Source organism: Polyodon spathula, chromosome 11 (genome assembly GCF_017654505.1).
Source record: "Polyodon spathula isolate WHYD16114869_AA chromosome 11, ASM1765450v1, whole genome shotgun sequence".
In the NCBI taxonomy this organism is placed as follows: domain Eukaryota; kingdom Metazoa; phylum Chordata; class Actinopteri; order Acipenseriformes; family Polyodontidae; genus Polyodon; species Polyodon spathula.
The window spans coordinates 29,491,031-29,723,530 of NC_054544.1; the positions used below are offsets into that span (position 1 = coordinate 29,491,031).

Genomic DNA, 232,500 nt, shown 5'->3' on the forward strand with positions numbered 1-232,500 from the left:
GATTGAAAGATTCTGTAGTCTATTTAACTCTTCAGATGTCCATTACATTCATGATATTTTGATATTGACTTCCAGACACTGAAACTAAAACCCATGTCATAGCTTCAAGTGCCTTGGTTAATGGATTGGTTTGATTCCCTTAGCAAAAAGCCTTTGCCAAAAAACAAGTTACAATTTGTACTTCTCCTAACCTTTTTTTTGTGGTAGAGAACTGAAACAAAGTGATCAACTGCACACACATGCACAAAAGCGAGCATAAAAAAATATACTGTAATTTAATGGGTTCAATAATGCTGCATAATGCAGCAGTAATGTAATTCTGCTTTACAGTGGCAGTAGTGAAGGTATACTGAGTACTTCCAACTCCGTTTAATGGCACAGAATGATTGAAATCTGCAGTAGAAACTAGTCACACTCTGACCCATGATACTAGGATGCAGATGGTGGATGTGCTAAAGCAGTGGTTCCCAAACTGTGGTACGTGTGCCCCCATGGGTACGCCAGAGATCTCTGGGGGGTACATGGAAGAAATTGTGTAATGGCGGATTATATGTTTTGTTTTGTTTTGTTTTTTTGCATTTTCTTTATGGGCTTCTAAGATGAAGCTTCTAAACTCTGTTGGGATTTGCTAAACAAGGTAGTTAATTTTAATTCAAGATTTATCAATGAGAACTCAGAGACGTGCATGATGTGCAGAGCCCTCTCACCGCCAATCATCGTACAGCGCAGTTTCAGTTGCCCAGCAACAGTCCAATCTAGTAACTGATTTCAGAACGAAGTTGTTTTTTTTCTTCTTTCAGTGAACTCGATTACTTCGCACAATAATAGAAATATCTGCGTGTGAAAATGGACAAATGGTTAAGATGGGTACAATTGAAAAGAAGAGCAATGAGAGAATTAATGAATGTTGTCTTGCCAGTACCAGCGCACTTCCTGAAATCACTGTCGAGGCAACTACTGACTCGACATGCGACTTTCAGCCTGTGAAGCGAAACCTTGACACCGGGGACAAAACGGAAACTATATCGGAGACGTAAATATGACGTAAGATACATAGAAACGGGATTTACTTGGACTAGAGTACCCTCAGCCACAATGTGTTTTATGTGGCGAAGTCCTATCGAATAACAGCCTAAACCATCTCTTCTACGCAGACACTTGGAAACAAAACATGAACAACACAAGGACAAACCACATGAATTTTTCAAGTGGACGCTGGCGCAGCTAATGGCTTGCAAGAAAGTTTTACGTTCTGCTGCTGCTGCAGCAGCAGCAGATGACAATATTAAGGCCCTTGAAGCATCATATTTAGTAAATTACAGAGTTGCAAAGTCAGGAAAACCGCACACCATAGCAGAGGAACTAATACTACCTGCGAATGCAGACATGGTAGGCACTATCCTTGGGGAGAAGGCCCAAAAAGTGGTTCAGTTAGTGCCATTATCAAACAACACAGTGTCACGTCGAATTGATGACATGGCCAATGATATCCTAACTCAATTACTGAACCGTGTGATCAACAGCCAGTACTTTGCTCTCCAGCTGGACGAGTCCACGGACGTGGCAGGCTTAGCTCAACTTGTAGTGTACGTGCGGTACATTTACGAAGGTGCAATACAGGAGGACATTTTGTTTTGCCAGCCACTGCCTACCAGAACAACAGGTGAGGAGATTTTCCAGTTGCTTGACAGCTTTATAAATGAACATAATATCGTCTGGACACAATGTATTGGCATCTGTACTGATGGAGCAAAGGCAGTGACGAGTATCGGAGCAGTACTTAAAGGAGGTCCTGGACAATGCTGTGAAGATGGTAAACTTCATAAAAGCTCGACCTTTGAATTCCAGAATCTTTTCCAATCTATGTAATGACATGGGAAGCGAGCATGTAAATCTGTTGCTCCACATGGAGGTACGATGACTTTCACGGGGCAAGGCACTGGCATGTTTCTTTGAACTTTACTCTGAGGTCAAGGTATTTTTTACAGACCACCCATTCCCACTCTCTCACTGTCTGCATGACACAGACTGGCTCTCACGACTGGGCTACTTGTCAGATATATTCTCTCGCCTGAATGAGCTAAACCTAGGACTTCAAGGGCTGAGTGTAACCATCTTCAATGTCCAGGACAAATTTGAGGCAATGATTAAAAAAAAAAAAAGCTGGAATTCTGGGCTTGTTGTGTGGAGAAAAACAACACTGAAATTTTCCCAAGCATGCATGAATTCCTGATGATGAATGAACTATAGTTGCAAGACGGTGTTAAAGGTGACATCAAACAACATGAAAATTGAAATGGCGAGGCAACTACGTGAGTACTTTCCCCCAATGGAAAGTGCAAACAGCTGGGTCCGCTACCTTTTCGCAAATTTCTCTGCAATACCCATGCCACAAGACTTGTCAATAAAAGAACAAGAGAACCTCCTGGACATGTCAACTAATGGCGGACTCAAGACGGAGTTCCAACAAAAACAGTTGGCTGAGTTTTGGATCCCCGAATTGTTGAACAAGACTGTAAAAGTTTTAATACCGTTTGCTACAACTTACCTGTGTGAAAGTGGATTTTCGTCACTCACTGCAAAGACGTCAAAGTATCGTCAGCGTCTTTCTGTCAAACAACTTACGACTCAAGATATCACCCATCACTCCAAACATTATGCGCCTATGCTCGAACAAACAAGCTCATCAGTCACATTAATGGTGAGTAGTATTATTAAGCCATTGTTTTTAAGTAAACGTATATTAAAATTAAAAACGTACATTAAATGCGTTATTAGTCGTATATTATGTGTGTTCATGTGTATTTATAATGTGTACATTTTATACAATGCTTTGGCATTAAAGGGGTTATATTTCTCTTCTAGCCAGTGCTGTCCAAAGAAATGGGAAGCTTCAGTTCAAGAGTTGTTGAGATCACAGCAGTATTTTTACAGTAACATCTCCCTTTGTTTCAATCTGCCACACTGACACACAGTCAGAAAACAGTCAGTCTGGTGAATGGGCTCCGGGTTATGCAAGTTTTTATAGGGCAAAGCAAGACTGGAAGTTCCCTGCCCCCAATGTTTCCTGAAATTCCTCAAGTGGGGGGGCTTGAGATCCATGTAGTACCTGTAAAAACAGTGCATACATTTACATGACTGCAGTTTTGAGATTTATGGTGCCTGCAGGCTGTTTTTTTTTTGTTGTGCACAAATCGAGGCTATTGTGCTTACAGAAACATTTCAAAGTGTGCAGGTGTCATAACAAAGCGTGCTCGGCGTCTAGATTTGATAGATCCGAGCGGGCAAGTGCTCTGGACTGCTGATGTCAGTTCTGACATTGCTTCCTATCCCTTGGAAGGGCTCTTGTGAGCCTGTGGCTTTTTGCAAATCAAATGCTGAATGCTATTTCCTCTCCTCAAAAGCTTTTTTCCTGGCACATGCTGAAAAGGAAGTGTCCATGTGTAACAAATACAAAACAAAAGGGCTTTTTGTAAGATGGTTTTCAGTGATTAAGTGGCAGTTTGGCTTTTTTTTTTGTTTTGTTTGTTTTTAACAATACTGCTCCTCCTGAGGGTTATACAGATTATACAAGGACACACAATTTTATATTTTGAGACCATGTGAATGAAATAGTATTGTAGCACAGTTTGGAATGTGTTAGTGTTGTGTGAAGTTCTCTGGGGACATTATTTTTATTTATAGCAGATGTTACAATACCGATCAAGTATTGCCATACCAGACAAGATTCCTTTAATTTGCAGATTATTATGCTTCAGACATGCAAACGGTTTTCATGGCACAATGTCAGACTTTATTGTAAATGTCACTTTTTTTTTTTTCAAAAAACAAATATTCGTTATAGAAAATGGCTTTTCAGTTGAGTCCCAGAAATATTCACAAAAAGGTTACTTAAATAAAGGATGTATTTATACAGCCATCTGGATGCCTACAAATACTGTGAAGTACAAGGTACTTTCACATATCCGTTCAGACTGGGACTAAACTTTTTTTGTTAATGTGTAACCTGTTGCTATTGTTATCTAGAGCAGTTGTACTCTGGCCCTCAAGATATGTTCCAGTCCTGGTCTTTATTCCAACCAGGTCCTAAAACCTGGACTGGATTAAATCTCAAGGTCCAGAGTTGAGTACCTCTGATCTAGATGTCATTATATTACGCTGCATAGCAAGTAGCTATCTTATACAAAAGCATTATTACCCCATTGTTGTATCACAAAAAGGTTAGTAAGAGTTAAAACTCAGTGGCTTTCCACTAGCTTGTACCTGACAAGCCGTTTAGTCATTTCTTTTCTTGTTTTCTTTATTTCACAGGCAGCCAGTCATACAGGAAGATGAAAACAGACCTTTCGGCACAGGCGTCAGCTGACCCCGAGACTCCAGAGATTGATCCAGCTTCTTGTAACACCATCCAGATCACAGCAGCAGGGACTTCAGCAGCATTGAGGTGTGGAACAATCTGCCGGATTGTAGCTCCAGCTGCTCACAGAACTGCTCTGTAATACTGGAATATGGAAGACTCTCTGCAATAAGTGCAACAAACATCTTTTATTGTGTTGCTGTTAACACTGCAGGTGTACACTTTCATGCTGGTGAATCATCTTGTCATTTTTTGGAGCAGATTGTATTTCAGATACTACCTCCTGTCAAAACTGAAGAGCGCCCTTACAAGTAGAAAAAAAGAGGGGTCAAATATAATCCACATTGTAAAGGGAAACCGTTTAAAAAAAAAAAAAAAGTCTGTACTCAAGAAATACTATTAAGAGCTTCTGACGATGTCCTCTTGGCAGGAAGAAAAAACTTTATTTGTTGGTATTTTTCAAAAAAGATCTCCTTCCTGTGAGGTGGGGGGTGCGATTCCCAATAATAAAAAACACAGGATTAGTAGCTTGTCTATTTGTTTTCTGTCATTAATTCACAGCCATGCAGAAAGGCTCAAACAGATTTTTAAGTAAATAAGCTATATTTGGGACACCAGTCCGACTACACACACAAAAGTTAGGCAGAGCAGAGAAGTCCAGGTTCGTGGTAGTATTGTGTACTCCATAGATTGCCAGTGCAACCACGTAAAGGCTGATAATCATTTTGGTTGTTGCACAGGGTAAAAAATGTCCTTATAAACGATATTACATGGCATAGTTTTCTCAACTTGTTTCCGACCTGCATTTGCATAATAACAGTGAATTGGGAGGTGGTGTTGTTTCCTGCTTATCTGCAGCACTCCTGTTCTATTCTCCTGCTACCCCCTGAGTATTGTTGACTCAGTCATGTTACTTACTGGTTCCGTCTAGCCAGCATCACAAGACTGCAATGGCTCTTGTGACCTGCACACCTGGGCTCTCCACGCCTTTAATGTGGGAAGCAGTCATTGAGTTGCATCCAGATGGCACCGGTTAGCTCTTGCAGTTTCTGGGGAATAGTGGTAAACGCAGTTTAAGCACCAAGATTATTGTGTGTAATTGTATTGGTCACTTTACATTATAGGGAGTATTGCACTGTGTCCACCAATGAATTGTTCCCTTGAGACCCTGGGTGCCTATGGCATTCATTTTATATCTTCAAATGTGCTGTTTGTTTTATAACTGTATGATCATTAAGAGCACTATAATAATTGCATAATAATAGATGGGTGTTTTGGACAGATTGTAAATCTCATATAATCTATACATTTTGTGAAACTGCAATATTTCAAAAGTAAATTAAATATAATGTTTCTGAAAATGCTGGTTTCCCATTTTGAAATGTAATTTTTAAAGAAGCGTGAATGAAGCATGTTTAAACCTTTTTGTCCTTTGCTGTACTGCATGTAAACATACCCTGTGGGCTGTTCTACCCAGTTCAGTGATTGCTTGTTTTTATGGCTTTTTATTTCAATGTTTTATGATAAGAATGTATCTGCTTATCTTGTCCTGGAAACAGAAAATGAAAGGTCTTTCGAACACTTGGCAGTGAACACTTAGCAGTGAACAGCCACTTCCTTGAACTTGAACTCAGACAGCCTGTAGAGACGCACATCCTTCAAGTTTATTTTTTAATCAACCGTCATAGACCTCTGTTTTACATATTTTATTTAACATGCATGTTTTCTTGGTTATTCTTTGTGGACAGGATTTTCAAGCAACTTTTACACAGACATTCTATTAATTTCAATATTTTCTATGAAGAACACTCTATTCTATTTTGTGTGTAGTGCTATATGTTGATAGCCATTTTTGTAAGTTATTTTTGTACATGAACTGTAATAAGTTTCTTTAAGTATTAAAATTCTTTGAATGTTCAATGTTATGCGCATCAGTTTTATTACTAATACCAGTTCAGATACAAATGTATCCACATGTACATTCTCTTGGGAAATTTAAAGGGGGTATAAAACCTTTGATAACTTAACAAAAAAAAAAATATATATATATATATACATACATACATACAGTACCGTGATTTGCCCCCGTCGGATATTTGCACGTTTTTCACATTGAATTTGGTCAAATCTTTTTGAGTGAAGTTGGCAGCACACAGGTTCTAGAGCCACATCATGTCACAATCAAAAGAAATTCCTTAAGACTTCCGGGAAAAAAAAGTTGTTGATTACTTTTTCACGTGGGGGCATTGGGTGTTGCATAACTTTCTTTAATAGATAAATGAAATAAGTATCAGAATTTTGTGTTATTTGTTCACTCAGGGTCCCTTTTATCTAACAGTAGATTTTGGTTGAAGATCTGATAGCATTCAGTGTCAAATATATGCAAAAATGCGGAAAATCAGACAGGTTAAATACTTTTTCATGGTACTGTGTATATGTATATATTGTGTAAAGGTTAGGAGCCCAATTTTATATGATTTTTAATCCCAATTGTAAAAACAAATAAGCAATTTCAGAAGAATAACAAGGCCCTGAATTGCGTTTCTCAGGCTTCAACAAATTATTCTTTTAATGTGCAAAATGACTTCAAGTTTATGCAACCCTCGGCCACAGGCTTCCACCAAACATCTTTTATAAAGGACCAGCTCTGCTAAAGAAAAGTTTTGACGTATTTTACTGGATGCATCATCTAACCCAAGGTTATTAGCAAAACCTTTTGCATATGACAGGTTGTTTTTCTCATCAGGGAATTAAATCACATCCTGTGGCACACTTTGGGTTCCTTCCCACATTCTTTAAATAACCTCTCAGCTGTGGAATAATGTCGAAAACACTTGGGCATTAAACTATAATGCAGGGTTAACAATATACAGAGAAAATTACCAGGGAAGGCAAGAGAGGTCAAGAGGGTGATATGAGGTGGGCAGGAACTTGGGCTTAATGTAGTTTTATCCTCTTTGCATTTTCATTGTTGTGTAATTTGGATCATCCGGGTTAACTCTGTTTTATTGGAAACTTGTGGCAGTAAAGCGCAGAAGCTGCATGCGCAGAGACGTGTACCATCCCTAATGTGTGGATGTATAAGTGCCTCGGAAGAACAGAAGGTATATTACTGGCTTGGTGAGTAGACCGGCTGGGATTTGGGGTCAGCAGATAGCTATAAAACATTACAAGACGCTAATGTGTTCCATCAGTTCCAGGGAAATGCATTGACATTCAGGAAACTGAAATATCTTACTAAGTGAACTGGACAGGCAGGCAGACAGACACATTTCTTCATTAGCACTCATGGCAGGGAGATCCCATTGTTGATCATTGACTCCAACCTTAAGCCAACCATACTTTCTTAAACCCAAAAGCTGGTGGGCATAAAAAGCCATCATCATTTTTAAATTGGACAATAACCCTGTTGTACTGTGCATTGTAGCAGGAAGTCAAATAAAACGAACACTGTTAATACAAGAGTCAGTCACAAATATGTGTGTAGTTGTTTACTAGCGTGTTTGAAGGGCTGCCATAGCAATTGCTTCAATAAATTACACAGTTGGAGTGAGAGAGGGGGATAGTATATGACTTTCTTTTATACTTTCTACCCAGAGTCTCCGTGGTTTTTAACGACAATCTGTAGAAGACTATAACACCATGTGCACAATTCAACAGGTAAAATGTTTTCTTTTTCTCCCCTAGACCCACAGATAGATACACTCGCACAGCATTCATATTTTTATAAACACGATGTTGTGTGACCAGAACTGGATATGGACAACGACAAACACAGCGACCCGTGGCACAGAATCCCGACCGTCTGACCAGGTGCAAACCCTACACCTGTACTGGACATTGTTCCGATAGGAAGGGACGTCTGGAAGTACAGTGTATTCCTGTTCCAGTAAACAGTAACAAAATGCTAGATTCCTTTAAAAATAACATTATCACTTATAAACAGGTTGCACCAAGAAAAAATCACTTTGCACATCACACAAAGTCACCAGCATATCTTAGGATGAGCTGTGTCTCAGTGGTGCTACCTATTCATTTTAGAGCTTAATTTCTCTCTCTCTCTCTCTCTCTCTCGCTCGTTCCGCTCTGCTCCGTAGCAGTTGTCTATATGAGACAAACCGGGCAACTTGCCTGAGGGACAGGACTGTTTATTAATTGGACGATCTGTGTTGAATTTCTCATAAATTCTGCAGAAACTTTGGCCAGTATTGTTAGGAAACCGAAGACGCTCTTATCTGCCCTCACTAGGTCTGCCACCTGGCCCCATAATTCCGGAACACTGAGACAGAACAGGATTTTGAAGTTGCCTTTAAACTGAAGGAAATCAACATGTGAATTGAGCCATAAACCTTTGCTAAATTGGTTCTGGTGATTAGTTATCTTGAGGCAGCATGACAATACAACAATAGCAATAGTATATATATATAATATTCCTGACACCAGACAGCGTGAACACTGATGTTGAGAACTGAAATATCATTTTGTACGAAATAAAAATAAATATCTTGAATAAACCTAGACACATGTTTATTCAAGATGCTTTTTTTATTTTGTAAGATTTGTTTTATCACAATGGTTCTAATAATTAAGAAGCAGCATAAATTAAGCAAGTGCTTAGTGCTCAACTCAGGTGTTTATTGCTTTCAGTTTAAGGGCAACTTAAAAACCATGTCCCGTCCCAAAGTGTTATGGAATTATGGGTCCAGGTGGCAACCCTAGCCCTCACCTGTCCCTCTTAACTGATCTTTGTGGAGCATGGCGATCTTTCTCTAATAATGGGTTCAAGGTCACCTGGAACAATGGCTCTCGTGCCAGGGGTTCAATAATTCTGATTTTATTTTCCCTCCCTATTTCCCATCTGCCTCTACTATGACTCAACCTGTTTAAAGGATTGAAACCGTGCAGATAAAAACAACCTGCTTCCAAATAACATACAGACATAGACTATTTTAAAGAATGTTTTTAAGGCCTGTTTTTAAGCATTCTTTGATTGAACAGTGAAAATGAACTTCCAGCCTTGTCCCAAACAAACCCTTATTTGAAACAAGTTTAAGAACAGGGTCCTCAAGCCCTCCTTCATACAAACAAACCACAAAAAAAAAAAAAAAAAAAATTAAAAAAAGAAAGAAATACAGGTTGTATTGCTGACTGTTCAATATTGGATACTAAAATCATTCTATGCATTTGGATTATTTGCTGCACGCCATAAAAGTAGCCCTGCTAGTGCTGTAGTACAAATTCCAGAACAATGGCAGGCTGAATTAGTTTGGTAACCATAGCAACCACAGCCGCAGCAAGCCAAGCCTGGCCCGTCCACCTCTCACGTGTAATGATACCTCACACAGCCTCAAACAGCTACTGTTGCTTTTCGCTTCCCGAATCCCCACTGGACTTGCTTGTATATATATATATATATATATATATATATATATATATATATATATATATAATTATATATATATATAGTTATATATTCATTATACTCATAACATTAATAGTCAATTAAAGTCAATGTAATCTGAGTCATTGTTCTCTCGCTGATACATTCTGGTTATCTGATACAACACTATCATACCCCGGATACTCTGCTCCAGATTATCGCATATGCTACAGGGGCGCTGTGATTAAATGTTGTTCGACAACACAGGACCTCCTCCAAGGCTTTTAATAAGTGAGTGCAAGACTAGATCTTAAATTCTACTTGGGTATATTTATCTGTAGCCATGTCCATGTCCTTAATTAATACATATTAAGTAATGAATGACTCCAACGACACCATAATATTTTGTATCTGTGTTTCGTGTGTATATATAGTTCAAAGGGTTAATCAACTGAACTATTGATTGAGGACAAGGATTCCTAAAAAAAAAAAAAAAAAAAGAAAAACATTTCAAAACATGCCAATTTTTTTTATTTATTAGTGATTAGGGGTTAGTTACTCCAAAAGCAAACTTTTTTTATGAACTGTGCGGGGTTGTAAAGGCAGGCAGTTTCAACCATCGACATCAGAGTCAATGTCACTAAAGATGTATTTATTTATTTATTTATTTTAAGTACCGTTATGTGAAGAATAACTATATTATGAACATACGCTTCTCCTTGCTTGCCGCCTGTTTTCACTAGCTTCTCAATGAAGGAGGTAGTGTAGCGCTCAAGTCGTACGCTTTCCCTGGGGACTGAGCAGAATAACTGTGCTGTGTTCCAAGGAGCTGAGCCATGAAAAGCAGCTGTGTTCACCGGTCCAGCTCAGGAGCTGCATGCACAGGAACCGGTCCCTTGGTAATCGGGAGCACTGCTCTGCAAACTGCAGGATACACATGGCCAGGAAGGGATAGCTGGAATTCCACAGGAAATAGGGAGAAAAAAATACCCTATGTTCCTGGTAGTTAAGTGAAACTGGATTTATAACTGGACAATACAGCAGTGTGTAGGACCTGACCCCAAGTACAGATAGACCCCGCTATTAAACAGGGCGTGTAGGGTTTAAGTTGAGATTTTCGGCTGACCCGGTCTCATGTGCGCTAAGAATGTTTCTTTAGAGCACTTTGAATGGCCAAGGGGAACATGAAGCATCAACTTAGGGCAATAGTCCGGTCGTTCAAAGTGTACAGGAGAATCTCCTATAATATCGTAAGAGACTGAGTGAACTGTACATATGAACCTGTTGTGTGTATGCAGTTCGCAATATTGCGATTTTTACTGGCACCCGTCACCTCTTTTAAGAAACTATTTGCAAAGCCTTTGCTCCATTCTTTAATAAACATGTAATTCATCTTACAAAACTAGAGCACAACAATTACATTATATATTTCAAGTCCTCTTCAGAGATCTCAAAGTATTTCGTTCCTTATTTTGTAGCATAAACATGTTTTTGTTCAAAAACACAGGAGTTCATTAAATGGTGGAGGAAGCGCTTTGAAAATATAGCCCGAAGCTTCGTAGACAAACGTTTTGCCACTGCCTCCATCATTGAGACATGTACCAAAATCTTCGGATTCAACTGTAATATCAGAATTTGGTGCTGTCATAGTACCTGCAAAGTTGCAAGCCGAACGACATTTGGCCACGTCCAGTGCACAGTAATGACGGGACAGTGCTCATCGCAATGAAACAGAGCCACAAACACAACCCCCCAAAAAACAACCACTTTGATAAAGACATCCCTAGCATTGAAACCACGGTGAACACTGCTCCCCCTGTCGGAGGAGTTGGGAATCTCACCTGATGTGTTTCTGGATCACGGCGGAGGAATGAGGATTGCGCAACAGGGACCTGTGCCACGCACGCGGGTGTCAGCATACTGTACACGAGGTCAAGCATTCCTGTTTAGGGTTAGCACAGCGGTTACTGGGTGGAAGCACTGGTGTTAAAATTGCTTCGACCATCTCCTCTCTCGTGAAACACACTTTTCTGTTTGTACAGGGAGTGGGCACATTTTGAGAGCGTCAGAGCGCACACCCAATAATTAAATTATTACTATACCAAAGGCTATGAGGTTGTAAATTGACAAAATTTCGAAATGTCTAGTGTGCGTTTGAAGGTTGTACATTAAACATACTGAACAACGGAGGTCTATGTAGAATGGGTTTGAACCCAAACAGTTCTAACCAACGGGGCTTCCGTAGTTTGATACTTCATTGTATGAATCTCATAATTCAGAGGTCCAAATGTGGAACACTCAATCTGGAATCCACAAATTAACGTTGGACTGGATACAATGGCTCTAACCCAAGGTGGTCCAAATCTCTGTTCTAAATTGTTTTATTGAACCAATTCAACCTCTACCCAGACCATGAAGTAATTAATGACATCATTATATCAATGGAATGGCGTGATTGGACACCCCTGCTCTAACCCAACAGACAGAGCCCTCTACGTGTGACAATGATTCTAACTGCAGCAAGTGTTGTAGAGAATCGCCCAAACTGGGCCGTGACCTACTGTAGGGTCTGCAGAAGCTTGCGCATATTGTGCTATCAATGAATTCACTAATGCTTTTAAATAAGTATGCACCAGCATAAGCTTAAGTGAAAGCAGTTGCAATACCTTTGAGAAAATCAGATTATGTGAATACGTGGAGGTGTCCGTTCATCTGTCCACCAGTAAGGCGCACTTATATATTTGCATAAGTGTCATCTCAGTTTGTTGAACTTAGTTTAACACTGGGCCGTTGATGACTACTCTTTCTATAAGATAAGATTACCATACATATGTATATATTTATATATATATATATATATATATATATATATATATATATATATATATATATATATATATATATATATATATATATATATATAATGATAGCTCTAAATTTTAAAATATGGTTGTGGTTACTGCCGATTGGTTGTGTTACTGCCATACTTTTATTTACATTACGCCTACACACTAAAGTGTCAATGTTTACGCATAGGGTGCTATCGGGGGCTGCTGTGTCAAACGGGAGCCCCTGATCACAGCGACCCCCATTGTCAGAACCGGTTTGTTAGCATGTTTCTCTAGAGAGGTCGGAGCTCAAAATTCATTTGTAAGAAAAGAAGCAACGACAAGTTGGATTTTCTTGAAGTTGTGCTTGCTGTTGGGTTGGACCAGGGATACACTGCTGCTAAAATATATTCCCTGTAACTTTGACATCACCTCTGGTTTGTGTTTTTGTGTCTTATTTATTTATTTATTTCTCGTGTTTCGCTTGTATTACCAGCATGACCATTTCGGGGACGTGGAATAAACTAGAAATTCTATACCATTAAACAAAGTACTTTGTATTATTTATTATTATTATTATTATTATTAATTATTATTATTATTATGATAATATAATTAATATTACTTAGTGAGTTTCGTGTAATATATATATATATATTATATTTATATATATATTATTATATATTATATATATATATAAACAAAGAGCGCCAAAGTCCATTGAAAGTTAGGAGAGGGGGTCCACTTGCCAAATAAGCTTCCTTTACGTAAGAGCAGCATGTTTAAAGGTCCCGTCCACTCACTCACAGTGTGTGTGAAGCGGTGAGGTGATCGGAGGGCGGTGTGGACACTTCAGTGGAGACACACACTTTGACATCGCATTCGATTCGAGGAGCTCGAGCAACGCGCAGCGGAGTCGTTTCTGAAGCAGTCAACCATTCGAGCCTGTCCGCCAGATCGACGTTTCTTCTTCTTAACTCTATTATATTTAATTGTATTATATTTTCAATACAGTATCGTTTTTTTTTTTTTTTTTTTTTTTTTTTTGTTTGTTTTTTAAAATGTAAGTATCTATTTATGTGCGTGTTTCACCTGGAAACATATTTGCCCATGTGTGTTTTTTCAACGAGTTACTGTATTTGATAGCAGTGTGTTTTTTAAATTGTGCGTTTTTGATGCTGAAATAGTTTTTATTAAGTGTTACTGGGGAACAGTCAGTAAAAAATATATACAACTGTATAGCTTTGTTGAATAATCCGTGCATTCATAATGCAGGCGTCATTAGGGCTAGCATATGCAATAATGAAATCTATCATTACGCTGAGCAATTTGTATTCTATCTCTCTAGTGATAGAAACATTTCTAAACCGAATTGTTTGATCGGGACACTGCATTGATCATTTTCAATAAACGACGGAGAGAAACTATACGTGGCTGCCTACAAGACAGGGCTTTATTGAACATCTAGGGTATTGCTATCCCAGCTGCGGCAGCGCCATTCAAGTTGCATTTTAAACTTGACTTTTATTAATATATATATACGGTTATACGGTTTAACTATATATATATATATATATATATATATATATATATATATATATATTATATATATATTACGCATATACATACAGTCTAACACAAGTATATAAATGTTTGGGGATATGAAGAACATTTTACATAAACTGTCTGTTCTGTGTATTTACAACCCCTATACTTCTTGTAAATGTATTGTACTCCACTGCTGTGCACATTTTAAATAGTGTGTGTATTCTTAGATAGATAGATAGATAGATAGATAGATATATAGATATATAGATAGATATATTAGAATGATAGGCAATTTGTAACACAAAGATAACATAAGAAATGATACAAGTGGTGACAACAGTTCTGCGGGTCTTTGGGACTGGAATTAGATCAGAAATAATAGTAGTAATAACGACCATTTTGTGTCTTAAAGTATGTGATTTATTTGTGTGTGTGTGTGTGTATATATATATATATATATATATATATATATATATATATATATATATATATATATATATATATATATATATATACTACTGGTCAAAAGTTTTAGAACACCCCCATTTTTCCAGTTTTTATTGAAATTTAAGCAGTTCAAGTCCAGTGAATAACCTGAAATGGTACAAAGGTAAGCAGTAAACTGCCAGGGGTTAAAAAAAAAAGTTTAGGTTACCAAAAACTGAAAAATAATGTTTTCAGAGTTATACAAAAAGGCCTTTTTCAGGAAACAAGTAATGGGTTAACAACTTACAGCTGTTCTGCAGCAATAGAAGTAAATTAAGCCTTGAAAGTTGATGCTAACAATTCCTACAGGTGTCCCAATTTTTGTTGATTACTTACAAACCCTCTTTCTGTATAAAAGCAGTGTTGGAACATACTGTGTTACTACACCCTCTTAAGCATTATTTGGACAGTATTGTACTGCAGGAAGTAGTATATTGCTATCATAATTGTGAGAAAAAGGCAATTAACAAAGGAAGACAGTCCATTATAACCCTTAAAAGTGTAGGTCTTTCCTTTAGAGAAATTGTAAAGAAAACCAAGGTGTCAGTAAATACAGTTTCCTGCACCATCAAAAGGCACTGGAGGAAACTCTGACAGGAAGAGACTGACCCAAGCCACAACAGAATCAGAAGACAAGTTTCTGAGAGTCAATAGCTTGCGTGATAGGTGGCTCACAGGACAACAGCTTCAAGCACAGCTTAACACTAGTCGAAGTAAGCAAGTCTCAGCTTCAACTGTGAAGAGAAGACTTCGAGCTGCAGGTTTGACAGACAAACAGCATTTTGCAGCACCATGCAATACTCTATGGTATACGCTTAGTTGGTCAGGGGTTCATCCTACAGCAAGATAATGACCCAAAATATACCTCCAGGCTATGTCAGACTACCTTAGAAGAAAAGAACAAGACAGAGGGCTTCAAATCATGGAATGACCAGCGCAGTCTCCAGACTTAAACCCCATCGAGCTGGTTTGGGATGAATTGAACAGAAGGGTGAAAGCAAAGCAACCTACAAGTGCAATACATTTGTGGGAACTTCTGCAACAGTGTTGGGAAGAACTTTCCAAACAATATTTGATTTCCATTGTAGAAAGAATGCCACGAGTGTGTTCGGCTGCTATATCTGCAAAAGGTGGCTACTTTAATGAGTCAAAAAATTTAGATTAAATTTTGTTAAACAAAACGATTCCAGGAATTCTTTTTTTTTATCTCCAATTGTTTATTTGTTCTATGCTTTAATTTCAGAGTACACTGAGACATTAAACTGCATAAAGTTCAATAAAAACTGGAAAAATGGAGGTGTTCTAAAACTTTTGACCAGTAGTGTGTATACCTTGAGTTTAAAATTTCACAGCAGTGGTGTGTTTTATTCAAGTGCAAAAAATACCCTGTTCCCTTTTACAAGGGTGTTAAGTGCAGATTATACACGAAGTTGGATATTATGTTGGTTACGAATATAAAAAGCCCTGTTTCGCCATGGATGTTCTGTTAGCTCGTGTGATTTGTTGATAATTTCACTAAGAATACTGGCATGTGTATTTACCGTATTTTTCCTTATTGCCAGTTCCAAATGCAGCGCCATATAATAAATTGCTGCACAAAAGAAATTTCGAGGTGGTGTAACTGTGTTGAAACTATAACTTACATTTTTCAGGTACCCATCCTAAGGAAATACGATAGAGGCTGTATTGAGGCTTAAACTAATTTAACGTTAGTAACTTGCATTTTAGCTGCATTCGTTTTACCACCCTCTCTTATTCATGGACAGGTTTTGGAAGCTCATTAAAACAGTTTAGGAACTTGTGTAGCACATGATTCGCCGTAGCATTCAGCAGAAGGCTTTTTGTTAAGCCTTTAATAAACTATAAACAATCCACAGAAGTATTTACTTTAAAAATGTCAATGCGACGCGCTTTGCAGTGCCTCGACAGTAAAGAGTTATAAAAACGTCAGTTGCTACTGTTTGCCAGGCTGTTAGCAAATACGCGTCTCATACTTTCCAATTGATTTATGATGCAAACGGTGAACTGAGTTTATGAGTACAATGCATTTACGCATTGTAATAAATTCAAACAAGTAAATTCATATATATATATATATATATATATATATATATATATATATATATATATATATGAGGTGATATATATATATATATATACATGAAATTTGTCCGCACAGGCGTATATAAAATGCACCCTTCTTTACCTTGGAAAGCCCCACTAAGCCTCGTGAGAAGATTTTTTGCTAACATGATATAAAAAAAAAAAAAAAAAAAAAATGCTTCATAAGTTGTAAAACTGGATTGCTGTAACTTTTCATATGAAAACAACTTTAAATGGGTATTCCCAATTTTTTTAATTCTGACCCACAACTGTGTGACAACAGCATAGAAGCAGAGGCATTTCCAAGACGCAACCCTTTCTCAGACGCTACTGTGAGAGGCAGCTCTTTGTATCTCTCTGAAACATTGCAGTCTCTCAGAGCTCTCTGAAACACTCCAGTCTCTCACAGCTCTGAAACACTAGTCTCACAACTGAAACACTGCACAGTATCTCACAGCTCTGTGAAACTGCACAGTATCTCACAGCTCTGAAACACTGCACAGACTCTCAGAGCTCGGAAACACTGCACAGTGTCTCAGTGCTCAGTAAAACACTGCACAGTGTCTGAGAGCTCTCTGAAACACTGCACAGTATCTCAGCTCTGTGAAACACTGCAGTCTCTCACAGCTCTTTGAAACACTGCACAATATCTTACAGCTCTGTGGAACACTGCACAGTATCTCACAGCTCTGAAACACTGCACAGACTCTCAGAGCTCGGAAACACTGCACAGTGTCTCAGAGCTCAGTAAAACACTGCACGGTATCTGAGAGCTCTCTGAAACACTGCACAGTATCTCAGCTCTGTGAAACACTACAGTCTCTCACAGCTCTTTGAAACACTGCACAATATCTTACAGCTCTGTGAAACACTACACAGTATCTCACAGCTCTGAAACACTGCACAGACTCTCAGAGCTCGGAAACACTGCACAGAGTCTCAGAGCTCAGTAAAACACTACACAGTATCTGAGAGCTCTCTGAAACACTGCACAGTATCTCAGCTCTGTGAAACACTGCAGTCTCTCACAGCTATTTGAAACACTGCACAATATCTTACAGCTCTGTGAAACACTGCACAGTCTCTCAGAGCTCTGAAACACTGCATAGACTCTCAGAGCTCTCTGAAACACAGTACAGTATCTCAGAGCTCTGAAACACTGCACAGTATCTCAGAGCTCAGTGAAACACTGCACAGTATCTGAGAGCTCTCTGAAACACTGCACAGTATCTCACAGCTCTGAAACACTGCACAGGATCTCAGAGCTCAGTAAAACACTGCACAGTATCTGAGAGCTCTCTGAAACACTGCACAGTATCTCAGCTCTGTGAAACACTGCAGTCTCTCACAGCTCTTTGAAACACTGCACAATATCTTACAGCTCTGTGAAATACTGCATGGTATCTAAGAGCTCTCTGAAACACTGCACAGTCTCTCACAGCTCTGAAACACTGCAGTCTCTCAGCTCTGACACTGCACTCACAGCTCTCTGAAACACTGCACAGTATCTTACAGCTCTCTTCCAAGCATTGAGTCTCACGTGACAAGTGTGGTCTGGTGGTTAAAGTCCTGGGCTTATAACCAGAAGGTCACTGGTTCAAATCCCACCTCTGTGACTGATTCACTAGCTGACCCTGAGCAAGTCACTTAACCTCCTTGTGCTCCATCCTGTAGATGATATGTTAAATCAATGTCCTATTGTAAGCGACTCTGGATATACAGGCTGTTTAATTCTTTTGTCAAAGGGGGGATAAAAAAAACCTGAATGGAATGCAGGGAGCTGGAAATCATTTCTGATGGAGATGTTGGTTACACTGTAGTAAGTATTTGGCGAATTTATTGAGGTGATAAAATAATATTTTCTTTTTTTTTTCTTTTACTTTTAGGTTGAACACCAGAGAACGATGGAAGATCTGCAAAAGTGTCTGTGTGATGTCTTTCATCATCGTGGCAACTCTGACCATCACGCAAAGGGGCACCACCACCAGTGGAGATCGTCTTCCAGTGCAGCTTTCACAGGGAGAGCTCAAAACTCAGAAGCGAAACGCCCTCCCCGGGGGACACAACTTCTGGAAACACGAGGCTACCACCGAGGAAGCGACAGTGACCGACGACAGACCCCAGGGCCGGACCTGGGATGTGACCACCACCAACTGCACTGCCAACTTGAACTTCACCAACATGAAGTGGTTCGTTGGCCTGGAGTCTAACTTTCAGCAGTTCCTGCTCTACAGACACTGCAGGTATTTCCCCATGGTCATCAACCACCCTGAGAAGTGCAGTGGCGACGTCTACCTCTTGATTGTCATCAAGTCCATTATAACACAGCACGACCGCAGGGAGGTCATCAGGAAGACCTGGGGCAGGGAGAGGGAGGTCAACGGCAATAAGATCAAGACCTTATTCCTCCTTGGGGCCGCCTCCAAGGGGGGCGAGCAAGCCAATCACCAGAAGCTCCTGGAGTATGAAGACTACATCTACGGCGACATCTTGCAGTGGGACTTCATGGATAGCTTCTTCAACCTCACTCTGAAAGAGGTCCACTTCTTGAAGTGGTTTTCCACCTACTGCGAAAATGTGCAGTATATATTCAAAGGCGATGACGACGTTTTCGTCAACACAGAGAACATCATTGAGTTTCTGGATGGTAGCAAGGTAACAAATCTGTTTGTTGGGGATGTGCTCTATATGGCAAAACCCATTAGAAAGAAGGAGAATAAATATTACATCCCACATGCCCTGTATAATAAAACACACTACCCACCCTATGCTGGGGGAGGGGGCTTCCTGATGGACGGGCACATGGCTAGAAAATTATACGGAGCTTCAGAAACCTTGGACCTCTATCCCATTGATGACGTCTTCCTTGGAATGTGCCTGGAAATTCTCCATCTGACTCCCGTCAAGCATGACAGCTTCAAGACCTTTGGGATTGTGAAGAACAAGAACAGCAAAATGAACAGAGAACCTTGCTTTTTCAAAAACTTAATAGTGATCCACAAGCTGCTCCCTCCGGAACTCATGCACATGTGGAGTCTGGTTAAGAGAAACCTTGTTTGCTCACGGAAAATAGAGGTTTTATAGCAGTCTGGATGCTTTACTAGTACCAGGAGCCTAGGGGACTGATGACTGCCCCAGAAACTGCACTGTAAAAAACTCTTTATATTTGAGCTGACTCAAAGAAAAGTACTCCGTCTATGGAGGAGAACACTGTACTGTACTGTGAGGGTTACATCCCTGTGTGGGCCAGTTTTGGGTTTTTTAATTTTTTTTTTTTTATCAAATTCATTATTTTATTTAGGTGAATCTGGGTAGGCATGAAGAGACCAAATAGCCGAATGTAAACCCTGTACTTATCCATACTGACAGGTATGCAGTAACGAATACACAGTTTACTACCCAAGGGAAGGTAATGAGCTAAAAGGGTAAAAAACCAACCAAAAATAAATAAGTAGAGAATGTCTCTAGGAAAACTTGTAACTTTAAGTAGCGTCGTTAGTAATGATACACAATATCATTTGTTATAGATTTAAGATGAGGTGCTCTCCAAGCATGTGCAGATCTTCTTCTCAAAGGGAGCAGTTTGAAGTAAAGTGCCTCTATCTCACAAGGCGTCATTCATTTGGTCTCAGTAATGAAATGTGTCCCTGCTTTTCAGAACCAACGCGCTAGAAGTAAAATAGGTTTTATGAGAAGTGTCCTTAAGGAAATCAGTGGTATTTCATAAAATTTAATAATAATTGCACCCAAAAATAGTGTAATTTATCCCCATTATATATATATCTATATATATATATATATATATATATATATATATATATTACATGTTTTCTCTCTAGCAGGTACTGGTATGTAAGTTATTGCCTGGCTCTACTTTTCTTCTTCACATTTCCAGCTGATATACAATGAAATTTAAAGTCAGATTTTTCGCTGTTTATGTAAATGTGAATAAAGAATGAAAATCTAATGAATTGTAGGTGTCTAGGTTATTGGATGCTGTTAAGGCACAAGGACTTTGTTTATAAACCTGTACAAATGCAAATATTAAAAGAAACTAAAACGATATAAAATGACATTAAAAAGAAACCTGAAATAACTCTTCTCCTTGGGTGTTTATTTTATCGATATGCTTCATATGTTTTTTCAGTAGATGAAAGTTTTAGGTCACTCAGATATCATATTTCATTTATTTTATATATATATATATATATATATATATATATATATATATATATATATATATATATATATATATAGACACACACACACACAAACATCAGTGACGAATAAACAAATGTAGAGATGAAAGGTTCACCTACTACACTGATATACTACGTTTGTATGCTCAACTTATTTATTTGTTGCAGGGTTTTTTTTTATTTTTCAAACAGTTATCAATTATTTTTTTATGTGAATCTGGCACAGTCTTCCCATACAATCATACTCGTATCACACTCTTCAGAGCCGTTGTTTATCTGTAATGGTTTGCTTCAGGTCATTGCATACTCTGAACGGCCTGCTGTACTTATCTAAGATAATACACTAGAACAGCTGTAATGACCACTGATTGTGGATCATTACAACCCCACAATAAAATAACATTAAATTCACAACCTACATGCAAAAAGCACTCCCAGACATACAGACAGGCTTTTACCACGTCCATACATGTGGTCATGTTTTGCAATACTTTTACTACGATTGAACTATGATTTACAGTACCCTTTACCGTGCACTAAACCATGTTGTGTTGAGAAACACACCATTAAATAAAACTATCAAGGGATGAGTTTCAACAAAGATGAGAGTTGACAATATGCCCTTTGACGAAAGCTAATCATTTGCAGCTTGTTTGATACAGTTTTCCTGTTGCATTGTTCTCAAATCCTGGCTGTAGGGTAACCTGGCGTTATCACCGGTGCCATTAGCATGAATAACACAGACCTGTCTGTGAGAACAAGCTAGCTGTAATTACCCAGAGAGGAGCTTTAAATATCAGCTTGAAGCTACATTGCTCTTTTGCACTGCAACAAATCCATGCAGTCTACGAAGGGCAGCTTGACAGCTCTCAGTTGATAAATATCAATGGCAGTTTTCCAGAAATGTGGTCATTTAGCCAGTCCAAACTAATGCAATACAATGAAATCTCATCCTTCCAATTAGGTGTGTAAAAACATGTACATCAGTCTCAGTATCCAAAAGGGCTCTTACTGCTTTTGGATTAGATATAAATATCAAAACATAAAACAAAGAATTTACCACCAGTTACTGAACAAATCATGAATTGGAGCTGGTTTGCAATACAGGGAAGTAGGGTTTACACAACCACCTTGGCTGTGCATGGAGGTATCAGTTCTGTTCACTATGTCGGTAACCCTTTCAAAATTCCTAATGAATTCTGTGTGAACTCCACAGGAATAACACTGGAATATCTTCTGCACTTCCTCAGAGTTCTGAAGTATTTCATTTTTAATTGTCCTGTTACCACTGTGTCTTCTTGCCCAACCCCTTTACAGCAGCCGTAAGGGTATCCACACTTGGAAAAGGAAAGGGTATCCACACATGTGGGATGCTGGAACCACAGCTCCTGTTTGCAGTACAGAGGTCAACCACTTGCAAGACTTCACACTTTGCCTCAAAGACAGTCTGCAAACGTCCGGCGCAGCACTGACATGCCTCAAGCTCATGGACGTTCTTTTGATCTTTTCCACTTGTCATGTGACTATTATGGTTGCACCCAGGCAATAAAATAGAATGCGACCCCACTGAATTTCCAGGCAATGGAGGCCCTTACTCAAACTCCAGGGCTGACAGCAGAAGGGACAAGGAAGGGCATGACCTCTTACTCCGACTTGAAGTTTACCAAAGTAAATATACAGTGGTTTTTCATTTTGCCATGCTTCTATGTATTTACCTTGCTTTGCTGTAGTTTTCAGTTTCTGAGCTTTACCATTCTCATGCCTATTTACTTTGCTTTCACTATACCTTGCTGACCATGCACCACAGTAAACTTTTCTAAGTGTAACAATGCATTTGATTGACAGTGGCAATGTTACAAAAGGCTAATTCCTTTAGCTAACATATTTTCCAGCTCTAATATGTATGTGTTTTACTATTGCAGAGTTTCACACTTTAACTCTTCCAGTCCAGGTTGTGTTCCTACCATGTTGGTAATTGTTGAACTGCACCAATGAAACTTAACCCATGTCTTTATTCTAACCCGTTACAGCCGGTGAAGCATGTGCCTCCATGACTGGACATAAGCCTGCTTTAGCTGTCCAAAATACTCCAACCTGAAGCAAGCAGACACGTTGAAAATGCATTTGTAGAAACACTGCTATCATGTTTATCTAAGCACATGTAAAGCACAACTCCCAACCACTGTTCAGCGCTTTCCTGGACGTCCTTCGTAGTAGTTTCTTTGTCCTTTTTTTCCCATATTCATTCCAATAATGCAGATTGTGTAGTCTGGCAGATTTAGAAAACAATGCGACCTGTATTTATTTTACTTTAAAATAAGAAAGTGCAGTCTTCTAATAACCATAGTCACAGTGCATAGTTTTCTAAGACTGTAGTTACCAGTATTCACACGTCTCAGGCATAAGGGCCTTAATTTTTAAAAGCTTTTAGAAAACATTACTTACTCTGCCCACCAGTTTCAGCAACCGTACTTCAAAAGCACAACAAATAACACCGTGTAACATTTTTTTTTTTTTTTTTTGTTCCTGGGTAGTAAGTGTTATTTCTTAATTGCTTATGCCTCAAAAGTACAAAAAATGGCTATTATTCCCCACAAACTTTACTTTTGTGACCAGGACAGTAATATTTCAAAATATCACTATTTCCAATAGGAAAACGGGCAAATGTGTGTCTTTTCGTTCACATAAAGTCAGAAAAAAACAACATATGAATCCAAATTAACATGTATTTATACTAAAGTAATACAAAAATGACTACAAAAGATTTAGAAGTGAGTTTTTCGAGATTTATGATTATACTGTAAATACAGTATAATCATAAATCTCAAAAAACTACTCTTTGCCAAGGACTTTGGAAGAAGGAAGTGGTCCCTTCCATAAACATTTATTTTTCATTATTTAATAGCCGTGCAGTCATGAACTGATCTTGGAGTTGAAGATGGGCTCCACGTTACAGAAACACACAACCTTGATGTGCTTCAGAGTGGTCAGTCCATCAGCACATTTTAGGGTGCATTGAATGTCATTGCACCTACTGATGGTAAATGAAAACCCGCTTATCTTCCAAATGCTCATTTATGAGTTTCCATCATTTCATTAGTTTCAATATTTGACATTCTTTATCTCAGCAAAATTGAAGTTCTGGTTCATTTGGTAAACTTGTACTATCATTCTAAATACTTTTTTTCCCTCATTTATGGGTAAGTTTGAGAGTAGTGGAATTGGTTCTTCCGGGTCATTTAGTAACAAATTTGTGATTGGTTACAGCTAAAAAGCAGACTTCTGGTTTGAGAAACTTAGTTGACAGGTGCTTCCATATCCAAGACTGACTGATAAGTGTGAGCACATGCATATCCACCCCCAACAAACAGCTTCTGTACACCTGAAAACAGACATATGAACAAATGGACAAGCAGCTGATGCTTTTACATGTGTCAAATAAATCATTCATTTCATATAACTTGGCATGAAACTCGCAAGCGCTTCCTGAGCAGCACCGAGCAGGGAAGATGCAATTCCTCAACAGTCCCCTTCATCCTCATTTTCCAGTCCTGCTCCTCCTGCTTTCAGCAGCTCTGCTATCTGGCATCAGCTAACACAACAGGCCATTGTAGCACACTCCCCGGAACAAAGAATCAGTGGCTCACTTTCTTTGCTGAAAGAAGCAGGAAGCCACCTTTTCTTTTGGAAAGAGCTCATGGGTGTAAACAATGACAGCTCAGTTGAAGTATAAAGAAGCGTACAAGCTAGACGCACCGAACCATGGGTAGCAACAGCATAAGACAGGTACAGTATCTGTAAATGTGCATTACTCCAGTGTGCAATGATTTATCCCTAGGTATAAATAAGTGAGCTTTAAAAATGTGGTGTTCTCAGGGCGAGGGGGGGGTTTCAGGCTTGCGGCAATGTGTTACAATACATCCTCTTGCCATGCACAATACTTTCAAGCAAATGTTTTATAAAATTCAGGCATGCATGAGAAGTAGAAACATTCACCAATGACTTTCATGTGCTGAAAATGAATGTGTTCCTATTGTAAAGATAGGTTAACAGGAAATGTCAGCTACCGTATCTCACTAGAAAACTCACCCTGTACTCATCCCATGTCCCCAGCTGTAGACAAATCCTATGAAAAGGAAATCAGAGCTTTCTCCTCTATTATGTCTTTGAGAGAGACATAGGGGGGTGGAAACACTTTCAGCAGAATTTTGTGAGCACCCACCATAAACAATTGCACCCCTATCTGAAACAAGCTAGTACAGGACTAGTATTCCTGACAGACTGAACTGCTTTTCTGATACATGCATACATAGGTAATCCTACTCCTCCCTATATGGTGTCAAGACAACTCAATGTCAGTACACCAGTGCAATTATACGACAAACACACAACAGATACTAACCAAATTGGACTTTTAATCCTAGGATAAAGAGGAAGCTAAGGACACCAACTTGTACTTTTTTTGGAAAAAAAAAATAAAAAATTGCCCAGACCAAGAATTGAGCAATTCTGACCTTAAAGCTGCACCATTCCATAGATAAGCCAAAATGTGTATGCCGTTTCTCTGCAGTTGACAGTAGTTTTTTGTAATAGTTTACATTCAAGGCAGTCACATCAACTCCTGGTAGATCAAAGCATGTGGCCATGGTATGCAACACAACTTGCACTTGTTCCCCAGATTAAAGTCAGGCCCACAGTCAAAATAATATTTTAGTGATGACAACTCAAACAAGTCTGCCACCTAGTGGAATAAGACTTTGCAAAGGTAACTAAGTGAATACTGCAGTTTAAATACAACATTTGCAATGCTACTAGTTGGACAAAGCTCTACTGCCTGACAAAACCTAGATATTTCTGATGTTAAAATCAGTTTATGCAAGTTATGTAAATTTTATAAATCCCCACCCATCCACTAAAAAGACTAACAAAGCAGCTTAAGGAAAATGTCCAACATTTAATAAAACTTAATTTGATTAGCAGTCAAGATTCAATGGGTCGCACAGCTGGTCATCAAGATTAAACTGATTGACCAGTGTCCTAAACCCACCTAAATTTTCTGTAGATAGCCATTTCTTCCTACTACCAATCATACAATTCAGAAAACTGAAATGTTTAAAGGACCGTCAAGTTCTCGGCACCACATCCATGTTCTACGATCTATGCCAGGTGTACACATGGCTAAACAGAAATCAGGATTGAAGGCACATCTTCAAATCTGCACCACAGGTCTCTAAACAGAGCTGTACCATGTTTTGGACAGGACAAGAATAACCCAGATAAACACGAACACACTGAGTCAATGACCACCACAAAGTTTCTAAACACCCAAGACGCAGTCGGGTCCATTTAATAATCTGTCCATTAATCTGCCAAGCACACTTCATTTTGTAAAACATTCTGCATTTACAGTGAACGAAATAAAAAAAAAAAAAGGATAGACGGCACTTTTTACAAAAAGGTAAAATGAAGTTATACAAATCGTCAAATGTACAACATGTACCAAGCCAACAGGGCGTTAAACAAAGTGGGTTGTCTTCACATTCCATTTTACTCCTTTGAAATAGGGAGGAAATAGAAACGGGGAGTCCAAACATATCACAGCTCACACAAACGGCTCTCCATCTACTGGGTTGTTAAATTTAGATATATATATATTTATGCATTCTGGAATGTCCAAAGGCTCCATCACGGCACATTGAAGAAATAAATCAAGTCCGTTTGAAAACAAGAAATGTAAATCTACAGATTTAATTATCAAACTTGATCTTCTTTCCCTGGGGTTTTCCAAATCCAGAGCCACCTCCTCTACCTGCAATGAAACGAGCGCATGTCAGTGAACTGCGCAAGAGCACAACAAAACAGCAAGCAGATCACAACATGACTATCCAATTACATTTCATCACAATATCCCAGAGGCTGTGGCATAGCTTAATACATGTGATAAGACAAACTACAACCTGATAAATTTCACAAACTGGTTTAGATAGTCCTCTTCCTAGTTTAACCCCCACCTCCTCCCAAAACAGATGTTTATTAAAAAGGTCCATAAAACCAAACCTTAGTGGACATGTGAATGGTATTATGATGTTTGAAATACTGAGTTATACCAAAACAAAAAAAAAAATGCCAATATCCAGCAATATCAACTAATAAAAGCCCGAGTACCCAGGTCAGAATTATAGCCCCACAATAAGTTGCGCAGTTCTCACCTCCAAAGCCTCCGCGGCTGCCCCCTCTGCCTCCCCGGAATCCTCCGCCTCCTCTGCCAAATCCCCCTCGTCCTCCCCTGCCACCTCCTCTGCCACCAAACCCTCCACGACCCCCAAAGCCTCCACGCTGACCCTCTCCTTTCGGCCTGGCGTAGTCCAGAGTCACTTTGCTGCCGTCGATCTCGGAGTCCTCCATTGCCTCCTTGGCAGCCTTGCAGACCTGCTCAGAGTCGAAGTCGACGAAACCGAACCTGAAGGGGATACAGAAAAGGTATTTGTTTGTTTTAAGTTTGCTGTCAAATTATAACTAGGAACAGAGTCCAACAATCCAATTTGCAACCATCCTTTTAAAGTAACCCGGATTAAGTGAATGCCATGCAACAGAACAGCAAGTCCAAGTTGAAAAAAAATTCTTGCATGTTTATCTAATCCACACTCAAGACAGGTTCCATGGCAGTTTAGAAAAATCAACAGTAAAAGTGAACAAGCTAAGCAAATATGACCACACCCCCACCAGTTTACATATGTACCCTAAATACAGGAATTTAAGACAATTCTTTGGACACTTAAGGATTGCATGTCAGTTCTTACCCTTTAGATGATCCGGTCTCCTTATCTGTGACTATTCTGGCTGCGATGGCACCATCAAAGGCGTCTCTTAACGTCTGGTCTGTGGTGTCCTCAGAAAGACCTCCGACAAAAAGGGTTTTTGAGGGACCTGAAAATAGAAGCAGAGAATGGTCAGACAGAATTCCACTTCCCAGAGATGAATGTTTTTGGCAGAGGAATGTCCCAAGGAGCAGATATGCTGTAGACACCTAATACAAGGGCAAGCCAGCACAGAAACTGGGACTTGCATACTCTAGTTGAAAATTTTAGAATCACTACAGTTAGGTCGAAACACTTGTCTAGTGTTACATCAGTGTTTTTTTTTTTGGTTTGGTGTTTATATCCCACCTAAGTAACAGCAGATGGCACCCAAGCAACACCAACAATACAAACTGTACTTACCACCTGCTCCTCTACCGCCTTCAAATTTCTGCCCACTGGACTGGCTGAACTCTAGTCTGATCGTTCTGCCTTCGACCTCTGTGTTGTTGAAGTTTTCAAGGGCTTCTTTAGCATCTTCGACATTTTCAAATTCGACAAAAGCAAACCTATACAGAAAGTGAGTAGAGAAGGTACAGGCAGCATTAAGAACAGTTTTAAAATGTTAAACTATAGTTTAACACTAGTGTTAAAAAAAAAAAAAAAAAAAACACAACACAAGACACCCCAGTGTCAAAAAGCAGTCCTTAGGCTAGATCAGTACTTTACTATCTTGAATAAATATCCTCATGATTTGAGTCTTAAATTATTTCAAGGTCACAAAAGCTACACATACAGGAAACCTGGTTGGCACTGTTCTAGCAACTACTTAATGCAATTAATGATAACTGCAATAAAAACAGATAATGACATACTGACACACATAGTGATGTGATTTACCCAGTTTCATGGTGGCAAGTAAAGTTATTTGGCCTTAACTATGACTAATTAACTGTACAAAATAATGGACGGCATTTTTTTTTGGTTACAAGGCTCTTCATTGAAGAAACAGCCAAACTACTAGTCTTGGGGGAGGAGAGAAAAAACACCAGTGATCAGGAAGTTTATCACAGCCAAACCTACCCTTTGGGTCTACCGTTGTTCTGTGGTATTCTGAGAGAGACTGCTTTCTCAAAGGTGCTCTGAAGGACTTCTTCTGTGGCAGTGTACGCCAAATTATTCACAACAAGAGTCTTGCATTCTGCAGGGGGGGAATACAGAAAAGGTGTTATTGCGAGTGTAAATCAATCCCAGTGTGCTACAAACAAAATATTCTGCATGGACTAGATCAGTACTCTACTATCTAGAGGTCATTTCGGTGCGAGTGTAACACTTTCATATCTAGCCATCCACTGCAAGTCAGAAACCTCAATTACATACAGGGTAGGCAACCTCTTCCAGTCCATGGCTTGGTGCTGAACTTAGCTTGGCTCAATTACTTAAATTGATCCTTAAAGTCTTGCTATGGATCAGACTGAAAACGACATGGTTGTCTACCCACGGACTAGGCTTCAGTAAATGTAGCCGTTTTCGTTTCAGTAAATATTTACTTGTGCACGAGTTACTGATTCATCCTTACCTGCCCCAGCAGGTCTGCCTGCTTTCTGGTGGTTCTGCTGGCTTTTGTCTCCAGTGAAATCCAGGATCACAGATCTGCCCTCAATATCCACACCCTGCTTCTCTTCCATGGCTTTCTCAGCTGCAGCTTCGTTCTTGAATTCAACGTACGCAATTCTGTTGAATAAACTGAGTCAGTTTGACCTTGAAATACATTCATAAAATCCCCTGTTCTAAGAGAAAAAACATATCTAGGTAAAACAAAAACTAGTCAAAAGCCAAAAGGACCTAAAATCCATTGATTGGCACTAGTCCGAGTACCTTATCCAAGGTTAACTGGTAGTCCAACATGCATGCTAATCGGGGTCCGAATTGTGTTGTTAGTAGGCTGGTTCAATGTGAACATATCCAAAGCAATACCACAGTTGAAGTGCACTCTTTAAACCCTTACCCTCTGCTTGAGCCATCCCTGCCCTGGGGTATGCGGACATCTACAGCACTGTCAAAAACTGCCTTCAGAGCCTCAGGTGTTAGAGAGTAGGGGAGGTTCTTCACAAACAGAGTACGAGCATCTCTCTCTGCAAGAGAATAAGACACTATCATATTAAAAAATAAGAACTACAATAGTGTTTACAGTTCAATTTAAAGCTGCACAGATAATGTGCAGGTTTTGGAAAAACAAAAAGCTGCAAGCATGCTTGAGACATGCTTTGGAAATAACATGGCCAACAAGTTGATATCTGCTAGATTGTGCATCTTTCAAAACTGAAATTTGCATATCAAAAGGTAAACTGACACTTATGGAATTGGAAGCAACCACTATAAGAGGTACAAGCCAAACTTGATCTAGCACATCAATTTGTCACGGAGGAATTTGAAAACTAACATACTTGGAAAATAAATTAACAGATAAAGCATGTTCTGGATCCACCCTACCTTTCTTGTTGTCCTGTGAGTTCTCCTTGCTCTTTGCCTTGTCCAGTCTGACTTCCAGGCCAAGGACCTTCTTCCCATTCAGCTCCAGGGCTTTTTCCAAATCATCTTCCGTTGCAAAGTCAACATACCCAAATTTCCTAACAAAACAAACAAAATTAAAGTCCTGAAGTGTAAATAACGGCATATGGAAGATTTTTTTTTTTTTTTTTTTTTTAATACTCGCTGACAACACACTTACTTGGCCATCCCAATCCTGACATCCTGGACCTCAAGATCATTTTTGGCAAAAAATGTGCTGAGGGCTTCTTTGAGTTCATCGAAGTCCTTATTGGCATTCAAATTACCAACGAACAGGGAGAAACCTGAAGACACAAACAAAGCACGTCACCATCAGGTCAATTCTGCACATACAAGAACAAACATCACCCCTACAGTGTAAGCTTCTCCCAGCAAGAACACCACATTATTGTGCTGTATCCTTGTATTATTCTTCAGATTGAGGGTGTAGATTGTAGGTGCACACATTTAAACACCCAGTTACTTCTGCTACTTCCATGTGGAGCACAAGCTCAAATATGTCACTCATGAGAAGGGGGGGGGGGGGGTTACGTGCATCTGCAAAGTTTAACACGCCTTTAGGTGCTTAGTAAACAACCTCCATTCCCAAGGGGTTCTTAACAGAGGTTGTACTGTAGTTCCTTAATGCTCATCACACACGCAGGTTTGTTGCACTTGTTAGAACCCATTACAAAACCATGCAAGAATGTACCTTCACCAGACTTGGCTTTCTTTGCTGGAGGGGTTTCTGCCTTTGATGGCTCAGCCTTCTTTCTCTTTCCTGGTGTCTGTGCAGGTGCTGGAACACACAAAATGGTGAGTATTTACAAAGGGAATACACAAACCCCTCCCGATGGGCCTCTTACAAAAAACTACCACCAGGAAATCTTTGCAAGATGCATTTGCCAGGTGAGACTTACTTTCATCATCTTCACTCTCCTCCTCCTCCTCGTCGTCCTCCTCCTCGTCATCATCGTCGTCATCCTCGTCTGATTCTTCCTGGACCTTCACCATACCAGCCTTCTTCCCCTTGGCTGCAGGTGCTGGGGCAGTGTCCATAGCCTCCTCTTCAGAATCTAAAAGGGCAATAAACAAAAAAAAATAATTAAGTACATAAATAATGCTGTAGCTAGAGATATGGTCAACAATAACATTAAAACTTTTCAGTTTCTTAATGCACTCTGAGTGAACCTCAGCCAGCAGTATTCTTTGGTCTACATCAATTCATTAAAAAAAAATTTTTTATTATATTATATATAAAAACACTGCACATCAGAGTTATAAATAAGTGACATCACATACTTCAGTATTAAGTCCCTTAGTGCTCATCATGTATGCAGATGCATTTGTTGTGGTCCCCCACAACCAAGTCATGCTTTTAATTAGCAGTTCTGCAAAGATGCAGTACCTAGTTTTGCAAGACCCTTACCTTCATCCTCCTCCTCCTCCTCTGAAGACTCCTCTTTTTTAGCCACCTTGGCTGGGGTCACTTTCATAGCAGCCTTAGCTGGGGTCTTCTTGGGGGGTGGTGGAGCTTCCTCCTCAGACTCCTCTTCTGCAAACAAATCAGATGTCAAAACCCTCCTGTACAATCAAGTATACAAGGAGGAACAGACTAGCTGCAACCACACAACCTGCAAAACATCAAAACCACATGTCTCCAAACCTGGTCCTGGAAAGACCCAATCCAGCAGATTTTATATGTGCCTTTACATCAATGGCTAAAGATCGGAAATACCTGTTAATCTTGACTAATAATAATAATTGGTTCAACCAAGTAACAGATTGGGTGAAACTAAAACCAGCAGCCACAGTAGCTCTCCAGGACCAGAGTTGAAGACCCCTGATCTAAACTATGCTCAAGTTAAGACAGCTGTAACCATTTCAGTTGTTTGAGGTCCTGCATGTTAACATAGTGCCAGAAATCAATGTTGGAACCTCAAATATTTCAAGTTTTAGCACTGCTGTAAAAGTACTAAAACAGTCAAATTGTACACAACATTGCACCCAGCTTCATGCAACTGATTAAGGGCTCCTCCAGTTGAAGTCTTGCCTACATGTGTGAAGTTTACAACTTACCATCCTCCTCTTCAGACTCTGCCTTTTTCACTGGTGCAGCCTTTTTTGCAGGGGTAGCTTTCTTTGCAGGAGTGGCCTTGCCTTTCTTGGGTGGAGGCACTTCTTCCTCAGACTCTTCATCTGGAACAAACATTTGCAGAATTAAGCATACATTCAGACTGTGCTGCAGACTGCTTTGCCCAACTCTTCAAATGGCTCTGCTAACAGCGAGACTGTTTGAATAGAGACCACTACCAATGAGCCTTCTGCACACACTAGACCTAGCCAAGGGTTTCAGAACTACCCTCAAGTACATTTATATGATCAAGAGGCAGGGGTTGGTGCAATCATGTCTCATAACTTGCTGCTATAGGGAAGCAACATCAGCCACAGAAGCAATGGAGACACTTTCATGCTGTAATACGAGCAATCAGTTCAGAGTAGCTTTTGCCAGATTGCACATGACCTTTAAATATACATAAACAATGTTAGTTTTGAACTCCAGGAGTGTGTGCATTACAGTTAAACACAAAGCTTTGCTGCCCCAAGTCTACCTGAATCTTCCTCATCATCATCATCATCATCTTCCTCCTCACTTTCTTCCTTTTTTGCCACCTTCCCATTCTTTGCAGCTTTGGTTACTTTGGCCGGTGTTGCAGCCTTCTTAACTGTCTTTGGGAGAGTAACCTGAAAATTAAAATAATCATTGGTTTACACAAAAAATAAAGCAAGGCTCAACACTGCTATGGCCGTGCCTTAATATTGATCTGTTTTTTAAATCTTTACACAAAGTGTGAATTGCATGTGGTGGGCACAAAAAATAAACAGCTTTAATGACTGGATAACTTGATATATCCATATACTACTGCAGATAAGTTGCTACTAGAATACCAACAAGCACCCTCGCTATTGGCAAACCCCCTAGGCACAGATCTCCCAAGTGGGTAGCTGTAATCCCGTCTTACCTCTTCCACCTCACTGTCTTCTTCGTTGGAGTCCTCCTCTTCAGAATCGACATCTTTTGGGGGTGGTGGTGCTGCCTTTTGGGGTTTAGTTTGTTTCTTCGCTGCCTAATAAAAGAAATGTTTTATTTATTTAAGACCTGTAGAGCATACAGTAAGCTCCGCCCTAAGACCTAAGATAACTCCACGCCCCTAAAGTTTTAGGGGCCACATGTTGGCTTGGACGCGCCCACTTTGCTGTTATGGCCCCGTTATAAAAAAAAAACTAAACAAAAAAATAATAAATCTAAATATTATCTTTAATGATATACATACCTTAATAAAACGTTGTTCGAGACAGTATATACAGTGCCGCTAAAATGAGATACAAGCTACACCGTGCGCGCGGTACGCATGGGATCACACGTGGTGCTCAACGAGGCCTAATCGTCGTCACAACCCTCCACGAGCGTTTATATTTATACATATATTCTTCAGTGTAAATATATATGTTGTATATAAATACAGTTTGGCATGAAAGGATCTATATAAATAAACTCAACATGTGTCGGTACTCGGTATACACGGTTTATAAAATAAATAAAATGTTAAGTTTATCTTCTAACCGTGATTCTTCGGTTTCGAACGTAATTACGTTGCAAAACTGTAAAGAAACCCAACACAATGATCACTTTAGTAATTTAAGTGAGCAAATACGGAACAATGCCTTCAAGAGTGTGCGCGCATGGCCATTTTGTAAAAAGCAACGTACACCACACCGAAAATAATCGAGAGAAAACATGGCTGTCTTTACATCTGGGTCGACTGAAAAAAAAGCCATCGCTGCGTCGTGAACAGAACTGCAGTTTACAGCGGATTACAAAAAATCCTGAATTCGAACGTTCCCACCTACGATCCAATCACCTCTCAATGCAGTAAAGCAAACGATATGTCGATCTTGAGAGGCATTTTCTAAAATAAATAAATTACAAACTTTTCAATCCCGCACCTCACCTAAAAAAAGGCAACATGTAACACAACGGTGGCTTACCTTTGCCAGTTTCACCATGTTTGCGGATGCTGTGATCTGGTCTGTCGATATTTAGATTGTAAAATCTCGGTATAAAACACGATTTCTTCTTTTTTTGCTGGCGCTGCTCTGCACGTGGCCTGCTTGCTATCTCGAGCAGCTCTGGAAGAAGAAAGACAGAGACGCAGAGAGGCTCGCGGTTTAGCCGCTTCATAGCAAGCGCGCCCCCGCCGCCTCAAACGTGACGCCCCGCGGCCAATCAACGCTGCCCGTTCCTCCGCGAGAGTGAGCACAGCCAACCCGAGGACGCGCAAGGGCAACCCTCCCGCCGAGCGGCTCCACCAATCAAAGCGGACTGTTTTGTTTTTCAGCCTGGAGTCCTGTCAGTGCACCAATCACAGAGAGCTTTCCCGCTAACTCACAGTAAAAGCTGTCCAGCCAACCGCGTTTCAAAAGTACTTTCTCAAATGCAGTACCCGACCAATAAGAACGCAACTTTGCTAAAACAACGTGCTTTGCCGGCTGAGTCCAACACGTGTTGCCAAGTAGAAGCGCCCATGTTTGTTTCTAGTATAACAGACAGGGAGATGTAAATTTACGTGCACAAGTAATTAAAGAGTTTATATCATACATATTGTGTATTACAATAAATCGAAACTAATGTGTCAGTCATTATATAATAATACCGTGTTCATTTTGGCCCAGGGATTTCGTTACATTATTTTTATAATATCCACTTTTATGTTATAGTTGGTGTAGCTATGCTTATCAACTGCATGTTCTACATATATTAGTTGGGACTTGTTTTTGTATATTAAATTTAATCTAATTTGTGGAGACGCTGCAGTATCTCTTAGCTGTACTGGAAATCGCCACACCTAGCTTTTGAGAATATTAATTTAAAAACAATACAATGTGATATATGTTTATAAAAAATTACACTGACCCGATATTAATCAAATTACAAGTATTTTCTTGTTTGTTTTTTTGTCAATACGGTATTGATAGTTTTTAGTAGAAGTATATTAATCACACGTCTGCGGCCACACCACGCTGAGAACCTCCATCTCGGAAGCGAAGTAGCGCCAGGCCTGGTTAGTGCTGTACCTAGATGGGAGGGAGACCTCGTGGCTGTACCGGCTGTTATATTTACATATATAGACGTTTATTTACTTAGACATTTGCCAACACTAGCTGTCGACAGCTGGTAAACACATTGATACAGCTGAGCTCCGTCGAATTAAGTGTCTTATATGACGCTGGAATCAATCTCAGCAAACTATACTGTTACCTAACATTAGATCCAAAAATAAATCTACTAATTCAAGCATAATGTAATGCGAAACGTTATTATTATTATTATTATTATTATTATTATTATTATTATTATTATTTAGCAGACACATTTATCCAAAGCGACCTACAGACCTGGGCGTGAACTATGCATCTGATTAATACAAAAATGTGTCTGTAAATAAATAATTCCGATAATAAAAAAGCAAAAACATTAAACGAAATGATCCTTCGTTAACGAAGATCTAAGAAAGTAATGGCTTTGGAAAGAGTTCTGTAATCCCTACGGCCACGTTACGCTGAGAGCGAGATTTTGTCTAATTTCGGAAGCTAAGTAGCGTCCCGCCTGGTTAGAACTTGGATGGGAGACCATCGGCCAATACCAGGCGCTGTAATCTTCTTCTTCACGGCCAGTAGGTGGTGCAATATCAACATACTTTACTGGATGAACATTAACAAATTAAATGAGGGCAAAACACACTTACATGGACATCCTTAAAAGTGCGTTTTATCTTTATTTATTATTATTATTTCTGAACTAGTTTATCATGATTTTTTTTAACTATCGAATACTATTAATTTATCATACCTATTTGAAATAATAACGGCAGTGATTGTTTTATATCCATTTACATTGTTTAATGAAATACACTAAAACGTCCATCATTTTTTATTACTTTTAGTCCATTATTACCTTTTTTTTTTTTTTTTTTTTTTTTTTTTTTTTTTTTTTTTTCAAAAACAGCACTAGAAACGTGCATGGGTCTAATTATGCCTGTAATACGGTTACAGATTGACCACAAGAGGGCGCTGGATCTTTTGAGTCTAATGCATGTTTTCTGGGTCCAATTCTGTAACAGTAGTTGGGAATTGAAATGAATCCAATTCCCCTGGGAGTCAAACGGTATTTTATTAAATAGGGGACGACGAGGACACAACGTTATACACCCACAAACACAGATAACTGTATAACTTCGAATCCACGCATGAAATGCTGTAGCAGTGTAACCAGACTGCAGTTTATTGTTGCTGCACTGTACTAAAACTATACTGGCAGGTGTTCAGTCCCGTCGCCCGTCCCCTTATGACAATTTGAGGCGTGCAGGCAGAGCATAAAACAAAGGTTTATAGATTGGAGAAATATAACTGAAAAAAGATAAGTAAATAGAGTAATGTGCACATTCATTAGAACACCTCAAGATTTCTCATTTGTATCCTTTATATACATGAAAATCATGGAGTGAGAACTTCAATTTTCAGTAATCAGTAATATAGAAACAATAGGCACCCATGCGTGAAAATATTAGACCCCTTTGTGCTTTAATTAGGTGTCTCAAAGAACTGTTAAAGTCTCATGCATTTTACCATTTGTGGCTCCTTTCTCTTACTATTTTACATTAATTTCACGTATGGCCTATTAAAGTCACCAGTTCAATTAAACAATCACTAAATTGGGGTGTTCTAATGCATGTGCACACTGCAGTATTATATGCAGAAGCAATGGGGTGTTCTAATGCATGTGCACACTGCAGTATTATATGCAGAAGCAATGGGGTGTTCTAATGCATGTGCACACTGCAGTATTATATGCAGAAGCAATGGGGTGTTCTAATGCATGTGCACACTGCAGTATTATATACAGAAGCAATGGGGTGTTCTAATGCATGTGTACAGTGCTGTATATTGTAAACATGGCATCGACACGTTAAGGAGACAAAAGCTACCATCGGCATTTCTGCAGGTTTTCTTTTTTTCTTATTTTTCTTCAGAGTTGCTGAGTGGGCTTGTTTGAGCCAGTATTAAGTTTATTAAGGAGCATCGTGTATGTCGTTTAAACACAGGGGTGCGTGCAGCTCACGGCTCCAACTCGCACACACACAATTTCGCTTGTCTTGCAAATATATTAATTGTTTTTTTCTACCGTCTCGCCGTGCCAATAGTGGTGTCATTACGTGTTCTGACAGCTTACCGCCTCTGCGACTACATCGAAATGAATAGAAAGTTAAGGTGTCTGCCACCTAGAGGTTTTTTTTGTTTGTTTTGCATACGCAAGCGCCCTGCTCAGACAGGCTAGTTGGAAATTTCAGCCGAGCCAAGGGTGTGAGGGAAAGCACCGACTGCAGCACATAAGCGAAATTAAAAACGCACAAACAATAAATCACTCTGCAACCTTACATGTCTAAGTTCTAAAGGCAAAGTGCCTCAAGAATATAGCGTTTACACGTTTAACCCTCCTATTAGGTTCAGATTTTAGGTATATCTGTTATGTTTTGGGTCATATTGACCCGATGCAATTTCAAACTAATTTAAACAGCCTTAAACTGAGGAGCTGTGATAAAACATCTTTGACTGCCAATCTGGGAGCTCCTCATTTTGTAATGTCTTTACCAGTGAAATGTTGTTGCAATGACAGTCAGTGAAAATTAGGATCTGTCTTGTAGATATATTGTTTGTTTGTTTTGTTTATAAATATCTCCAGACAGGTGCAGCCATTTCCAGAGATAATAATACAAATATAATAATAAAATAACAAATTGAAAAAGTTTGTTTTATTCCTGCACACAAATCTACATAGATAAATGCCACGGGTCACAGTGACCGAAAATATCTTATTTGTATACATGACCTGTTCTAAAAAAAATAATATATAAACATCTCAAAGGTTCTGTTTTCTATGTATAAGTGCATGACCCCAATTTAAGAAAAGTCATAAAAATATTATACAGAAAATTAAAAGAAAAATAGCATTTAAGGTAATTGGAAACGGTCGGGTCCAAAACTCGCTGTCTCAGTCTCTTTTAACCAGACTTATCCCGAAGTTGTTTCCATCATAAAATGAAACGCATTTATGGCTGTTTTATGACAGGTGGAATGGGTGCAATTTACTTAAACGTGGCGGAATAATATTCCATATTTAAATGAGAAACCTATAATGACGCAAATTACAGATTTTACGTCATTTCAGAATTTCAATCAATGGACAGGTGGGATTGAAAGGTAGTAAAGGCAAAAAAACAAAGGAGATAAGGAGAAACAAGAGAATATACTTTCAATAGAACACAATAATAAAGCAAGTACGTCAGGACAAAGGCTGTGTGTGATGCTGGCAATGCACCGCCTAATTGTTTATTTATGTTCGTCATATAAATACAAAATCATAAGCTTATACATTCGATATTTTCGTAGGACTGTTCTGGACCCAACCTTTGGCGTCATCTGCGATTCCTTACTACAGGCTACATATCCCTTTCATCCTCTGAAATCACAACCGAGCTGCATACTAGGCTTCATCGTCATGGTAGTCATATCACTGCAATCTCATCAGTCTCTTTTTATTTTAGCACGGTGCCTGTTTGAAATAGGTTCCCACCTAGAGGACTAATTGAAACAGGCGGAACCGTTTTTTATGTGTAAATGTAACGATACACAAAAGTGGTGAGGACTTAGGCAGCCACATGTAAAAATGTAATTGTGTTACCATCGCTCACAACATTTAAAATAAGACACATGCATTACTATTCTACACAGAACACAGATGAACGACAGGCGGTGTCTGTTCGTTAAACATGCTAAACACGCATGCAGACAAATTCTGAAGTACCACTAGGTGGCGATATATCATAAGGAATTGTAGAGAAAATAACTGAAGTTGGTGCACTGAGGTACAAAACCCTTATACAGGTGCACTGTTGGTAACCATGACATCAGCATAGCAACATGTAGTGAAAGAATAGTGGCAGCATAGCGGTACATCCTAGCCGTGCATGCTAGCTCTTTAAAAGCTATGGCAGATAGTGTACATGGTATACACGTAGTAAACTTTACAGTTACAGTGCAGGTTTAGCGCTGTCAAGTGTCAGATAAAAGCGCCACATTGGCTTGTGTTTTTTTTTTTTTTTGGGGGGGGGGGGGGGGGGGGGGTTGTTTTGTTTTTTTAATTGTTTTCATACTATACAGTACAGTGCTAGGGTTATTAGGTTTCTTCCAAAGTTTTGTACCAGCTTTGAAAAGTCGGGTTGATTTTCCATGAGCACGGAGTGAACAGGGACAGATTATTGTTTTTTCCCTGTGGGTTCTCTTCAATGTTTCGATGCTTGTTTGGACAGCAGCGCCGTGGAAGCTCTTTCACTTGAATCCAGCCCAATGTGTAGTTTCTGTTCGCATTCACATTTAGGCTTATTTACAAGATCATGCTTTAAAAGTGCCTATTTTAATGATCTAAACCGTAGCAGATTTTAATACCTCCACTGTAATGTATAAGCACCAATCTACTATGTTCCTATAAATCACTGCTGGGGAAAACCCCCAGTTAGTTTCCTATATAAAAATATTCACCTGATCTGATTGAGATCAGTCGATTCAATGGGACATTATCAAGCAAAAATCATCCCATAGGAATGGGCCAGTAGGTACCTACCAGTCGGTCCGGATCAAGTGCTTTAATGCACGTCGGATGTAGAGGCCGCTAGAGGGCGCTACACAAGCGGTGTTGAAATAATAGTAAAAAAAAATACTTTAATAGTAACACAGTTAGGTTTAAGGGTTGAGATTAGGTTAGTTGTAGACGTTATATTTAGGGGTATGGGGTATATTTAGGGGTTAGTAGGTACCTACTGGCCCATTCTAAGGGGATGATTTTTCCTTGATAACGTCCCATTCAATCGAAATATTCATTAGTTTAGATTGTTTTCTTAAAAGCCTGTTTTACGATTAAAGGTTTTGTTTTGTTTTTTTTAAACCTTTCGATAAAAGATTAGCAATTTATTGGTGTCTTAAAACACTTAAAATGTGCTTTACCAGACCTCTCTATGCTTTACCACACCTCTCTGTGCTTTACAATGCTTGTCGATGCTTTACCACACCTCTCTGTGCTTTACCATGCTTCCGCTGTGCTGTATTACACTTTGCTGTACTTTGTGATGGGAGTTCAGTGTCCTTGTTTAAGTGGGAGGGAGTAAGGTGCATTCCGCAAAACAAACTGGAAGACACTGGGAAGTGCATGTGGAATGTTTCTTTTTTCTTTTTTCTAAACATTTACAGCTATTTAAGATACAAAGTTACAAATGTATTTGACCTGCAGTTTGCATCAATTAAAAAAAAAGTTACATAAATAAAACTCATATTCATAAATATCTCTTTATAAACATATAAATAGTTTTAAACATAAATACATTTATGCAGGAATGAAGTACATGAATGTACAGCAGCGACAATAATATACAGCTTTGCATTATTAGATTCTACAACACGGTCCGCTGTTTTGTTGGTATGTGTTTATTGTGATGGTTTTCAGGATCTTCAGTAACGCTGGTGAAGACGGTTCTTCGTACCGGAATTCGAACCTATCAGTTTCTTGAATAAGGATGGTATTGTTCTGTTTTCCTTGGGTGATGAGCAACTAAAATTAAGTTGTCCGAAACCCATCTAAAGAAAAAAAAAAGAGAAATAAATCATATATTCAGGTATCAAATACACAATAAACGCCACGCAAGGTTTCTCTTCAAAGTCATTAATTATAAATAAATAAATAAACTGTGTTTATTTCCTTCCCCTAAAAAAAATACACGTTTCCATCTATTCAGTTAAAAAATAAATACACATCTGAGCTCTGAGCAGCACTGTGTATGTTTAACCCATTTTTACTTTCTGTCAGTCTGTCTGTTTGACACATGCTGTTCTAATACACACACACACACAAATATACACTGACTTGATTACAGGATTTCCCATTCAGAATACAGAAATGGAGGTGGAATTGAAGTACAAGCTGTCCTGTGCAAGTATTTATCACACTCTGGTCATCAATCAAAGTCTTCCCTAAATACTTATTTTCATGACAGTTTTAGTCACTCTTTCTGTGTACTGCATAGTGTCATACAGCAGCTATCTAGCACACTCCATTCTCATAACTCAATTAACTGTCAGGTAGAAGATTACAGGGCACCCCTGAGAACACTCTATTAAATAGAGCCACTGAGCCTCCATAGGCTTGTGTCCATCTTTGCCTCCCCTTTGGCTATGCAGTGATCTTAAAGAAAGAGATATCTTGGCAAAAGCAAAAAGCCAACAACAGGGAGAAGCCTTCAAGGCTAACATATGCCATTCAGTCTAGTGGAATTGAGTATTATATATATAAAAAGCATAGACCCCTATTGACATGTTGAATCATTTTGCCTCATCTATCCAATACAATGATTAATAAATCTGCAATGACAAAGGCTTTCCAACTGTTCATGGTGCAGCAGTGCGTTGTGTTCTGCTTATCTGCTGTTTCTGGTAATGTCTTTGACTATGCTGTGCATCTTAATATACTGTACATTTTGTAAGTGGCTTGTGAGTTATTGCAGTCACTGAGCTTGAAGAGTAGAATTGCGCTCTGCATTGGTGTTTCAGTTTCAATGCAATGTCTTGCTTTGTTTGCAGAAATGGCATATTTACTAGCTTACTTGAGTAATTTTAAAAAAGGCCTTGAGCTTCAAGATCAGTCAATTCAGTAACGCCTGACCCTAACAAATCATTTAAAAAAAAAACTCCCAGAGGTCAATTTCTTGCCTATGTGCCTAAGAATAAACTAGAACATACTCTGCTTATAGTGCACTTAGTCAGTCAATGCATGACATTTGTTAAATCAAGCCTAATTATAGTCTGTGCTATTATCTTGATACCAGGGTATTTTAATTCTACTCACCGCCTCCCCAACTGTGTGCCGTGGCTCTAACAGCCCAGCCCGCTCATGGATCCTATTCTGTCCAGCTTGAGCCCAAAGCAGCCTTTGGACAGGCCTTTCTTGTGGATGCCTTTGTATTTCCTGGGGTTGGGGTGATCGTTCAGGATGCGAGCCCAGGTCGCTTTAGCCCTGGCATCCAGACGCAGGTCCCTGAGGAGCCGTACTCTCGAACTTTCAAGCCTCAAGTCCCGGTCCCCGGACGCCAGATATTCAGAGAGCTCCTCGCCTAGTAAACTTGTCAGGGACTACAAAACAGAGGGAAAGGGGAATGAGCAACACTCACTCAAGCAACACATTAATGAACTAATACATGAATTGGAAACAGTAATGACTATCTTCAATCAGTCATTTATATTCTTGTGTAGGGTGCCTGTCTCTATTCAAAATGCTCACCTGCATGTAACTGACATGAAGTCGTATATCACCCTGACCCTACACTCTACCTCCAGCTCAGACACACACACACACACACACACACACACACACATGCGCACACGCACAGACACTCTTCTCTGCACCCAAGCCAATGCCTTACATTTCTTTCTTCTTGTGCTTTAAGTGGTTAGGTGTGCTTGTTGGTAATTGGGTTTGTAATGATATCTGTGTCTCTGTGGTTGTGTTGAGTGATCTCAGCAGCAACCTCAGCTTTGACACTTTATAAGGTACCTCTGCAGTATATATATATATATATATATATATATATATATATATATATATATATATATATATATATATATATATATATATATATATATATATAATTCTGCATGCATTTGATTGGAGAACACGCTGTGTTTGTGTTGAGCAACACATTTTCTGCTACATGTACACGGCTGTGCGTACAGACCTGATAGTCCTCAATCAGGTTTATGTGTTATCTTCAATCATGTCTATGTGTTGTCTTCTCCTCAGTCAGGTCTAGGTTATCTTCAATCAGGTTTATGTGTTGTCCTCTCCTCAATCAGGTCTATGTGTTGTCTTCTCCTCAATCAGGTCTATGTGTTGTCTTCTCCTCAGTCAGGTCTATGTGTTGTCTTCTCCTCAATCAGGTCTATGTGTTGTCCTCTCCTCAATCGGGTCTATGTGTTGTCTTCTCCTCAGTCAGGTCTATGTGTTGTCTTCTCCTCAGTCAGGTCTATGTGTTGTCTTCTCCTCAATCAGGTCTATGTGTTGTCTTCTCCTCAATCAGGTCTATGTGTTGTCCTCTCCTCAATCGGGTCTATGTGTTGTCTTCTCCTCAGTCAGGTCTATGTGTTGTCTTCTCCTCAGTCAGGTCTATGTGTTGTCTTCTCCTCAGTCAGGTCTATGTGTTGTCTTCTCCTCAATCAGGTCTATGTGTTGTCTTCTCCTCAATCAGGTCTATGTGTTGTCTTCTCCTCAATCAGGTCTATGTGTTGTCCTCTTCTCAATCAGGGCTATGTCTTGTCCTCTCCTCAATCAGGTCTATATGTTGTCTCTAATCAGTGGAACAGTCTTTTAGTTTTCTTGTATGTATTTGTTGTTATTTGCAGTATTAACCTGCTGCTGTGGGGAATGCTTGGTTTCAGTTGTGCACCTGTCCAACGAGTCTAAAGTATATCCATAATAAACCAAAGAGCCTTCTACTGTGCTGGCAAATATGTATTTGAATAGCAGTTCTAAGAAAGGGTCACCCTTTACCCTGAGGGGCACTGTCTGTGTTATAATTAGCTTAATAACAATTGTGTCCCTTTTATTTTTAATAATTCATTAAAATAGAATGACTTGCTTACCATTTAAATAACACACACCCCCCCCCCCCCCCCCCCCCCCCCCCCCCCCCCCCCCCCCCCCCCCCCCCCCCCCACACACACACACACACACACACACACACACACACACACCACTTACTTAGATGTTTTTTAAGTGTATTTTTAAAGACAACATTACTTTTTAAAAGTGTTTAATTTACTAGTATCAATAAACATTAAAAACAAATGAAAAACATGCGTTAATGTGTTTTAAGATCGTCGTTAACCAGACTATTAATAAGATGAAAACAGTCAATTCAAATAATGTGTTAATGCTTGTACTACAATAGTCATTTTACTAAAGCAGTATCGGGTACTTGAAGTGTCTAATTGAACACAGTGTGAGCGAAGTTGTATAGCATGCTCTACCTGTAGAAGCAGCGCTGATCGTACACAAACTGTACAGCCTAAATAATCATTAAAAAAAAAACATGCTGGGATTTAATTGAAAAAACTGCGAATATTTTTCACGGAATAAATTGTAGATTAAAATAATAGGCTAGCCTAGAAAACAAAAATGCTCCCAAATAACAAATACTGTACGCAGTAAGAAGCAGAAAACAAATGTGTGTGTGTGTGTGTGTGTGTGCGTGTGTGTGTGTGTATATATATACACACACACGCTTACGATATAGTTATGTTATTTGTTTTTCTAGGCTAGCCTGTTGTATAATGTCAGAAATACCCGTGCACGATGTAGACATTTATTGCGGTATACAGTGGTGAAAGAATTCACCACTGTATTGTAGTTCCTACGTTAAGCGGTTTCCCGATCCCCGCTGTGCTTGTGGCTTGTCCGTTAATGACTCTAATAATGCCCGTGCCAGCTGGTGTCACTGCTACTACAGCGCAACATTGGTACTAGTGCACTACAGTACGTTGTTGCTAACTTGCTCCGGTCACCGGCTAAAAAAAGGAGAGAACGCCGTGCCAGAAGTTCCAACTGGATTATGTTATTAAACTGGAAGTTTACACCGCTCGTCTAAACATACCCGCATGGTAAACGCCTTTGGAAAATAAATTGATTTGGGTTAACGTTAAAAGCTACCGCATTGTGGTAGATGCGCTGCCCAGCCTCCCCGCACTAAAGCAGCAGGGTGTCTGTATTTGGGAGAGTGTAGTGTGGGTACCCCGCCAGAATCAGATGAGAAAGAGATGCGCGGATTTGCACGATAATGTGAAGGGAGTCCCGTTACCACTGCCTCTATGTGACTTGCCCACCAACCTTGCTTCAATAGACTGGCAAAAATCACATGTTTTAACCAATAAGTTGCAAATCAGTCACTCACATGTTGTATAGTTACAGCACCCACGCTTTGCAGAAATTGCGCTTTGTGGTATTTATTTATATGAAGTGCACAGAGAGTCATATACAAAATGTTTACAAACTTCCATACACTAATTAATAAATTAATAAATAAATAAATACGTATATTGGTAGAATAATGGTTATTTTAATTGCTGTTACACACAAATCCAGTTATGTCATATAAACAAGAAACCAAGTCAGGGCTCTACATTTGTGTTATCAAACCTGTTTGACAAACCTCGTTTTTCATTCATTAAAATAACATAGATTTAAGATCCCTCCATCTACACCTATAATTTAAACCCATCTATGATTTGACGCCTTGCCTTCCAGCGCAAGGCGGACACGTTTCGTTTATAGGCTAAAACGTATATACACCAAGCAGTAATCCAGCCTGCCCCGTGTCATCGGGTCACCCCTGCTTCTAATCTAAATGAATGAACCTTTGCATTGTTTTTTTTGTTTTTTTAATGAATGAAAACTTCACAGAAAGCACACCCCTTTGATCCAGACCTGCAACACTCTCAAGCGACACAGTGTGTAGACACCTGGCAGCCGGGCACCTGTACCTGTACACACACACACACACCAGTTTAATTTACCTTCTGTTGTGACTGCGTCAAAGGTCTCGCCTCCATGCTCACGGAAAGCAGTGCCACCAATAGTCCACAAGCTATCAAATGCGTGAGATTCATTGTGCTCCTCTTGGTTTCGAAGTTGTGTTTGCTTTGTGTCAGACTCTACTGGGAGGCTTGGTAGCTGTGCGTTCTTTCGCCTTGCTCTGCTCCTTGGTTCTCACAAGCCTGTCTGCCTCTCTGTCTCCCTATTCGCTCCTTTTATAACCGCTGGTGATGTCAGTCTCGCTTTGATCGTATCAGCTACTTTTTTTTTTCATGTCTCTCTTTTGCATTGTTTACTTTGTGGCCAATTTAACATGGTATTACATCTTCGCCTTCTATTATGTCAACGCTGTATCCTCTCTGGAAATCTTGGCTCTTTTCAACATTGTTTTAATAAAGTCATTTAATTCCGTTTTTCGTATGTTTCCATGTAATCGACTCACTTGTTTATTGGTATAGCCAGTTACACGGCAAGTTACACACTATCTATGGTACAATGATATATTGGAATGTATTCATTAAAATGATATATTCATTTATCAATGTGATGTTGTTTTTTTTTGTTTTGTTTTGTTTTTTTGCTGGTAATAAACGGTCCAAGCCTCATCATTTACTTTAATTCTAGATTATGAGCTGGAATTTAAGAGTTTTCTTTAACAATTAACAAAACTAAATAAAAAATAATACTTTTTAAAGGCGTTCGAATGTTTTTTTTAGGGTATAGATAGATAGATAGATAGATAAAGAAAACATTCGTCTTTGGGTGTTTTTCTAATGAATGTTGCAATCCAAGATACTATTGTCGAAAATGATCATAATCTCCTCTGGAAACGCGCCTCTACGCGTTAATCAATACAAACGCTATACATTTCTCCAGAATAAGGTTTCAGTTTAATATCAATTAATAGGCTATAGGAAAATAAAGGACCATAGCCATACAATGATATCCACTATCAAAAATAAATAAATAAATAAACAGACTGCAGCTATATGACTTTTTTTTTTTTAATCGGAGTTGTTTGTTTCTCATTTTGATGGATAAATGGACCACATGAGAAACATATTCGATAAAGGCTAATTATGTATTTTATAAGTGACTTAAACATATTAACAACGCCCTTTTCACACTGCAGTGAGTACAATGGGAAACACATTATCGTTATCATAATGTATACATTTATTTGAGAAAATATAGGCTATATTAGCTTTAATACGACAGTGTTATAAATACAATACAATACAATTTGTGAAGCATCCCATGGCGCTTTACAAGACCCCGAAACAAATGGCTAACATCATAAATGTTATGATACATCCATTGTATATCATTTGTTTAAAACCATCACATCTTTAAACGTGTTAAAAGGGAGCATGGATTGTCAATCGTCTGAATCGTCACTTAGCCTGTAGATTCTGCTTTTCTCGCAAAATAAAACATGTAAGACAGAACATAAACGTGATCCTTAGGGAGGGGAGGCGGCGCGGCGCGAACACCCACAAGGATTCCCAGCTACAGGCATCCTTCTGGCTGCGCGAGGACGGGTAGCCTATCTGCAGTAAAGCCAAGCGAACAACAGGGCTTTGCAAGTGATGAAATGAGCAATCTAGCAAGCGAGGCTTTTTATAGCTCCAGTTTTCGTGTACACGTGCTTCATTCAAAACAAATAACAACATTAATACCAATAATACTAATACTATAACATAAATAATAATTAGTTTATATTAGTTTAGAGAGAGAGAGAGAGAGAGAGAGAGAGAGAGAGAGCATAATATAGCAATTTACTTTAATCCACTAACAACTGACTCATAAATAATAATTTATAGGAACAGATATAATCCGGTTGTAGTTGTTTTTTAACCAGCGTTTTGTATCTTTCTTCTAAATATTGCACATGATTCTCAATTATATTGCGTAGTATTATAGTCTATTTGGACCAATTACGGTTTATTTAATTTTGAAATACAGACTCAAATATAACAATTATCTGTGTGTTTATAATTTCGTTGAAATTTGTTGCGACTTCCTAAACGTATCTACAGAGGAAGTCCAGCTGTTGCCTATCCGGCGCAGTACGTTTCCTGGGTTGGCTCATTGCGTCTTACCACATTTCGTTTTAATTAACAATTAAATGAATGACTAAGTGAATGAATAATTGCGAAGATTAATGCAAATGGAAGTTCTCGTAATGTTTTCAAAAACTACTTTTTTATAATTCTGTTTTGGAACTGCCTGGTTTCATTGGCAACAACTGGTTGTGCACAGCACCCGCTTGGCAGACTTCATGTCATTTCAGCAGCTAACAAAATAACTGGCAAGACCCTTCAGTTCAAGCAAATAGCGACCCGCTGAAAACTCTCAAGATTATTAGACTGAGGGCTTGGCTCCTAGCAGAACCTTGATATGCTGAGCGGCTCGTTCTGGAGCAGGTTGTTCAAAATATGGTCAGAGCGTTTGTTTCAATTACACTATTCTTTGCAACAGGTGAATCTGTTCACCGATTTAAATTAACTTTTTTTTTTTTATAACTGGATACAATAATAAATTTATATGAATAGGTACAGTTGAAATTCGAATAATTTATTATTCCTTTTTTTCGACATTGGTTATTTATTACATTTTATTTGATGCATAACATGGTTTATAATAAATATATAAAACTAAAACCTTATTTTTCAGTTGATGAGGACATTTGATTTTTGGAACAACGCATAAGGAAAATGCATCAATATGCCTCTAACAAAGTGTGGGTCAAAAAAATAGGGCACACATCGAGACTTGTGACGCTGTAGCAGTTCAGTATCTGCTAAATAAATACAACTTCATGCTCTGGTTGGAACAAAATAAATACCTCTGCTATTTGTTGCTCACAATGACTTGGACTCTCCATTCTAATAAGCTGCATAACCACTCAGCCAATCAAACTACAAACAATGGGCGTGTCTTCGGTCTTGACAAGGACACACACGCAAATATTAAGCTAAACAAGCATACAAAATAACAATTTAGACAACTGCCAATCATAATTAAAGCTGCAGTAAGCCAATGTATGCAGGTAGATGGAAATGAGATTTCAAGATCCGTTTTTAAGGCTAAGTACTATTAATTTCGTTAGTACAATAATTAGATTTCGGGTATTTGCCTCTTTTTCAATTCTTTGTCCACCTGGTGGCACTGTTTGCTATTGTAGAATTTTGTTGGCATGCATCTTTAAAATGGGAATTATCTGTAGTCAGAGGTCTACCCAAACAATAGGGCATGGCTTGTTAATACATACACCAGATGAGTCAGCTAATGAAGAAGGCTTCCACTAAAATAATGAGTGTCACTGATGAGCACAAATCACAGAAATAATTAAACCTGGTGTCTTGACATTTCCGATTCTCATCAGGCTGCTGGTGCAAGAAGCCAAATCAGTGATCCAGTGAGGTTGCAGATCAGTGCTTCAGTGCAATTAGCTACTGTGTGGATTTCTAATTATACTGCCAACGAACAACAAAGGAATACAGCACAGTGTATGTAGAATCAGGCATCAGTTTCTTTAAGATCCAAACGAGAAAGTGCAAAACAACCATGTTATTTACTGAAGAATTAAATATGGCTTGGACAGTGCATTGTAAACAATCCTCCAATTATATGAATACTGTATTCTGCAAAAAGAAGATTAAAGGTGCCCGAGAAATTATTTTAAGCACCATTACCTTGCCTTTGGTTGCTAATCGCGTTGAGATCTTAGCTACCTTTTCCCATTCTCCAAGCCCTAACTTTTCAGATCAGTTTTGTTACTGTCACTGCTTTCATCTTTGATTCCAATGTGAATTTAACCTCCAATTGATAAGAAATTCTTTAGTATCAAAAAACCCCAAATTGGAAAAGATGAAAGTTTCGTTTCTCATTTTCCAACGAAATAAAGCATATTAAACAATACTGTGCAGATAAAAATGATGCATTACTTCTGTGTGATCTGCACATGACCGTTACAGAGTGGAAAAGTCAGATTTGAAAACAACAGACGAGCAATTAGTGGGTTTCCCATTTTAGCCGATTACGTGCCTGGGTTTCTTAAGAGTGACAAAGGGACGTGTTCTTCCACAGAAACACAGCAGTAAGGAAAGCCCTTGTGGGTCTTGCTCTAGCTGTAAGAGTTTGGTCACAGGGCTCACCGGCTGGATTACTGTACCTTTTCTGAATCCTACTATTATCTCTTACTAACTTTAGGATAATTTCACAGCTGGCTGTAGACTGCCATATGACTTCCGGTCTTTGATTTCACTTGATCAGAATGTCACGTTTACACCATCCATGACCAGGTATGCATTAACTCTTGCATGCATTAACTCTTGCATGCATTAAGTCCTGCATGCATTAAGTCCTGCATGCATTAATTCCTGCATGCATTAACTCTGGGTTGCATGCCAAACTCATATGTCGACGGATAGGAAACCTCTTCTCTATTCTTTATAAGGGGACATAGAAGATGCAAATGCACCATAGTCTCACATTATATTTTATATAGCGCCTTTCATAGTGGACCACCATCACAAAGTGCTTTCCTAGATAGTGAGGAACAATGCATAACACATTAAATACAGTGAAATACAGGGCATAGTACATTATATACAGGATGCCATTTGTTCCTCATGTAAAGCTATTGGGGGGAAAAAGAAAACATTTCAAATGACAAAGATATTTATTACGTGTCCAAAACTACTTTTTTTCAGCTATTTTCAACATTTCTATTAAGCCAGAGTTTATTGCTATACCTTATAAGGGATATGGCCCCACCATCATTTTGACTAAATCCAGTACAATACTGTACTGGATGAGTTAACAGTACATTTTGTCTTGGCTTTGCTCCACCTCATCTTCTGAATTGAAGCAGAAACAACAGAATTTGTTGTGTTTGAATGTAAAGTTTCCATGAGATAGTCTTCAGTTTCACAAAGCTTATCACTAAAGGAATCCATGAAACACTATATGAATAATATAATATTAATTTGCAAGACGATTCTGGTTAGAGGGGAGACAGGCAACACATTAAAGGGCAAACAACCCCCAAACGTTCACAATTACTTGCAAAGAGGAAACAATATCTTGCATCAAAATGGATAGACAAGAACACCAGACACACCAAATCCTTTCACCCAAAGCTTGTAAATGGATATCCTAATCCATACAGACAACTTCAAGTCCCAGGATGCCTTGCATGCACACTTTCTCAAGCTGCAGAAGGGATATTTGGGTTTCCCATGCAGGCAGACTGAGCGGCTTATAACTTTTCCTGTGAGTGATGGAGGTTGACAGGTTTTCAGCAGTTTTCTATTGGAAAAAAGTGATCATGTGGAAGTGCGGCTGTGAGAACGGGACTCACTGAGCGGTTCTCATGACAGATCTATCAGTGAGGCCAGCAGCCCAGATGTAAGCCTGCCTCATGTCCCTTTGAGTGCTTGTGGACCGATGACCTGTGTATTTTAATATAGTCGTCAAGATACATTTTTGTAATGCTGCAAGTGTGGGATAATAACTCTTCTTCTTCTTCTTCTTCTTCTTCTTCTTCTTCTTCTTCTTCTTCTTCTTCTTCTTCTTCTTCTTCTTCTTCTTCTTCTTCTTTAATGATGTTACAGATTTTTCCTAGTGACATCGTAAAGGATCTTGAGAGCAGAGATCACACAATACATAATTCTTCATATGTTTTTTTTTATTTCTTCTTTTCATTAGACTTTCATGTGGCGTAAAAACAAAAAGACCTAATGGTTTCCATCAGGATGTCACATCAGTCCTGCCAGCAGAGGACCCGGGGCTGTATGTATCCCACTTGTGTCTTCACAAAAATAATGTGCTGTTCCCCACTCCTTTGGTTAGTGCAATACCAACTACAAGCCTATTACACTCCTATAAATAACAACTTAACTATGCTGCTGCATTTTTATTGCATTTTGCAGCACACGCTTCTGAAGTGTCGCACATGTGGGATCATTCAGATTCTCTTCCCAGGGCATGGATGCAATCTGGAGAGGCACGGGCCCCGCTGATGTAACATATAAAGGTTGTATTTAGGGAGGGTGTTTGGAGGGGAGGAGAGACTGGGGATCGAAATAGAAATTCACTTAGTGCAGATAGAACATGCTATTCTGCTCATCAGTTAATGATATCTGGCAGGCTTGCAACATTCTCAAAAACCAAGCGTTCAGGCCTTATTCAGAAAGAACATTTGAGTGCTGATGCTCACTTCATGGTGCACTCTCAATGTGAAAAAAAGCAAGAACTTCACGTTTTTTAGTGAGCAGTAGAACTCATGCTGTAAGTGCATGCAAGTGTAACCAATTAAAACCCTGACCAGGTCATAAATCCTGTATTTGTGCAGTATCTGTTAAACCTGGAACGGAGCCACACTTCAGCACCAGAGTTGTCAAACTCTGCTATAAGGTTTTATATTATTAAAGGACATTTCTATGGTATTAATCACCCTTACCTGAGACTGATGCAAACATACTCTTCCCATATTCTTTACCATTCTTAAATTGCTAGTGTACACTTTTTCTTACCACAGTATAGCAGATACAACTTGGATTGGTGTTGACTGAAACTTGTATGTGTTTGCTTCTGTTAAATGTTTTCTTACAAAAAGATAATTTTGCAAAGAAGCCAAAATGAGTGAATTGAATCAGCACTGCTGTGAATGGCCTTGGGAGAGATGAGGAACCAGCAGCTCTCAGGACAAGGGCTATCTCAGCTAGGTGATTGAATGGGCTATCCCAGCTAGGAGACTTCAAGGGCTATCCCAGCTAAGAGATTTCAAGAGCTGTCCCAGCTAGGAGACTTCAAGGGTTATAAATGACTTCAAAGGTCTATCCCAGCTTGGAGATTTCAAGGGCTATCCCAGCTAGGAGATTTCAAGGTATATCCCAGATATGAGACTTCAAAGACTATCCCAGCTAGGAGACTTCAAGGGCTATCCCAGCTAGTAGACTTCAAGGGCTCTCCCATTTAGGAGACTTCAAGGGCTATCCCTGCTAGGAGATTTCAAGGGCTATCCCAGTTAGGAGACTTTAAGGGATATCCTTGCTAGGAGACTTCAAGGGCTATCACTGCTAGGAGATTTCAAGTCTGGGTTGATTTCACAGATGTTTTCTGTTTAGAATGAATTGTGTTTTTCAAAACTGTAGGGCTGGACCATTGAGAATAGGGATGAATAAAGTACGAATGCACCTGTAACAAAAAACAATGTAAAGGCTCCAAGCAGCTATTCCCATTCTAGGCCATAAGCAACAACAGATACTCAAGTGTAACTACATGGTACTTGCATTAAAAACACATACTCAGGGGCTCCTGAGTGGCACATCCGGTAAAGGAGCCCGCGTGAAGCGCAGGAAGCGCCCTACAGCCTGGATGTCACCAGTTCGAGTCCAGGCTATTCCACTGACCAGCTGACATAGTCCAGGTGATCCGGTTTCCCAGGAGGCAACAACACATTGGGCAACGGGTAGGGGGGGGGAGCGTTTAGATCGGCCAGGGTGTCCTCAGCTCACCGGCTGGGCGGTTGCGGGCTTGCCTGCAGGTTGTCCTACAACACTGCACCTTTGAGGTGGCTGCAAGGTGAGTCTCCAGTGTGTAAAGAAGCAGTCAGTTGAGGGTGTTCATTTTTAATGCTTCCGAGTCAGCGCAGGGGTGGCAGCATGGAGCTGAGCCTAAAAATAATTGACTATTCCAAATTGGGGAGAAAATAATATAAACAATTGGCGACTACTAAATAAAAAAAAATTAAAATGTACTCACAAGACAGAGTGTGTCTTGTGAGTACACCTGTGTGGCAGGTGAAAGCCCTGTAGGTGCGTGGGTAGTACTAGGTTGGTACAGAAGGGGTTCAATCCCTTAAGATACACGTGGGAATGTGGCTGGAGCCGTGAATTGAATAAGTGATGATAATTAGGCTCCAGTCACAGGGTATAAATAGAGTGTTAATGATGTTGGGTAGAGAGCTAATGTTGGTGTGTTACTGTTGGAGAAGGCTAGTGTTAGTTGGTGTAGTGGTGTTTGGGGTTAGTTGGTGTATAGTAGTGGTGCTTAGTGTTAGTTGATGTATAGTAGAGGTGTTTAGTGTTAGTGTTAGTGTTGGTTGGTGTATAGTAGTGGTGTTTGGGGTTAGTTGGTGTATAGTAGTAGTGTTTGGGGTTAGTTGGTGTATAGCAGTAGTGTTTAGGGTCAGTGTTAGTTGGTGTATAGTAGTGGTGTTTAGTGTTAGTGTTAGTTGGTGTATAGTAGTGGTGTTTGGGGTTAGTTGGTGTATAGTAGTGGTGTTTAGGGTTAGTGTTAGTTGGTGTATAGTAGTGGTGTTTGGGGTTAGTTGTTGTATAGTAGTGGTGTTTGGGGTTAGTTGATGTATAGTGGTGGTTAGCGTTAGTGTTAGTTGATGTATAGTAGTGGTGTTTGTGGTTAGTTGCTGTATAGCAGTGGTGTTTAGGGTTAGTGTTAGTTGGTGTATAGTAGTGGTGTTTAGTGTTGGGGTTAGTTGGTGTATAGTAGTGGTGTTTAGTGTTAGTGTTAGTTGGTGTATAGTAGTGGTGTTTGTGTTGGGTTAGTTGGTGTATAGTAGTGGTGTTTAGGGTTAGTGTTAGTTGGTGTATAGTAGTGGTGTTTGGGGTTAGTTGGTGTATAGTAGTGGTGTTTGGGGTTAGTTGATGTATAGTGGTGTTTAGGGTTAGTGTTAGTTGATTGTATAGTAGTGGTGTTTGGGGTTAGTTGGCGGCTATAGTGGTGTATAGGGTTAGTGTTAGTTATTGTATAGTAGTGGTGTTTGGGGTTAGTTGGTGTATAGTAGTGGTGTTTGGGGTTAGTTGGTGTATAGTAGTGGTGTTTGGGGTTAGTTGGTGTATAGTAGTGGTGTTTAGGGTTAGTGTTAGTTGGTGTATAGTAGTGGTCAGGGTTAGTGTATAGTAGTGGTGTTTGTAGTGTGTAGTGGTGTTTGGGGTTAGTTTGATGTATATGTGGTGTTTAGGGTTAGTGTTAGTTGATTGATAGTAGTGGTGGTTTATTGGAAGCGGCGGCTATATATTTATATTTAAAGTAGAGATACTGTTTTGTTTAAAAACAGATGAATCAAGTATGACAAATAAATAAATAAATAAATAAATAAAGTAGCAAGCAATTACATTTCAAACAGATTGAATTATTAGCAGGGGAAAAGGAACCAGAGGATCTGGTTTGTACCTTCCACTCAATGACTCTGAACTCAATGATGTATTTAATGCAGAGCATGAAATCACAAAAGAATTAGCAGAGATATAACATGCCAGTCCAGAACAAGAGTCAGTACTAGGGCACTGGAAAGGAGACCACAGGAGAGGGTCTGTATTTTGGGGAAACACATCTCAATACAGGTATACTAGCTACACTTTAACTACACCATACTTTAATATAAGTAAATGGTACCTACAGTGTAACAATGTAGCTTTTTATATTGCCAGCAAAGGCTGTAAGCAAAGGGCTGTGTGATATGGAAGGCCACCTATAAAATCTGCTGGGTAGGGACTCTCCAGGCCCAGGGTTGCAGACACCTGATTTAGATTTAATTTTAACTGATCTGATTTGCCAAATTAGTATGCGTAATAATTAGAATTACAACACTAATGTCAAATTTGAACATGAACTAAACAGTTGAAATTGAAATTTTATACAGTAAACAATGTATCTATCACTAGTGCGAGTCCATCCTTCTAGAATTTTAGACTTACCCGCACTCTTTCTCGTTTAACCTCGTGGTTAAGTTTCTATTTGTTTAATATTTCTTCCTCTTTCACACAGTTCCGCCGCAATCAGACAAATACAACAAATCACTGTGCTTGATGGAAAGTGTCCTCATGTGAAGTAATTTCCTTCCCAGGACAGGTGTGAGCTTTTGTTAACTAGTAAACAAAACGAGTGCATTCATTTAGCTACAGTTCACCTAATTCACACTCACATTTTATGTTCAATAAAATCAATGAGTGAGAGGTGAGCTGAAAAACTTGACTTGTCCTAAGTGTCCCAGTTGGCAACCCAACAATACCAATACACACTCAGAAGCAGACAGAAAAATACAAATTCTGCCTGTGATCTGTCAGTCTGTCCAGTAATTAGCAATAAGCCTGTCAACTTTACAAACCTCTCTTTCTCTGACAAAATCTGAGCGTGTTCTTAATGGACATCCACCTGTCCCTGTCTTACATTTTCTCTTAACATCCTGCTTAAAAACAGCTATATATGAGGTAGTATTTGGTTTAATACAAGTAGCATTGACAAAAAAAAAAATCATCCTACATATAAAAATGATTTTTAGATAGTTTTTTGAGAGAAAGTGAAAGTCTAGGGAGCTGAAGAAACAAACTAATTGCGGGTATATCTCTTTTTTTTTTATTCTGTAATGTGCATAACTACTCGACTTTTTTTTTTTAAGTAATACGAATCAAACCAAATCAAGTCAACACTTGTTCAATTGCCGAATGTCACTTTAACTGTAATGCAATACAGGTAGCCTAAGGAAATTCATTTCCCAGAAACCATTGCGACACAGTTGTTACGAGTTCATGCCGGTGAAGTCTTGGCCGGAACAAAAACCTGTTCTACAAACTTATGAGAGAGAGACTGCTGGAACAAACAAAACTGATTATTTTTAAAAGGTATGGTATTTGACCGTCTTACTTTTATTAATATACACTTAAATCCCAGTGTGTTTCCCGGCTCGTGATTTTTAAGTAGTTCTTGGTCAGTTTTGTAATTTGACTATTCATTGTCTCTGCATCATAGAATCACGCGTGGACACTGTTTGTTTGAACCTTTGAATTTTACAGCAATGTTGCATTGCCGGTGTTATCGGCAGCAGTGCGAAAATAAAAGAACCCGATAGGTAAATTAAATGTTCCTGTTTTAATTTACTGAATTTTAATGCACGTGCATATTTATTTATTTATTTATTTATTTAGCTGTACTGATAAACATGTAAACGTGACGTTAATGTTTCACCGCGTACGATTGTTGATCCTCAATAAAATGGAAGCAAAAGTACGGTGAAGTTGGTAGGCCAACCCATTTTCTTGTTTGTTATTGAAAAGCTGCGTTATATAAACTCGGTAGAGGCTTTTACAGCAGCCTACTCCATGGCATTGGCGCGCAGGTGTTGTCTTTACTAGCCGCGCTGCCTTGTTAATTGTGTGCCATCTGTCTTGCTAGCTGTCTGTCATTTCCAGTTTGCAGTTAAGAAGCCTTAGTTAATGTAAAATTTTATTTATATGTTAAGTGAGAAGGTGCCTGCATTCATAAACATGTCCTTCTTTAATTGTGCGTGTGCATGATGTTTTGGAAGCAGTTTAACGTTGTTCTGGATGATCTGAAATACCACCTGTTCGCTCAGAGCCCTGGAAGTTATCCTGCCTTAAATTTTAAAAACGCCAACACGGCATGCCTAAGAAATGACAGCATCAGTGGTGAAAATATTCTTCAGCCTTATTAGCAGTACTATTGTCAGTTATATTTCTGCGTTATACTCAGTGCTGCTGGGGAGGTAGGTGTGTGCAAGTCACACTTTGGGGGTCAGTATATTTATTTATTTTTTAAACCTTGTTCTTAATTTAATAAATTGAATTAAGACATCCCACCCTGTCCTATAGTACTGTGTTTTAAAAAAAAAAAAAAAAAAAAAAAAAAAAAAAAAAAAAAAAAAACATTTATAAAATAGTGGGGGTAGTGGTTGGTGGTCAAGGCTGGTCAGCAGCAGAAATAGCAAACTGGGACATGGAGCAGCAGCAGCTTAGTGTCTTGGCACACCTTTTAATAACAACAAGCAAATCAAAACAGAAACAAACAGGTTTAAACAAAAGCCCTACAAACTCTTCACCCAAGCTTCGACTATCCCTGTGTTTTCATTCTTTCATTACAGCTTCCTTTACCAAGACAGCCACCAGCCACACACACACACACGTACGTACATACATACATGTGCAGAGCCTCTACTCTGTCACAAAAGGATACAAAACAATTGAGGAAAAAAAAAGTCAGGGATATTATTAGTCCTCTAGTGCTAATAAGAGGTAAAAATCAGTACTTTTAAAATACATCTATTTTCTTTCTCCATTTTAAGCCTGTCACTAAGAAGTGCAGAGGAGTGATGCACTGAACCTTTTTTTTATTGGCATTTAAAATGTGCATTGTTCAGTTCTCTTTAGACCGTGAATAACATCTTGCTGTGAATCTCTGCAGGCTCAAACCAGTACAGCATGGAGCACAGCAGACAGGCCAAGGGGTCTAACCTATCTCGGGAGTTCAGACGTGGGCAGAACCACATGGCAGCACCCCAAAAAGATGCCTACTCCAGGCTGCTAAGCGAGCACCACAGCAGCAAGTTCCGTTCCTACCTCAACCAATTTGCTCAGCAGCAGCAACAAATAGAGGAAAGTCATGGGCTCGCTGTTTCCGACCCCATCCCAGACACCTCAGAAGCTCGTTCATGGAAAGGGGAAAACAAGATGAGGAAGACTGGGGTTAGGAATGAGTACTCCACCTCCCCAAATAAGGGGGCGCAAACCGAGAGCACCCTTTCCCTGTATATGGAGAAACTGAATGAACGTGAGGAAGCTGGGGAGACCCTGGGGGTACAGCAGGGCATGGCTGTCAGGCAGAGGCACAGCAAAAGGAAGGATACCAACACTAGCCAGGACGGAGACGTGGAATCTGGGGGTGAGGGAAAACAGACAGGCTCAAAGACTCAGCAGCACAATGCTTCTTTATTCAGGGGGCCTTCTGTTGAAATACCCAGGCTGCCGCATACCTCCGGGAACAAAGGGATGACCCATTCTCCAAGACAAGGTGCCGTTTTTCCAAATCACAGCAGCGGCGGGGGCCCTGAGAATCAGCAGGACAAGAAGAAAAAACTGAAGAAGATGCAGAAGAAAGGGCGCCGTGACATGAGGCAGGACGGTTCTGAATATCCGGATGGGGATTTGGTGCCTGCAGGGCACGTTCCACGTAGCGCTGAGAAGCAGTCTCTTTCTGATAGAATGACTGCAGGCCAGTCCCCAGGTAAGGCAAAAAACAGATGTAGTGGTTCTAGGAGCGGGAGGATATCCTGGGTTTGATTACCTACACAGATAAATTGTTTTGGAGATTTTGCCTTTTTTTTTCCCCCACCCTCACAAAAAAGAAAGTACACGCCTAGTGCTTTGTTTAAGACTTGATATAAGGGGACAAGTGGAGTATAGAGTATTATTTTGGCCTGCTGTGGTAATTTAAGGGTGTCTCCCTGATTGGCCACCACTCAGCCTCGGTGCTTTGTTGCCTGTCTCTCTGAGCTTGAATCATGGGCATGAGGGTGACACTCAGCCCTGCAGGGGTATCAACACACTGTGCAGGCCTTCTGAGGCAAGATAATTATAATGAATAGCATATTGTCTACCCTGACAAATGAACGTGTGCGTGTTCAGATTGAATGACATTTAATTTAAGCAAAGGTCTTGCTTAATACTAGTTCTGACAACGTGAAAAATGGATTCTTAAAAAGACCCCCCCCCCCCCCCCCCCCAATTGCGCTAATTGTGCATTATTAAGGCACTGTACCTAATAGCACTCCCAGCCTAATCACTTCAGATCTATCAGAAAATAAGCTTTAACCTCAATTCCCTTCAGATTATTACGTAAACCGGGGCTGCAGGTACGTCTAGCGCTGTGCAGTTTGGTTGATGACTTGGATCGTTATTATAATCCGACCCAGGAATGTTGTGGAAATGGGTCTGTATTAACACACAGAAGTACATCAGTTTCAGTTGTCTCAGGGATGAAAATAAGACTCCCATTGCATAGCAGTTTGGTCCATCCCTAGTTTTGCTATTCAATCTCGAATTAAAACCTGGATTGGGTGAGTCTGATATTGATGACTTATCCAACTTTCTGAAAACAGTGCTGACCTTTTTTGTGTGTGTGTGTGTTTGTATATATGTGTGTGTGTGCTTTCAGGTAGAGGCTCCAGTTCTAATGTGACTCCCAGTGACAATGGTAGACACAGGTACAATCCAGGCAGAGGAAGGAATAGGCAAGTGTTTGAACCTTACATGGCACCTCAGGATGTGTCAGCAGGACTGAAGAGGTCTGAGCTTCTTCAGGTAGGGAGAAGTCTTTGTGGGATTCACTAGGTCCGTACTGAGAGAAATGGAAAAACATGTAATTGTAATTGTTTGGAATGATCGTTTTAGGGGCGAAAAAGCATTGCAAACCTGTACTGGCTTGTGTATTTTTATTTAATTTTAAAACATGTGAACTATTGATCAATCACATTTCGTGTGGCAATCATAAGAATTTTTGCATTTATATGAAGCTTTGTATTGTCAAGGTAATTAACTGTTTCAGTCAATCCATTGATCAGTTTAACTGATTTAGCAGGTTTGTTTAATGCCTTTTTGTATTTGGGGTTTAAAGATTTGATTCATCCTTTTTATTTCTTTTAATAACAGCGATGAAATGTTTGCAAATTTGTCTCTTTTCTTCTTTACAGGGTCCATTGAGAATTAACCCCAAAAAGTACCATGAGGCCTTCATTCCTTCTCCTGTAAGTAATGCCTGCAAGCTCTTCTCAATCTTGAGTTAAGTTGAATAAACTTGTATTCCCTCCTCCAGTCGTAACGCATCCTGGGGTTGATTGATTTAATGAAAGGTAGTATAGTCCCTTTTTTGTAAACTACATATCCTGATGAACCACCGCTTGAATGAAAAGGTTCTTGACTTGTGTTACAAATGAACTCGCTGGTAAACGTTGGCAGCCCTCCAGTAAAATATGCCTACTGTGGCTGCACTCAGGAAGATGAAAGAGCAACTCCATATCTGGTGGGTGTAACCCAGTTTTCCAGAAACCGTGGGCACCTTTCAGAGTGAAAGGGGTGGGAAGCCTTTGTCTTCTGTTGCACTTTTAAGGCATGCAAGACTTTCTGCTTGACTTAAAATAAAAGTCTGTCTCAAATCCCAAATTTAACGGCATGCTTTATTAATCAGACTGAAGAATATGAAGCATGGTCTGAGAGTCTGATTCTTACCTACTGTGCTGCCACTCAGATTTAGCAATGACAGGCTGGTATTTGAAAACGGAGGCAGTGGATAGTGGAGGCTGAGGCTTGTTGTGTGTTTTTTTTTTTTTTAAATCAATACTCTACTTGGTTGGGAGTTTAGTTCAGAGAGGTCATTAAGCTTATGGACTTCATAGAGAATTGACGAGAAAGACAGGTATCAATTTAGGTAACTCGGTAGCCATTGGCAACCATTTGCTTCTGGGGGTTTTGCATCCAAGGTTTATAGTGAGCAGTTCCTTTTGAGAGAGATTTTTTGTTAAGCTTGTGACTAACATATGCTGCCTCATTTTATTTATTTTCCCTGAATTGTACCGGGGTCACAGTTGGGAATAACTCATAGCTGTAGCTGTCACCTATCTTCCAGAAAGCCCAGGCTTGTAACACAGTGAGAGAAATTCCTCCAGGCTATATATGTTTCCATTTAATTGAAATAAAATATATTCCTGCAATGCTTAACACTGCAACACAGGTTAGTTTGGATGGGGGCCTGAAACAGCAAGCTGTCATGCCAGAACTGTTAGTAGCCAAAATGAAAATGTTTGACAAGGAACGGATTGGCCAGTTAACGTTTAATCCAAGCCCTGCTTGTTTCTTGTTCAATTCTTAGAAAACAGATCAGTGTTTATAACGTCTGCCTCAAGTATACAAAAGGTTTTTGACATGGGCCTGGGGGAATGGTTTTAGTTAACCTACACAGGTTCTGGTCTGGCCTGGGCAACCAAACATTTGCATTCATTTCAAGTCATGTTGCCACAGATGTTTTACTGCTAATCTCATTTGTGCTTGAAATAAAAAAAAAAAAAAAAAAAAAGTAAACAAGTAAAAAATTGTGGTTGAGAAGCCAAAAAAAATGTGAAGAGTTCACAGTTAACATGCAGTCCCCTAACCTGCCAGTGTTCCACTTCACACTTACTGATGGTTACATCGCTGTTTGCTTCTCCTTTCAGCCCATGCTGCGACCTGCACCTGTCTGCTTACTTAGGTGCAGAATGACATGCATGAGTGATGCTAAGTGGTTTTTATCCTGAAAGCCAGGCATCAGTGCAATTGTGTTGCAGACAGTGCCTCACTGGAAGAGACTGCACCTCTGTAGATTGAAGTACCAGGCGTCCGTTTTGGGTGGTGAGGAATTCTAGCTATGAATGCCACGGAAACACATTTTTTCATCTGGTACAGTAACCCAAATCTGTAATATCTGCGATGATCCATTTGCAAATTGAGGCTCTGACCCTGTCTCAACAGACACCTAACATGGCCAATGCAGAAGCTGTACAATGGTGGATGGTGCACCGGGAGGTTAAGTGACTTTCCCACCCCCTTCTCCCTACCGTGACGCTATGGTCACACAGTGGCTGATTCAAACCAGGGATTTTCTGGCTCTGTGCAGCTTTTACCACAAGGTCAGACTTCCTATAAAATGCAATTGGGTCTAAGAAGATGTCCTTGAATAGCAGATCTGTTTAATGAGGAGCTGGTGGCTCTATTCCTGGCCTCCCCCTGATAGACTTCCTAGAAAGTGCTTTTTTAATACATATATGAATGAGTCTTTGTTGCCACTGCAGCTTTTCTTAAATGCTTGGCTTTGTTCGGATAGCTTTTTTCTTTTTCTTACAATACTTGCAACCTGTCTGTGCTGTTTATCACTGTCTCCATGTAATTCTGAATGAAAAGTTAAATGTGCCAACATGTAAAGTGCAGGAATATTATTTGCACAAAAGTTACTAAGAATATTTGAATATAAAGAAAATGTTTATTTATTGAACTGGGCGGAACCTGGATTAACGGTGTCTTTTGTCCATTGTTACACAGCAAGTCTGCGACTTGAAACAATTCTGAAACCATAGAGAAACTGAAACCTTATCTCACATGGCTACCATATAGTGGCCACGTGGCTTATTTTGAATTTGCATGCTTTTCTTTCTGTTGTAACAACAGTTTTTCAGGTAGATCAACTAAGTACATTTCTCATGCCCAATGGCTTAATTTCATGAATGTGAAATCTGGGTTATGGAATTAATATTAAATGACTTCATGTGTCCATGATAAATTTATTATTATTATTATTATAGGGTCTGATTAATATTCATTTGTTACAGCTGGCAGAAGAAAGGAACAAAACAACATTTGGTATTGCTGTACTAAGTTTTTATTTTGAATGAAAGCTTTGGTTTATTCTAGTAATGTTTAGTACCACTCTGTCTCAATACAGCATGACCCAGCAGCTTCCTGGTAATCTAGTTTGGAACTATTCGAGTTCAGGTAGTTGACCCCCACATACACTGATGGTTAGTAACAGGAGGTTGTCAGGTTTTGGTAATTAATCAACATTGCTTATTGACAGTGCATTGGTATTCCAGAACCATTTCTTCAGGGTTAAGGTGTAGCTGTACAGTTGCCCCTTGTGTGACATTGCTATTGTATTGATGTGCTTTAATGGGTATAGCTTTGCATCTGATTACCGGCAGCTCTCAATTTCAAAGGTAGAAATTTCCACCCACCTTATTTTGGGGAACAATCTGCATACCTCCACGGTATGAGAGTACACACTACAGTTGTCGGTGAGTTTTATTGAAGTCCATCTGTGGATCTGCAGAGTGCTGTAGCTTTTGTATCTAGTTATCCCAGCGACTCTGGGATGGTAAATGCATTGCAGTCCAAGCATGCCAATGCTGTAGAAATGCCCCTGTTTTGTGCCTGCAGTGAACTGTAAAGCCCTGTTAAACCTCACCTGGCTCTTGTTATACCCCTGCTGTGCTCCTCAGGATGGGCTCCGGGATATCTTCATTGACGGGATTGTGCCTCGCAACAGAGCTCTGAATGGCGATGTGGTCGTGGTCAAACTCCTCCCCAGAGAGCAGTGGAAGGTATGTGGGGTTTACTTTTGTATCTGATTTTATTCCCGTACCATGGTGAAACTGTCATAAGAACATGAGCCAATTTGCAAAAGAGGAGGCCGTCCAGCAAGGGTGGTGGTGGGGAGGAAGGAGGGGGTGTGAGGTTGATGTTTTAAAGGTGTTTTTAAAAATATGTAATTTTGAAAAAAAGTGTTTTAATTTTATGAAACAAGTTCAAGTACCTGAACTCAGGTTATTTCAATGAAAGTAAATAGTGTAACAGGACATTTTTGGGAGGAATTTAATTTGACTGTTGCCATTTTGTGAACAAAATATAAAATTCTCCTACCTTCACCAGAAGGTGTTTCTTTTTATTTTGACAACATCGCTGTCTGCACCAGTTCAAATATGAGGGCTACTCAGTTTCTTCAGTGTGTTGCAGAAGCATGATTATCGCACCCTGGCCTGCGTTATGCTTTAGCAGCGCCTTGCATAACCCTCAAACTGGCTGATGATATTGAGGGATCATTCCCTGTTCCAGTGTGACCTGGCACCAGCCTACTGAACCTGCTCCCTCTTTACTGTGTGTACCTGCCCCTCCTCCATGGACTCGAGTCTTCTCTCCTGCCTTTTCTCCCTGGAGGGTCCTTCATTCAGCAACTCTGATTGCTTTCCCCCCAGGACATGGTATCTGCTGAGTCGCTGTTTCAAACCCAGCCCCTTCCGTATTCCTACCTTCTTGCCAAACCCTTTCTTGGCTAATATTATGATCTTTAACAACTCTTTCATTTGGAGTGATGTGTTTTTATTTATCTAACCCCCTGCTTCAGGCACCCATGTTCTTTTATAGGATTCCAGTAAGTATTTTTAATTGCTTTAAATTATTTTGACACTTTACATTTTAAACTGTTGTGTGTTTATTTTACTGTTTGTATAAATCGGTACTCTGCCGTGGGACAATTCAATATGTAAAAAAAACACTTCTACATTATTTTCTTTTTTTGTTACAGCTGTATAATAGCATATAGATAGGGGTCTACCTAAATCTCGGAAATCGGGAAATTGAAGGGTCACTGCGAAATTCACATCAAGGGCTAATGCATACTGGACAAGTACGGAGAGGGGAAAAAAAAGAAACCTCGTTTAAATGAATTGCTGCACAACGCAAGTGACACAAACTACATATCTTCCATCAGTAAATAGGCTTTTTTTTATATATATATCTTCGCCATCCTGTGTGCATTGCACTTAGGCAAAAAAAAAAAAGAAAGCCCTTAGAGAAGTAACATTTACAAAAAAATACATACTCCCAAAGCAGTTAACGTTCTTGTTTACTGTTCAGATGACAACAATGTTTTAATCAGCCTATCGGTGTGTCTGTGCTGCTTTTCTTTGACCTGGACTGTGCAGTAGCAGGTCAGACAGTCACTGCTGCATTGTTTTGATTTACGTTGCTAAAATCTAGTTTTCAGCATTAGACGTAAAATACAAAAAATGGACGACAAAACAAAGTATAATCTGGCTGGTAATTGTGTAAAGATATTTCCCAAAGAAACTGTACATGCAGGTGGAGCTAATTATTTTGCACATATTGTAATGTGTCTTTGGAGAAAATACTTGGTTTAATTAGAAAATTAGCTATTTAGCTTCAGAATCACACATTAAACAAAAGGCTACTACAAAAAGGCTGCTGAACAGAACGTAAAATAAACATCTGTCAGAAAACAAACTGGAAAGTCACCGCAGACAAAGTATTCCTGTTGGTTTTAGCCAAGTTAAATCAGTACTACATGTACAATCTAGCACACCCACCTTGCTTCAAACAGCCTGCTGCTTACTTTTTAAACAGTTAGAATTTTAGACCCGAATAGGCATGTTTTCTTTGTTTCGACTCGGAACTAATAAAATAAATTATTGGATTGGACAAATAACATGACAACGAACGTGCTGCATATATTGCCTTTATTAAAGTGTGCCAGATGCCTTTGGGTAACTGAGTTTTGGGACTGTTTGTAATTGATTTGTTCATCTGTATAACTTGGCAAAGTTTTGCCTTACACTTTCAACCAATTGAATGGATGCAAACGTGCAGTCTCAATGTATGGGCAAGTCCACACCAGACAGAGAATGTCAGCAGCAACTGCTGGGGGATGTTGCATGCTTGCCTTTAACAAGTGACAGCACTCTGTTTTAGTAAGGAAGCAAGCACCACTATTTTTATGCTTTTATAGTGCTCTGAAATATTGTTTACTTAGGTTTATTTAATGTTTAAACAGGTCCTGCAAAATCTTAATTTTATTCCATAACCTACCTGCGAAAAATACATAAATTTACCGCAATTTAAGTAGACATCTACTTATAGATTTCAAAGAATGAGAGCTGGAAACATTATTTAAAAAAAAAAAAAAAAAAAAAAAAAGAAACTAGTAAATTTTCTTCAACCTGTGCGATCTGTTTGGCATGCTGGCTTCACTAAACACCAGAAGAGTGCATTGAGAATTGTGAGTGATTGGCATTCAATTTGAAATGTTACTAAGGGCATTCAAATTGGAGGTGGCTTAACCAACAAAGAAATGTGCTTTTCTATAAAGTTGTTGAGGCACATTTGGAATTGTACACGTGACCTTTCCTTGTGGCCCTAGAGAGGCATCCATCCGAAGAACAGAAGGACTCGGAAGCTATTAGCTTAAAAAAGCTATTTAATACTTTAAGTATCATAATCTAAAGACTACCTATTAGAAGCACCACCAGTTTCCAGTGGCCACTGATAAATCCCATGTTAAATGGACGATCAGCGAAGACTTTTACGCTCCCACGTTGAGCAGTCATAATAAACAGGCTTGACTATTCTCATATTGTATAGCAATACAAGCTGTTATTAGATTCCTAAAGAAGAAAATGTGATCAAGCCAGCGTCAAGCCATGGGTGATGTGCATCCGGAGAGCTAGTGAGTCACAGAAGAGCACATCAAAACAAACTTCACTTGTTACCACCTGATCTGGTGTAATGTTTTAGAACACTTGACAGGTATGACTGAATTTGGGTGTGGGCTTTTTCATGACCATAAAGGATGGTTTCTTTTAGTGTTTCAGGTTTTTTTTTGGTTTTGTTGTTTTTGTTCTGATTCATTTCTGTTTTACGTTGCTGACTTCAGGTTGCCTCTGTTGACAGTGTTTGAGTTTTTCCCAGGTGCTTGCAATGTAGAGCACTTGTTTCTCCCTTTGCTACTGGAGTGTATTGTAGGCTGTGTCCTGTGTGTGTCTCTCCGCACAGCAGAACACTTGCTGTGTTTAATACCTGCTTGCGGTGGAATGCTAAAATGATTAGACGTCTGAAAATGCAGACTTATTGCAAGGTTTAACAAGATTGAGTCTCTAGCTGTCTTAATAGACTAGTGTACTGGCAGGAGGTCCAAGCAGCTGTTTACTTGATTGCTGGTAAACTGGGGTGGTAGCAAGTGGATTTCTGCATCCAAGCATGTCCACGTGACAGTTCCTTTCAGGATACAGAATCATAGACTTATCTATGGGTATACCTGGGACTTAGGATAAAAAGAGGATATTAATAAATAACAAATGAGCATAACTTGAAAGTGAAGTCTGAATGCAACACTCCTCCTTCGTTTCCATTGCTCTGTCTTTCTTTTCTCTTTTTTTTTCCCCTGCAGGCAGCCTGTTTTCTTTTAAACCGTATTACTTTCACTGAATTGGGAGTGTTTTCCAAAGACGGCATCCTACGTCCTGTATATTAATATGTCCTTCCACAATTCTGTCAGTTTGATGGCTGTATTTGATTTCCTCTTTACCCAGTGTTGGAAATCAGACCCAACATCATCCAAATAGAGATCTACAGGATGTGACGCATACAATGTGAGTGCAGGGATGGAAATATGACTCCTGTTGCATAGCAGTTTCACTAATTTAATACAAGCTTAAGGAGGCACTCTGCGTATGTGACAAGGTCAGGTGTGTATTAAAGTCCAGGTAAAACCAGGAACTGTTATGCAACAGGAGTAATTCCCCAACTGAGTATCACCAACCATGTTATATCACTGGTTTAACAGGCCTGCATTAGCACTACATTCAAGTTACTTTTTATAAAGCCTTATTTTTATTTAATAAATAGCTTGAAAATTGATCAAAAATGACTTCAAAAAAGGTCAATTTAAAGTTTTTTTTTTTTTTTTTTATATCTGTAACAGCAGACGTTTTCCCATTTTGATGTATGTTATTTATTTTTTAAATATGTGATTTGTTCTTTGTCGTTTATGCTGGGCAAAAGATCATATTCCCAGGGGTACTTGCCCAGTTTCGATAAGTATACAATAGAGCGAGAAGATGGGTGTGACTTCAGCTGTCAAACAAAGGAAAAGCATGTTTCTGTTAGCACAGCATCACCGTGAGTAGTGCTTCCTCTTATCAAAGGGAAGTTTTCACTTTACGCACAGACTGTGCAAGTCGAATATTAAGACTAGTTCACAGGAAGTGTCACTCGTGTAATGCATGAGGAGGGTAGTGGTAGGGGTGTTCCACCCTCTGTGCTCTGGAGAGATTAATCAATATTCACCCAGAACATAAAAACTAAATAAATAAATAAATACATTTGAAAAGGCAATCAAGGCATTAGAAGCGGTTGTAGAATGCCAGTGCTTGGCACAACAAATAGATCTGTTCCTTCAAGTTAGTCTACTGTTTCCTATTTTGCTGTGGTTGACTTCAGTTCAGTGACAGGTTATTAATTGCAAATTATTGCTACTGTACACCTTCACACAGTGTATTGAGTGAGGTTATTTTTTAAGTTATAACACCACCAGTAGTATGACTTCATCTGAACCTGCATTCCGAAAACTTGTGGAGTTTTAAGTCCATCCAGAAATGAGCAGTCAATTAGACAGCGATAGAAGTTGAGGTAACAAATAAGATTATCTTGTGTAGTTTTATTTATTTTGCACCTTCACATACTTGGCTGGAGCCAGTCTGTTGTAACTGGAAAAAAAACAAAAAAACAATTGTAGTGCTCTGTAAAGGTGTTGTTCATAATGGTGTGCTGTAATCTAACCCTCTTTAACAAACACAAAACTTGTTTATAACTGAACTAACTGGAATCAGATGTAATCGACGGGAGCTTTTCCATGGTCTGGAACACAGAGAGGTACCCACTGCCCTTTGATCACTAATCTGACAGATTTTACTTAAGTCATGTAATCTGTGTACAGAAGTAGTGCCAACCTCGGCTGAAACAAGGTCAATTTTTTTTTTTTTTTTTTTTTTTTTTTGTGTGATCAATGTTAATATTAAGCATGATTAGGCATATTGGGGATGGTTAGTCGACTTTTGCTACAAGAAAATGTTTTTCCAGCCTGATGCCTTACTAGGTACGTCATTATAGCACAGCTTTCCCCGGAGGTTCCTCCTAAGCAGCGTGTGACGTTTTTCCTTTTAAAGTAATTTGTTTCCAGCACACCCTGAGCTGGAGCCCTTGGTGGATAAATCAGGCACCATCCCCATTAGCAGCCCGCAGGGGTTACAGATTGGTCACTTTCAATCCTAGAAAAACCAAGACACGGGGAGAGGTGGACTGAAGGAACACCCCTCCTTTTTTTTTTTTCTTCTTCTTTCCTTCCATTGTGGTTTATTAGATCACTTGAGTGACTTGTGTTTTAAATTGCTGCCTTATAATTAATAACATTGGCTGGGGTCTAACAGGTTTGATTAATGGCATCTAGTGTTTTGAGCTCACAATTAAGGGAAAAGTATCCCTGTCTAGAGGAATGTACTTGTTATATATATATATATGTATATATGTGTGTATGTGTATATATATATATATATATATATATATATATATATATATATATATATATATATATATATATATATATATATATATATATATAAAATCATAAAATGTGTGTGTGTGTGCTGTGAAAAAGCATTTACCCCCTGTCTGATTTTCTGCATTTTTCGCATTGAATTTGGTCAGATCTTTTTGTGGGTTGTAGTAGTATATAACGGGAGTCAGAGAAAAACGACACAGACCTTTTGTTTGGTGTGCAAGGTAAACAAACATGCAATCTTCAGGTGTGAAAAAGTTAATGCACCCCTAATTAACTCAACCCAATTAAAGGGATAATTAGGGTCAGCTGTTTGAATTCTTTGGTTAACAATCAGGCCTGATATGGGCCAGCCCTGCCTAATATAAATCTGACTAACTTTGGCCCTTACCATCAGGTTGAAGTTGTCAGCACACAGGTTCTAGAGGCACATCATGCCACGATCAAAAGAAATTCCTGAACACCTCCGGGGGGAAAAAAAAAAAAGTTGTTGATGCCTATCAGTCTGGAAAGGGTTACAAAGCCATTTCTAAGGCACTGGGGCTCCACCAAACCACAGTCAAAACCATATTGTCCAAATTGGAGAAAGTTTGGGACAGTAGTGAATCTTCCCAGGCATGGCTGTCCTGCCAAAATATGTCCAAGAGCAAGGCTTAAAATCATCCAGGAAGTCACAAAGAACCCTAGAACAACATCCAGGGATCTGCAGGCCTCTCTCGTCTCAGATAAGGTCAGTGTTCATCAGAAAGACACTGGGCAAAAATAGCTTTCTTGGGAGAGTAGCAAGGTGGAAACCACTGCTCACTAAGAAGAACATGAATGCTCATCTGAAGTTTGCCAGAAAGCACCTGGATAAGTTCTGGAACAATGTTCTATGAACAAATGAGCAAAAAGTGAAACTTTTTGGCCTACATGGGCCCGTTATGTCTGGCAAAAACCAAACGCTGCATTCCACAGTAAGAACCTCATGCCAGCGGTCAAGCATGGTGGTGGTAGTGTCATGATTTGGGGATGCTTTGCAGCATCAGGACCTGGATGACTTGCCATTACTGAAAGAACCATGAATTCTGCTCTGTATCAGAGAGTACTACAGGAGAATGTCAGGCCATCCGTCAGTGAGCTGAAGCTGAAGCGCAGCAGGGTCATGCAGCAAGACCATGATCCGAAACACACAAGCAAGTCTACATCAGAATGGTTAAACAAGAAATTTAAAGTTTTGGAATGGCCTAGTCCAAAGTCCAGACCTAAACCCCTTTTGAGATGTTGTGGCAGGACCTGAAACGAGCAGCTGATGCTCGAAAACCCACAAATGTCACTGAGTTGAAGCAGTTCTGCATGAAGGAGTGGTCCAAAATTCCTCCACGGCTCTGTAAGAGACTGATCAATAACTACAGGAAGCGTTTGGTTGCAGTTATTGCTGCTAAAGGTGGTGTAACCAGTTATTGAGTCTAAGGGGGTAATTACTTTTTCACACGGGGGCATTGCGTGCTGCATAACTTTCTTTAATAAATAAATAAATGTGAAAAGTATCAAAATATTGTGTTATTTGTTCACTCAGGGTCCCTTTTATCTAATGTTAGATTTTGGTTGAAGATCTGCTAACATTGTGTCAAATATGCAAAAATTGAGAAAATCAGACGGGCAAAAACTTTTTCACAGTACTGTGTATTATAATATATAAAATATGGTTTAGAATGTACCTCAATTGCATGGATGTAGTCAATGTTTATAATTTTGTATATAAAATATAATCTAGCTAGCTTTTACTTTACGACTTGATTTTATGGGTGAGTGTTTACATTTTATGTATAAAAACCTAATGGTTTAGCAGCAACAAAGTGTTTTGGGCTTTGCAAGGACAATCCTCTGTAGCAAAGAAGGAATCCTAACAAATTCTGACAAATGTGTCAACCGGAAGTTGTTTTTGTGTTTTCTTCTGTGTCAGATGTTGAAGCATTTAGTCTAAACATTTATCATAGAATTTCATACATTTTCTTTTAGCATTGCTAAACATACTGTGCTACCATTGAGTGTTTTTATATAGCTGTGGAAGTAATTCTTCAAATTGTATTTGCATCTGATGGTTAAAGTACAAGTAAGCGTCAGCACGGACAAGTTGGTAGAAGAACTAGATAGATCATCTTAATGAAATGAAATGCGCTCTCTATAATTCTCAGACTATCGCTCTTCCTCCTGGCTGTTTGACAGAGTATATAACGCTGGTAATCTTGACACAGCCACAGTCAGTGGTCTGAAAAGGTTAATTTGAGCTGTGATTTTTGGATGCAGTCCCTCCTTGAGTTCATGTGGCCACCAACCTTTGCTTTAGTTTTTCCTTGGAGGCCCGAAGCATTTGACATATCGGGATTTTAAATTAATTTAATCCAATCAAAATAAATACTGCAAATGTTCAAGGCTTTGTAGCACCTGCCATACTACACTAAATTTTCCAGGACCAGGATTTCATTATTTGTTCAGAATCTGTTTTATGTTCAAACCTGAATGTCAGTTTGTAAATTGGTCAGCTTGTTCCTTTGAGTATGACATGTGTTTTAAAAATCTCTTTTACGATGTGTTGTGTGGTATCTGAAATGCTATCTGCTTTTTAAGTCTATATAATGTGTTATACAAGTATTAAATTATAAAATATAATCAAGGAAGGTGTTCATATGCTCTTTGTGTAGAATTATTGGCTTAATCAAGTGCAATCAAGAAATGCTCCTAAATCTCCTGGTTAAATAAATTAACCAACTTTATTTGGTGGGGTGGGGGGGGGGTGTCAGTAGGTGCTGCACCGTTTACATTTGACTCAACAAAATCTACAAAAATAAATATTTATTTGTTTGTGAAACAGTTCAGCATGTAGCAGTAATTTGCAACGTGTAAACGGTTCCCTAACCTGCAAGGAAGACACATTTTATATTCGGATTGGAATTCTTTCAAAGTGGTAGAAAGAAGGGTTTGTGAGTGGTCTTTTTTTTTTTTTTTTTTTTTAAGCAGTTCTAAATCTGACTCCTTCAGTAAATACATTGACCCTCCATAGCGGAGACGCAAATCTGGTTTGACTGGACTCTGCAAATTTAACCAGTTTCCACGCAGCGAATGACGTGTCAAAACCATTTAGTCTTAATTGTTTCTTTTATAAGCAACATTTCCAAGTTAAAGAAAAAAAATCACGCTGGAAATCTCAATTCCCAAAATTCTGTAATATTTATGCAGCCAGAATTTGGTCCGTGGCACGTTTCCCGAATAAATTCGAACTTTTCAACCTGACTCCCTCATTTAGCATCAACTTGCCACACAATAACTGGTTCTGTAGTTTCATAAATAACTTAAGATATTTATTCCATAGCTTTACAAGCGGCTTTCATAATTTCACAGGGAACTGAGCAGAACAAAATTGTTTGTGATATGCCAAGGTGGAGACCAAATTCTTCCAGTTTTATAAAAAATAAATAACTCACTGAAGCCTCTTAAGTGTGTCGAATCTGCCAGCTTTCATTAAAGCACAGCGAAACATAACGCAGCGTAAATATGTACCAGTATAGTGTACACGGTCTTATTTTAATCTTCCAAGAACTTTGCATATGTGCTTTTTTTTATGGAGAAAGTAGTTGTTTGTTTGACATGTGTGGGGTGTTGGTTTTTTTTTTTTTTTTTTTTAATATAACACTACTTAACGTGTCCACATTTTCTTTTATTAATTTGTACGGTATGGTTCAAGTAATAGGAACAGCTTGGCAGTTCTTTCTACATGCACTTTAAATTCTGTACAACAGCCTTCACTGAAACGGCCTTTGCATTTAAAAGGCTGGTTAGTAAGTGCCTTTTTTTTTTTTATTTGATCTATTATTACTATAGAGCAGTTCTATAGAATAGTTTATCCATTTATGCTTGTATTGCATTATTATGCAATTTTCACACCACTTTTTAACCTTATGTTTTCACACTAGACTTAATATAAGAGAGCTCTAGGTCTAGACTTCACACTCCCAAATAACCTCATCCCACCCCCAGATTTTAGTTCAGATACTGAATTACTTTTGGAGTTACAAAACGCTGCTTTAAAACTAGTTGCACTGCTTCAATTACTTCCTACATAATACCAGCTACTTGTTTCTGGTGTTTGTGGACTGTTGGTTTCTGGTATTTTTCATGTCAAACGCATGTTTTTTACAGTACTGCATATTTCAGACTAGTTTATTAATGCAAAGGCGATGAAGGGCAGTGTCACGCTTATTAGTTCAGCAGTGAATTTAAACAAAAAATAATCCAGCATCCAGCTAAGTGCCATGGCCAAAGGCTAACCAAAAACACCTTGTGTCCCTTGATTTCCATTATCTCCTCATCCCTTTTCATGTGCCAGCATGGAGTTTATTATATCTTCATGCCAAAATGCAACGTGTCTTAGTATTTGGGTTTCTTGTACGTTTTTGTGGTTTTTTTTTTTTTTTTTTTTTTTTTTTTTTTTTTTCCCCAGAATTGGGGTTAGAGCAGCACCACACAGACACACTGTACAGTGTGAGAAAAAAACTATTTCAAAGGCTTTGTTGAAATGTCACCACTGGGCTTCACAAGTTCCTCTCCCATTATATAAATAAATAAATCCAGGCATTAGGATGGAATACACCCCCATAAGGAAGTTCCCACTGGTGAGTGTACTGTATGTATACCAGAAGAACTTCCATAAATTGTTCTTAATGTGACAAGTTCAAATTATGGCTTTTTAATAAAGAGGGAATCAAAAAAAAAAAAAAAAAAGGTTAGTTGCCAGTAACTCCCGTTAACTCTGGAAATTTATATTGCATTTTTTGGCTACAGACCATTTCCTGAAAAGTGTGCGATTTGTCCCAGGTGTGCAGTTCTCGGCTTTTCAAAAGTGTGTTAAAACGTAGTGGCAGACCGCACAGGGGAATAGGTACTTAAACAGCAATGACGGATAAGAGCTTTTTGGTTGTAACCAAAAATATTGGGTATTTTGTAGAAATCTTTTTCTTATATGAAATCGCAGGACTTGTGCAGAAACACGGTGGTTTAATTCTGGCAACTGCTAATGTGTTATTAATATGTTAATGTGTTATTAATATTAATGTGTTAATGACATTTTGAATAAGTTATGTAAAATATGGGTTTTTTTATTTGCCTGTTGGCATCTTTCTACTTACATAGTGGTATTTTTTATTTTGGAGCATTGTTCTGCTACTTGCTGTTTGAGTTTGGGGGAGAGACCGCTTTTGCTTCAATGTAAGTTTCTGCTGTTTTAATGCTTGTTGTTCTTGTACAGGTTATTAAGCCTGATGAGGAGGAGACAGTGAGTGAATCTGTTGCCCCTGGTGACCCCAGTGAGCGGGCGGGCAGTGCAGCTGCAGGCAGCACTACAGTAGAAGGAGGAGGCAGTCTGGGTCTCATCATTGAGGCACAGTTTGACAGTGACAAGGATGGGCCAGGATCCAGTCTGCTTCATAACAGCATGAAGAATTTAAACCTCAATACAGCAGGTAAGCATGATGGGTCATAATTGCACCACTTTGTAGTGGAATAACCTGTACATGTGTCTCACAGTGGTGTTTTTAGCAACTCGTCCCATTTTGGCGAAATTTGGCCTGGAGAGTCTTCACCTCCTTGAGGATTTTTAGTGGTTAAAGGTGTCAGGTTGGATACAGCGGTCAGACATTCTCAAAATAATTAGATGCAGAAAAAATATATATTGTATAAAGTAACCATAAACTGTACTGTTTCAAAGCCAAGTATTTATCTAGGACTAACAGTTACTCACTATCTGTTACTGCAATAATGTACATTTTAAGAAAAAACCCTGCTAGAAATATTAATGAGGTTTAGATTACCAGCTGTACCATGACTGTGTAAGATGGGCGTGTTGGTGTGTAGATAAAGTGCAGTTGATGTTGCTTGGTACTTTGTTCTTCTCAGATTTTCACTGGTGACACACAGTGACATCACCTGGTGATGTCAAAGTCTTTCCGGCCTCTTGCACAGTATGTGTCAGCTGTGATAACTGTCCTTGTTTCCCTCCGTGAGTTAGAAGGGTGATGCAATGGCTGAGCAAACTTTTTTTTTTTTTGGGAGGGGTGGGGAGAAGACTCTGCCTTCTACTCCCAGGATAGAATGAAGTGTCTCCAGGGACTTCAATATGAAGGAAAGTCCTGATTTCACCCTTATTCTGAAGCACATCCAAGCTCAACTCCCTCTGCCAAGAGACTTTAAACCACCTGGCTCTGGTTTAGACAAAGTGATTAATTCATAAATGAGCAAACACAACTGCTGTGTTTAGATCATTTCCGTCAGCCTAGCTGGTCTGTGCCAGGAATGGAGGTGTCTCCTTTTTACCTGTTTGAGTGATTGATTTTTTGATGGTGATATTTGCATTTGGACTAAAAAAGATCTATATGCATTAGTTTGGTTATTAATAGCAAATATAATAAAATAATAATACACACCTGCGCTTATAACACGCATTGTGGCTAATCAAGCTCGTAGTAAAACCTGGAATGGGTGAAAGTGCTCTGCAAAAGGAGTCTTATATCCCTCCCTGTATATGAAACAATACATTGGGGCTTTATATTTGGGGAATAATTGTTAGCTGTTCATTGATGTAAATATATTTGTGGTTTTGTAGTTTATGGAATGAGAAAGAAATCGGATCTGGTATCCTGCTATTGTTTTACTACGAATTGAGCAGTTATCATAAGCATGAGATCAGCTCTAGTAAAAACACGAACATGTGGTGTGTGTGGGATTTTTTTTTTTTTTTTTTTTCCCCCCCTCTTTACTTACTTGCAAGCCTGGGAGTGGATGTGTTGGTGCTTGCATGCTGAAAGATCTCCACATAGCTTTGGTGTACATGATTCATTAATTGCTAGTGACAGGCAGAGCATAATGTTGAAACTGATCCCAAAATGTCAGCACTGATTTGGAACATGAAACAATTGAGTGAAAGTAGCAAATGAAAGAAGTGATTGTGTTGCAAGCTCCAGATTAAAAGTGCACTCTTCTCCTGGTCCAAGTCTGACTCGAGGCATTCTGAGTACGATATTTTGAGAGACTTCAAAAATAATGTGTTTGTACTAGTTAACCCCAAAACCCTTTTTTTTTTTTTTTTTTTTTTTTTTTTATTCACACATGGCATCTTTCAGCTGGGTCTAATAAAAGCATCTTTTAGAAACAGGTGCATTCAAACAACAGTTTCCCAGAGAATTTAACTTTTTTTGACAGATTATGAAATCCTTGGTAGTCCAAGAAAAATGATTGAGTTTCTTTAAACATTTTACATGGCAGTTTTCAATTGGCATCTGTTTTCAAATTATTTTGCCCTTCGGTAATCACAGATTCTGAAGTGCTCCATTACCCAACTGCGTACGCTCAATAATGACATTTTTATATATTTAAAGTTGGAACGCAATTAGAGGTTCACTTATCCTGTACGGTCCTTCTTTATTGGGATGAAATGTGTACGCATGCATGCCAGTGAGTTCTCTTTTTTTTTAAATTCTTAAACACCCTGTGTACTGTGTCACAGTCCATGTTTTTTTTAAACTACATTTGTTTTAATAAAGGACAGAAAAAAATTAACCTGTATCAAACAAATGCACGCTCGTAATTTGAGAGTGCATGTCATTTAAAGTTGCTGTTTCTTAATTTAAGCATTGCTTTCCATGCCTTTACAATTAGTAGCAGCTGACATTTGGAAAGCAAAAGCAGGACTGATAATGTAAACTCCTGTTTCCTCACTGGCTTTGATTTAGGTGACATCATAGCTGTGGGTGGGGGTCCGGGTTTATTGGGTTGCTCAGGTGAGGTCCGGAATTGGGCTGGATGTAAAAAGGAGCTAAAACACTAATTTTGTTTGGTTTGCATTTTACAGTCACTTTCACAAGGTGGGTAAGGAGGTGTCTATATTGAAGGATGTGCAATGGAATTTTCTTGAAGACTTTTTGCTAGTTGTACATTTTGTTAGTTTCCTCCTTTGATACATTTATCGAACGGGGGAGGCACATTTATTCAAACATAAAAATGAATGCTACACTAAATGTATTTATTGGGATATTAATATTGCTATGATGTGTTTTGCCGCCTTTGAAAAACTTGCTGCATGCTGCTGACCAGTCTTAACCAATTGATTGATTCTCCTCTATTGATTGATTTGATTTGTGTTCATTCTGATGCCTATTTTAACTCCGCACAGTAAAGGATTCACAGAAGACCTGCATTTTTAAAAGCTGCATTTAATCTATACATGCTACTACATATTAAGGACTAAAGTGAGCACTTTTTATAAAAAAAAAAAAACAAAACAGTATGAGCTAGGGTCAGGGCCCCGGATTACCCAAATCCACAGAAAAAATAAACCAGGAATTAATGAGTGTAACCGTAGCCCTTGAGTAAAGAAACAAAGACCTGCACTGGAGCATGTTGTAAACTAATATGAGTGATTTGCCAGTTGAAAATGGCAACCAAGAGAACAGCTGAATATAAACTGAAGTCAGTCAGTTTAAAAGTACTGCTCGGGTTAATACTGGCTTCCAATGGGTTACTCCTGCAATTTGAAGTGTGTACTGCTGTGTAAGGAATTAAGTTTTTGTTTAATTTTTATTAATTGTTACGAGAACTTTATATAGGTATTTGCATCTTCTCCGAGCTAAGAATTAAATACATTCTACATTCATCTATTTATTATTTAGATTGGTCTGTGTCTGGCCAGCTAGTTGTGCAATCTTTCTCGCTGCTACCGTAGGTGCACACCAGGTGTAAGCCACCTGGTGAGTCGGTACAGCCAGCAGCTGCCAACGCCGAATCCTGGGCGGCGGTCATTTAACCCGGTAAACTCGGTATCTGAGTTTGGGGCTGTGGAACCCTTGGTGGGGGAAATACCATCAAAAGGCCTTTCAGGCCACCTACTGCATCCAGTACCATCTCCAGCCGTCTCGACTATGTCTTGCCTCTGGATACAGATGGATCTGGACGAGAGAGTGAGGTTGATGCTGCGCAACTTTCCCTCACTTAAATCCAATTCAAAGCACGAGTCATAACGCCACTACCACCATCATTAAGACTCTGACTGTCGTTCGCCCATCGCCACATGACTTTGAACAAAGTAGCAGGTGTGGATACACTGGGAGCTGTAGCCGTGGATCCACACACAGGTGTCTCGGGCTATGGGGTCGTTTTTCACTGGATTGAAGCATCAGTGGAATTCGGCAGTCCCCTGTGCGTCTAAGCAGCCCTATTTAGGACCTCCTTAGTATGAGGAAGGGACTAGAAAAGGTGCCCTAAACGTTGTCTGCTTCGTATTACCCGGGCCAGCCTACCGCAGCTGGCAGGTATCCCGCCACAGCGGTCGAACAAGAAAAGAAAAAAAAAGTGACACCACTCACTTTAGGAGCTTGGAAACAGACCAGAGAGATGCACTGCCCTTGTGGGCAGGGAACTTGCAAGATACAATGTTGACATTGCAGCCCTGAGCGAGACCCATCTGGCTGAGTTGGGTCAGATTGCAGAAATTGAAGCAGGTTACACCTTTTGGAGCGGATGGGGAAAAGAGGAGAGGCGTGACGCTGGTGTTGGGTTTGCTGTAAAATCTCACCTGGTCAACCAACTGTCAAGTTTACCTAAGGGTATAAATGACCGTCTGATGACCTTGAAGCTCCTCCTACCAGGCAAAAATCATTCAACTATCATCAGTGCCTATACTTCGACCATGACTAACCCTGATGAGGTTAAAGATAAATTCTATACCGATTTGGAATCCGAAATGGCTGCTGTTCCTAGCACAGAGAAACTCATCATTCTTGGCGACTTCAACGCCAGAGTTGGTACTGAACACAAGTCAGGGAACGGCGTCATAGGTGCACATGGCATAGGTAAATGCAACAGCAATGGCTGCCTTCTACTAAGGACATGTTCTGAGCACGACCTACTTATTACAAACACGATCTGCCAACTACCAGAGCACAAGAAAACGTCATGGATGCACCCAAGGTCCAAACACTGGCACTTGATTGATTATGTCATTGTCTGGAGGCAAAATGTCAAAGTGATGAAGGCCATGTGTGGTGCAGAATGTTGGACAGATCACTGACTTTTCTCCAAATTCAACATTCGGATCAAACCTCCCAGGCGTCCACAAGGCAAAAAACCCTCCAAGAGATTCAATATCTCCGGACTAAAACAGGAGAGCGTACACTTTTCTTTGTCACTTGGAAGCTCTAAGCCTCAACTCTGAAAATGTAGAGGAAGACTGGACTTCTATGAGAAATCTGATGCACTCTACAGCACTTGATACCACACGCAACCACCAAGTCTGGTTTGACGAAAACCAGATGACAAAGACCGCCTTCACAGAGCCTACCTGAACAACAGCAGCTCAGTGTCTAAGAAAGATGCTTTCCTAAACATCCGCAGAGCTGTCCAGTTCAAGCTCGGAGCCGTGCAAGATGCATGGCTAAGTCAAAAAGCAGAGGAGATTCAGTCATATGCTGACAGCAACAACTCAAAGAAATTCTATGATGCACTCAAGTCAGTCTATGGCCTGCAAGCCTATGGAACGTCACCTCTTCTGAGTGCGGATGGAACTAAACTGATCACAGAAAAAGTCCTTTAATCCTTAATCAACCGTCATCCATAAATGACGCAGCTGTCGGTAGGCTGCCTCAAACAGAGATTAACACATCTTGCCAATCCACCCACCCAGGAAAAAAACAAAAAAGCCATTAGTCTGCTTGTAACAGGGAAAGCTCTGGGGTTTTACACCATACCAGCAGAAATCTACAAGGCTGGAGGGCCAAGTCTGGTTGATAAGCTCACCAAACTGTTCCAGTCAATGTGGACACATGAAGCTATCCCTCAGGACTTTATGGACGCCTCAATCATCCATCTTTACGAGAGGAAAGGCAATTGTCAAGCATGTGTTAATTATAGGGGCATTTCGCTGCTGTCAATTGTTGCAAGATCTCCTGAATTGCCTAGTAGAACATCTAGACAAAGACCTGCTGCCAGAGTGCCAGTGTGGCTTCAGAAAAAAACGCAGAACCATCGGCATGGTGTTTGCTGTCTGCTAACTCCAAGAAAAATGTCAAGAGCAAAACTCCAACCTGTACTTGACCTTTGTTGACCTGACAAAGTCTTTTGACATGGTCAGCCGTGAGGGCCTCTGCAAGAACATGGCAAAGTATGGGTGTCCAGACAAATTCATCACAATGGTGCGTCAATTCCATGATGGCATGATGGCTAGTGTGCAGGACCATCTTGAGTCGTCTGACCAGTTCCCAGTAACGAATGGAGTTAAGCAAGGTTGTGTCTTAGCACCAACCCTCTTCAGTATGCTGTTCTCTGCTCTGCTGCATGATGCATTCTGCAATGACAATACTGGGATTAGCCTCATTTACCGGTTTGACGGAGGACTGTGTGTCCCTAGACACTGACGTGTTTGCAAACGATTGTGCACTAGCTGTTGGCTCACATGCTGACCTGCAGCTTAGCATGGACCACTTCTCATTAGCCTAGGACAACTTTGGCCTTACTATCAGCACAAAAAAGACTGAAGTTATGTACCAACCTTCTCCTGGAAAGCCGTACATGAAACCAACCATCCTTGTGAAGGATCAGAAGTTGTCTGCAGTGAACAATTTCACCTATCTTGGCAGCACCCTGTCCCGTGCTGTTCACATTGATGATCAAACAGGATTGCCAATGCAAATGCAACCTTTGGCCATCTACATGATACAGTGTGGGATAGGAGAGGCATCAGATTGGAAACCAAACTCCGGGTTTACCAGGCAGTCATTCTACCAAGCCTCACCCATGGCTGTGAAACCTGGACAGTGTACCAACGCCATGCCAGAAAACTAAACTACTACCACTTGAACTGTCTGAGAAAGCTTCTTCTGACACAATGATGTTGCAGGATCTGTCACGGATCATCTGAGAGTAATTGAGGTCAAGTCATGGATGATGTACGATGTTATCCAAAGTCTGACACCTACTGTCTAGCACTGGCATTGTATAATTCTTTAAAATGTTGCATTATTTACATCAGTTGCAGAATTGTAGCTCATTTTAATTTCATGTAAGTGATAACGTACTTGTACATTAATGCTGTGAAAGGATTTCCTGTTCACAAAATCCACCTCATTTGGTCCTGGGGGTGCCTTGATGGGGATCTGACTGCAGTCCACAGCACCAATGATGTTGGGGAACTCTGCATAATAATGTAGCCTACTTAATAAATGATAACGATGGGATTACCTATTAATTAACTTGTATATAACCTAGTAAATTACCTGCGACTGCATTGAAACCCTCTTTGATGGCGTTTCCCCTTGTATGTCCTGGAAATGTGATGAACACATTAAGAAATCTCTTTAGGGATTCAATGCACGGCTGGGCCGGGTGGTATGGGCAATGTACGGCTCAAGTAGATTTATTAGGTAAATTATACCTTACTGACCGAATCTATAACACTCAAATACAAAAAACATCCGAATGATGCAAAGAATCTTGGTGATCTCTCGATACTCTTTCCCTAAGAAAAGCTAATCTAATTCAAATTGCTCCTTGATCTATGTGATCTCCTAAGGAAGGGCGCTGCCATTTTAGAGGGGTGTGTCAAGTGCTTTCATTGGGTAGAAGTACGACTTTTTATACACAGATCTGGCTAACTTTTTAAGTTAGCGTGTGCTGGAGCAGGTTTAAGATTAAGGATGTGTTGCTATGGTAACTTAGTGGGCTAGACTTTAAGATTGCTTCGAGGAACGGAAAAGGCCAGATTTCTGTCAAGTTATCCTGAGAGTTATCCAGCTAACCCAGTTAGCCAGCTACAAGGAACAGGGCCCTGGTCTCCAAACCCAGGCAGTTGGATGTGTTTCCTTGGAAAGAACCTCTCATGGAGGGGCTTTGGTGCAGTACCATTATCAAAATGGAATATAGAGATAGCAGGTCATTAGAAGGAACCAGTCTTAGTTGGGTTTTTTGTGCTCCGTTTAGTGATCTAAAATTTTTATTCATTTTCAGAAATCCATTTTCACCTGCAGCTTACAATTGCCTGTCTCTTGATTCACTTGCTCACAGTCTCTTCCATTAAAGCATTGACATTTGTAAAATATGAGGGAGAGATCCATATATTGGGAATTTAGAGCCAATCTTCTCTGATACCCAAGAGCCTGGAAACTAAATATGGAGAGTTCCATGTGACACAGAAGAGCTGGCAGAATGGCTTCAAAGACGCACAATATAATAGAAGTGAACCGTGATTTCTTACCACTGTCAAATTTACCATGACAGTACTGTTGCTCTTGTTTTGGTACACAATGAAAAATTATTATTACATAGGTAGGGGCAACAGTTGCAAAGAAACAAGAACTGGTGCCATTCTGTGTTCTACTAACATTCACGTGAAATGAGATGTGGGGGGTGGCATAGTCGGCTATCCGCTCATTGTCCTGGGAGTTTCCCTGTCTCTATTACAGAAAGATCCTTTTTTGAAGTGTGTTGTATCTCTGCCTTTTTCATGACAGGATTTCTTTAACAGAAGTGCTTCAGTTGGGCGTGAGTTTCTCCAGGAAACGGTACATGATTGTCCGAACTCGACTTACTAGGTACTTCTTGGGGGAAGTGTTATTGAAAGCCTCTAAAAGAATCTTGGGAAGACCTTGCTGTATTATATATTATAGCTAGGTATTATACTGTCTACACAGTGTGATCCACATAGTTACTTCATCAATTTTGTTGGTCGAATGTTTTTTATATTTATGGCTTATCGCCTATTTCTCAATCCCCACCCATTAATCAATAAGGAATTTCCAAATCTCGGTACAGTGGAGTACTGTGTTTTGTGATCGCATGAACCACGAAAAAGTCATACATGTTCAGTAATGGTACCTTGTACTAAGCTGTTGGTGCTCCTTACATGTGTGATTGGTGCTTTCTGTAATAAAGAGAATTCAACGTCGTCTAATGGTGTTTTGAGCAAACAATTTTTAGTTAATGCAACACTTTCTAAAGAATGACTTTTGGTTACCTTGAAATTGTGCTTGGAGGATGAGCTGTTCAGTCTTGTTCAGAGCTTGCGGTAGTGTGTGTGTGTTTTTTTTTTTTTTTTTTTTACATAACCAAGTTTCCGAAATAGAAGTAGCTTAAGGACAATGGCTGTCTATTTATGAGAGAAATATATTTTTGATTGCGCTCCAGCTTCTGAAACTTTTCCCCTTTTTTAAAAAAATTATTTTAAAGGTGTATTTTTTCATGTTTTACCATTTATTATCTGCAGTTGTGACTTTCCAAGAGCATGTTTGATTTTTAAATATTACATTTAACACAGTACTATTCAGACACACACGTCTGTGATTTTACAGAGAGTATCAATCAAATGGAGGCTAGTTGGTGATTTGGTTTATATAAATACAAACCTTTTATAATTGTGTGTTTGTGAACATGGTATTTTATAAATAATAATTGTATTAACTGGCAACAAATAATTATAGTAAACGTCTACTGTATTGTAATTGTTATCTCTTAATAACCAGCAGATTTTGATGACGTGGTTTGATTTATTCCTGTTAATGGATTCTTAATATAGTTTGAACTGCAGCAGCTCTGGCCTAGAAGCTTTCTTTAGAAAGGCCTACAGAAAATTGTTTGCTTCTTTTTTTTAGCTTTTGGTTTATGTGGTTAAAAATGGGCAGTTATTGGGTAGAACACAAAACTACAGATGACTTGCTATTGTGGTAACGTGACTTATGCACAAGGTTAAGTGAGTGTAGAAGAGGATGAAGATAAACCAGGATTCTTTCAATTATTGAAGTATTACAGTGCTACCCCTTTATAATGCTGTAGTCAGGATCCACAGGTAAGAGCGAGAGATTTTATGTTCCTATTCATAATGAGAATACACGTGCTAGTGTAACTGCATTAATGGGAAAATGGGAGCCACAATCATACTGCTTTATATCTGTAGTATTAACTATACTGGACGAGATGGATTCCGATTTGTACAATATGTGTTTTACTACTGCTCTTAATTCTAACTGTTTCTTATGCTTGATTTTTTTACACTTGCAGGTATCCGTGTAAACGTTTTTTGTTATTGCTCTTCTTTGAAATCGTTCTTCTCCATTTATCAGACTTGCTACATATGCTCTTAATGGAATCTACTCTCTTAGAAGCAAATATTTTTATTATAAGTTTAACTGCTCTTAGTCGAATTCGCTCTCAAATGTAATTATTTACTGTTTATTTTGATCATTTGTATTTGATCTTTTCTACTGATTTTGCTATACTTCATAACTCCTCGTATGTATAATGGGATAATTTTTTTATTGTGATATTTTGTAACAACTGTAAGTTATCCTGGATAAGGGTGTCTGACAAAAAATAAACAATAATACTAGAGTGCTGCCATGTCAAGAGCAGGCACTGCATTCTGTTTTTCAATTCCAGTTCCTTTTTAAAATCAATTCCTTTTGAAGGAGTTGATATTTTAGAAGCAATTGTTGGGACTGCTCAGCTGTTTTCATTCAAATTCAATTTAATTGACCAACCGTGACTTCAGTTGAAGTAATTTGTTGTCACTGTTGTGAGAAGCTCATTTTAACAGAATTCCTCCAATTGCAATGGTGATCAATGACCTGTTGGAATTGATTACAAGGGAACTAGGATTGGAAATTGAAAAACTGGACTAGACCCGAACCCTGACCTGTAAGTGTGCATTTTACAGTATCGTCCCAGCACGGTGCATTCAAGTAATCTGCGGTAGCTGATTTGCCTCTAACCCTAACTGAGCACCCCTAACAAAGTCCTGTACATTTTTCCATAGTTGCTGCAGATTGGGACTCTTTGTGTTGTTAAGTAATAGTCTGTGTCAATAAAAAGATAATGTTGAAACTCAAGGTTTGCGAGCCATTAACAAAGTAAATAAATAAATACATTCTAAACAGCATAGACCTCTGTATTTCAATGTATATGGCAGATGAACGGCATATGTTGGACTGTATCCCCAGAGTGACCTTGAAATGAGTCCTGCTGGCAGCCTTGAGCTTCCCTGGCAATAAAATGTGTTCAGACTCTACTGGAACCCAGGTGTATTATGCCTATTGAGGCTATAAAAGTCCCTCTGCCACCTATGGTTATTTAGGGTAATTCTGGGGCAAGTGTGATCAGAAGTTTTAAAATAGCATCTGCAAGATATATCTGTGTTATTGAAGTGTTTGATAAAGTTACAGTAGTGGTCAAATGTTATTGTGGTGTAGCCGTAAGCCTTTGAAAATAATTGCAGTGTTTTTTATTTATTTATTTATTTTAAGGTTCAGCTTGTCCAGAAAACGGTGCAACCCTGACTTCAAAGCTTGGCACAATCGATCCCAGAAATCTTGCAGATAAGTTTCTTCAAAGGACTGCAAAAGTAAGCAAGAAAAAAAAAAAAAAAAAAACATATTAATTACTTCCACACATACATTCTTTTAATATAACTTGTGAATGTACAGAATCAAGAGGTCAGGATAATTAAAGTGTTTACAACACTTAAGCAAACCTTCAACCTTGCACCAAGTCCTCCGGCCCACCCCTGCATTCATTTAGCAGACCTCCTTGTGCTGTGTGACTAAGCATCTTTTGTTCCTAGAGATTATAAGTGATTTATGAACAAAATTGCTCGCTTGTAATGATTAGCTTAAAAAACTGCTCCAATCTGGCACTTGGCTAAATATTGTTCGCTTCTGGTTGAGCATTGATAACTTGGTCGGATTAGTCCCCTTTTATACATTTTTATCTTCTCCTACGCTGGTTCTGCATGCTTTTGTTTTGCTGCTGATGCCGTTAGCTGCAATTACTGCAGAACCGAAAGAAATGCAAAGTGAAAACTCTTACGGGGTTAGCGGGTAGTTACTCAACAGTACTGTAGCGCTGGAGAGATCACAGGAGTTTCTACAGTGTTGTCTTTTTTTTTCTTGGCAAGAGGGGATGGTGTAGTTGAATTAATCCTAGGTCTGTAGGATCCAATCCGGTAGGGGTCCTAGGGTGATGTTTCCTATCATTTTGGCCCATGCATCTGCCAGGATTCTCCCACCACTAATTAACTATACAGAAATTCAGTTATTTTTCTTGAGATGATTCGGTGCATTTAATGTCCAATGAATTATAAAACCAAACTAACAAACCCCATTGCTTAGAAGTCAATACAGATGCTAGCTTTGCTTGTGTGGGGTAAGTTAAAGTGCACCACTCCATAGCTCCCCTTCTCCCATGATCACACTGAGCAAGCTTCATTTTCCAATAGCTTGACTTTCTCTCATAACCCCCTGCTGACACTTGAACTTGTAGCATAAGAGCCCAGCAGTCTAGACACCATGCTGTCCTATAGTATATGTTTTACTGTGGGGTGATTTAGCAGAAGTGTTTGTGTGGCTGGTTTCTTTTTCTTTTTTTTTTGTGAGCAGCACATACTTTTTTGTTTTGATGAAGGAAACTGCAGGATGCTGTTTTAAAACCTCTTGAACTATGAAATGTGCAGAACTCTGACCTATATTGACATGGTCAGGCTTGCATTATTATTTTTTATAATAACCTAATGTGACAAACAAAGTGAAGTTGAGATTTGTAAAATTGCATCGAGCTGCAACAGCATGTTTTTCATTTGTTTCATCTAGAAGGTGGCTTGCCTGAGAGGTTGAACAAAGCTAATAAGGTATTGTGGTTGGTGATGCAGTGTGGTTTTTCCTCTGGCTCGGTGCAGGAGCAGAGTGTACCAGTGCTGTTCACTTATCACTGAAATAATAAACCAATCACTTGACCCTAGCAGGCAGCAGAAGTGTGAGCATGATTGCATACGAGGCATTGAACTTTACCTGCACTGACATCAGCCGCTGAATCAAGTTTTTCTAATGGTGCTTGTTGGGCTTTACAACTAAAAAGTTATTTATTTTTTTAAAACACCCTACGCAGTATAATCAAATACTTTACTGGTATATGTGCAGACAACCCCCAACCCTCCCCCCTACCCAAAATACAGCTTCTAAATAGGTAGGCTTGTCCTGCATGCGTGTTGCGTACACAGCCACATGTAACTGCTCAGGACTTACACAACCCTTAATGCAGATGCATCTTTTTTAAATGCATTTTTGACTGTATTATTCTATCGTGTAGTCCTTGTAATATCTTCTTGCTTGCTCCAGGTGGTGTATATTGCAGAGAAGAAACACTCTCGAGCTGTGACTGGGTTCCTAAAGTTCCTGCCTGACAAGGAGTTTGCCATGTTCTCTCCGGTGGACCACAGAGTGCCACGGGTGAACGTGCCGTTGTCAGACTGCCCTGAGAACTTCAGCGCCCGCGCTGCCGACTACACCAACACCCTGTTCGTCTGCCGCATCACGGAGTGGCGCGACAACAGCAATTTTGCAGAAGGGTGGGTGCTGGCAGAAGTGTAACTGCTGATATCAACATTTTTAGGCTGTGTGTATGTGCTATGCAATATTTATAGTATGACATTTTTACTTTTTCATGAATAATAATAATTAATAATAATAATTAATAAAAGCGATCCGATGACATGCTGTTGAGTTAAATATAATAAATAGGTAGGTGTGTGGTTGGGAAGGTGCTTTTATGCAAACGGTGGGGTGGGGTGGGGGGCTTTAACAAGAGCAGATGTGATAAGTGTCTGGCTAGAAAAGAGATTGCATTGTTTATGATGCAACCTTCCTCGTGCAATGCCAACGAGCTGGAGAGAAAAGCGTCCTTCTGACGAGCAGATGTATTGTCTGCTGTATCCCGTGAAGCTGAAAGATACGATGCTGTCCCTTACACAAATCCTATAAAACTGCAGACAGACTGCAGTGGACTAATTTGGGAGCGATTTTATGAGACCAGCGACACCCACAGGTAGTTATCTGTTTCTAGTTGTTGTATTGTGTTTTTCTTGAGGTCTCTCTCCCAATGAGAGTGTGCACATGCCAGGAAGCTCCCCAGTTTTGATTGTGTAAACCTTGTCCTGCTGGAATTTGGGTTGTATCCAGTAATTCTGTAGATTAGGTTGTCCGGGGACTCTGCTCCTGGTGTTTGATGCTACAGTTCTTTTTAAATTTTCTCTCCTCCTGTTCTTTTTATATTTTTTTCTTCTTCTTGCCTTTGGCTCTGCCCTTTTAATATTAAGAGTGATGATAAATACTAGATAAAGTACAGTAATGCATGCTTCTGGAGGCAGAGTCACTCCCTTTGATCTTGTGACCTCAATGAATGGAGACATACACACAAAAAGAAATGCAACTGCTACAGATGTGGCATCATTGTAAGAGACCTGTGAGTCTACTTCAAATGCCTCCCTAAACCTCTATTTACATAGTCACTTTGTGAAATAGCTGTAATCTCAATTGCTCACTGCTACTTTTTTGTGATAAGCCACCTGAAGGAATGTTTATAATTAAGAGCAGCAACTCCAATTAGGCAATTACATACATTGTTACTAATTGCCAGTATTATGTGTTTGGCAAAACCCTTTGAGATTCCAATTATTCTAGTCTTTGCTGGTGAATGGAAATTTGTTGTAACTGTTGATAACAGCAGTTTAAAGTGATAATTGCAAGGCAATTAAGGTAAATTGCACACTGTTGATTTTTATTGGAATTTGAAAAAGGGAATTAAGCATATTTTAATAAAATGCAAATTTTTAAAACTATTTGTATTTTTTATTTTTTTTAAAAGTGGCATTACAAGTTAGTTAAACTTTGAAATCCAACGGTATAGTAATGTTCCTTGGGAATGATTTATTAGGGAAGACAGATGTACAGTTCCCAATGAAAGTGACATATGGTTACCTCCCTTATTTACTGTAATTCATATTTACCGTCATTCTTTTTGCTAAAAAGAAACAGAATAAAGAATGTTTGGTTTACAAGATTGCAAGACTTGCCATTCCATTCCTTTTTAAAAATGTAAAAAAAAAACTGCTATCTAAAACTGGCTTTATAGCTTTTGTACATCATAGTACTTGGAGGACAAATCACATTTTTCGGCCACCGAGTAAACTTCCTCAAAGCTTTATGGCTTTTAAGTGGAGTTCTGCATGAGAGCTGTTACCAGGTGGAAAGCTGAATCAATATCTATGCGTCTCTAAGGAGACTGTACATGTGGAAGCTGTTTCTGGACCCCTTTCCCTTTTTTAAATGTATTGCTGTTATGCCAGTTTGCTGCTGGCTAGGGACAAGGATGCTTCTTAGCGGAACCAAATACAAGCCTGCACTTAATTTCTTCAAAATGATGTTCCTTTACTGACAAGTGAAAAACAATTACATTTGCATGTTGAGCTGGAAAACATCAACAAGAAATTATTGTCAGGGAATCTAGTTGGGCAAATTGAGCCTGGGCTGCCTGCATAGGAAGAAAGCCTTTGGCTGTGTTTATATAATATATATATATATATATATATATATATATTTATATATATATATATATATATATATATATATATATATATATATATATATATACAATCTATGCAATGGGATTGGCAACACTGAGAAAGACTTGTAGTCAAAAGGTTTATTTTTTTAATGTTTTTCAGTATTATTACGTATACCTGTACACCAATCAAATGGTTTTATAACTTATGTTAATGTATTGAGTAACATTAATTTAAATAAATGTGTAGTTTTCAAAGTACTGTTTTTAATATAACTTTTTTTTTTTTTTTTTTTTTTACAATATGTGCTTTTATAAAGTGCTATTAATAAACACATTTTAGTAGGAGTGTGCTGATACTCTTAATTGTTTTTAAAGTGTTTATCTGCAGGTATAAAAAAAATCTTTGTGTGTGATTTAAAAAAAAAAATCATTGGCAGTTTACAGCCCCAGTATGGCAGTACAAATGTCAGTAAGAGGAAAATTTGCTTCCAATTGGCGTTTAGAGCACTCAGTACAGAAGTTAGTTGCAATTGATTGGTACTCAATTTTAAAGGTGTGGGATGGACAGTATTTCTTTTTTTTAAACTATTATTTTAAATCAACACATTTATGATTGGATTTACTTAATACCTGTTTTATTTTTTATTACTGCTAAAAGGCTAAAAGGACACCCCTTAAATCTAAAATACAAAGATGCATGCAGTAAGCAGACAAGAATAGTATACCATAAATTGCTATCTGTAAATAGTTAATGTGCAGTGCATGTTTTCTTTTCTTGACTGTCTCTAATAGGCGGCTTGCTAAAAGCCTTGGACAGGCAGGAGAGATTGAACCCGAGACGGAAGGCATTCTGATGGAGTATGACGTGGATTTCTCTGAGTTTTCCAAAGAGGTTCTAGGTTGTCTTCCACAGTCTCTTCCCTGGACAATCCCTGCAGAAGAATTCAAAAGGAGAAAAGATTTAAGGTGGGTAAAGGTTAATTCCCTTCCTCTCTGTGGCGTTATATATACACTCCTTTATCAATGGAGGAGGGAGAAACGTTCTTCATTACTTGTACAATTTATATTTGCTTTTAAAGGAAAACATGGCAAAACATAACATGTGCTGTGGTGCTTCAGCATCAGCTCCGAGTGACTTCCCTCACACTCTTTGTACGTCTGTGCAAATCTCATCATGAGAGCAGCATCTGCAAAAGGAAAGTCTTGATTGAACAAGGAAAAGCCCTGGTGCAATTAATTTTTCCATACTTACAGCTTACAGTGGAAAATAAAAAATGGAAGGGCAAAAATGAGAAATCGCATTTTCTTTACGCAAACTTCTTTTAGTGTGTTTCCAAGACACCAAGTGTGGCAGCTGTATGTGTATTATGCTATATAAATGTATTGTGTTTTTGTTCTTTTTTCAGCTATGTACTGTACAGTACTTTGCAATATTTTTTGTGTAAACACTATATAAATGCAATAAATTAAGTAAATAAGTGTAAGTCGACTCCTGACCCATCTGCAGGCTAGCTCGAGCAGACCTTGATTAATAAATTTGCCATGGAGCAGGAAGTCAGCTGCTTGCTCCAGTACCCTCTGGGAGAGAAAATGGGCACAGAAAGTCATTGCTGCTCCCCTGTTCTCTAAGAGCATTGTGTTTCAGAACATGGGGATGTACCAGTATTCCATTAAAAAATGTAAATAAAAGGTTGTGTCAAAATGTCACTTCCACACATTGTCTGTCGTAAAACCTTGGTATCGATTTGTCTTGTTATTGTTCCGGTACTTTTTTTTTTTTTTAAACAGCACACTTAATCAATAACCCTGATAAGGATGTTTTGTGATTTTGTTCACTTTCCCTGTTGAACATTTATTATACGTAAATATTTCATTATGTGCAAGTCAGGTATTTTTATTTATTTATTTTTTCCCAAATGTAATTCTGTCATTGTTCATGAAGTATGCTGTAATAAAAAGGGGAGTGGTGTTGAATGCGCTGTCTTCATAAAAATTCATTACTTTAGATATGTTTGCTAGTAATAAATTAGACTATGTTTATATGCAGCTGTCTGTTAAAGTAAGGCAATTAGTGGAAGGTACACACACCCATTCAGTGCGTATCTGTGTACTGTTAATTAATAACACGTACACATTTCACGCTTTACAGAGAGCACAGATAGTTAACAGCTGTCAAGCAGTTGCAGTTGATGTTAGTTAACTACTTTTCAAGCTAAAATGAATAGAAAAAGAAAAACTGTATAAACTGTAAAGTGAATTCCTTGTGTAGATGGCAATAGGTTCTCCAGACAATAGCAGCATCAATCTGTTTAAATTCTGAAAAAATGCAACTTTCCAAATCTGAGCCGTGCTGCTTATTGCAGCCTCAGTGTTCCGCCTGGCTCAGCTGATGTGGAGAGAGAGTGTTTTCTAAATTTGGCTGCATCCAAGACTGAAGGAGAACGAGCCTTAGAGAAGACACTTTAAAAAAACTGCAGCAAGTGTACACTACGCAGGACTTGAAATTAAAGAGTTTGGCAGTGGTTCGTAATGTGTTTTAAATGTATCGTTGTAATGGATATAGGGTTGTGCAAAATAATTTGTCCCAATTTTAATAATTTTTTTTTGTAATAAATACCTATAAATTCCCAGGAAATTTAAAGAAAAATAAAAACCTAAAACAAAGGGCCTTAACTCTTTGATACTGTAGCTGGATTTTGGGTGCGGAAGGGCTACCTGGAATCGCTCGGTGGCTGTCGCTAATATTATTACCAGGGAGGCAGGCGGCGCCCTAGGGGTGGAGTGCTGATAAAAATAGCCTGTTTCTTTTTGTGTTTGGCAGGCAAACCTAGTCAATTTTTTTAATGCTTTAAGTTCTTTTGGAGCTACCGTGATTACATAGGTAACCTTTACATTTTAGTTTCTCTCAGCCCATAAAATAAAGCTATTTAAGCCCTCAAATTCTTCTTTTTTTTTTTTTTTTTTTTTTTTTTTTTTTTTTATAGAAAAGCTGCTAGGAGTTGAATCAATTGCAGTCAGAGATTAATCTTCATTTTAAACTTTTTTTTTTTTTTCCTCGCTAGTACATTTTAAATATATGCTCATTGACTGAATGTGGAGGGGTTAACATTTGAACCTGTTAAGTATTTTTTAGTTGTGTTATACAATACATTAGCTGTGCACCAGTTCGAACAAGGTAAAGACAACTGGGAGAGATGGGTTCCGTTTTATTTTAATAATAATGAAACCATGCTGCTGCTTTTATCTCCTAGTGTCTTTCACATTTGTAACGGTAAAATCCTGTTTTATAGCACTATAACATTGTTCACGATAACATCTGTCAGGCATGTTTTCATACCACCAGTTCTGAAATGACAAATGGCATAACAAACAAACAAAAAAAAAAAAAAAAAAGAAAATGATGTTGGCCATCAAAGGCCAAGTGCCTGTCACCCACTAGTATGGGAATGTCTGGAAAAAAATAAACGTGAATCCACAGGACGCTGACACAGGAATCGGGTGAAACGTTTACCTGCTTGACTTTTATTCCCTATATACCTCACCTCATACCTCCTTAAAGATCGGAAAACAAACCTTTGGGTTATATGTGCCAAGATTTTGGATGTTTGAACCAGTGGGAATTAATAGCAGCCTGGAATCGAAATCATAAATATACTCTATTGCAAAACTGGTAAATGCTGCATGTGACTGTATTTTGTATTTTTCTATAATTGTATTTCATAAAGGCGGTCTGATGTGTTTTTGCACTCGTTGAGACCAGTGTGGAGTTAGCAGATATGTAATAACACAGCTGAGATTGGTAGCAGTTTCATCTGTATTTGATCATTTCTTCCCGAGTCAGTAGAGCTGGACTGAAAATAGTTTTTAACAGTAGAAGACAAGTAGTTGGGTTATAAAGAGTAGCAATAAAATGTGTAGGAAATTAGAGATATATCCGTGGAAGAAAGAGATCTAAGACTAGCTTGGGAAAGGCAACTAAAGATGTCAAAAACCGGTAACGTTGGAAAAACAGCAACGGAACATATTCCGTGCCCTACTGTGGAGGATGCGGCTGCTTCACTCGCCACTGCTGTCACTCAGAGGCCAGCAGAGCAGAGGAGAAGAATCACACTGCTGATCATGTAATTTAAAAGTGCAGTTAAATACCAGGAAGTTGCACATGTGATACCTACTGTACACAGCAAAACAGACTTGCACGATGTGTAACATATAGATTATTTTTTATAAGCTATAACTCGCTGATTTGTCCAGGGTACTTCTAGAGATGGCAGCTTTATTAATTGCAATGCAAAATTTTGTGCTTTCTAATACAAAATGCCAGCGCTCACCGGATTGCTGCGGTTTTTATGTCCTCATTTCATTAGAACTGTGGGCAATGTAATTCTATGAGCAATGCTAATTAAGAAGAAACTCAAATTGCTGGCGGTCCTGGCGTTGAATGTTACAGCAGTCTTGGTTTTGTGACCATTGCAGTAATCCTTATGTTTGTAATGGAACTAAAAGAATAAATATAAATGTTTATCATACTGTCTCCCAGTAGGTGTGGCCAGCAAAGTTGAAAGGTCACACTGTATCATGATTTGAAAGAATGAAAGGAGGAAATCTATTCAGTGCCCAGCAGATAGGATTCTGCAACCAAGCTAGTTGATGTCTGTTTAAAAATAAATAAATACATACATGTGATTGCATTTAAAGCTACTTAACCCTCTAATGAGAGGGTTCTGATAAATATTATCCTTGCTAAATCTGTGTCTCTGTTCAGTTGCACAACTGGTATTTTTTTTTGTGACCGCATCTCCTAGAATGTAATTTGTAAGGCAAAAGTGATTTCTTTAAACCTATTTGGACTTTGCCGAGCAATTGCATTAGTTGTTAAAAACCGAAAATGAAAAATCATTGTGTTATTTTGTAATAAAATGCAAGGGTTGTCTTTTTTTCTTTGTTTCCTTTTTACAATGAACTTCACGCTCTTGATAAGTGTCGTCTTTTTAAATTAACAGCGTGGCAGTGAAAGATAAACTTGCTAATTTAGAAAGGAGGCAGTGCTTCTGTTTGGTTTAACAAAGGTGTTCTTTTGTCTGCCTGCAGGCTTCTGTAACATTGAGAGATAAACTGAAACAATAAAAATAATTATGGGAAAATATATTTTAAAAAAGGGGGTGGCTGCAAGGTGTTATCTTGCGGTCGCACTTCGACAGGCATAGCTGGTGTTGCCAAGGTAGCTAGCCTTCCCCTCTCCTCCTTGTAGTGCCTGACGTTAATGATATGTATTTATACAAAGGGATTTTGGATAGTGGCGCTTGGAAACCAGAAAGGTAGAACGCCCATTCCACATACTAGCAACAAGGCTACAAAAGTAACCCAATAACTCTCATTCTTACTCAAAAAAATACCTCTGTCCCTCCCTCTCTCCGGACGCACCAAATACCTATAGCATATTTGCACAAGACCTAAATTAGGATCTTTTGTGTGTGTTATAATAGCAGCTTTTAATACAGTTCCTAAATGGTATTCCTTTTAAAAGACGCTTGCAATGGGATCTGCATTAGGTTAGTATTTAAAGCAAGAATTTTTTATTATTATTTATTGTTAATTTGAGAGGTGGTCAGATTGATTGCTAGATAGATGTCAACTTTTTTAAATGGCAAAATTTGTGGAAATAAAATGAATATGAGAAATGTACTCTTTGAGCTAAAGGAGAAAAACACCTGTTTTTAAAGTTACAAAACTTGAAATAAACAGTAGTTTTATAGATAAGGGTCAGTTAGCCAGCACCCACTCTATGCTGCAGACACCCCTGCTCGAGCACCTGTCTCTTTGAGAGTTCTGACTTTTCAGAAGCACTTTCTAAAAGCATGCCCTCGAACCAATTGCCCAAGACTTGTTGAAGTCAGAAATCTGTTTAGGCAACACTGTCTTGATAAGAAGGCAATACAATGTTTCTATTTCTAGGTTGCAGTTTTATTTTCCTTGTCCTTGCCTTGTAGAGGAATTTTTCAATGGCCGTGACCCTCCTATACAGTTTTACGATCCATTGTCTCCCTTGTCGGGCAATGGGAAGTTTGTGTCCTTTTATAGATTTCAGATAATTTATAGTTTATAGAAAAAAAAAAAAAAAAAAAAAATCTGTTAAGGCTTTAATGATAAGATTGTTCAATAAGAAAAAGGGTTTTTTTCCCAATAAACCATGGAGCCACTGACAAATCTATTTTTAGTAATTGTGTATGTGGTGTTCAGTACACCTGTCTATTTTTAGTAATTGTGTGTATGTGTATATATATATATATATATATATATATATATATATATATATATATATATATATATATATATATATATATATATATATATATATATATAGTGCCTTGCAAAAGTATTCAGACCCCTGACCAATTCTCTCATATTCAGTTATTGTGAGGTGACGTTGGGAAATATTTTTATGAAAAATGAAAAACTGAAATATCTTGCTTGAATGAGTATTCAACCCCCCCCCCCCCCCACACACTTTAATATTTGATAGAGCCACCTTTCGCTGCAATAACAACTTTAAGTCTTTTGGGGTAAGTATGTACCAGCTTTGCACACAGTGTCAGAGTGATTTTGGCCCATTCTTCTTGGCAGATTTGGTCCAGGTTGTTCAGGTTGGTTGGACGACGCTTGTGGACCGCAATTTTCAAATAGTGCCACAGATTCTCAATGGGATTGAGATCAGGACTTTGACTGGGCCACTGTAGCACATTCAGCATTTTGTTCTTGAGCCACTCCAGTGTTGCTTTGGCCTTGTGCTTGGGATCATTGTCCAGCTGAAAGGTGAATTTCCTCCCATGCTTCAGTTTTTTAGCAGACTGAAGCAGATTCTCTTGCAGTATTTTCCTGTATTTTGCTCCATCCATTCTTCCTTCAATTGTAACAAGATGCCCAGTCCCTGCTGATGAGAAGCATCCCCACAGCATGATGCTGCCACCACCATACTTCACTGTAGGGATGGTGTGTCTTGAGACGTGGGCAGTGTTAGGTTTGCGCCACGCATAGCGCTTTGAGTTTTGGCCAAAAAGCTCTATCTTGGTCTCATCTGACCACAAAACCTTTTCCCACATCGCAGCTGGGTCACTCTCATGCTTTCTGGCAAACTCCAGACGTGCTTTCAGATGGTACTTTTTGAGTAACGGCTTCTTTCTTGCCACCCTCCCATACAGGCCAGTGTTATGCAGAGCTCTTGATATGGTTGACTGGTGCACCATTACTCCACTCCCAGCCACTGAACTCTGTAGCTCCTTCAAAGTGATTGTTGGCCTCTCTGTGGCTTCTCTCACAAGTCTCCTTCTTGTTTGAGCACTGAGTTTTGAGGGACGGCCTTTTCTTGGCAGTGCCTGGGTGGTGTGATGCAGCTTCCACTTCCTGATTTATTGATCTAAGTGTGCTCACTGGGCTATCCAAACACTTGGATATTATTTTGTACCCTTTCCCTAATCTATGCATTTGTATTACTTTATCTCTAACTTCTGTAGAATGCTGTTTGGTCTTCATTTTCCTTCAGATTCACAGCCTTACCAATGATTCTTCAACAGTGGGGTTTTTATCCAGAAAATGTGACAGCAACTTTAATGGTTCACAGGTGGAGGCCAATGGTAAGGTAATTGTGTCCTCGTTAGGGCAATTTCTTTCATCGGTGCAAACTGGGAGCTTCCACAGCACAGGGGTTGAATACTTATGCAAGCAAGATATTTCAGTTTTTTATTTTTCTTCAAAATATTTCCCAACATAAATCCAATGTCACCTTACACTAATTGATTCTGAGTTTCAGTGTTTAAAAATAAAATATCAAACAGAACTAAATTTCAATGTACCATTTGTAATTCAGTAATATGAGAGAATTGGTCAGGGGTCTGAATACTTTAAAAGGCACTGTGTGTGTGTGTGTGTGTGTGTGTATATATATATATATATATATATATATATAATATATATATATATATATATATATATATATATAAATATATATATACATACATATAGTTGTACTCAAGTTTACATACGCAATGGAAATTTCTCATGCAAAGAATTTTAGGAACAATCTTTTGTAGTAAAAGTTTTGCATTTGTGGATGAGGAAAAAGTCACAAGAAAGATGTCTACAATTCAACATTTTTTCTAGACTTTTCTAGAATTAGGTTCTACATTTATCATATTGAAATTTCTAGCACCCTGTAAACACTTACCATAGTCAAAGGGTATGAATAGCTTTGAATTGGCATTTTTGGAGTTTTGCAAAAAAAATTGCTGAAATAAGTAATCGTAGACATCTGTTTCTTGTGACTTTCTTTACTCCTCCACAAAAGCAAAACTTTTGCCACCAAAGATTTTTCCTAAAAGTGTTTGTTTGAGAAACTTTTAAGAATTATGAATTTCCAATGGGGGTATGTAAACTTTTGACTAGAACAGTGTGATGTAAACAAGTTTGTGTTGAAACTAGTATGCATGCCTGAAAGGTGAATTAACTTCATATAAAAGCCTTTTAAATGTAGTTGTATTTACTGAATTTGTTTCAGGGGGGTGTTGCGTCTTCAGTATTGCATAGTAATAAAACAGTAATGAAACCGTGCTGGTTACTCCTCTTCCAGCTCAGTTTGGTATAGCCAAGCTTAGCTGCAAATGACTAGCAGGAAAAAAAATTACAAAAAATCCTCAAGTACGAGATAAGCCTCCACTCAGCCTTCCCGTAGGGTTTGTTGATGCTGGATTTTTAGCAGAAGAAAATTTATAGTAGTATGTTTGTGTGTGTGTGGCTGTTATATCTAAATCCTATATCCATCTATCCAGAGGGATCAGAAGAGATAAGTCATTTTTTTTCTTTCTCTGGTGTAGGAAGGCATGCATATTCACTATTGATCCAGCCACTGCCAGAGATCTGGATGATGCCTTGTCCTGCAAACCTCTCCCAGATGGTAAGCTGCATCATTATTGTCCTGTTGCACACTTTACTTGAAAACTGTAATTAAGAATGGCCTTTCTCTTGAAACGCCTCTTATCTAGTATTTCTGGCCTTTTTATATGTACATTGTGAACTATTAAAGAAGCTATCTGTGGAAAAATAGTATTTCCCCTTATAGGAGTGGAACAAAAAGCCAAGCGATTCCATAATCCCACCCTTAGACATTTAATGACAAAGCTGGTTAGTTTGTTTGAGAAATATCTTTATTTATTTTTTCTTATAGGTACCACAGGCATAATCTGTTAACACATCCTGTGTCATGCTGCTGTGTTATGTTAGAAAATTCACGTCTCTGCTTGGCCTATAAAACGGGGAAACTTGGCACTGTCCACAATGTCATTAGCTGTCGTGTTGGCAGATGTTCAGTTACCCAGATGAGTCGTCCCCTGAACCGGTAGAATTGCTGCTAAATTATGAAGGGATAAGTTTTCGGTGACTAACCGACTTGCAGTTTACAATAGGAAGGCTTCAAGTCCCATCGCTGATCTGAAACACCCAGCACCATTAATTCCCCCCACACCTCCCCCCAAAAAAAGTGAAAAAACAAAACAAAATGCTATTTGAGGTTTAATACATATTAAAAACTGCACAGAGTTATTAATAACCTTTTGCCACTTCTGTTTAGTTTTTTGTAGCATTCAAGCACTTTAGTACAATTCTTCTTTTGTACATGTGTCAGCTTGTCAGGGCTGGGATTAAGAATGACAGAAATCATGTATGCATACTTACATTTTTTTTTGTTAGTCGCCAAAAAACAATCACCTCGTGCCAACGCCTTCCTTTCCCTCTCTCTCTTTCTCTCTCTCATACAATGTTGGGATGGCCTCTCTCTCTCCAGATCCTATACAATTTTGGGATGTGCCTCTCGCTCTCTCTCCAGATCCTATACAATGTTGGGATGTGTCTCTCTCATCGTCTCTCTCTTTCTTCAGATCCTATACAATGTTGGGATATGCCTCTCTCATCTCCTCTGTGTCTCTCTCTTTCTTCAGAGCCTGTACAATGTTGCGATGTGTCTCTCCTCTCCTGTACACTCTCTATCTCCAGGAATGGTTTTTCTGTCATTAGGGTGGCACTGGAAAATCATGCACGGTAGCTCTAGGGTTTGAGGCAAACGGTGAACATTACCTTGTGTGATTGCTGAGGAATTCATGTGCTATCTAACATGCTGCATCAATCAAAATAATCCTAATAAAATGTACATTTGGACTACCAGTTTCATAGTTTTTATTTGTGGTTTTGATATTAGTTACATCAGTCTATATCAGAATATCAGTTTTGAGCACCAAGATTGATCAATTAACCGAATCTTATTTCATTAGCTAAAAAAAAAAAAAAAAAACCACAATAAATTTCCTATAGTGTGTTTTTTTTTTTTTTTATTATTAACTACAGGTAACTATTCACAACGGCACAAAACAGTTCTTGTTTTATCCTGCTAGATTGCAAGAATGGTGTGTGGGTGAGGTCTCGTAGCCTTTTCATTTAGAAGCTTGCATCTGTAGAAGAATTTTCAAGTGTGGTCGGAACACCTAGAGTGAGCTCAAGTTTGCTAACAGTGATTTCTGTATCGGAGCAACGCTAATGATTTTAGCATTGAGTCATTGAGTGTTGCAGCCAAGCAGTAAGCAAAACATACCGTGCTTCAAGAGCCGGTTAAAATTAGTGTCAGCATGAAGAGTCTACCATGTTGCTACTGACAGTTATGACCAGTGATGTTTGAAACACATTTGAGACTTTGTAATTCTTGCAGAGTATTTCGAGGAGGCCAATGTCACGTGAAGTTTGACATTTCTTGCCCCACTCCTATTTACTTAACACCCGTCTCTTCCTTTTTCTCTAATTGAGTGACACTGACCGTGCAAAGGAAAGGCTGTTGGGTAGAAAGTGCTGAGTGAATAGTTAAGTAAGCCCTGCAGTCTAGGTGATGCTGTCACAGATGAGACCTTGTTCATACCTGTCGACTGGCCTCACCGGACGCTCTCACAGCAGAGCTGTGCATACCTCATACCTGATCCGCCAGGAGATTCTCGGCCGTCTTTTTTGTGTAGTAATCTCTGCTCCCCTTTTTGGATAATTCTTTTAAGCACGCAGAAACTACCAGCTTCCTTCCACTGCTCAGACCTAGTCCTACAAGTCTTCACTGACACTGTTCTGCCATAGAACTGGTCTGGGTGTGGGTGCGTCATCATGCTATGAGACTCAGGGCCACATTGATATCATAGGGCCCCAAGGAAGGGGTGTAACAGAACCCCTTGTGCTTTTCAGACCAGTCCTTGATCCATCTTGTTTGATGGGTGTGGTGGCACTGTTATCCCGGTTACAGAATTGAAGGAAATGTTTACAGCAAGCGGTGATATTCAGGAGTGGAACTGCCAGTGCCCAGATCTCAATTAGACTGAAGCAGACTGATCCTAGACAGGGCTAGAAACTAGACCACTCCTCCACACTGAGTATTAATGTGAAGGGTTTACTTTCTACATGCTGGTTTTAATGAGTAGCTGTTTGGGTGGTCCAGAGGAAAGTCGAGAAGCACAGCGCTCCTGGGGTCTGTAGAATGGATCACATTTTCCCCAAGTGGTGCAGCCTAACATTTTCAAAAAAAGCTTTTTACAGCCTTTAATGAGACATCAGAAAATAATCATGCAGCTGTGATTAAACATTGAAGTTATGACTGAGGGTAGTGTGTGTGTAATGTGAAATTCCTGAGTAGTTCATGCCTTTTTAATTTGTTTATTCTTTCTGTAGAGAAAATCCATTCGGTTTTGTTTAAATTAGCCACAGCAATTCCTAAAGAGCTAAATGCATAATAATGAGGGAGAGTTTAAAACTAAAGGGACAGAATGGCGTTTCTCTTGGGATCCATTTATAAAACACCAATTAATATCATAGGTTTGACAATTCTAGTGAACAGGAGGACGTTTATTAAAAGGGAATTACCAACATACAGCTTACTCAAGTGTTGTGTGTACTGTATGTATTTCTTTAAATATAAAATGGATCCTTAAATTTAATCACAATTCATGTTTTGTTTTTTTTTGTGGTTTTTTTTAATTGCCAAAGTGAGCTGCATTGCATAACATTTAATGACACACTGTTCTCCCATCAATGTGCGTCTGTCATACAAAGAACTTGCATGGTATTAAATGCATTACATTTTTAAAACCTTCCTCTTTCCTTTTTCACTCAGGAAACTTTGAAGTTGGAGTTCATATTGCGGATGTCAGTTATTTTGTGGAAGAAGGAGATGCTCTGGATTCCATTGCCAGCAGAAGAGCTACCAGTGTCTACCTGGTGCAAAAGGTGCCTTTTAATATTCATCTGGAGTTTATTTTCTTTTTATAGGCAAGTGTCACATGATGCCTGTTTCAGGGCACCCAGCTTATATGAATGCAGAAGAAAGAATGTAATGTTCTCTGCTCCAGAAGTATCAATGTACAATACAAGTACCATAATTATGATTACAGATAGAATATATTTTTGTTTAAATATTATTAGCTTGTTGTTTTTATTGCAGTGTGCTGAAGCAGGGATGTTAGTTAACTATGTAGTGTCAGTGCACAGGAGCTCTAGCCAGTGATATGAAAAGGTGGTGAGTCTTCAATACCGTATGCTTATAAAGTTGCAGGGATGGGTGTTTGATATGAATATTCAGGGGGCTGTTTCAGGGACCTGTGGTTATGATTCGAATAGGCGGAGACTAATCTGTGAACTTGGGCATGGTGAATGGCGATTCATGTGTGTCCAGATGTGCGGACGTGAGCGTCGGATCTAAATATATGGGAGACCGATACTTTCCTTGGATTGGAATTGATCAGTACGCAGTGGCTGCTGCACAGACTTGGGTAGCCTATATAATACATTACGTGGAGGCTGATGAATGTACTTTCATCGGCCGCTGCTTTATCATATATTATAAGAACTCCCTAAAGTCATGGATCAATCTCCTGCGTATTCATAACCATTCGTGTAGAACCAAACCATTTACCCCAAGAATGCCAACTTCATATAATACTTGAGTGTTGTTACCAACCGTAAGTTAAAAGGCACATTTTTAGTGGGCCAAGCGTGCAACATAAACACTCACATGCACACACACCTGCTTCCCAACCCCCCCCCCCCCCCCCCACAAAAAAAAAAAAAGCATGCAAATTAATTCTAATCGTACTGTCTCAAATCTGCGTTGGCTGCTTTTGTACGTAGCAGCTAAGTATAGATGGAGTTGTCCAGCTCATAAATTGATAAGATGCCATTAAAATCAAAGATTAGACTGGTGGAGGTGCCGGTGACATGCGATGGCTGATTGCCTTTTAATTGAGTAAGCTAGGCAGTACATTACAGAGCCCATCATCCCTCATGCGATTATCACGAAATGTGTTTCAGTGATTGGAATTTGACGTTGGTTGCTGAAGGGGAGTGAAAAGGAGCTACTTTTGCTAACACGGCTGCTAAGTGTTTGTTACAGCACTGACAAACTTGTCTTATTTTTTTTTGCTCTTGCTCCCTTGACACTTCTGCATACGCAGGCAAAGTGCAGAACACACACAACTCCTGTGTCATATGATGGTTCAGTTCATCTCTGAAGTGCCGTGCACCTACCGGTCTCATGAACTCCTTACCTTAGTTACTGATACTGTAAAAAAAAAAAAAAAAAAAAAAAAAAAATGCTGTGGTGGAGGGGGGGGATTTTAATCTTATACTTTGTCTATTTATACTGTTGTCCAAATATGTGATCTCATGTTATTTAGGCCAAATAAAAAAAATGTGTGGTTCAGATTATGCTGGAAAAAAAATTGGGTAGGTAGGTAAAAATTATTTTATTTCCTGAATAAGCAGTGTGAGCATGGTAAAAATGGCAAGTGTTATTCTCCAGTACATTGTTAAGAACCCCTGTTGTACTTTCATTAGTTACACTGTCATCTCACTTCATTCTCCCATCATCTCCCCTTTCTCCCCCCCACAGCTTGCTCAGTCTCATTTTGAGGGTGCATCTTTAAACTTTCCACCTGCCTTGTTTTATGCTATAGGCAGGTAGCTTCTTTTAAAACACAGTCTTTTCAGCTGTGTGTTTGACATGGTATCTATTTTGTGTGCCCTGTAAAATGGACAAGGGTTGGAACGGGCCAGAAATAATCAGATATATGTCACACGCGTTTAACCATTACAAAGGTCATCATTTTATAGGGTCGGATATGTGAGTGCTGACTCTGGTTGATTTTAATAGAGGGCTGAAGGCTGCATTGTCTGCCCCTCTCATTGGCTTCCAACTGGAGTTTTTAAAGCAATACACTGAAATGACGGGAAGTGTGGTGGTGTGAACACAAGCCGTTTAGGTGGTACAGAGTAAGAAAGAAAAAGAAATGCATTGTTCAATCACTTGACAACCCATCATGGGGAATGAAATACAGTTCTCATTATTTATGATGTGTGTGTTTTTAATATTAATTCTGTTATTGAACAAGCTTTTAATGCATTCAATCAGAATGCTTTTAACCAGGAGCAACATCATAAAACAATAACATTATCAGGCACCAGTAGTTCTGTGCAAGCTGCATCTTGAAAGTGGCAGAATGCGAGATTCCTGGCTCTCGCCTGACTTCCTTCCAATTCATGAGCGGCACAGACCTGCCAAAACACTGCTGCTCTTACTTGGCCAAAGAAACGAATTTTATTATTACCTTTCCCTCGTCTTGGCTGTTGTCACTACTAGGTTGTCTGAAAAGAATCTACATTTGTTTATTTAATCCCTGCAAATATACCCGCTAAATAAATTATATATACATGCTTACATACACACTCTTTCGGCTTGGTTCACAGACCAGGATTAGCACAAATCATGGTCTATCCAATGTTACTTTAGGTAAGGAAATTCAAGATTAGCACTAATCAGAGTCTGTGAAACAAGCCCATTGTGTGTGTCCATCGTTCCCTGAGAAGCTGCACTTTTTTATTTTGCACTAATACTCCCAGTGCAGACCCCTTTGGACCACCTCTATGGATGAGTGGATGTTGCACAGTGAGAATCTGCAGTTGCAGTGCTGTTCAGTCACTAACCTTCTCACCTAACAGGGGGTTATTTTCTATTCTGTCTAAGCATTCTGTGCTTCCTTGTCTCCCCTGCTAGGTGATCCCCATGCTGCCCAGGCTCCTGTGTGAAGAGCTATGCAGTCTGAACCCTATGACTGACCGGCTGACTTTCTCTGTGATCTGGAAACTCACTCCCCAGGGGAAGGTAATATTGAAGCTGTGCACTTCTCAGACACGGGTGCGTACAGCACATGTACAGGGAGCGTGTGGTTTAGTGCTAATACAGATAATTAAACTAACGCTTGCTTGAAATGAATTTGGTGGCAATGATTGTACTCGTTGTCATTCATATAACAGAATTTATATAAAAAAAAACATGTTTTTCCCAGCTCTACTTTAAGCGCTACCCGAGCACAGACAATAGCTAATTAACCCCACATAATTAAGAACCACGTTATAAAACTAACAAATCGCTTCCTGCCAGTACATTTTCAGTCTCTGAACTGTGATTGACAATGAGTTATTAATGGTTTTGAAAATAAATTTTAAAAAATCCTAATATTCAAATGAGGGGTAAAAATATGTTAATGCAAGGGCAATCTTTAATAGCTCAGTGTTTTCATTTTTTTGGTTTCTTTTTGTAAGTGGGGTGCCAGCTGTGCCCATGCTTGGTCCAACAACTTATGCTTACATCTGCTCAAAGTGTCTAAAGCAGGCGTGGCTAAAATTGTCCGTTCCAGTCAGTGATTGGACACCCGCAGTCTAGTGCGTATACTGACTGTCTTGGGATGTCATCCCTCCTCCAATCGCTCTCTGCAGTGGTTTCAAAGTGTTGGTGTCTGTTGCAGTAATCCACCATTACCACTGCACTCCGTATCCGATGGCTTGCTGGGACATCCTCTTATATTACGGTCCCAGTGACAAGCCCTCTTTCAGAGCTCAGTTTTCATATAGTTCGCTTCGATTCAACTGAAGCACAGTTCAGATTGCACAGACATTTCAGGGACGCAATAACCATTTAATTGGTGAATTGAGAGGAGTTATCTTGGATTTGCAACTACGATACATTTTGGTATTTGTAGTGAATAAGGGCTGCTTTTTTCTGTGTTTTTTTTTTTTTTTTTAATTTTATATGAACTTTGGTATCAGACTTTTGGTTTAAAGCAGACTGTTTGATTTTGCGTTTGATGTGAATGCTGCATTCTCAGTCATTATCCCACGCGTAATTAACTAATGTACAATTGTTCTGTGTAGTGCATTTTAAATGCTAGTTTTGTATAGTTAGGTGATTACCGCTGTCAGAGAGATGACAAGTGTAACATTATAAATGATGTTGCTGGAGCTGGTGGATTTACAATCATGGGTTTGACATTAATGCAACACAGGGATGGTTCCTATAGCTGGGGCCAGTTATACTAGAACAATCCCTCTTTCCACTCATTAGCCTTCTGCTGACATTGATGAAACACGTTGGCAGCTTATCACCCACCAGACACGCTGCGAGTGCGGCTGTGCTGCTTTTAGGACGAGACACTTTAAATACACTCCAGACAAGGTGCAGTGCGTCACCAAAGGGCTTGGCAGTTTTTTGTTTTTCATGGTGTTTTTTTTTTTTTTTTTTTATGCTGGAGACCTGAGCTCGATCCTCAAGGTCACATTGCTTTGTGTACCAGTGCACCTCCGAACTCATGCTGCAGAAGGCAGATGAGACATTCCACTCCAGCTCTTTCTTCCAGCCTTGTCCTTTCTTAATTATTGAATTGATCCTATTACACCTGCATTGCATTCCCTAAAGTGGTTTCATTAAAGCTGCACTGGAATGTCCCTCAGCATCCAGAGTTTCCCCAACACTACCCTCAGAACTCATGCAGTTGAGCCACTTACCAGAAGTTACTGCCAAGCTTAGACTGCGTCCCAGTTAGTTTAGATAAACAAACAATGTTTTAGTCTCGTCAATCCATAGAACTAGTTTTGTTTTGGCACAGCCACATGAACAGGTGACACAGAACATTGATTTGCTTTTTACTTTTAAACTGCTGTAAATAGCTCCATAATAGGTTTGGGATTTATTATTTATTTATTTATTTTTTAACATTTTCTGTTTCTGAACTATCCGTTAACTGCTTTCATTTAGCTTATGGATTTTTTTCACTCTCTTAAATCGTACTGTGCAGCAGAGAGACAATTACCTTGTTTAGGCGACCCCTGGCGTTAACCAAATAGTTGCATTTACAAATGGGATACACTGCCAGCCAAGGTTATCTGTGATGTACTGTAGACACACATTCACTAAGAACTAATCTGAAACCACCAGAAGCCCCTATGGACTTTTATGTACATTTTTGTTTCAAGTCCAGTTTTTTCCTTCCAAACCTGTGCAGTATAATATAATCGGATTTATTTATTAGTTTTTTCATTCAATGATTCATATCTCCCACTATTTAGATCCTGTTAATCTGAAACTCATGGATGTTGGTTACAAAGCTGACATGACTTTCATTCATGACTGATCCTGCCTCGGCTCATGTCCCCTTGCCTCTCAACTGCACCACCCTCCTAGTAGTGTTATACATGGAAAGCAACCGTCTGTGTAGCTTGGTTTGCAAGCTACTTGGAAATGTGTGTGTATGTATGTTTTTCTTTTCTACTCTCCAGTACAGTTCAGATTTCAAAACCTGATAAACTCTCTGGTGCAAGAGTTCACCCATCAGGTTCCATTAACGTGGAATAAATTAACTGATGACGTAGGTCAATTGCTGCTGCCAACAACTGGTAAACTGTAGGTGTTTAACACACCAGATGTGCAAACATGAGCATATACTGTATGCACACGTCTAAAAACTCAGGGGATTTTAGGTAACCATGCCTAGTTAGGGTGTATGGCATTCTGCAAAATGAAACCTGGGACTGAATTCTAATAAACTGGTTGTAGCGAAAACAATAATTCTATAAATCCCACTTGCCGTGCACTTTCAATTGCTCGATAGATCTCAGATGTGCAGTTTTGAAAAGCAAACACATGTGTATCTTATTGTTTTATTTTAAACGGGATATCTGGCAGTGTATGTAAGTAAAGAAAGTTCTCTGTTTGCTTGCCTTACTTTCAGGAAGTCTCTCACTCTTGCGCTACCTATGTCAACAGTTTCTTTCAGGGTCAAAGCATGTAAATGCCAGATCCAGATCCCTGTCATCTCTGTGATTTTCACTCAGTTTAGATTAAAGCAGCTCCATTCATTTATTCATACTTACCTACTTTATTTCTTCCCCTCCCCCAGATCCTAGACGAATGGTTTGGGCGCACAGTCATCCGCTCGTGTGTGAAGCTGAGTTATGACCATGCTCAGAGCATGATCGAAGCCCCAGAGAAGCTGTTCTCTGCAGAGGAGCTGCCCCCGTTCTCCCCAGAGCACCCCGTGGATGCGATCCACCAGGCCGTGCTGAACCTGCACAGCATTGCCAAGCAGCTCCGCAAGCAGCGCTTCGAAGGAGGAGCCCTGCGGCTGGACCAGGTGAGGCCCACGGACCCTTCATTAATCTCTGGACCATCTGTAACCATCACTGCACAGGCATGGGGATGTTCAGGGTTAGGATAAATGGGATTTGCTGCTTTTGTTTCGGCTTTATTTCTAATAAGCTCCCTGGGATTCCCTGTGTTTTAAGTGTTTCCCTCAAGCCAAACAGCAGAATCTCTCGGTATATTGTGTAACCAACTACATCGATAAGAAATGCATTGAAGCTCGAAAATGTACTTACTAGAAGGAACATTAAAAGTGAGAATAAACAATAGTTCCACCTTAAAACTTCTGCGAGTTATGTTTTTAATATTCCAACATCCAGAGTTTATCAGGGTTCCCTTCCAGTTCCCATCAGCTCACTAGATTTTGATCTTCCTTAATGCACTCTCCTTTTTTTTTTTTTGTATTTACTACTTGATGAAAGTAGCCTGTGTGTTTCATTTTTGTACCATAACATACCATATCATACCAATTTCATTGATACAGCGCCCTTCATTAACAAGTACACAGGGAGCATTATTCTAAAAAAAAGAGACGGAATATGGAATTAATTTTTATACTAATAACAAATTTTGGCTTCAAAGATACCATTTGGTTAAATACAATACAGTAAATAAGTACAATTTAAAAAATAAATTCCTGCTGATTTTAAGATGTGAATTTGGTTAAAGCCAGACAGAAAATTAGCTGCTTTTAATAGTCAATTAAGTGAACATTGCCGTGAGTGATCAGCACCCCCTCCCCTTGTTCTTTAGAGTTGGGGTTGAATGGATGTCCTCCTGTTTAAGTGCAGTCGTGCATGGTGCTGTTGATAGCATGAATCCATACATGTAAAATGTGTTTTAATTGAATTCTTAAAGGGCCCTACTGTATAATAGCTGCCTCCAGCCAGTTGTTGCTTCGTAGGAGTCCAGCCTTTTGTTTTGCCTTATCTGCGTTTTTTAGGAAGATCCCCTAGGGGCAGATGCATTTTGTGAGTGTTTTGTTTTTTTTCTTCTTCTCCAGTATGTTGGAATTTTAATTTGTTTTGACAGTCAAAGGTTTATTTTTTATTTTTATTTTCTGAAACCATGGTACTTGCTTTGCTGTTAAATAAAGACAAGGTGCACACTGTGTAGTTTTGGTTCAAATGATTTTGAACCAAATGACAAATCTACTCAACCCATACTTTGTTGGTTTTACACATACTGGGGTTGAATGTAATGTAACTCGGATGTAAAGCTCAAAGCTTTTGTATTTTAAATGGGTAGAAAAAAAAAAGGCTGCAATATTGGGTTACTTTGAAACAGAAGACACCAGTGTCCTCAAGCACTCTACAGTGCGCCAAACTGAACAGTTTCCAGTTCACCATAGCCTTTACAAAGTTCAACTCCGCCTCTGCTGCTAAGGTAGCGCTTGGGCTTTCTGTTCAGCTTGTGAATGACGTATATTCAAACAAGGCTATCATTAGCTGGAATTAGTAGGAGCAATTAACCTTTCAAAGGGCCATGGATCTTAATAGAGATCATGAAACACCAGAGATAGAAGAATCCAGCCCATTAAGAGTTCTCAAAGAGTGAAACGAGACCTTTTGAATGTCCTGGATACAAGTCATTTCTTTTTTTTTCCCCCCAGCTCTTTGTTTGTATTTGGGAATGGTTTTGTTTGTGTGCTTTACAAAAAGAATAGATTAAATATTTTCTTTATTGTGAAGACACTGGCTTCTTCACATCAGCCCTATTTGTTTAATCTGCTGCCTACTTGTGGGTTTGCTTGCTTTCTGATTGGTGTGAGATGATGGAGCAGTTCCAGGGTGGAAGTGCTCGGCCAGCTTTAATCTCTTTCCTTGTCCTGTTGATGCAGGTGATAACTCACTACTAAAAGTGCTGACGTCAAAAAGCAAGAAATCTGTGACGTGCATCAGGAAAGCACCTGCATGTTTGGAGTGATAACGGATTGGAGAGGCTGTGACATTGTACCACAAATGAAGTACATCAAGGGCATTGTTAGGACCTATGTGCTCACACACAAAGCCTGTGTTCACAGTGTATTTGGTAATCTCCCTTTCGATAGAAATAGCGAGAATCCCTGCTTGCAGAAAATTAGAATAATAACAACTTTGCAACTAATGTAGTTTTTTTTTTTTTTAATTATACTGTATTTACTTCAAACATTTTTGAAATACAGTTTGTTGCTGTTTGTTATTTTTTTTACTGAATTACGAATTCTGTACTGGAATTTTAAAAAGAATTAACGACATGTGCTCGTTTTTAGTTTCCAGTGTTCGGTCAGGCTTGTGCTGTGGTTTTGAATAGTGAAACAAACACAATAGGGACCCTGACTGTACTGAGGATAGGCAAGCTGTATTATCTGTATGCAGAGGCAGGGGTAGTTTGGTGTGTAGTGCTCGGGAAAGCCAATATGAAGAGCAGCCACACGTGGATGCTGGGGGCTCTAGTAAGAAAATGCATGAGGTTAACAATGTTAACGTGTTTTATTCCTAAGCCCCTATAGAGCTCTGCAGTGTTAATCGTACTCTTTCTGTATTCACTACCAGCACTAGAAAGCCGTGGACAATAGGAGTCGTCCTGTGAATAACCTGGGTTTTCCATTGGCACTTAACAAGGGTTCAGTAGGTTATAATGTATTTTGATATGATGCTGTCTGTGCTGATGAGTTCACAGGTAGTTGTAAGGGATACCAATCTGGAAAGTCTAAGAATTGTTAGACCAATTTATCATAATCAGATGTCATCGGAGGGTGATCTGTCAGGTGCCAGAGCCTTCATTGCTTAATTTATATTGTACCATGAATCCTGTGTGTTTTATGGAAACTGGGTTTTTGTTTTAAAACTTGTAATTCGTAATGCTAAAGTCCTGGAGGGTGGGGTTTGAGTTTCATTTTATGTTGCTCTTTTATGATTTCATCACATGACTTCCACGGATTACTTTATTTGAAGGAAACTTGAAGACGGAAACAGGGGATGTTAGATTGTGCACGTAGTTTGTGTATTTAAAGCTGAGGTTCATCTGATAAAGTGTTAAATCAAGAACACCTTTATCAGACATTAGTGTGCTTTCTTTTAAATCTGACCTTTTTGGTGTGTGTGTATGTGTGTGGGTGTGTGTGTGTTTTGTATAATTGCAATGAAATCACTGTTGGACAGAGCCCCATATACAAGCCTTGAGTGAAGCTAATAAGAAACTCTGTGAACTAGACCAGTGGTTTTCAATTTTTTCTCGCAACCCAGTGGAGAAAAAACACCTACCCTGCGACCCAAAACAATAATATCTTCTGACTAGTTTTCATAAAATCACAGTAAAGCTTGGGCAATAGATACATGCTAGCTTTAACCACTTCACTTTTAAGTAATAATTAAAATTAGACATTGATGTTACTTGTATGACATTTTAAAATTCAGTAAAAAAATAAAAGACGACGACGACAACCAGGTAAGTTTTACTTACCTAATGTGACGGGTGGGCCTGCCTGCTGTTCATGATCTCACTCCAATCTGGATCACAGGATGAAAGCGCTACTCGCATGTCAGGTGCGCTGTTGAGTTGGGTTCTTTCTTTTGTTTTTAACCTTGTCAAAGTCGAAAATCCCAGTTCGCACATGTAGGTTGTTGTGAATGGCAGCAACAATAGAACACTAATTTTACTTAACAATGGATATTCTTTGAAAACACTGATCCAAAACGATGACAAATGTAATGACTTGTGGCGTGTGTTAACACAGGTGAGTTGTAGCAGCTCGTTTTTTTGCTCAGGCATCAAATTTAGCTCGCATTATTTGATTCAGGATTTTCGAAAGCAAAAGGATCTTTCAACCAAAGCCTTTCCTTCAGATTTTCAAACTCCTCTGCAGGAAAGTAGTGATTAAAACTGTCAGACAGAGCGGCAAGATTTAACTCTATGACACTTTTAATGTCATTCACTTTTTCTTCACTGATGCTGTTCTTGTCAGTGTGTTGTATCAGTGTTGGGAACATGTAGTAGCTGGGACGATTGCTTTTTATCGTGCTTGCCACAGTACTAACGACTTCTGGAATGCTTGTATATGCTTGCAGTGTCAGGATAAATCATTGCCTCTTTCTTGTAACTTCAAATTGAGTTTGTTTAAAATTGAGAAAATGTCAGCGAGATGACAACTTTATTAACCAGTTGGCATTGTCAAACAAATTTGCCAAGTTAGACTGCTTCTCTGCCAGAAAAATGTGAATATCATTCCTGAGTTCATACACCCTTGTTAGTACTCTGCCCCTCGACAGCCACTGTATTTCAGTGTGAAACAGTAAATGTGTGCTTCGCTCCCAGTTCTGAGCATAACGCTTCAAAAAGCCTGCTGTTCAGTGAGCTTTCTTTAATGAAATTTAACAATTTTAACTACTTCCTTCAGCACTGCCATAAGATCAGGGGAAACACCATGGATGCCAAAGCTTCACCGTGAATGAAACAGTGATTCCAAGCAACATCATTACCAGCTGCCTCAGATATTCTTTTCACAACTCTGCTATTTCTACCTGTCCTATTTGCTGCACCATCACTTGTTATTCCTTTGCAATTAGCCCAATTCAATTTGTACTTTCCAACAATGCAGTCATCCAGCGCTCCGAATATATGTGCTCATGTTGTATTTGTTGGTAAAGTCAGACAACACAGCAAATCTTCCATAAAGTTATCTTGCCACACATACCTCACATAAACTAACAGTGTTGCACAATTTGAAACATTAGTACTCTTGTCAAGTTGGATAGCAAAATCCCTGGCTGACTGTAACCAAGTAATAAGCTGGGCTTCCAAATGCTCTGCAATGTCACATATTTGCCAAGACATTGTGTTGTCACTGAGAGGAATGATTCTCAATTTTTCTGCAGACTTGTCATCGAAAATTGTACACACCATATCCAGAGATGCTGGAAGAATAAGTTTTTCGGCCACTGTATGAGACATTTTCTCTTTTGCCACATGGTATGCAACCAAATATGAAGCCAGTTATGCCTTGTCATTCAAGGTAGTTGAGCGATTAGAAACTTGAGCCGATAACTAACTCACGTTGCTTCCGTTGAAAATACTCGATAGGCTTATCCACAAGTTCCACGTGGTTTGTTTCTAAATGTCTTTTTAGTTTTGATGGTTTCACTTACTTTGGTGTACTTGCACTAGTATTTGACGTAGATGGATTTGATTCAGAACTTCTTGTTCTGATAACAAAACATCCATTCTCAGTTACCTAGCAACAACAAACTGACAGTGTTTGGATTCAGAATGCAGTCTCGTTGACGTTATGTCATTAGGTGTGATTAACTACATTCGAAACTGCTACATTGGGATCACGTGTCGTGCGCATGAGAAACTCTCCACAAACAAATAAGTCTTACCGGAAATAATTTGCCTGACTTTAATATTATTGTGTTATATTATTTTAAAACTAACAAAAAACATTTCTATATTTTAAATTTGCAAGTGACCCAGTGCCTTATCTTCCGCGACCCATACTTTGAAAACCACTGAACTAGACCACCGTTTAGGAATTGCATTTGTTAGTGTCAAAGTAAAAGCTCCCTATGCTGGACTTGGTATTTATCATCCTTGTGTCTTGTGTACTGTACCTGTTCTCCAAATAGTTTCTTGTTGAGCAAGGGCACCAAAATCTGTGTTCTTAAACCCCCTTAAGAATGGCTAAGTCCTTCTTTTGAACTCGGAAATGCATTGTTACAATATGGGCCCCTTATCGATAAAGGGGTGATATGCACACAGCACTTCAACATCAATAGCAATCGCTAGCACAGCTGTGGATCAGACTGCATGATACTCTAGAGGTCCTGGAAGTTCATGCTGTAGAGAAGATCAGTCCTTTTCACTTTGGTTTGAGAAAAACACTGTCCTTATTGTAGTATTTCACCTCCCTCTATTGAAGTAGGTGGCTATCGCATTGTTCTTATCAATACACTTGTACGGTAAAGAGCACAGAAATTAGTTCTGCTGCCAGCTGTATGTTTCTTAAGCAAGTTTCGGCTTTGATTGTGGTTGTTAATTTAAATGCACCATATGTTAGTGTTTACCGGCACAATTACGCACTGATTTCCCTCTTAAGGTTTCATTGCTTTTTCAAACAACCAGATCAGATACCACTCTGTTTGTTAAAGCAGTGCAGATTATTTAGAACAAGGATTCATGGACTAAGAGCAGTATTTCTGCACATAACAATAAATAGTAGAAGGAAATATTACAATGTAGTGTTCAATATAGGAGAACTGATTTGAGCGTCGTTCTGCTCTCGGTTTGTCAAGTCTCATCCAACAACCAACAAATAAATACAACCTGGTCCAGTGGCCTTAAGTTTTATCTGTTATCCTGTTGTGTGTTTGTTTTTTTCTTTACTAAACTTTGCTGATATTTTAAGACGCTCTTCTTGTAGATGCTATTGTTAGGCCTAGATTCAGTTCGTGGTGTGTTTGTACCCGTTCGTATTGATTTTTAGTGAGCATAATGAGAATGAGAGTGAGAAATGCCTTGTGTTGGCCCAGTTTTCCTACTTGTTAATGATTTGATGTGTTGACACTGTAGCACAGAGGGTCAGGGGTCAGTGTGATTTGTAGTGATGTATGGTGATTTTCCTACTCTGGAGAACAGTGTTCCTTCACTTGTTTTACTTGGAATGGTCAATTAGGTCAATCAACACCCATGACCCTCACCTGTGGAGAGCCTGATCGAGTGATCGGTTCGTGCAGCTCTACCTACAAGTGGTACGACCAGTGGAGATTTGAAAGAACAGATGGAGAAGGAGCTTCTCCTTTTTGATGAGTCACAATGCACAGGAGATACATTGTGGGGGGAAAAATTACTAAAACATTTGATTTGTTTCATCATGCTAATCTCCTGTATTGCTTGGAGTGCCGTTGCTAAAGCAACAGATATTCTTTGAAATGTAAATCCATATGGCATTCAGATTGTTACATCTGAAACTCTTCTTTTTTTTAAACCCAGTTAAACCAATTAATCAGAAGATTTTGTGCAGTATTAAAATTAAGAGTGCTTCCAAAAATGGTGCATTTTTGATTTAAAACAAACCCTTTCCTTCCTTCCAACATTTCTATCCCTCCTGGGAATCTCATACAGAGTGTGGTACGAACATCACACTTTCATTCTTGCATAAACTCCAGTTGTGATCAGACTTCACATGGACTTTCATTAGTTCATGTTCTTGAGTATTTAGATAGAATCAAAGTCATAGTCACCTACTTTTACTTTAGATTGTTTGAGTTCATGAAGGCTGTGTTTTACAAACCGGGGAAACATTTTTTACAAGAATCTATGGGACATATTGTAATCGTGTACAGCTTGGAAGCAACAGTCAGCCGTGCTTCAAAACTCCCCTTCGAGTTTGGTCCACTTGCATCCCGAGCATAGCCTTTAAAAATATAAAATCAAGGTGGAACAAAATAAGAATCTCTAATCACAGGCGCCCCTCCTCTCCAGCACACAAGCTCAGAGAGCTCCCCTGTATTAGTATCATCCAATTATAAAATAATTAGGAATCCAGGGCCTCTCTTGGAAAACAAGTGGAAAGTCAGCAGTGCCAAGTCTGTGCTCGTTCAAAGTTTAGTTCTAAATTAAGTATAAATATATCTCACACAGAGGGTTGACTCCTTCTCGGTTCATTTTTCATGCAACTGACCTAGCCGGCAGATAAAAATACATTTATTTGGCCTTATCTAATTGCACGAGTTGAAAGGACCGGCGCGTTAATCAACGACCTTTTGAAATATTTTATATACAGTACATTCTTTAACGTAAGAAATTAGCAAATAAGAACCTGACACCCAGACGGAACATTTTGTAAAGTGTATAGGTATAGACAAAGTATCTTCCTTGTTTTCATCTTCGCCCTCCCTCCCCTCCTGTGTTTTTTGAGGCACATCCGATCGTCCAGTTCCTGATGGAAGTCATGTAGGGCAGCTGGATCACTGACACATGAGAACCAATGCCCAGGGGAGGGGGCATGCTGGTTCAGTCGGACTTTCAACAGCTCTGTAAACATGGACATTTTTCTATATCAGATATTAAAACAAAACATTCAAGCTGAGTATGATTTTGTTTCAAAGTAAAATAATAATTGGCAGATTCTTGTTCTTCAGTGTTAAACACTCAATATTGCTGATGCTGAATTTAGAAATAGTAACAGGGCTCTTCCCAGGAATTCTGGACAGCTGGGTGGCAGAACATTATAGCCTGGAGCACTTTTAACACAAAAATATTATTGCCTTGCCTTAAAGATATAAGAATGAATAATAAGAAGAAATGGATTAAGTAAGGGATACCATACGACAGGGCGTGCGTTGTGTTGCATTAACAAACTGCTGTAGTTGGATTGGAGACACGCAGCGAAGCAATTTCTGCTTTATAGCCTCTGTGCTGGTCTCAATCGCTCCGTAAACAGAGCGGACATAACCCGCAATGTTAGCCTTGTTAGTGACCAAGCATTTAAAAATGCCAATCAGTCACGTATTTTTGTTAAGGAAAATATACAGAAAAAGAGGCAAAGACAAAGTTCCCTATCTACACCTTACTACCGCTGACCTGGAGAAGCCAATACAAAAATACATTATTGGCATTTTTAAGTGCTTGGGCACCAACAGGCTATCCATTGAGGTTTTATGCAGCTCTGTTTTACGGAGAGATTGAGACCAGCACAGAGGCTAATAACAAAGCAGAAAATAAGTACTCTTGACCAGCTCTATTACGCACTGAAGCGTAGAATTCTGGTCACATTTTCAAGACAAACTGTTTTGAAGTCGCTTACCATTTCTTTGTTTCATCCAATCAATAAAAACACTATTCTTCAATTTCATTAAGTTGTTGACTTGTTAGAACTTGGTGTTACCTTGGTTTTTTTTTTTTTTTTTTGGTTCTTGTAATTCTAGCCACTTGTCTACGTCATGCCTCCGAAAAGATCAAATGTGACGAAAACAATGTCACTAATTTTAAAAAACTTTAAAACATCTCACAACTGTGTATTTATTGCGTTTAATGGCCTGTATTTATTATTTATTAATTGAACTGTCCTTCAGCAAAAATAAGTGTCGCTGTACTCTAACTGCACAGTTGAAAAAAATCCTCCACAGCCAATCAGCATGCAGCATCAAAACATTGTTTTATAAGGAATAGGAACAATAATAATCACCCTAATTCATGCCAGGCTGAACTGCTCCATTCACCCCCTGATCCCTTTGCAACCTTTTTTGTGTTTCTGGGAAGAGCTTGCACATCATACGTTGCAGCACCACCCATTTCCATGCCGTAAATGTAGTGTCAAGACGTAACGCAGCTGTCGTGATTCTGAGATTTCTTTTTCACCCAGCATGTGCAGGTAATCTAGTCTGCTAGCAGCACAATCAATCCTTATCATTAGGCACAGTAACATCTGCAAGACAGACGGCTGAAAAGGCCTGGGGAGAACCCTGACTAAAATATAGTAAGATTTGACAAATGTCTTAAAATAACTGGAATGAGTTTGAGTTTTTTATATATATATTATATAATATATAGATATATATAAATATATCTATGATATATATATATGATATATATATATATATATATATATAGAATATTATAAAATTTACATTGCTATTAAACCTCTAAATGAGAATTGTTTGCATTTCTGCTGTGTTCTTGTTGTTCAAATCATAAGGCTTGCTTACATCACCTGTAGTTTCAGAATGCTCGACCCTGAACTTGCCATCCTATCTCCAATGGTAAAATGAAATCTTTATCAAAAAATATGAAACTCCAACAAGCCCCTGCAAACACACTCTACTCGTGGAAATAGAGACACTGCCAGCTTTTCCAAGTCGCTTCATATTAATGGTTTTAGTTACTGTGCATATTTGGGTACATCTCTCTTTCTTCTGAGAACAGTCAGTGAAAGTGATTCAAATAAATAAATAAAAACAGACCTTATAAATGTGAAATGAAATGCTGAATGAGAAGGACATCTCCAGATTGAGTTCTAAACATTTGTTTTAATTCACATTTCTAAACAAAATGTGATGTTTTGGGAGTTTGTGTACATGCGAAATGTTTAGACTTTTTTTTTTTAATGCACTCGTTCAAAAGAAGACATACAGTACTCCCTTAGAATAAGCCTGGGGGTACATTTTCAAAGCCAAGGACTTTCCAACAATCCTGTACTCACTGTGCCTGTTCTTTCACCAGGTGGGGTGGGGTGGGGGGTGTCCTTCTTTCTATATCTCCATTATCAACAAAAATACACGATTGGCATTTTTAAATGCTTTGTCACTAACATGGCTAATCAGTCCAGCGCAGGGAATAGCGTTGGCCTGAGGCCTGCAATTTGCTGTTTTGATTTAATTTGTTTTTGAGTCCTAGTAATTAAGTCATTCAGGTTTGAAACAAAGCAACAATATCTAGTTCTTAAAAAAAAAAAAAAAAAAAAAAAAAAAATTAGTTGATGATTGATTAGGTGGCTTTCTACAAAGAAAAGTAGTCTGCTTCAGAGCACTGTTTACCACTTTGCTTTAACTAAAATTTTCAGGATCATGTTGCGAATTTGTATGGCTAATCATATCAGGGGTCAACCCTCTCCAGCTTTGGTTTATAGCGCTGGCATTTGTTTTGTTCCAAGGCTGCGTGATGTAGTGCATTGTGATGTATTTGTGCAACAGCTAATTTAAATGTCAGTGCTTCACACACTCTATTGCATTAGCTTATGTGTGGGTTTGCTTTCGGCAGGCACTGTGTTTGACAGCCAGAGGACTTTCATATATGAACTGGGATGCACTGCTAATACAGTAGATTAACCTAACTCTTATATTGATGACCCCTTATTTTCAGCACCAGATTGATTTGTCATGCCTTTGTGGTTTTTAGTGAGTTTTTAGTGAAACAAGGATGCTGTACTTCCTCAAACTCGTTACACACTTTTGGTTTTACCCAACTTTGCCACACCTCAAAATGCTTCTCTGTTCACATCGGTGTTGGTTCCTTCGCATTCTGCAACCCAAGATAAATAATAACGTGACTCATAAATGCTCTTGGTTGCAAGGATCAACATGACCTGGCAGATATCTGCATTAGCTTTTGGTTCTTTTGATCATCATGTTGTAACACGCTTGCTGTCATCATGCTGTTGTAAACTAGCAGGCTGCTCACTCCTACCCATATAAATCTGGCTGTGGAGAAACGCTGTGCATCCCCACCACTTCAGAGCAGGATTATTGTGCTGGCAATGACATGGTGCTTGTGTGAAATAATTAAGAAAAAGAAAGAAAAAAAAAACCCACTTCAGGGAGACACGTGTACGTTCTTTAATTTTTTATTACTAATTTAGGTAAAAAATGGAAAGATTTGTGCGAAAATCTGTAGTATTCATGAACAACTGCTAGGTATCAATGTACCATTGTTTAGTCTTGCAGACCATAGCATTCACTGGTCTAATCCACTGGGACCACAGTATTTGCACAGTTTAATACTTTTGGTGTCCCGGTGCTGTGTAGAGAGAATAACGTCAGTCAGATAATGGACCTCCAATTATGCAGCTTGTTCTGCTCTGCACTTTTTTTCTGATTCCTGGTCCATTATCACCCAGTAATGGCCCTGGACTCGGCAGTTTTATCAATGTGGTGTGAAAGTTCTGAGGTGTATAATACAGAACTCATTAGCAGCCTGAAAGCCTCAGAATAATTGAGCAATTTCAATCTTCCCTCTCTTCTCACCCACTCGCACAAAAGTACCAGATATATGTAAAGAGATTTAGATTTTGATTTTAAGCATTAATATTCACTGCTTTTAGACTCTTTATATAGACTTGGTGTTGTGCGGTGGCCAGCCTAACACAGCCGGTTTTACCAAACCCGTTTTTGAATGTTGGGTGCAAGTGGTGTTTGTTTTGTTGTTTTTAAAGATAAAAGACACTAGTGAAGAAGGTGTCAGATTTTAGTTCCTGTGCGTTGGGGGTGGGGCGTGGGGGGGGGGGGGGGGGGGGGGGGGGGGGGGGGGGGGGGGGGGGGGGGGGGGGTGGGGGTGGGGGTGGGGGGGGGGGGGGGGGGGGGGGGGCATGTTTTTGTCTTCAATGACCATGGTCATTGCCAACCATGACCGGGAATTCCCAGGGAGCAGCACGCAATCGGCCAAGCAGTAGGGAGGGCTTAGGTCAGTAGAGCAATCCACGGATCACTGCGCATCAGCGACTCCTGTGGCTGATAGGGCACCTGCAGGTCTGCTGTGGAGCCATTCAGATCTGTGTTGTCTTCCGGCACTGTAGGTCTGATGGCTTCACTGTGCTCTGACCTGTGTGAAAAAAAGATGAATAGGTACAGGGACACGTTTTCGGACAAAGCGGCCGGGCGCGACGCATGTTAGCCGTCATTCCTTGTCACCGGGGGGGTTGCAGCAGTGAACCAGGATTAATAAAAATACAATTGGGGAGAGAAAATCATTGACGACGACTATATTTAAAAAATAAATAAATAAATAAAATACATAAGTAAAATAAAGGTCTACTGGTTGAGTGGTAGCAATATTGCAGTGCTCCACATGCATTATTTAAATGTCTTTTCATCAGTATTTTCATGATGTGTTTTCACTAGTTGATGTGTCCCAGGTGATCGTGATTGGCTTGTGTGTTTTCAGTATTAACCTGCTTTCTTTCTTTCCTCTTCACCCCCTCTCTTCCAGTTGAAATTATCTTTCACGTTGGATCGCGAGAGTGGGATGCCCCAAGGGTGCTATGTCTACAAGTACAGAGACAGTAACAAGTAAGTGCAGGAATAATGAATCTCTGCTACATTAACACAGTCCGATTTTGTTCATTTAACATGTAATGAGTTTTCAAACCCTCTGCTTCCTGCCTAATGAAGTACTAAAGACTCAGCAAAACACAAACACTAGAGGTTTCATATGCATTTACAGAGCTCACTTTTATAACGTGACAGAATGCCTTTACAGTGCTGGATATGCCTCCATTAAAGGATCGACAGTCAAGACTCCTTACCTCCGATTAGCAATGGCTGCATTATCACTGTGGGCCCCCCTGATATCATCTTTGTTTTTTACTTGTGTTTTTTATTGAGGATATCCTTTTTTTTTCTTGTATTATACTTTTCTGACTCTTTGTTTTGAAGCACAAAAGGGAAAAAGAAAAAATCTTTGGCATGACTAGAAATTATAATGATAATGCTAACAAGAGATATGAAAATTGATTCTGAACTTTAATTTTTTTTTATTTTAAAGGAAATAACTTGCTTTAAACCCATTGCCATGGAACCAAGCTAAATTGTTTGCTCCAAGTTTACTAAATATTTTTCACTGTCCCTGAAATTGACCTTTTTACCATACTGCTGTACAATGATTGTCCTTTTCCGCAAGGTCTTGCTCGTGAAAGCAGAACCTGTCGCACAGTGTGCTGAAAGCGCATGTTGGATGAGATACTGATCTGGAAAGCAACTGTTGCTATTCTTTTAGCACCACACTGTCAGCTGTGCTGGTGGCTGAATCTAAAACAGGCATTCTGTAACCAGTGTATGACCTGGTATATTTCCATCAGTGTGAGGCAGAAACTCTGGATTTCCAACTAATGTAGCCAAAGAGATGTGGTAGTATTTTATTTTATTTATTAAATTATATATTATTATTATTATTATTATTATTATTTTAAACCGTTCCACTAAAGTATTGAAAGCATTGCATCCCAACTCCAGTCCATGTGGTCGAAATTCCAGGGCAAGATTTCGCTCCAGCCAGGTAATACTATGTTATTATGTAATACTGTGTTACCAGAATGCTGCTGTTCATGCAATAAGAGTGCACAGTGAATAAGCTACTACTAGCCTATACTATATTCGTAAAATATGTTTAGATCTCGCAGTTTTAATTAGAGAACGTTTACTTTAATATTTACCGTGTTGATGTTAAGTACCTCCTGTATTGTTTCACGTTTATTGGTTTGGTATGCTATTATTTTCTAAATACAGTTAAGAGGCAGGAGAATGGATGTAGCGTTAGGACGAAGGCGTTCCGGTCAATGAAGAAGAATGAGTCACCTTACTTAAGAATCAAATGCCCCCTTTCTGTTATTCCTGTGCTTTATTTTGAGTTAATGTAACATTAAGAATCTCCTTTCTGACCAAGTATTGTGTAACTCATATTTTTTGTTAACTCGCGTTACTGAATGTTTTTGTTATTTTGTTCAGTTGTGCTTAATAGACTCTCTTAGTACATTCAGTGTGTCGTATCTTTTTTTTTTTTTTTTTAATACAAACTGGGCATTGTGGCCCACAAGACATATTCCCTTTAGTATCCATGCATAATCTCAAGCTTCTGCATCTTGCTTATCTATTGATTAGGACTGATTGGAAATGCTCAATTGGCTCCCAGACAGTATAACTGAAATGTAATCACATTTGTGACTATAATGAAGAATATGTACATTCACACAGAAATGAAAGTTGAGATTTCTCTTCAGAAAATTGTTATTTTAAGGCTAAATAGGCTGTTTTGGAGTTATAAAAGCAAAAATAAAACATAATTAAATAATACATGTACAGAATTTGGAACATCTAAAAAGGGCAGTGTGCACTAGAGGATACAATTAATAACTTTCTAAAAATTAACATATTAAAAAAATATATATATATATATATATATATGAAATATGTTTGTGATTCATACCACTAGAATAATTTTCCTTAGTCAAAATGGCAATGTGAACCGTTAAGGGTTAATATAATGATTCAAGAGTCTTTGCCCCCCCCCCCCCCCCCCCCCCCCCCCCCCCCCCCCCCATCATGCTCTCTGTATACAGTCAGCTCTCTAATTAATGTGAAATTATATATTTTTCGACTGATTTATTTCTTAAAACGGAACGCAACAGTGCAATGCCACAACTTCTCTCCACTGCAGTTGGAGTCATCGGTGACCGGAAGCTAGCAGTGAGTCTGGCGTGAATAAGGTCTATTGCATAATTTCCGTGTACCCTTATAGAAACTTACGCAAAGATTTTTCTCTGTAAAGTTGTAGAAACTTTGCATGTCTGCCATATGGATGATTTTAAACATTTTATTTTGTTACGTTTCATATCCCAGATTTGCATAAACCTTCAGTAAATACTGAATAGGTCGTGAGAGTCTTTTTTTTTGTTTAAATATAAGAATCATGTGACTGGCTTGTCTGTATTTTCTTTTTCTTTTGTAGAATGTGCATATACGAGATTAGCAAGCGTCTTTACTTTAGCACCAGAAATCGCATTTTTAAAAAGAGAATAATGAAACGTTAAAGCAATTACTTCCTAAACAGCAATTTTTTTTTTTTTTTTTTTTTTTTTTTTTTTTTTTGTTTTTTTTTTTTTTTTTTTTTTTTTTTTTTTTTTTTTTTGTATACAGCCGTATTTATTTGTGAATGGTAACTTGTTTAAAGGTACAGTGACTTAACAATGGATTCCCCAGCTAGTAATTTTGGGGCAGCTGGCAGTCTCCACCAGTGAAACTGTTTTATCATTACATTTCTGTACATTGGATATCTACTGGGTTTTGCCAAAGCAAGCAACTATAATCTTATGAAATAATTAGTTTTGTTTTGTCTGGCTCGGTTCATTTGCAGAATGATATTACCTGTGCAGGACTATTGTGCTTAAACCTGTGGGACTAGATCAGTTAGGCAAGAAATTAAGAGAGATTAAAAACCTCTGCCAGAAGGCAAGGTGACAATGCTGCACTCCTTAATCTAACTGTCCCGGAAGGTCAAAGCTGAGAAATAAATAAATAAATGGGGTGGTTTGAATTTCAGTGCCCCAAGAATAGCTTTTTTTTTTTTTTGTTTGTTTTTTCCTCTCATCACATTCATTTCCCAGATTAGCAAAGGACACTGGTCACACCTCTGAATGTGTTGGACAAGACATTTTTGTTTTTTTTTATTTATTAAGCAGTCCTGCTTTGTAACTTGTCATTTTACCACCAAAGACGTTTTGACATTTGAGGAAAATAAAAAAAAATAAAAAAACCTATAAATGTTTCTACTGCTTTTCTGCAGCTGCACGTTGATGAAGACATTTTGCCGTTGGTGCTCCTCCCCCTAATCTGGGGTAAATCGGCGTTTTTCAGTATATCTTCCAGAAGTACCGAATCACCTTCCCTGAAGCCTTCATTTTCTTAAATGCTTACTTGAGCTTATGTGCCACCTTTTTATTATTTTTTCTTTACTGTTTCATGCTTGTCCTTGAGTGCAGTCTGTTCTGTCAGGCTATGTCATCATACAGTTAGAAAGGCTCCCATTTTAATTCCTAATAGAAGAGCAGTGTGCCTTGGGTCCCATTTATAGAACAGTGAAACATCTGATGCGTGCATCTGCTGGTGGAATGTGCAGCCTTTGAGTCAGCGCTTAGGATCAGCTGAAATCCTTTTTTTAAGGGATCACTTTTTTAAAGCATGGCGAGGGTTTCCGAAGTAGACACAGCCAGAATAGCCTGCCAGAACACCAAACAACATGATGGGTGAAAGCTGTTATGATGTATAATAATACCAAATAAAGTGAATGAGCAGTAACAGAGATGTCTTTCATACTGGAAGTATAGATCTTAGACAGAATAATCTGAACCAAGTTTGAAGACATGCCAGGTACTGTCACTGTGCTTTTGCATGTGAGGAGACTCTGATCACACTTTGGTCAGGGTGTCGTTAGTTGCTCTGGAGGTTTCATAGGTTACACCACACTCCTTCAAACTCCAAATGCATGGGGGCTGGTCTGCTAGGGTGGAGGATGCACTTGGCTTCAGTCAGCCAGTGAAGCCAAGCTTGGCCCTGTCAGTGTAACAAAGAGCCCAGGACAGACTGCATGGGGGCTGAACCTCTGAAGAGAACATTGAGAAGGAGAGTGTAACATCTGAGCGTTTTGACTGATGCAGACTCTAATACTTTGCAGGCGATGTGTTACACATGCACAGAAAGCAGCAGCCTAGATGTAATGAGGATAGTTCTGATCAGGGTCCCTGAGCATGACGAGGGGAAAAGACACCTTCAAAAGAAGTTTTAAAGCTGTTGCTATGGAAATTATTCCCAGTATTTGGTGTGGAAAATGAGTCCTTTTATTGAAATTAAGACCACACAGGAGACCATAAGTATAAAAGTTTCCTTGTTAAAAAAAGAAAAAACAGTTTATACAGTTATTTTTGTACATGTCTTGATACAGAGCCTAATTTAGCCCTAAAAATAGAACAAATACAGTGGCTGACATTGCCTCTCATAATAAAAGTTGCTGCTGGGTTGTTTTGGGTGTGGAATGTGTTAGACAGCTTTTTGGTTATGTTCACTAGCAATGGGGGTTCCCAGGATGCAGAAAATGGGTATTTCCTATTGTATTTAGTGGCTGCTAAGGTTCAAAAGATCTATTGAATGTTAAAGGAGATATGACAGTGGTACATACAAGACTGTTCATGTACAGTATATACTGTGCCAGCCACACACTCCTTAGCTTTACATTATTCATAATAAACACACACGCACATATAATCATTTGGGTCCAGAGATTGGATGCTATGGTTAAAGGTTATAAGGCATTTTGAATTTCCAAATGCTCTCGTCAGCTCTAAATAAAAACAAATGCCAAGCCACAATTGCATGTTTCACGTATTTCGAACAGTTGGTAAGTAAGCAAGTGAACTCCTATAATTTGTTTTATTAAAGCACAGTTAAAAAGCATACCTCTGCTTGTACCATATTTTTAAAGCTTTATTTACACAGCAAAATGCTCTACTAAGTTGGTTCAGTGGCTGTTGCAGTATACTTGTAGAATATAAATCTATATTGCACGGTTTATGCATGAGTATCCCAAACACTCCCATTTATTTACTAGACAAGCTAAATCAAGGCTGTTTAAGTAAGCCTGTTTTAAAATGCATTAAAACTAAAACAGTACATTAATATTACTACACAGGAAAAAATACATTCTTGCTGAGCTGTGTGTGACGGGTGTGAGGTGCACCCTTCATTTCTCTATAAATGAGCTGGGATTTGCCCCGTCCTGACTCATGAGTGTTCAATGTCATTCTCTAATTAGAGGCTATAATTAGGCAGTGGAACCTTGAAGACTTTCATGGTTTTCTAATGACAAGGACCCAGGAAGTGAGACCGGTTGCCCTTGTCACACTCGTTTCATTTCTTTCGGGAAACGACGGGGTGCACAGGAGACCTGATTTGAACAAATAACCATTTTGCCAGTGCATTCTTCTAGCGGATTTATCTGCGGTTTTTGTTTTGTTTTATTTTTCTTACTCAAACAAAGTATGTGTTAATTACTCCAATCATGTTTGTATTTAGCATGAAACATCAAAGTGCTTACTAATCTCTTTGTTAAAAAAAAAAAGCATTCAAAGGGATAATTTTTGAATAAATAAAAAAAAAGGCTTTTCCAAAACTTCAATTCCTTTGAAAATAAAAAAAATAAAAAAATGTTCATGTGTTCTCATCACTAATGCGGAAATAATAATTTTATGTTTAGCAGGGCTTCTGTGGAAAGCCTTAGTTTTTGGAAATCTGAAATCTGCAGTTGTTTTAGTGAACAGTATGGGTTCCTGGGAGGGGAAAGGTGTAGACCGTTTTCACTTTGTCATGCAGCCAAAACCAAGGCTCAGAAATACAACACCGCTCAGAGTATACGCCTGGAAGGGTATTTAAGAAAGCATAATCGCTTCCCTTTGTAGCTTGTACTCTACTGTGCAGCTTTTGGAAAGTAACATTGATTACATAATGGTGTTGTACAATGAGGTGTTCTTTCTGAAGAACCTGCTGAATTTGTGGTTGAAAGGCAAGTCCGCTCTTTGCCCGTCCTCTCTTGTTTCTGCAGAAGACCGTTCTGTTGATGGCTTTGTCAGTTTAACATGGAAGTGAAATGGAGCATATATAGGCAAATGTAACATATATATATATATATATATATATATATATATATATATATATATATATATATATATATATATATATATATGATAGATAATAATATATATTAATTAGTAATCTGTCACACACATCCGCCCTGTTTATCAACCATGATCAATCTCTTCAGCAACGTTAGTTTATTATTGAACAGAGAAGATTAGTTCAGATATAATAGATTTTACCAAAGCTTCCATACACTGTGTTGTGTGTGCTCCGTGCGCTGCCATTGCTGGTAATGTCAGGTGAGCTGTTCTCGTTGATATGTAAATAAATCCTGTTCTCTTGGGGGGGGGGGGGGGGTTGGGGGGGGTCTCGCTCCAACTTCCTATCAACTTCAACCTCAGTCTCGATCTCCTGCCTGTCACTCAGCAGCAAATGCACACATCCATGCGGCAGATACTGTGTATCTTTCTAAACAAGGGATATATAGTAATTGTCACATCTGTTTATAATTTTTACATGTCCACCCTTACTCTGGTCCCCCTGCAGTCAGATATGAGTCGGATTACTGTATTTGTAAAAAAAAAAAAAAAAAAAAAAAATTGTTTAAAAAACGTATGTTTTAAAAGCTTTAGTGAATAAGACAGTCATTTAGTCTCTATTATCCAACAAGTTCTGTAGATCATTTAACAGAATATGTCTGTCTGTCAAGCTACTGTTCCCTACACCCCCACCACAGAGCACACATGCACCTCGCTACCACCATTTCAACGTGACCTCATGATCAGCCATTCACATCAATGCAGCATGTAGCTCCCATTCCCGTCTGATTTCGTGCTTGTTCTGTGAACCTTTTGATTATTAAACCCATGATGTCATTCCCACGTGGCTGTCATCCGTTCATGTTTACACAATCATTGTAATATCGGTACGGTAACAGTCAGCACTTGTGACGTGATGTGGGGAGCAATTCATTCAGATTGCAGGTTGTAGTGGAAGTGTGGAAAGGGTTGGGGGGTCTAGCCTCTTTCTAGGATTGCAGATGGCATGATACTGAGGCTGAGGAGTTTCCAATTAATGAAATAGAACCTAAATTCCAGTTAGAATTTCTTCCATGTCTGTAGTTGGGTTTTTAAGGAACTAGCAGGTATGACACGTGACTGAGGGACTACTTTTACAAGCCCCAGTTTTCCTAGCATGGGATTTTATTTATTCTTATTTTTTTATCTTCTTTCGGCAGCAGCAGCTTCCATGTGGTGTTCAGCGCCGCTGTCCTTCAGCACCACAGCTTATTATAAAGTACCAGGGTCAGCTAAAAGGGGCTAGTTTCAAAGAAATCTCTCATTAAAGTGCCCTATTCTATCGCTGGATGTTTAATTGCTTCTCTGTCGTGCACATTCTGCACGGGGTGAAGTAGCGTTTACATTAGTTGCGATTACTCTTGACATCCTCGTTAGTGATGATTCTGGTTACATGTTTTAAACAAGGTTGTCAGCACCAGTGTTTAAGGATGGTGAGTCAGGAATCTGTTTATCATGAACAGAACATAGAACTTCTTGTACAGGCCAGGTTTGTTCTGCGTTATGACCCTAGCCTAGAAGAACACATTGTTGTGCTTTGAACTTGTACAGTTGCCTTGTTTAGTTCAGGAGTCAGAAGAGCATTGCATTAAATTAATTTACTCTCCTTGTTTTTAAAGTGTTTGCCAAACCAGATGGCTTTGTCTTGAGTGTAGCTGTCTGTTCACCAGCCCCCAGCAGGATTATAACACTCAAAGCATTATTTTTAGGAATCTCAATACTCATCTGCGTCACGGCTCTTTTTGTAAAAAAAAAAAATAACATTTATCAGTTGTTAAAAAAAAAAAAAAAAAAAAAAAAAAATCTTAAAAGCTTAAAGGGCAAACCTCAAGTAGAGCAGGAATGCAGGCTTGTGTAACAAGGCTGCGTGACGTTGAAGTGACTTCTGATTGCCATGGCAGTGCTGGAGTATTAAACAGTCCTGACAATGGTCACCCTGCAGGGTAAAGGTCAACCGGCTGGGGTGCTGTGTTAGTAAGCAGGATAAAAACCAAAAACAATCCAAGCAGGCCTTTTAACACTGGTATTTTTACAAGGTCTATTATGTAGTGTTTTTTTTATTTAAATGGTATAAAGCACAGCGGACATAGTTACATTTTGGTAAAAAATAAATGGAAGTTCGCAAATGCAAACCACTAGCCTGACAGAATGTGGGTGTGGGGGTGGTGGTGCTGCTTACCGAAGATGTCTCAAACCATTGTCAAATGTCGTTTTGTAGAAAAAATTTCTCCCTTCCAAAGCTGAAATTTGAATTTAATTTATTGATCAGGACAAAGGTTTACAGAAAAATCACATCAGGAGATTTGGTATTAATGAATGATTTCAGGGTGATCTAAAGGGGTTAAAGGGATAGCTCAGTACCAGTTCCGTGTTAATCCTGCTGGGGTTTCATCTACTTCACTTGTGCCACGTTGTCAGCAGCACCAAGAGGTTCTAATCGGCACGAGGCCATGATTCAGAACAGCCACTTATGAAAGAAAGTTTGCGATTTGGTTTCTATTCAGATCAACATTTTGTTTTTTACAAATCACTCTCCAAAAAATGACATCAGATTGATTTGTATTGTATCGTATCTGTCGTCCTGAAGCATACCCATTGAAGCACCCCACCTATAGCTACAAAATAAATTGCTATTGCTATACATCTCAGGCATGCACCAATGTGCCTTTTTGTTTGTGTGTGTGTGTGGCTAAGTAGCTAAAAATATTGTCTGTCTTCTCACGCAAGGACTCAAAGGTAAGTTAAATGTGGAGCAGTGTTTGCCCAGTGGAATGACAAATGCAGATCGGTTGGGATGGCTTTGTTGTTGGCCTCTTGAAACTTTCCCAGGGAATGAAAGCTGCTGGGTTTTTTTTTTTTTTTTTTTTTTTTTTTTTTTTTAAATTTCCCTGTGTGCTGTCTAATTGGGTGGGCCTGCCTACAGACCCCAGCCTCTGCTCACAGGCTGTGACCAATCTTTAACACAGATCCATCATGTGTGAACAAAACAATGGCAGCAGCCGAAAAACATCCTGCCGCTGAATTTGCCTTCGAGCGTTGCCTTTTACATTGCACACAGTTTATAATGAGGGTCTCCTTTACTTTTACACGTCTGTTTAGTTTTCTACAGGATCCCAGGACACTGTGAAATTACTCAAATGAACGGCCCATGTTAAAAGGTGTCAGGATACCTATTGATTTGCAGTGCAGGTGTCCGAGGCCTCTCTCTGGGGAGACCACTGTGGTTTCCTGTGCTGGCTATTGTTAGGGGCGGGGTTATGGCTAGAAGTTCTCTGGGAGGGGTCGTGGCCGGGCGGGTGTTTGCTGTTGTCAAGGAGCTGTTCTCCATAATGGATTGTACACTTTTATTTAATCTCAGTGGTGCTTTGAAGTCTCATTTTGAGACAAAAGGTCACTTTCTGCATACAAGTGCAAAAAGAGTCTCTCTTTGTGCCAGCACCACAGTTAGTTTAGCGGATGTGTTGTGAATAAGAAATGACCTGTTTGATTTCAAGTGGATGTTGTCCTTTTGTCTAAGTCATGCACTGGCGGTATTATGGTGCTCAGACTGGAAATGTATTAACACTGAAGCATTTGTGATCTCAAAATTATAACAATTGATATATAAAAATGCCTTTGTTTAGTTTTCTGTTTAATAAAAAAAAAGTTTATCTGGAGTGACTTCTTCAGAGGCTGTAGTATAACTAAATGCTCGTTCACTTTAGAGACTCTGGTGCAGTAACCTCCAGCTGTGCTGGTGGCAATTTCAATTAGTTTTTATTTTATGTAATTTGCAGAATGTAATTGCTGAGCCTTTCAGAAGCATTTTAAATTCAGCGCTTGGGTAATCCTAAACGGTCAATACTGGAGCATCTATGTGCGGTCGCCCCCCTACCTCAACTCTAGTGCACAAACGCTGCATTTTCATTGCTTTCTAGTAAGAATTGCTGTACTTCAAGCTGTAGCCTGTGGTAACGATACATATTTTTTAATATGTAGTAAAATTGTTCCTTTAAGTTTTGCTGACCCTACAACAGAAAGTGAGATTCATTTTCAGAATAAATATAAATACCAACGGCTTCATCTTGCATCAGGTTAAAGAATATGTCAACTCCAGCCTTTAAGATATGCAAATGTCTAAATGATGTGATCCTCGACTCCTCTCCAGAGGGATTGACTTTCAAATCTCATTTACATAATGCACAAGCAGACCACCTCGAAGGTGGATGCCTTTCATTTAGTGATTTCCACACTGTCGAAGGGGTTCGAGAGATTCCCCCTGGCACTGAGCAGCTGAAATCACTGACAGCTTGAAAAGACTCAAACAGCGGGACAGGTATCCTGCCTAAATGTCAAGCGTTTTTACCAGCTTTGATGTTTTTTAAACCACAGTTGGCAGAATGCCTTGTTTTGCATTATGCATTTTTCAGTTAGATGAATTTGTAATATTTATTACCAATTTAAATATGAAAATGGACACAACAGCCTATATTGGTATTGCTTTTGATCTTCAGCCTGAATATACTAGCATAATTTCTAAACCTGAACACCTGGAATGGGTTTGTGTGTTACACCCTAATTACAAACTGGGTCACTGCTATTTTTAATGGTTTGCCTTTTTTTTTTTTTTTTTTTTTTTAATTTCTAACCTATTGTGACATGCCTGGGGACAAATTTCTAATAATCTGGGAACATTAGTAGCTCTGAGAATGACATCAGGCCACTTGCACCTACCTGGCTGATAAGAAAATAACAGGTCTCAATGACTTACATGTCCCATAAAAACTAAAGAACGTAAGCAATGGCTTTGAGGAAAAATAATCCCTATCACCACTACACAGACTCCATTAGGTACAAGGAAGCACTGCTAGTGGAGTTCAGCCATGTGTTGCTCTGGTCATTACATCCAGTGAGACAGTGAAAATTGAAAGACAGACTCCTGCGGAGAGATCTTAAAACCTCGGCTTGTTTTTTTTTTTTTTTTTAGTAAATATGAGAATTTGCAATTTAATAAGCAGAGTAAATTTGAGTTGACATTTATTTGATTTAGTATATCGTTGGACTTTGCTTTTTGTATGCATTACAACTGGTTGTAATGCTCTAGCATCAGAAGCTACTGACAGACCAATGCTGCCCTCTGCTGTTTTTGCAGTTTTTAGCACTGGCTTTTGTCTGAAGAAGTGTCTGGTGTTTTAGATGAAACAAGAAGGCGTGCTTTCAGCTCCAGCTCTTTGATAATATGCGTGGTCACATAATTGCATAGACATTAATTAACACTGCTATTTATTTGTGAGCGGGTCATTTTGTGAGGCCTCATAAGATCGGTATCACTGGCAAAGTTGAATTCTACAGATTTATTTTTTAGGGTGTTCAATCTCCCATGAAGCTGAAGTTAAAAGCTCCCTGTCCTTTGGCTTTGTTTTTAACAGGTTGGTGGAGGAGTTCATGCTTCTAGCGAACATGGCCACAGCCCATCAGATCTACCGGTCCTTCCCAGACCAGGCGCTGCTGCGCTGCCACCCGCCACCCCAGACCAAGATGGTGGACAACCTGCTGGAGTTCTGTGACCAAATGGGGCTGAAGTTGGACTTCAGCTCTGCAGGTGCTCTCAATGTAGGTATCAGAACCAGGCCTGTATTGTACTACAGAAGCCAAACCAGCTGATACGGTGGAGAGGTAGTACTTCCACCCCAGCTGCAGTTGTGAGTGAGGACTGAGTTCTGGAACAGTGCTCAGAGGGGTCTGTATCAAATAAGAGTACAGAAATACAGTACAGGTGATGTGCAGAATGCTCAGGTTTTGTGGGAGATTAGTGTTCTGCCTTTGGATCCTAACTTGGCACTGTGTGTTGGTAAGATATCAGTTCACTTCCTATTTCAAAGGGTAACACCCACTTTTAATTGAATACACAAGTTTAATAATGTAAGTTTTAATGATCCAGTTAAAACTGTACTCTGTATATGACAGACATGCTTCAGGATTCCATAGCACCTAACAAAACAACCCATCAAAAAAATGTACTGGTTCAAGTTTTGATTACTTGTATTAAAAAATTTTTTTATATATATATATATATATATATATATATATATATATATATATATATATATATATATTTGAATGCTCTAATTACAGTGTTTTAATTTGAATGACTTTTGCTCTCCTAACAGAGAAGCTTGAATGACGGGTTGGGCCTGGACGAATACAGCAGTGCAAGAAAGGAGGTCCTGACTCACATGTGCTCTCGCCCAATGCAGGTTGGGAGCCTCTTGTCTGTTTTATCTCCGTTGTTCTTGTTCACCGTTACTGTTTTAGTAGTGGTGTAGATTTCGGGGTACAATCCAGGACAAGTTTTAAACGTTCAGATTTCTGATTTATTCAGCTGATTCAGTGTCGGCCCCATATTAATTGCACTGTGATGATTTTAATTGTCTCATTTACCACATGTAGCAGTTTGTTCATTCACAATTTGCTGGCAGACCCGCATGCAAATAAAACCAATGAGCTGGTTAACAGCAAAATAAAAATTAGTGCAAAACAAAGCTATGGGACAGCTTCCTTAACTCTTTCCAACTGCAGTAAACTGGCATGGCTACCCTGTGAAATGTCTGCTGCAGATAGGGGTGGAAGCAGCTAGCGAAGTGAAATCCAATACAGTGTACACAGGATAGGGGTCGAATGAGCCAGCAAAAAACTGTGCATGCTGATGCATTCAAATTTTGATTCCTTTACAAACCGTTCCATCAAAGGTGCCCTGTTTGAAACTGGAATTGCTTATTATGGCTCATTGTCACGACTTCCACTCTCGCCTACAAGTGACTTTGTAGCCACCCTGTGGAAGGGGACAGGAACAGCAGAAAAGCTTTTTGATTTCAGGATTTGCGTTCCACGTCCACCCCCAGTGCCAGTGGAAGCCATCGCTTCGGAGTTTAGCTGGTGTTTGGGTTAATGAGGAAAGATGTTTAATTCCAGATGGCTGTGTATTTCTGTACTGGGGTCCTGAAGGCGGAGGCCCTATTCCGACACTACGCTCTGAACGTTCCCTTCTACACCCATTTCACCTCCCCAATCAGGCGCTACGCTGACGTCATCGTGCACAGGCTGCTGGCTGCCTCGCTGGGTAGGTACCCCCATAGTCATCGCCACAGAATAAAAATAAAACTTCGCTTCTGCGACTATCAGTGCGCTGTTGACGTGTGCTAGAGCTTTACATTTGTGACCTTTTATTTTTATAACAAATAATCTACATGAAATCAACCTCTTGTTAGTTTGACTATTCTCACTGGTTAGCTGTGTGGATAGAGTGTGTGACTATAGTAATCCGCACTTCTCATTAACCACCTGTAGAGGACAGCACTCAACTGTAACTCCATCATTTTTAATGGAGATGGAGGCTTGGCTTCTGTTTCATCCAGTGTCACCAAAACGCCTGAGCTCTTTAAGTGACATGAACAGTCTGAATTTTTGTTTTCTTTTGAAACTTGTATTGTACATTGAAACTAATCTCTATTTTACCAGTTGAGGTGGTTTGTCCGGTTTTGTTTCTTAAGTTACAGTATGTAATCAATTTTTTGTTTCTATTTAAATATGACTAACTGATTTGTTGTTCATTCATAAAGGCATTAACGTTTCATCCCCCCCCATGGCAGGCTGTGGGCCCCGAGTGAGATTGTGTCAGAATGACGTGCAGAAGCAGGCGTCCCATTGCAACGACAAGAAGATGGCCTCCAAGCGAGTGCAGGAGCTCAGCACAGATCTCTTCTTCGCTGTCTTCGTCAAGGTATGCAATCTGATTTCATTCTTAGCACTGCACTGTTAAAACTTCCAGCACCATCTGTGCCTTGCAGTCTTTTATACTGTCTATGTAGCAACTGTTTTACTGTGTTGTGACAATGCTGGTTAAGTGGTTTCTCCTTTAATGGCAGTAACTGTATGATCTTCGATGTTCATAGGAGTCTGGCCCCCTGGAGTCTGAAGCCATGGTGATGGGAGTCCTGGACCAGTCCTTCGACGTGCTGGTGTTGAGATACGGCGTGCAGAAGCGCATTTACTGCAATGTGGGTATACGCCAGGTTGGAGGGCAGAACGGCACTCAGGCTAAATCATCATATGAGTCCAAGCAGATTTATGGGCACCACCCAACATGCTGTAAATGTAAGGTCTCATCAATGTGTGCTTCATAGCAGGTTCTTGCAGCACTTGTGGTGGGACCGATTCATTTTGAATGGTTGACTGTTAAGAAAATGGAACCTGGCTACTGGAATAGGTTGTTGTTTTAGGGAATGCTATGGTAACAGTAAAATCTGGATTTCATTCGACCCAAAAAGGAGAGAAAGGGTCAGAAAAATAGAAACTTAAAAAACAAGATATCCTCCTTCTTTTTTGTATTTTAATTTAATTTTTTTTTTTTTCAGGCTCTCCCACTCCGGGATTTCCATTTCCGTAAAGTGGGAAAGAAGCCGGAGATGACGCTGATCTGGGCAGCAGAGTCTGAGTCAGAGGCTCCAGTACAGCAGGTAGGTGCTCAGAGCAGGGCAGCCCTGGTATTCCACTCAGGTAGCCTTGCCTGAAACAGAATGACCCTTGGAACTTACATATATTGAAATGTCTGATGCAGATAGGGGTGGAAGCAGCTAGCGAAGTGAAATCCAATACAGTGTTCGCAGGATAGGGGTCGAATGAGCCAGCAAAAAACTGTGCCATAGGTAACATGCTGGTAACACAGTGAAGACAGGTGTCAATGTTTGTTTGACTCTCAACTTTATAGAATTAGATTAAATGCTTCACAAGTGTAAGGATTTTTGCCTAGATATTGCCCTGACTCTATAGCTCTGTTGTTTTGGCACATGGCCTGAAATACAGCCGTATTGGAGTGACTGACTTTTCAGAACTGAGTGCAGCTGTGACCTCAGAGGGATCATAGAACCTTTGTTTCTGCTTAAGTCAGTAATATAATCGATACAATGAAGTCATTACACTGCAGAGTGAAAATGGTTCCTTGAAAACGTGGAGGTGGGGGTTGTGAGTTCAAATAGTACACTACCAGGAATGAGGCACCTTGTTACTTTGTATTCAGTGTTGGAGATAAAAGCAGGAGACAAGGTGTAAGAGACCAATGTACGATTTTTGCAATTAGTTACTACTTAATACATTACAGCCAATGCTATTGCAAGTTGACCCTTTTGTTTAATGACGCTGTTGCAATCTGCTTCCAAGTTACAGAAGAGTGATAAACCACATGACAGCTGTAACATACCAAGCTGTTAAACACGAAAACTGTTAAACTGCGCCCAGTATTTTTGTAATCATTAAACTTGCTTAATGTTTACAAACACACACACACCCAAGAGCAAGATGGAGCTCAGCAGTGGGACAGCCCAGAACATTCAAAGTCATGGTTTGGAATAGCACTCTTCTGGAGCTGTCCCTGTTTCTACTCATTGTGTATTTCCCGTTTTCATTTTGCCTAGGAGCTCTCAATTTTCACGCTGGTGGATGTGGTGTTGAAGGCTGAAGGCTCCATGAAATACAGCGCCATTCTGAAACGACCGAGTGAGACGATGTCATGCTGAAACGACAGAGTGAGATGATGTCATGAAATCCAGAGGAAAATACCACGGCCTCCCCGAATGGAGTTTCCAAAAGCTGCTTGGAAAAGAAAACACAATTATTATGAAAAGGTCAACAATGGGATGATGCACTCATGTTTTAAATAAGTTTTGGTGTTTTAAGTTTGTTTTGGTGCAACGCATCTTTACAGTACCTATTTTTTTTAAATTATATATTTTTATGTTCTTTAGTTACGTTTTTAACAGCATCTTCCACAGTGGCAGGAGAACTGAAACAAAAATGAGTGGTTACAGTTTTATTCACTGAAGACAGCTCCCAAACCCTTACAGTTCAGGACACACAGAGCCAGCTCTGGAAGGACACAGGTTCTGTTCTGGCTAGCTGCTTTGTAGAGCTGCTGGGAAAAGTTAACTTTGTGCTAATCCCTATGGTATGATTTGTGTTTACATTTTTAAATGCTGTAATTAAATTTGGGGTTCTTCTTTATTTTTAGGTAATTCGTTTCTAATAGACAACGCTCCTTAGTTTTGCACCATGAACAGTCTGTTTTCCCTTTGGCACTGGAACAGCCTAACCGTTTGTGCGTCTCCAACTTTGGCTGCTGTAGTAACAATGTGTTTGGTCTCTCCAGCTTCCTGTTCTCTAACAGTCTGGTGGGGGGGGGGGGGGTATAGGTTCTCGCCCGTTGTTTCGTGTTTACGTATGTTATTGAATTCCAGGTGTTTACGCTGTTGAGGTACGACTTTAAAGAACAATTGGGTATTGTGTTTTGTTTTATTTTTTTCTGAACCAAATTAAGATAATAACCACTAAGCCACCTAACTAATGTCTCTTTGGGATTCAAGTGCAGCTGCTGTATTTGAGTAACACATTTGTTTAAAGAGCTGCAGTGTAACTGGAATTCCAAGGGCACTCAAGTCAAAAACCATTAATATAGAATGCAAATCCTTTTTTTTTTTATAATTATGGGTTTGATATTCCTTCAGCTGTTTGATTAAATTTAATTGCTCGCTGCAGAAAAACAGAATGTGACCTTAATAGTCTTTTAAATTTCTTTGTGATTCAAAATGTGGTGCTAGAGAAATGAGCTTATTAAAATGACATTTTGACATTTCATGTCAGGTTACTTCATTTATATAATAAGTTAAACTTTTCTGAAGGTCACATTTTTAAATTATTTAATGAAAACATTGACAGGTGGCAGAGCAATGTTTTCACCAAGGAAAATGCATTAAATAAATAAATACATGCATGTGCTACTCCTTATTCAACACAGCTTGTCTGACTGCGTATGAAATGTAGATTTTTAAGAATGCTAAAGATCAGCTGTAGCGATTGGAAAGAATAGGTAGTTTTTGGACAATAGATCTTGCTAGCTGCAGCATAGCTATGCCAAGTTTAAGCGTCTGTTTACCTTTGTGTGTCAAGCTGACGTGCGGTTTTCCAGCATTTCTGCTTTTGCGGCCTGCTTTGCCGTCTGTTTTGCCAACAAGTGACAAACGAAGCACAACCAAAACTTGAAATCCGAATCACACTGTAACCAGTGCCCTGCCATAATGCTGAGTGTAGGACTCCACACAAAAGCTCTGTTGCCTTTGTTTACAGTTTGCTACTACTTACACCCTGTGCCATGACATTCTCCACCTACTGATCTTTTTCAGTGCTTCTGCTCAACGTTGCATACAAAGAGGGTCCTCAAGGCATGGCTCTTGACCACTGTTGTGGGCACCAAGGTCACTTCTAATGATTGTGTTAAAGGAATGCTATCCAAGGTTAACATTATTACTGCCCCTTTATCGCACTGGAAATCTCTGATTTCTTTTGTTCTGTTATTCATGATGTGCAGATATTTCAAATAAATCATTAGAAAACCTGCTGCGTTCTGGTACCTGTGCTGTTGGTCACATGGTCTGTGATTGCAGCAAGGCCGTTGGAGAGAATCTGAACAACAAATGAAGCGATTGGGAACCAGAATGCATTATCTGCATAATGTCGTGGAACTTTTCAGGTCCGCAACTAAAAGAGCCAACTGCACTAGGTGTTCAGAGATATATAAAGCTTTATTAGTTTGCGCAAACGAGAACAGCTCAAGAAATCAGTGTTAGGAAGCCCGAGCAGTGTTCTGCCATACAGAGTTAGCATACAGTTATTATACCTTTACAGAGAGACAGGGTCGTTTCCCTTTCAACCAGTAAGCTGGAGCCAGCTCAGTTGGGGTAATTAACAACAGGAGGGGACAGGTGTTTATGAAGCAACACAATAAAGATCAACTGATAAGCTGGAGCCAGCTCAGTTGGGGTAATTAACAGATAAGCTGGAGCCATGTTCCTTTTTGTCACACCACCCACAGTTTAGCTCTTTGAGCCACACGTACCTGCAGTTTAATATATTTACTTTATTTCTATAAACTTAATAGGTCATAAACTCAAAAGATTTTAAAACATATAACTCAGTGAATAAATGTAGTACAGGGTAGCAACAAACAGGTACAGGAATGGTTCTATGCAATTATTCCCCTACAATAACCCAAGCAAAAAAAAAACATTTTCAACTGGCAAAAAGTGGAATCCATGCTGATGATATTGCTGGGACTTCCAAAGGGGAAGAACATGGATTTGGTTTGGCTAGCACTACTTGTAATCAGATAATGTCCAACTCGCTTTCTGTTGTAAACTGTGTGTATATGTACTCAAAACACAGGGAAACTTTTATTTTAAGGTGTACTGTATTTTTTTCTTTTTTCTTTTAACCTGGACAAACTAACTATTTATTGTATGTTGGTATTAGAACATTAATAGCCATTAAACAAAAAAAAGTTTTAAAAAAACTTGTGTTGCTTGTGATAAGGCATTACCATTCTGATGTGATTGTAAATGTAATGTACATTTCTGTTACCAGGCAAATTATGTTTATCAGCTGCTCAATATCATCCAATAAACAACTTGTAAATGCTGCTCTAAATTCTTGTGACGCTCTTGTGCTTTGTTGTTTCATGCTGCAGTGATTTCCTCAGTACCCTGTGCTATAAGTTCAATACTTTGTGTGGGCATTGTCTCTCATTGTGTAGGACAGGAGTCCTACACAAGACGTTTTGCCATTGATAATGTAGACATCTATAAAACCTACAGGATTGGGGTTTTCCAGGACCAAGGTTGGCGGCCCCTGGTATAGGAGATGACATCTTGTGCAATTATCTGGGTGACAGAACTTTGAAGCAGAATGGCCATGCAATGACCACCTCCGAGACTGTTTGTTTGGAACCGCACTAACTTTAAGTTATATATATATATATATATATGACACACACACTTATTGCCCTTAAAATTAGTGTTAATTTGATTTCATACTGCACGATAGTGAGGAAGACTCATGAAATTTATTGGAGACTGAAGTTGACGAGAAGCAATTACCCTCCACTGTACGAACTAAAATGGTGTGCTGCTTTTTATGTGAAAAATGAGAAACAGCAAGTTAACAAATTTACAAAAAATATTTACGATCTATTCCTAAGTGAAATGGAATAAATCCACCGAGTCACAGCCGGGGGGGGGGGGGGGGGGGGGGGTTGGTTGCGTGTCCCTGATCTAGGTTAATCTACAGAAGTGTTTTATAGTTAGTCTTAATCAAATTCTATGATTTGCAAGTTAGGAATTTTAAGTTCCTGATTGCAGACATTTATCACCCATCTTTTATCTGAAACCTTTAGACTTTAACAAATGTTCGAACAAATTAAGTGATTATAGTTTTACAATGTGTTTTTATTGGGCAAAAATCTATGTTTCTGATAATTCCTCTATCAGTAAACAGCCATGTGGTTTTGGACAATAACTAGATGAGAGAGCAGCAAAATAAATCTATGCATTACTTACTGGATAAATATATAGTTTATTAATTAATTTGTTATATTTAAATACACATTATATATACACAAGTTACTTTTGCCTCCAATATTATAAATTATAAACTCTGTGCCCTTTGATCCTGTGGGTACAAAGGTATGAATCATAACAGGTTATTTAAGCGACACAAGTCTGTCTGTCTCACAGGATCAGTCACATTGACACAGATCATGGACCCCTGGCAGCGCTCCGTGTATATTGGATTACTGCTTTGTCTTTCCATTAATCTCTCCTGTGCAATAATCCCTGGTAAGTAAACCATGATTTCATTTTTTTATTCATTCATTTATTTGCCATTCTCCCTTGTGTTTCTAAAGCAGTGGTTTTGATTTAGGGGGTTCTGTTTTTTTTTTCTTTTTTTTTTTGTGAGCTCCCTCCCTTCCCCAGAGAGACCTCAGTGTCATTTAAAAAGCTATTGTATCTGCTTCAATCAGCCATGCCAGTTCTCAGATCAGATGCATTTTAAGGGCTCCTAGCAGGGAGTTATCAGGGGCCCCATTTCACGTTTCAGTAGGGGGTGGGGGGCTTAGAAGCTTGTGTGGTTTTTGTAGATAAAAACTTTTATTACAGGAGCATTTTCTGTGACATTTTCAAATATATATATGATATGATAACTAAATGAGTAACACAGGACAAACAGACAACTTTTAAAGCTAATCAATCTGCACTGTGGATTGCAGACCCAGTGCCAAATGAAGCTTTATTTTTAAGCTAATATATAGGTTCAGAACACACAGGGGGTAATATAGTAAGATATTACTGATTCCACAGCAGCCATGGAGTCTGAACACAGATATCAGTCACACAGTTCGATACATTGCACACTATTCTCTTCGTAGAGATAAATATTTTAGTTTTCAGCTCTTAAGGAGTTGCACAGTTCAAGTTACTTATACAATGTAATAGCTAACTGGAAAGCTGCAACTTTTTAAGAGCTGAAAACAATTTGAAAGGTCTAATTAAGCAAACGATCGGTTCATTTAAGGGTCTAGTTAAGTAAACGAGAGCTCAGTTGAATGAAAAGCAGCAGACACGGGGGTCCCCAGGACCAGAGCTGGGAGGCCCTGCTCTTCTAAACTACTGTTAGAATTGTTACAATTTGCATAAACCGAGTCTGAACTGTCGTTTACAAGCCGCTTTTACTACTAGCAGTTAGAATTGAAATATTAATAAGGTGGGTTCGCTAAAGTGTCGGATATCTTCTTATTATTGGCTGATGCTCTTATTTTTTATCAACATTATTATTTTGTATGATGTTGTTTTTAAAAAAATCGCTAATAATCCTCGGTTGTTTCGAAGCCGTTCGGACACATTTAAGTAACACAGACAGCTATAGTGGTCTGCACTGAGCCGTACAGTGACGCTGTAGTCTGCAATGACAGCAAAAGATCTCAGCAGAACGTTTATTGTATGCAAACAACGAGGGATGAAATGCATTTTATTTTGCGGTAAAAGAGCCAAAATAAACAACCTATATGATTTATACATATTGCAGAATTGTAAGTTTAGCGGACATAAATGGGTTTAACAGTAGAGTTTTGAGAAAATCTGTCTCGGGAGTTGCCTGGCAGAAGTTTCCAAAAAACGGGAGAGTCCTGGCAAATAAGGGAGACTTGACAGGTCTGCATTAATGTGAATTGTTCCTAAAATTAACAAGTGACATGAAACACAATCGGCCCATGGAGTTATTTAAGGTATATCTGGTCAAAGTCTGTTATTATTAATAAAATAAAGGTAGATATTATGACATTGTTTATATATATATATATGATTATATATATATATATATATATATATATATATATATATTATATATATATAATATGGAGAGAAATGTAATTTTATAACTGGAAGGTCCAAGCAATAGAAAAGTTCTAACTGTAAGTTTTGTTTTACTGTGGGTGCGTGAATTAAGTGAGTCACTGAGAGCAGCTCAGTGAAATAATTCACTTAACTGACCAGCTCAGAGTGATCTGAGTGAGCGGGAGCATTCACGCTGTGAGCCGCACCCCGTATGTTATTACTGATCAGCTGGTTTTCTGTCTCTGTTTAATTTCTGAAGTGGAAGAAGAAACCCCAGCTTTCTGGAATGCTAAAGCTAAACGGTCTCTGGACGAGGCCATGGCCCTGAAACAGAAACACTACCGAGCCAAGAACCTTATCCTCTTCCTGGGCGATGGTGAGTACGCGCAGGGGAACCACAGCTCTCCCGGAGTTTCATTTAGCAGGGGAGGGGGAGCAACCCCTTCTGTATTAAGTTGTACCCTCCTACAATAATGAAACCGACATCTCATTAAAGCTATCGCGCATGTGGTAATTAGCCCATGTTTACCATTGTGTAGCGGACCATAGAATTAGATACCTTTTGTAACGCTTTCCATATTTAGATTGAAAGTGTTAAAAATGTATCTAATTAAAAATGATACGTATCCCTGGAAAGTATCAAAGTGAGTGGTGTGGTCGGATCTTGTTAATAATTGTATCTCAGACAGGAGGGCTAACGTGGTGCCTTGTGTTCTCATTCTCTAGCGCCTCTGTTAATACAGCCGGGGTTATAGCGATCTCTGGAGTGGCAATGCATTGCATGTACCTGGTTAAAGAATACCGGGTGTATGCCACTGCAGTTGAGCTGTGTTTTTTTTTTTTTTTTTTGTACTCCCCTGCTCCGTGATGTTTCCTCTCTCCAGGAATGGGGATACCCACGCTGACGGCAGCTCGGATCTACAAGGGGCAGCTGCAGAATCGGTCGGGGGAGGAGACTGTCCTCGCCATGGATACCTTCCCGTACATGGCGCTTTCCAAGGTGAGGGAGCCACGGGACCCACCACTACATTTCTAACCCTGATGGAAAACGCGCTGGGAACAAATTATGAATTATACACACAGGGAACGGCCAGAGTCGTACTAATGATTGCTTTTCAAACAGGAAAGTGGTGTCACGCCTCCATTCCAAACTCTGTTTCACTCACTTTCCCTTTTTCTGACACTTCAGCAGTCTCCACCTCTCCTCTGGATGTGTGTATGACAGTACTATACAGAGGTAGGGTAAGAGTTTTGCAAACTGCTGTTCTGTGACAGCAAAGATAAAGCACGGTACTGTAAAAGTGGGCCAGAAACTGTCCTACAAATGAAGTACGTACACACCAACATTCATCTGGGGAGAAAGAGGGGAAACTGCTAAATGACAGCCGAGATGTATTGCATCCACTTTTATGAGACTGAAAGCAGACTTTACAAGTCCGTAAAGTCAACCAAATTCATAGGTCTACTACCACATCCTGAAACCTCTTCTAAGTGAGTTTCATCAATAACAAAAAAATATATATACATGCACATTTCAGTATATATTTCAGTATATATTTGTATTCATTATGTTTCGTTTCTGACCATGTTCATCTTGTGAATAATTCTATTTCCACCTTTTAAGAATCTAAATAAGCTTTTCCCTCCACTTACCACAAAAAACACCTTTGTCATAAATTTAACAGACAGTGTGTTTCTCTTCTTGCAGACCTACAACGTGGATTATCAGGTTCCCGACAGTGCAGGGACGGCCACAGCCTACCTGTGTGGCGTGAAGGCGAATTACGGGACTGTGGGTCTGAGCGCAGCGGCAAGGCGGTATCAATGCAATACCACCAAAGGGAACGAGGTCAAGTCAATTCTGCACAGAGCCAAGGAAGCTGGTATGTACTGGGTTAGCACGCACCACTATGCAGCTCACCAGCAAACCGTGCAGGTGTAACACCAGTCATTTGTGAAACATCCTCAGGGCAATTAATCGGTTTTATGCATTCTTTAAAAATGAAATGTGTGGCAAAAAGTATATTGTCCTGTTATGTTTTATGTATTTGGAAAGCAACACGAGATTGTCTTGAGAAACTTCAACAAAAGTTCAGCAAAGTTCTCCTAAGGTTTCATCCATACAATATTTGGTAACTACACTGCTACAAAAGTACCTGGTTGAATAAGCACTAGAACCAGACCTACAGTGCGGCCACTGACCAGAACTACCAACCCACTGAGTGTAATTTACAAGGAGGTCCTAGAAAATGTACCTCCCAAGACAATTCCACTGGTGTTCACAAATATGTCAGGGCTATATTATTTACTCGTCTTTAAGTCCTTTTTTTGTTGAAGAGGTAACCCCCCTGTTCATTTTACAAAACTAAAACAAAACTACTACTGTAACTTATGTATTTCACATTCTCTTCAACCCACTAGATGGGTTTTCATCTTAAAAAAAAGATGCCGGAAACGCTTTTAAAAATAATGCCCTCTGTGTGTAGACCTCTCTCTCTCTCTCTCTCTCTCTCTCTCTCTCTCTCTCTCTCTCTCTCTCTCTCTCTCTCTCTCTCTCTCTCTCTCAGAATCCTCTGGGCGGGAATCAGGGAATCGTGTGCTTAAAGGAATAAACCATGTGCTCTCTCTCTCTCAGAATTCCTCTGGGCGGGAATCGTGTGCTTAAAGGAATAAACCATGTGCTGAATGTCCTTTCCTACAGTTCTTATGCTCTTGTGTGCTGCAGGCAAATCCGTGGGCTTTGTGACCACTACCAGGGCACAGCATGCCTCTCCCTCTGCTACCTATGCTCACATCGCCAACAGGGACTGGTACAGCGATGCTGCCATGCCTCTTGAAGCTCTCAAAGATGGGTGCACTGATATCGCAGCGCAGCTCATCAGCAACACAGACATAAATGTAAGGAGATCCGCTGTACCGCTGAAGTGACTTTTGGGGCTACACCTGGATAAAGCGCCATTCATTGCAGCGGTGTGGGTGGTCGCTGGCATTATTTGTAATAACTATGTAATTACACCTGTGCAGTTACAGTGTTAGCAATGCACATGCAGTGTTACCAGTATATATATATATATATATATATAGATATATAGATATATATCTATATATATATAGATATATATATAGATATATTGTTTCAGTCCGGCTATCACCGTAATCCGGCTACCACCAGTCAAGTTCAGAGTGTATTTCTTGCACTCTCTGCTATGTCATGTCTTGATTAGAGGTAGCCACCGAACACTTACACACATAGTATACGTCTTTAAATCTAAACAACCCTGCTATTAACGCCCTAAAAATGTTTCTGTAGAAGCCGATGTGGTTTTAATGTTAAGAGTGCTCTGTTATTGACATTACGAGAGCTCTGCACAAGTGTAGCTGCAGCACTTAGGTTCCGATGGGGGCATGGCTTGTCTTGCTGAAGTAGGCGTGGCTGGACTTCGCTGCCTTGGTGATATTGCCGGTCCTGTTGCAGGTGATCCTTGGAGGAGGCAGGAAGTACATGACCCCCAATGGCACCAAAGACCCTGAGTACCCAACGCTCCCGGCCCATGCGGGCGTCCGATTGGACGGGAGGAACCTCATTGATGAGTGGCTCAGCAAAAAACAGGTACAGAAGCCATTGCTTGTACATGAATGAAAAGTTGTTCGCCACGGCATAGTACTGCACTGCTGCAAACACTGCAGAACTCCAGTGTTATTAACTCCAATGTTATTTAGTAGGGGACGCAGAAATAAGACTATGAAAGAAACCACAGCTACTATGCGGACACAAGACGTAAAATAACAGCTTGAACTGCAAACAAAAATCGGTACTCGATTTTAGGATTTTTGCTTGAACTATAAATAATTTATAGTTCAAGCAAAAATGTGTGTGTATTTGTATTATTGTTTAGGGGGCAACATATGTCTGGAATAAGGCTGGATTGGATGATGTTGATGTTAAAAAGACAGACTACTTGATAGGTAAGCATTTATAAAAAAAAAAAAAAACTTCTACAGTGTTTTATTATTTTTTAAAAATGCATACATTCATTCATACATACATAGGCTACATACATACATACATATATTAACGCAACATTGTTCTCCCTCTTGTCTGGTAAGGGCTGTTTGAGCCAGGAGACATGCAGTACGAGCTGAACAGAAACCGTGCTTTGGAGCCCTCTATCACTGAGATGACAGAAAAGGCCATCGCAATCCTCAGCAAGAACCCCAAGGGATTCTTCCTCTTCGTGGAAGATGAGTATTGTTGCATTGTTAAACACACTCTCTTTCGCAGTGCCAGCGTTTACATGAATACAGACAACAAAAAAAAAAATAGATTTGGAATAGCAAGGGTAGCAGTAGAGACCAAGTAGAATCAGAGTAGTTAGCTATACCGGAGCATCTTGGTACCATGATGTTACTACAGTAAATATAAGTGACAGTTTGCAAGCTGGGGGTTAATAATTCTATCTGAATATCTGTACTGCTCATTTGTGCTTTTGAATTTCAAGGGGGAGAATCGACCACGGCCACCACGATGGCAAGGCCAAGCAGGCATTGATGGAGGCGGTGATGTTTGACCGCACCATAGAGAGGGTCTCAGAGCTGACCGATGAAAAGGACACCCTCTCTGTGATCACTGCTGACCACTCCCACGTCTTCACTTTCGGAGGCTACACCAAGCGTGGCAGCTCCATCTTCGGTAAGCGGACACTAGCAACAGATTGCTGATGCGGTATTTGGAACTATAACATGCATTCAGTGCAATTATTGATATGAGAGAAATATCATAAAACAGACATATCTGAATTAATTTGAAATAAAAGCCGACTATAATCGTGCACAATATTTTAACTTTACTGGTGCAAAAGTCAGAGAAGTAAGTGTTCCAGTCAGTATTCATCTGGTCTCCAAACATAACAAGGATGAAATTCATTTTGCCATGATTTAAGGAATACTTTTTGTTACCTATGTATCTTTTTGTTAGATTTTATTACTGGCCAGATTCCAGGAGCATCAGACATTAACCTAGGGGTCTATACTGACCTGACTGTAATAGCTGATGCTGAGTGACATTAAGATAAGCAGAGTCGTCCCTGGTTTCTTTCTTTAAGGATTGGCACCTAATAATGCAAAAGACAGAAAACCTTACACCTCCATACTGTATGGAAACGGGCCGGGGTATGCTACTGAAAATGGAATCCGTCCGGTTGTGAATGCCACCACTGCAGGTAAGAAAGTCAAATACTTTTCCCTTGAGATCATGTGAGAAGTTTCTACAAACTTCTGTGATCCACAGCAACAACTGCACAGAAATTCACTGGCACACTTTGTTCTGCACTCTGCAGTCGTCTCTAGCACCACGTAGTGGCTATTTTTTATAAATAGAAATTCTTACTGTTTGCAAGCAATATTGAAGTAGCATCCCCGATCGCCCACCTTTATGTAATACATAACTAGATACCAGCCGGACATAGTCTCAGAGCATTTACTTCAATCTTTAATTAACTTTTTTATGGAAAGGTGAAAAATCCACCCTTGTATTACAAAATGAATAAAAAGCTTAATGTCTGGTTTCACAGACCTTGATTAACACTAATTCTGGACTCCCTTACCTTAGGTTACATTGGGATTGGGTAGTCTAGGATCAGTGGTGATCAGGATCTGTGAAACCAGTTATGAGTACAGATGAAGCCTGGTGTACTATACAGAATGTGCCTTGTTGTTGATCTGCTCTGCGTGTTGTTCTTTTCTTCAGATGATAAGGACTACCTGCAGCAAGCTGCCGTGCCCCTGGACTCGGAGACCCATGGTGGTGAAGACGTGGCTATCCTTGCCAAGGGCCCCATGGCTCACCTGTTCCATGGGGTCCAGGAGCAGAACTACATTGCCCACGTGATGGCGTATGCAGGCTGCATCGAGCCCTACGTTGACTGTGCCCTGGAGCCCCCTCCTGGAGACTCTGCCACGGCCCTAGCCAGCTTCCTCACTCTGCCTCTGGTGCTGCTGTCAGCCACAGTCACCATCTAAAACAAGTGCTTTATACACAGGGTTCGGGCTGCACGGGATAACAACTGCTTAATGTTACGGAACAACATTACAGGAGAAACTCTTCTTTAAATGTTACAAGAAGGCGACCAGCACTCGCGTCACATCTTTAAAAAAAAAAAAAAAAAAAGACTATTTCTTCATTTTAAATAATTTTTATTACAAACGGCAGACATGCAAGTACAGACAGTTTGTGTGTCAGATGTTTTAAAAAAATAAAAAATTCAAATATAGTCATCTTTTTTTTAAAGATGTGACATGAGTGCTGGTCTTGTAGCATGTAATATTTCTCTTTGAGCAAAGCACCCGAATGTTGTGAACGCAGCTTCCACGTGTTCTCTGGAGTTGAGCAAGCACTTTGATTCATACATTTTTTAAAGCGATGCAGAAGGTCGACCTGTTGAAAGAAACACAACCTACTGTTGTTTTATAAGTAATAAACAGCTAAACATTTTTAAAAAGCTTTCTAAGTTAATTACATCAGAGTACTGTAAATAACACAAGTTTAAAAAATGATGTAACCTAAACTAAGTTTACTAAAACTGAAAACATTTGTCTTTTACCAGATTCCACTGAAGTCCACTTAAGCAGTTTGATGGGTAGCATGCATGTCTTGACATGCGTAGATCTGTATGTCTTTAAAGAGCACTATTGTGGATGTAATGGGCCATCAGTTGGCCAGCACTGAGGTACACTGTTCAATTGGTTTGAATGCATGCATCCCAGCCCAGTTATTTATTTCTTATTTCCTACTGGCCCTTTTTGTATTAGTTTTGGATTTCAAAGATCATAACATCCTTTGTATGAGGCTCCAGCAGCAAGGAAGTACATTACATATATTTAAGAGTTCAGACTACAGTTACAGTACAGATAGATACGGAAATCTGTAGGCCACTCCACTGTCTGTACCAGCCAATAAGGTACAGTAATATGTATGTGGATGCTACTCTGTTTTCTTTTAATTCCTTAGGCTGTAACAAAAAAAAAGGAAGAATGTGTACTGTAAGAGCAAGGTCTATGTAAAAAAAACAAAATAAAACAAAAAAACACCCCAATGTACGCACGCACATAAAAAAAAAAACAGATAAGTAATACACGAATAACAAAACAAACGCATTCTAACATACTCTCTTTAGAAAATCATAACTTTACATTTCTGCGTTCATTACATAACATTTACATCACAACTATCAAATGGTATCAGGTGTTTCTATTTCCCCAAAGGCTGTTTAATGACAATATAAGTTATATCAGTGGTTTTCTGTTCCTTGCTGGTTTTTGTTCCAGCCGAGCTCTCAGTTGCTTAATTGAACCCTTAAGTTAACTAATGAGTTAGTTAATTTGACTTTTTGAATAGTTCACCTTATAAAATGTTATACTTAACTTGAAACCCCAACTAAAATGATTTCAAGGCTCTGATTAGGAAGATTATTAGTTAAGGGCTGAATGAAGTAATTGAGAGCAGCTCGGGAAAAACCAGCAGTGGCACAGAGTACACTGGGTACTCCAGGACCGGCGTTCAAAACCACTGAGTTACATAATAGTGGTAACTTATACAAGCTCCTTTTCTGTGTTATTTACACCTTTTGCCTAGGTGGCAGTAGCACGTAGAGTGAGGATCGGGTTTGCTCTACCGCTCCTCTGTTGTTTGAAGCCGTGTCTGCTCCAGCGCAGTACCAGTCAGGAGATGCGCGAATTGCGCAGAATCTGTGCTCGCGAGATGCGTGACCTGGTGACGTGTTTTCCGGATGAGTTTACGCAGATGGCGAACTTGGACAGGTTATTCGCAGAATCTGCGCAGCGGTAGGAATATTTGCGTACGTGACGGAAGTAGGAAATTGGTAAAACACACTGATGCTTCTCGGGAATTAATAATTTAGGTAGTGTCTGTATCAGACCCGTATAAGATAGGACAAGTAACACAGCACAGAGAGAGGGCGAATTAGCAGATAGCAAGAAGATAGTGGAATGGCATCTCCCCATCCCATTAAGGGTATTCTGAAAAATAAGAGCAACCTGACTTACGCCAAGGCCGAGCCTGAGGAAAAGCCGGCGGTAGAGAAACGGGAGAGAGAGGCTCTAGAGCCCGGTGAAGAGGACCAGCAGTAAGTGCGGCACCGTATCCGAGATACATAACTTAACAAAAAAACATAAAGGAAGTGACCGTTGTATTGTTACTGGATTCTGTTTGAACAAGTTATAGAGCGCCTTCCTCGATGTGTTTCTTAAAAATAAATACCGGTAACTGTTTGAACGTTTGTCGGAGGAGTGCTGTCATGTATAGACAACTACGCACCAGTACTGTATTGTAATGTAGCAGCTCTGTTTTGTTGCTTGTGTTATTAAAGTTATTAATAATACATGTGTAAACAGTGCAATGATTTTTTTTTTTTTGTTTGTTTGTTTTATCGCGTTCAATTTATAACGAGTACCTGCGTAATTAACGCTGTACTGAGTGGCGATAGTAGTCGTAAAAAGTAAGTCTAGGTTATAACAGGACCATCATAAACAGTATGGTTTACAGGTAGCGCTCTGTTTACACCAGTGGTGTAGACATTGTATGACACGTTGCTTTTTGTTTGCGAGTCTTGTAAAATAGTACAGCTGTATTTGCATCGGTATGACTCTCCTGCATATTGATTTGACCGCGAATAGTTTGTATTGCAAGAACTCCACGCAATGTTAAGGAAGCACAAGCATGTCATACTGATGTGTTTGAAGCTGGGTGATGTGGTTGTCTGAAGGACCTAAATGGCTTTTAGGTTTTCTTTCAACTAGTGAATACATATTGGTTCTTTTTTAAATCTGCTCTCCAGTGCAGTGCACTTGTGGACCGCACCTGTGAGCGTATTTCAGCGATTGCTCTGGTACAGCCAGTGGTTGTTTTACATCTACTGATAATGGAGTTATCATTTAAACCTGTACTTCTTGTGGAGTGCTTTCGTTTTAGAACGCTGCAAGGACTGGATTTACAGTATGTAAAGAGGTTGTCAGGCTGTCATTGATGTATACAAAATTCACACACATGGTACTAACCATCAGCCAATCAGCAGTGCCATACCATAACAATTTGCTTGTTACATTTGACCACTGGACCATTCCCTGAAAATGTACTTGCATTGAAAAGATTATCACTGTCAAAGTACTGACAACTCAGAATTTTGGATAATCAAACTGCTTTGTAGGGTAGATCCAACACCACGTAAAACCATGGGCTTGCCATAAGTCTGGTATTGATTATTTGTTGGTGTTCTGTGTGTGTTATTTGGTGCACTGAAGGCTGTCTGGTGAAGTGAAATAGACAAGTTTCCTTTTGATTGTCCTGGCAGGTTGTGTTCAAACCATACTGTAAGCATTCATTACCCCTGACTTGGAAAAAACTCAGTTAGATTTTAATTTCACAATTATCGAGTTTTTTCCACTTCAGATCTTCATGCGGTTAAAGCTTGCATTCAAAAGTAAAAAAAGGAAATGCTAGCGATGAATAGTACTCCCAAATCCCAAAAGTTGCCGCATCTGTATAAAAAAATAGTCTCTACATTCTAGAAATGTTACCTAGTATCATGCAACCGACTGCTGAGCAAAGCTGCAGTTCACAGGGATTAGGAGCTACATTAAACTGTGCCTTATTTAGAGCACTGCTTCCCGCTTCACAGATTACACTGTGGGCTTCCCTTAGCCAACAGATCATTCTCAAATGCACTGGAATTTGTCAGATATATCAAACCAGACTATTTTGAGTATCAACCCAAGTATGGAAGACCCAAAACCCCTTTGGTGCAAAATGACGGAAAAGCCCTGCTCCTCCTTATCCTTCTCCAGTTCTCAGCCTGATAGATGGAATAGCAAGGAAGCTAACAGCACCAATTGATGAGAGATCTGCCCGGGGTGTAAATAAACAGGTACAAGAAGGTCATTGAGGTGCACAGAAGTTAAATGCGGGACAGCAAGGTAGGGCATTGGAACTGGAAGCCAGTGCAAAGTCAGCAGGACTGGGCTGTTGGCTGGTTTACAGACAGACAGCAAGCACATTTTTGAACAAACTGCAATCTGGCAAAAAGGATTTAGGAACACACTGAAAGAAAGTAGGCCACTGCAGAAGTTTACATGCCTAGCAAGTGAGCAGCAGCATCTATGAATGTAAACTGATTGTGAACCACCCAGTTAGAACTGTACGATTTGAAATAGCCATGAACCTACCTGGTCAGTATAATTTTGAAGTAAAAACTGTCGTTTTTCAAAATGATCACTTTATTGCACAACCTTAAGGTTTGATAATTGCTTTTCATGTGTGGGCGTGTGTACACGTTAGAAAGGTATGCTAATTTTGGCATGGTTCAATCTAACTATATCTGTCTACCAGGACATCTGATTTACAGATACTGGGAACTTATGACAGTGGTGACATTTCTATGCACATTTAAAGTACTGCCATTCAGTTTTTTATTACTGCAGTGTCTGGCAATCGGGTAATTTTATATTCAGGTGGGGTCGAATTTTAGAGAATGTAATCCATTATATCGAATTACCTTCCCCACAACAGAGAAATAAAGGTCACGGCATTTTCTGTTGGTAAACACATTTGTGACTACTGTAAATAAATATTTTTAAAAAAGGGTTTATGCCAGTGGCTGTATATTTCCTTGCCTGTCACCTCGGGGAGGTGAGTAAGGGAGTTTCAGGCTGGGCTGCTCTGGATTGAAGCAGATTTATTGTGTGGAGAAATGGAAAGGAGTTGTTATTGACCTGCAGTGCTGTGTCACTGCTCTCAAAAGAAAAACAAAACCACTTGGTTCTGAAATTAATTAAAAACAAAAAGATATTCATTATGTGATGCTCATCTAGAAAAGTTATGAATAAGAGTACTTGACTCAATTCTGTTTAAAAAAAAAAAAAAAAACTCCCCCATGCTGAGACGAAGATGGACACATGTGTCCTCCGAAACGTGCACCATCAGCTGTCCGCTTCTTTTCATTAAAGGCTTGCCATGCAGCCACCTCAGCGCTATAGCGTCAGAGGACCATGCAACTCTAGACCACTTGCAGGCAGGCGCCAGGCCAGTCCACAGGGGTCGCTGGTACGCAGTGAGCCGAGGACACCCTGGCCGACTTAAGCCCTCCCCCACCCAGGCGGCACTCAGCCAATTCTGTGCCACCCCATCTGGGAGCTCTTGTCCACTGTCGGCAGTGGAATATCCTGGACTCGAACAGATGACCTCCAGGCTATAGGACACGTCCTGCATCTTCAGTCTTCTTAACTATTAAACTAGGGCAACCGAAAGCCAGATATTATTAGCACTGGCAACTAGCTATGTTTACTGTTGTAATTTTACATTGGGTTATTCAGAGTAAACCCATGTCTAATAAAGTGTGTGCTATTTAGTTTTACTGTTGACCTTTGAGCTGCTTTTCATAGAGTCACAGTGGGTGACAGTACTATATATTCAAGGTCCTCATTTGACAAATGATTGCCAGTCCTACGGGCTGAAATCTTTGACAGCAAATCTGTTGTGGCTGAGAATGATCCAGTTTATGTAATTTAAAGCCATATTCCGATACTTATCTGTAACAGGATCCGCACCTCACTGTGTTGACAGTATGTCATCTACTTTGTTCAAATGTGCTTATTGTAATGGGGTCAGACTAAATTGCAATGTCTAATGTGCGATGTCACAGAAAATTACTCGGTACCATGTCACATTTACAGGACTAATAAATATGACTTTTTGGATTGATGTTCAAAATGTGTTCTTTTGTTGGTTTTTTTGCATTCCTGCATTTATTTTCTTTAATTCAGTGTTACAGTATGTTTGTTAAAAGTAGTCTATTATGAATTTTGTTTCAGAAAGAAGTCGCAAAAATGGGACGAAATGAACATCTTGGCTACCTACCACCCTGCGGATAAGGATTATGGCTTGATGAAAATCGACGAGCCCAGCACACCTTACCACAGGTAACAAGACACAGAGAATTGCTGTAATTAAACCGTTAATTACTGCAATTCTCTTTGTTCCTCATTACAGTCAGAACACGCTTTTCATGCATGTAAATCCAACTTCACCTGAAATGTAGTAAATGGTTTTTATCTTACACTGGGGCTTCAACTTAAACAAAGCCTTCCATTCAGAGTTCCCCAGCTGTAGCAACAATTGCGGTGCACTGTTGCAAAATGGAAAGCAGGTGAAGTGTATAAAATGCTGTGCAGCACCTGGATCATACAGTATGTTCTGGTAGGGAAATGTTGTGTAATGGGAGAACTAGATTTACTGAATTTACCACCAAGGTGACCAACTGCCCAGTAGGTGAGTAGTTTATATGAGGATCAGTTTTCTCCTACCTTTTGAATTATATCGTGCATTCATATGTCTGTAGAAATGTTGGAAACCTTTACCTCAAATTTCCTTCACTTTCAGTCTTTTTTTTTTTATATAATCCTTTCTTGTAGCCCTATAAGTAACACACAGCTCTACTCCTCTCTATCGATTCTTTACAGAATGGTAGGGGATGATGACGAAGGGGCTGTGAGTGATTCAGAATCAAACGAAGCAATCACTGCTGACGATTTGGCACAGCAGTAAGTATGGTCTAAGAGTAGGTTATTTTCTGAAACTTGTTTGAGGTTCAAAGCAATTTAATTTATATAGCACTTTTTATACAAAAGTATCGCAATGCACTGTACAGTACATAGCAGAAGAAAAGAACAAACCACAATACATTGGTATAGCATGTCACGCATACAACTGCCACAGTCAGACCATTTAAATAACAGTATACACATAATACAAAAGCAGCAATTTAAAAGTTACATTAAAACCCATTAAGATAAGAAAGCCATTTTATAAAAGTGATTTTTTTTGTCTTGACTTGAAAACTGTAATGGTCCCAGCTTCCCTCACAAATGAAGGCAGAGAATTTCAGAGCTCTACAACAAAAAGTCCCTCCTCCCATGTTGCTTTTGTTGACCCTGGAATAACCAGCAACCCTGCATTCTGTGATCTCAAAGCATGGTTTGGAAGATATGGGGTCAGTAACTCCTGCAAATAACTAGGTTCTAATCCATTCAGGACCTTGTAAGTTAACAGCAAAATCTTAAAATCAATTCTATACTGCACAGGGAGCCAGTGTAACATTTTGGGACACCAAAAAAAAGTGCATTACAATAATCAATTCTAGGTGAAACAAAGGCATGCATTAGTCTCTCGGTATCAGATATGGAAATAATTGGTCTAAGTTTGGCTGTATTTCTCTAATGGTAAAAATATGCTTTAGTAACTTCCCTAATATTTTTTAGTATTTGTGCAAAGTTGTATGCGACAACATACCAAAAAACTGTTTTTTCAAGGGGTGCTACAAAGCAGTAGCAGTATTTTTTTTAATAATCATTATAAGTATCATTATTTATTTGAAATCCTTAAGCAAAAAGTAAATAAATCTGGTCCCTGCAAAAAGCATGCAGAAAACCCCTGACAGTGGAAACGCTGATATTCACAGATGTCTCCTGTCATACGCTAGTAAGTATTTTTAACTGTAAATTATCATTTGTGTGTTGCACATTACTGGCACCAGGATGTTTCCCGCAGATCCAAGGACATGGTGTTCTGAAACATTGTGGACACTCTTGCATTTTCATTACATTTATAAACATTGTGTCTGCTACAGTAGTGGTTGGGGTAGGTTGTATTACTGGGTGGGAAACATTTATAGATCATAAACAGTGCTTAAATTCTTCAGTTTATGATGCTACAAACTAAAACAGGACCGTATGTATTTGTAAGACCATGAAGCTGTTGCTTTGAAAAGACTTATTTTTTTCAGGTTATCTTCTGATTTTTAAAGCGAACTATGGAAGAAGTTTAGGTATTCTCCTGAGAAAGGGTTGTTTTAGCATGCCTTGGTAAGAGGATGTTAGTAGAGCAGGTGTACTGCTCAGGCCTGGAGGCAAAGCAAATGCAATTCAAGTATTAAATAATAAATCTGAAAAAAACAACAACAAAAAAAAGTGCCTTTTTAATGACAAGTAACATAAAAGGGTCAGGTAGATACGCATTTTTAATTGGATTATATAAATGAATCTCTGTTTGTGGGGAAAAAATAGTCACTTTGTAAAGGAGATGGCAGATAGTCTGCAAATCTAATAAATGTTGAGACTAGCTCTATGGTTGTGAAATAAGATCTGTCAGGTACTGCAAGGGGTAACGAAACTATATAAAGCTCTTTCAACACATTCTAAAGAAAGCCTTCAACTGATTTCTTTTGTTTGCGGCACAGAAAGCGAAACAGATGACAAACTGCACTGCTGTGCTCAGATTATTAGCAAAACCTGAAACTGGAGCGATGCTGCAGACAAGTGAATGGCGCTGATGGATTTGTCAGTGACTGGCCTGAAACCTTACCCAACGGGCCTGAGCTATTGTCTTCAGTGCTGGGGTTGCTTTGTCATATTTTATTTATTTATTTTTTAATCAAGAAATGATATTCTTCGTTAAATCTGTGCAAGTATAATCTTAACCTGGCTGGTGAAATTTGAGGAACATATATTTACTCGGATTAGATTACCCCTGAGTTTACCTGGCATGTGAAATCCTGTTACAATCTGATTACTAAACTATCGTAGAACAGTCTTGTATATAGAGTAAGTTGAGATTTATGAATTAAGTTGAGCCTAGTAATCTGAATTTGCATAACCTGTTTTGAATACTTTTTTCTTATTGGATTTCACCGTCATGTAAACCTGGGCATGTGCAAAACTACACAGTCAGATTTTGAAATCCCATTTTCCATGTGAATGCTGTATTCCAAATACTCTCTTTGCTTGCTAAGAAGTCGTATTGCATGAAACCATGCAAATGTACTGAATAACGCTGGAAACTGTATTATTCTATTTACCTCTGCTAGGCGTGGCAAAGGCAGCAGAGAGGAGGTTGTCTGGAATCGTCTGACCTTCTGTGACATTTGAGTTTTTCTTACTAATCCTGAATTTTGCAGGTTGGCGGCAGCAGAAGGCAAAGATCCCAAAATTCTCATGAGGGAGGAGGAAGAGAGCAGCGAGGAAGAGGATGAGGAGCTGACTCCAGAAGAAGAAGGTGGGAAATCCTCTGCCCGTTCTCTCAAGAGATCACTTTTTGAAGTTAAACTGCTGAATTTGTACTCTCCAGTACTCAACTGAGATTTTGTTTTAGTTCACTTGCCTGTTCTTGAGTTCCTGTCATAAACTCAATTCTTTAAGATGGAGATTATAAGATACCGTCAACATGCTTATAGTATTTATTTGCAGGCCATTGAGTTGCCTGTGTTTTCCGGCTGTAAACATCCTAAAAATATAAGTTTATATTCCCTGGTTCTTATTTTAGGATTAATTTCTACTCCATTTTTTTTTAACCCAAAATAGTAAAAACTTAAAGTACTTGTATAAGTTTACTGATAAATGTTCTGTAATAAATTCAAGGATGTCATTACATTCAGTTCAGACTATTAGATATATATATATATATTCTGAATTAATTGAAAATAAATATAAATACACAAGTTTAAAAAAAAGGAAGACATCAGAAAGGTTTCATTTTATTGAATAACAAAGAATCATTCAAGTACAGTATCCTTGGATAACCTACTGCTAAAAAAAAAAAAAAAAAAAAAAAAAAAGTTAAAACCATGTTTAGCTTTGCCAGCTTTTCCATTCCGTTTTGAATTTAATTCCATTAATGTACAGCACCAGTGTATTGTTTTAATCACATTCTTTGTGAATGGAGGATTTATAATAATTACCCTGTAGATGTGTCTGACACAACCTTTTTAAGCTAACTGATTAAAATGCCACATAATTAAATAAAGGTATTTTAGCTACATAAAACGGGCAATGACTGAAACAACCAAACAGTGCCTTTAAAAAGGTTTATAGGAAAATTAACAGCATTGAAATTACAGTGTGTTTATTGCTTTAGTGAAACTTGAACAAATGGATCAGGAAACACTGATGTAAGTACTCTGATTTAGAGGTGCTCTTCTCTATATAATGTACAGTTATTTGGTGAAGGTGAAATGCTAACTCCTAAAAATTTTAAGAAGCATTATTATCGTGCTTCTAAGGTTGTGTTGTGGGCTGACCTACGGTAATTAGATCTGGGCAGGACAGGGCCAATCTCATGCCCTAAGGTTTTAATCATACGTTTTAGTTCAATTTTAAATGGACATGCACATATTTTGTATGTACTGGGTACTTGGATGTTTGGTTCTAGTGTTGTAAAACCCTTATTTAAAAAAAAAAAAAAAAAAAAAAAAAAAAAAAGGCAGTTAATTTAGTCACCACTTATTTATTGTTTTCTCCCCAATTTACTAATGTCCCATTCTTTTTAGGCTAAGCCTACCGCTAACTTGGTAGGGGTGAAGACGAACACACGCTGTCCTCTGATGTGTGTGCCATCAGCTGCACTTTTTTTTTTTTTTTTTTTTTTACACACTGCAGACTCACCATGCAGCCACCCAGAGCTACAGCATTGGAGGACAATGCAGCTCTGGGCAGCTTATAGGCAAGCCCGCAGGCACCCGGCCAGTCCACAGGGGTCGCTGGTGCACTGTGAGCTGAGGACACCCTGGCCGACCGAGCCCTCCCAACCCCCGGGCAGCGCTCGTCCAATTGAGCACCTTCCCCTGGGAGCTCCCATCCTCGGTCGGTAAAGGAATATCCTAGACTTGAACCAGCGACTTGAATCCAAACTCTAGGGCGCATCCTGCACTCCATGCGGAGCGCCTTTACTGGATGCGCCTCTCAGGAGCCCCTGTGAAAATAGTGTTTTAACTGTAGGTGGCTACAGGTCAGTTTTGGTGTTGGCTGCTGATGTTCAGTTCTGGCTATGCAATGGTTAAATCCTTCCTGACCTTTACGAAGACAAAAGCATTTTGAGTGACCATCTGCAAAGTGTAGCATGCCCCTGCTGCAGGTCAGCATGATGCACATCTCCAGTTCATCCAAGCATAGTGCAGTGCACACCAATTTTCTGTTTTTTTTTATTCATTTTACCTCAGGAAATCTTTTGAGTTTATCATAACATTGAAAAAGGTACAGTAGGGGTATGCTTTCAAAACAAATAAAACATGACATGAGAAGAATGATTACATTAAAAATCCAGTTACAATGGATTTACTGTGTAAAGAGAAAAATAATTACCGAATTGGACAGTTACAGTGCCTATAGAAAGTCTACAACCCCTTTCAAAATGTTCACCTTGTGTTGCCTTATAGCCTGGAATTAAAGTAGTTTTTTTTTTTTTTTTTTTTTTCGTTTATCTACACATCCTACCCCACAACTTCCAAGTGAAAAAAATATTCTAGAATTTGTAGAAAGTTAGTTAATTAAAAATAAAAACTGAAATAGCTTGGTTGGATAAGTGTCCGCCCCCTTGTAATAGCAATCCTAAATTAGGTCAGGTGTAACCAATCACCTTCAAAGTAACACACCATGTTAAGTAGCCTCCACCTTTGTTAAATTTTAGTGATTCACGTGATTTCTGGATAAATTCAGCAGTTCCTGTAGATTCTCTCTGCTGGGTAGTGCATTTCAAAGCAAAGACTCAACCATGAGCACCAAGGCGCTTTCCAAAGAACTCTGGGACAAAGTTGTTGAAAGGCACAGATCAGGGGATGGGTATAAAAAAATATCAAAGGTCTTGAATATCTCTTCGAGTGTGGTCAAGACGATTATTAAGAAGTGGAAGGTGTGTATGCCACCACCAAGACCCTGCCTAGATCAGGATGATCGAGCAAGAAGGAGACTGATCAGAGGCTACCAAGAGGCCAATGGAAACTTTGCAAGAGCTACAGGGTTTTATGGCCAAGACTGGATAAAGGGTGCATGTGACAACAATATCCCAAGCACTCCACAAATCCGGCCTGTATGGTAGGGTGGGAAGAAGGAAGCCATTACTCAAGAAAGCCCACCTTAAATCCCGTTTGAAGTATGCAAAAAAAAAAAAAAAAACATTCAGGAGATTCTGTAGCCATGTGGCAAAAAGTTTTGTGGTCTGTCGAAACTAAAATGGAACTTTTTGGCCTAAATGCAAAACGTTATGTTTGGCGCAAATCCAACACAGCGCATCATCCAAAGAACACCATCCCTACTGTGAAGCATGGTGGTGGCAGCATCATGTTATGGGGATGTTTGTCATTGCCAGGGACTGGGGCACTTGTCAGGATAGAAGGCAAAATGAAAGGAGCAAAGTACAGAACATTCCGTGAGGAAAACCTGCTGCCCTCTGCAAGAAAGCTGAAACTGGGACTGAAGTTCACCTTTCAGCATGACAACGACCCAAAGCACACAGCCAAAGCTACACTGTGGCTAAGGAACAAAAAGGTAAATGTCCTTGAGTAGCCCAGTCAGAGCCCCGACCTAAATCCAATTGAAAATTTGGGGCATGACTTAAAGATTGCTCTCCATCAACGCTCCCCAAGGAACTTGACAGAGCTTGAAAAGTTTTGTAAAGAAGAATGGTCAAATATTGCCAAATCTAGGTGTGCAAAGTTGGTAGAGACCTATCCCAACAGACTCACAGCTGTAATTGCTGCCAAAGGTGCTTCCACCAAGTATTAACTCAGGGGGGTGGAGACTTATCCAATTATAATCTTTCAGTTTTGTATTTTTAATATATAATTTTTTTTCTCAATAAAAACTTTTTTCCCCTTAAGTGTGGAGTATGGTATGTAGAGAATTGGAAAAAAAATCCTAATTTTAAATGCATGAAACTCTGAGGCACTGACACAACAAAATGTGAAAAAGTTCAAGGGGGTGTAGACTTCCTTAGGCACTGTATTTCCTGGTTTGAGGCATTTTGCTATAAAAAGGAGAAAAAAAAGTTTGTTTCTTTTGTATATATAAAATCAATTAGTATAGACTACATACCGTTTTGTAAAGCCTAAAGCAGTTTCTGACTTTCATTTCCCTTGTGTAGCGAAAAAGAATGAGTTTGAAATGAAGAGGAAAATGCACTATAATGAAGGAATGAACATTAAGCTGGCGAGACAGCTGATAGCTACCGAGCTGCAGGAGGATGAGGAGGAGAAGGAGGAAGAGGACTATCGAGACGAGGAGATGAAGGATGAGACAGAGGACATAAACATAGACCCTCCACAAGGTGGTAAGAGTACCTTTTGACAGCTTGATTTACAGTAACTTAGCTGCTGAAGGGAATGTCGTGATGGCTAGTGTTGTAGGACTGTGACAGGATATTTTCCATGTGAAATTAGTATGGTGGCTCAACTTCATCCTTATAGGACAGTAATTCACTTTTTTTTTTTCTTGTCTTGCAGTAATTATTGAAAGCCAGGAACTAGAATCACAAGATTCCTAGAAGAGGTGGTGGTGGGGGGGGGGGGGGGGTCTTTGAGCCAGCTCTGTAACAACTGCGTCAGGGGTGCAAGTAGTAGTTTCTTCAGAGCTGGGTCAAAGAACACACTGCTGCTCCACAGCTACGCCATTCACATCTGTATTTATGAATACTAATGAAGCATAACGACGAAACCGTCGTGTTACTTCAGTTGCCAACTTTAGAATGTATTATTTGCAAGAAAGAAAAAAAAAAGACTGTTAATAGACACAGCCAAGGATGCTTGCCCGTGCTGTGTATTCCAGTGCCTACCACGTGAACTCCACTCCATCGACACCAGTATGACAATCAAAGCACTCTTTGTCCTATCCGCTAGCACCTCCAAGATGTTCTGAACGTAACGAAGCATTGTTCTGGACTGAAAAAGAAGTAGTTCTGTTTGAACTTAATTGTTATTATCCATGTGTGTTTTTTTTTTTTAAGATGATTTTACATTACAGTAGGAGGATGTACCAAAAACACTGTACACATGCTTGGTAACATAAAGATGTTCAGAACTGTTGTCACACTTTATGTATGTTAAAGTGGCACTGAGTTTTTGTATGCCGCTTCAGCATTGATGTACGGCTGCAATGGGGCATTAGTTTGCTGTTTTAATGTGGAATTTTGCCTTTGTGGAAATAATTATTTTATGATGGCTATTATGACTGCTAATAAAATGATGCACTTGGATACCTGTTTTTTTTTTTTTTTTGTTTGTTTGTTTTGGAACAAGAATTCTCTGCCTACAGTAAGGCCATCTTATTTTATTAGTAGCCGCTCTGGTGTTTTCATACCCTCCGGTATGCCTTTTTTATTATTACTATTGCTGTATTTCATTTTTTTTTTTTTTTTTTTGCAGTGTTTTGTACACGTTGTGCTGCTGCTGTTGTAGCATTTTTTAGTTTTTCTTCATTCCCTTAGAATCTTGTGAACAGGCGTGCCCGGCTTAGAGAGTCTTCTCTGAAATTGCTCAAAATACCAGTGTGTAAAACCAGTCTTGGATAACAACATCAGATGGATTCATGTTATGTTGAACATGCTTTGCTTTTATTTGTATGAAATATGAAAACGCGTTCTAAAGTGTCTGCAGACATTTATGTGTGTTTTATTTGCTGCCACAATGATCCGGAATTGATTTTCACTCTATATTTATCAACTGCTTTAAACTTGTGAAAATGAATTTAAAGCAGGCATTTGCAAATAATGTACTGGGGCTTGTAATAGCCTGTCTTCCAATCAGCTAATACAATAAACAGCTGCCTTTTGTTTGTTTGCTTTTCTTAGACTATTTCTAACAGAGGATGCACGTTCAAACTAGAGTGTGACAACAGAGTTCAAACTAAATATTGTTTCCTGGGGTTTATAACATTCATTCACATTACAACACCACATAGCCAAATTGAAGTGCATCACAGGTACACATGGATGGATATATATGGAGATATTTTGCATCTAAAAATGTGTATCGCCACTAGATGGCGGTAAGATAGACGAAGTACTATGGAATCTAGAGTATAACGATCTTTTATTGAACGTGCACTAACTGGACAATTTTCCATGTCACAAACAGCATCTACATCCATATACAGACGCTTGCTTCGGGGCATAAAGGGAATAGTGGGTGTTTTATGCGGAAACATCCCATTATAATGGTATTTTTCCATATAGTGTGAATAACGCCGTCCTTCTTTGATCACAAACACGCCAATCCAGTTGGCTGTTCCTCAAGTCAGTCTCTCGCCCGGAAAGCGGAGTGAAAGCTCAGCCTCTGGTATCCGGTGGCGCTGCCCCTTGACAGTCAGCGCGTCTCCATGGCGGTGCGCTCCGAAGCTGGTAGTTGTTGGTTCGTGTTTTCGAAGCAGGAATAAGCCGCTTGTGGAAAATCTACGACCCCAACAACTTTGTGATGACTGCATTCACCCTGCTTTCGATTTTACTTCACTTATTATCTTAGTTTTTTATTAGTATTAATAATATATATATATATATATGTGGTGTGTGTGATCTATATATATATATATATATATATAGATATATATAATTATATATATATATATATATATATATATATATATATATGTGTGTCTATGTATACATATTTTTTTTTTTTTCTAAAACTAAAAAAAATAAACGTAAACGTAACATAAAAAAATTGTATTTTTTTAAAGGAAAATAAATCCAACGTTGTATATAAGTTTATTTGCAAAAGACACAAAGGAAGCTGCTTTTTTGGTTTTTTTTTTTTTTTTTTTGTTTTTTTTTTTTTTTTTTTTTTTTTTTTTTTTTTACATTTTTAATCTTTAGCAACACAACATGAAGGTTACTGTGGCTTTTGAGGAATGTCTCAAAGATTCTCCCAGATTCAGGTACAGTATAGTCCCGTCTCTCTTTACATTTTTTTAACAGTCTCGTGCAACACAGGTTACGAAGGTGTTGTCTTTTTATTTTAATTTTTTTACACACTTTGTTTGTGAACCAAAATGGCTTCACCTGCCATTAAACGTAGCCTAGCAGTATTTTAACATGCCACAGATGATTTGTGCTGTGGAGTACTGTACATAATTATTAATCATATTAACAGTAACAATAATAAATGGACATGAAAAATAGCAATTAACTTGGGGATGTTATGGAGTGGAAACCGGTAAAACATTTTCTATACATTGTTGTTGTTGTTATTATTACACGTCATACACTTAAGTCAAATCGGTTTGTTTTTTTTCCAACAATACAATATGTGTTTAACCCTTGTTTGATAAACAACCCATTATAAATCAAGTAGACAATCATGCAACGTCAAAGAGCCTGCATATTTCATACCGAGTAATCGGTTGTATAACTGAGTGGTGAAGTACTGGAACTTCCAATGGTCTGGGTGAAGTCCTGTACACGAATTTAGTGAGCTTGCATATTTCCTCTATAGGCGGTGTAATAATGTCACTGTTCCCGAAGCGGTCTGCTGTTTGTTTGCCTTGTGATTCTTGCTGTCGGATCTCTAAGTTCTATTTACACATTCCAGATCCTTTGTTATGGTACGAGTATCAAAAGATAACCCCCCACCCCCAAATTAATATCAAACGGCCACTAAACCAGTCTCTTCAAATCTCACGATTCTAACTCGCACATCCCTTGCTTGTGTGTCAAGTCGTGTGTATAATACAGTGGTCTCGCTTGGCGCGTGTGCTCTACAGTTATTGAAATAGCAGAACCATAACACGGCTTTTAAAATCTGCCAGTAGGATCCTTTTCATAGTTCTTGAGGATGTCGCTGCAATGGCAGAGTAAGGGACCATGGTCTAGTTAGGAGATAATAGGGAGAAAGGGGGTGACGGGAGTGGCTGTGCAGCGCTGCACCCTGGCTTAATCAGGTGCCCTTCACATGCTGTCATCGTCCCAGGTCAAACTGTGCAGATCTTTACACAGATGTGTCTGCGACTTTCTTTTCCCTAAAGTGGAAAGTTGATTACTGATATGCATACACATGGATGTACATGGATTTGAAAAGAAAAATGACTGCAGTGTTGGAAAATTGGTCGCCTAGCACCCAATGATTGATTTTTCTTTTCGAACACTTACTGATGTTTGAGTGGTTTGATTCTCCAGGTGAAAGGCACTTGGGGCTCTGAACCTTTGTTGTTGTTTGTGGATAATTTCTGCTATCCAACTGTATCCTTTCATTGTTTTATTTAATGCAAACAACTTTCACTACAATGTGGCACTAACTCCTCTCATGTTTTACAGAGCTAATTTACATTCTGGTGAGGCACCCTGTACAGTACAATGTTGTCCAACATCTTGCGTAATACAAAAAAATAATAAATGAATCAAGTACAGATGTGCAAAAGTACCAGACAGGAAACTGAGAAAGAAGGTTCTGTATTGAATACTCCTCTACAAGGAAAATCCATGACATTCCCTGGGTAAAATGACAGTGCGTGGTGTGAATATACCATTTCCGATCGTGAGTAAGGGCAGGGAGAGATCCTGGGCTTCCAAGATAAACAAAACAGGGAGGAAAAACTGCTGTATCGGGGACTTCATAAACTCTAATAGTTAAAATCTGGTGGTAACTGTACACTTAAAAATATTGACAAGTACTGTGTGATTAGAAAGTATGTTTTCCTCATCAATGATGTAGTGCGTTGATTTGGTAAACCTACTTTCAAATCACCCTGTATACTGTGGTGTGACATGCCATGGACTGCAGTCCCTGGGATAGTTAATAACATCAGCAAAGAAAGGCAGGAACTGAGATGAGCAGCGACCTGGTTACAGGAGTCTCAAGAGAGGGTGACGTAATACTCCTGTCTGATACAACAGCAAAGGGATGAACAGTAATACGCTTTTAGAAGTATGTCCCTCAGTGTAAAAAATAAATTAAGTGTTGGGGGTGGTATACAGTAGGTGCATATTTTTGTTTTATCACCAGGGGTATTTTTAGGGCAAGACATAATAATATAGTCGTAGGCTGCTGTTTGTGTAAACTCACAGAGTAATCATTATCCAGTCTACTGTATTCATCCTAAGGTACTGTGCTTTGCAGTGCGGTAGACTTTTCCTTATCTTGCCTGTAGCACCAGGACACAACTTAGGAGGTGGAGTTGGTACTATATTAACCTTTAGTAGCAGAATTGGGAAAAACCCACAACAATTTCTTTATTTCTTAGACGGGTAGTTGAACCTTGACCCTGACCATATTTTTAGGGGAACCTGTATCTACAGTACTGTGGCAAGCCAGAGCCATTCGTAGCTTGTCCTACGTTTTGCGTTAGTTCCTTTGGTAGTTCAGGGTGGGGAAAAACGGGCACTACAGTGCAAAACCACTTCTGATATGAAAAGGCTTTATATAAAACAATAGTGGTAATAATGAAATGTGGTTTCAGATCAATTTTCTAAGATAAAATCCGATAATAAATCCCATATATATATATATATATATATATATATATATATATATATATATATATATATATATATACACACACACACACGTGTATGCAAATGAGTCTTTTAATAAAATCCATTTTCACTTTGATCATGAGCAAGATGCCAACCATTTTAGTTTGCATCTGCAAACATCTGGAGATGTTGATGTAGGCCTATAAGATGTAAAACTGTACATCTATTGATGACATAGTTTAAATTTCAGAAGCTTGGTATATCAGCAGATTGCTGTTTTTACTTTTATTTTGATGCCATGCATAATACAGTACATACCATTACATATCACTTAGTCTTCCACCAAAATAATATACAGTGGAATCTGTCTACTATGATTAACACAAGGGAGTGAGTAAAATGTTTTTAATAAAGTTAAGCTGAGGTCTGCAGCACCATCAGTCCCTGCTACCCCATGAAACGGTGCTGTATTTAATTTGACTGAGTCGCATAGAAAAACTTTAAAGAAAGAGTAGAATTCAAGGACAACACAATTCTTGACATTTTCATTTGTGTAGCTTTATTTAAATTCCTAGCTGTATTCTGAAATGTGAGAGAGTGAGTGAAGGAGAGAAAGAGAGACTTGATTGTTTGCTGTGTTCTCATTTCATATTTGGGATCTCTGCAACTATTAAAAAGTTTATAAGAAAACACTGGTCAGTGTGCTGAAGAAGTTGCACGAAAAATATGTCCTCTTGACTCGTTTTGTTATAGTTTAGCTCTGTATTCAGACTAAATGGTCTGTCCGCTGGGGTGAACTGTGGATAGGCTGAGAATCTAGTGTTCCTATAATGTTTTTTCAATGCTCTGCCACTGTTTCAGTCTGGCAATTGATCACTCTTACTATTCATCAAAGCAGTTTGTTTTTCCAACTGCAAATGGTGATGGGAGCAGCTGTTTCATATCCTGCTCGCTATAAAGGCAATAACGTCTTCCTTCTTGTTTTACAATCCACATCTGTAAAAGCTGAAACTGAAACAGGTTTTATTATCCAGTGTCACACAAAGGAAAGGAAGGAGTTATTTTATTTTTGTACTGTACACATAAGCATGTTATTGCAAATCAGATTTTTACTGTTAAGCCTGTGCTTTGGTTGGCAGAGTTCCAGGCACTGTTCGTGGAGTGATTTCAAGACTAAAGCACTGAAGCCTGGCAGCAATTAACTGTCGCCCCCAGTCCCCTCTTCTCAGTGACTTTTGAAACTACACTGCTAATGGTACTACATTTCCTAAACCATTACTGCCAGACTGGAAGGTAATGCAATACAACATATTAATTATATAACCCATTGTTTCCTACCGCACCACCCCCCTCGCACACACTCGTGTGTTTTCTGTTACTGTGCAGATTGACCTTTTGAGCACGTGCATGTTTGCCATTGTCGTGTTACAGTTCTGTTTAACAGTTTACCAAGCACACGCAGACACCACAGTCTCCCCAGCGAATTTGATTGTATCTTGTGGTTTATTTGGCGTTGAGCTGACAAAAAAGTTTGGATCCAAGCTGTGTGAAGCAATATATGTGGATTGTTAGAGGTGGGGGGTGTTGTAATTTGTTACTGAAAAAATGTTGTGCTCCTTTTTCCTTTTACACATGTGTATGCAAATGAATCTTTTAATAAAATCCATTTTCACTTTGATCATGAGCAAGATGCCATTTAAAAAAGGGACACCAGTAGCATACATATTTATTTTGTTTTTAATTCTAATAACACTGGTGTAAAAATAATATTGGTAATGCCTGCAGAGTTCTATATTGTTGTAAAGTCTGCCTCTGCAATGGCGATTAATAAATGGTGCACAAGCAGAGTGATAACAACTCCAATGGGCGAGAACTGTGGATCATATGGAAGATTGCACTTCATCTTTCTGCAGTACCCGGGGACCTGCTGGCCTAAATTTCAGCTGTCTAACAAAATCCCTTCTGCTGTACTAAAACTACAGTCCAGTTGAGTAATCACGTCGTAGGTCTGTCAATGCATTGCACAAGGGACATTTGTTCTGCACACTTTTAGCAACAAAAGCTGAATAAAAACAAGAGTGGCTTGTGAGTTTTTGGTTGGAGTCTAGTCTACCAAACAGGTTTTTTTTGCAACACCCTTATTAATATCAGCTTTGGCTGACGGCTACAAATGATATAAGAAAGAGCTGCTTTCTTTGGTGCTAATACTCTTTAAGGACTATTACAGTTGCATACAGATTACAGTACATTAAGAGCCGTCAAATATTTTAAACAATCTGTAGTGTACAGTTAAGTGATTATATGCCTTTTTAAAATAAAACATGCTTTTTTATATGCATTTTGTTGTGTTATTGGTGGATCGTGTAGGCATGATGACTCACTACGATGTTGCTCAGATATTCTATGAATGGCACTGTGGTTGGATAGATTGCTGGTGTGGGAGTGTTTCTTGGGCTGTTCCACCTGCCAGGGCTCTACAGTAAACAAGCTATTGCTCAAGGATGCTTGCTGAAAGGAGTCAGCATTGTGAGTCAGAATATCAAGTTCCATTTTAAAAGCAGTGTGGAATTCATTTCTCCCCCAGATTTGTTACAGTCCTTGTGTGTGTATGTATAAATTAAACTATCATTGAGAAGTTTAGTACTTGTTTTTACATGCCTCCAGTGTTTGTATCTGAATTGCCTGAAGGTTCCATGTGTGTACTGTAGTAAACATTAACACTCCTCATTCAGCTCAGGTAGGGCTGTATACAGGTTGCAGGTTTCACTGTTGTTTACTGATGAATGGCTCTTATAATCCTGGAGAGCTGTTATAAATATCAACTCAAGCTGCTGCCGATACTGGAGTTTACTGTATACGTGTATACTGTACAAATGCGGTGTATGCAATGTGTTGAATATATGAACTAAATGTGTTTGAATACAGCACTCAGGTGATATCTCTGGCCCAGGAACTGTCTGATATCATCTTGTGATGCAGCTTCTGGTGATAGAGACAAGCTGACCTTGTGCCAACTTCTTGTAGAGAGAGGCTGACTTTGTGGTGTTACTTACTCAAGGTTTGATCAACAAGCCAAGAGTGTTTAATTGATATGGTAGCTCATTGAAGTCCAACTGATTTAAGTCCACAATTTACACCAAAGCAGTATGAGGGTGTGGAGGCATTTTTTTCCAAACAGTACATACACAGCAGAAGGTTTGGAAAACATGGTTTCCTGATTATTGTTGTGCACAGCAGTTGCTTTTATAAATGCATTTTAACACACTGTAACTTACTGTGTCGGAATTGCATGTTAAATGAAAGTATGTGTTTGCAGGGCTTTAGTCCTCAGTAGTCTGCTACAGGAAGTTTGAATCTGGCTGAGGAAATATAATAGGAGTAATGTTATAATACCCTGAAAAATGCCTGTAAAGTACACACTTCTGAAATGGTACAGAGGATTGACCTGGCTTCCTGTGGGAATCTCCATGCAAGTATCTGCAATTATTTTCTGGTTCAAACTTCCCTACAGCAATACTGACTTGTTATACTTGGATGTGTGCATTCAGTATAGTTGAGGTGTCACATGCCTCACTGATGAGATTATCCATATGAAAGTTAAGACATTTTGGTGTACAAGTTCTGGGGGGCACAGTAATACTGTCTGTCCTCTGTCACGCTTTCATTTTTACATGTCTTCATGTTGTACATTGCAGTGATTTACATCAATAATACAATATTGATGGCTCTAATTTTGTATTTGCAGCTGTGTCGAGGGTCTCTAACATAATGGTACGTTACTTTAAACTTGCATGTCAGTGTTTGTACTCTGCTGTACCAGCAGTTGTTATGGGTGTGTTGGGTTTGACTCGTGGCTTTCGACTATAATGTTATATATGACACCTACCCCCTGTCAAGCAAGCTGTTGCAAAGCGTTTAACTCGACTAAGAGCATGCTGTGAGGTAGCAGGGTGGTACTGTGGTCTTTCACACCCGAACATTTGGACAGGTGCCACGCAGAGAATAACCTGTGAGCCCGCACTGAAAGGGAGTTGTACAAGCCTGAGTCTTGAGGGTGGCCTTGTTGGGTGTAGAGGGATGTCCACTGTGCTCGTTCTCTGCTGCTTCTGGTGAATGTCTGCAGCCCTGGTTCAAAATCGCAACCCCTGCATTGCTTTAACAGAGCAGCTTTGTAAGGCTACCATTGTGTTTACTACTGTACGTGGGCTGGCAGTAAACTGAGTGGTTTGTTGACTTTGTTACATCCCATGAGGAGCTGTAACTTCCCTTTCCTGTGTTTCTGTGACGTGAGTGGCCTTTCTTTCCAACTCGGTCACAAATGTTTTGAATGTTTCTGTCATGGTAGCTGAGACTGCCCTTTCTGCACTGCTTCACAACACGTGGCAGTTGTGTACAGTGATGGCTTGTATTTTTAAAGTATAGTTATACACTACTTGTATACATAGTTGAAATGCACATGCTGTACCAGCGCTTCCATGCTTAATGAACACACAGACTATGTTTATCAGTGTTATTGTTTCCAACAAGGGTGCAATTAGGGTTAGTTGTTGAGTAGCTTGCCTCTGGAATGCTGCCTGAAGATTACACTCCTAAGTATCTCTCTTTAATTTTGTATTGTTTTTGTATGTCAAGATACTGATTAGCAAAGTAAACTGCTGCCGATTGAATACCTTTCTCAGTCCAGTGGGAGCCTTGTCTCTAAATGAAATCCTTCACAGCATTTGTAATGCGTTTCCTTCATGCCGATTGCTTAGTAGACCTGAATGATACATGATAAGCAATACAACTGCTATTCAGCTGCTGTACCACTTGATGATTCACATCTGGTACACTTTCCCTGCATCAGCACTTTCAAATGTCACAATTCTGCGGCAAAACTGTGGCAGGAAGAAAATGTTTGTTTTGGCCTGGAAAGGGTGTTCATTGTTCTAGCAGTCATAGCAGGGCTGTATTCATGAAGCATCAGCACACTGTCTAATGCCTAGGGCTGTAATGCACTTTCTGGTTGGAATAGTCCTCTGTGGATATATTCTGCACCTTTATTTTAGGCTACTGTATTTAAAATGATAATGTTGTGTATTTAAAGCTTATGCTTTTGTGCTTATACTGTGGAAATTGCATAACAAACTGCCTGTTTTATATAGTTAATTCAAGAACTGTGCATTCACTGCATGTGTAAATAGATCCAAAATGAACCTTGAAGCAACTACAGTTCATTCCAGTATCACAAGATTGAACTGGTCAGAACACAGGAACGTGCAGTGACAACCGTGCAGGAATATAAGCCCGCACTGAAAGCAAAGGACAGTAGTGTGAAAATGTACAGCACTGTGTCATTGCAAAAACACACCACCAGCAAAAGAAACACTAGACCAGTTTTCTGTATGAAATATATAATGCCTAAAGCACAGAGTAGCAATGACATTTTTTTGCTTGCCAAAGTTACTGCTTTTCACATTAACTCAAGTTTCCAATAATCCCTTTTGGACGCTTCCATTCCCAGGCACCGACTCATGACAACATTTAGTTGAAAATGAAATTATTCTCTGCATTACTGCAAGAACTGGAATGAAATTCATCCCCACAGCATATTTGAAGCTATTTCAGCAGTATGTAGGGTAAATATTTTGGTACTAATTTATTAATAATACAAATGAATAATATCTCTTTGATAATCAGGTAAAAACACATTCAAAGTATTGATTAAAAGTAGGAAGGTGCTGATCAGCTGTATACCCCAGATTCCTCATAGTATTGCGAGTGCGTTACCAGAACTGCAGGCTTCTGTACATAGGAGATTTTTTTTTCTCATTTCATCAAGCTGTAAACCGTGTGTCATGGGAGCTACACAGGCTGAGATCCAAAAGCAGGAAACATCTGCTGATAGCTCTATAGCGGGCAATGTTAGCCAAGGCAAAGAAAATCTCATTTAATCAGAATTGTACACACTTGTAAATGTTTTTATGAAGCACAAAACATCTATACATGTTTTCTGTTAATTCTGTCCAACCACAATCTGATGGTTGCAGATTGCTATTAATAGGTTGATTTACTTTTGAGTTGGTCCAATCTAAAACGGAAGTGAACAGAATGCCATGCATTGATAAATCTAAAGCTTAGTGACAGACTAGAAGATTTACTAAGCCAGATTTAGAATTAGGAGGCAGTGTGGTCCGGTGGTTAAAGTCCAGGACTTGTAACCAGAAGGTAACCAGTCCCACCTCTGCCTACTGACTGACTCGCTGTGACCCTGAGCAAGTCGTTTCACCTCCTTGTGCTCCATCCTGTGGATGAGATGTTAAATCACTGTCCAATTGTAAGTGACTCTGCATATAATGCACAGTTCACAGCCTATCTCTGAAAAGCATTTTGTGATTGTGGTCCACTATGAAAGGTGCTATATAAAAATAAAGATATTATTATTATTATTATTATTATTATTATTATTATTATTATTATTATTATTATTATTATTATTAATTGGCTGGACTTGTTACTGACATGCTTGTTTATTGTGCATTCTGCACCCTGTCTTGCATGCTTCGTAGTTCTCCACAAAAACTATGGTACTCCAGTATTGGTAATCGATTAATTCACAGGAGTTAATTACTTTAACAAAACATTTTTGTTAATATTTCTGATTATATGGAAACTTTTTTTTTTTTTTTTTTTTTTTTTTTTTAGTAATTTCATTATGAATGCAAAATCCGGTTAATGAAATCTACCTTTTGGATCAATAACAGACTTCATCCTTCAAAGATTAGTGCTTATCAGGGTCTGTAAAGCCAGACGAGAAAGTTTAGGGTTTTCCATTCTAACTCGCAATTTTACAAAAAACTTTTTTTTTTTTTTTTTTTTTTTTAAACTCAATTTTTAAAAATATTTCTTAAACTGTTTATCTGGCGTGGAGGTCACCTTATCTAGTAGCTGTTAAAACAAGCAATGCTGACTGCTGCACAGCTCCTGATGGGCATGTCTTTCTATAGTGGTACACAATGATTCTGCTGTACTTATACTCTCAAATCCCTGTGAGCCTACTCCGCACCAGTCAATGCTGCAGGCCTGTGCCCGAAACAAAGAAAATGAATGCAAAAGACTTTCTGCATCGTTCTCCAGTCAGATACAAACACTATGTAAATGTGTGTGTAAAAATCAAAATATAAGTTATGTTATTTTTAGATTTCTGTAATCACAATCACAGCTCTGAAGCAGTCATTTTATTATTTTTTTAACTTTTGTTTTTATTTTTTGGTGCACTGATGTTCTGGAGTTTCCATATTAGTTCTTTCAATTCCTCTGTGGTTCCGTTAGTACTGCTTTCTTAGAAACTGTCACAAAGGTGTCAAAAGAAAAGTGAATACTCTCATACCTTTCATGCATCATCACTGTCTGAGAACGCTGACAGCCTTTGAATGGTACTTTTGGGTGACTAGCTGTGTAAATTGTTCTTTTTACACTTTTTAATAGGCAGTGAAATACTGCCTAAGGACACAACAGGATTACTGTAGCCATAACTCAGAGAAACAATATGAGGGCCACAAAAAAGAACTTGCTAGTGGTTTACAGAACATGCCATGTTGAGAGTTGTAAGACACCTTCTCCAAGGTCTGCCAAGCAATAGACTGCAACTGGGGAATGGGGACTGTTCTGGTCAAGGGAAAGCATCTGCAGCTGTTTGTTTAAAGGAAGCTCCTGGAATGGTGATTTGAAACGGGTGTTCATTCTCTCCTGTTTCACTCAACAGGGCAGTAATCGAGGAGGTAGAGGGAGATGTATCCGAACTGGAATCCAAGCTTGATAAGGTGAGTCCGAAGTGCCAAGGTCCAGATGAACTGTGAGCTGGAGATACTGTGCCTGGTTCAGTACAAGTGTTTTCTTTGCTTTAATCAATGAGAGGACACTGAGCCTGCAATGGAGGCAGTGTACTGTATATGGCTTGGCTCAAAAGATGGTAAAAAGATTAATAAATGGAGGGCTACTACAGACTGAACAAAGTAGCTTAATGGTTATTTTATTTTTTTATTTAAATGGGCTTGATTTTGAATAGAAAAGGAGTAAGACGCAGAGTTCCAGATATTTAGAGCAAAGGATTAAGCCCTGAGTTTACAAGGTGGAATATTGTAATAACGCTCCCACACCCACCTCCTGCTCTACCTGCTGTTATCATGACTCATAATAGCTGTGTTTGTGTCCCTGCTGCCTAGCTTCCCTGTTCCACACAGGAAGGAAGTCGTGACAGGCGTTCAGTGAAAAACACCTCAAGCAACAGAGTGCCAGCTTTGTGATAGCAAGACAAGCTTCCTTTGAAAACTGTCAGCACATGTAGTGATGACTCATGCTGGAAGATTTCTACATTTCTTTATTGCACAACTAGGCATTAGTAGTCTTGCCATGTCTTTCGTGGGATCCCCCCCCTCCCCCGCAGTACAGTACTTATCTTTATGTAACTGGTGGAGAGCTTGTTCGCTCACGCTGTGGGCGTTTTTAATGAGCGGAGGTGAAAGTGTAAACACTGTGAAGTCAGGGAGTGCAGTTAATAAGTGACTGTCCATGCCGCTGATGTTGTCTTTGATGGGATGCCCCTGCCAGTTTAGCTCTCTGATGCAGACAGACTGTATTCCTTATGGGGATCTGAGCTGAACCTGGCGCCCCTCTGTGAGCCGATCCCTAGGGGCCCCTCTCTTCTAGCCAGCACAGAAAGAAGCTCTTCTGTTGAAAGCGGCACCTTTGTGGGAGCTGGCTGCAACAATGAAGAGTGATGTGTGGGGCACTGGCTCCTATTGTCTGCTTAATTAACCTTGGAACTGGTGTGCTGCTGTCAAGGCACAAAACTTCCAAGTTAAAGTTCATGAGTACTGTGTTTGAAGCAAAGGAGTAGTAGGGATGTTACTTGTTGTGAAACACACAAGTGGTGAAGCATTTTTCCTAAGCAAACAAACTTTTTTTTTGTTGTAGCTGGTAAAGCTTTGTATTGGAATGATCGATGCTGGCAAGGCGTACAATACAGCCAACAAACAGTTTGTGAATGGAGTCCGAGAACTTGCCCAGCAGTCTGCCAAAGACAAGGTCATTGAGGTAAGTGTCACTGGGGATTTGGCAATAAAGCATTTCATAGTCAGTATTTTTAAAAAATGATATAGTGTCAGCTTTACGTTTTCAAGTAAAGGCTTTTCTTTATTTTCTTTTAGTATGTAACTTTTTTTTATTGCTTTTATGTTCTGCACAGACCAGCTTGACGAAATTTGCAGAAAGCCTGCAGGGGATGATCAATTATCACACAGTAAGTGATCAGAAATCAATTAAACAACAAACTAGCATTCCTCCCATTGGTCCACTGGAAGGGTCATCAGTGACAGCCATTGAGAATTAAACCTATAATCCCTGTGATTTGTTATAACACTATAGTTTAAGATCTATTTCATAGCGAGCAATGGAAAAGATTGAGTGCCCTTCCAAGAGTCCAACATCCCTATTATCATGTATTATTCATCTAGTTTTTCTTAAAGCTGCCACCATATGCCCAGTGAGTCACAATCTGCTTGAAATTCCCCAAGCGTAACAGCTCAATTAAATTAGTGAGGCTGTCATTATGAGTTGGTTGGTGCAGGTGATTTGCTTTTGAGTTCACAAGATGCACTGCAAATCCTCTTAAAGGAAATAGTGTCAGCTGTCTTGTCATTAGGCTAGCTTGTTTCCTATTATCAGCCGTCCCGCTTGCGTGAGAGAAGTGCCAGCTAGTGGTGGATCTGTTAAGTGCACTCACGTTTACTGTAAGTTTTCAGGACAGCATGCGACCTGGGATAAGAGAAGCTTTAAAATGCTATTGCTAGGTACTGCTTTGACCTGCAACTCAAATTAGTTGTATGTATTGTAGCTACAGTATATTTATTTTACAGGGATCTACAACTGATAAAACAGTACAATAAAACTAGAACTAGAAAAAGCGAAAACACACTGCAAGGTTTTCAAATATGGTCTGTATGAATATCCACAAACCTGGGTGTGATAGGCACAAGGAGAAGTGGTGTTAAGCAGCCAAGGTGTGCAGATAGATTTTGGAACATATTTGAAAAAACCCTGGCATGTGTGATACTGCTTTTCTAAAAGCTAAAGTTAAGTGGTTGATGAGTGAGTCAGAGCGGTTCTAAAGGGTCCAAGCTGTGCTTGTATAATGATACATTTGGAGGAGGAGCACTTGTTAGGGATGAATGAGATTGCTCCCTCTTTCTTTGCAAGTTCATTTACAGCACAGAAAAAAAGGAAACTGTTTACCGTGTCACAAACTGTTAAAGAAAAGTACTTTGCTTTGCTGTGCAGTAAGTGTGTGCAAGCGTTTTTAGTTGCAGCCGTCACTGTTGACGTAGAATATAATGCTGTATGATTTGCTGACTTCTCCTTGTTTTGAAGTCATGGAAACAGGTTTCAGTAAAACAAGAAGCTTGTGACTCACTGTGTACCAGACATACCACTGAAATTGGATGTGGTTCAATCAGCTGACGTGATAAAAATCCTCACTGAGCCCGAAGAACTTGTGTTCATTAGTTACGGTCAGGAGGACAGGCTTGGAATCTGTGTGTAGAATTCTCTTTTTCTTTTGTAAATCTGAACCATTTTAAAGTGCAACAAGGGAAGAATATTTGTCAGTGTGCTCTAGATGTTTACTATTTCTTACTAATATGTGTAAACCTCCTATCTTGCCATGTAAATGTTATTGGGCACTGCGTTCTGAATGGCCTGTTCTTTGAACCTCGGTTTGTTTGTAACCATGCATGCAGATCCGGAGTTGGAGTTTCACTTCCCAAGTCTAATTTGGCCCCTGGGCAGTGTACCGTATAACAGTGTTGTGTGGGACTGTAAGAAAGGCAGTTTGCTATTCTGCAATGTTGGTCTAAAGTGTGTCTGACCTTCATCTGTATTCCTTTTAATTGAAGATCTATTTAATCAAGGAGTCCATTTGTAGTCGTGGCAGCAGTGACCTTCATTATTGATGGCACAGCATCTATGAAAGTGGATTACCAAGAAGGCTTCACTTAGCGCTGCTCAAAACCTAATGTGGAAATCCTGGGTGTTTCCTTTCACTGCCGATCAGTTACTTTCAATGTCAAGTTCTTGTTGGATAAAGGGGTGTGAACAGACGCAGTGCAGCGCCACTGTGTAGGGAAATAGGACTGATACAGGCAGCGTTATCAAGGTCCTCCCAGCAAGTATGTGAAAGGAAATATCAATAAGGTTTCATGGATTAATTTATTAGTTATGTTATGTTAACAGGTTCTTCTGTCTCAAGCTGCACAAAGCAGAGAAACACCTTGATGAGTCTGTGCCATGTTCATATTGCATGCCCCTTAAACTGGCAGATATAATGTAAATGAAACAGCTTTTACAACACAACTTAAGGGGGTGTGTAGAATCCAGGCTGTGGTCACTTAACCTTACTGTGGTAATCTTAATGATTGTATTGGAGTGTAGGTGTTCTGTACAAGTGCTGCAATAGCCATCATTTATGCACATTTGTAATATTTATTACTTAAAAGTTTTACTATCATAAGTATTCTATCATCGGGACCTGTGCAAAAAATGCTTACTTAACTTTGTTATCATAACTTTTATAAAGCATTAACTGTCTTTTTAAAATTATTGCTGTTATTCTTTAAATAATACACTGATACATAATGAAGGTTTGTAGTCCAGCCGTGTATTATGTATACATTTGAAATTCCCTTTTTGCTTCTATTCAGATCCTGTTTGACCATGCTCAGAGATCCATCAAGTCACAGCTTATGACGTTTGTGAAAGAGTAAGTGTTTCAGTTTTCCAGTGCCTCTCTTTCTTTGGTAGTAACTTCAAATGACCCAAGAAGAGCTTTGTCACTGTACCTTGGGGCTCCCACCACATCAGGTGCTCTGCTTATCTGTATGGCTTTTATTTATAACACTATGTGACACAATTTTTGTTCCTGGGTAATAAGTGTTATTTCCTAATTGCTTATGCCTCAAAAGTATAGAAAATGGCTATTATTCCCTACAAACTTTGCTTTTGTGACCAGGACAGTGATATTTCAAAATATCACTATTTCCAATGGGAAAACGGGCAAATGTGTGTCTTTTCGTTCATGTAAAGTCAGAAAAAAACAACATATGAATCCAAATTAACATTTATTTATACTAAAGTAATACAAAAATGACTACAAAAGATTTAGAAGTGAGTAGTTTTTCGAGATTTACGATTATACTGTATTTACAGTATTAACATACGACTGCGCTGAATCCCGAGTGTTCTGTTTGACAGAGATCTGCGCAAGTTCAAAGATGCCAAGAAGCAGTTTGACAAGGTCAGCGAGGAAAAGGAGACGGCGCTGGTGAAGAATGCACAGGTGGCTCGCAACAAGCAACATGAGGTGGAGGAGGCCACTAACATCCTGACTGCAACCCGGAAGTGTTTCAGACACATCGCTCTGGACTATGTGCTGCAGGTGGGCACGAGATCGGGGAATGTGCTCAAGAGGAGCATTGTCCAGTGAGGATAGTGTCCATAGTAGCACTTCTGCGTACTTTAAGTTCTTATATTCTTTACAGTTCTTATATGCACTAACTGTCCAAATGTTAACGTGCATTTAAATGTATATACTGTGTATTTTTTAATGCTATATGATATCTTTTGAGCCCAAGTGAGAAAGGGGAGCACTGTAATAAATATTTATTGATAGAATACATTTTAAGAATCTGATAGTGTGCTTCATCTAGAAAGACTGAAGGCAAAGGTCAGCTTGGACAAGAACAATGTTAGATGTTGTTACTTATTGAATTGACCTGCAGTAGGGCCAGCAGGAATCCAACCTTGACCTTTGACATGAGCCCCATTGAGTGTGCAAGTCTTATATTTATTGTTGGTGGATGTTTTAGCACTCTTTTAATGTTACTGTTTTTGTATTTACATCAGCCAATAGTGTAAATGCATTCAGACAGTTTTTGCATTTTTTAATTACTTTCAGTAATTGCAGTTCTCTAAAATAACTTAATTATATAAAATGCCAGTCATACCCATAATAATGTTAAAATGAATTCTGCCATTAGCTTTTAAGTTGTATCTGTTGTTTTCTAAAAACCCAGGCGTAATTGAAGTTTTGTAAAAGCATAGTATAATTGAATTTGGACATTGCATAACCTTTTTAACAGACTGTGAAATAGCATTAGCTGTTTGGTTCGAGGCTGTCCTCTTGGCGAGTTTCGTATAGACACGACTGGAGAATACAGATATTACCACACTGAATTCTGAAGAGTCCTGGTGCTTGCGTTACAAATCACAAGCCCTTCATGTCTAGCACTTTGATACTTCACCTTCATGTTCCAGCCTCATGACGTAATTGGCACTTCACTGTATTGCTAATTGCATTTAGCTTGTGATCAGCACACCTTCCTATATATATATATATATATATATATATATATATATATATATATATATATATATATATATACATACACACACACACACACACACAGTACTGTGCAAAAGTTTTAGGCAGGTGTGAAAAAATGCTGTAAAGTAAGAATGCTTTCAAAAATAGACATGTTAATAGTTTATATTTATCAAAGAAAAATCTAACAGATGAAAAATCTACATCAAATCCATATTTGGTGTGACCACCCTTTGCCTTCAAAACAGCATCAATTCTTCTAGGTACACTTGCACAAAGTCAGGGATTTTGTAGGCATATAGTCAGGTGTCCATGCCTCTATAAAAGCACTGCTGTATGAAAGGTTAAGGCTCTTTGAGAAGTTTCTATCACTTTTTCTATAGAATGTTTCATGGTACATTGAAAACAAGGGTGTCCTATTTAGTTTTTTACCCTGCAATGTTAAAAGAAAGAGAAGTTGACTAAGCATGGCTGAAAGCAATTTTCTGCATTATTTTATCTCAAACTGCATCTCCCTGCTTCACTTCATTGACTGCATCAGTACTGTTTATGAGGCAAACAAACCAAACCCAGCCCAGCTGGAAATGTAGTAAGAGAGGAGGTCAAGAGTGTGTTCCTCTTCCTCCTTTTCAGTCAGACGGGTCGCTATTTTGTCAGAAGATTTAAAGCATGGAAAAAGCCTAGATATTGAATAATCTGACAGACAGACCTTGCTTACTGTGTGTGATTTATAGAGAGTCAGATTAACTGTTAAGGAGGCATTGGATAAATATGTCAAAAATACTGATTGATGCCTCTGTTAGTTTTGTGCACTTCAATCAATCAAAAAGACCTTCAGTGCACTGTCCAGTTTAGACTACTGCCCCACTGCTGTGTCTCTTCATTTAGTGGTTGACGATGAAGCTGAATAATTTCTCGTTTGCGCCATCTAGTGGCTAAAGTGTAATATTACAGACTGAGGCACCCATTTATTTTGGCTTAGAAAAATAAGTTATTTATTGTGGTAAAATTGTTTTTTAAATTCAAACGTCCCCGATGTAAAGCGGTGTGTGTGTGTATGTGTTTTTAAATTTTTTTTATTTAATTTAAATTTTATTTTGATTGTTTTAATGAAAGGAAGTGCTTGGTTCAGAGCACTTAGTTACCTGTTGGACTGCTGCAGTTAAACCTGCTGCCCATTGAAACCTATCAAGTCTTTTGTGCAGGTCAACTGTATGAGTGTTCTGGCTCTGTAAGATGTGTAGAGAGGAGGCTGGCATTTCAACATGCTTTCAGTCATCCGATTTTTAAAACAAATATACAAACTGTTTACTGCCCCTTGCTGCATTCAGTAACCCTAAATATGTTGTTTTCTTTTTCTACAGATTAACGTCCTACAGTCCAAAAGGAGATCTGAAATTTTAAAATCGGTGAGATTGTATAATTTAATTTATTTAACTAACGTCATCAATTATTTAGTTATTGTCAGGAAATACAGTATGCCAAGTAGTCACTAAAAAGTTGCCATAAAGGAATCTGACTTGCTGTTAAATGGTAGTGATTTTATTTTGATCGTTTTGATCTTTTTCTCTTTTCTTCATGCAGATGCTCTCCTTCATGTACGCCCACCTCACTTTTTTCCATCAGGGCTATGACTTGTTCACAGAGCTGCAGCCGCTTATGAAACAGCTGGGAGGGCAGGTGAGTCCTGGGGCCTAATTGGTTTAACTCCCTCATAATGTAATAACCCTGTGTAGGAGTACTGACTCCTCATTCGAATCTCACAGTAGCTAGAAAGCAGTTTGAGCCTGCTAGTCATTTATTTTATATGCAGCCACTACCATTCTGACACATGCACTAGCTCTAGTCAACCCTTCTCAGTGTCTCTACCACTTGTTACTGTATATACTTTTGAATGTTTATATTCTGCTGATGAATTTGCATAGACATCTGCAGTAGAAAGTTCAGTTGCTGTAATTTAATGTGATATATTACACAAGGGGTGGATGGGACCCCTTCAGCAGTTTCAGCCATTCTGTATTTTACAATCTTAATTCAACACCCGAGCTGGTTGTCATTTCACAGTCTAAACACAAAAACAAGCTCAAAATAAAACAAGGAATGGATCAAGCTGCTGTTCAGTCTCATTGCGTCAGCCTTGTCCTGGGATCAAACCCACAAACTTTTTTTTTTTTTTAATACAAATAAACACGTGTACTAACGTTAATTTAATTTTTACTACCGGTATATCTCTGTTTTTACACTTTAGTGTTTCGGGGGGGGGGGGGATTTCTATTTTGGCCTTAAAATAGAAATAAGAAGTAGCCTCCTCTCTGTCATTTACAAGTGAGCTTTGAAGGCAGGCTGAGAGTGCGTGACAGGGAATTCCCGTAATGGGATTTTTGTGTTGGCAGTGATGGCACAAGGCAGAAGGTATGATAGTAACTAGTACAGTAAGCAGATCATTAAGGAGGTAAGACAGCTCCTTCACATCAAAGTTAAGGCTCCCGGTATCTCGAGAGCCAGCGGTCCTGTGACATGAGGCTAAAGGAACTGGAGCACCTGCGTCTGGAAGCATGGAGGAGCTGCCAGCAGGTCAGGGTTTACTGGGGCTTGAGGTCTCCATACATTATGTCATTGACATGGAGAACTGAAGGACAGGGACGGGACTGGGGGTGAGAATGTAGATCATTCACAACAAGAGTCTGGATGTTTGGAAAATGGATTTAGAAATGTATTGATTTAGAAATAGAGTAGTTATAGAGGAGGCAAGTATGGAGAAAGTGGGCCGTTATGATCTATTATGAATATACTGTATAGTATTGCATCTATGAAAGTGTTATTGGCTATTGGTATTTGGAGATGCATTATGTCAGATCCTAAACCTGAAGTGTGATATTTGGTTAATTTTGTGTTTTCAGTTTGTGATGCTGTGGAGACTAGGGATGAAACGACAGTAAATTTCCACGATACAAAATAGTTGAGCGCCCACTCTTTCCTGATACACCGATTATCACGATAGTAGCAGTTGTTTTTCAATTCTTTTTTTATGAATAAAAAGAAAAAAATAACAAGTTATCTATTTTTTTTTATCTATGGAATATGGTGTACAACACAAGGAAGCTACAGACTTTAAAATAGAGCAAGATTCTAGCAAGAATGAAAAAACTTACTAGCACAAAGTTCTCAATTTATTTTCAAATAGTCTGCAAAATAAGTAAGTATGGAGTAGAGCAGTATGGGCATGATGTTCTTTATGCATATTCCTTTTTTATTCCTTTTTTGTCTTTATTTCACTTATAATTTTAAGAAAACACATTTCAATACCGTTATCAACTTTACCTGAGAGAGCCTGTTTTTCTGGTGGTATATTAGCCCATAAGTTATAACCTGTACGTTTTAATGAACATAGTGAAATTATTTTTTTGTAGTGAAAGTACACACTAGGGCTGTCAGTTAAGACTCAAAATAGCAATCGATTAATTGAGCACACAAAATATAATCGTTCTAGTAAATATCAATGATGGCACCATACATTTTCAGTGCATTCCTCTCCCATGACGTTATTATTTAAATGTCATTGCAGTTCAGTAAAACCCCTTGGTAGTGTTAAGAGAAAAAAAAAAACGGCATTCGCAACAAGCCTAGCAAGTTCAACATATTACAGGAGTGTTACTACAATATTTATTCCAAACAGATTACAGTACTTTGGAATGTAAGCTATATAAACTAGACACGAGTTTACGAAAAACTTTTTTTTTTTTTTTTTTTTTTTTTTAATTCCTTGACAGCTGTAGCATCATACATTGCATCTTGTTAATACTGTACCATATAACCTTCACTATCCTGGAAAACCCAGCCTGAATAATAATATAATAATAATAATAATAATAAATGATTTACTTGTGATTTACTTACCACAACATGCGGCTAGCTGGTCCTTACTCCAAAATTGCGTTTAACATCACTGACCTTATTTTTTATTTTTTTATTTTTTAACGTTATTGAATATTGTTAAATATTCATTATATAACAGTTCATTTTGAAACTCCAAAGAAGCGCAAACTATATACAGTAAGTTGTTTTTTTTTTTTTTCAATGTGCACATTTTATTTTCAGGCTGTTTCCCAGGAATATAGCCTGTCGTCCTGCTCTGGATACAAGGTGGCGCGTTTTTTTTTTTTTTTGCACAGTGAATACACAGAGGGGTATACTAACAGAATGTTCAAATCTGATTCGCTGGTAGGATGGGACCAGTAAATCAGATGCTAGTTAAAACAAGCAAGAAAAGAAGAGAAAGCAGAAATACTGTAAATAGCAAGGCAGCGCATTCGGCGCAGTTTTATTGATAAACTTAAATAATGATGTTAAATATGCACGTTACAAAAATGTAATTATTGAATCGATTATCCATTATTTATATTCATGTATATAATGAGGAATGGAATCGATCGAAAAATAGATTTTTTGATTTAATCGTAAAAGCCTCCTAGTACACGATGCTTTTACCCATGTTTGCTCTACGAGTATCGAATAATTAAAAAATGTTAACTTTACGATTATCACGAATATTTGTAATTACAATATATCGTACTATCGAAAAATCGTTTCATCCCTCGTGGAGACAGAAGGCTGGAACTGTAATTTTAAATGAATGAATAGAAAATGTTGATTTCAAGCCCCTTTGCCATGTGTTTTGTGTTAAACTCATGAAAATCTTTTTTTTTTTCATGTTATACAAAAAAACGGTAACCCCCTTCCAGGTGGTTTGTGTGAATTGTTCACATTGTATTATTATCATTCCAGTATTCAGGAGTTCCCCTTTTATCACACATAGAAATGAAAATTAAATCACAGGCACTGGTTTTAAAATTCATAAGCATACACATGGGAGGACTCAAACGCAAAAAACCGCTCTATCATATAATAGACGTATCCCCCCGCCCCCTCTAACTCAACATCACAGGACCATCCTGGCAGTCAAAATTCACATAATGAAGCAATCTTACCTTTGTATAAGTCAGCAGATGTGTCAGCCGCACAAAGAACAGTGTGTGGTTTTTACTAACGATACTGAGCAAAATACTTTTTTTTTTTTTTTTTTCCTTCGGGTAAATATCGGAACTTTTTTCCTATGCAATGGGACGCAGGACATTTGCTAGGAAATCAGGACTCTCCTGACCATATAGGGACTGTTGGCAAAACTTTCAGCTTTAAGAAAGATTTGGGTCGCTCTTAAAAGAGAGTGGTTAAGTGGATGTTTTGTTGCCGCTGCCCCAGGTCTATGTCTGTTCTCCTCCGGTCCGTTGCATCTCCTGCCCTGCCTGCTGCCACCGGGCAAAAACAAAGGACATCAGAACTCCAATTGCTGTACTTTTATTAACAACTAAGACAATAAAGTAAAATAAACCAGTACACACAAAACTTGCCCTACTGTTCCACAGGCACTTGCTTTTGCTGGTTGTGGCTGTCCTGGGGAGCTAGCCACTTAGTTCTCTTTACAGTGTATACCTGTGGTCACTATCCTGCCTGGCTTTGTATCCTCTAAGTAGGGAAATAATCCTCTCCCCGCCAGTAGTGAATGTAATAATTAGACCAATAAATGTGCCTGTCTAAATGAACCCCCCTCTCCCTTTCATGCTTTCTTGTTCTAGTTGGACCAGCTGGTGGTAGATGCAGCAAAGGAGAAGCGGGATATGGAACAGAAGCACTCCACCATCCAGCAAAAGGTAAGGGAGATCCTATCCATGTCCTGACATTTAGAGGGAGAGCATTGACATAACTGTGTCCTTTACTGATGTGGTTTATGCAGCACTTGAATGAATACAGATCTATCTTTACTCTTCCACTAGAGGGAGCAGAATGAGGGTTTAAACAGAAGCTTGCTGGAGCATTCTAGATGCACTGCTCTGTAATGTAATACTTGGAGAACCACTTTAAAAGCAGCTATCAGATTAATGAACTCTCTTATCCAGCATATATATTTCCTTGGATGGCTGCCTCATGCCATTGTCACAGGCAATGTGACTCTTGTGAGTGATAGGCACCGGTCTGTTAGTCATTGTCATTTATTAATAAAACAATAAGGAAGGATAGTTACATAGGATGGTTTGCAAAACAGGCACGATCCAATTACAGCTATGTAGTTCTTTGCAAAGTGACAGCAGCTCGGTTGTCTCTTGTTAAAATATCTGCATTCTTATTCTTTGTGTTCCAGTCGTTTTACACCTTCATTAAAGATTTTGTTTGCAGCCTCAACAAAAAAATAAATAAACTTTTTTAAATAATGTTTTACTTTGTCTCTGTGAAGAATTTTTTGTTGTTGAGACTAGATATTAAAACAGATGCTTGTTAGCACTATTGCAGCAATCTTGGCAAGCTGATGCTTGTGGTAAAGGTCGATGCAAGGGTGTCTGTCATTTCAGCCCTTGGTTGTAAATATGAATGCAAATATCAGCCTGGAAAAAACCCTGCGTGCAAATACTGTTGAGGGGCTTTTGAAATCTCTTCTCAATGACTGCTGTGTGAACATCTGTTTGACCTTGAATGCTCCTGTCCGGGGGTTCTGTCTCTTCTCCTCCTCCTTATTGCAGCTGCTATTTTTACGCTGTCTCTTTTCTCCTCATTTACTATCGTTCTCTAAACTGGTCATCTTTCTGTTCTCTCTGCTGCTGTCAGGCTGCTCTGCAGGTAAGCTTTTTTCTCAGTCTCCTTCAATGGCATGTAATACTGATACAGTCGCTCTTTAGCTTATCGCGACTAACAGCAACATCTTGTAGCAATTGCCACGATCGATACAATGAAAGCTGTTGAATAATAAAAAAAGATGGTATAATTCTAGTAAGAAAAAAAACATACATGTTAATGTATCTGTTAAATAACAAAAATCCATTGCTCTATTCTTATTTTTTTTGTTTTCTATTCCAAATGTTGAGACACAAATCAATCCATGTGTTTAACAGTGTTCATAGTACAAATGTAAAAATATTCCCTGTGGTCAGGATAATACACCCTGGGGGTAGTTACTGTATAGAAAATGCTGCTAAAACATAGAAAGCAAATGCAGGCTGGACCGTGTAATGGTGAATTCTGGAATGCTGCTTCAGAAGGAACGACATTATCTCTGCTGCACGTGCTGTAAGGGCAGTGTGTAGAAACAGGATACTGTTTACCTGCACTATGCATGAAGGTATGATCATGCATTCAGCACTGGAATGACTTCAGCCCAGATCTGGATTGCAATGTTGCTGATGTGAGGAGGAGGAGCTATAGCAATGCTTTCCCAGTGCAATGCAACATTAACTTTGACACACATCAGCAGTGAATGATCGAAGCTGGTCTGGAAACTCAAAGGCAGATCATAAAGCAGTGAGGGATCGAAGCTACTCTGGAAACTCAAAGCTATATTGTAAAACTGGGGATTAGGTGAGGGGGTTGGGGGTTGTAGGTGAAAAGAAGCTGAGATGATGAGATGACGAACTGAAGAGCATCTGAACCTCACGATCAGTTCTGAGAATACAAGCCCTTGACACCATGAAGATCTTCAGTAGATTTCATTATGTCTGGTATCTGGTAAGATTTTAACCCCTTGTACTGTGCACCATAGAGAAGGGTATGGCTACTGTATGTGTGCTGCACACTTCAGTCTACTGCTTGTATGCTGTCGCAATACAGTAACATGCTTTTTGCTAAGGGTGGGATTTGTGTGTGACTTCACTTAATGTTTAGTAGTGGGTTACTGTTAGGATTGATAATGTGTGGGTTTTATTGATAATGGTTGTCTATCAGTTGTAATTGTAGGACAGGGTATTCTCCCCAGTATTCTCGGCCAAACAAGTTTTCCTTGTTCTAATGTAAACTTTTAGGTGACTGCGTCTGATACAGTGCCAGATGCCAGATGCTTTTGTGCTTGGAGGTCAACAGGTGTAGGTAGCTTTTTATGTATTTATCTTTGCATTTCTAAACCTTTTCTATATTTTTCCTTGGTATGCTCTTATTTACAGATAATACTTTAAGATTTTAAAGTATATAAAATCAATTCACTTGTACTAATTTTCATTTACACAGTTAGATGTTCAAAGTGCAAGATATTTGTTGTTTTTTTTATTTTTTTGTAGTCTGTTTCAGTAGTAAAGATTCAGGAAAGATCAGCTATAATAGAAATGCCTTCTTCACTTCCATGGTTTGCCAAACATCTGGAAATTGTTTTTACATATCAATTGGTCAAGATGATAAATGCTAAGGAATTGGGGGGGCAATCAAGCTGTGGGGGGCAGATGGGAGCATAGCTGTATTACAGTAGTATACTTTCACAGATTTTTTGATCTATATATATATATATATATATATATATATATATATATATATATATATATATATATATATATATATACACTGAGTGTACAAAACATTAGGATCACCTGCCTATTATTGAGTTCCACCCCCTTTTGCCCTCAGAACAGCCTCAATTTGTCAGGGCATGGACTCTACAAGGTGTCGAAAGTGTTCCACAGGGTTGCTCGCCCGTGTTGACTCCAGTGCTTCCCACAGTTGTGTCAAGTTGGCTGGTAGTGGATCTCTACTCCGAATAGCTCGTTCCATCTCATCCCACAGATGCTCAATTGGATTGAGATCTGGTGATTGGTCAGGTCACTGCAGTAAGCTGAATTCACTGTCATGTTCGTGGAACCATTCCTGGACAATCCTAGCCTTGTGGCATGGGGCATTATCCTGCTGAAAAAATCTATTAGCAGATAGATGCACCTGATTGGCAGTGATGTTCAGCTATCTTGTGGCATTCAAATGTTGCTCCACTTTTATCAAGGGGCCCAATGTGTGCCATGAAAACACACCCCACACCATCACACCACCACTACCATCCTGCAATGTTGACGCGAGGCATGATGGATGCATGTACTCATGTGGTTTTCTCCATACCCTAGTCCTCCCATCAGTGTGAAACAGCAGGAACCAGGCAATGTTTTTCCAATCCTTTTTGTTTCTTAGCCCACTGCAACTCCAGTTTCTTGTGTTTTGTCGAAAGAAGTGGAACTCTGTTAGGTCGTCGGTTGCCATACCCCATTCGTGTCAAGGTACGACGAGTTGTGCATTCTTTTATGAATCTTTCGGCACCAATGTTGTACTGGACTGTCAGTTGACTAACTGTAGCCCGTCTGTTGCTCTGCACAATTCGTGTCAGCCTCCTTTGGCCTCTTTCATCAATGAGCCGTTTTCGACCACTGGCCTGCCGTTGGCTGGATGTCCTTGGGGTGGTGGACCATCCTTAATACACACAGGAAACTGTTGAGCGTGAAAAACCCAGCAGTGTTGCAGTTCTTGACACACTCAAACCGATGCGCCTGGCACCTACTACCATACCCCATTCAAAGGCACTTTTGTCTTGCCCATTTACCCTCTGAATGGCACACATACACAATCCATGTCTCAATTGTGTCAAGGCTTAAAATCATTCTTTAACTTGTCTCCCCTTCATCTACATTGATTGAAGTGGATTTAACAGGATATATCAATAAGGGATCATAGCTTTCACCTGGATTCACCTCGTCAGTCTATTTCATGGAAAGAGCAGGTGTTCCAAATGTTTTGTACACTCAGTGTGTATATATATATATATATATATATATATATATATATATATATATATATATATATATATATATATATATATATATTATTTTATATACTCCCTAATATATATATAATATATATAATATTAATATAATAATATAATATATATATAATATATTAGTTTTAATCCCAGGAGTGGGTCATGTATCTGCAGATCATACGTGTCATGTGTGTGGTGTGGATAAGACATGGCTGTCAGTTGATTTTTTTTTTTATTCAACAAAAAGCATTTAGTTTAGCAGAGCTATTTAAACTGTGCATCCTGACCCCAGTAATAATTTGGCTACAAAATGGGAATCCTGGGTAGGGCTGGTTAATGTGCTGTAGATAGTCAAGGGTTTGCTTTACCAACAGACAGTGCATCACCTCTTGCTACATTCATCCTGCTGCAAGATATACAACAACATGTCTGCCTGCCAGAGTGTTAACTGAGTGCATTCTGCTCCCAGAAATAAACAGCAACTGGAACCGAGTCATCGTAGAAAATACTAGAGTCAGTATCACCTGCACATGTATTGTGTGTTCTTCCCACATGCACATACTCAAGAGAGACAGTGGAACAAATGCATGTGTAGAACCTCACCCAGCAGATACCAATAAAGACCCCTGCATCTACTGTTCCCAGCTTTATCAGAAGCTGTCTTTACCAGTGGCTTGGCAGATTTGTAAGAAGTTATATGCTGATAGAGTAGAGTCCATTACCTGTCACAGTCTGCTGGTAAGGTGAAAGGGAAAGAGTGCAAAAGAACAAATTCTGCTTGAAATCTCTTCTTGTTTGCGTCGGTACTATATGCTGTGTTCGTTTCGTTTCCACTTATATCTCGTTCCATTCCTCTACTAAATCTATCTATCTGGCTGGGCTGGGTCTTAAAATCAGCTGAACTTTGTTAGATTTTCTCCAGGATTCACATAACTTAAATTGCACCTGTTTTGGATTTTCTCACCCAAAGCAACAGTCGGTAGTCCAAGAGGGTGCTAATCAGGGTCTGTGAAACTAGCCAATTTAGGGTAATAAAAGTATACAAAAAAAGTCCTTCCAGTGGGTTTGGACACCTACTCTATGAACATTTTAAATACTTAAAAAAATAAATAAATACTTAAGCTTTTTTCTCCTTGTACATTTCTCTGCTGAATTTGACCTCCATCTTATAATGGAATGAGACAACCTCAGCCACAAAACCTTTCTTTGAACAGCTGCATTCCAGCAAACTGTAGCCATTGCTTTTTTGAAGGTTGATTTGCCCTAATCCTAGTTAGGGATGTTATTAATCTGAATAACCTCAGTATTCCAGGTAAACTATTCTGGCTAAATAGTAAGTCAAAACCTCAAATTGATTTATTCTGTTACACTATGGTTTAAAAAAAAAAAAAAAAAAAAAAAAACTATTTATCAGTCAATCAAATACATAATAAACCCTTAAAAAAAAAAATTAAAAAAAAAAAAAAAATGAACAGAGCTGTTGTAAATTCACTGCAGTGCACCAGTAAGTCATACTGGGTCCAATTTAATCAATGCATTCAGTGAAGAGGTGAAGAGTGGTTTTATGTTTCAATGGACGCGAGTCAGAAAAAACATTGTCACTGTGTGCGCAAGGGATCACAGGACAGTTGGTTTCCATGCAGTCCTGAAGCCTGCAGCAACATTCCACAATGGAACACTTACCGCTGGGTTTTAAATAGAAGCTGGATTATGCAGTCTGCAAATATGAACAATGGTAATAAATAAGAAATCATGAAGTAAAACCTGACTGTCGGCACATGCATTGAATTGCTCAGCCCATTCCCCTTTACCCAAAACTGTTTGTTTTTTCATTCTGACTATGCAGACCATCCCTTAAAAACGCTTAATGTGGCACTTTGCTGTTATGCAATTTTCAATCCTTATTTGCATTCTATTAAAGGTTAATATTGCAGAACTGTCCTAAGCACAAGGCCAGTCTTGTCCACTGCAATGGCTGTTAACTGTATTCCCTTCTAGTTTTGGCTGTGCTTGGCATTGACACCCTGCCCACACACTCACAGATAAGCCAAAGCCATGAGGCTAGGTAGGGGTGGTCTGAACATGGAAAGAAACAGATTTGGGGGTGGAAGTATAGAGGGAGTCTGTATCTCGCAAACAACAGGAGAAGCCCACATTCTTGGTGGATTGTGGTTTACACTTTATTTGTTAGATCAGAATCTACGACGCAGTCTTCTGTCGTGTCTGACCCTTGTTTCTCTTTCAGGACTTCTCGAATGACGACACCAAGCTGGAATACAATGTGGACGCCGACAATGGAATTGCCATGGAGGGGTATCTTTTCAAAAGGGCCAGCAATGCCTTCAAAACATGGAACAGGTACGTGCTTGTTGGGCACTGACCCATAACTACAGCACTGAGGAAAATGAGAATGCGTTCGAGTCAAACACGTTCAATATTTGACTGTGCTGTGGTTTTCGGGCACTATGTACGCAGCTGACTTTTAGAAAACACTGCTGTCCTGCAGCAAACGATACATCTTCATTCCTGTCTGACTTCATTAATATTAACAGCGTTTCTTATCAAATATTCAAACAAACAGGAGGCACAGTCCAGAGAGTATCTCTATACGCGAAGTAATACAACACAACTGCTTTGGTAACCGTAATGGATTTAGACCAGGTCTTTTTCGGAAACATTCAGAAAGATTAAATAACAACACAAGCCTCGTGAGGTTCTGCGTCACACAGTAAAATAACTGAATGCTGAGCTGACCAGTTTGGAAGGAAGGAATAGCTGACTATGTATTCCTGTATAAATCATCCCCGATGTGCCTTGTTGTGACACAGAGGGATGCAATTTTAGTATGAAATTGAACCTGCTTGTGGCGCAGTGGAACTGTTCTTTCTTCGTTGGAAACAGAAGCTCTCTGTTTTATATCTAACCTAATATATACAGCTACATAGCTGAAGGTTTGTTCTGTTTCTCAGTAGTGGGTAACTTGTTAATGTGTTAAATCATGTTCGGTGTGCACCTTTTGTAATGAGGGAATTGTGAGTTAGGGAAAGTTTTCTTGTTGAATTGATTCCTTCCCCAGATCTGCTCCTAGTTACAGCACTGTGCTGATTAGCAGGGTGTTTCGATAAGGAGCCAATATCATTCTTTTATTGAACTCTTCATTTGCTGTATAGATTAATTCCTCGCTGTATCTTTCATGCTTCAACATTTATTTATGTGCACATTTTACACTTCTTTTTCTTTTATTTTGTTCACTTGTGTCCATGTTTTGGTCCCACCTGCTATTTGTCACATGACCGCAAAAAGAAATACCACATCAGCTCACCTGTGTCACATGATCCACCCACGCAGCACCCCTGAGAGCCCAACTGCATAGCTTTACATTCCTGGCCACTGTTTAGCAGTTACTGCTAAACAGCAAGGATAATCAATTAACATTTCCAGACAGAAAAACAAAAGATTGTTTTATTTTTTTCAAGTTTACAGAACCAGTGGCACATGAGAGAAAATAGATGAATCTCAGTATTTTTTTTCCAAGTCAGTTTTAATTTGCTGGTGCCATTGGTTGGATTAGATTTCTTTTCAAATTGTTAGTGCTAAACACAGCTCTTTCTGATAAACACAACAGAAACAAAAACAAGCAAGCGTAAATAATGTGCTTGCTTCGGGCCTTCCCGTAGAGCTTGGCTTTCCACAGGAAGAAGCAGACTTCTAGTATTTTGTTTGTTTAGATTTTTTTAAAACTGTTTTTTTGTGTTCTGCTGCTGGCTGGTGTTCGAAAACATACTAATGGTTTATCATTGAAATGTTGATTTGAATTTTTTTCCACTGGAAAGGAAAATGCATCTCAGCTAGTCATCCTAATGTATTGTAATACAGATAAAGTGCACCACATCTACACAAAGTCCCATTTACTGCATTACGTTTTGGAAGTAGCAAACTAAATGCCAGGCTTATGCAACTCATTATACCATATCCTACCAGTTTACAGTCTGCGTACATTGTCTGTATATGCAGCTGTGCATTTTTGCAATAGTTGTATTGTGGGCCAGTGGTGTGTGCAGATGAAAGCTACTGGAATACACAGGGATTTTAATAATATTATATCTTTGCTTGTTGTCCAATGTCTAAGGCCCTGCTGTAATAAAATAATGTGACCAAAGTGTTGCTTTCTTTTGCACCTTTCACTTGGAGTCCAGATTTTATTAGCAGTGATCTGAACGGTGTATTCCTTATCACAATAGTCCCATGCCCAACCATCATGTTATGCAGTTGATCAGTTTGTGTTGAGGAACATTGAGTTAGAAATAGGCTAGTAGTTGACCAGCAGATGGCGATGTTACCTAAATGCTAAAGCACTGTTAATGCTGTTCTGAAGGTAGTGGAGCAGGTGTCCCGTATTCTAGCTCCAGCCTTCCCGTTCTTGCAGTGTGTCAAACTGATTTTGCACAGCATAGAGTGCAAACCTGCAAATCAGTGTTCTCAAATAAGCCGATATGTATATTTGGAGAGTTAACTTTACTGTTTTGTTAACTTGTTTGTTTTGTGTGAGCTTTGACACTAGGTTGAACCCTTTGTTCATTGTAAGCTACGAATCTGACCTGACTAAATAAGATAACATTTTTGGGTACTAGGCTAAATTATTACAGTATGTAGGGTATAACCAGCTTCTTTTTTTTTTCTTCTTCCAAACCCAGGCGCTGGTTCTCTATTCAAAACAACCAGCTAGTATACCAGAAGAAGTTTAAGGTAGGACCATTACTGTATGTGTTAATATACTTTTTCTGAAACCTGAATATCTGTATCAGCATTTCACATCACATCCACTGTGCTCACACTCGTAACAATACACAGATATGATGATGCACTTGAATTGCCTTATTTAGGAGTTCAAGAGACCAGACCTGTGTGGAGTAACACATTTTACTAGAATTGATTAGTAATACAATAATTACATTTGTTTAAACTCTTAACATTCTACAAAATGCAAAGTTTGGGAATGCATATTATCATCTGTTTTTCATTGTTAATGTTAGGCAAAAGTTAGTTATTAAAACTGGTTCTAGACCTTTTGTATATTTTCTGTGAACTTTAGATTATGATGTATAATTGTTTAATATAAAAAGAATTGAGAACTTTGTTAAGCACTTAAGTAGGGCTTACAGTGAGTGAGGTTCAGTCACAAAGTAGTTCAGATCTACCAAGTGAGCAGTGCAGGACCGGAGTGATTTCCACATGACGACAAGCAGACACCTGAATACCACGACATAGTGTATAATGTGCATGCAGTTCAAAGACAGAAGGCACTGGAGTGCAGAGGGAAGGTACAAGTGGGTGTTTGTAACACCTGTCTCTCCCTCTACAGGATAACCCTACTGTGGTGGTGGAAGACCTGAGGCTGTGCACAGTGAAACACTGTGAGGACATTGAGCGCCGCTTCTGCTTCGAGGTCGTCTCTCCTACAAAGTGAGTAGCTACCGGCAAACACAGCTGGGTTCTGTCATTGAACCGTTGTTTAACAATGCAGTGAAAAATGAGGTCTTACAATAAAAATAAAAGCCAACAGGTCTTCGTTTAATTTTTTAAAAAATAAAGCATGTATGATCTTTTTTTTTTTTTCTCCCAGGAGCTGCATGTTGCAGGCAGACTCTGAAAAGCTGCGGCAGGCGTGGATTAAGGCTGTACAAAACAGCATCGCTACAGCGTTCAGGGAGCAGGGTCAAAGCTCTGAGGTCAGTTCATGGTGTGCATTTATGTGGATCTTACGAAAATGCAAGAGACACAAGAATCCTGTATCGGCTTGCGATTCAGCAAGGATGTGCCGTTAAAATCCTTACAATGAAATTGAAATTACAACGTGCCTTTTAAAACCTTACTGTTAAATTGCAGTGTGTTCTATCCAAAAAATACACACCACCAGGTCGTTTTATTTTTTTAAATGGGAGCAGAATTTCTTGATATAGTATATTCATGGCACAACCCTATCACCAAGTTAATAGTGAGTTGATTGTTTCTGATTCAATTTGCAGAAGCTGGACAGGAAGTGTTCCATGTCTACAGGCAGCCTTGATTCTGGTGGCGAGCTGAAGGAGAAGTCTCTGAAAGGGGAGAGCGCGCTGCAGCGGGTTGAGTGCATCGCTGGCAATGCCAGCTGCTGTGACTGTGGGATGGCTGAACCTCGCTGGGCCAGCATCAATTTGGGGATCACACTATGCATCGAGTGCTCAGGAATACACCGGTAACAGGGAGCGCTGCACTCAAACCAGCTTGCTGTGGAATTAAATATATTAATATAACCACCTGCTTTTGTTGTTGCATAGTCTTGAAGACATGAAAAATGATCTAGTCGAACATTTGTCATTGAATTTATTAAGTTTCTAGACTTAAAGCTGTTCAGTATTTAATAGGCTTTATGGATTTGTGTTTGTGTAATATTACATTTTGACCTTTTTAATAGTAATACAACAACAGTAGTATCCAATGAAGACACTTGTGTCAGGTACCCATGGTAGCACAGTACTAGGCTTAATGAAATTGCTACAACTAGGATGGATCAGGCTGTATGGAACCCAACATGCCATATTTAACATCATTGAGAGAGAGAAACGGACTCCCCTGCATGAATGACAGTATCCATGTAGCTATTTTTATTTTGTATTTATTTGGTAGTTGCATGGCTTATTTAAAATGAATAAATAAAAGCATTGTTGATATTGTTACTTCCTAGGAGTCTTGGGGTCCACTTGTCCAAAGTCCGGTCTCTTACCTTAGACTCTTGGGAGCCTGAACTGCTAAAGGTGAGACTGTCTGTCTGGTTAGCACTGCAACTGGTGGGTAAGCAGGCCATTTCAATATAGGGGTGCTTAGTGGCTGATCCACGCCTTCATATTTATTTTGTTTTTTTTCTTAACAGGTCATGTGCGAGTTGGGGAACAGTGTTATAAACCGGATATATGAGGCTAATTTGGAAGCGCTGGGTGCCAAGAAACCACAGCCTGGAGATCCCAGGTAAGGATCTCATCCATTAACTACACGGAGCCATTTGTATGTTTTGAAAGTGTGCTTTTCACAACAGAGACATTGCGCTGCTCTAAACAGTTACGCTGTAGGGTGTAACAACATGTGTTAACACTTCATGGTTTACAGCGATGTTTTATTATTTTTAAGGCAAGAGATTGAAGCTTACATCAGAGCAAAGTATGTTGAGAAAAGGTTTGTCCAGAAACCAACGGCAGCAGAGCAGAGAACAAAGGTTATATCTCTGAGCAGGCAGGAGAAACGGCTGAGCAGTAGCAGCTCTGAGTACCTGCCACCTCGCCCTCCTCCACCCACTCCCAAAATGAGACCAGCGTCCCACATCTCAGGTAACACTCAGCAAGGACATGCCGCTTTTAGTATGGGCCACTCTGCAGCAACAAGGACATCGGGCGTGTCAGGTTACACTGAGAACAAAAGAGAGGAAACATGAGGTCCTAGCCTTTAATATTCATGAGAAATACTATCAAACAATCTTATTTAATTTAGGAACATTACAAGTTCTGATGTTCTTGCACTCCACCAGCAAAGTGGTGAAAACTCTGTGTCTGTTACAGGTTTTGGGAATGCTCCAATGTCATATTCTGGAATAGACCATATTAAAGTTCTGGAATTATACTTCAGGTACACTTTGACTGATTTGCCGTATATACGGTAATAGAAAAAAAATAATACCCACTATGAAACAAATAACAGTCTTGTCCCTTGGTAGGATTCTTCTACTTTGACTAGTTAGTTAGTTGACACATTTGTTTTCTGAATACCGTATTCCTTCGGGTTTTAAACACACTTTCTGAACCATTTTTTGCTTCTCAAATAGCCTGCATCTTAAATTAGAGCAACATGACTGACTGCTGAGAGAAAAGACGAACCAAAACGTTATTGCCCGATTTCGAATCGTAGCAGACGGCTGCAAACTGCCTCCATATGCATATTTATATGATTTTTTTTTTTCCGCAAATTGAGGGTGGGAAATTTGAGCCACATATTAAATTTGAGGGCATCTTAAATTCAAAGGAATACGGTACTTTTAGGTTTAATTTCATCAAACCAAAGCATTTTCCTAAGAGAATATTTATGTTCTGTTGTTCTGTTAGTGATGAATTTGGGGAAAGGAGCAATGCTGGGAAACAGTGCTCTCAAGGAAAGTGGGAATTTGGGAGTAAAAAAAAAAAAAAGCCTGATGAAAGAACAGATGTGCAGTACTGTAATGTAACATTCTAACAACCTGTCAATCCTGCTTTTTTTTGTATGTTTTTAAAAGACGTACTGTTAACAATTATTACTAAGACACTAACTCCAGCGACAGACAGGGGTTCTGAGAGCCAAACTAACACCCTATACTTTAATCCTGTTCTTTTTTTGGAAACAATGTCTCCCTCCTTCCCTCCTTTCTGGCCTGCTTTCCGTGTCTTAACTAACGTTCCCCCAGCGGCTGTGGCTTGTAGCGACGAGGCCCGTCGGGAGTCTCTCTTCTGTCCCGATGAGCTAGACTCGCTCTTCTCCTACTTTGACACCTCTTCCAAGCTGCGTAGTAGTAAGTACAGCACTTGCAAAGTGCGCTATTCCTGTGCTCTACCTCCATTCCACTTCTTATTGCGCTCTGTGCCTGTGCTCTACCTCCGTTCCACTTCTCATTGCGCTTTGTGCCTGTGCGCTGCCTCCGTTCCACTTCTCATTGCGTTCCGTTCCATTTCTCATTGCGCTCTGTGCCTGTGCTCTACCTCCGTTCCACTTCTCATTGCGCTCTGTGCCTGTGCTCTGCCTCCGTTCCACTTCTCATTGCGTTCCATTCCATTTCTCATTACGCTCTGTGCCTGTGCTCTACCTCCGTTCCACTTCTCATTGCGCTCTGTGCCTGTGCTCTGCCTCCGTTCCACTTCTCATTGCGCTCTGTGCCTGTGCTCTGCCTCCGTTCCACTTCTCATTGCGTTCCGTTCCACTTCTCATTGCGCTCTGTGCTTGTGCTCTACCTCCGTTCCACTTCTCATTGCGCTCCGTGCCTGTGCTCTACCTCCGTTCCACTTCTCATTGCGCTTTGTGCCTGTGCGCTGCCTCCGTTCCACTTCTCATTGCGTTCCGTTCCATTTCTCATTGCGCTCTGTGCCTGTGCTCTACCTCCGTTCCACTTCTCATTGCGCTCTGTGCCTGTGCTCTGCCTCCGTTCCACTTCTCATTGCGTTCCGTTCCATTTCTCATTGCGCTCTGTGCCTGTGCTCTACCTCCGTTCCACTTCTCATTGCGCTCTGTGCCTGTGCTCTGCCTCCGTTCCACTTCTCATTGCGCTCTGTGCCTGTGCTCTGCCTCCGTTCCACTTCTCATTGCGTTCCGTTCCACTTCTCATTGCGCTCTGTGCTTGTGCTCTACCTCCGTTCCACTTCTCATTGCGCTCCGTGCCTGTGCTCTACCTCCGTTCCACTTCTCATTGCGCTCCGTGCCTGTGCTCTACCTCCGTTCCACTTCTCATTGCGCTCTGTGCCTGTGCTCTACCTCCGTTCCACTTCTCATTGCGCTCTGTGCCTGTGCTCTGCCTCCGTTCCACTTCTCATTGCGTTCCATTCCATTTCTCATTACGCTCTGTGCCTGTGCTCTACCTCCGTTCCACTTCTCACTGCGCTCTGTGCCTGTGCTCTGCCTCCGTTCCACTTCTCATTGCGCTCTGTGCCTGTGCTCTGCCTCCGTTCCACTTCTCATTGCGTTCCGTTCCACTTCTCATTGCGCTCTGTGCTTGTGCTCTACCTCCGTTCCACTTCTCATTGCGCTCCGTGCCTGTGCTCTACCTCCGTTCCACTTCTCATTGCGCTCCGTGCCTGTGCTCTACCTCCGTTCCACTTCTCATTGCGCTCTGTGCCTGTGCTCTGCCTCCGTTCCACTTCTCATTGAACTTCCAGTCCATTGCGTTAATGGCATTCCTTAGTCCGTCTATTTATTTATTTATTCTTATAATGCACCAACATTTTTTAATACATTTCTGGGCTGTCTAGACTAGCACCATTAGGATTTATGTTAGTTACCGTTAAGTTTAGCAAAGCATTTGGAGGCATTTACAGTAATTAAAACATTATTTCAGCAGCATTACTGGTGTGATTTCTTCATCATTTCTTAGCATTGTTCTGTGGTCCCTCTCTTGCGATATGTTTAAATAGCAGATGGTTTTTAGGTGCACCAGTGCTTCCTATTTACTTCACTATCAGACTCCCAAGAAGGTTTCTCTTATTTTCTGTCTTGTGTTTTAACTGTGAGCTAGATGTGCTATTCAGTAACCTGTCACATCTCCTCTCCTCTCCTGAGGCTGCATTCATTGAAGGCAGCACTTAAAAATGAATGTGCCAGAAAACTGCACACACATACAGGTTTATTGAGGGAATCCCATGTCTGTTTGTCTGGACCGTCATGCTTATATTCATGTTACAACATTGACTCTTGACAATTATGTAAATCCTCTAATGAGCAATGTTCCTTTATTTTCTTTTCTACTATAGAAAAGAGTGTGGACAGCGGGATCCAGAACAGTGCTGCTGGAAGCAAGGAGATGCTGGCCTCTACCCCGTCTGCAAACAGCCTGAGTGAACCCGGTGAGTAAGTCGATCAACGATGGAGTCAGATGAAAGATTTAAAAGTACAAGAAACGAGCACAACATACTTCAAATTCAGCAACGAAATTCAGAAGCAGTTTATTGATTAGTGTGACTGCTGCCCCCCTTGTACATAAGATGGTGCATCTCAAGGGTTTGATTCCAGATAGCAAATTTTAAATAACATAAAACTCCTATGTACTTTTAGTATGATGTACAAATATGTTCAAATCATTTTTTTATTTTTTTTTTTAAAATGTGTTTGCCTTTTTAAGGGGTTCCAGAGCCTGCCGTTCCAGAGCCTGGGAAGAACTCTGCAGGGCTGGTGGAGTTTAAGGAATGCTCTCCAGGACTCCAGCTATACTGGGCTGCATTCGCACGCAACCTCCCAGACATGGCAGAGGCGCTGGCTCAGGGCGCGGAGGTGAACTGGGTGAACACAGAGGCCGACAAGCAAACCCCCTTAATACAGGCCGTCCTGGGGGTGAGTGTCCACTTTGCACAGCTTATAGGATCAGCATGTGTTTCATTGTACGAAGGTTGAGTTTAGGATTCACATAGTGTGATGTAAAATAATTAGCCCCGTTCATGCATGGCAACCTGTTTAAAAATAAATAAATAATTAACTAAATACATTTTGTTTTTATATAGGACATATGGAAGATGCAAATGCATGATGTGATGTCATATCAGAATGCCCCCCACCCCCCACATCAAGCAAGGGAAAGAAATAAAGTTTAATGAAATATATTTATTATGTGTCCAACTGTTTGCTCTGTTTAAAGATGGGCAAGTCCAATGTGTTCCTTTTAGAGTCAATATAAAAGTGCCTGTAGGCTGTGTTTGGAGGCACACACTTGCCTCTGTGTGTTGAGGCTAACAGCAGGTGGATGTGGTCTCTGTCCTGTTTTTAGGGTTCGCTGGTTGCCTGTGAGTTTTTGCTGCAGAACGGTGCTAATGTGAATAATCATGACGTCCGGGGGAGAGGACCTCTGCATCATGCCACCATCCTTGGACACACTGGGTACTCTTTTTTCAGTCAGCCCTGATTTCATATTTGCTTGCATTAGCCGAAACAACTATTTACTCCTGCAAAAATGTTAACTAGGGAACCTACTGTCAATGTTAAGTTTCAACCTTGAATCTGTTAAGCATTCAAATATCCATTCTTGACACTGCATTTTAATCAGTTATGGACTTCTCTCGAGTGTCCCCACATATCTCTTTTGTTCAACTATATTCATTTAAACGTGTTTGTTTTGTACTTGTGGAAATGTACCTTTGAACATTTTGTTCTGTGTTTTTGTTTCCGAACAGGCAGGTGTGTCTGTTCTTGAAAAGAGGTGCCAGTCAGAATGCAGTCGACCGTGACGACAAAACCCCTCTTGCAATAGCTGTGGATGCTGCCAATGCAGACATTGTAACCTTGTAAGTCAAGCTTTCTGGATACAATCCCTTGCGATCCATCTGTCAGTTTCAAAGGTGAAACAAATCTATTAGCTGATGTGTGCTTCAGACCATCAATTACAGCCGTTCACACCAGTGAAACCTAACACTAACCCTTTACTGGGTTTTAATCATGATCTAATTACCATTTCTCCATGATACAGAAGTAGTACATGTTGGAGAATGGGGACACCTGATAGCCGTTCATTCTACACTTTGAATTTCCTGTCCCTTTAGATTTTAATCTGATCACAGATGAAATAAAATTGAGTGTATGAATCTCTCAGTAGTGGCTGACAAAACAGGGAGTGTGACAAATAGGAAAACCGAATGTAAAGAACCTGATCAGTGGAAAAAGCATACAAATAATGTTACAAAGCCAGGTGTTACTCTACAGTAGCCCGGCTGGTCTGTGATGCTCACCTGTTCTTTATCTGGCAGGTTACGGCTGGCGAAGATGAATGATGAAATGCGGGAATCGGAGGGGCTCTATGGACAGCCAGGTCAATATACCACTAACAGCCACACTGAAATGCAATACAAGAAATGTATACAGGAATTCATAAGCCTGCAGTTGGAGGAGTCGTAGCCTTAGTATTTATTTAGGGATCAGTAGAATTTTATAGAGGTACTGTGGTTACATAAGATTACAGCCAGATTGAGTGTTTATACACATACATTTTACACATGTATGAATTTGTGTGTGTGTGTACAACTATCCAAAGTATTCAAAAGTAACAAGTAAATGAGTATTCAACAATTGTGTTCAGACTGCAGTCAGTGGAAAATAATCTGGCAGTACAGAGGATAAATTACTGTCTGTAGTAATGATACATTCAGGTATTATGCCTTAAATTTATTGAAATTAACAGTTAATGTGCAGCAACATGAAAACATCATTAGTAAATAGTTTACATCACTAATAGAATCAGGACTATAAAACTTAAAACTTTTATGGCAAGGTGGTTAAAAGTGCAGATTTTAATAAGATACAGTTATGTTTAGAAAAGGGAACACATTACTCATGTGTTTGCAATAACTAATAGTTAAGAATTACTAAAATAAAATGCCAAAAATCAATAGAGCAAGCATAATATGATATGTATACATGTGTTCAAAATGCAGCGCAGGCTTAAAATAATAAAAATATTATACCCCATATATTAAGTAATATGCAAGTCTTTTCTGCCTAGCGGGCAGCAACGTATTCTAGAAGAAAAAGCTCCTGTACAGTATTGTTAATGGGTTTGATTTTGAAAGGCTCCTGTACAGTATTGTTAATGGGTTTGATTTTGAAAGGCTCCTGTACAGTATTGTTAATGGGTTTGATTTTGAAGCAAACTTTGCACAAAGCTGGGTGCTTGTGTTGAATAAGAGCTGCTAGGCGAAGAGCTGCCGAGTCGGTATACATCTGCACAGTGAACCGAGGGGCACCCCTCTCTCTCTACAAGCTTCACTGCAGGGGGCCGTTCAGCACTAGTGAGTGTTCCTGCCACTCGAAAGCAACGCAAACTGATCAGCCAATTTACTCTCAATTGTCAGGGTTTTTCTGTGTGTTTTAAACATTCCAGTATCATTTTGTTTTGTATTTTTCTGAAAAAAGTCTGAAGGCAAATAGCACAAGCAGAATTTCATTAAATATGGAAAATATACTTGTGGTGCTCCCTCCTCGATTGGGATTTCTCACACGTAATGCTTAGACATCACAGTATTCCTGCCTGCCACACAGTATTCTATCAGTGTGCAATGTAGAAATAGGTACTGTATTGCCTATACTTCATTATACTGTATGGTCACCTCTTTCCTCATAGAATAGCAGCTGCCCGTCAGCTGTGCACAAGTTAAAGGGAGAAACTGCCCGATTCCAACTGGAGCTTCTTGAGTTTGTTAGTATGTTATTGAGGCTACAGCATGACTGCAAGTGCTAATCTGTATACAGTATTCTTCAATGGGTTTGAGGACCAGTGAATGTCCAGTTAAGTGGATATTACAGAACTTTGAAACAGATCTCTTCTCACAGAAATGTGAAGTGTGAAATGTAACACTGCCCTGAATGTTATGAGCTGTCATGGGAAGGGGTGTGGTCTGGAATACCTCATGGTGGGTAACCATTAACTAAGCTTGCCATATGAACTCTCCTCTAACTGCAGGTAAATATAACACTATGTAACACACTTTTTGTTCCTGGGTAGTAAGTGTTATTTCCTAATTGCTTATGCCTCAAAAGTACAGAAAATGGCTATTACTCCCCACAAACTTTGCTTTTGTGACCAGGACAGTAATACCATTGTCTATACTTTTGAGGCATAAGCAATTAGGAAATAACACTTACTACCCAGGAACCAAAAAAAAAAAAATTGTTACACGGTGTAATCAGTTCTACTGAGCTTTTTATATACAAGCGGTCAACCAAGTGTTCAAGTTTTTTTTTTTTAAATATATAAAATCTGCTACAATCTCAAATGTATAAATTGGTGAAATCCAGGACCATTTTTAGCCATTACAAAATAAAAGGCTATATAGATTTTACAACCAGTACCAGCAATCTGTTCACATCAGCAGAATTATTCAGTACAACAATAAGCAGTGTGCATGCATGCACAAATGGGCCAGAAATTCTGAGACCCGAGTTATAGATTGCGTTTCAAATGCATTCTGGAGTTGTGTAGTTGAAATGTAATACTACAGTACTTTTAATAGTTTAGAAAGTTTTGTGCTTTAATTGGTTTAATCCAAATGATTTCCTTCAGACCTGCCTCTCCCAGTGGATTTTACTTTTAAAAGGGAATTAAAGTGGGTATGTACTCTTACTGTATGTCCAGAGTAGGTGATCTGTCCCTATGTTTGGAAACATCTGTACTGCATCTTTGTGTGCGATGTGGATCCGATACTGGTGCTAATACAGGATCCAGTGCTTCTCCTCCCATGTGTTCTCTGTTTGTTCATTGTCAAGTCTCATGGTTTCTTTACTGTTCTCTCAAGTTTGTTCTCTGACTGGTTGCCGAGGCCAATGTAACTGTAATTTTGTACATAAATCCTGCACTTTAAATACAAGATGGTTGTTAAAAAAAATCCAATTTTTGTTGAGAGAATAATAATACATAATTGTGTCATCTTGTAGTTTAGGATAGCCTAATTACCAAATTGCATGCTGGTTTAACAAGGATGTGCTGTCCATTCAGGTTCAGTCTTGGGTTTAACCTATCATGGTCAGTGTACCAGATAACTTTCATCCTGCAGCACATACCTTGAACTGGTCTGGATACCTTGCCTCCAGAATCACTGAACTGTATTATAAAATTGCTACTAAACTTCTGTTGCTTAACTCTGCTATCTTTTACTATTGAGCTGCTTTGAAGCTTTCTCAGGTATGGCTGATTTTTTGTTATATTGCTTTTGTTCTGTTTAAGCTAAATCTCTTTTCAAGTGTTTTTTAAGAACGGGTCTGTGTTCGTATTTGTTCAAATTGCATAGTAAGAAATTAAATGTGTGCATTTTGGTTCTAAATTTTTATTTTTTTTTCTTGCAGGGGATGAAACTTATCAAGATATTTTCCGAGATTTCTCTCATATGGCTTCAAATGATCCAGAGAAACTGAACCGGTTCCAGCAGTATGACTCCCAAAGGCTGTGAAACCTGGGAGGGTCGTGCAGCAGGGAGGAGAGACAGCAGCACGTGAATCTTGTATGCTGGAAATGGGGATTTCAGTCGCTTGGTAGTCAAATAAACAGCCACCTGCCTTAAAAAAATCATTTACTTTAAAGCAGCAGCCTCACACGTAATGGCAGAGTTTTGTTTTGAATTTGTGAATTGCTGGATTGAAAGAGGAATCACAAATACACACCAGCCTGTTCCACACACTCCCCATCATAAAAACGTCCTTAGGGTCCATGCTATAGGTCTAATGCAGATATAAGGTCACCCTGAAATGCAGCCAGAACACTCTTCAGAATGCAGAAGTTCCAGTCGTCTTCCTGGAATGACAGATGACATTTTTTCTTGATGTATCAGTTTACAAAATCCACAGCTCCTTTAACCACACACACCATCAGCATGTTTCCAGTCAATTATTTTTAACAGGTGACGACAGTTGAATGCAGTAAAAGCTCAAGATAATAATTGGTGTTTTAAAGAAAGTTTTGGTGGATGGCCAAGTTCTTAGCTTGACTGAGAACCAGCCTGTAGAATAGTTTAGCGTACGCCAGTTGGGCTATACCCTTTTGCAGACATGCAGCTATGGCCATAGGTTTTGCATCACCCTATAGAATGAGTTCATGTTGCTTCATAAAGTCGAACGAAACCTGCTGAATAATGTTATGTTAATATATGCATACCGCTTTGTAGTTTTCTATATACTTAACGAAAAACGTACAAATTGAAAAATGGGACATTTTGAAATCTAACATGAAATGCTGTACTACTGTTAAGGCTTCTGGTAGATGTTTGTGATATCATTTTGTAGTTTCTTTGATTAAATGATAAATAAAATATCTAAGATATGTTCCTATAGTTTTTTTTTTTTTTTTTAAATTATGTGTAATTCTCAATTTTAAATTTCTAGGTGATGCTACACTTTTGGCCATAGCCGTACAAGCCTTGAAAATAAAGATGACACCGTTTATTCCTGGCATCTGTCAGGTTTAAAACAGCTGCAAAGGTTTTACACTCCAATGTACTGTCAAAGTGGATTCAGATATTCCTTTATTACTTTCTCCATGGCATTAAATCTCTTCCCATCCTGCAAGCCGCCCAAACTACATTAACCTCAGTAGTCAGGATATTAGCAGACATTCCAATGGGCTTAAAAAAAAAAATCAGCACCTTCACAAAGCGTTCGTCCAGTTCTAAGCTTGCTGATAAAATAAATGAAAACTGCAAATGAAATAACTAAAGTGCAACGTGAACCTCTTCTGTTGTTTACTGAAGCATTATTTGATTTCTGGTGGTAACTTTCTGTGAAAACTTTAGAAAACAAAATGCCACTCGCATGCATATAAAAACAAACGGTGTGCCTGCATGGTGCTTATACTAACTGTACAAAAACAGAGTACAACTAAGTACTGCACAAATCTGTTAATGAATAAATGCATTTTTGCACTGCACTTCTACCAAAAAAGGTGTGTGAGCGCGCCTGGCTTAGGGTGTTCATTTTGCAAGATTCATTCCCTCCACCAGGGGGCATCAGGTGGGTGAGTTGTTGTGTACAATTCGTTTCTTTTTGTTTATTTATGTGAATATCTGTGTAACTTTTGTACTTTGTAGTAAATTTGATTTTACCACTTTTGATATTATTGGCTTTGTTTGAGGGGCCAAGGTGATTTGTGAGTTGCATTGCAAGTTGTTGTATACAATTTGTTAACCGCTGAACATTAGTTATCTAAAAAAAAATATATATAATATATATATATAATATATATACGCATGCTCCTAGGATGAGCTTTTTTTCCATTTAATTCATTTTGTTGTCGTGGAGTTAATGCATAAGATGGCAAGCATTCATTTTAACTGGTCCTGTTTTCAAACCTTGGTTCTAGAGTCAGTTTTGTCTATCGCTTGCTACAGATCCCGCCACATAATGGACAGTACACAAGAAACATATGCAGCACAAGAGAACAATGAGAAAAGCACCAAAGAGATTACAACATTATTATTATTATTATTATTATTATTATTATTATTATTATTATTATAGGCATTTACAATACGACTTCGGTGTTACATCTCATCCGAAGGACAGCTTGACTGTTTCATATGGTTTGTAAAGCTGCTGGGGAATATTTACAGATGTTTTACATGCTGTTCACAGGGGGCAAGGTAATTTACTGTGTTTTCCATTATCCTTGATCACTAACAGTCTTCTACTGTGGCTGTGCATGGGACCATCAGAAATGATACAAGCTTTTAAAATCTATTTTATAACACCTGCAAGGCTGCCTCGTTTTGACATGAAGGGATTACACTTATCTGCTTTAGGACCAGGCTCTTTTTTTTTTTTTTTTTTAAACTGTATATCTGTACTATCAGCAATGCTAGTTGATTATGTGGAGCATGGTAGCAAACTGCCTTGCTCGTTGTGGATTAAAAAAAGTGTACACATGCTGTAAGCAGCAGATTGCAAGAAGGTAACAACGGTACAAATGTATAAAATGGTATAAATGTATAAAACATGTTTGAGTGTTAGAAGCTATTGGTATGTTTCAAGTTATTTTAATTAGTTATAGTTGTTACCTAAAATGAATCAATACAATACAAATACACCTGATTTAAAAATTTTAAAAGTGTCTCGCAATGATGTTTAGTGTCACGCAAAAAGAGCTAATTTCCACAACTCCATTCTTGCGTGGTTTCACCTTCTATGCAGAACTTGTTTACAAGCTAGTTCGGACTGCCCTGAGTGAGACCAGAACGATCTTGCCACTTTGAGAACAAGCATAAACACATGAGACAGCAGGTGGGGACTGAGGGGGGACCAATCTGGTTATCTTCACTTACTATCCACTGACCAAAGGCTTTTGCATTGGGTGGTAGAATATAGTACCTTTTAGGTGTGTGTGTTAATCACATTCCCACACACACACACACACATATATATATATATATATATATATATATATATATATATATATATATATAAATATTATAATTTTCATGATCTTCCAATTATACATAAGGAGGTCTATTATGTACCTTATGATAGTGGGACATGTAAATATTGTACATACTCATTACAATATTCCTATAAAGATATTGTTTAAAAAAATAGTGGTACTGAAATCAATAAATAAAATACATTTGACTCGAGTTTGTGTGACTTTTGTGCAGCGAAGCTGCAAGTATAGGAAAGACTCTTAACGGTGTTAACTTATTGTTCTATTAATATTTGTTTTCATATAAACTCTACTGCCCTAGAGTAGTCTACCTGTAGATAACATGTATCAATTAGATGGCATTGCCGTCGATCCTTTAGTTATCTAGCTTCTACTGTAGGTTTCTGGAATACAGAAATAAACCTGCTATGGCTCTCTGTGCATCGTTTTCTTGCTATGAGAATGTCACATCTAAAATCTATTTAAATGGGTAATTTTAAAAGCGTTTTGTTTAAACATTAGCTCACATTATTCAGAGCAGTAATCCGGCAATTTAGTCATTTGGTATAGCAGTGACGTCAAGCGCAGTCTATAGGAGTTAAATTAAGCGTAGCCTCTTGCAATAACTTTGATGTGTTGCTGCATTACACATTATTAGTGTGTTTTTTTTATTATTTTTATTTTCTTATTTCAGAGACTTGAAAGGTTAGCCAACCCGTTAATTGAAAAGGAAGCAGAGCAAACTGATTTACAAGAAATAATCTTAATAGAGCAGAGCCTGTTAATCACATTCCCACTGTCACACAATCTCATGTGGGATAAAGATAGCCAAGGATTTTTCAAATCATTTAAAATAATGCACTTTAGAACTGGCAACTTTGAAGAACCAGACAATTGTGCTTTTGAGAATTAAAGCAAACTCCCCAGTGGGGCACTATATCAAATATAGACCATTCAAAGGTCACACCACAAAAAGTGTACTTGCATGTTATACCTACATGTTTAAAGTTACTAAAACACTTTCCTAGAGCTCTATGAAATTCATTCACAACAGACAGAAAATTAAAAATGATCTATTAAGTATCAGACATTGATAAGGCAGCAGGCCATTATTTTTTACTGTACTGTTTCAATTTAGGAAGGTTGAAACAGGATGTTGTTTCCCCCTTTGTTTCTTCCCTTTGTCTGTCGTTGTGTGTTATACAGTACGCTAGTCTAACAGTAAACTTGCCTAAGACCCTTTTTAACACAAGTTATTGGGTGTACCGTTGTCTGGGTCAGTTTAAGGAGGTATCCTGCCTGTCTGCAGGTACTGGAAGTCACATTTACACACAGACCTACATTCAGTGAAAGGCAGGGGTACATTTGAAATACTACAGAAAGAGCTGACCCTGTTGAATGCATAGCGTTCCGCTAAACAGCATGGAGACAGACTTGCTTTTGGAACTTTCCAAAGCGGCAGCCTGTTGAAAGCAATGCAACAGAACGTGACTGTCTCATCATGGACTGTGCTCATGGGCAGTGAGGTGGCCCGGTTCGTGTGGGAGGCTTAAAAAAAAAAAAAAAAAAAAAAAAAGGCAACAAGCTCCCAGACAGAGCCTTGGCCCAGCACAGCAGCACTCAGGCAGGCCATGTGATTTACTGGCTTGGGTTTAACAGTCCCGGTGGAAGTCTGCGGTCAGCTCCCCACAGCGAGGGAAAGAACCACCATTTTGTAACTTTCCTGTCTGGAAAAAAATGTGGAAAAATACACAAAGTCCAGCTAAATCCTGCTGAAAACCACTGGGCCATCCACCAGCTATCTCGTCTTGCCACTGACTCACCGTAGCGTAGCCTGACCCAGCTCCACTGCCGAGCACCTCCACCAGCGATCTCACACTGCCATTGACTCACCGTCGCATAGCCTGACCCAGCTCCACTGCCGAGCACCTCACCAGGCAGTTTGTCACAATGTATTTATGTATGCAATTAGTGCAAACACGCACTTGCGTAACGTTATATAACAATTAATTGATAAAATCTTGACAGTAAATCAGAAGCAAGGCATTATTTCCAGGATGTTTTGACTCGTTTTCATGAGAATTCTTTTGAAAATGTAAAATCCTGAGGACAAGAGAAGGCTACAGTGTCTGCTGCTAGACCACAATTCCTTATTTTCATAGATGGATGCCTTTAAACAATTTAAACCATAACCCTGACTCCAATTTATAAACTGGAGAGCCAAACCACGTCTAGATTTTCATTTTTCTTGTAAAGTGACCCAACCGACAGCATAAACCAATAAAACTTTAGACTTGCACAGTCCTATAGAATATTGTACAGTGCTGTTCGATGCAATCCACGAACGGTGCTTCAGTGGGTGAAAATCAACTTGCCGCTTAACAGCACCATATGCAATATATTTAAATACATAGTTAAAGAAGAATAATTAAACAGTATCGCTCATTTTAATGTAACGTCATTTCCAACTGATACAAACTATCTGATACAAGGGTACTTCAGATGATTGTCTCAGAAATACGAGGGTCTGCTACAGTACATGTTCTGTTATTGTACTGGCACAGTCTGCGCCTCTCCTGCTCTTAACATCCAGCTGCACTACTTGCTCGCAGTAAAGGATCTGGGAAATCTCCTCCCCTTCATTTCATCATGCACAATTCCGAGAAGCAGGCGGAGGCTGGCCTCTCATAGAAAAGGTACATTAAAAAAAATCAATAAACCGAATCCCACAGGCTCATGGGTCCACCCTTCACTGCCCCAGCCAGCACAGGCCAGTTACAGTGCGAAATACCTCCCTGGAAATGAGCCGTACAGCCGGTCTGCAATCCCAGTGTCTGCTGAGCAGCTGGACTTGAACATTGGCCCCCACTGAGCTCAGAGCTGCAGCTCAGCGAGACCGTGCCGCTTGGAGCTGCAGCTCAGCGAGACCGTGCCGCTCGGAGCTGCAGCTCAGCGAGACCATGATGTTCAGAGCTGCAGCTCAGGGAGACCGTGCTCACCACTGTCAATCTAATCCCCATCCAGGAATGAATAACGCTTTCAGTCATCTTTCCTACTTTTCACAAGCATGAAGTACTTGTGTGCGGTTAACTATTCTTAGATCTTGGACTTACTCAAACCTGTTTTATTTTTAATTGCAAATCTGTAGTTTATTATTGATATGGTCCTCACATTAAACAGATGGAAATACAACTCTGATTGCATAGCAATTTCCCTCATTCCAGGTTTTACTATGAGCTTGATTAGCCACAGTGTAAAGTTAACAAGCTCAGGTCAGTAATATTAAACTCATAGTGAAACCAGGAATGTATCACACTGCTACGCAATGGGAGTCTTATTCCCATCCCTGCATTTATGTCTATAAATCAACAGCATTCAAGGAAAGCCACTAGTTTTATAGCACAAGTTGCACACAGCTGATACAATCCCCCCCACCCCCGTCCGACTGCTTGGGTGTGTCACTTCATAGATTTGAAGCCATTGCTAAAAACTTTGAAATAAACTTCTATTTACGGTTTTACTATACATTACAATAATTAGCTCCGCATATGAATGCACTACAAATTAAATACAACTGTACTGCGTGCATTAGCCGTATGTTACTGCACGGCGGTGCCTGAAGGATAAAACAGAGCGTCCCTGTATTTTCTAGAACAGCACATTTGCTTCAGAAAGCCTCCAAATCTCTCCCAACAGGAATAATAACAGCCACAACCATCAAATTATTAACTCCCATGTCCATTAACACCTTTCACAGATCTACATCCCGCAGAGAGGCCAAACCACACGCTGGGTCAAGAGCTCCAGGACTAGACCAATAGAGACAAGAGACGGCTACAAACTTTTCATGAGCCTGGAAACACTCCATCCAGGAAAAACATAAAAAAGCCTTGGAGGGCAGTGCTTCATCACAACAGCACAGACTGAATCCAACGAACAAGGTCCCACTGTGTCGAAGCACACGACTCCAAAAATCTCACAAATGCAGGAACAGCAGGGAAAAGTCTACAGTAGAGTAAAACAATACAATAATAATTACAGCCTCAACTAAGACAACAAGCACAGCGCTTTATTATAGGAAAACCACCCAGCAATGAAGAGCCTTTAGACCCAGATTGAAAGTAGAGTGGTTTTCAACTTGTTGTCCAATACAGTTGTGCTGGAGACAAGAGAACATGCATGCTGATAGACAGCATGTGTAATAAAGGGCTCTCAGTGAACTGCCTTACCTGGGCTCCTGCTGTAAAGCCGTCGCAGGCTGGCAATGATCTCGGATTAAGAACAACAAATCAAGAATAACAGGAAGCAGATTAGTATCTGGCCAACGTTACTCTTTAAACATATCTCAGTAAACACGTTTAATATATAAATATGAAATGATGGCATTTTAAACAGTAAATTGGTCAGATGGTTGATCGTGATGGCAACTGGGGCACTAGAAGTTCACTGCTGCAAAATAAGTAAAAAAAAAAAACTATGTTGTAACGCCTAAGTCATACACTTCTATGGAATATATTGATTAAACAATACCATTGTTTTTTGTACAGAATTATAGCACTGAATTTACTCAGTTCTGTATTGATCTGGGCATGGCCGTAAACTAGCTACAAGGGCACCGTCAATCAGGTCGTGTCCTTGGTTGTTTTTTTGGATCAATTGCCGAGGCTCACCTAAAAATGTTGGTTTGCAGGGTAACTAGGGTTGCCACCTGGCCCCATAATTCCAGAACTTTGGGAGGAGACATGGTTTTTAAGTTACTCTTAAACAGAGCAATAAACATGTGAATTGAGCACTAAACATACTGATTCTTAATTATCCGAATCATTGTGATAATACAAATCTTACAAAATAAAAAAAGCATCTTGAATAAACATGTGTATAGGTTTATTCAATATATTTATTTTTATTTTGTACAAAATGATATTTCAGTTCCCAATATTTCAAAGATGCTATTTATATCCTATTAATTAGTAATATATAGCCCTAATTTACATTGACTCTCCAATTAAGTAACAACACTGATCCAGTGTTCATGCTGTCTGGTGTCAGGAATAGTGAACAGCTGCTCAGTATTAATGATTTCAGTGGGAGAAGGTGATATACTATTAGAAACTATAAAGAAACTTTAAAATATATATTTTTTAAACTATTAATAAAATAAATAAATATTGATGTACTTATTTATTTATTTCATTTGTTAAAAGCTATTATTGTATTGTCATGCTGCCTCAAGATAATTAATCACCAGAACCAATTTAGCAAAGGTTTAGGGCTCAATTCACATGTTGATTTCCTTCAGTTTAAAGGCAACTTCAAAATCCTGTTCTGTCTCAGAGTGTTCCGGAATTATGGGGCGAGGTGGCAACCCTAAGTGTAACATAGACTTGGAAATCGAATAGTAAATACCAAGCAGTCATACAAATACTGCCAGCTATACCTTTTAACACAAGTTTAACCTCGGTAGAATGTCAGTTCTGGTCATGGCCTTGGGTGTAATGTATTTGCATTATTATTATTTAATAACAAACAAAATGCACCTGTGCAAAAGCTTACAAACCTGCCCTCTCATATACACTGTTCCATGAAAAAAATCAAATTTCAAATATATTCCAATTGTAACGCCACCAAAATGTGTTTAAAGGTGGACTAAGCATGCGTTATAAAGTTAAATAACATTTAATTAAATTGCTTTCATGAAAAAAAACGCATCGTACACAGATCTCGCTTTCCGTTTTTATTGGCACCGTAACAAAATATATTTTAAACAAATTTATAAAATGGACAAGCGCACTGAGTTTCGTGTGAAGCGGTGTTTTCATTTAACTTTTATTTAGAGTTTTGGGATACAAAAAGAAACTCACCTTCTGTGCCTGTGCACGCCGAACAGGAGCCAGTGAATACAGCAAGCTTTCTCAACGTCAATCACACCAGTAACCTAGGCAGCTGTGTGAGCCGCAACTCCCACTGGATCACGCGGTGCCAAGTCAGTGATATTCAATTAAAATATTTATTACTGTTATAATTTTATCACAATTGGTGTTCAGGATTCCACAGACCACCTGTGTGAGTAAGTCTGCGCCAACGTTGACTGGCTCCTGAAATATTAGAAACATCTGCTAACAGAAAGCGCGCGCTACCTGTGACGCCTTCGCAATATTGAACGAATTCACTCATTTGACGTGCAAAGCGTATCCCTGGTATGTGTAAAAACTGCATCTCCCTGTTGCAAATCAGATTAATGGAGTTTGACAAAGGATTGGGTTACCATGTGACTCCATGTACACTAGACTAGGACAGTTCAAGCCCAACTCACACTGCAATGCATTCTGGTAAGTGTACTTCTGCTGTGAAAGGTGACACAGGTGAAACGTACCAGAATGCATTGCGATATGAGCTGGAACTGTCTGTGTGTCTCGTCACTGAGGTGACTAGCTGATACGATGTAGTGTTTGTCTTTGTAATCAGTGTAATCATACTTAAAGTAAATCTCCCTCCACATGTCCCTTGTGGAAGCAATTTAACTCCCATAGTTAACTAATCAAATTACCACCGGTAATATTGGGTGACAGGTCTGTTCTCAGCGGAACTTGTTGCGTTGAATATCCATTGCTGCTGGGTAATGTAATGGTTAATGAGTATGCTATGCTGTTGATAGTGCCCACAGCATCCCCCAACTCCTCCCATTTAAAAGCACTAACAAACCATGAGTTTGTATATTCAACTCATCTCAAACTCAATTAACCCTCCAGTACAAGAGTGCACAGGTACAATAAAAACTGCTCATTCCATAGCGGCAGAAGAATCACGAAACACATTTAACTCGTGCCAAAAATCCACATCCTTCAATTCGCTGCCCCACGCAAAAAACATTTCACCCTGTGCTTTGTGCTGCAGTAGTCTGCCGGCTAATCGCTAACAAGGGCCCCTTGCTGCTGAGACTCTAGGGCCAGAACAAACAGCCGTGGCCGGCCAGCACAGAGAACACTTGCAATGAGGTTGTTATTGTTTGAATAATAATTGAAAAGAAGCTAAATAAAATAATTAAAAAAAAACACTCTTTCACACTGCCTCTGGCAGCACCCTACCCTTTACACTCTTGGTTTTAATACAATCATGAAAACACGTCAATTGTACACCACAGGAAAGGACTAGCCTGATAACTGTAAGATAATAAATAGGCCTGCTCATCTGAAATGCAATTGTGTGGAGCCCTGGCGCCACTGAAGGGAACAGAGGGGATCAGCAGACAGCACCCTGACCAGCCCCTGAAGAAGATTAGGACAGATTTGTTCCTGTTCCTCAAGATGGGCAGCTATGGAGACTGAGCTACTCCAGCATGATTACACACACACACACAGATGCATGCATGCAGATAGACTTTTGTAGGCAGATAAGCAGATATACAGATGAACACACACACCCACATACACACACACACAGAGATGCATGCACACAGATACAGATACACACACACACACACTTGTACGCAGATGAGCAGATGCACAGACAGATGCATGCATGCTGTTACACAGATAAGCAGATACACACAGAGATGCATATACACAGATACACAGATAAACACACACACACACATGCTTGCACGCAGATACACAGATAAACACACACACAGCTGCACGCAGGCAGATTCACAGATGCACGCACACACAGATACACATCTCCTCAAAGAGCAATCAAACTAAATGTAAAAGGTCCCTCAATTCCATCTCCACTCTGATTGCAGTTTAATCTGCTTTTACGCACAGCAGCCTATTGCTTGTTCTGATAATGTATTGGTAACAGACCATGTCACTTTAGGCCAATTGGAGTCAAATCAATTTACAAGTGGCACTGACAGAGACTGGTAAAGGGTCAATTTTAATGATCAAAACTGTGGCAGATCTTGATACTGCCACTCTTTATCTGTAGTAACTCCGCTGGTGTTTTCTGAGGTTTTGTATTGCCATCCTTCCCTCCTATTTAACATAAACAACTAAATCAGAACCTTACTGTATATGTTCCTTTTCAACTATCCATTTCCATACAAAACTATCATCTCTTTGCTGTCAATGCCAGAACTTGTGTAGGATGAGCTTGCTAAATAAATAAAAAAAACAAACAAAATCCTTAGGGGCGTGTAAACATGCCATGAAGAAGTATTTGTCCCCGTCTGATTTTATTCATTTTTGCATATTTTTGACAGTGAATGTTATCAGATCTTCAACCAAAATCTAATATTAGATAAAAGGGACCCTAAGTGAACAAATAACACAAAATGTTGATACTTATTTCATTTATTTATTAAAGAAAGTTATGCAACACCCAATGCCCCTGTCTGAAAAAGTAATCGCCCCCTTAGACTTAATAACTGGTTACGCCACCTTTAGCAGAAATAACTGCAACCAAATGCTTCCTGTAGTTATTGATCAGTCTCTCACAGCACCGTGGAAGCTGCGCTTCAGCTTCAGCTCATGGGCGGATGGCCTGACATTCTCCTGCAGAATTCATGGTTCCTTCAATGATAGCAAGTCGTCCAGGTTCTGATGCAGCAAAGCATCCCCAAATCATGACACTACCACCACCATGCTTGACTGTTGATATGAGGTTCTTACTGTGGAATGCAGTGTTTGGTTTTCACCAGACATAACAGGGCCCATATTGGCCAAAAAGTTCCACTTTTAACTCATCTGTTCATAGAACATTGTTCCAGAAGTCTTGAAGATCATCCAGGTGCTTTTCGGCAAACTTGAGATGAGCATTCATGCTCTTCTTAGTGAGCAGTGGTTTCCGCCTTGCTACTCTGCCATGAATCCCATTTTTGCCCAGTGTCTTTCTGATGGTGGAATCATGAACACTGACCTTAGCCGAGGAGAGAAAGGCTTGTAGATCCCTGGATGTTGTTCTAGGGCTCTTTGATTTTCCGCCTTGCTCTTGGAGAGATTTTGGCAGGACGGCTCTGATTTTGATTTAGTGGGGACCCAGAGCCTTAGAAATGGCTTTGTAACCCTTTCCAGACTGATAGGCATCAACAACTTTTTTCTGGAGGTCTTCAGGAATTTCTTTTCATCGTGGCACGATGTGTCTCTAGAACCTATGTGCTGACAACTTCACTCTGATGGTAAAGGCCAAAGTTAGTCAGATTTATATTGGGCAGGGCTGGCCCAAATCAGGCCTGATTGTTAACCAAAGTATTCAAACAGCTGACCCTAACTAATCCTTTAATTGGGTTGAGTTAACTAGGGGGGGGCAATAACTTTTTCACACCTGAAGAATGCATGTTTGATTACCTTGCACACCAAACAAATGAAAGAAGCACCAAACTTTGGTGTCATTTTTTTTCTCTCAGACTGTCTCAATATACTACTACAACCCACAAAAAGATCTGACCAAATTCAATGTGAAAAATGTGCAAATATGCAGAAAATAAGCCCGGGGACAAATACTTTTTCATGGCACTGTAGTTAGTGATTAATTGGTCTTTAGTGTTTGTGGTTTCAGAGCTAATGTCTACTTTGTTTGCTTTTCTTTTTTTCCTGCAATTTCAAAAGCATGCTGGTTGGTCGTATAGCACGGCCATTAATCTTGTTCCAGCTTTCATTCTTTTAAAAACAGATATTCCAAAAGCGTGAGATGGACGTCTCTTTCTCGTCATGTCGCGTTGTTTTCCCCTTGTCTCCTGACCACGACCCTGCAGATTCAGTGCAAGCTCAGGAGCAAGATTATCTAGCGAAGGAATCAGTAACTATGGAAACAAACGGAACACTACCTTTCACAATTCTTCAGAGTTAATTAAAAGCAATGCTATGAACTTAGAAGGGGGAAGAAGGCAGTGGCTTTCCTTCAAAACGTTATTTCACTCGCATTATCATTATGAAAGGGATCACAAAGGAGGCCCTGCTTAAGCCAAATTTGATTAATAAAATGTGTGCAGCTCATGAAAGTTTATTAGTTCATTTTTCAAAGCATGGGTTAACACTCTTCAAGTGACATGCAGTTTAATGAGCCACAGTACCACCCCTAGCATTTGATCTGAGAAGTTCATGGTACAGGACTCCACTACCAGTACTATTCGTAAAATGTACATATTTCCTTTAGCATCCAGACCATCTTGGACATCACAGCAATTTGAATGCAGTCAGGATAGATTTGCAGTAGGTATGTTTAGAATTTTATGCAGGAGAAATGTGCCCATATCCACATTGATGGAAACACACACTAAGCAACACAGCTCAACACCATTCTCAAACCAATTTAAATTTAGGATGCTCTTGCAGACAGGTAGCATCCAGGGGCTGAACAGAAGTAACGGCTGACAAAACCCATCTGTCCGATCTTCCTGTAACATTTTGCTGTTCGTGTCTTATTATGCTAATGGATGGCACTGCAAGTGTTCTGTACAAGTTTAATCCTGCTTGGGCCCCTTCTTCAACTTGATTTCAACCTGAGAACCTCCACACCCACACCTTGATTTTATCAAGCAATCCATCCAAGTACCTGCAGTTGTTATTGGCGTTTTTGATCTAGACAGCATGTTTTTTATTGCTGTGGTTGCAGGCACCCAACCCCCTCCCCCTGCTATCAAACAATGAATGCTCCTCAACTCTTGCGTCAGTCATTACCAGTGCAAGAGGCAGGATTGATACTGGTTCTGAATCATATCTCGTTACCAATGGCACAGTGCTTGCTTCTGTTCTTGCAGCTGCCAGGTCATTTGTATTTGAAACCATGCATGTATTGTCTATGTTGTCAGCTATATACTTAATACTGAATACAGCTTACATTTTTTTATACTAAAAATACCACAAATAGCAAAGTACAAACAGGAGTCACAGTTAATAAAAAAAAAAAAAAGAAAGAAAGAAAAAAGTAAGAGCAGACTGTGAAACAGAGGACAAGAGCACATCAATCTGTATAAGGAAAGACATACAAGGACAATGAGATCAGGACGAGGAGGAGAATTAAAAGACAGTAACCAGTGTTGTACCCTCACATTCATTGCAAGCACTTCGCTAGGACTCTGACCTAGTTTGCATCTCAGGTGACAGTCTGATTGTTTAATTTGCATCGCAAGGAAAACTATTTAAAAAAACAACGATGAACTTTAAAAAGAAACATGAATGTTCCTGTATGGTCCCAGTCCTGGGTTGTTACAGTATATACTTTTACATGTGAAAGGACAGCCTCTTGTGAGGTCATCTTAAGTATTCTTGTTTGTATTTTGTGAGACAATTGCAGGAGACGCATCTTCGGGCAACCAGAAGCGGTGGACATAACCTCTTGCTCATAACAAAATACTGTAGGTGCCAGGAGTAAATTCAATAAAGTAGGTTCTTCCAGGCTACTCTGGACTCGACTTGCACAACTCTGCGCCCAGCTCAGATGTGCAGGACCTACTCTGCAGAAACATGGGAGTGTTCCAATTCTTCTGCTTTCACTAGCAACCAGACTCTTGGCAAACTCTGAAATAACAACAAATGATGATATGCCATAGAAAGCTGAACTGCTAATCTGAGGAAGAAAGGCGGTGGGTGGCCCTGGGGAGAGCAGAGTACAGGTCAGTTTGGTGCCAGACTCCCCCACACTGCCCTGCCCAGACACCAGGAGCGTGGGGTCAGCTGGGAGACAATGGAAAGCCTTCTTAATTAACACCGACTGACACGCATTGTTAGAGTCTCCGATTTCATTATCGTAGGACGCAGATGACGACAACCATTTGTCATTTCTTCAATCAAATAAATTAAAATATAAATCCAGACACAGTAATTTGTAATATTTTAAATGCATCAGTTTGTTATCAGGACTGGATTGAGGAACAGCAGAAAGCACCTTCCACTACACAGTGTGGTCTGATTGATACACAAATACACTGCTTCTAAATAATTGAGGGAAGGAGACACTTCACACACAGAGTGGCTGAGGGTATGGAATGGGTCACCTAGGACGAACATAGATGGGACGAACAGCTTCCTCTCCATTTCTTTAGTGGCATTGAGGTGTGTATGTTAGGTGTTAGAAAATGTGTACTGAATTAACACACAACACTCCTCTATGCAAAATGGATATTAGGTGAGGCATCAGGTGATAATAATATGCATTGGGAGTCCCAATCGTACCGACATCAACACAGGCCTGGCATCAACTATGCATGCTGAAAATGAGCGTGCTGACGAGTGCCTGTCTACACATGCTCAGTACACACACACACTTCTAGATATCCTTTACTTTTTGGAGTAGTGCACGTTACACTCCTTGTCATTGTATTGCTGTTCTGAGTAAGCCCCAGACAGAAGACTGATAGACCATCAGGCTTGTCTAGACTTTGAGGCATCGGAGCATGTCACCCACACATACTGTGTTTTTATTTCTTCAGTGTCTCGACACCTGCGACCACTCAGCTGTGCAGTACTCAGGAAGCCTGTGCTTGGTAATTAATACAGCTGAGAGAGCCATTTGAAGTGAGCAGGACATAGATATTTTGAGAATGCAAGATATTGCTGCTATGCTATCCCAATGCATCACCCCGTTTGGATATTTCTCCTGTATTGTGCTCTACAAAAGATGCCTCACTAGAAGGCTCCTTGCTGAAACATGTTATAAGTGCTGGTATACATTCCCCAGTCATTCCTGGCCCTCGCTGTCTTAAAGTCTATAAACAATGTTGAGAAGTTGTTTTGCAGCAGGATTTTGTTCCTTTCAATACACTAGAATAGGAAAAGGGTACTTGACTAACAGCCAGCAATTTCAAGACACGTGTCTTACTAAAATGAACTGTGAAGCTGCAGTCTTATCTTTAACAGGCCTACCCACTTTCCCACGCGGTGTAGCATTTAAAAAGAAATTGATTAGACACTTTCAATCAACTTTCGACCTATAACCTTTTAGTTGACTGCATTTTCTATTACGGTTTATGGCTGTACTTGTATAACACACCCCCAGAGCTGCTGGAGGTATGGCATAACAAAAAAATTAAAAAAAAAAAAAAAAAAAAAGAACGTTTTACATAGGTTTCCTGTTTTGTGTTCTCATTAAAAGCAACAGTCATTTTGCAATTAAAGACGTTTTAATTTATTTTTCTGTGGCACAGACAGGAAGATCAATCAAGAGAATGGCAAAATTCTTTATGTAGAGGATGTGAAAACAAAAGCTTCAAAACCCTCAATTCTTAAAAAAAAAAAAATAATAAAATTCTAAATTTAAATACCCTCCCACCTCTAGGATTCATAAATTACAAACTGAAAAAAATAAAAAAACCTTTAAAAATAAGGCAGCTTCAAATTTCATTAACTGGTGTTTTACATTTCTACTGCTGTGGTGTCCTCAATGATAACCAACAGAAAATAGTGCAGAAAACGTAACCAGAACAAAACAATTCAAAATGACATTTGCATGTTTAGAGAGATCTGGAATACACAAAGCACAGATATGTAAGAGGTGTAGAAAGTTTCACTGTACTTGTAGGAACAGCAAATGTTTGTCAAATTTCTTGTAACTAATACTCTAACTGATAACCTGGTTTTATTTATTTATTTATTTACACCTATTTCTTCCTTTTTTGTAAACAACACATGTTGAATTAAACCAAATATATTCATAACATTAAACGCAAATGTTGTTTTCTCCAATAATAGTATATATATATATATATATATATATATATATATATATTTATTTTGATAACTGTTACAGAATAAACATGCATAAATCAAACATTTGATGAGAAGCTCTCTGGCCAGACAAAGGAAGGACAGTGTAAAATACTAGAGTAGTGTCGGTGCAGGCTGTGTCTGGGTTCCTCTGCAGCGCTCCCACATGGCTGCTGCAGAGCGGAGATCTCACTGTATGACCTGGAGGAAGAGGGGGAGTGCATACAATGCAGCGTGTTAGATAGGGTTGCGATCTGCTAACAAAAACATGGCTGTTACTCGGAGGTCCCCAGTGTAATTTAGAACTACATCAACAAAAACAGCACTGGAGCCTTTTGCACACAGTGGCACACAATTAAAATCTCTGCTTGTATACATACTTGGTTTACTATATTTGAAACTAGCCACATAGCACTATTACTCCGTTGAGAGAAAGACAACAGGTTGGCTATTACACATTTAAATAAACTAACTTAAAAAAAAAAAAAAAAAAAAGGTTTTATCTCATTAGAGTTTGCATACATACATTACTGATATATCAAGATGGATTTATTCACTCTCTCACTTATTTTTCTTGAAGTTTATGATTTAAAAAAACTAAACAAAAAGCAGACCTTTTAAAGTTGGGATTATTTGCCAAAAACAACCAAGATCCTCTTTTCAAAGTACATCTTAAAAGTGTTTAGAATCATGTGCAATGGTGGTCTTCATTTGCTTACATTCCATGCTCATTAATCTCCTGGAGCTGGAAGAGTCTAGAGATTGGACTGTTAAGATCTCCTAATGGCCAGAACTATCAATCTCAATGCCATCTAGGGGCAAAGCGAGACAATAAAGCATAACCAACATTTTCTACAATTGACATTGCAGGCAGCCTCAGCCAGGAGGGGAAAAAAGGAGAACCTTTTAAAATGAATTAAAATGTTGTAACCCACAAAAAGAAGAACATTAATGGAAGTTTACTGTGTTTTTTGGCAGCACGGTATAACCTTTACGAGCACTACGTAACTACAAAAACAAACGGTTATTATAATGGAATGTAGCTTTCCATTACTTAAATGGGACTGAAACATAACATTGCATTTGCATGAATTGGTAGGTACACTGTGGGCAGTGTCCAAAAGACCAGATAACTGTAATATAATGGTCACCAACATAGACATTTTGATAGGGCATTGATAATTGCCCTCCCCCCCAAGGTGTGCAACACTGACCGGCCATACCAAGGCAACCCCCTCCCATAAAACACAACCACCCACAGAAATGTCTATTTCCACCCTCTTCCACGGGCGGACTTGAGGGTGGGTCGGTCCTTCTGGCACCTCCGGGAAGGGACCATGAACTGGCGACAAGGGACCCCATCATGATGAGAGGGCCGACCAAAGCGACGACCGGGGAACAGGAGGATGCAGCAGTGGGCCAAGATCTTCCCCTGGGGACCGGCGTTGCGATGTCCAATCACCCAGGGGAAGCGAAGCAGCGAACAGGGGGAGCACCAGCGACGTCTGGCAGCTGGCCAGCGACGTCTGGATGTTCGGGAAGAGCGGAGGAGGGAACCAGGGGAAAAGCTGTGGCCAATGCTGTAGACTCCTGGGCTCCAGGTCCACTGCAGGGAGGTCCAGGAATACCAGCAGGGTGTCCAGGAGCACGGGGCTAGGGACCGCACCTGGCAGTGCCGGACTGGTTCGCTGGGGTGATGGAGGTGGGCACCTCCCCTCTGGCTCTGGGAGCGGCTGCTCCTCCCCTCTGGGCTCTGGGAGCGGCGGCTCCTCCTTCTTAATTTTTCTCTCTGGCTCTTTACTATTTTCGTCCTTTAATCTTTTTCTTCTCTCTCCTCTTCTTTTGAGATCTGGAGAACAGAGGACTTCTGCCCAATTCTGGAGCCAATCACACAAGTCTTTAAAATCCATTTTCTGGGTCTTTATGGGCGCCCACACTTGCTGCCACCATATGTAAAAGATCCTTGCACCTCACTCGGTGCGTTGCCCCTTTAAAATAGACCCAGGACACGGAAAATTGATTTTTCAGCGCTTACGCGCTCTTTTAATAAACACAAATGAATATAACAAAACCAACAAAACAGAAACAAACACCTAGCTCTCTCCTGGAGCTCTAACTAAACATTAATATGTCCCTGACTAATACGCAGGACGGCTAAGCCATTTACCTGCAACACAAAACCAATAACACACAGGCTTCACACAATGACTTACTTTGCAACGACTGTTCTCACACACACCCAGTCGGGCTCTCCTCTCCGCCTCTAGCAGACTGGCTGCCTCTCAAATACCCTGCACCTGGCTCTAATTTATAATTATCACCAGGTGCAGGGGATTAACTAAAACATTAAACAATTAAAACAATTACAAAAACCCTTAGCTCAATCACCCACAGTGCATTTTCACATGTTTTTAGCAGGCAGGATTTTTAACTCCCTCCCTGCTATCTCACTATATATATATATATATATATATATATATATATATATATATATATATATATATATATATATATATATATATAAAAAAGGTTTCTTGCTGGTAAATAAAGCTCAGACACACCACGGAGGGTTGTGTACCTGAGAATCTGAGAAGCGTTCTTTATTCATCGACGTACTCAAAGGGATCTGGGACCTCGGGCTCTACCTCTTCCTCCTCGATCTTGGGGCCGTGGGCGTCCACCGACTCTACCAGCTCCTCGTCCTCCTTGCTGGTGTCCTTCATAATGATAATCCCCCCAGTGTGCAGCTGTATTGGGAAGCAAGGAGACCGGTTAGGGGCACTGCCAAAGGGGTGGTGGGGGATGACGACAGGGGAGGCTGACTTTATAAAATGTATCAGGAACAGTGGACAACTGATCCAGAGAAAATCTAGTACCAGAGATAGCAAAAAGACTCCCACTGCACAGCAGTTTAATCCATTCCTGGTTTTACTGTGAGTTTAGTAAGACACACCTGATCATCTTACCTATACACTGTGGACAATCAAACTTGTAGTAAAAGCTGGAATGGGTGAAATAGCTATGCATTAGGAGTCTTATTTCCTTCCCCGAGTTCTCCATGTCACGTCTTAAAATATATAAGAACATTACTTCAAACAACTCAAAGTTAAATGTGGCTGTCAAAAATTCCAAAGGAGTGTAACTTACAGGAGATTAGCTTTCGGGGTAATTAACCTTGTGCACTTATCAAAGAGCACCAATTGTCAGAATGATGTGCACCAGTGAACTTGTTTTGGTGATGTGAATACATTTTGATAATAAATAATAAGAATCCTCCCTGACATGCTGTCCTGAACCGTGTCATCAGGCAGCTGCAATGTATGCATTAAAAAAACATTAGCAAAAAGGGTCCTGACCCTCATTTCCCTTCCAGGGACGAAAAATTTAGATCCCATTAAAGTAAAGTAATTAGAGCAACAAAATGCTTTCCTACCCCTCCCTTGCAACAATTAAATATCTTCCATCCCAGAACCATTTTAATTACACCCTGATAGTCTTTCAATAAATCACTAAACAGCAGCCTGTGAAGCACAAGCCCATCTCAAAGACCAGCAGCCGATATATCTGGGTGTAACACTCCTACACACAAAACACATCCAGCTCGTGGTATGATTAAAAGCTAGGTTAACAGCTAAGCAAATCTGCTGAGCAAACTAGTTAAATAACTAAGTTTCTAGTAACGCTGTCGATGCATCAGACACCTGCATTGGTTTGAAATGTCTGAAAGTCTACAGAAGTAGGCACTAGTTTCCATTGCTCATTGTGTGTGTGCATCCCCTTCAGACAATTTTCTAATAGTAATGAGAACTTTATGGGGTATGAGAAGTTACCCTCAAATCAAATCATATGATATAGCTCAGTGACCAAATGGATTACAGTAGTGCATAATAGTTTGAACCAGGGGACAGTTACACTCCTGACTCAGCAGCCATACACACACTGGTTTAAAGTGACTGATAACGCAGCATGCTTGCAGTAAATAAGAGAACATACTGGTTTGAAGGGTTGGTAGCGGCAGGTGTCTGGCATGGTCAGCACTTTAAGCTGGGCAGGCATGACTCTCGCAGGGTTCTCCAAAAGCTGGGAAGTCGGCTCCGGCTCTTTTTTCTTTTCCTTCTCTCCTTTTTCCTTCTCCTTTTCTTTCTCTTTTTCCTTTTCTTTTTCTTTTTCCTTTTCTGTCTCCTCCTGTAAACAGCACCAAACAGAAATACAATCTTAGTGACCATGTAAAATCTTGGTCAGCTCCAGCGCTGGGATAACTGTTGTGGGAGCACTTGCATAGAGAGAGGCAGACAGCCAGGGGAAATATATTTTTATTTCCCTTCAGAGCTTCTCTACTGCCAAGTTAAAATGCCATATAAAACCATGATAAAAAAAAACCCTGAGCTTTTGAAAAATGATTCAGCTTTAAAAAGATGTCAGCTATTCTATTCATATCAGGGTGATGAAATCCAGGAGCACCATGCACTGTTAGAAAGACCATGTTCACAGATCGGTAAAATGGCTGATTACTCACCACCTCCATCTTCTTCTCCTCTTTCTCTTTCTTCTCCTTCTTCTTGACTTTGGCAGTGATAGAGAGAACAGCCGTGGAGACCTAGCCGACAAGCACAGGGTCAGAGGTGGCAGAGTCGAAGCATTTCAACACTGGCATCCAGACTTGAACTACTGACAACCCAGTCCAGTGCCTAGCATTAGAATTTAGGATTTCATTTATTTAACCAGGAAACCATTTGTTTACTAGAGTAGTGGTGAATATTTGTACAACTTATATACACAAAGATGTATTGAAGTAAACTCTCAGTTGCTTTGTAGCACTGCTGCGACTAGTATGTATTGAATATCAGTGCACCAGGATTGAGAAAAAACAAAAAACAAAGGAAATGAAGCTTTTAGTTGAAGTCAAATGAATGGAAAAAGAACCCTCCACCTTCTCCTTCTCCTTCTCTTTTGGTATTTCCAGTGCAGGCGGGTAAGCAAAAGTGGATGGCTTACAGTTTGATCTGTACTGCACCTTGGGCATCTGCAAGGAGGGGTGAAAAAAGAATGTGAATCTTTTGTTCTGTTAAAGACATCCAGCTTTTTTAAAATGTATTACCACAAGAGCAGTTGCTTCACCTTTCAGCAAGAGAAAGACAGCATGCCCTTGCTCCGATTACTGCATATCTGAACGGAGACCGGCAGGAAAGAGGCTTCAAATTAGAAGGACTTTTTGTTTGCAAAGATATCGTTGAAATTGAAACAGTTCAGAGTCAAGAAGGCATTTAAGATTTGGTGCATATGCAAGTTATACACTAGTAAATGCTTTGATAAAACCACCAGTGTTTTATTACCACTGAAGTAATTTCCAAAAATAGATGCTTTAAAATGTACTACTTTTTGAAAACAAATTGCATTAACAACTTAAAACCTTGGTAACACTTCGAACAATTCGATTTTTGTGTGCCCAATTAATCGATTGCTATTCGGAGGCTTAACTGACAACCCTAGCACTTACTGTATACTTACACCTTCTACTTTATTGAGATGCAGGTCGTGCATGTAAAACTGTCATTGCAGCACTATGGAGCAATGCATTGTAGCCCTGCAGGGGGTTACCTTCAGGTCCTTGTTGAGGCCGATGATGGCGGTGGGAGTAAAGGAGAGAGACAGGAAGTGGGAGAGAGGGAACCAGAACCAGAACTGGGTGAAGACCAGGATGCCCACGACCGAGGGCATATGCGTGTGTCCCGTCCGCGACTGCAGAGAGATCGTCACGTTGCGGCCCCCTGGAGGAGGAGGAAGCATGGGTTCAGGGCACAAAGGCTTTTCAGTTTTGGGATGCAATTTAAGCTTGTATCAGGGTGGTGGACACGCCCCATCAAAACAACCCGAACCCTTCCCTGGGGAGACAGTAATTTTAATTCCTCGCCCAGGGGCCAGGGCCAAAGATAGGACGAAGGAAAGGAAAGGACCAGATGAAAGGACCAGGTGACTGGATACAGATACAATATCAGAGAGCAGCCAGCTCAACACACAAACTGGTGCGCGGTGAGCCGAAGACACCCTGGCCGACCTGCCAACCCCCCCTCCCCCCACCTAGTTCATGCATGCTTCTTACTTTGTAGAAATCTTCAGAAGCCTATCTGGACACTGGAAGGTATCTCCGACAGAGCAACAAATCACAAAATCGAAATGTAATCCACTGCAGGAGTCATCATGTCACAACTCACCAGCGTCCAAGATGCCCTGTGCAAGGATGGCCCCAAATTTAGCCATGACATCATCGTGTTTGTCATTGATGACCTTGGAGTAGAGCTGTCGGAACTGGTTCACCTATGGAAACAGATATCAAAGGGGGGAAAATGAGTGAGAGACATACCACTCCACTTTGTTAACATCTTGCACTGTAAGCTGGTACCCGACATGGGGATTTACACTGATGGCCTCCACTTGAAAAGCGCCTTTTAAAGGGATCTGACCTCACTTAGTTTAAAATGAGAATCCGCAGTGATAACTTTGAAACACATAAGCAAAGTGAACACAAAAGCTGGTTGTTTCATTGCTCATATGACGCTACAGGTGTAAACTTAACAAGACTTGATGTGCATGCCCTGTTCCATTGTGAGACCAATAATTAATCTATACAAACATTTTTGTCCAAGCTTGACCTAGCCTGTTAATGCCAGTACATACAAAGTATCTTCATACACTGGAACTCAAGTAGCAGTGCAGTAGGACTCTTATTGCCATCCCTGCAGTCCATGGTTGACCCAGGGCCCTGAAGAGCCAAGAGGTTAAATAAATCAGAGCAACACACTTTCCAGCTGATGATTACTTTATAGAAATGCAGCCGTTATGTAAATAGAACTGAAACAAGGGACACCCTGCAGACTCATCTAAACATGGAGTGGGTATGGCCTCCCAGTTAGGTGCAAGGTACTAAACAATAACAGATAGCTCTCCACCTTTCAAACACTCTATAAAAACACAGGCAGTTCTTATGTGTGTTGTTGTTAACAGGCTTGTAAATAGGTTTTATGGACAAGGAAAGCCTGTGCTTTTACAATTCAAAACTTTTATTAGACCACCTTCACCGTATTTTACTTAAAAAAAAACACAACACTAAAACATGAGAACTGTAACAGCTGTTTCAATTCAAAGACAATTATTAAGTCATTTTAATGCCTTTGATGTGCACTGGGGCACACCACTCCCCTTTAATATTTTAGGTAAATGTAGGGGTCTCGTGTCCAGAAGTGGCCAGCTCCTACTGTAGAATAATGTCATAAAAATTGTTGATGAACAAATAAAACATCTAAACTGAGCAATATCAAAAGTGCACATTTAGCTGAAAAGGTCAAGTACCAAAAATCCACCGGTGACCCACCAGTGCTTTCATCCATGTACCATCTCAGGTGAGTACCTGTTTGTAGACTACAGAGCCACACTATACCTATGGACAGGCGCTGTCCAAGTCGCTCTCTCTTACCTTCGGGCAGGTGACCTCTGTTTGCTGGATCATGATGAGGGAGGAAGCAATGAGAGCTCCATGGCGAACATAATTGACAGGGTCATTGGTCATGGGCTCCAGGAGGTTGATTGCTTCCTAAAACAAAAAAGAAACTAATATAATATAAATACAAGACCAGATGATTCAAGGGGCTGTATCAGCTTTCCTCATCATGAAACGTGCAGAGGATGGAATATAAATTTCCTTTGTCATCACTAAATAACTTTTCAGATGCCTGCTAAGCATTGTTGTCTCCCCCTCCCTGAAAATGAAAGATTTAGGTTAGGTTGGACCCCTTTATACATTCATGATTTTTAAAAGCTTTCAGGTAGCCAACAGCAACCAGGTGACCAACCTTTTGTCACTGTGAATGCCATTATTCAAGGGACCTTGTAGTCTAAAAAGTGTAGACAAATACAGACATTTAATTAAGTCTAAAGCCCTTCACAAAGACTGGGTGTGTGATTTAAGGAGCATACTGTATTTGGTAACAGACTGAGGAAGTACATGGAGGCCTTTATCTAGAAATTATGTCATGCCTCAGTGTTTTACAGTGCTGCTTCTGATAAGCAAAGACTGTGTGTGGAATTCCTATTAGGGCACTCGGCTTTTCAATACATGGCTTAATGGCTAATATTGGTGTCTGACAGCAAAAAAGGTAAATAAAGCAATCTTTGCCGTAAAACATATAAACCTGCTTTTCATCATTGTACTATTGCTTGTAGTTATGTTAAGTTGGTCAATAAAGGACCTCTAGGGTAAACCAGTTGCAGGATTTGATTTAGCAAGTAGAGCAACCCCCTGAGAAAATGAGGATTTGATTTAGCAAGTGTTTCCACTCCATTACCATTGCAGTTGACTTCTAGCTTTTTTTTTCTTCCCCCCAACCAGATGTTAAATAACTTCAGCTTATGATGCACCTTGATTCAACTGCCTGATCACCTGGTCAAACAACTGCCTACCATTAAACACTCTGAATGTACTTAAACACAAAACATTTCCAACAGAGAGAATTGATTCATTAGAAACCTTAACATGTACAGCATAGTACAATAAAGGGCATGCAATTCAACCACAAGTCTCAAGAGCTGTCCCCTGCTGAAAGCACATCAAAAGAAAGAAAACACAGAAACAAAATAGATTCCCTAATATAAACTGAAAACTTGCAGCTTTCCTTTGCAGTATGGGTTGTGTTAATGACTGTAATTGACAACATCAGTAGAGTGCTGAAAAGGAATAGCAGCCCACATAACAAACTAGCACAGCAGGGAAAATAAACAGAAGACAGCACTGGTCTATTAGGTTTAATACTGGGTCACTTAGTTCTTACCCAGGCTAAATCTGCACCAAGTGAAACTAAAGGACATTGTTTCTCCTTTTGTGAGAAGTTTAGGGTACTTCTCACAGGACAGAGAACATTAGCCAAGACTGTGACACGGACACAGGGTTTAAAAAAGTAAAGTAAAACATAACAGAAAGAAAACAAATAAATTAAAAAAGCAGACTTTAGAAAATTCAAACTTATAAAAATATACATGAAGGTTAAAATATACCTGGCTAATGCATGTGTCCTGGAACACAGCTTCTTACAGAAAAAGCAGCTGCTCAAACTGTTTGGTAATATGGATATTACACAGAGATTAAAAAGCAGTACAGCTTCTCGTTATAGGGCCCTCCATATGCAGAAAGTTTAAAGCAGAGGGCCTGGAGCTGGGTGACCCTGGGTTTAAATTTCTGCTTGTCTGGCATATGGTCTTAGAAGGTGCAGCACCACTGTGCAACGCACCCTTACTCCATTTCTCATAAAACTGCTTCTAATAAATCTCATCACTCTGCTTTTAAACACACTCCTATCCACAACCTTTCTTCATTCCCAACATAGGAAACACTTTCAGGTATGTTATTGTTAATTGATTACTTGGCATGCTTTCAGTTCTCCTCCTCCCTACAGTGTACTTGTTAATTAGTTCAGTGATCTCTGTTGCCCCTTTCGACACCTCACACTGCTTTTATTTTAGTTTTGGTTGCCGTCACAAGATATTGGTGTTATACCAAAAAAGCAATTCAGTTGAAACCCATTCCACTATGATGTGATATTTTGTAAAAACCCAATCATGTTTTTAACACTTTTTCCAGGACACTGCATATCCAAGTTAATTAACTGCACATGCTCAATGCTGCTTGCGTGCGAGAGAGAATGAAGGCGAGCGCTCACCTTGTTTCCTGTTCCTGCACAGCAGATGCCAAGGGCCATGGCTGCCCCACAGCGCACATGGGGGTTAGAGCTCTCCGACAGCAAGGACACTATGCTGGGACAGTGCTCAGGGGTCCTGTAGGAAAACAAAACCTCTTACTAAGCCGCACAAACATTTGGTTTAACATTACCACAAATAACCTGGTGACCTAAACAAGGCTTCCAACAGCCACAATGATTATTTTTTTTTTATTTCGGTTATCTCAAAAATGTTACAGGCAGGCTGGTGGACTTAAATTTGCGATATGCATTTTTAAATTACCGCACTGGACTCAAGCA

The 232,500-nt window shown here is 39.4% G+C and overlaps 7 protein-coding genes, 2 long non-coding RNA genes, 1 other non-coding gene and 1 pseudogene across 15 annotated transcripts; 6 read left to right on the plus strand and 5 right to left on the minus strand.

The window, feature by feature from the left end:
- Positions 1-608: 608 nt before the first annotated feature.
- On the plus strand, positions 609-6,277 carry LOC121323705. The gene is made up of 2 exons (XR_005951157.1): positions 609-2,701; positions 4,312-6,277. It is a non-coding gene; the product is annotated as an uncharacterized LOC121323705 (long non-coding RNA).
- A 9,796-nt stretch (positions 6,278-16,073) lies between these two features.
- On the plus strand, positions 16,074-20,443 carry LOC121323444 (UDP-GlcNAc:betaGal beta-1,3-N-acetylglucosaminyltransferase 7-like). The gene is made up of 2 exons (XM_041264540.1): positions 16,074-16,084; positions 18,589-20,443. The coding sequence occupies exons 1-2, from the start codon at positions 16,074-16,076 to the stop codon at positions 19,784-19,786; spliced, it is 1,209 nt and encodes a 402-aa protein (XP_041120474.1). The 3' UTR covers positions 19,787-20,443.
- A 5,772-nt stretch (positions 20,444-26,215) lies between these two features.
- LOC121323182 (nucleolin-like) lies at positions 26,216-34,486 on the minus strand. The gene is made up of 16 exons (XM_041264066.1): positions 34,299-34,486; positions 33,272-33,376; positions 32,861-32,993; positions 32,328-32,447; positions 31,678-31,803; positions 31,169-31,324; positions 30,961-31,047; positions 30,430-30,553; positions 30,192-30,328; positions 29,707-29,833; positions 29,278-29,432; positions 28,782-28,899; positions 28,122-28,267; positions 27,702-27,828; positions 27,111-27,361; positions 26,216-26,710 (listed from the first exon to the last, which is right to left on the minus strand). Exons 1-16 carry the CDS (start codon positions 34,314-34,316, stop codon positions 26,649-26,651), a joined length of 1,992 nt encoding a protein of 663 aa, XP_041120000.1. The 5' UTR covers positions 34,317-34,486; the 3' UTR covers positions 26,216-26,648.
- LOC121323723 lies at positions 31,516-31,587 on the minus strand. The gene has a single exon (XR_005951165.1). It is a non-coding gene; the product is annotated as a small nucleolar RNA SNORD82 (small nucleolar RNA).
- A 6,080-nt stretch (positions 34,487-40,566) lies between the features above and the next one.
- LOC121322684 (C-type natriuretic peptide 2-like) lies at positions 40,567-46,173 on the minus strand. The gene is made up of 3 exons (XM_041262885.1): positions 45,978-46,173; positions 42,259-42,542; positions 40,567-40,994 (listed from the first exon to the last, which is right to left on the minus strand). The coding sequence occupies exons 1-2, from the start codon at positions 46,068-46,070 to the stop codon at positions 42,285-42,287; spliced, it is 351 nt and encodes a 116-aa protein (XP_041118819.1). The 5' UTR covers positions 46,071-46,173; the 3' UTR covers positions 40,567-40,994; positions 42,259-42,284.
- Positions 46,174-56,547: 10,374 nt separating this feature from the next.
- LOC121323175 (DIS3-like exonuclease 2) lies at positions 56,548-139,245 on the plus strand. The gene is made up of 21 exons (XM_041264055.1): positions 56,548-56,648; positions 58,225-59,043; positions 59,974-60,119; positions 60,509-60,562; positions 63,839-63,940; positions 75,029-75,242; positions 86,058-86,155; positions 87,924-88,153; positions 90,940-91,113; positions 99,012-99,091; positions 102,329-102,441; positions 105,263-105,370; positions 108,441-108,674; positions 121,364-121,443; positions 133,040-133,223; positions 133,781-133,867; positions 134,583-134,730; positions 135,260-135,390; positions 135,563-135,667; positions 136,025-136,126; positions 137,081-139,245. The coding sequence occupies exons 2-21, from the start codon at positions 58,242-58,244 to the stop codon at positions 137,180-137,182; spliced, it is 3,294 nt and encodes a 1,097-aa protein (XP_041119989.1). The 5' UTR covers positions 56,548-56,648; positions 58,225-58,241; the 3' UTR covers positions 137,183-139,245.
- A 3,828-nt stretch (positions 139,246-143,073) lies between these two features.
- On the plus strand, positions 143,074-149,357 carry LOC121322727 (intestinal-type alkaline phosphatase-like). Its single transcript, XM_041262977.1, has 10 exons — positions 143,074-143,258; positions 143,767-143,882; positions 144,591-144,765; positions 145,608-145,780; positions 146,358-146,492; positions 146,779-146,848; positions 146,990-147,124; positions 147,381-147,572; positions 147,985-148,101; positions 148,629-149,357. The coding sequence occupies exons 1-10, from the start codon at positions 143,201-143,203 to the stop codon at positions 148,898-148,900; spliced, it is 1,443 nt and encodes a 480-aa protein (XP_041118911.1). The 5' UTR covers positions 143,074-143,200; the 3' UTR covers positions 148,901-149,357.
- Positions 149,358-150,691: 1,334 nt separating this feature from the next.
- Positions 150,692-162,965, plus strand: LOC121323315 (protein phosphatase inhibitor 2-like). Its single transcript, XM_041264304.1, has 6 exons — positions 150,692-151,023; positions 154,763-154,870; positions 155,411-155,491; positions 157,903-158,000; positions 161,859-162,044; positions 162,217-162,965. Exons 1-6 carry the CDS (start codon positions 150,887-150,889, stop codon positions 162,255-162,257), a joined length of 651 nt encoding a protein of 216 aa, XP_041120238.1. The 5' UTR covers positions 150,692-150,886; the 3' UTR covers positions 162,258-162,965.
- Positions 162,966-164,543: 1,578 nt separating this feature from the next.
- LOC121322628 (arf-GAP with coiled-coil, ANK repeat and PH domain-containing protein 2-like) lies at positions 164,544-206,567 on the plus strand. 5 transcript variants are annotated; one of them, XM_041262800.1, is made up of 27 exons: positions 164,566-164,641; positions 168,314-168,467; positions 174,919-174,976; positions 176,130-176,249; positions 176,401-176,454; positions 178,910-178,968; positions 179,460-179,643; positions 181,953-181,997; positions 182,173-182,268; positions 186,222-186,296; positions 187,246-187,257; positions 188,433-188,492; positions 192,441-192,553; positions 194,890-194,941; positions 195,558-195,658; positions 195,819-195,924; positions 196,222-196,430; positions 196,920-196,989; positions 197,106-197,200; positions 197,360-197,556; positions 198,660-198,764; positions 200,710-200,802; positions 201,078-201,286; positions 201,717-201,826; positions 202,120-202,230; positions 202,690-202,751; positions 205,778-206,567. In XM_041262800.1, the coding sequence occupies exons 2-27, from the start codon at positions 168,427-168,429 to the stop codon at positions 205,879-205,881; spliced, it is 2,541 nt and encodes an 846-aa protein (XP_041118734.1). In that variant the 5' UTR covers positions 164,566-164,641; positions 168,314-168,426; the 3' UTR covers positions 205,882-206,567. The 5 variants fall into 5 exon arrangements, with proteins under 5 accessions (XP_041118732.1, XP_041118737.1, XP_041118735.1 ...); XM_041262798.1 differs by lacking the exon at positions 168,314-168,467 and having other exon boundaries at positions 164,544-164,641; XM_041262803.1 differs by lacking the exons at positions 168,314-168,467; positions 198,660-198,764 and having other exon boundaries at positions 164,544-164,641.
- Positions 197,552-214,747, minus strand: LOC121322631. Of its 2 annotated transcripts, none has more exons than XR_005951064.1 (3): positions 214,697-214,747; positions 202,672-202,775; positions 197,552-197,634 (listed from the first exon to the last, which is right to left on the minus strand). It is a non-coding gene; the product is annotated as an uncharacterized LOC121322631 (long non-coding RNA). The 2 variants fall into 2 exon arrangements; XR_005951063.1 differs by lacking the exon at positions 214,697-214,747 and adding an exon at positions 205,060-205,616.
- A 10,231-nt stretch (positions 214,748-224,978) lies between these two features.
- LOC121323445 overlaps positions 224,979-232,500 on the minus strand; it is a 43,600-nt pseudogene continuing 36,078 nt past the window's right edge.

What these genes read in the sequence shown, in the direction of transcription:
- LOC121323315 (XM_041264304.1), top strand. Translation starts at nt 150,887, where the DNA reads ATGGCATCTCCCCATCCCATTAAGGGTATTCTGAAAAATAAGAGCAAC. An exon ending in GCTGACTCCAGAAGAAGAAG is followed by an intron (nt 158,001 to 161,858) that starts GTGGGAAATCCT and finishes TCCCTTGTGTAG; the next exon opens with CGAAAAAGAATGAGTTTGAA. An exon ending in CATAGACCCTCCACAAGGTG is followed by an intron (nt 162,045 to 162,216) that starts GTAAGAGTACCT and finishes CTTGTCTTGCAG; the next exon opens with TAATTATTGAAAGCCAGGAA.
- LOC121323175 (XM_041264055.1), top strand. Translation starts at nt 58,242, where the DNA reads ATGGAGCACAGCAGACAGGCCAAGGGGTCTAACCTATCTCGGGAGTTC. An exon ending in AACAGCAATTTTGCAGAAGG is followed by an intron (nt 88,154 to 90,939) that starts GTGGGTGCTGGC and finishes TGTCTCTAATAG; the next exon opens with GCGGCTTGCTAAAAGCCTTG. An exon ending in GCTGCTGGCTGCCTCGCTGG is followed by an intron (nt 134,731 to 135,259) that starts GTAGGTACCCCC and finishes CCCCCATGGCAG; the next exon opens with GCTGTGGGCCCCGAGTGAGA.
- LOC121322628 (XM_041262798.1), top strand. Translation starts at nt 164,589, where the DNA reads ATGAAGGTTACTGTGGCTTTTGAGGAATGTCTCAAAGATTCTCCCAGA. An exon ending in CTCTGGACTATGTGCTGCAG is followed by an intron (nt 179,644 to 181,952) that starts GTGGGCACGAGA and finishes CTTTTTCTACAG; the next exon opens with ATTAACGTCCTACAGTCCAA. An exon ending in GGGGCTCTATGGACAGCCAG is followed by an intron (nt 202,752 to 205,777) that starts GTCAATATACCA and finishes TTTTTCTTGCAG; the next exon opens with GGGATGAAACTTATCAAGAT.
- LOC121323182 (XM_041264066.1), bottom strand. An exon ending in AGGCGGTAGAGGAGCAGGTG is followed by an intron (nt 27,829 to 28,121) that starts GTAAGTACAGTT and finishes TTCTATTTTCAG; the next exon opens with GTCCCTCAAAAACCCTTTTT. An exon ending in CAGCCGCGGAGGCTTTGGAG is followed by an intron (nt 26,711 to 27,110) that starts GTGAGAACTGCG and finishes GTTTCATTGCAG; the next exon opens with GTAGAGGAGGTGGCTCTGGA.
- LOC121322727 (XM_041262977.1), top strand. Translation starts at nt 143,201, where the DNA reads ATGGCCCTGAAACAGAAACACTACCGAGCCAAGAACCTTATCCTCTTC. An exon ending in TATCCTCTTCCTGGGCGATG is followed by an intron (nt 143,259 to 143,766) that starts GTGAGTACGCGC and finishes TCCTCTCTCCAG; the next exon opens with GAATGGGGATACCCACGCTG. An exon ending in GCGTGGCAGCTCCATCTTCG is followed by an intron (nt 147,573 to 147,984) that starts GTAAGCGGACAC and finishes TCTTTCTTTAAG; the next exon opens with GATTGGCACCTAATAATGCA.
- LOC121322684 (XM_041262885.1), bottom strand. Translation starts at nt 46,070, where the DNA reads ATGAATCTCACGCATTTGATAGCTTGTGGACTATTGGTGGCACTGCTT. An exon ending in TGACGCAGTCACAACAGAAG is followed by an intron (nt 42,543 to 45,977) that starts GTAAATTAAACT and finishes TCTGTTTTGTAG; the next exon opens with TCCCTGACAAGTTTACTAGG.